The 288,358-nt window shown below is 38.5% G+C and overlaps 2 protein-coding genes across 4 annotated transcripts; one reads left to right on the top strand and one right to left on the bottom strand.

Moving 5' to 3' along the window:
* The first annotated feature begins 63,652 nt into the window (after nucleotides 1–63,652).
* Nucleotides 63,653–69,534, top strand: LOC127675118 (testin-like). The gene is made up of 2 exons (XM_052171084.1): nucleotides 63,653–63,665; nucleotides 68,303–69,534. The coding sequence occupies exons 1-2, from the start codon at nucleotides 63,659–63,661 to the stop codon at nucleotides 69,532–69,534; spliced, it is 1,239 nt and encodes a 412-aa protein (XP_052027044.1). The 5' UTR covers nucleotides 63,653–63,658.
* Nucleotides 69,535–113,388: 43,854 nt separating this feature from the next.
* On the bottom strand, nucleotides 113,389–239,724 carry Wdr44 (WD repeat domain 44). 3 transcript variants are annotated; one of them, XM_052171002.1, is made up of 21 exons: nucleotides 239,707–239,724; nucleotides 239,216–239,401; nucleotides 201,851–201,884; nucleotides 195,799–195,873; nucleotides 188,762–189,407; nucleotides 187,591–187,721; nucleotides 186,521–186,616; nucleotides 183,233–183,369; nucleotides 182,398–182,481; nucleotides 166,957–167,063; nucleotides 158,834–158,985; nucleotides 156,943–157,081; nucleotides 154,130–154,194; nucleotides 146,654–146,767; nucleotides 140,538–140,660; nucleotides 135,778–135,969; nucleotides 135,504–135,605; nucleotides 135,185–135,300; nucleotides 134,052–134,179; nucleotides 132,437–132,571; nucleotides 113,389–114,446 (listed from the first exon to the last, which is right to left on the bottom strand). In XM_052171002.1, the coding sequence occupies exons 2-21, from the start codon at nucleotides 239,290–239,292 to the stop codon at nucleotides 114,352–114,354; spliced, it is 2,748 nt and encodes a 915-aa protein (XP_052026962.1). In that variant the 5' UTR covers nucleotides 239,293–239,401; nucleotides 239,707–239,724; the 3' UTR covers nucleotides 113,389–114,351. The 3 variants fall into 3 exon arrangements, with proteins under 3 accessions (XP_052026962.1, XP_052026961.1, XP_052026963.1); XM_052171001.1 differs by lacking the exon at nucleotides 239,707–239,724 and adding an exon at nucleotides 239,484–239,694; XM_052171003.1 differs by lacking the exons at nucleotides 195,799–195,873; nucleotides 239,707–239,724 and having other exon boundaries at nucleotides 239,216–239,694.
* Nucleotides 239,725–288,358: the final 48,634 nt, after the last annotated feature.

The following is a 288,358-nucleotide window of genomic DNA, read 5'->3' as shown; positions in this document are numbered from 1 at the left end:
CTCATTTGTTTGAGTTAGGTTTATATACAGCCATTTTGCCAAAGTTGTTTATCAGCTGTAATAGTTCTCTGGGAGAGTATTGAGGGTCACTTATATATACTAATAGATCATCAATGAAGTGTGATAGCCTGACTTCTTCATTTCTGATTTGTTTCCCCTTGATCTCCCTTTGTTTTCTTATTGCTTTAGCTAGAACCTCAAGTACTGCATTGAAGATTTTACTGAGATTGCTTCGAGTTTCTCTCCACATATTTTGATGCTGAATGTTGACTTGCTATATAGTGATTTTAGTAGTTTAAGTATGTGCCATGAGTTCCTGACCTCTCCAAGACATTTAACTTGAAGGGTTGTTGTGTTTTGTCAATGGCTTCCTCAGATATTCTTTTGTGAGAATTTTTATTATTTTTATTAACTTCATATTTTATTCCACACCCTGCCAACCCCTGTCCACCCTTCAACTGTTCCACATCCCATACCTCCTCCCATCCCCTTGTCTCCATGTGGATGTACCCATCCCCCACCCCACCTGACCTCTAAACTCCCTGGGACCTCCAGACTCTTGAGGGTTAGTTGCATCATCTCTGAATGAACACAGACCCAGCTGTCCTCTATTGAGTGTGTGCTAGAGGCCTCATATCAGCTGGTATATGCTACCTGTTTGGTGGTCCATTGTCTGAGAGATCCCTGGGATCCAGATTAATTAAAACAGCTGGTCCTCCTACAGGGTCACCTTCGGCTTCTATTAGCATTCCCTAATTTAACAGGGGGGGATGGGGGTGTTAGCTGCTTCTGTGTGCGAATATCTGCATCTGACTCTTTCAGCTGCTTCTTGATTCTTCCAGAGTGCTGTCAAGCTAGGTCCCTTTTTGTGAACATTCCATAGCCTCAGTAATAGTGTCAGGCCTTGGGACCTTCTGTTGAGTTGGACCCCACTTTGAGCCTGTCACTGGACTTTCTTTTCCTCGGGCTCTGCTCCATTTCCATCTCACTAATTCTTTCAGACAGGAACAATTATGGGTCAGAGTTATGGCTATGGGATAGACCCAGTCTCCCTCATTTGAAGCCCTGTCTCCTTGCTGGAGGCAGTCTCTATAAGTTCCCTCTCCCTACTGTCAGGCTTTTCATCTAAGGTCTTTCCTTTTTAGTCCTGTGAGTATCTCACTTCCCAAGTCTCTGGTGCATTCTGTAGGGTCTCCCAACCTCCTATCTCCCAAGGTTGCCTGTTTCCATTCTTTCTTCTGGCCCTCGGGGTTTCAGTCCTTTTCCCTCCCCCAATGTCAGATCAGGTTCCCTTCCCTTCCTCTTCCCCCTCTCCCCCTCTCTCCCCTCTTCCCTGCCCTGTCTACTTTCCCTCTAATATCCCTCTCTTCCTTCCTCCCCACTTATGATTGCTTTCTTCTCCCTCCCAAGTGGGACTGGGGTGTCCTCACTTGGGCACTTCATCTTGTTGACCTTTTTGAGTTCTCTGGACTATGTTTCAGGTATTCTGTATTTTTTGACTAATATCCCCTTATTAGTGAGTACATACCATGCATGTCATTTTGAGTCTCACTCAGGATGATATTTTCTAGCTCCATCCATTTTCCTGCAAAACTCAGGATGTCCTCATTTTTGATAGCTGAGTAGTATTCCATTGTGTAAATGAACCACATTTTCTATATCCATTCTTCTGTCATTGGACATCTATGTTGTTTTCAGTTTCTGGCTATCACAAATAAGGCTGTCATAAACATAGAGGAACACATGCCCCTGCATCATGGTGGGCATCTTTTGGATATATTCCCAAGAGTGGTATCGCTGGGTTTTCAGGAAGATCTATTTCCAATTTTCTGAGTAACCTCCAGATAGATTTCCAGAGTGCTTGTCCCAGTTTTCAATCCTAACAGCAGTGGAGGAGTGTTCCTCTTCCTCCACATCCTCTCCAACATGTGTTGTCACCTGAGGTTTTGATCTTAGCCATTCTGATTGTTGTAAGGTAGAATCTCAGGGTTGTTTTGAGTTGCATTTCTCTGATCACTAAGGACTTTGAACATTTTTTTTAGGTGCTTCTCAGGGATTTGAGATTCCTCAGTTGTGATTTAGTTCTATACCCAATTTTTTGATTGGGGTGTTTGAGGTTTTTTTGTTGATTAGCTTCTTGAGTTCTTTATAAATTTTGGATATTAGCCTTCTATCACATGTTGGGTTAGTGAAGATTTTTATCCCATTCTGTAGGTTGCTGATTTGTCTTGTGGAATATGTCCTTTGCCTTACAGAAGCTTACAAGTTTCTTGAGACCCCATTTATCAATTCTTGATTCAAGAGCATGAGCCATTGGAGTTCATTTAAGGAAGTTTTTCCCAGTGCCAGTGAGTTCAAAGCTCTTTCCCACTTTCTTTTCCATTACATTCAGCGTATCTGGTATTATGTTGGGGTACTTTATCGACTTGGAATTGAACTTTGTGCAAGGTGACAAATATAGGGCTATTTTCATTTTTCTACACACAGACATCCTGTTAGACCACACCATTTATTAAAGATGCCTTCTTTTTTCCATTGTCCATTTTTATATTTCCAAGCCCTGGCTGTTTGACTTAATCATGTCTCTTAAGGCCTGTATAGCACTAACAAGTTAAACTTCTATTCTCCTTGGGTTTCATTTCTTGGTAGAAGAAGCTCTTCTCAGATTTCATGATGGACTTGTGGTTGGGACTTGGCCACAGATCTGCCTAGAAGAACATCTGCTAATGACTGATATTCCCCAATGGCTTTAAAGGGGGCTGCTTTTGCTTATTTAATAAAGGTGGCCTGATCACAATGTTGTCTTGCCTCCATCTCTTGATCAGAATCTCTATTGCCTCCTCATCCCCACCCCCTCTCTTAGAGAACTTGTCTACTGTCCCAGCGGGTCAGAGCACCATTGTATATTTTTGGCTTCTTTGTCAAAGATCATGTGTTCTTAAGTGTGTGGTTTTATTTCTGGGTCTTCTATTCCACTGATCAATGTGTCTGTTTCTATACCAATTCCATGCAGCTTTTTATCACTATTGCTCTGTAGTAAAGCTAAAGGTCAGGTATGGTGATTCCTCCAGAAGTTCTTTTAAGTTAAGAATTGTTTGTGCTACACTGGGTTTTTGCCTTTCCAGATGAATTTGAGAATTGCTTTTTCCATATCTATAAAGAATTGTGTTGGTATTTTGATGAGGATTGCATTGAATTTATAGATTCCCTCTGGTACGACTGCCATTTTTACTATGTTAATTCTGCCAATGCATGAACAAGGGAGATCTCTCCATTTTTATGAGATATTCTTTGATTTCTTTCTTGAGAGACTTGAAGTTGTTGTCATAAAGGTCTTTCACTTGTTTGGTTAGTTACCCCAATATATTTTATATTATTTGTGGCTATTGTGAAGGGAGTTGTTTCCCTAATTTCTTTCTCAGCCTGTTTGTCATTTGTGAAAAGAAGGCTACTGATCTGATTTGGATTTGGATAATCCAAGTAAAGTTTTGGATTTATTTGAGTTAATTTTATAACCAGCCATTTTGCTGAAGTTGTTTATCATCTGGAGACATTCTCTGGTAGAATTTTGTGGTTGCTTATGTATATTATCATATCATCTGCAATTAGTGATACATTTATTTATTCTTTCCCAATTTGTATCCCCTTGATGTCTTTTTGTTGTCATGTTTTTCTAGCTAGCACTTTGAGCACTATATTGAATCGATGTGGGGAGAGTGGTCATCTTTGTCTTGTCCCCCATTTCAGTGGGATTGCCTTAAGTATGTCTCCAATTAATTGGTTTGCAGTAAATTGTTTTTCTTATATTTAGGTATAGGCCTTGAATTCCTGATCTCTCCAATACTTTTAACATGAAGGGGTGTTGTATTTTGTCAAATTCTTTTTCTGCATCTAAGGAGATGGTCATGTGATTTTTTTTCTTTGAGTTTGTTTATATAGTGGATTGTGTAAACGGATTTTCCTATATTAAACAAACCTTGCATCCCTGTGATGAAGCTTACTTATCATGAAGAATGATGGTTTTGATATGTTCTTGGATTCAGTTTGCAAGAATTTTATTGAGTGTTTTTACATCGATATTAATAGGCAAGATTGTTCTTTTTTGGTTGGGTTCTTGTGTGGTTTAGGTATCAAAGTAATTGTGGCTTCATAGATTGAGGTAGGTAGTGTTCCTTCTCTTTCTATTTTATGAAATAGTTTGAGGAAAACTAGTATCAGGTTTTCTTTGAAGGTCTGGCAGAATTCTGCACTAAATCTATCTGGCTCTGGCTTTTCTTGGTTGGGAAATTTTTAATGACATCTTCTATTTCCTTGTGAGATATAGGCCTATTTAAATAGTTTACCTGCTCTTGATTTAACTTTGGCATGTTGCATCTGTCTAGATAAACATCCATTTCTTCTAGAATTTCCAGTTTTGTTGAGTATAAGTTTTTACAGTAGGATCTGATGATTTTTTGAATTTCCTCCATTTCTGTTATGTCTCCCTTTTCTTTTCTGATTTTGTTAATTTGGATACTTCCTCTTGGCTCTTTAGTTAGTTTGGCTAGGCGTTTATATATCTTGATGATTCTCTCGAATAACCAGCTTCTGGTTCTATTGATTCTTTGTATTATTTACTTTGTTTCTATTTTGTTGATTTCGGCCCTGAGTTTGACTGTTTCCTGCCTTCTACTCCTTGTAGGTGAGTTTGCTTCTTTTTGTTCTAGAGCTCTCAGGTGTGCTGTTAAGTTGTTAGTGTAAGACCTCTCCAGTTTATTGACCGCAACACTTAGTGCTATGAACTTTCCTCCTAGCACTGCTTTCATTGTAAGTTTGTGTATGATGTGTCAGTATTTTCATTAAATTCCAGAAAGTCTTTAATTTCTTTCTTTATTTCTAACCTGACCACTGAGTAAAGAGTTGCTCAGTTTCCATGTATATGTGGGGTTTTTTTCTTGTAGTTTTTGCTGTTTTTGAAAACCAGCCTTAGGCCATGGTGATCTGAAAGGATGCATGGTAATATTTCAATCTTCTTGTATCGGTTAAGGGTTGTTTATTGACCAATTACATGGTTGATTTTGGAGAAGATACCACGAGGGGCTGACAAGAAGGTATATACATTTTTTTCTTTTTTTTCTATCTATATTTATTTTTTTCTTTTCTATTATTTTAATTTTCTATATTCTTTGTTTACATTACAAATGATTTCGCCTTTCCCGCTTCCCCCCTCCCAATATGCCCCAAAAGCCTTCTGCTCTCCAATCATTCTCTAATCACCTCCCTCCTTTTTCTCTGTCCTGGTTCTCCTCTACAATGCTGGATCAAGCCTTTCCTGGATCAGGGCCCTCTCCTTACTTCCTCATGACAGTCATTTGTTTTCCTAATTGTGTCATGGGTATTCAGAGCTTCTGGGCTAATTTATATCCACTTATCAGTGGTTGCATTCGATGTGTAGTCTTTTGTGATTGGGTTACCTCAATTAGGATGATATTTTCTAGTTCCAACCATTTGCCTAAAAATTTCATGAATTCATTGTTTTTAATTGCTGAGTAGTATTCCATCGTGAAAATATACCACATATTCTGTATCCATACCTCTTTTGAGGGACATCTGGGTTCTTTCCAGCTTCTGGCTATTATAAAGAAGGCTGCTATGAACATAATGGAGCATGTGTCTTTATTGCATGCCAGAGAATCCTTTGGGTATATGCCCAGGAGAGGTATAGCAGGGTCCTCTGGAAGTCTCATGTCCAGTTTTCTGAGGAACCTACAGACTGATTTCCACAGTGGTTGTACCATCTTACAGCCCCACCAGCAGTGGAGGAGTGTTCCTCTTTCTCCACATCCTCACCAACACCTGCTGTCTCCTGAGTTTTGACCTTAGCCATTCTGACTGGGGTAAGGTGAAATCTCCGGGTTGTTTTGATTTGCATTTCCCTAATGACTAATGATCTTGAGCACTTCTTAAGGTGCCTCTCGGCCATCCAAATTTCTTCAGGTGAAAATTCTTTGTTAAGATCTGTACCCCATTTTTAATAGGGTTATTTGGTTCCCTGGGGTCTAACTTCTTGAGTTCTTTGTATATATTGGATATTAGCCCTGTATCAGATGTGGGGTTGGTGAATATCCTTTCCCAATTGGATAGTTTCCGTTTTGTCCTTTTAACAGTGTTCTTTGCCTTACAGAAACTTTGTAATTTTATAAGGTCCCATTTGTCAATTCTTGATCTTAGAGCAAAAGTATTAGTGTTCTGTTCAGGAAAATTTCCCCTGTGGCCCATGTCCTCAAGGGTTTTCCCCAGTTTCTTTTCTATTAGTTTCAGTGTTTCTGGTTTTATGTTGAGGTCCTTGATCCACTTGGAGTTGAGCTTAGTACAAGGAGATAAGAATGGATCAATTCACATTCTTCTGCATGCTGACCTCCAGTTGAACCAGCACCATTTGTTGAAAAGGCTATCTTTTTTCCACTGGATGTTTTCAGCTCTTTTGTTGAAGATCAAGTGACCATAGGTATATGGATTCATTTCTGGGTCTTCAATTCTATTCCATTGGTCCACTTACCTGTCACTGTGCCAATATCATTCAGTTTTTATCACTATTGCTCTGTAGTATTGTTTGAGATCTGTGATACTGATTCTCCCAGAAGTTCTATTACTGTGGAGAATAGTTTCAGCTATCCTGGGTTTTTTGTTATTCCAGATGAATTTGAGAATTGCTTTTACTAACTCTGTGAAGAACTGAGTTGGAATTTTGATGGGGAATGCGTTGAATCTGAATATTGCTTTTGGCAAGATGACCATTTTAACTATATTAATCCTGCCAATCCTCGAGCATGGAAGATTTTTCCATTTTCTGAGGTCTTCAATTTCCTTTTACTGAGAATTAAAGTTCTTGTCATTTAGATCTTTCACTTGTTTGGTTAGAGTCACACCAAGATGCTTTATACTGTCTGTAGCTATTGTGAAGGGTGTCATTTTCCTAATTTCTTTCTCAGACTGCTTATCCTTTCAGTATAGGAAGGCAACTGATTTGCTTGAATTGATTTTATAACCAGCCACTTTGCTGAAGTTGATTATCAGCTGTAGGAGTTCTTTGGTAGAGTTTTTGGGTCATTTAAGTATGCTATCATATCATCTGTAAATAGTGATAATTTGATTAATTCCTTTCCAATTTGTTTCCCTTTGACCTCCTTATGTTGTCTATTGCTCTAGCTAGAACTTCAAGTACTATATTGAAAAGATATGGGGAGAGGGGGCAGCCTTGTCTAGTCCCTGATTTTATTGGGATTGCTTCAAGTTTCTCTCCATTTAGTTTGATGTTGGCTCCCGGTTTGCTGTATATTGCTTTAATTATTTTTGGGTATGGGCCTTGAATTCCTGTTCTTTCCAAGACTTTTAGCATGAAAGGATACTGAATTTTTTCAAATGATTTTCACCACCCAATGAAATGACCATGTCGATTTTTTCTTTGAGTTTGTTTATGTAGTGGATTGCATTGATGGATTTCCTTATATTGAACCATCCCTGCATCCCTGGGATGAAGCCTACTTGATCATGGTGGATGATCGCTTTGATGTGTTCTTGGATTCAGTTGGCAAGAATTTTGTTTAGTATTTTTGCATCGATATTCATAAGGGAAATTCACCTGAAGTTCTCTTTCTTTGTTGAATCTTTGTGTGGTTTTGGTATCAGAATAATTGTGGCTTCGTAGAACAAGTTGGGTAGTGTTCCCTCTGTTTCTATTTTGTGGAATACTTTGAAGAGTATTGGTGTTAGTTCTTCTTTGAAGGTCTAATAGAATTCTGCACTGAAGCCATCTGGTCCCATGCTTTTTTTGGTTGGGAGACTTTCTATGACCCAGTTTATTTCTTTAGGGGTTGTAGGACTATTTAGATGATCTATTTGATCCTGATTTAATTTGGTGTTTGATATCTGTCGAGGAAACTGTGCATTTCCTCCAGATTCTCCAGTTGTGTTGAGTATAGGCTTTTGTAGAAGGATCTTATGATTTTTTTGAATTTCTTCAGTTTCTGTTCTTATATCTACTTTTTCATTTCTCATTTTGTTACTCTGGATACTGTCTGTGTGCCCTTTGGTTAGTCTGGCTAAGGGTTTATCTATCTTGTTGATTTTCTCAAAGAACCAGCTCCTGGTTTTGTTGACTCTTTGTATGGTTCTGTTTGTTTCTACTTGATTGATTTCATCCCTGAGTTTGAGGATTTCCTGTCTTCTACTCCTCCTGGGTGAATAAACTTCTTTTTGTTCCAGGGCTTTCAGGTGTGTTGTTAAGTTGCTAGTATATGCTCTCTCTGTTTTCTTTTTGGAGGCACTCAGGGCTATGAGTTTTCGTTTTAGCACTGCTTTCATTGTGTCCCGTAGATTTGGGTATGTTCTGTCTTCATTTTCATTAAATTCTAAACTGCCTTTGATTTTTTCTTTATTTCTTCCTTGATCAAGGTATCATTAAATAGAATACTGTTCAGTTTCCATGTGTATGTGGGCTTTCTGTTGTTTTTGTTGCTATTGAAGACAACTTTTACTCCATAGTGATCTGATAGGAGGCATGGGATTATTTTGATCTTCTTATATTTGTTGAGGTCTGTCTTGAGACCAATTAACTGAGCAATTTTGGAGAAGGTACCGTGAGGTGCTGAGAAAACAGTATATTATTTAGCTTTCAGATGAAATGTTTATATTATATATATATATATATATATATATATATATATATATATATATATATATATATATATATAATCTAGTTGATCCAAAGCTTCAATTAGTTTTACTGTATCCCTGTTTAGTTTCTGTTTTCCATTGAGGAAAGTGCAGTGTTGAAGTCAGCAACAATTATTGTATTAGGTACAATGTGTGCATTGAGCTTTAGTAAAGTATCCTTTTATAAATGAGGGTGCCCTTGCATTTGGAGCATAGATGTTCAGGATTGAGAGTTCTTCTTGGTGTATTTTTCATTTGACCAGCAAGTACTGTTCCTCAGTGTCTCTTTTGATGACTTTAAGTTGAAAGTCAATTTTATCTGATATTAGAGTGGCTACTCTGGCTTGTTTCCTGAGACCATTTGCTTGTAAAATTGTCTTCCAGCCTTTTACTCTAAGGTAGTGTTTGTCTTTGACACTGAGGTGTGTTTCCTGTATGCAGCAAAATATCGGGTCCTGTTTATGTATCCAGTTTGTTAATCTATGTCTTTTTATTGGGGAATTGAGTCCATTGATGTTAAGAGATATTAAGGAATAGTGAGTATTACTTCCTGTCATTTTTGAAGTTATTTTTTATATTTGATTGGTTATCTTCTTTTGGGTTTGATGAAAGAAGGCTACTATCTTGCTTTTTCCAGGGAGAAATTTCCCTCCTTGTATTGGTGTTTTTCTCCTATTATCCTCTGTAGAGCTGGGTTTGTGCAAAGATATTGTGTAAACTTGGTTTTGTCATGAAATATCTTGGTTTCTCCATCTATGGTGATTGAGAGTTTTGCTGGATATAGTAGTTTGGCTGGCATTTGTGTTCTCTTAGAGTCTGCATGAGATCTGCCCAGGATCTTCTAGCTTTCATAGTCTCTGGTGAGAAGTCTGGTGTGATTCTGATAGGTCTTCCTTTATATGTTACTTGGCATTTTTTTCTTACTGCCTTTAATATTCTTTCTTTGTTTAGTACATTTGGGGTTTTGATTATTATGTGACAGGAGGTATTTCTGTTCTGGTCCAGTCTGTTTGGATTTCTGTAGGCTTCTTGTATATTCATGGGCATCTCTTTCCTTAGATTAGGGAAGTTTTCTTCCATAATTTTGGTGAAGATATTTGCTGGCCCTTTATGTTTTAAATGTTCACTCTCATCTATGCATATAATCCTTAGGTTTGGCCACAATGTATCCTGGATTTCCTGGATTTTTTTGAGTTATAAGCTTTTTGCATTTTGTATTTTCTTTGACTGTTGACTCCATGGTTTGTACAGTATCTTCAGCATCTGAGATTCTTTCTTCTATCTCTTGTATTCTGTTGTTTATATGTGCATCTATGGCCCCTGATTTTTCCCAAGGTTTACTTTTTTTTATTTATTCGATATATTTTTATTTACATTTCAAATGATTTCCCCTTTTCTGGCCCCCCACTCCCCAAAAGTCACATAAGCCCCCTTCCCTCCACCTGTTCTCGCACCCACCCCTTCTCACTTCCCTGTTCTGCTTTTGCCCTATAATGGCAAAAATGCTACACTGAGTCTTTCCAGAACCAGGGGCCACTCCTCCTTTCTTCTTGTACCTCATTTGATTTGTGGATTATGTTTTGGGTATTCCAGTTTTCTAGGTTAATATCCACTTATTAGTGACTGCATACCATGATTGATCTTTTGAGACTATGTTACCTCACTTAGTATGATGTTCTCCAGCTCCATCCATTTGCCTAAGAATTTCATGAATTCATTGTTTCTAATGGCTGAATAGTACTCCATTGTGCATATATACCACATTTTTTTGCATCCATTCTTCTGTTGAGGGATACCTGGGTTCTTTCCAGCTTCTGGCTATTATAAATAAGGCTGCTATGAATATAGTGGAGCATGTATCCTTATTACATGGTGGGGAATTCTCTGGGTATATGCCCAGGAGTGGTATAGCAGGATCTTCCGGAAGTAAGGTGCCCAGTTTTCTGAGAAACTGCCAGAGTGGTTGTACCAATTTGCAACCCCACCAACAGTGGAGGAGTGTTCCTCTTTCTCCACATCCTAGCCAACACCTTCTGTCTCCTGAATTTTTAATCTTAGCCATTCTGACTGGTATAAGGTGAAATCTCAGGGTTGTTTTGATTTGCATTTCCCTAATTACTAATGAAGTTGCGCATTTTTTTAAGATGTTTCTCTGCCATCCGAAGTTCTTCAGGTGAAAATTCTTTGTTTAACTCTGTACCCCATTTTTTAATAGGGTTGTTTGGTTTTCTGGAGTCTAACTTCTTGAGTTCTTTGTATATATTGGATATTAGCCCTTTATCTGATGTAGGGTTGGTGAAGATCTTTTCCCAATTAGTTGGTTGCCGATTTGTCCTTTTGATGGTGTTCTTTGCCTTACAGAAACTTTGTAATTTTATGAGGTCCTATTTGTCAGTTCTTGATCTTAGAGCATACACTATTGGTGATCTGTTCAGAAACTTTCCCCCTGTACCGATGTCCTCAAGGTTCTTCCCCAGTTTCTTTTCTCTTAGCTTCAGAGTGTCTGGCTTTATGTGTAGGTCCTTGATCCATTTGGAGTTGAGCTTAGTACAAGGAGACAAGGATGGATCAATTCGCATTTTTCTGCATGCTGACCTACAGTTGAACCAGCACCATTTGTTGAAAAGGCTATCTTTTTTCCATTGGATGTTTTCAGCCCATTTGTTGAGGATCAAGTGGCTATAGGTGTGTGGGCTCATTTCTGGATCTTCTGTTCCATTGATCTGCCTGCCTGCTGCCTGTCACTGTACCAATACCATGCAGTTTTTAACCCTATTTCTCTGTAGTATTGCTTGAGGTCAGGGATACTGATTCCCCCAGAATTTCATTTGTTGTTTTGAATAGTTTTAGCTATCCTGGGTTTTTTGTTATTCCAGATGAATTTGAGAATTGCTCTTTCTATGAAGAATTGAATTGGGATTTTGATGGGTATTGCATTGAATCTGTATATTGCTTTTGCCCAAATGGCCATTTTAACTCTATTAATCCTGCCAATCCATGAGCATGGGAGGTTTTCCTATTTTCTGAGGTCTTCTTCCATTTCTTTTTTCAGAGTCTTGAAGTTCTTCTCTTACAGATCGTTTGCTTTGGGCTCAAAGCACACATTGCACCTAACACAATAACTGTGGGTGACTTCAACACTCCACTATTCTCAATGGACCAATCAGGAAAACAGAAACTAGGCAGGGACACAGTAAAACTAATTGAAGCTTTGGACCAGTTGGATTTGACTTATATTTATAGAACATTTCACCCTAAAGCAAAAGAATATACCTTTTTCTCAGCACCTCATGGTACCTTCTCCAAAATCAACCATATAATTGTTCACAAGACAGACCTCAACAAATATAAGAAGATTGAACTAATCCCATGCCTCCTATCAGATCACTATGGAATAAGAGTGGTCATCAATAGCAACAAAAACAACAGAAAGCCCACATACACATGGAGGCTGAACAATACTCTACACAATGACACCTTGGCCAAAGAAGAAATAAAGAAAGAAATCAGACACTTTTTAGAATTTAATGAAAATGAAGGCACAACATACCCAAATCTTTGGGGCACCATGAAAGCAGTGCTAAGAGGAAAACTCATAGCCCTGAGTGCCTCCAAAAAGAAACGGAATAGAGCATACACTAGCAGCTTAATGGCACATGTGAAAGCTCTGCAACAAAAAGAAGCTACTTCACCCAGGAGGAGAAGAAGACAGGAAATCATCATACTCAGGGCTGAAATCAATCAAGTGGAAACAAATAGAACCATACAAAGAATCAACAAAACCAGAAGCTGGTTCTTTGAGAAAATCAACAAGATAGATAAACCCTTAGCCAAACTAACCAAAGGGCACAGATAAAGTATCCAAATTAACAAAATTAGAAATGCAAAGGGGGATACAACAACAGAAAGTGAGGAAATCCAAAAAATCATCAGATCCTACAACAAAGGCCTATACTCAACACAACTGGAGAATCTGGAGGAAATGGACAATTTCCTAGACAGATACCAAATAGCAAAATTAAATTAGGACTAAGTCGATCATCTAAACAGTTCCCAAGGTTTTCTATCTAAAAGTTGTCTCCCTTTGTGATTTCTTAATTGTTTCTACTTCTGTTTTTAGAACCTGGATGGTTTTGCTCAGTTCCTTCACTTGCTTGCTTGTGTTTTCCTGTAATTTTTAAGGAGATTTTTGTGTTTCCGTTTTCATGACCTCAGCCTGTTGACCAAAGTTCTCCTGTTTTTCTTTAAGTGATTTTTGTGTTTCCTCCTTATTGGCTTCTATCTTTTGACCCATATTCTCCTGAATTTCTTTAAATAATTTTTGTGTTTCTCTTGTCAGTGCTTCTAAATTTTGATCCATTTTCTCCTGAATTTCTTTAAGAGATTTATTTATGTCCTTCATGTGTTCCTGTAACAGCATCATGACCAGTGATTTTTAAATCCAAATCTTGTTTTTCTGGTGTGTTGGGATATCCAGAACTTGCTGTTAATGGAGAATTGGGTTCAGATGCTGCCATATTGCCTTGATTTCTGTTAGTAACATTCCTATGTTTGCTTTTTCCATCTAGTTCTCACTGGTGTTAGTTGGTCTTGTTGTCAATGGCTGGCGCTTCAACCTCCTTTGAGCCTGTAAGGCTATTTCCACAACACTGGATGACTGGGTTTCCCCTGGCACAGATTGCTGATGTGTTGCCCTCCTTTTGGGTGCTGTTGGAGCCCTGGTGTGTCCTGCCCCAATAAATGTTATACTTGGGTTGTCTCTGTGGACCAAACATGGTGCTGCCTATCTGCTCTGTCAGGGAGGGAAGATGGCAGCGGGAATCCCACAGGGCACAGGTCCCATGCCTGGCTGGCACACAGATGAACAGCCACTCTGCCCAGATCCTGGGCACAGGCAACAGCCTGCAGCTTATTGGTTTCTGTCCCCAGAGGTCTTAGACTTGGGATATCTCTGTACCTGGGGTCGCTACTGGGGACAAAGATGGCAGCTGGGACCTCTCCGCAGGGTACAGGACCTGTGCCTGGCTGGCATACAGATGAACCGCTGCTCTGCCCAGGTCCTGGGCATGGGCAGTAGCCTGCAGCTCAGGATTCTGCATCCCCAGACGTCCTAGACTCAGTATATCTCTGCACCTGGGGTTACCTGTCCTGTCCTACTGGTGGCCGAAGGTGTATTCTTTTATTTTAGGGTGAAATTTTCTGAAGATAACTGTGAAATCCATTTGGTTCATAACCTCACTTAGTTTCACTGTCTCTTTTTAGTTTCTGTTTCAACGAACTGTCCAATGGTGAGAGTGGGATCTTCAAATCCACCACTATTATTGTGTGGGGTTCAATGTGTGTTTTCAACTTTAGTAGTTTCTCCTATGAATTTGAGTGCCCTTGCATTTGGGACCTCAATATTCAGAATTGAGAGTTCATCTTGGTGGATTTTCCCCTTGATGAATAGGAAGTATCCTTCATGTATTAGTCTGGGTTCTCTAGAGTCACAGAACGTATGGGCAGTTTCTATATAGTTAGGGAATTTGTAGGTGACTTACAGCCTGTAGTCCAACTCCCCAACAATGGTCAGCACCAGATGTGGATAGAAGTCCGAGGATCTAGCAGTTGGTGAGTCCCATGAGGCAAGCAGGCAAGGAAGAGTGATTCTTCCTTCTTCTAATGTCCTTACATAGGTCTCCAGCAGAGGGTGCAGCCCAGATTAAAGGCATGTGCCACCTCACCTTTAATCCCAGATGATCTTGAATTTGGAGATCTCCTTGCCTTAATCTTCTGGAATTCATAGCCACTATGATTCAAGATCTCCATGACAAGATCCAGGTCAGAAACTTATATATCTGAGCCTCCAGATTAGGATCATAGGTGAGCCTTCCAATTCTTGGTTGTAGTTCATTCCAGATGTAGTCAAGTTGACAACCAGGAATAGCCACTACAATCATGCTTGATTACTTTTGGTTGAAAGTCTATTTTATTGGATATTAAGGTGGCAACTCCTGCTTGTTTCCTGGGACTATTTGCTTGGAAGACCTTTTTCCATCCTTTTACTCAAAGATAGTGTTTGTTTTTGTTACTGAGGAGTGTTTTTCCAGCAAAATGATGAATCTTGTTTGAATATCCAATCTGTTAGCTTATGTCTTTTTGCAGGTGAACTGAGTCCATTAATATTGAGAGATATTAAAGAGAGATTACTGTTGATTCCTGATGAGTTTGTTTTTGTAGGTGGCTTTTTGTGCTTGTCCTCTCCTTTGGGTTTTGCTGTGAGATGCTTAATGTCTTGTCCTTTTTTGTTGCTGGTACCATTGCTGTATTGGAGTTTTCCTTCCAGGATCCTCTGTAAGGCTGGATTGGGAGATAGATACTTTTTTTCTCTTTTTTTTATTAGGTATATTCTTTATTTACATTACAAATGATGTCCTCTTGCCTGGTTTCTCACCCCTGAAAATCCGATAAGCCATCTCCCTTTACCCATTCCCCAATCACCCCCTCCAACTTCACTATCCTGTTATTCCACTACACTGCTGCATCAAGCCATTCCAGGACCAGGGGCCTCTCATCCCTTTGATGTCCAACAAGGCCATCCTCTGCTGGCTATGCATCTAGAGCCATGGGTAACACCATGTGTACTATCTGGTTGATGGTTTTGTCTCTGGGATCGCTGGGACTACTGGGTGGCTCATATCATTGTTCCTCCTATGGCACTGCAAACCCCTTCAGCTCCTTGGGTCCTTTCTCTAGCTCCCCCATTGAGGACCATGTGCTCAGTTCAAGAGCTGGCTGAGAGTGTCCCCTTGTATATTTGTCGTGCACTAGCAGAGCCTCCCAGGTGACAGCTATATCTGGCTCCATTCAGAAAGTACATTTGGGCATCAATAATAGTTTCTGGGTTTTGTAACTGTATCTTCCCCCAGAGTTTGAGCTGGGTTTAGAACCTCTGTGCTAATCACTAGTTCTCAGCCAGAGAAGTTCTGTCCCTTTATTGTATTTTTCTATATTCTTTGTTTATATTCCAAATGCTTCCCCCTTTCCTGTTTCCCTCCTCATCATAAGTCCTATAAGTCCTCTTCCCTCCACCCATTCCCCACTCACCCCCTCCCATTTCTCTGCCCTGGTACTCCCCTACAATGCTGGATCAAGCCTTTCCAGGACCAGGGCCCTCTCCTTCCTCCTTCTTGGGAATCATTTGATATGTTAGTTGTGTCTTGAGTATCCAGACTTTCTGGGCTAATTAATAGCAACCTCTCCGTGACTGCATTCTGTGTATATTCTTTTGTGATTGGATTACCTCAATTAGAATGATATTTTCCAGTTCCAACCATTTCCCTAAAAGTTTCATGAATTCATTGTTTTTAATTGCTGAGTAGTATTCCACTGTGTAAATATACCACATTTTCTGTATCCATTCCTCCATTGAGGGACATCTGAGTTCTTTCCAGCTTCTGGCTATTATAAATAAAGCTGCTATGAACATAATGGAGCATGTGTCCTTATTACATGCCAGGGAATCCTCTGAATATATGCCCAGGAGTGGTATAACGGGGTCCTCCAGAAGTGTCATGCCCAGTTTTCTGACAACCCACCCAGACTGATTTCCAGAGTCGTTGTACCATCTTGTAATCCCACCAGCAGTGGAGGAGTGTTCCTCTTTCTCTACATCCTCGCCAACACCTGCTGTCTCCTGAGTTTTTAATCTTAGCCATTCTGACTGGTTTAAGGTACAATCTCAGGGTTGTTTTGATTTGCATTTCCCTAATGATTAATGATGCTGAGCATTTCTTAAGGTGCTTCTCAGCCATCCAAAATTCTTCAGGTGAAATTTCTATGTTTAGCACTGTACTCCATTTTTTTCAAGGTTCTTTTTTTATTATTATATATTTTTATTTTCTATATTCTTTGTTTACATTCCAAATGATTTCCCCTTTCCCAGTTTTCCCCTCCCCATATGTCCCATAAACCTTCTTCTCTCCACCCATTCTCCAATCACCTCTCTCCTTTTTCTCTGTCCTGGTACTCCCCTCCAATGCTACATCAAGCATTTCCAGAATCAGGACCCTCTCCTTACTTCTTCATGGGAGTCATTTGTTATGCTAATTGTGTCTTGGCTATTCAGGGCTTCTGGGTTCATTAATATTCACTTATCAGTGATTGCATTGCATGTGTATTCTTTTGTGATTGGATTACCTCAATTAGGATGATATTTTTGCATCTACTGTCCCAAGTGATGTTAAACTCGGGATATCTCTGTACCTGCAGCTGCCTATCCTGTCCATTTGTGTGACCATTTGTTCTTAAAAGAACAATACAACTTCCTGTTTTTACCTGGGATCCACAGCTAGACTGCATCTGGAGATAGCCTGGGGTGGAGTGCTGAAGTCTGCTGAGCTGCCTGATCTATGAATGCCAAAGTTAAGCAGGTGACCATCCCAGCTGCCTGAGCTGTGGAGCCAACCAATGGCCAGACTTCTTCCCCAGAACTCACCTGGAGTCTGGGGGGAGGGGCTCACTTAAACTCTTAAATTGTCAGACTTCCATTAAACTTGGGTTTTGATCAGCAGTTGGGTTTTCCTCACCTCCATTCTATTTCCCACCCCATCTGTCCCCAGCTTCTCTTCCAAGAAACCAGTTCGCAGTAGCTGCTGGCAGCTACATAACTGTATATAAGATGGATCACTAGGTGGGGTAGTCTCTGTATGGTCTTTCCCTCATTCTATGCTCCACACATTGTCTCTGTATCTGCTTCTGTGAGTATTTTCTTCCTCCCTCTAAGAAGGACCAGAGTATCCATACTTTGTTCTTCCTTCTTCTTGGGCATCATTTGATATGTGAATTGTGTCTTGGGTATTCTAAGCTTCTTGACTTATATCCACTTATTAGTGAGTGCATACCTTGTTGCCAAAAGCAATATACAGAGTCAATGCAATCCCCCAACAAAATCTGAACTCAATTCTACACAGAGTTAGAAAGAGCATTTCTCAATTTCATCTGGAATAACAAAAAACCAAGGGTTGCTAAAACTATTCTCAACAGTAAAACAACTTCTGTGGGTAGCAGTATCCCAGACCTCAAGCTGTAGTACAGAGAAATAGTATTAAAAACTGCATGGTATTGGTACAGTGACAGACAAGTAGATCAATGGAATAGAATTGAAGACCCAGAAATGAACACGCACAGCTATAGTCACTTGATCTTTGACAAAGTAGCTATAACCATCCATTGTAAAAAAAGATAGCCTTTTCTTTTCTTTTTTTTAATTTTAGTGTTTCTATACATTTAAGTCTTTGTTATTTTCTATTTTGTAAGTTTAATATAATTATATTATATCCAAAATGTTGTACGACTTTCTATAAATAAGACCACAGAATACAGAAAAAAAATGGAGCTAATGTATCTGTGTTTTTAATTCTCTATTTACATTTCAAATTATTTCCCCTTTCCTGGATCCCCACTCCACAAAGTCCCATAAGCCCTCTTCCATCCCCCTATTCCCCACCCAACCTCTTTCTACTTCCCTGTCCTGGTATTCCCCTACAATGATGCATTGAGCCTTTCCAGGACCAGGGCCCTCTCCTTCCTTCTTTTTGGGCATAATTTGATATGTGAACTGTTTCTTGGGCATTCTGAGCTTCTGGGCTAATATCCACTTATCAGTGAGTGCGTTCCATGTGTGTTCTTTTGTGACTGGTTCACCTCACTCAGGATGATATTCTACCTTTCCACCCACTTGCCTAAGAATTTCATTAGCCAGACTAACCAGAGGGTACATGGACAGTATTGAAATTAACAAAATCAGAAATGAAAAGGGGAGATATAACAACAGAAACTGAGGAATTCAAAAAATTATCAGATCCTACTACAAAAGCCTATACTCAACACAACTAGAAAATGTGGAGGAAATGAACAAATTCCTAGACAGATACCAACTACCAAAGTTTAATCAGGATCAGATAGACCATCTAAACAGTTCCATAACCCTAAAGAAATAGAAGTGTTCATTGAAAATCTCCCAACAAAAAATAGCACAGGACCAGATGGTTTTAATGCAGAATTTTATCAGACCCTCAAAGAAGACCTAACACCAATACTCTTGAAACTATTCGCCAAAATATAAACAGGAGCACTCCCCAACTTTTCCTATGAAGCCACAATTTTGCTGATATCAAAACCACACAAAGATTTGACAAAGAAAGAGAACTTCAAACCAATTTCCCTAATGAAAATCAATGCAAAATACTCAATAAAATTCTTGCCAATCAAATCTGAGAACACATCAAAACAATCATTCGCCAGGATCAAGTAAGCTTCATCCCAGAGATGCAGGGATGGTTCAATATAAGGAAATCCATCAATGCAATCCACTACATAAACAAACTCAAAGAAAAAGAACCACACGGTCATTTCATTAGATGCTGACTAAGCATTTGACAAAATTCATCATCATTACATGTTAAAGGCCTTTGAAAGAACAGAAATTCAAGGCCCATATCTAAACATAGTAAAAGCAATATACAGCAAACCAGTAGCCAATATCAAACTAGACGGAGAGAAACATGAAGTAATTCCACTAAAATCAGGGACTAGACAAGGCTGCCCTCTCTCTCAATATAGTACTTGAAGTTCTAGTTAGAACATTTAGACATCAAAATGAGGTCAAAGGGATACAAATTGGAAAGGAAGAAGTCCAATTATCACTATTTTCAGATGATATGATAGTACACGTAAGCAACCCAAAACACTCCACCAGAGAACTCCTACAGCTGATAAACAACTTCAGCAAAGTGACTGGATATAAAATTAACTCAAGATAGCCTTTTCAACAAATGGTGCTGGTTCACTGGCAGTTAACATGCAGAAGAATGCAAATCGATCCATTCTTATCTCCTTGTACTAAGCTCAGGTCCACATGGATCAAGGACCTCCACATAAAACCTGACACACTGAAACTAATAGAAAAGAAACTGGGAAAGACACTTGAGCACATGGGCACAGGAGAAAATTTCTTGAACAGAACACTAATAGCTTATTCTATAAAATCAAGAATTGACAAATGGGACCTCATAAAATTGCAAAGCTTCTGTAAGGCAAAGGACACAGTCAATAGGACAAAATGGCAACCAACAAATTGGGAAAAGATCTTTGCCAACCCTACATCCAACAGAGGGCTAATATACAAAATATGCAAATAACTCAAGAACTTAGACTCCAGAGAGCCAAATAACCCTTTTAAAAAATGGAGTACAGATTTAAACAAAGAATTTTCAACTGAGGAATACTGAATGTCTGAGAAGCACCCAAAGAAATGTTTGACATCCTTAGTCATTAGGGAAATGCAAATCAAAACAACCCTGAGATTTCACCTCACACCAATCAGAATTGCTAAGAACAAAAACTCAGGAGAAAGCAGGTGCTGGCGAGGATGTGGAGAAAGAGGAACACTCCTCCACTGCTGGTGGGATTGCAAGATGGTGCAACCACTCTGGAAATCAGTCTGGTGGTTCCTCAGAAAACTGGGTAAGATACTACCAGAGGATCCCGCTATGCCACTATTAGGCATATACCCAGAGGATTCCCCAGCATGTATTAAGGACACATGCCCCATTATTTTCATAACAGCCCTATTTATAATAGCCAGAAGCTGGAAAGAACCCAGATGTTCCTCAATGGAGAATGGATACAGAAAATATCGTATCTTTACACTATGGGATACTTGTCAGCTATTAAAAACAATGAATTCATGAAATTCTTAGGCAAGAGGGTGGAACTGGAAAATGTCATCCTGAGTGAGGCAACCCAATCACAAAGCTTACATTTTTAATCCTATATTCCACCCTCACCAGAAGCTCCTGTCTCAAGGGAGGTGTGGAATCTCTATAGTAGAACATTCTTTCTTTCTCTGGGAGCTACTCAAAAACACCTAGCCAATTATTTTGAATAGAAAGGTTCATTTTGGGGACACACCAGTGACCAATTAAGGACATAGCCTTAAACATTTACACCACCTAATCCAAGAACAACTTTAGGAAGTTCTTATAGAGCCATACTTCAGCTCCTAGAATATGTCTACCTCCTTTATTCCTGAGAGTCTGGGAAATGGTTTACATTTCTTCTGTCTGTCAACATTTATCCCCATTGCTGATGTTCTTTAGCCTGGAGTTTTGTTTCTTACATCCTGGTGATAAGGGTGTGTGTTTCTAGTGCCTACTCCTCAATAATTAAGCACTAACATCTGGATTTCAAAGTAATTCCACAAGATAAGATCAACAGCCCTATCTTCTGCCAATGCTGGCTAACACAGCATTGTGCCCTAAAAGACAACTTTTTTCCATATATAGAATACCAGTAACAGTGTCAGAGTACCTGAAACTTACCAGTGTCACATTATCGAAAATAAATGTAAATGCTTTTGCCTGGTGTAATTTAACCAAGAATGAATCTATGTTGAATTCTGTAATTCCATACTTCCATATCTTCCTTTTTTCTCTTGCTTTGTTGCATGAATCTGAGTCTGTACAGTCCTGAATGCAGACTTGTGAATGGATCTTTGTCTGAGTAAGTGTCTATCTTTGTATGTATCTATGTGTCTGCCCTAAAAAATATGCTCCCTCCTGCTGTGTGTGTGTGTGTGTGTGTGTGTGTGTGTGTGTGTGTGCCTGATGTATCTTATGCATGTGTGTGTTGCATGGGTACGAGTACATGTGTATTTATATAGAATCAGTGTCTAAGCACTACCAAAAGCAATACCTCAAAGATCCAAGAAGCAAGGCCACAGGGGGATGGAGTATAATATTTTGAGTGGACAGCTGAGAGTTGACATTGGGGTGATCAGGTTGTTTTGTAGGGTAAACCATCTAGGGTCCCCTCATTCAGAAGGAGCAGAGGTGAGCACAATGTCTGTATTTATCTCTGAGTGTCTGGGTGACAAGAGCTATGGTGAGGAGTCACTGGCATGGAATCTCTGAGTACTCAGAGCAGGGCCACCCCTATAGAGCTGTCTGTGGTACATCAGAGCAGATGCCTCCAGTAGGCTTGGTAGAGAAGGAGAGTTGAACTTCAGTGGTGGGGTTGTCTGCTGGAGGCTAGGAGAGTGGTTTTCTATGGTTGAGCACAGAAATTCTGAGCCTTGTGGAGTTGGAATTCTGGAGGCTTGGTTTTCAAGATAAGTAAGACTTCCTGGGCGTACAGAAAACATTATCCATGTGCACATGATAAATGACATGGTAATCAGACACATCCTTCTGCCTTGGATAGAGGTGGTGGGAGTATAGACATGAAAGATGGGAGAGGGAATTAGATTTAGAGCCAGAAAGAGTAGGACAGAGAGACAAATAGACATACATGAGTGCACACACACACACACACACACACACACACACACACACACACGGGGGAGAGAGAGAGAGAGAGAGAGAGAGAGAGAGAGAGAGAGGTGGTGTTGTAGTATGTGTTTTTAATTTTGTTGGTGTGTTTGTATGTAGTCTAGCAGCAAAACTCATTCATACATATGACTACACTATGGAATCTTGTCCCTGGGCTGTGGGCCTGGGCCACTAGTGAGAATGGTTGTAAGTACCATTTGGGTCCTAAAATGGAGTGCTTAAACATCTTTACCAGCCAAGGTGAAAACAAAGGCCTAATTCATCAAAGCTCTGCAAAAGTATCTAAATGACCTAACCAGGCTTTTTGGCTGCTATAGTTCAGCTTCTGGCTAACTATTCTTGTTAGCTATTCTTGTTCACTCAGGTATATCAAACCAAGATATTGTTTTTATGCTTAAAATCTCAACTCAAGAAAGAGTTGGGACCTACACTGAGATCCTGAAAACACTCAGTGTAATTTCCAGGCAACTAATAAAGACTATGCCTATTAGCCTAAACCCAGTGTGAGCAGTTATCTATGCTGAGTACCTCATAATATTTCTGAAGGCCTCAGCTAGATCCCAGAGACCAGACCTTAAGACATCAGGGAGATCAGGGTGCTTTGGAATGAAGAAAAATGCAGTGGTCAGTTGTCAATGGACTTCTAGGAACAGGTAAGGTGTTCTAGTTCCCCAGAGATCCTTTTGGTCAATTGCTGCCTAACACTTCAAAGGGTCTGACATCTCCAGCACAAAAGGAAACAAAGGTAAGTCTGGTTAATGTGCCTTTTGTTTGGACACATAAGAGAGGTTGGAAGTGGTTGCTGATGTAGTTAGTGTTCAAGAACCAGCTGAGGTCCCCCTTCTTATTGTCATCTCTGTGTCTCTGTCTCTGTCTCTCTGTACCTCATTCTGTCTCTGTCTCTGTCTCTGTCTCTGTCTCTCTCTCTCTCTCTCTCTCTGTGTGTGTGTGTGTGTGTGTGTGTGTGTGTATGTGTGTCTTTGTGCATGATGTATATGTCTGTGTGTCTTTCTACATGTTTCTGTCAGTTATGTTTTCCTGTATTGACCAGTTATTTTCTATGGTTCAAAACTGGTTAAAGACCTTTGCCCCTCCTATTGAGGATCCAAATACTTTTATTCTCTGCAAGCTTGCCAAAAGGACCCTAGACCACACACCCCTCCAAAAATCTTTATCTCTCTGTCTCACTTCAGGAGTGGGGAGCAGTTGCCTGTTTTGTTACATGACTCCTGATCATAGTCAGAGTTAGCTCCTATGTGGAAATAGTGAGATGCCAGGTCTCTCATTCTGGGTCCTGATCATCTAAGCAGAATGCACACAGGGAGGGGAGAATAATTCCTACAATGTGGACATTCCTTTCACTCTGTACCCTATTTAAGCAACCCTTGTCTAAGCTGGGAAGGGGAAAGGTGTTCCCTGAGCTCAACATGAAGGAAAAGAGAAAGTTCCACTCCTCTCTCTTTCATGATATACATATGTATCCTTTTCAAGCAATGATCCATATAATTGGAAAATCTAAAACCCATCAATCACTGAAAAAAAAAAGAACAGATAAACAACTCCTAGTCTGGGAAGGAGAATCACTGCCAGACAACACAGCCTGGACAGTATTTTCCGTTTTGTCCAACATGGACCAAGGAGACTTTAAGCAGTTTTGTTAGGTCCTTTTTTTTTTTTTTTTGAAAGGATTAAAAACAGCTGCTAAAAATCAAAACAACCCTAAGATTTCATCTTACACCAGTCAGAATGGCTAAGATTAAAAATTCAGGAGCCAGCAGGTGTTGGAGAGGGTGTGGAGAAAGAGGAACACTCCTCCACTGCTGGTGGGGTTGCAAATTGGTACGACCACTCTGGAAATCAGTCTGGCGGTTCCTTCGAAAACTGGGCACCTCACTTCCAGAAGATCCTGCTATACCACTCCTGGGCATATACCCAGAAGACTCCCCACCATGTAATAAGGATACATGTTCTACTATGTTCATAGCAGCCCTATTTATAATTGCCAGATGCTGGAAAGAACCCAGGTATCCCTCAACAGAAGAGTGGATGCAAAAAATGTGGTATATCTACACAATGGAGTACTATTCAGCCATTAGAAACAATGAATTCATGAAATTCTTAGGCAAATGGATGGAGCTAGAGAATATCATACTAAGTGAGGTAACCCAGACTCAAAAGGTGAATCATGGTATGCACTCACTAATAAGTGGTTATTAACCTAGAAAACTGGAATATCCAAAACATAATCCACACATCAAATGAGGTACAAGAAGAAAGGAGGAGTGGCCCCTGGTTCTGGAAAGACTCAGTGAAACAGTATTCGGCAAAACCAGAACAGGGAAGTGGGAAGGGGTGGGTGGGAGGACAGGGGAAGAGAAGGGGGTTTATGGGACTTTCGGGGAGTGGGGGGGCTAGAAAAGGGAATTCATTTGAAATGTAAATAAATTATATTGAATAAAAAAAAAACAGCTGCTAAAAGGATTTCCTTTGCCTCTAGGTCAGATTTGGATATTATAAAAAACTGTAAGAGTGTAAAGTAGTACCCAGTTCCTGGAGGTACCAAAAATGGTATTCAACAGGAGAGAACTGATTGGGACAAGACAATGTGCACAAATCCAAAGCCAATATACCTCTCTCTGCTAATGAGACACACAGACTTCCAGACATGAATCAAAAGTTTGTTGTATTGTTCTCTGTCAGGAGAATAACTCTTACCTGAAAGTTCTGCCTCCAATCAAAATATAAAGTTGGAAAATATCTGACTGCCAATGAAGAGTAAGTTGTGGACAGAAACCAACCTCCCAGGATTGGCCCAACAACAATTTTCTAGTTCAGCTGTCTCTGTCCATATTAAACAACATCCAATGACCATGGAAACAAAAAGAAATTGCTGTTCATATTCCCTGGCTTGTAGATACAGACATCATGGTATTCTGAGAGTCACCATAGACTATATCTCTCCTTCCTAGTACCTCTCATTCTCCTGAGTTTGATTCCTCCAGTAAAACATAAGTAACTGTCTTGGACCTGAAAAATGCATGCTTCTGACTCCCATTGGCAGAGGTAAGTCAATCCATCTTTGCTTTTAAATGGACAGAGCTAGTGGGGTGTTACAGCAAGCATCTTACATGGAGCAGGTTGCACCAAAATTTAAAAGTTCTCCAATCCTATTTTGATGAGATGTTCCTTTCCTACAATCAGAGATTTCCTTGGAAGATTGATTATAAAAAGGACATGTAGGGAGTGCTGCTTGAGCTACAAACCCTGTACTATATAGTATGTCAGCTAAGAAAGCTCAACTTTGTAAGCTACCTATCTTGGCCATGAGCTGAGGGGAGGGAAAATAGCCTGTTTCCAAGTAAGGTTACAGTATCCTTCAGATCTCAACTCCAAAGACTGAGAGACAAATGCAAGAGTTCTTAGGTGCAGCTGGGTTTTACAGCCTCTTGATACCAGAGTTTATGGAAACAGCAAGGCCTCTCACTAAATACTAGCATAAGGAGAACAGTGAGCCCCTAATCTGGACTGGAACTAAACAAATGACATTTGAGGGTTTAAAAACAGCTCTGCCTTAAGCTCCAGCCTTTCAAATATCTCACTTTCAAATGTCTCAAAACCTTTTCATTTGTTTGTGCATAAAGCAAAAAAGAACAAATAAACAACCCCAAAACATCACAAAAGTAGGTTTAACCCAAACTTTGGGGCCATGGAAATGCTCTATGGCATACCTTTCCATATGATTGGACCTTGTAGAGACAGGATTGTCAACCTGTGTTAATGTTTCAGAGGCTACTGCTAGTCTAAGGAAAACAAATTAACTCTGGGCTAATATCTTATACACACAGTACCCCACAATGTGTTTGAGGCCCACCTCTGAGGAACACCAGAACACTTACTGTTGAATGACTATATGACCTAGTACCAGAACCTCCTACTAGACCAACTAATCTAGTCCAATTTGGAAAATCCACTGCCATCAACCTGCTACATTCTTATATGTTGACCTGTTGCTGATCATTTGTGACTGTCACTAAAAAAAGATAAAACCAGGTTCATGGGAGCTACAGTAGGTATTTTATCTAAATGATTTAGGCCGAAGCTAGGTACCTCAGCCCAGAGAACATAACTGATCAATCTGACCCAGGCTCTCAGAAAGTGAAAAAGAAACTCTACCACCATATATACAAACAGTTGCTATGGTTTTTACTACCATGTCTACTGTAAGGTTTATAAAGAGGATGTCTCACCAGTAGGAGAAAGGAAGTTAAAAACATAGAGGAAACATTTGCCTTTCTTAGTGGCTATTTGCATTTCCCTGTGAATTGTGGTCCTCCACTGCCTGGTTGCTGACCTGGATGTCCAACAAACACCCCTAATACCAGTGGGGGCTATTGATATTCTGATGACACACCCCAACCTGATGCTGCCTGAGACTCCATGGTAAAGAAGGAATAGACAGCTCAAACCCACAGGTTGATAGAGAACACCAAAAGCAAAGATTATTTTCCCCACAAACAACTGGCAGGACTGTTGGTAATTGACCTTCACCAGGCATCTGAGGTCCATGAAACTTTCTGAGTTGCTCAGATTAAGATATGTTATACCTAGAGTGGACATCCTTGTTCAAGATGTCTAGTTTATGTTCAAATAGATCCAAAACAGAGATCCCTTACCCAGGAAGTGGTCTGAATATGAGATCAACTCTAGGAAACTCTAGGAAAACTGACTTCTCCAAGATCCTACCTTACAGGGAAGGGTAAACATTCATGCTAGTTTTTTAGGTTCCCTTTTCAAGTGGGTTGAAGCATTCACCTGGACTGAAATTGCTCAAATAGTAGCTTAAAAGCTCCTCCAGGAACTGGTCCCCTGATTGGGATGCAATGATTGGATGCAGTGATTGGGATGATTGGATTCAATGGCATCCAACAATAGCTGAGCTTTCATAGCCAAACTACTGAATTCATAGCTAATGCTTTAGACAGAAGTTTAAGATTTCATTGTGCATATGGTCTTCAGAATTGTGGGCAGGTAAAAAAAATGAAAAGTTCATTAAAAAAAAATGTTAACAAAGTTCTTATTAGACTCCAGCAAAGGATGGATATATCTACTTCTTTTGCTTGGTGCTGCTGCACTCCATATAGGTAGGGATTTACTCCTAATAAGATTCCACATGAAAGCCCCCCACACACTGCTTCCAGAGCTCAGAGGCCAGAAGTTGGCAGTACTCTCTAAAATACTTTCTCAAGTTAATGCAGGCTCTCTAGTCCTCCATAGAGCATATTTATCAGATTATCTGAGAGTCCAACCAATATCTAAAATCACCACCAGTTTCTGCTTGTTCAAATATGGTGATACTGTATGCACAAACAGGGGGCCTGGAAACAGCTTGGAAGAGACTCTACATGGTAATTCTCTCCACTCCTATGGTTGTGGTGGTAGATGGCATTAAACTATTGATGCATGATCCACTGTATCCATGTCAAAATAGTGGAAGCCATGGAGGTCCCTGCCAAAGAGACTGTCTCTGGGATTTTGGTTCTATTTCACCATGCCTTTCCTTTCCTGACCTTCTACTTCTGCCAGAGTCTTATGTTTTGTACCATGGGTATTATTATAGGGTGATCATCCAAACCCTTTGACCCTTAGGACTAGATTTAGGAACTAAGGATAACAGATACAGGAAAAGGTATTAGCTAGCATAACTACAGACCAGAAACCCATATTTAACTTGACCTTTGCTCACTGATGTTTACTTTAAATGTCTGGGTTGTAATTGAAAAAAGGAAGAGGTTGTTGCTTATCTTTTGAGATAGGAATGCAGAGTTTACAATACTATACATGCCCTGGAGCTGCCCCCCAGAAACCGAGTTTCCAATACAAAATTTTAATTGCAAAAAAGGGCTTCCTAAAAATACACAGATGAATATATAGGCAGAAAGCTCCCTTTCAAGGGTACACCACAGAAAAATATAATACAATGGTAGTAAAATGAAAAAATAGAAATTTCTTTTTAAAGTGTCCTAGCCTTTGGTAAACAAGGAAAAACTCAGGAATCAAGATTCAGTGACACAGGATGTGACCCTAGGGATAGGGTTGAACATTACCAACCAGAAATGGCAAGAATGCTGGATAGGTTTAGACATCCAGCCTTGTACTAACTAAACATACAGTCCACCCATTAACTGACAAAACACATTATGACTGGGGGCAGCCGAAATTAACATTATAGGACATGAACCTTGTCTAATATCCAAAACCTTTAACCTTGGTACTTCTTCCTAACCTGATGCCTATTATTTTGCTTAATGGATTAACTTATCTGGACAACAGCCATATTACTAAGACTACTTTGTGGGCATGTAACAATGGTTTGATGCTTTCCAAACTAAGTAGACATGTTGATCATGACCTAGAAGTATGAGAACAATAGATTTTCTTGTAGAAATGGTCCTATTAAAGTGGAGAAGCATAGACATACTTCTCACAAGATAAGTGAGACTATGTATGGTTTTTTTCAAGAAGTGTTTTTTCTATGCTGTCTTCAGAAGATTTTACTGATGTAAATAAGAACTCAAAAGGAGAGAAAGAGACAAAGACATTAATAGTCCAATCTCTGTTCTTTTAGCCAATCAAATCAGTCAAAGTATAAAGTCATTAAAAGTAATGGTCCTTAGGAAGTTGTTGGGACTTTGATCCATCCAGCAAATGTGTGTATACCTGTAAAGTGGTTGAAGTTTTGCTCCATCAATCAAATGAGTATATGTGTATGAATATGCATATATGTAAAGTTGTTGGTTCGTGTTAAAGCTTGATTCATCCACCATGTGTGTAAATATGTGTGTGCCTGTTTTACATCCACTGAACCCATATCCCTTCCTAGTATCACTGAACACACAGTCAGATCTGGTCTTTGACAGATGTATAGATGATAGATAGATAGATAGATAGATAGATAGATAGATAGATAGATAGATAGATGATATATAGATAAGTAGAAGGTCAGATACATATTGTTTTAGTTAGGATTTTATTGCTGTGAAGAAACACCTTTATCATGGCAAGACTTGTAAGGAAAACATTTGAGTGGGGATGGATTATAGTTTCAGAGGTTTAGTCCATTATAATCATAGTAAGAACCATGGTAACATGCATGCAGACATTATGCTGGAGAAGGAGCTGAAAATCCTATGTCTTAATCCATAGGCAGAAGAAGACTGCTCTACTTGGCATGACTTAAGCATATATGAGACCTCAAAGTCCACCAGTCTTCCAGTGCCACCCTTCCTCCATCAAGGAAACACCTATTTCAATGAGGCCACACCCCCTAATAGTGCAACTCCCTATGGGCATATGTGGAACAATTATATCAAACTACCACAACTACCTAGATACATGCATAACATACATTCATAGATGATAGATGAACATATAGGCAGAAGGGTGGACAGACACATGGATGAATAGATGCTAGAGATAGTTGTATAATAAGTAGTTTATTCCTTTTTTTTGTTTTGTTTTGTTTTTTTTCCAAGACACAGTTTCTCTGTGTAGCCCTGGCTGTCCTGGAACTCATTTTGTAGACCAGGCTGGCCTCGAACTCAGAAATCCACCTGCACCTGTCTCCCAAAAGCTGGGATTAAAGGCGTGCACCACCACTGACTGGCTTAGAGTAGTTTATACATACATTCAAATACATATTCATAGATGATGGCTAGACAGACAAATTAGATGAAATGATAATCTAAACACTAAAATCGTGGTGCCATTTATTTCAAACACCCATTCTCAGTAGTTTACTATCCCCTTTTAAGACATAAAGATTGGACATTCGGGGGTGGCGGCAGCAGCAGTAGTGGCTGGTCCAGCTGAAGGGCCATCTGCAGTAGAAGCAAGGTGACAGGGTCCAGTTAGGCCCTGTGCCCACGACCACTGGCCATTGCTGACTAGCCGGGCTGCAAGCAGCAGTGGATTTACGGTGCCTTTCACCGCATAGAAGCCACTTCAGAACTCTGCCTCCCTCCAGTCACTAGAAACTCACCTTCATCTTGGTTGTTGGACACCAGAGAGATCAGACAGACTAAGGTATGCAAACATAACCCGAGGCCAACATCGCAGGGGTCTAAGCCCAATGGGCGTTGGCCTGCACCCTGGCCCTGGGCTGTTCGGGGGCCATCAGGGTGCCAACCCAGCCAGGAGGTTTTTTTGCCCGGGCCAGGCACATGTGCTGCCATTTTACCTACGGGACAAGGCAAAGCGGGCTAACAGGCATAGCCCAAAGCTAAAATCGCTGGGGTCTAGGCCCCAAACAGGCCCTGGACTGACCCCAAGAACTGGGCTGCTCTGTGGGCCAACTGTGTGTCAGCCCAGCTAGGAGGTTGTTAGCCCAGCAGACTCTCCCTGCACTTTCAGGGAGCATACGCACACCCACCATCCTGGCAACCTGACAGACCCAATTAATAGTCATAGCCCGAGGGGAACTTTGCTTGGACCTTGGCCTCCCAAGCTTTTGCCTAGACTCAGGGCCTGAGCAGCTAGGCTAACCTTGTGTGCACCAACCCGGTTGGGAGATTGGCTGCCCAGCAGAGTGATCAGCACGCGGAAAAGGGCCCCGCAGCATACAGCCTTCAGCATACTCCCTGAAGGAGCAAACGGGCACCATCTGCTTCACAGACACAATCTGGGGCAAAGCACACTAGGGCTGCAAGGGCACCCAAGAGGAGGATAGCACATCAGCAATCTGCTAAAGGGGAAACCCAGATATCCAGTGTTGCAGAAATAGCCCCAGAGCTCTTCAGGAGGCTCAAACACCAGCCAGAGACAAGACCAACTAACTCCAGAGAACAAGATGGCAAAGGGCAAACGCAGGAATGCTACTAACAGAAATATAGGCAATATGGCAGCATCTGAACCAAACTCTCCAACATCAGCAAGTCCTGGTTATGCCAACACACCAGAGAAACAAGATTTAGATTTAAAATCACTGGTCATGATGCTGCTAGAAGAACACAAAAAGGGCATAAATGGATCTCGTAAAGAAATACAGGGGAGCACGAATAAGCTAGAGACCCATATAATGGATACACAAAAATCACTTAAAGAAATGCAGGAGAATACGGGCTCAAGACATAGAAGCCAATAAAGAAGAAACGCAAAAAAATCTTAAAGAAATGCAGGAGAACTTGAGTCAAGAGGCAGAAGTCATGAAAGAGGAAACGCAAAAATGTCTTAAAGAATTACAGGAAAACACAAATAAACAAATGATGGAACTGAGCAAAACCATCCTGGATCTAAAAACAGAAGTAGAAACAACTAAGAAATCACAAAGGGAGACAACTTTGGAGATAGAAAACCTTGAGAAGAAATCAGGGGCCATAGATGCAAATATAAACAACAGAATACAAGAGATGGAAGAAAGAATCTCAGATGTCGAAGATACCATAGAAACAGTCAAAGAAAATGCAAAATGCAAAAAGCTTGTATCCCAGAACATCCAGGAAATCCAGGATGCAATGAGAAGACCAAATCTAATGATTATAGGTATAGATGAGAGTGAAGATTTACAACTGAAAGGGCCAGCAAATATCTTCAAAAAATTATGGAAGAAAATGTTCCCAGTTTAAAGAGAGTGATGCCTATGAATATACAAGAAGCCTACAGAACTCCACACAGACTGGACCTGAGCAGAAATACCTCTCGCCACATAATAATTAAAACCCCAAATGCACTAAACAAAGAAAGGATATTAAAGGCAGTAAGAGAAAAAGGCCAAGTAACATATAAAGGAAGACCTATCAGAATCACACCAGACTTCTCACTAGAGACCATGAAAGCTAGAAGATCCTGGGCAGATCTCATGCAGACTCTAAGAGAACAAAAATGCCAGCCCAAACCACTATACCCAGCAAAATTCACAATCCCCATAGATGGAGAAACTAAGATATTCCATGACAAAACCAAGTTTACCCAATATCTATCCACAAACCCAGCCCTACAAAGGATAATACGAGGAAAACACCAATACAAGGAGGGAAACTACACCATGGAAAAAGCAAGATAGTAACCTTCTTTCAACAAACCCAAAAGAAGATAACCACTCAAATATAAAAATAACATCAAAAATGACAGGAAGTAATAATCTCTATTCCTTAATATCTCTTAACATCAATGGACTCAATTCCCCAATAAAAAGTCATAGACTAACTACTGACTGGATAAGGAAACAGGAACCTACATTTTGCTGCATACAGGAAACACACCTAAATGTCAAAGAAAAAAACTACCTTAGAGTAAAAGGCTGGAAGACAATTTTACAAGCCAATGGTCTCGGAAAACGAGCCAGAGTAGCCATTCTAGTATCAGATAAAATTGACTTTCAACCTAAAGTCATCAAAAGAGACACTGAGGGACACTTCTTGCTGGGCAAAGGAAAAATCCACCAAGAAGAACTTTCAATTCTGAACATCTATGCACCAAATGCAAGGGCACCGTCATTCATAAAAGAAACTTTACTAAAGCTCAAAGCACACATTTCACCTAACACAATAATTGTGGGGGACTTCAACACTCCACTCGCCTCAATGGACCGATCAGGAAAACAGAAACTAAACAGGGACAGAGTAAAACTAATTGAAGCTTTGGACCAATTGGATTTGACTGATATTTATAGAACACTTCACCCTAAAGCAAAAGAATATACCTTTTTCTCAGAACCTCATGGCACCTTCTCCAAAACCGACCATGTAATTGGTCACAAGACAGACCTCAACAAATACAAGAAGATCGAACTAATCCCATGCCTCCTATCAGATCACTATGGTGTAAGAGTGGTTTTCAATAGCAACAAAAACAACAGAAAGCCCACATACACATGGAGGCTGAACAAAACTCTACTCAATGACACCTTGGCCAAAGAAGAAATAAAGAAAGAAATCAGAGACTTCTTAAAATTTAATGAAAATGAAGGCACAACATACCCAAATCTTTGGGACACAATGAAAGCAGTGCTAAGAGGAAAACTCATAGCCCTGAGTGCCTCCAAAAAGAAAATGGAGAGAACAGCTTAATGACACATCTGAAAGCCCTGGAACAAAAAGAAGCCAATTCCCCCAGGAGGAGTAGAAGACAGAAAATCATCAAACTCGGGGCTGAAATCAATCAAGTGGAAACAAAGAGAACCATACAAAGAATCAACAAATCCAGGAGCTGTTTCTTTGAGAAAATCAACAAGATAGATAAACCCTTAGCCAGACTGACCAAAGGGCACAGAGACAGTATACAGATTAACAAAATTAGAAATGAAAAGGGGGATATAACAACAGAAACTGAGGAAATCCAAAGCATCATCAGATCCTACTAAAAAAGCCTATACTCAACACAACTGGAGAATCTGAAGGAAATGGGCAATTTCCTTGACAGATACCAAATACCAAAATTAAATCAGGACTAAATAGATCATCTAAACAGCCCCATAACCCGTAAAGAAATAGAAGGGGTCATAGAAAGTCTTCCAACTAAAAAAAAGCACAGGACCAGATGGTTTCAGTGCAGAATTCTATCAGACCTTCAAAGAAGACCTAACACCAATACTCTTCAAACTATTCCACAAAATAGAAACAGAAGGAACACTACCCAATTCCTTCTATGAAGCCACAATTACGCTGATACCAAAACTACACAAAGATCCAACAAAGAAAGAGAACTTCTGACCAATTTCCCTTATGAACATCGATGCAAAAATACTCAAAAAAATTCTTGCCAACCGAATCCAAGAACACATCAAAACGATCATCCACCATGATCATGTAGGCTTTATCCCAGGGATGCAGGGTTGGTTCAATATACAGAAATCCATCAATGCAATCCACTACTTAAACAAACTCAAAGGAAAAAACCACATGGTCATTTCATTGGATGCTGAAAAAGCATTTGACAAAATTCAGCATCCTTTCATGCTTAAAGTCTTGGAAAGAACAGGAATTCAAGGCCCATACCTATACATAGTAAAAGCAATATAGAGCAATCTGGTAACCAGAATCAAACTAAATGGAGAGAAACTTGAAGCAATCCCACTAAAATCAGGGACTAGACAGGGCTGCCCCCTTTCTCCTTATCTTTTCAATATTGTACTTGAGGTACTAACCCTGGCAATTAGACAACATAAGGAGGTCAAAGGGATACAAATTGGAAAGGAAGAAGTCAAACTATCATTATTTGCAGATGATATGATAGTCTGCCTAAGTGACCCAAAAAACTCCACTAGAGAACTCCTACAGCTGACAAAAGCTTCAGCCAATTGGCACGTTATAAAATCAACTCAAGCAAATCAGTAGCCTTTCTATACTCAAAGGATAAGCAGGCTGAGAAAGAAATTAGGGAAATGACCCCCTTCACAATAGCCACAGACAGTATACAGTACCTTGGGGTGACTCTTACCAAACATGTGAAAGATCTGTATGAAAAGAACTTCAAGACTCTGAAGAAGGAAATGGAAGAAGACCTCAAAAAATGGGAAAACTTCCCATGCTCATGGATCAGCAGGATTAATATAGTTAAAATGGCCATTTTGCCAAAAGCAATATACAGATTCAATGCAATACCCATCAAAATCCCAACTTGGTTCTTCACAGAGTTAGAAAGAGCAATCCTCAAATTCATCTGGAATAACAAAAAAACACAGGATAGCTAAAACTATTCTCAACAATAAAAGAAATTCTGGGGGTATCAGTATCCCTGACCTCAAGCAATACTACAGAGCAATAGTGTTAAAAACTGCATGGTATTGGTACAGTGACAGGCAGGCAAATCAATGGAACAGGATTGAAGATCCAGAAATGAACCCACACACCTATGGCCACTTGATCCTCGACAAAGGGGCTGAAAACATCCAATGGAAAAAAATTAGCCTTTTCAACAAAAGGTGCTGGTTCAACTGGAGGTCAGCAGGCAGAAGAATGCAAATTGATCCATCCTTGTCTCCTTGTACTAAGCTCAACTCCAAATGGATCAAGGACCTCCACATAAAGCCAGTCACTCTGAAGCTAATAGAAAAGAAAATGGGGAAGACCCTTGAGGACATCGGTACAGGGTGAAATTTTCTGAACAGATCACCAATAGCGTATGCTCTAAGATCAAGAATTGACAAATGGGACCTCATAAAATTACAAATTTTCTGTAAGGCAAAGGACACCATCAAAAGGACAAATCGGCAACCAACAAATTGGGAAAAGATCTTCACCAACCCTACATCAGATAGAGGGCTAATATCCAATATATATAAAGAACTCAAGAAGTTACACTCCAGAAAATCAAATAACCCTATTAAAAAATGGAGTACAGAGTTAAACAAAGAATTTTCACCTGAAGAACGTCAGATGGCGGAGAAGAATCTTAAAAAATGCTCAACTTCATTAGTCATTAGGGAAATGCAAATCAAAACAACCCTGAGATTTCACCTTACATCAGTCAGAATGGCTAAGATTAAAAATTCAGGAGACAGCAGATGTTGGCAAGGATGCAGAGAAAGAGGAACACTCCTCCACTGCTGTTGGGGTTGCAAATTGGTACAACCACTCTGGAAATCAGTCTGGCGGTTCCTCAGAAAACTGGGCACCTCACTTCCAGAAGATCCTGCTATACCACTCCTGGGCATATACCCAGAGGATTCTCCAGCATATAATAAGGATACATGTTTCACTATCTTCATAGCAGCCCTTTTTATTTAATGCCAGAAGCTGGAAAGAACCCAGATATCCCTCAACAGTAGAGTGGATGCCAAAAAATGTGGTATATATACACAATGGAGTATTCAGCCATTAGAAACAATGAATTCATGAAATTCTTAGGCAAAAGGATGGAGCTGGAGAACATCATACTAGGTGAGGTAACCCAGACTCAAAAGATGAATCATGGTATGTACTCACTAATAAGTGGATGTTAACCTAGAAAACTGGAATACCCAAAACATAATCCACACATCAAATGAGGTACAAGAAGAACGGAGAAGTGGCCCCTTGTTCTGGAAAGACTCAGTGAAGCAGTATAGGGCAAAACCAGAACAGGGAAATGGGAAGGGTTGGGTGGGAAAACAGGGGGAGGGAACGGGACTGATGGGACTTTCGGGGAGTGGGGGGTCTAGAAAAGGGTAAATCATTTGAAATGTAAATAAAAATATATTAAAAAAAAAGATTGGGGTGAATCCAGCGGGCCCCTGCGGGAGCCTTCAGGTGTCTGCTTCAGGATCTGAACAGCCTGGGCCACAGCACTCAGTCTCCAGGAAGTGCAGGAGACCTGGTGTGCACCCAGAGGCAGACTGGGAGCACACAGCTTGCTCCGGTTGCATGGAGTTTAGGTTCCAGTCCTGAGGCCTCTGGCAGGAGCCCTCAGATCTCTCCGCTTCCGGATCCAGATCAGCCTGGGCAGCTACACCACATCTCCAGGTCCTGCAAGAGGCAAGAGGGGATTCCGGGAGGCAGACTTGGAGGAGTCAGTGTGCTCTGGTGAATCCAGCGGGACCCTGCGGGAACCTTCAGGTGTCTGCTTCGGAATCTGAACAGCCTGGGCAACAGCACCCTGTCTCCAGGCAGTGCAGGAGGTAAGCTGTGCACCAGAGGCCACCTGGGAAATGGCAGCTTGCACTGGTGAGTCCACCATTGACAAGGCCAAGTAACACCAGTGAGAACTAGATGGCAAAAGGCAAATGCAGGAACGTCACTAGCAAAATCAAGGCAATATGGCAACATCTGAACCCAATTCTCCTTTAACAGCATGTCCTGAATACCCCATCACACCAGTAAAACAAGATTTGGATTTAAAATCAATGGTCATGATGCTGGTACAGGAACACATGAAGGACATACTTAAAGAAATTCAGGAGAAAATGGATCAAAAGTTAGAAGCCCTTGCAAGGGAAACACAAAAATCATTGAGAGAAATTCAGGAGAATACAAAAGCCAATAAGGAGGAAACGCAAAAAACACTTAAAGAAATACAGGAGAACTTTGGTCAACAGGATGAGGTCATGAAAGAGGAAACACAAAAATCTCTTAAAGAATTACAGGAAAGCACAAACAAGCAAGTGAAGGAGCTAAGCAAAACCATCCAGGATCTAAAATCAGAAGTAGAAACTGTAGGGAGCTGCTTGCTACTGCACCCTTAAAATGGCACGGGTTTCTGCTTTCTGCCTTCCCACTGGAGGGCTCCCCATCATAAACAACTCCTTATTTGGGTGGAGCCTGTTGAGTCTTGCGCCTTCCACATGGATACAGCCTATCAGCAATGCCCACGTGGCTAAGCCTGATTGGCTAGCTATTAGTATTTAAGGGCTTGGCTTATTCTCTCCGGGGTCAGAAGAAGCTTGTACAGGGATCCTGAGTAAACTGCTTGGAGAAGATCTTCCTGTGTTGTGTCATTCCTTGCTGGCAAGGGTGGTCACGACAACTGGTGCCAAAACCCGGGAACTCTCCTCGTTGGGGGAGGGGGGTCTGAAGATCAGAACTTCTTGCAGTCAGGGTAGTGCACTGGTAAGTTCACAAGGTATGTTGGGACATAAGGGACCGTGAAAAGCGGGTAGCCTGCTCCTCTCTGTAGACAAAGAGGGAGCAAAAAGTTTGTGGAAAGCAAACCGAATGTAAATTCCGCGGTCTTGTGGACCGAGGTTTAAGTTCGTGGATTAGCGACCTAGTGAAAATTAAAGGGTTACAATTTATGGACCCTGCTCTGATAGCAGTGTCCTACATTTTTGCCTGTGTTCTTTTATGGGGAGTTGTGTTCTGGTTTTGCTGACCGATGTGCACCCCAGGTGATCGCAAGTAAAAGGACTTAGAGCCTTAATTTTTAAAATGGGGACCTCACAGTCTCATTCAATTTTTCTGGCTATTCAGGAGCTGCTTTTATCAAAGAATTTAAAGATCAAGAAATCGACCTTAGAGATATTTCTTAATGAATGTGATACTGTGGGCCTACTCATTAGTAGATCATCCACTGCTTTGAGAGGCTTAATAGTGCACCCAGGGATTATTGATCCAGATTTTAAAGGAATAGTCAAGATAAAGGTAGAGTCCCCAAAAGGAATTACAGTTATTTCCCCAGGAGATAGAATAGCTCAGCTCATTGTGCTCCCTAGTTTGCATGCAAAGTTTCCAGCTCAGAAAATAAATAGGGGGAAAAAAAGGTTCGTATCCACCGGCAATGACTTTACATTTTTGGCACTGGATTTAGACCAGTGCCCCATTGTAGAGTTGCAAATTGAAAATAGACGATTTCAGGGACTACTGGACACTGGAGCTGACAAAAGCATAATAGCTAAAAAGGATTGGCCGGCAAGCTTGCCTCTCAAATGCTACAGGGCTTGGGTTATGCAAAGGCCCCGGATATTAGTTCAAGACAGCTCAAGTGGCAAGATCAGGAAGGACACTCTGGCATAATACAGCCCTATGTCTTAGATTTGCCAATCACCCTATGGGGGAGGGATTTGCTGAAGAATATGGGCTATAAATTAATCAATGAATATTCAGAAGTCTCGCAACAACTCATGAAGCAGATGGAGCATTACCCTGGAAGGAGCATTGGGAAATTTTTACAAGGAAGGACTAGCCCAGTTGTTGCTCAACAAAGACCCAATTGGCAAGGTCTGGGTTTTTCCTAGGGGCCATTGAGGAGGGTATTCCCATCACATGGAAGACAGAGGAACCTGTGTGGGTTCCTCAATGGCCCCTTTCCTCTGAAAAGCTTGCAGCAGCTCATTCCTTAGTAAGTGAACAGCTCTCCCTTGGGCACATTCAAACCTCAGTATCTCCTTGGAACACACCCATTTTTGTTATAAAAAAGAAAACAGGAAAATGGAGGCTGCTTCATGACCTCCACGCTATTAATCAACAAATGCAAGTGATGGGTCCAGTGCAGCGAGGCCTTCCCTTGTTGTCTGCCTTACCTAGCCATATTGGCCAGTCATAGTAATCGATATAAAAGACTGTTTCTTTTCAATCCCCCTCTGCATTAAAGACAGGGAGCGGTTTGCATTTACCATCCCTTCCCGTAATCATGAGTAACCTGATAAAAGGAATGAATGGAAAGTGTTACCCCAGGGCATGGCTAATAGCCCCACTATGTGTCAAGTATTTGTGAATGCTGTCATCGCTCCTCTAAGGGAGCAATATTCCAGAGTAAGATGCATCCACTACATGGATGATATCCTTCCAAGTAATAAAGATGAGAAGGTTTTGGATCAGGCTTATGAAGAGCTAATAAGATTATTGAGAAGAAAGCAATTGTTTGTTGCCCCTGATAAGGTTCAAAAAACCAGTGTAGTCTCTTATTTGGGAGCAAGATTGGATCCTCTTACAGTAGTTCCACAAAAGATTGAAATTAGAAAGGATAATCTCAAGACATTTAATGACTTTCAGAAGTTGTTGGGTGATATAAACTGGATCCGAAGTTATTTGAAAATACCTAATTATGAATTAAGGCCATTATTCAATCTTTTGGCCGGTGATTCAACCCTGTATTCTCCTAGACAATTAACTAAGGAGGCTGGAGTGGCCTTGAGGAAGGTAGAGCAAGGACTACAGGATGCAGTACTATATCGTTGCACAGAGGACTTGGATATCATCCTGTGCATTCTGCCTACCCTTTTGCAGCCTACAGGGCTGTTATGGCAGGCAGGACCCTTATTATGGATTCATCCTAAAGCCTCACCAGCAAAATCCATAGAGCATTACCCCACTGCTGTTGCAAAATTGGCCCTTAATGGAATACAACAGTGCGTGCAGTTTTTTGGGAGATATCCAACCTCCCTGATTATTCCATATACTGCTTTTCAAGTGCAAATATTATGTGGAGCAATTGATGACTGGGCCATATTGCGCTGTAGTTTCCATGGTATTATAGATAATCATTATCCCAAGCATCCTTTGCTTTTCTTTTTTAAAGAACATCCTGTTGTGTTTCCAAAAGTAACTGCACAAAATCCTTTGCCAGATGCTCCCAATATATTTACAGATGGATCAAAAACTGGATGTGGGGTGTATATGGTAGAACATCAGAAACCAGTCCTGTATCAATTCCAGCCAAATTCTCCACAGGTTGTTGAGTTGCAAATTGTCTTGGAAGTCTAAAAAATGCCTTTTTCCCTTCAATTTGCTTTCCGATTTGGCATATGTGGTAAATGCTGTAAAAATTCTAGAGGTGGCCGGACCTATAAAACAAAGCAGTACTGTTTGTCAATTACTGAGAGAGTTACAAAAGATCATTTGGCTGAGAGAGTCAAAGTTTTTTATACAACATATTCGAGCTCATACAGGCTTGCCTGACCCATTAAGTGAAGGAAATGATCTGGTTGATCATTGCACTAGAATGGAATATGCCTTTTTGAGTTCTGTTTTGGAAAATGCCGGAAATTTTCATAAGCAATTTCATGTTCCTTCAAAGACTTTGCAACGAAGGTTTGGATTATCCCGAGCAGATGCCAGACAAACTGTGCTTGAATGTCAACAATGTGCTATTTATAATCATCCCCCTAGTTTAGGAATTAATCCAAGAGGTTTGCTACCTTTAAAAATTTGGCAGATGGATGTTACTCATATTTCTGAATTTAGAACTTTAAAATATGTTCATGTTTTTGTGGATACTTGTTCTGGCATCATTCATGCTACAGCCTTGAGTGGAGAGAAGACACGTAACGTTATTACACATTGCCTTGAAGCATGGGTGGCATGGGGGCAACCTCAACAGCTTAAGACAGACAATGGCCCTGCCTATACAGCTCAGTCTTTTCAATCCTTTTGCAAGCAAATAAATATAATCTTGAATCATGGTCTACCCTATAATCCTCAGGGCCAAGGCATTGTTGAACGTACTCATCGTACCCTTAAGGAATGTTTAACAAAACAAAAAGAGAGAATTGGGTATGGTAGAACACCCAAAGAACGACTCTCATTGGCATTATGTACTTTAACTTTTTTGAATCTGGATAATGATGGTTTGGCTGCAGCTGATCGGCACCAATGCCCTAATAATACCTTGAAGGGTTATGTTAAATGGAAGGATGTGCTTACTGGATTATGACATGGCCCTGATCCAGTGTTGGCATGGGCAAGAGGTTCTGTTTGTGTGTTTCCTCGGACAAAACAAGATCCACTGTGGGTGCCTGAGCGACTGACCAGACGCTGCAATAAAAATGAAGATCCTCCTGCTGTTACTGATTCTCAGCGAGACGTTGATGCTGTTGTAGATGGAGCCAAGATGGGCGATTCGGTGTTCCCGAGACCCATGCCGATATGCCATGATGCAAAGCTGTTTCCTTGTCCTTTTAGTTCTAACAAGTCTCTTGATATACCTTATTCACCTTTAGATAAAGAGGAGGGAAGTGTAAATGAAAAGTATGCCCTTGCCATCCTTTTGATAGTACTTTCAATTGTTTGCCTGTGGTGCATCTGCAGAATGAGGTTTATCCAACAAAGACAGGCTGCAATGATGGTACAGGCATTCACAGCCATTGAAGCTGGACAGTCCTCCCAGGCCTGGCTGGCAGCCATGAAGGCCTAATAAGATGCTATCCACGCTCAGGATGCGAGGCTAAGTACTGCACTCAGGGGCCCATGACTGGAGAGCACTTGAGGGGAGCCTGTTTGACTGCACATGGGTTGGTACCCCAGAATCCATCTCTGAGCAAAAGGTACCGGACGGGTTTGACAAAATCCACTGGGCTGATGGCTCAGAAGGGCGTCGAAACAAGGTTCATGAGTCCACCCGATGGGCAAACGATATATCAGAGGTCAAACCTCTACTCTAGCCTGAATGCGTGTTTAAAAAGAAAAAGGAGGAACTGTAGGGAGCTGCTTGCTACCTTGCCCATACAATGGCATGGGTTTCTGCTTTCTGCCTTCCCGCTGGCGGGCTCCCCATCATAAACAACTCCTTATTTGGGTGGAGGCTGTTGAGTCTTGTGCCTTCCGCGTGGATACAGCCTATCAGCAATGCCCACGTGGCTAAGCCTGATTGGCTAGCTATTAGTATTTAAGGGCTTGGCTTATTCTCTCCAGGGTCAGAAGAAGCTTGTACAGGGATCCTGAGTAAACTTCTTGGAGAAGATCTTCCTGCGTTGCACCATTCCTTGCCAGTGAGGGTGGTCGGGACAAGAAACAACTAAGAAAACTCAGTGGGAGACAACTTTGGAGATAGAAAGCCTTGGGAAGAAATCAGGGGACATAGATGCAAATATCAACAACAGAATACAAGAGATAGAAGAAAGAATCTCAGATGCTGAAGATACCATAGAAACCATGGACTCAACAGTTAAAGAAAAATGCAAAATGCAAAAAGCTGGTAACCCAAAATATCCAGGAAATCCAGGACACAATGAGAAGATGAAACCTAAGGATTATAGGCATAGATGAGAGTGAAGATTTACAACTTAAAGGGCCAGCAAATATCTTCAATAAAATTATGGAAGAAAACTTCTCTAACCTAAAGAGAGAGATGCCCATGAATATACAAGAAGCCTACAGAACTCCAAACAGACTGGACCAGAACAGAAATACCTCCCATCACATAATAATCAAAACACCAAATGTACTAAAAAAGAATATTAAAGGCAGTAAGAGAAAAAGGCCAAGTAACATATAAAGGAAGACCTATCAGAATCACAGCAGACTTTTCACCTGAGACTATGAAGGCTAGAAGGTCCTGGGTAGATCTCATGCAGACTATAAGAGAACACAAATGAAAGCCAAAACTACTATACCCAGCAAAACTCTCAATCACCATAGATGGAGAAACTAAGATATTCCATGAAAAAACTAAGTTTACCCAATAATTATCCACAAACCCAGCCCTACAAAGGATAATAGGAGGAAAACACCAATACAAGGAGGGAAACTTCACCCTGGACAAAGCAAGATAGTAACCTTTCATCAAACCCAAAAGAAGTTAACCAATCAAATTTAAAAAATAACGTCAAAAATGACAGGAAGCAACAATCACTATTCCTTAATATCTCTTAAAAACAATGGACTCAATGCCCCAATAAAAAGACATAGACTAACTGACTGGATACGTAAACAGGACCCTACATTTTTCTGCTTACAGGAAACACACCTCAATGTCAAAGACAAAAAATACCTTAGAGTAAAAGGCTGGAAGACAATTTTACAAACAAATGGTCTCAGGAAACAAGCTGGAGTAGCCATTTTAATATCAGATAAAATTGACTTTCAACCCAAAGTCATCAAAAGAGACTCTGAGGGACACTTCTTGCTGGTCAAAGGAAAAATACAACAAGAAGAACTCTCAATCCTGAACATCTATGCTCCAAATGCAAGGGCACCCTCATTCATAAAAGAAACTTTATTAAAGCTCAAAGCACACATTGCAGCTAACACAATAATTGTGGGTGACTTCAACGCTGCACTTTCCTCAATGGACTGATCAGGAAAACAGAAACTAAACAGGGACACAATGAAACTAATTGAGGCTTTGGACCAATTAGATTTAACAGATATATATAGAACATTCTATCCTAAAGCAAAAGAATATACCTTTTTCTCAGCACCTCATGGTACCTTCTCCAAAATAGACAATATAATTGGTCACAAGACAGACCTCAACAAATATAAGAAGATCGAATTAATCCCATGCCTCCTATCAGATCATTATGGAGTAAAAGTGGTCTTCAATAACAACAAAAACAACAGAAAACCCACATACACGTAGAAACTGAACAATATTCTACTCAATGATACCTTGGTCAACGAAGAAATAAAGAAAGAAATTAAAGACTTTTTAGAACATAATGAAAATGAAGACACAACATACCCAAATCTATGGGACACAATGAAAGCAGTGCTAAGAGGAAAACTCATATCCCTGAGTGCCTCCAAAAAGAAAATGGAGAGAGCATACACTAACAGGTTAATGACACACCTGAAAGCCCTGGAACAAAAAGAAGCTATTTCACCCAGGAGGAGTAGAAGGCAGGAAATCATCAAACTCAGGGCTGAAATCAATCAAGTAGAAACAAAGAGAACCATACAAAGAATCAACAAAACCAGGAGCTGGCTCTCTGAGAAAATCAACAAGATAGATAAACCCTTAGCCAGACTAACCAAAGGACACACAGACAGTATCCAGATTAACAAACTTAGACATGAAAAGGGAGATATAACAACAGAAACTGAGGAAATTCAAAAAATCATTAGATCCTACTACAAAAGCCTATACTCAAAACAACTGGAGAATCTGGAGGAAATGGACAGTTTCTGAGACAGATATCCCACACCAAAACTAAATCAGGATCAAATAGATCAACTAAACAGCCCCATAACACCTGAATAAATAAAAAGGGTCATAGGAAGTCTCCCAACCAAAAAAAGTACAGGACCAGATGGCTTCAGTGCAGAGTTCTACCAGACCTTCATAGAAGACCTAACACCAATACTCTTCAAACTATTCCACAAAATAGAAAGAGAAGGAACTCTACCCAACTCGTTCTATGAAGCCACAATTACGCTGATACCAAAACTACACAAAGATCCAACAAAGAAAGAGAACTTCAGGCCAATTTCTCTTATGAATATTGATGCAAAAATACTTAATAAAATTCTTGCCAACTGAATCCAAGAACACATCAAAACGATCATCCACTATGATCAAGTTGGCTTCATCCCAGGGATGCAGGGATGGTTCAATATAAGGAAATCCATCAATGCTATCCATTACATAAACAAACTCAAAGAAAAAAAGCCATATGATCATCTCATTAGATGCAGAAAAAGCATTTGACAAAATCCAGCATCCTTTCATTCTAAAAGTATTGGAAAGAACAGGAATTCAAAGCCCATACCTAAACATCGTTAAAGCAATATACAGCAAACTGGAAGCCAACAACAAACTAAATGGAGAGAAACTTGAAGCAGTCCCACTAAAATTAGGAACTAGACAAGGCTGTCCTCTCTTTCCATATCTTTTCAATATAGTACTTGATGTTCTAGCTAGAGCAATTAGACAACATAAGGAGGTCAAGGGGATACAAATTAGAAAGGAAGAAGTCAAATTATCACTATTTGCAGATGACATAATAGTCTACTTAAGTGACCCGAAAACCTCCACCAGAGAACTCCTACAGCTGATAAACAACTTCAGCAAAGTGGCTGGTTATAAAATCAACTCAAGCAAATCAGTTGCCTTTCTATACTCAAAGGATAAGCAGGCTGAGAAAGACGTTAGGGAAATGACACCCTTCACAATAGCCACAAACAATATAAAGTATCTTGGTGTGACTCTAACCAAACAAGTGAAAGATCTATATGTCAAGAACTTCAGGTCTCTGAAGAAAGAAATCGAAGAAGACCTCAGAAAATGGAAAAATCTGCCATGCTCGTGGATCCGCAGGATTCATATAGTTAAAATGGCCATCTTGTCAAAAATGATCTACAGATTCAATCCAATCCCCATTAAAATCCCAACTCAGTTCTTCACAGAGTTAGAAAAAGCAATTCTCAAATTCATCTGGAATAACAAGAAACCCAGGATAGCTAAAACTATTCTCAACAACAAAAGAAATTCTGGGGGAATCAGTATCCCTGACTTCAAGCAATACTACAGAGCAATAGTATTAAAAACTGCATGGTATTGGTACAGTGACAGACAAGCGGACCAATGGAATAGAATTGAAGATCCAAAAATGAATCCACACACCTATGGTCACTTGATCTTCAACAAAGGAGCCAAAAACATCCAGTGGAAAAAAGATAGCCTTTTCAACAAATGGTGCTGGTTCAATTGGAGGTCAGCATGCAGAAGAATGCGAATTGATCCATTCTTATCTCCATGTACTAAACTTCACTCCAAGTGGATTAAGGACCTCCATGTAAAACCAGACACACTGAAACTAATAGAAAAGAAGCTGGGGAAGACCCTTGATGACATGGGCACAGGGGAAAAGTTCCTGAACAGACCACCAATAGCTTATGCTCTAAGATCAAGAATTGACAAATGGGACCTCATAAAATTACACAATTTCTGTAAGGCAAAGGACACTGTTAAAAGGACAAAACGGCAACCATCAAATTGGGAAAGGATATTCACCAACCCCACATCTGATAGAGGGCTAATATCCAATATATACAAAGAACTCAAGAAGTTAGACCCCAGAGAACCAAATAACCCTATTAAAAATGGGGTACAGATCTAAACAAAGAATTTTCACCTGAAGAAGTTCGGATGGCCGAGAGGCACCTTAAGAAGTGCTCAACATCATTAGTCATTAGGGAAATGCAGATCAAAACAACCCTGAGGTTTCACCTAATACCAGTCAGAATGGCTAAGGTCAAAAACTCAGGAGACAGCAGGTGTTGGCGAGGATGTGGAGAACGAGGAACACTCCTCCACTGCTGGTGGGGCTGTAAGATGGTACAACCATTTTGGAATTCACTCTGGAGGTCCCTCAGAAAACTGGACATGACACTTCCAGAGGACCCTGCTATACCTCTCCTGGGCATATACCCAAAGGATTCCCCGGCATGCAATAAAGACACATGCTCCATTATGTTCATAGCAGCTTTATTTACAATAGCCAAAAGCTGGAAAGAACCCAGATGCCCCTCAAAGGAGGAATGGATACAGAAAATGTTGTATATTTACACAATGGAATACTACTCAGCAATTAGAAACAATGAATTCACAAAATTTTTAGGCAAGTGGTTTGATCTGGAAAATATCATCCTAAGTGAGGTAACCCAATCACAAAAGAATACACATGGAATGCAATCTCTGATAGGTGGATATTAATTAGCCCAGAAGCCCTGAATACCCAAGGCACAAATTGCATAACAAATGATGCCCATGAAGAAATATGGAGAGGGTCCTGATCCTGGAAAGGATTGATCTAGCATTGGAAGGGAATATAAGTACAGAGAAAAAGGAGGGAGATGATTAGAGAAGGGATGGACAGAAGAAGATTTATGGGACATATGGGGAGGGGGGATCTGGGAAAGGGGAAATCATTTGGAATGTAAACAAAGAATATAGAAAATAAAAATATTAAAAAAAAGATTGGACATTCAGCCTTCAAAGTCTTATACAAAACTACACACACACACACACACACACACACACACACACACGCGCGCGCGCGCACGCGCACACACACACACACACATACATACATGCACACACACACAAACACCCTGTTAATTTCATGCACATGTATTTGCTTATTAGGCTATCTTTTGTTTCTGGCTATTTTTAGGGATTACACTCTTAAAACTCTGCTTTCCAATTTGTCATTGCTTCTGATATCACTGTGTACTAACTGATATTTATAATCTAATAGACAAAAATGCTACAAAGGTAGTTATGCTGCTGAAGATATTTAATCATGCACCCTCTATACAGCTCCAAGACACATCTTTTTAAGACACATCAGTTAAAAAAAAGATCTTCCAAATGAGGCCAAAGAAACTGTCATTAGGTGGACAACAACACAGCAGAAGAGTTTTGCACATAAAATAAATATATGAATATTGATTAAAATGATTACCTTTGTAAAATATAATTACGTAGCGGTATGCCTTTGAAACTATAGGAAAAATATGCATCATTTCTTTTCCAAATAGGGTGGAATATATGAAACATCTAAGGAATTAGTTGCTAGTTTTTATGCCAGTAGATAACTAACACATCAACAAATTATCAGCAGCAATCTCAATATTGATCTGAGAGTGTGGGTGGATATCTAATGCTTTGTCAGCCCTGCAGGTTTGTGTTCAAACATCAGTTCCTGGGCACTAAGTTTGGGACTACTCCATTGATAACAAATGCCCTGAAGATGTTTACTGCTATTCCAGCCTCTCCTTGCTGCTCTGGAGACCTCAGTCATGAGGGTAGGATTATGATATTAATGAGTAGGAGAATTTCCAAGGCCTCTTTGACCACACTGTGTAAATGTGACGTCTCTTTAAGCAAATTGGTAGGCCTGCTTAGCCAGAAGGTAAAACCAGAGGCTGTTTAGATAAAGATGCTATTATAGAGACTCCACTTCACAGAAAGGAGTGTCTGAAGTACCTTGGTGAGGTAGAGTTTGAAGATCAAACTAATGGGACCATTAGTCAGATAGAGTGTATGTGAGAAGCCTGTAGACAATATGGGCAGTACAGAAGGCCTTATGTTCAGACCCTGAATGTCCCCAACACTAGACAAAGATGCACAATTAGGGATCAGTGGGTCAGAGGTGAGCAGTCAAGGAGCATGGGGAGGAAATGAGAACCAAAGAACCATGGAGAAAATATAAGACCCATAGGGTTAGAGGGGAAATATCTGAGGACTTCTTGGGGGAGAAGGGAAACTTGAGAGCCCTTTATAGAGGTAAATTTAGTTTGGGTGGAGTTGGAAATTTGCATATTCTTTCTTTTATATGAGATAAGTGTCTCAGCCTACCTCATGTAGTGGACCATATTCCAGGTACTGACTTATCAGCATCCAGCTCCTCATCAGACACTAGAGCACCTGTCTACTGTAGTGAATGTGATGCCAGATCAGGAAATAGCCTGAATATTCATCAAAAATCTGGATGATAGTCCCATACTTGTCTCCTTCTCAAGTGTATGTTCAAATATTAGGTCTAGATATGAATTATGGGGGGCACATCACTTTAGATTCTGCCCTGAGGCAGTGAGCTCCTGTTCTGGGCTGCACTTGCTATGCATGTGCTATGGTACTTTAAGACTGTGTAGTCTGTATGTCCCTTCAGATTAACTGAATTAGTATATGACTTGAAGTTTCAGGGAGGAATATCTGATGATCCTGCATCAGAGGAGGACAATGGAAGGTCCTCCATTGTCAAAAAGCCATATTTAAAGATTGCTTGAGTAAAATTAGATCTGAGGCACCCTGGTAAATAGGAGGCAGTAGACTGGAATCACTTTTGTCATAACAGAAGGGTCTGAGGCCCAGTTAAATACACCTAGTAAGTCCATTCCCACAGAGGCATATTCAGAAGGTCTGAGAACCTTTTTATATATTGGTGGAGTGTAACTTGCCATTAGAACAGGCAAGATCCTTTGATCAGAAGAATAATACTTCGAGTATACTTAGGGAGAGGGAATAGTCTAATAGCCAACTGAGTAAAAAATGATACTCAGACTTCTTTGGATAGGTGGAGGCATATCTAATTTATCTGTGTGCAGAAGAGGAATTGTTGCTGCCCTTCTGGGGACAGGTGATAGATCTAAGATGCTCTAAGTAGAAGGATGAGATAAGAGCTCCCCAGGATTTTATGGAATAGTCTCAGCCTCTCTCAGTCTTATGTCTGCATCCTTATTGAGCAGAAGTTGAATTTTGATTGATACCTTGAGAATTATAAGACATTCCATGCACTCACTCCTTTATCAGTTCCAAACTTGAAATCACAATCTAGAATAAGCATCTTCTGAATGTCTGTAGCAGGCAGACAGCAGTCTTAAAAGTCTTCTAAGAGATCACAATGCAGTAGTCTCTGGCTCAGTGCCTTCCACAAATATATGTCCATCTATTTATTCCTCTGCATGTAGGACTGGACATCTCTGTCTAATGGAACACAATGAATACAGTAGTCTTATTTACCTTTGCCTTACACTCTTCTGTTTGGGAGCTCAATCTGGAGTGCTGAGGAAACTCTAAGGTTATAACAGTGCTTCCCAGGCTACGGAAATTAGAAGTTGTAGGTAAGAAATGCACTGGGAAGATGGGGAATCTGTGGGATTTCCTCGATCACACAGGCCAGCTCTGGAGCACTCTTTATTGTGAATATATAAATCTCACTATGTAAGATGAGGAAGGATCTGGGTATCTGTGCACAGAAGTAGAATTGTTGTGCCCTTCATTAAAGAAGTAATTTGGCTGATTTCATGGGAATAAGAATGTTGAAGTACCCTGGTCAAATGCAAAATTTCTGAGAAATTTTGTGCAAAGAATATCTATACCAATTTGTCAGAGGGGAGAAAATCTCTGGTTATTTTCAATAAAATAATAAAAACCATTTCACATTGGACAAAATGTAACCTTGTGGAACAGAGAAAATTCCAGTATTGCTTGATCAGTTTTCAATTCTTTTTCAGTATTTAGAATATCCATATATTTTGTGTACTATGTGACAGGCCAGGCAGCTGTTGCATTATTCCAACAAGTTGGATTATTATCTTTTGTTTGTGAAGCCTTTTGAATGATGAGGTAAGTCTAAGGCTCCTTTCTTCAGAGCAGGGGCGTGAATTTGAAGTCCATTGCAACAGAGTAGTTCTGATGACCTATTCTGATGAGTTGATAGATGTGAGATACAGTCAAGTAGAAGGTTTGAGCCCTCCCTCCCCCTTAATCACAAAGAGAATGCTTTGGTATCCTTGTTCAGAGAGGATAATCTCTGAGGAATTTTTTAATGGAAATGGGCATTGTATTTCTAGGCATTGGGCAGGGAGATATGATCTCAGGCACTGTCAGTAATATAAGTTTGATATTGGGTCCTTGTTTTTTACAAAGGGTACATTGGACAGAAATTGATGATGTAAAGCAATGATGTGTAGGGGTATAAGACTGAAGCAGACTAAGAATCAGCTTAAAGACTCTAACCACTTAAGGGTTAAGAAAGTATCCTAACCAAAATTGTGCAGTGAAGGAAGAACATCTTCACAGTTTAGAAAATTTGCACATTTAGTCACACCATTTTTGAGAGGGAGAATGTGTTGGGATGGTAGAGAAGAAAAAAAGAGGCCACATAATCCCTCTAGCAAAAAAGTTACCTTGGCAGTTGGAAGGAAGTTCAGGAAATATCTCTTCACTTGGAAATGTTTCACATTCCAGAATACACATGACTTCTGGGACTCTGAGGTGTACATGCCAGAAATCAGAGAATTTTTTTTCTTAGAGGTTGGTTGGTAATCCCTGTCTCTGTATACTCCACAAGCCTTTCAGCAGCAGTACAGGCATAGGCAACAAAGTTGGGACTGTTCTGTTTTAGGCTTTTTACGGCTGTGAACAGAAACCCTGACTAAGGCAAGTCTTGGACAACATTTAAATGGGCTGGCTTACAGGTTCACTCCAACATCATCAAGGTGGGAGCATAGCAGAATCTAGGCAGGCATGATGCAGACAGAGCTGAGAGTTTTACATCTTAATCTTAAGGCTGCTATGGTGAGGGCCTTAAACCCACACCCACAGGGACATACCTTCTGATAGTGCCACTCCTTGGTCCAAACATATACAAATCATCACATGTTCCATTTCTGATGAGAACCCTAAAGGAAGGTGTTAGATCAAGGGAAATTTTTACTGTTGTGTCCCAGGACATGAGGTCAAAGTGGTCTCTTTGTTCATTTGGGCATGCCTAGATACCAAGGTCAGAAGGGAAATATCAAATCCTCTTAAAGGAATAGACCTGAGGATTCTATGGATAGAGGTAGATTCTCTGAGGAAACCTTTGTCAGTTGATGTTGATTTAGAGTTTCCTTAAAACAATGAAAATCTGAGTGAGTTTTCATGTCAGTAGCTTGGTCTGTAGCCTCCTTAATCAGAAGAATTTGTATCAAGCCCCCTTGAAATGAAAGTGTGTGTTTAAAGTCCCCTTGTTCAAGGAAAATAGAATGCAGCCATCTTCATTGACAGAGTGTGTATGTCAGGAGTTCTTCATTGCATCACATTTGAACCAAAAGTTTACCTTAGATTGAAGAAAAGTCAGGGAACCACATATTTAAAAAAATTGTTTGAGGGTCACTCCATAATATCAGGAATTTGTGTGAGTCTCCTCATATTAAATGAATATCTAAGCCTCCTTTGAAAAGCCGGAATGATCTGAGTCCCCCATTGCTTCGGTGGGGACATCAGCTATTTCCTTAATCAAAGGAAGAAGGAGTGAGTATCCTTGTAAAGAGAGTAGGCTCTGAGGTCCAAGTGTCAGGAGAAATAATCAGACTGTGAAAAATCACATAATACTCTGAGCTAAAAAATCAAATTCACTACCCTAATATTGCCTCACCTTCTAACTTTCTTCCATCTAGGTTATCCATATGTTTAGCTGAGTCTGCAAGAAACAAACTATAAATACAAGGATGCATGAACAACTTGGTTATGTGTCTCAGCATGACTGCCTCCTAAGAATTAGGTTTAACCAAAGAGAACTGAGCCAGAATGATATCACACCATATCAGGTGACTTTATTCAAGAAAAGTAGCAGGAGGTTTCAGGATGAGTCTGCCCTCTTTATTTCTGTGAACTCTAATCAGATGGAGCAAGGCTCTTTGACCAATGCACCCTTGCCACAATGGGGATGCTTATTCTCTGCTCTCTTTTTCTCGCTCATTTGCTAGCAACTCGAGGCTGCACATACTGAGCATTCTCCTGTGTGCTTTTCTTGTTTTGAACTCTGAGTTCATACACAACCCTGTGTGTGTTCCCCTTTCCCTCTGACACATTCTTCACACAGATCACACACACAGACACACATTACATGTACTCCTTTTTCACTCACACACACACTGTCCATACACACCTCACACATTCACTCTTCACTCACTCTTCACATTCTCTCTTCACATGCTCTTCTCATGCTCTCTCTCTCTCTCACACATACACACAGTTTTCATTCGTTCTCTACATTTACCTCACATACTTCTCATTTGTTCTCTATATGTTTTCTAGCCTTTTTCCTGACCCAGTCTTTTTATTGATACTCTAAAAGCAGATAAAAAGACATTGTATAATCACTGTCAAATCAAATTCAAAAGAATAGCCACATCCAACAAAGAATCAAGAATTACAATTGTTCCCCAAAGTTTCAAGCATCTCTATTCCCAGGCCTATAACCAAAGTAATAATAATTATAAACTTATTATTTAAACTTTAACTTATTATACTTCAGAGCTCAGAACTCTGCTACTTGTATTTTCTTGTGAAGCTCTAATGATAAATGACATGGGCAAAGTTGTCAGGCAGTGGCCAGAAAGAATCAAGTTAACCCTTAACTCAGTAGTAGTTATGCTAGCTTTCTGCTTCTGAACATTGTATACAATGGCTCTCCTAAGAGTCCCAGTGTTTTGACTTAGGTTACTAATATGAGATTTTACATATTCTATAGGTGCTTATCCAGGAACCACTCTCAAATGTTGCATAAAACTTATTTCATAACTTTAAAAGGTATTTTTTTCTTTCTTGGGGTCCCAATTTTGGCTCTATTTTCTTTTCTTTTTTTTTATTATTATTATTCGATATAATTTATTTACATTTCAAATGATTTCCCCTTTTCTAGCCCCCCCACTCCCCGAAAGTCCCGCAAGCCCCCTTCTCTTCCCATGTCCTCCCACCCACCCCTTCCCACTTCCCCGTTCTGGTTTTGCTGAATACTGTTTCACTGAGTCTTTCCAGAACCAGGGGCCACTCCTCCTTTCTTCTTGTACCTCATTTGATGTGTAGATTATGTTTTGGGTATTCCAGTTTTCTAGGTTAATATCCACTTATTAGTGAGTGCATACCATGATTCACCTTTTGAGTCTGGGTTACCTCACTTAGTATGATATTCTCTATTTTATTTTCTAATAATTTCTTTAAACTTTCTTTGTAAGTCAGGCATTTATCTGGAACTACCATTGTGTAGTTATTACATTGTTCCCAAGATGAGAACACACAACATGCACCTGGGTTATTAGGACTGTGTGTGCTGTGCCCCATGTCTCAATTTTTAATTGTTTAAGAATCATTACATCAGGGAACATCTAGTTTCACAGAATTCACCAGAGCAGAAGAAGAAAGAAGTAGGAAAGTCATATAGAATAATTATATACACCATGGCCAACTAAAAAGCAGTCATGAACAAATGAAATCCATACAATTGTTGTCCGGGATTAAGGGTAGGAGAAATGGGAACAAATGTTTTGTTATAAAGAGCTGTCTCAGGCTACTGAGATGTCTCCATCCTGGCCTACTTCAGGCAGTCAATTATTTCAGATGAGGGTCCCTAGGAGAGATCTGTCTCTTGTTTCTCAAGGTCCCAGATGCCATCCTTTTCTACAAGGAGCTGTTGTGGGCTTCTGAGGTGTCTCCATCCCAGTCTACTGTAGGCAGTCCCTGTCATTGTATACTGTCCCTAGCAGAGAAAGATCCTAGACCATGTAGGACAGAAGTAGAATATCCCTATTTTTACTTTCTGTAGAGGAGAATGGTCCAGACACTCCAAACCTCCATGTCTTCAGATAACTCTATGAAACTCTTGTCTCTGGGTACTACAATGCAAGCTTGACAGCAAATTGCAGTTTCTTTTGACAGGTTGGTTCAATGTCCTTGGATCTGTTTCCTGCTTAAACTTACTGTGAGCCACACAGGTATCATTCTTGTGAGAAGCTTAAAGACAGAAGGCATTGGATAAGACTGAGGGTCCCCTCCTGCATTAGCCATGGACTTAAATTCAGAGTTCTCAAAGGATATTTTTTTGGTGTTAAAGTATATTCATATCCAATAAGATCTGATGTCTCTTAGTTGGATGGTATACCTGAGTCAGCTATGAACAGAAAGAGAAGCTCCTATGCTTTCTTGCACACAGGGATTCAGAATCAAGCACTCTTCAAGAGAGCATGAACATTTGAGGTATACACCTAGTGCACAGTGTGACCTCTACAGCTTGCTTCATCAGAGGAGCATGTCTCAAATCTCTGCTAAAGAAGACTAAAGTGTTTTTATTCAAAGACAGTATTTTATAGCTCTCTTCCTTTGTCATACCATTAATGTCAGGGGCTATTATGTTTGGAAGAATTAAGTTTAAGACCATCTTCAGAAGATGTTCAAGCAGGGTGTCAGCCCCCTTGAAGTCATGTGTTAGGTTAATTCTGAGGGTTCATATAGAAGATTTGATAGAGTTATTATCTGGAGGCAGAAATTGTTCTGATTCTAGAAGGCTAGGACTGAAGCCCCATTGTGACTGCAGAAATTCTATTGCACATTGATTCTATACATGTGGCCTCTTGGGACATTGAGGAGGTCTGAGTTCCTTTGCTTAGAAAGTTGTATGTCTCAGTACACCTTCAGTCATTGAGAATGTGTGTGACACCCTGGTTCTGAAAGGGTAAGTCTGAAGTCCATTTAGGCAGTTAGTGAATGCCTGAGGTTTCCTGGTTCTCAAAGGAATGGTGTGCCAATGGTCCCTTGAACACTAAGGAGTGCCTAATACCTATCCAGTCGAGAGGGTACATCTGAAACCCCTTCAGTTATTGGTGAAATTTGTGAGCCACATTGCTTCTAGACAGATAAGATTAAGGCCAATTGGGGTATTTAGGAATATCTGAAGATCCCTGGTTTTGAATAGACAGATCAGAAGCCTCATTGGTCCATACAGTAGTTTGGAAGATCTTTGATCTTGAAGTGATAGGTCTGAACCCTGTTTGAGAATTAATGTAATCCATTTGGATTCCTAGTTTAGACAGAGTATACCTGAAGACCCCTTGAACTCTTTAGACTGATTTGAGCTCCACTTCAGACATTGAGCAAAGTGTAAATCTTCCTGGTTCTGAAGGAATATATCTGAGGAGACATTGTCAGAAACAAAATTTGGAGGACCATTAGACAGAGGGAGAATGTCTGAGACACCCACAAGCAGGAACTATTAAGGATACCATTCTTTAGAGGCAGAAAGTCTCATATTGTATTGGAGAAAGTAGGTGGGGCGGTCAAATAGCCTCATGAGTAGCAGGTGAATATCAAGGGTCAATTTGGGCAGCAGGGAAGGCCAGAATACTTCCTTACTCATTCTTCATGGGAACCTAGAACATCCACATCATGCAGGCCAGTCTGTGGTGTTACTAATCTCCAACATGCTAGGAGTCCTCCTGATAAATCTGCTGCCTACTTCCGAACCTGAAGGACTTTTGTGTTGTTGTCTGAAGGCAAATTTTTAAAAGTATGGAACCCCTGAGGAAAATAGCAAATTTGCTTCAGACATTGAGGTAGATAGAACAGATTTGAGAACCCTTTGGGAAGATGGTAAAACTTAATTTGCCTGGGGAAGATTGGGAAAATCCAGGCCTGAATCCTAGATCATCTTTTTTACAGGACAAAATTTCTCTATTCCTCAAAGCATCTGGTGAAAGTTTTGCTGTCCCTTGGGAAGATGTTGATGATTCCAGAACACACTAGGCAGACATGGGTGGTCTCAGAGACAAAGAGACAGGATGAGATACTCTGAAATCCATTTGGGTAGATGATGAAGGTTCCATCTTTTGGTGATGCATTGGATATTCCTGGCTTGCCCTGTGTACAGGTAGAAACTTTCAGAGTGCCCTATGAAGGCAGGCAGTGTATGCCAGCTTCTTGGACAGAAAACAAAGGTCCTGATCGCACATGAACAGATAATGGTTTTTCAAAAGACCCTAGGGAAAATGATACAGATCCTAGAGTCCCTTGTCCAGATAAAGAAATTACCATGTGACTTTTGAAAGAAGGCATAGATTCTGAAGAGTCTGAAGCATATGAATCTGTTTAATGGACCATTTGCTCAAACTTCAAAGACTTATGTGGTCCCTGGCACGAAGCAGAAGGTCCTAGAGTACCTTGTGTAAGTGCAAAGAGATCAAAATTCTCTTCTATGGAAAGGGGAGGATCCAAAAGCCTTTGAGAAGAAGAAAAGGAACTAACTTTGCCACATACTAAAAGTTCCATAGGCACATGATCAGATACTGCATGCACTGGTGCAGTTGTTGAAGATTTCCATGCATATAGTAGAGATATTAAATATCTTCATGGCCCCTGGGGAGATGGCAAAGAGTCTAGAGAGCCTTGTGCAATTATGTAAATTTTCATAGACCCTTGGACAGATTTCAAAGTCCCTCCCTTTGTTGGAACATTGTTGGTCCATTTCTGAAACACTGTGGTAAATGATGAATATGCTACTGTGAGCTGTGTAGAAGTGGATGGTGTTCCTGTAGAAGTGAAGTATGTTGAGAAGGACTAGAGGCCCTTAGACATATGGAGAATCTCCTAGAGATCTTTGTGTAGATTTGGACAGACATATGTTCCTTTGTTTAGATAGGAAGGGACTCACAGCTTCTTGAGCATAATAAGAAGATGCTTGAATGCCTTGTTTTGAGAAGGAAAGTCCTAGAGGTTCAAGAGCACCCTCAGAAGTTTTTGATGTATACTCCATTGCCTTGGCAAAGATGGAGAGCTTCAGAAGTTCCTAGGCTGATTGCAAAGGTGATAGATGCCCTTGGCCAGATGGGAAAGATTCTGCACCTCCTTGGGTAGATTAGTTTCTACCAGATTCTGGAGGGGATTCTGGAAAATCTAGTCTTTGAAACTTATTGATAATATTCTACATACTCTCTCACACATGCCAAATGGCCCAAGGTACTCTGGGTATGTTTGTATTGTTCCCAAATCCCTATGGAATATGCTGAAGGTCCTGGAACACTTCAGTTGGAGAAAAAAAGTACTTTTCACAAAGTACTATCTGCAGCCCTGGAAAATTCCTTGGGCTTCCAAGAGGCTAACAAAGGTTCTTGAACTCTTTGCATAGATAGAGGATGCTGCTGAAAACCTAGAGCAGATGTGGAATGTCCTTGATCTGGTGGCAAAGACAAAAAGGATTCTTGAAATGTCGGTTTAGGTAGGAAAGGTCCAGTAGCCCTTGGGAAAGATGGTAAACAGTGTTCAGCATGTTGGTCGGATGGAGAACGTCTCGTAGATGCCTGGAAAGAAATTGGATGATTCAGTGTTTTGACTTTATTACAGAGCTTCTCTAGTCCCTTGTTCAGATGTGGACAGTTTTATAGATCCTTGGGCAGATCTGGAATGTCGCAAAGCACCTTGGGAAAATGACCAAGATCCTAAATCTCCTTTGCAGATAAGGAAAATCCCAGTGGCCCATGATCAGACAGGAAAGATCCTAAGAGTACCGGAGTATTTGGAGGAAACCCAAGAGGTCTTGGGTTGGAGGCAAATATCCTACAGTCTGTTTTGCAGACATTGACTCTCCAAATATGACTAATGCAGATATAAAATTTCCCCTTGGCCCTGCACAAATGGATTAGATCCTAGAGTGATTTCTTCAGATTCAGACATTTTCAGACTACCTGCTGACAGGTGACTCCCCATACCCTCTTGATCATATGGAGAAGATGATGGAGTCACTTTGTTGATAGAGAAAAATCCAGATATCCTGTAGTGATCAGGAAATTCTGGAATTCCCTCAGGCAGATGGATAATCTTCATATGTTTCTGAAACTGTTGGGGAAGGTGCTAAAATGTATTAGAATCCACTCAACAGATCTTCATGTATGAATTATTGGCTGGGCTGAGATGAAAAGTTTCAGAAGCCCCTGGGCTGTTTGCAAAGGTGCTATATAGCCTTGGCCTGATGAAAAAGTTGCTTGCCCCTTTTTCAGTAAATGATGAATGGAGGTGATTATGGCAAAGTTACTGTAGTTCCTGAAGCACATTGAGAAGATTCCATATTGTCCCTCCCATGTGACGCCTCAAGGTACTCTGAGTGTATTTGTATTGTCCCCTAATCTCTATGGATATAGTAAAATTCTAGATACCTTTGGTTAGATAACAAAGTACTTTAAACACACAGGGTTTTCTCTGCAAGCCTGGAAAGTTCCTTTGTGTCTTGAGAGGATAATATAGGTCCTAGAATCCCTGGAGTTGAAACAGGATGCCCATGAGCAACTTTGGTATATTCTGCATACTCTGCTTTAATCCTAAATGACCCTTGAGTTTCCTGCCTAGATAGTCCAGTACATCTCAGGGAAGATGGTGAAGGTTGTACAATATGTTGTGAAGGTGAAGAAAATCTCAGATCTGCCTGGAAAGAAGTTTAATGTTTCAAATATATTTGAGTAGATGTAACATTTTGTACTGTGCCTTGTTCAGAAGTGTATAGTTTTGAAGACCCTAGGCAGATTGAAAATGTCCCAGAGTACCTTGGGATGAAGACCAACATCCTAGAGTTCCTTGTGCAGATAAGGAAATTACCAGAGGCACTTGATCAGAAGGCAAAGATTATGGTAGCACTTGTGTACTATGTGTTGAATCAAAGATCTTAGTTTTGATGGAATATGTTCTAGCATCTGTTTTGTAGACATGGAGTGTCCTAGTGTGGCTTGTGCAAGTATGAAATGTCCCCTCCAATACCCTGAGCAGATTGGGACGACCTTATGGCCCCTTGTTAATATTTGGATACTCTCAGAGTTCCTTTGGCTAATAGGCAAGGTCCCACAGATCCTTGATCAGATTGAGAAGATGACAGTCACTTATTTTTATGCAGAAAGACCCAGATATTCACCTGGAGGTGCTCATGTGAAAGGCCCTATAACCTCTGAAGTAGATTAAAAAGATTCCACATATTTCCACATGAAAAATATCTCAATGTACTCTGTGTCTGTATTGTCTCAAAATCCTTGTGTAATATGTCAGATTCCAAAATACTTTGGATGGATGATGAACTTTGCGCTTGCAAAGTTCCCATTGCAGATGTGCAAAGGGCATTGGGCCACTGAGAAGAAAGCAAAGGTCCTCGAGATCCTGGAGTAGATACAGGATGTCCCTGAGCACTTGATGCAGGTGTAAAATGTTCTAAATACCACGGCAAAGATAAAAGAGTTCCTTAATTAGCCTGGTTGGATGAGAAAAGTTCAGTAGGCCTTGAGAAGGATGCTGAACATTGTACAGAATGTTGAAGAGACTGAGAAAACTTCAGACTCCTGAGAAGGAGTTGGATGTTTCAAAGACTTTTGACCAGATGACAATTTCTACAGTTTCTTATTTAGATGTAGTTTCAGAGACCCACCAGCAGATAGGGAAGTTCCCAGAACCCCTTGTACAGATGACAAAGATCCGCAAGTACCTTGTACAGGTAAGGAAATTACCAGAGGCACTTGGACAGATGGAAAAATTCCCAGTTACTACCAGTCAGTTTATAATCCAAAGCCTCTGAGGTTATATGTAGTTGTATGAGGCAAATGTTTTTCAGTTCCCTTTGCAGTTTTGAGAAGTCCCAAAGTGACTTCTTCATATAGGGTAGCTTATCCAAGCATTTGAATAGATGGCAAGCATAATAGAGAACCTTGTGATAATGCATTCATTTCCAGAGTTGATTATGAATAAAGGCAATTTCCCACAGCTTTTTGCAAAGATCGGGGATGGGTTGTACTTGCTTGTAATGGGGAAGAATGTCAAAGAGGCTTTGGGGGCATGGGACAATGTTCCTGTAGTCCTTGGCATACATAGAATCATTCCCAAAGCATCTTAAACAGAAGGAAAATACTTAAGTGTTCACTGGAGAGACTTCAATGGTCCCAGAAGTTTTAGGGAAGATGGTGACTGCTGGAGAGACCGTTGAGTATATGTTGATATGTCCAGAGTTCCCTAAGCAGATATGCAAAGTTTGGTAGATAGAAAATATGCTAGATCCCTTGACACTGCTAAATAAGATTCCCCTATATCCTTGATCATATAGTGAATGCCTTGTAGGTATTGAGGAAAAAGGCAAAGGGCCTGTAGTCTCTTGGACAGATAACAAGGTATCCTGAGAGTCTATGATGCATGATAACTGCCCTGGTTTATTTTGGAATGATGCTGAATGCTTTAGAGACCCTGGAGTAGATGTCAATGAACTCAGATTCCCCTGGACAGACACAGAATGTTCTAAAGGTCTCTGCTCCCATCTCAGAGTAGGCAGAGTCCCTGAAATAATTTGGGAAGGTTTCTGCAAACCTGATGCAGATTTTCACAGTCCCTGAGGAAGATAATTATTATTTTATATGCCCTGCATAGATGAAGAAGACCTCAGAGTCTTTGAAGAGATGGAAAATGTTTCCAAGATCTACAAAGACAATGCCTAGAAGTCTTCTGAAAATAATTGAAATTTTTCATAGGTCTTTGTTCAGATGGCAAGTTTCTAGATTTATAATTTCATATTGGGGCAGTCTAATAGCCTCTCTAGGAGACAGAGAATGTTTCTCAACCCCTTGTATAGATGTCAATATTCCTGGATTCCTATGAGCATGTTAAGTTGATCCTGGAGACTGAGTAACACATAGTGAAGGTCCTACAATGCCCTGTATTGGTATAAACTGTGCCAGACTATCTTCTGATTGTTATTTTGACTCTTTCCCTTGGTAAATTACCGAAGGTTCTAGGGTCCCTTATGCCAGTGGTAACATTTCAAGAGTCCTTCATAAAGAGGACTCCCCTAATGTAGATGGCAAATGTTACTGATTTTTTTTGTTTGGTATGTGTGTAGATTTGTAGTTGCCTTCTGGTTGTTACCAAAGGTTCTAGGGCCTATGGAATAGATGAAGTTGTTTGTCTGTACAGCTTCTGGAGAGGGTGAATATTTTACACCTTCTCTGGAAGATAACAATGACCCTTGAATTACCTGGCAAGATGAGGAAGATGACAAAGCCTCTGTAGCAAAAGAGAAATATGGAGAAGGGGAAGTTTCTTTGGTTGCTGGGTCATATGGAGGAAATGTTCCATCTTTTCTTACATTTGACAAATGTGCAAGCTTTCTGTGGTCTGATTTTGATGGTTCTTCAATTTCTGAAGGACATACCAAAAGTCATAGAACCCCTTGGGTAGATGGTGAAGTATCCAATACTCCCTGTTTTGATATGGACAGTTCAACAGATTATCTAGCAGTTTAAAAGTGATCTAGACTGTATGGGATAAATTGGTCAGGTTGCAAAGCACCTGATGTGCTTGTTGAGTTTCTTACAACCTCTGAAGATGGGAAAAGTCCTTGAATTCCTCTGTTAGGTTGGTAAGTTCTCTGAGGCCCTGAAACAGATATTGAGTACTCAGAGGGGCAATTACAGATATCAGTCTTAGTTAGGATTTTACTGCTGTGAAGAGACATCATGACCAAGGATACTCTTATAAGGATAACGTTTAATTGGGGCTGGCTTATAGGTTCAGAGGTTCAGTCCAGCAATATCAAGGTGGGAACATGGCAGCATCCGGGCAGGCATGGTGCAGGAGGAGCTGAGAGTTCTATATCTTCATCTGAAAACTGATAGCAGAATATTGACTTCCAGGAAACTAGGAAGAGTGTCTTAATGTACACACCTACAGTGACAGGCCTACTAAAATAGGGAGACACCTTCTAATATTGCCACTCCCTGGACTGAGCAGATACAAACCTTAATGTTCATCTCCCTGGCCCCTGTAGGCTTACTCAAACATAGAGTATGTGGAGCCATGCCTAAACATAGCATAATACAAAATACATTTAATCCACCTTCAAAAGTTCGCATAGTCTATAGCAGTCTCAACAATGTTAAAAGTCCAAAGTCTCTTCTGAGATTCAGCTATTAACTAAGTGCAATTCCCAAAGCAAGACAGGAAAGCAACTGGGAAAATTCCAAATTCTGGATCTCTGTTTCTGATGTCAAAGCAGTCTTCAGATCTCCAACTCCTTTTGCATCTTTGTTGACTGCAACAACTGTCTTTCTTCTTGGCTGATTAAACTCCCTTTTAGTAGCTTTCCTCAGCAGATATTCTATGGCTCTGCCATCTTGAAAATCTTGGGGGTATTCAAGGCGATTTTAATATTACAGCTTCTTGTTTCAATGTCTGGGATCTACACATTATCTTCTGGGCTCTTCAAAATGGCTGGTGTCACTTCTCCAGCTCTGCCTTCTGTAGCACTCTAAGTTCAGGTTGATCTACCCCACTGTCTGTGTTGTTCTTGCTGATCATCCCATGGTATTGGTATCTCCAGTACACTGGGATCCTCTGATGCAACTAGACTTCACCAATAGCCTCTCAGGTTCTCTACATGGTGACAAACCTCAAATCTATTGCATGACCCCATCAGTCATGGGCTGAAAAGTATAACTGAGGCTGCACCTTCACCAATGGCCTTCCACAGTCTCTCATAGTGCCAAACCTCAGCTGCTCTTCATGACTCCTTTATGTTTTCACAACTAGTGCAACCTGGTGCAACTCCGGCTAACCAGCACTAATTGTCCCAGTAGTCCCATTCATTCTGGATCCTAAAACCAGAGCTATGTGGCCAAAGCTGTCAAGTTCTGCTGCTTGCTGGGACGGAAACATGGCCCCATTTTTCTATTACATTATCACCAGTTTTCTGTTTTCCAGCTCCTTCACTGTCTAATCTTGTCTATCTTGGAACTTACTCTGTAGACTAACTTTGAACTCAGAGATCTACATGCCTGACTCTTAAACACTGTGATTAGAGATGTTGTCTACAAAGCCTGGAGTTAACTTATTCTTCACCTAGAACTTGCTCTGTTATTGGCTGGCCTTGCACTCAGAGATCTGCTTGTCTTTGCCTCCTGGAATTAAATGTTTGTACTACCATGCCTGGATCTAAATTTAGCTGGGTGGAATCTTGTCCTTAATTCAAGTTAATAACCTTGAACAGAGTATTCAGCTCCATTTCACTTCCTGGTGCCCCTTAAATACTCAAACCATATATTTTATAGTTTTCCTTTCTCAGCTTGCTATACTTGTATAAATGTTCTTCATGGGATTAATGAGAGAACAGTCTATGATGGGTATTTCTGAGACTTTCTTTGTCAATGCAATATAAATCTCGTTACCTTAGCCTCAGGTATACTCTTCAGACAAGGATGAAAAGCAGCCACATTCTACACCAGAATCCCACAAATGTCATTAGGCCACATATTGAACTTCTCCACCTCTTGGTCAGGTCCCCAACTTCCATGTATTCCAGTACTCTTTGTTACTCTCAGTAACAACGTCTTTTATATTCCTATTAGGATAGCCTGCTAATCCCTATTTAAAGCATTCCAATGCTTTCCAAATTCAAAGTCTCCAAATCCACATTCTTCCAAAGAAAAGCATGGTCAAACCTATCACAGCAATACCCCAGAAAGATCTCCTCTGATGAAGAAGGAAACTGGATTCCTGGTGTTCACTTGGGTCAGGAGAAAATGTCTTATATCTTCCCTTAGAAAGGGATATGCAAGAAACCCTCTTGGGTAGATGGGAATGATTGTAAATCACCCTGTTCTGATGTGGTAGCTTCTAGGGCCTCTTGCTCAGAAGAAGACGGTTTTATTGTGCCTGTTGTACACGTGCAAGTCTTGACTGTGGCTTCAGGATAAGAAGATACTCAGGATTCCTACGCATATGTACCTTCTCCTAGAGCATCATGGACATAGGTGGGAGTTCTAAGAGCTTCATGGGCAGGTAGGGAAATTTGTAGAACTCTGTGTGTGTTCGCGGAAGTTCTAAGAACACTTTCTTCAGCTGGAGAAGGGGAAATGTCATTTTGAATAGAGACAACAGTTTTAATAGCCATCTGGATGGAAAGAACAGATTTAAAGCCGCTTAGGAAGATAGATAGAATCCATAACCTTTTTCATATTTGGTGGATATTCTGGAGATACTTGTGAGCATGGGGAATGACTAATGTCACTTTGGGAAGATGGGCGAAAGTCTATAGCATTTTTTATACTTGTGGTAGTTTGATAATACTCTTGAGATATGGAAATTCCTATAGCCTCTTGTGAAGTTTGTGGAAGTGCCTTCCAAGTAGATTCATGTGTGCAGTTAGACCCCAAGCAACACCCTTCTTTAGATTTACGGTATGCTACAGACTCTTGTTTATGCATGTCATGTCCCATAGCTCCATGTTCACATAGTACTGGAATCCAGAACTCTGTGTGCAGATGGAATATATCCTAGAACATCTCCTGTAGATGTGTCACATCCAAGAGACACTTTTGAAGGCAGAGACGTGGCTCTGACTCTTTTTGTACATGTATCCTGTCTCATAGACTTTTTATGAGATAGGGTAGTACTCCAAGAATCCTGAACAAGTTTGGGATGTTCTAGTATTTCCAATGTATATATAGTAATTTCAGGATTGATTCTTTCCTATTGATGCTGAATGTCCTAGAGACACTGGGCATGTAGGGAACATTGTGCTTTCTCAGCACCCTGGAAAAATGTGGAGCTTGCATGGTTTACTTGGGGTGTCTTGGCATAATATTGGGTCATTTGTAACTTATGACAACTCAGGAGCAATCTTTTTCTTGGTAGGGGATATTTGAAGAAATCTTGGTCTGATAGACATTGGAAAAATCCCCATGTTCAAAGGAAGCATCTCTCAGTCTCCTTCTGTTAGAATAGAAATGTTCAGTGTCTATTTTCATACTAGAAGAATGTTGGAATCTCTTTTTCTGAGGAAGAAGTGAGTTGAAAATATGTCTTTGACCCTCTTCTATAGATGTGGACAATCTCAGATCCCCACTGACAGATTGGGAAGGTCTTGGAACTCTTGGGGAAAACAGTGAAGGTGCTAGATCACTTTATGCATGTGCAGAAGGCATACGATTACCTTGGGTTCAGGAGTTTCTACCACTTCTTGCATATGTGTGTAAATATATGCACATAAAGGAGAGAATATAGTATATTTTATATCATTTATTCCATGAAGCTTCCTTCCACAGTGATTACCATTCTTGCTTATTTAGTAACCACATAGAAGTCTTGCTCCATAGGGAAACTTGATTATTAGGCAGCAACAACTTACATGATCTCACCCTGAACACAGTATAAAATCTTCCAGATTCAAATTGTCTGCAGATTAACCCAGACCATGTTTAAAATATCAGATGTTTGATAACCCTTACTCTTTTTCCCCTTTTCTCTTTTATGTACACAGCATTAAATCTTTGTGATCTGAATGAAGAGGTCACCTAGTTTCTTGACATTACGATTATGTACAATTGATGCCATTTGCAATTCTAATGCTAAAATAAACAGACAGAAGCAGGGGCTTGGAGACACAGGTCATGGAAATATAAGCTGAGTGTCTGGAGCCTATAGTTATGGTTATTTAAAACATCATGTTTGTGACTAGTATTTCAACATAACTACAGTAGAGGGACTTTTATTATTTCAGAGGACCTTGATAGGTATTCTCAAAACCCAACTATAATTTCTCTGAATATAGTCAATCCAGAGGAACTATTTTCTTCGACACTAAAGAGAAATAATTAACCTGTTATAACCTTCCTTTGACCCTGGCCTGAAGACGTTGCTAAAGGGATATAAAGTAAACAGTTTCAGAGCATGTGTGCTTATGAAAAACGTGTTTTTAAGGCACCAATATTGATTCTGTGAGGAATGTGATCACATAGTGCTTGTGAAAAAAAGATGCATGACAGCATTGGGCTGTGTCTTTCACAGCTGAACTTGCTTGTGCCTTATATATACATTACAATATATATGTATATATTGTAATATACATATATATTGTATTGACCTCCAAATGATTGTGGGTTGTGTGAACTGATAATACACTGCCTGCCTCAAATGATCGTTTCATGCTTATCAATTTAGTATGGACAGATTGATAAGTGGCTAACTGAATAAAAACTTACCCAACATATGATATGTAATCATAATTTTAAAATTTAAAAATCAGTTGGTCACTTTGATTCAATTCCTTCCCTATCTGGACAAAACTCTGAGAAAAAAATGACTTGGAAAAACATTGAATATATCTGGTGACGCTGTGGGAAAAGACAACAGTTTTCTTGACATTTCTTCATTGATCTTTCTTCAATTTCAGTTGTTTTGTTAGTTCTCTATTATTTATAACTATACAACTCTCACCATTTTCTTATATTACTGTTGCATATAAGTGTACAAATCTTAGTGGTCATGAGTCCAAGGATATGGATTTTATTTTCTAATCTAGCAGTTTGCCCTAGCTGATTAAGAAGCTAACATCTAGGCCTCCCTCTTTACTCTTCTACCCCATCCTAATAGCCCCAAATGCATTCTGAGTATCATTATCTAACATCATCCTTATTAGTCCTCAACAAAAGTTCTCAACCACAGAGAGCTGGGCAGAAACTAGTTTGTAAGACCTGAGTGTCCAAGCATAAGAATCTTCTCTTTTGTGGAAAAAAAAAAAGGATTCTGACCAATTGGGGTAGTCTGTGCTGAGGGCAAAGAAAGGGAAGATGTGTGGTAAGGATTCTGGGTCCTATATATTTCAGGAAATTCTAAACATGGAATAAACTAGAGAGAGAAATTGCTGGAGCTTCATCACTGGTACATGTGAACCCAAGTGTTTTAGTGTTCACATGAATCCCAACTGTGCACCCCAAATGTGCATGAATATCCCCATTCAGCCTGTCTTGTGTAGGTGACCATATTCATGAAAGTTCAAGGGTGCAGCTTTCCTAAATGTTGTGTGAGATTTTTGCAAGATTTAAATATTAAGTATAATAGAATAGTGTTTCTGGTATTTAATATTTACCAGTGATGTGATTATACTTCCATAATATATAGTAATGCTTCTTTTGTCTGTTAATTTTTTATTGGATATTTTCTTTATTTACATTTCAAATATTATTGTCTTTCCTGGTTTCTTCCCTGGAAACCCCCTATCCCAACCGCCTCCCCCTGCTTCTATGACGGTGTTCCTCCACCCACCCACCTCACTGGCATTCCCCTACACTGTGTTATCATGCCATCACAGGACCAACGGCCTCTCCTCCCATTGATGCCCAACAAGATCATCTTCTGCTACATATGTGGTTGGAGCCATGGGTCCCTCCATGTGTAGTCTTTGATTGCTGGTTTATTCCCTGGGAGCTATGGAGGGCTCTGGTTGGTTGATATTGTTCTTCCTATGGGACTGCAAACCCCTTCAGCTCCTTCAGTCCTTTCTCTACCTCATCCATTGGGGACCCCATGCTCAGTCCAATAGTTGGCTGGGAGCATTCACCTCTGTATTTGTCAGGTAATGGCGGAGCCTCTCGGGAGACAGTTCTATCAAGCTCCTGTCAGCAAGCAGTTCTTGGCATACACAATAGTGTCTGAGTTTGTTGACTGTATATGGAGATGGAACCCTAGTAATTCCTAAACTTTCATACATTTCTTTGTCTTTAAGTCTCTGCCCTCTGTGTTCTCCCTGTACTTGTATTCAGGACATATAAAGGGTAAAGACAAGAATTTGTGAGGTGTATGACTTTCATTATTTGTAGTCTTCAATAAAGTTTCTTTTGCTTCTTTTCCTTTCATGATAAAGTGATGAGAATATAAACTATGCATTTGCAGCTTTCATTTGCATACTTGGTGTCATAGCCGACTAAACAATGTGAAGCTCATGGGAGATTTATTTGAGAGTTACAGCAACAAGAGTGTTAGGTGGAATTAAAAGTGTCATCTATTGAATTTTTAAAACTTTAGAAATTCATAATAGATTTCCTTTTGTTTCCCTTCTTAAGAGATGGATTTAGGCCACAAGCAAGGACTTGGAGCCCCCTGTCTAAAATGCAAAGAAAAATGTGCAGGGTTTGAACTACACTTTTGGAGGAAAATATGTCGTAACTGCAAATGTGGGCCAGAAGATCATGACATACACCTAAGCAATGACGAGGACCGGAAAGTGGGGAGACTCTTCGAAAACACCAAGTACACCACCCTGATCAAACTAAAGTCAGATGAAATTCCCAAGTGCAAACGCAATTTTATGATAACAACCAATCCAGGTGCTACCAAAAATAAAGTTTCCCTCAATACTGTTACTTATGAGTGGGCACCCTCTGTCCAGAACCAGGCACTGGCCAAGCAGTACATGCAGATGCTACCTAAGGAGAAGCAGCCAGTGTCAGGTTCAGAGGGGGCACAGTACCGGAAAAAGCAGCTGGCAAAGCAGCTCCCTGCACATGACCAGGACCCTTCTAAGTGCCATGAGTTAACTCCCAAAGAGGTAAAGGAGATGGAGCAGTTTGTGAAGAAATACAAGAGTGAGGCTCTGGGAGTGGGTGACGTGAAACTTCTCTCTGAGATGAATGCTCAAGGTGACAAGGTGCACAACCCTGCTGGAGTCAAAAACACCACAGCAGCAGTGGATTCCAAGAACAAATCTACAGAGTCTAAGAAGACCCAATATAGCTGTTACAGCTGCAAACACCCCATGAAAGAAGGAGAGCCAGCCATCTACGCTGAAAGGGCTGGCTACAGTAAACTCTGGCACCCAGCTTGTTTTATCTGCAGCACCTGTGGAGAACTCCTGGTCAATATGATTTACTTCTGGAAGAATGGGAAGCTATACTGTGGCAGACATTACTGTGACAGTGAGAAACCACGCTGTGCTGGCTGTGATGAGCTGATATTTAGCAAGGAATACACCCAAGCAGAAAACAAGAATTGGCATCTGAAACACTTCTCCTGTTTTGACTGCGACAACATCCTGGCAGGAAAAATATATGTTATGGTCAGCGACAAGCCTGTGTGCAAGCCCTGCTACATGACGAACCATGCTGTGGTGTGTCAAGGATGCCACAGTGTCATTGACCCAGAAGAACAGAGAGTAACCTACAATAACTTCAGCAGGCATGCGTCCACAGAGTGCTTCCTATGCTCCTGCTGCAAGATGTGTCTTTTTGGGAAGAAGTTCATGCCTGTAAAGGGGATGGTTTTCTGTTCCATGAAGTGTAAGAAGATGATGTCCTAAGAGGAGAACAAGAGCACCAAGCAGTATTGAGCTAGAGCTGTCTACATTGGCCTGCATTTCATGAAAAACTGCAACTTGAAAAAAAATTAAAGAAAAAAATTACATAACAAAGTATAAGATTTTTGTCCAATATTTCTCTTTTCTAACCTTAAGAATTTTGTCTCTCTCAATTTTAAATGACTTAGTTAAGCACATAATTTAAAAAATGCATATAGTATTGTGTTATTTTATTTCCACACATTAAATCTTTGAGTTGGAAGTTTAAATTTAAACAATCATTATAACTGCATACCCTTAGAGCCAAATTATATATATGTGTGTGTGTGTGTGTGTGTGTGTGTGTGTGTGTCTGTGTCTGTGTGTGTTTGTGTGTGTGTCTGTGTGTGTGTGTGTGTGTGTGTGTGTATTCACTTAAAATTAGTGTCCTGGGAGAGATAATCATTTTGACTTCTATGCTGATTTCACATGGAAAATGTAAAGCAAATCACATGTTGCCTGATGTAACACTGAACACAATTCTGTCTCATTGAACTATTTGGTGAAGTGATGATGTCAGCTCAGTGAATTTCTTCTGGCGTAAAGCATTGTGCATAGTGTGTTCCAAAGCCTAAGCCTTTGCACCCCTGATTGAGGCAGAGAGGTCTCTTCTTACTGCATTCCTCTCTATTTACTTTACCTCTGTGTTCCCTTTTGTAATCTAGTGACCTCCATCTGTGGCACTGGATATTTTATAGCTATGTGGTTGGAATAATATGAGCACTTTGATGTTAGAGATTTTTTCTTCTCTCCAAAACATAAAAGTAGGCCATTCCCTTAGTTTTTTTGAACCCCAAAGAATACGTATAGGTTTTATACCAGGGAATTATTACTTGTGCTGATTTCAGCTGACTGCTAGACTTTGAGTCCTTTTTTTCTTTTTGCATGATTTACAGTGTTACTTTTGAATAGTCTTATGCTATGTATGAGCTCATTGTAGAAACAAGGGTGTCTTCTTTGCTTGTGTACTCCCATTATTGTGTGTTTTTAATGTTTCCCCTTTTATGCTTTCATACGTAACTATGCACTATAAATATTAAATTAAGTGACTTACATTTCATTTAAAACAAAGTCTCTTTCACATTAAAACAAAAAGACATCAAGTAAATGTAGATCTTTTATATGACCTGCAGGCCATTAATACAGTACAGCCTAGGCTCCCAGTAGTGCTTGCCTTTCCAAAACAACTGTATGTGATGACCATTGACATTAAAGACTGCTTTTTATCCATCCCTCTTCATGAAAAAGACAGGCTATGCTTTGCCTTCTCAGAACCAGCAGACAATAATAATGTTCCTGTCCAGTGAATCCAATGGAAGATGCTGCTGCAAAGGCATGAAAAAAACCTTACCATTTGCCAGATATTCATTTGTAACACCATCAAACATCTCAACCCTAAGAGCTATGTTGTCCATTATATGGATAGCATACTAAGTGGCCATTGTGACTTTGGTTGCTTAAAATTGTAGATGCAAGAACTGACCCAGACCCTTCTTTGCAGGGCTTATAAACATAGTTGATAAGATCTATACCCAGAAAGCATTCCTTTTTCCTGGTCACACAAACATATTCAACCTCAAAGGCTACAATTTGAGGTCCCTGTTACAGATACCCTAGCCTCCATTCAGACATTCCTGGATAACATCAGGGTGTTTTCAAGCCTTGCTTTTACATGGGAGGGTAAAGGAATGCAGAACTTTAAACTAATTTTTTACAACACCTGGTTAAACCCCAAGGATGAAGCATACATCAAAAAGAAGCATCTTGACCTGGGAAAAATTCATGTTTTCTTAGTTCACTCTGTTGTTATCAACTAGCTGTAGCTGATGTGTCTATTTTGCAACTGCCAGGGACATTTCATGATTTTACTCAAACCTCAGTGGTGGGGGCGATACCTCTCTAAGGGCAAGTTAACTTAGAATGCAGTCTTAAGAACGAAATGAAGTTTATTCTGCCACCTCAGTCCCTTTATTCCTCCCTCTACTAGTTGTTTGGGAGCCAATCTTGGGCTCATTGAGGTCCAGATTGTTCATGTTAATTTATTTTTTTTAATTTATTGATATATTTATTTACATTTCAAATGATTTCCCCTTTTCTGGACACCCACACCCCGAAAGTCCCATCAGTCCCCTTACCTCCCCCTGTTTTCCCACCCAATCCTTCTCACTTCCCTGTTCTGATTTTGTTCTATACTGCTTCACTGAGTCTTTCCAGAACAAGGGGCCACTCCTCCGTTCTTCTTGTACCTCATTTGATGTGTGGATTATGTTTTGGGTATTCCAGTTTTCTAGGTTAATATCCACTTATTAGTGAGTGCATACCATGATCCATCTTTTCAGTCTGGGTTACCTCACTTATTATAAATTATAAATAGGGCTGCTATGAACATAGTAGAACATGTATCCTTATTACAATCTTTTGGGTATATGCCCAGGAGTAGTATAGCAGTATCTTCTGGAAGTGAGGTGCCCAGTTTGCGGAGGAACCGCCAGACTGATTTCCAGAGTGGTTGTACCAATTTGCAACCCCACCAGCAGTGGAGGAATGTTCCTCTTTCTCCACACCCTCTCCAACACCTGCTGTCTCCTGAATTTTTAATCTTAGCCATTCTGACTGGTGTAAGGTGAAATCTCAGGGTTGTTTTGATTTGCATTTCCCTAATGACTAATGAAGTTGAGCATTTTAAGATGTTTCTCCGCCATCCGAAATTCTTAAGGTGAGAATTCTTTGTTTAACTCTGTACCCCATTTTTTTAATAGGGTTGTTTGGTTTTCTGGAGTGTAACTTCTTGAGTTCTTTATATATATTGGATATTAGCCCTCTAACTGATGTAGGATTGGTGAAGATCTTTTCCCAATTTGTTGGTTGCCGATTTGTTCTTTTGATGGTGTCCTTTGCCTTACAGAAACTTTGTAATTTTATGAGGTCCCATTTGTCAATTCTTGATCTTAGAGCATATGCTATTAGTGTTCTGTTCAGAAACTTTCTCCCTGTACCGATGTCCTCAAGGGTCTTCCCCAGTTTCTTTTCTATTAGCTTCAGAGTATCTGGCTTTATGTGGAGGTCCTTGATCCATTTGGATTTGAGCTTAGTGCAAGGAGACAAGGATGGATCAATTCGCATTCTTCTGCATGCTAACCTCCAGTTTAACCAGCACCATTTGTTGAAAAGGCTATCTTTTTTCCATTGGATGTTTTCAGCCACTTTGTCAAGGATCAAGTGGCTTTAGGTGTATGGGTTCATTTCTGGACCTTCAATCCTGTTCCATTGATCTGCCTGCCTGTCACTGTACCAATACCATGCAGTTTTTAACACTATTGCTCTGTAGTATTGCTTGAGGTCAGGGATACTGATTCCCCCAAGACTTTCTTTTGTTGCTGAGAATAGTTTTAGCTATTCTGGGTTTTTTTGTTATTCCAGATGAATTTGATAATTGCTCTTTCTAACTCTGTGAAGAATTGAGTTGGGATTTTGATGGGTATTGCATTGAATCTGTATATTGCTTTTGGCAAAATGGCCATTTTAACTATATTGATCCTGCCGATCCATGAGCATGGGAGGTTTTCCCATTTTTTGAGGTCTTCTTCCATTTCCTTCTTCAGGGTCTTGAAGTTCTTGTCATACAGATCTTTCACATGTTTGGTAAGAGTCACCCCAAGATACTTTATACTGTTTGTGGCTATTGTGAAGGGGGTCATTTCCCTAATTTCTTTCTCAGCCTGCTTATCCTTTGAGTATAGGAAGGCCACTGATTTGCTTGAGTTGATTTTATAACCTGCCACTTTGCTGAAGTTGTTTATCAGCTGTAGGAGTTCTCTAGTGAAGTTTTTTGGGTCACTTAGGTAGACTATCATGTTATCTGCAAATAATGATAGTTTGACTTCTTCCTTTCCAATTTGTATCCCTTTGACCTCCTTATGTTGTCGAATTGCCCGAGCCAGTACCTCAAGTACAATATTGAAATGATAAGGAGAAGGGAGGCAGCCCTGACTAGTCCCTGATTTTAGTGGGATTGCTTCAAGTTTCTCTCCATTTAGTTTGATGCTGGCTACCGGTTTGCTGTATATTGCTTTAACAATGTTTAGGTATGGGCCTTGAATTCCTGTTCTTTCCAAGACTTTAAGCATGAAAGGATGCTGAATTTTGTCAAATGCTTTTTCAGCATCCAATTAAATGACCATGTGGTTTTTTTTTCTTTGAGTTTGTTTATGTAGTGGATTGCATTGATGGATTTCCGTATATTGAACCAACCCTGCATCCCTGGGATAAAGCCTACTTGATCATGGTGGATGATCGTTTTGATGTGTTCTTGGATTCAGTTGGCAGGAATTTTATTGAGTATTTTTGCATCGATGTTCATAAGGGAGATTGGTCTGAAGTTTTCTTTCTTTGTTGTATCTTTGTGTAGTTTTGGTATCAGCCTAATTGTGGCTTCGTAGAAGGAATTGGGTAGGGTTCCTTCTGTTTCTATTTTGTGGATAGTTTGAAGAGTATTGGTGTTAGGTCTTCTTTGAAGGTCTGATAGAATTCTGCACTGAAACCATCTGGTCCTGTGCTTTTTTTGGTTGGAAGACTTTCTATGACTCCTTCTATTTCTTTAGGCTTTATGGGACTGTTTAGATGATCTATTTGGTCCTGATTTAATTTTGGTATTTGGTATCTGTCTAGGAAATTGTCCATTTCCTCCAGATTCTCCAGTTGTGTTGAGTATAGGCTTTTGTAGTAGGATCTGATGATTTTTTGGATTTCCTCAGTTTCTGTTGTAATATCTCCCCTTTCATTTCTAATTTTGTTAATTTGGATACTTTCTTTGTGCCCATTGGTCAGTCTGGCTAAGGGTTTATCTATCTTGTTGAGTTTCTCAAAGAACCAGCTCCTGGACTCGTTGATTCTTTGTATGGTTCTCTTTGTTTCCACTTGATTGATTTCAGCCCTGAGTTTGATGATTTCCTGTCTTCTACTCCTCCTGGATGAAATAGCTTCTTTTTGTTCCAGGGCTTTCAGGTGTGTCATTAAGCTGCTAGTATATGCTCTCTCCATTTTCTTTTTGGAGGCACTCAGGGCTATGAGTTTTCCTCTTAGCACTGCTTTCATTCTATCCCAAAGATTTGGGTATGTTGTGCCTTCATTTTCATTAAATTCTAAAAAGTCTCTGATTTCTTTCTTTATTTCTTCTTTGGCCAAGGTGTCATTGAGTAGAGTATTGTTCAGCCTCCATGTGTATGTGGGCTTTCTGTTGTTTTTGTTGCTATTGAAAAGCACTCTTACACCATAGTGATCTGATAGGAGGCATGGGATTAGTTCGATCTTCTTGTATTTGTTGAGGTCTGTCTTGTGACCAATTAAATGATCGATTTTGGAGAAGGTACCATGAGGTGCTGAGAAAAAGGTATATTCTTTTGCTTTAGGGTGAAATGTTCTAAAAATATCAGTCAAATCCAATTGGTCCAAAGCTTCAATTAGTTTTACTGTGTCCCTGTTTAGTTTTTGTTTTCCTGATCGGTCCATTGAGGAAAGTGGAGTGTTGAAGTCCCCCACAATTATTGTGTTAGGTGCAATGTGTGCTTTGAGCTTTAGTAAAGTTTCTTTTACGAATGAGGGTGCCCTTGTATTTGGAGCATAGATGTTCAGAATTGAAAGTTCTTCTTGGTGGATTTTTCCTTTGACCAGCAAGAAGTGTCCCTTAGTGTCTCTTTTGATGACTTTAGGTTGAAAGTCAATTTTATCTGATATTAGAATGGCTACTCTGGCTCGTTTCCCAAGACCATTGGCTTGTAAAATTGTCTTCCAGCCTTTTACTCTAAGGTAGTTTTTGTCTTTGACATTTAGGTGTGTTTCCTGTATGCAGCAAAATGTAGGGTCCTGTTTCCCTATCCAGTCTGTTAGTCTATGTCTTTTTATTGGGGAATTGAGTCCATTGATGTTAAGAGATATTAAGGAATAGAGATTATTACTTCCTGTCATTTTTGATGTTATTTTTATATTTGAGTGATTATCTTCTTTTGGGTTTGATGAAGGAAGGTTACTATCTTACTTTTTCCAGGGTGTAGTTTCCCTCCTGTATTGGAGTTTTCCTCCTATTATTCTTTGTAAAGCTGGGTTTGTGGAAAGATATTGTGTAAATTTGGTTTTGTCATGGAATGTCTTGGTTTCTCCATCTATTGTGATTGAGAGTTTGGCTGACATTTGTGTTCTCTTAGAGTCTGCATGAGATCTGCCCAGGATCTTCTAGCTTTCATGGTCTCTGGTGAGAAGTCTGGTGTGATTCTGATAGGTCTTCCTTTATATGTTACTTGGCCTTTTTCTCTTACTGCCTTTAATATTCTTTCTTTGTTTAGTGCATTTGGGGTTTTAATTATTATGTTCGAGAGGTATTTCTGCTCAGATCCAGTCTGTTTGGAGTTCTGTAGGCTTCTTGTATATTCATAGGTGTCTCTCTCTTTAAGTTGGGAAAGCTTTCTATCATAATTTTGTTAAAGATATTTGCTGGCCCTTTCGGTTGTAAATCTTCACTCTCATCTATACCTATAATCCTTAGTTTTGGTCTTGTCATTGTATCCTGGATTTCCTGGATGTTCTGGGATACAAGCTTTTTGCATTTTGCATTTTCTTTGACTGTTGAGTCAATGGTTTCTATGGTATCTTCGGCATCTGAAATTCTTTCTTCCATCTCTTGTATTCTGTTGTTTATATTTGCATCTATAGCCCCTGATTTCTTCTCAAGGTTTTCTATCTCCAAAGTTGTCTCCCTTTGTGATTTCTTAGTTGTTTCTACTTCTGTTTTTAGATCCAGGATGGTTTTGCTCAGTTCCATCATTTGTTTGTTTGTGTTTTCCTGTAATTCTTTAAGAGATTCTTGTGTTTCCTCTTTCATGATTTCTGCCTCTTGACTCAAGTTCTCCTGCATTTCTTTAAGTTTTTTTTTTTTTTTTTTTTTTTTTTTTTTTTTTGCGTTTCTTCTTTATTGGCTTATATCTCTTGAGCCTTATTCTCCTGCATTTCTTTAAGTGATTTTTCTGTTTCCATTATATGGGTTTCTAGCTTATTCATGTTCCCCTGTATTTCTTTAAGAGACTCATTTATGTCCTTTCTGTGTTCTTCTAGCAGCATCATGATCAGTGATTTTAAATCCAAATCTTGTTTCTCTGGTGTGTTGGCATAACCAGGACTTGCTGACGTTGGAGTGTTTGGTTCAGATGCTGCCATATTGCCTAGATTTCTGTTAGTAGCGTTCCTGCGTTTGCCCTTTGCCATCTTGTTCTCTGGAGTTAGTTGGTCTTGTCCCTGGCTGGTGTTTGGGCCCCCTGAGGGGTTCTGGGGCTATTATTGCAACACTATATGGCTGGGTCTCCCCTGTAACTGATTGCTGATGTGCTGTCATCCTCTTGGGTGCCCTTGCAGGTCTAGTGTGCTTTGCCCCAGATTGTGTCTGTGAACCAGATGGAGCCCATTTGCACCTTCAGGGAGTGCTGATGGTGTATGCTGCGGGGACCTTTTCTGTGTGCTGATCACTCTGCTGGGCAGCCGATCTCCCCACCGTGTTGGTGCACACAAGGCTAGCCTGGCTGCTCAGGCCCTGGGTCCAGGTAAATCCTGGGAGGCCAAGGTCCAAGGTCCAAGCAAAGTTCCCCTTGGGCTATGACTGTTAATTGGGTCTGTCAGGTGGCCAGGATGGCGGGCATGTGCGCTCGTGCTCCCTGAAAGTGCTGGGAGGGTCTGCTGTGCTAACAACGTCCTGGGCGGGTTGACACACAGATGGCCCACCAAGCCGCCCAGTTCTTGGGGTCAGTCCAGGGCCTGTTGGGGCCTAGACCCCCGCTTTGTTAGCCGCAGGCTATGCCTGTTACCGGCTTTGCCGGCTAGAGCTCTTTGGCGTCCTGTAGGCAAAATGACAGCGCACGCGCTGGCGCGGGCACAAAAACCTCCTGGCTGGGTTGGCACCCTGATGGCCCCCCGAACAGCCCAGGGCCTGGGTGCAGGCCAATGCCTGTCGGGCTTAGACCCCCGCGATGTTGGCCTCGAGTTATGTTTGTGTACCTCAGTCTGTCCGATCTCTCTGGAGTCTGAAACCAAGATGGAGGCGAGTCTCTTGTGACTGGCAGGAGGCAGAGTTCTGATGTGGCTTCTGTGTGGTGAAAGGCACCATAAATCCGCAGGTGCTTGCAGCCAGGCTGGCCAGCGAAGGTCAATGGTCATGGGCGCAGGGCCTAACTGGTCCCTGTGTTGCCTTGGTTCCACTGCTGATGGCCCTTCAGCTGGACCAGCCACTGCTGCACTGCTGCCACTGCAGCCGCTGCTGCCGCTCTCTCCATGTTAATTTATTAATAGTGAGATCTTATGATTATTAATTGAATGGACCCCAGTCTCTGTTTTATATATTGTAAAAGGTTGTTTTTAATACACAGTCCAAAGTTAAGGTGAAATAAAAGCATAACTAAGGGTCTCATGAGGGTAGAAATAAGTGTTGTTAACCGGGGGAGGAATCAAATAGTGAATGGTACCAACATTTATATTCTTTTCATTCTCTCTAGCACCTGTCCAAACTTTCCCTGACTTTAAACAATGACTCAAGAATGACTCCAGAATGGTTAAAATAGAAGCAGCATTCCTCATGCAAGGTAGCACATAGCCCTCCTTTTGGCAGGAAGACTTATCTAATCCCCACCTGTTTTCTAATACCAGTTCAGCAGAGAATCTACCTTTTGCTTCAGGTGGGAAATAGATCTTTCTAGGCATTGGATATCTTCATCCATGTTTGCCTTTAAACTGTTATAATTCTTTTCCTGTAATGCTAGTTCAGTTATCAAAGTGCTGGCCCCAGCAAGCCATTTCCCTAGAATTAATGAGATAAAGAGATAGGTTCTCTCCTTTGTCTCATAAGGTCTCCCTCAGTTTGTTCTACTGAGGCTCTCAATACTATTTCCTGTGAATAATAAGTTGTGCAGGGCACTAATTGAGCCAAAATACAGAACCCATCTGAGGTAGAAGAATTAAGAGCCACCCCATTCATACAAGGGGTCAGTCCTGTCAAACAGTCCCACTACGTCTATTCTGGGGGAATAATGCATTTGGAATGAACTATGGGGATAGTCTTATTGCAAAGGTGTTGATGTGACAGGGGATTTTCCCCAGACAAATACCTTGTCCAGATATAGTCTGGAGGGGTAAAGATGGACCTTCCTGTCATCATTTACGTGTAGAATCCCTTTCAGCAACATACTCAGCTATTAACCCGATGTCTGCATAAAAGGGAACCTAGCACTATAATATAACTAGCAAGAGGTGGTAATTTCAGGCTTGGAAACATTTTGTATCTGAAAGGTATTTACCATCATTGACTAGAGGGGATGGGATCCTCTGTTCTATAGCAAGTCTCAGGAATTTCAATCACCTAAATTAAATCAAAATTCTGGTGTGAGTTAGGGGCTGCAATCCACACTGTACATGCAGTTAGCAGGGACAACAGACTCAGGACTGAGACTGAGTCAACTTTAATTTGAGGGGGTTGATATCCTTTGAACCTTCCATTCCAGTACAGCTAGAATCAGGTAGTCCTCTTTAAGGGAGACTGAATTAACAGGTCTGGCATGAGTGTAGCTCATCCGGGTGGTGTTTCTATCAACTCTGATGGCAGTTTGTGTGGTCAACAGGTTGATGTAAGGTAATTTTCACCTGGGTTCAAGAACACCTTGGTGAAATATCCTCCTATAGACCCAGTCTTGTCCCAACCAGCTGGACAGTCGGACCACCTAGGAGAGGACAAGAGCCAAGAGACTTGAGAGATGGACAGCAAGACATTATTCTGATCAAGTTGTCGAACTTTATTGTTTTACACATCACAATATAAAGGAAAGCAAGCAGGATGTAGGGAGGGGTATGAGGGGGTAAACATTGTCTCTGAGGAACAGTCTCTTAGGGGGCAAGCACTGTCTCTAAACATTGTCTCTAGGAAGTAGTCTCTCAGAATTTTCCCTCAGAATCTCATGACAAAGCTGGCTTGGGCTTCAAGGAAGCTGGCAAACTAAAAGGATCACGAGGAGGTGAAGTGGAAAGAGATTCTTATAGTAACCTAACTGCAGGTGAGCTCTGTTTGTTCTAATCCACATGAGCTCTATATGTTCTGACCAACTTGATATTTGCAAACCTGAAAGCTAATATTTTTCCTTCTAAATGCAGGTTTGAGCATGTAAGATGGCTAAAAGGAGGAGGATTTGAGATCTAAGTGAGAATGGCTCCTGGCACAGTCTCCTGGTCCAAACTTGTGAGGTTCCAGAACTGGGCCTGCTTCATAGAGGGCACATAATTTAGGCCAAACACATTTAGGAGCGCATTGGGTAGCAATGACCCTAAATATTAAATCAACATCTTTCAATTCAGCAATGGCTGCTGACTTGAGGCTGGGTACAATGGGGGCTGGGACACCAAACATAATTTTATTTATTTATTTGTTTGTTTGTTTTTTGTTTGTTTGTTGAGACAGGGTTTCTCTGTGTAGCCCTAGCTGTCCTGAAACTCTGTAGACCAGGCTGGCCTAGGACTCAGAAGTCCGCCTGCCTCTCCCTCCCAAGTGCTGGGATTAAAGGCTTGTGCCACCACCGCCTGGCCAAACCTAAATTAAAGGGAGTTAGTCCCATCTGGTAAGGAGAATTTCTCATGCAATATATAGCAAAGGGAATGAGCATCACCCAGTCTCAACCAATCTCTAAGGCTAACTTAGTTAAGGTCTCTTTTAATATTTGATTTATTCTTTCTATCTGTCCTGAACTTTGAGGTTGGTATGTACAATGTAATTTCTAAACTGCTCCAATGATCTTTGCTACATCCTGACTTACCTTGGACACAAATGTGGGTCCATTGCCTGACCCTATCACATGAGGAAATCTATACCTGGGTAAGATATCCTCCAGCCATTCCTTGGCCACTATCATTGTTGTTTCAGCCTTGGTTGGGAACACCTCTGTTCTTCAAGAGAAAATGTCCACAAATACCAATAGATACTTACCTTCCTGGCTTGACCTCTGTAAAATCAGTTTTCACAGTAGGCCCCAGACTCTTTCCTTGAAGTCGGGAACATGGATGCTTGGGGTTCCTGAAAGTATTGTTCAGCTGCAGAGTTCTATAGTTTGTCACTATATCCTCAAGAGTACCCTATATATCCTTGAAAGTCACTTTGCATTGTCAGACTATATCTGCCATTTGTCTGATACCCATATAGGTGACCCTGGATTTTTCTGAGAATAATTCCTGCTAAAGAGGCAGATATTAGCTTACCTTCAATCAATCACCACTAGCAATTTTATTTATTTATTTATTTGTTTTATATATATATATATATATATATATATATATATATATATATATATATATATACCAGTTGCTCTGGATGGTTCAGGTAGGACAGTGGCCAATATAAAGATGGCTGTTTCCTTTAAGGCAGACTTTGCAGCTTCTTTATTACCCATAGCCACTGGTGCTGTTCTTTTTTGGTGCCCTGGGCAGTGAATGATTGTTAATTTTTTTTACAACCAGAGAACTTTAAGAGATTGTAGACTTTTATTTTTATTTTTGATAGTTCTTCCTTTTGCTCTTAGGAGCCCTCCTTCTTGGTAAATGGCTCCATGCACATGAGCAGTTGTAAACACATACTGGCTGTCTGTGTAGATGTTAACAACCAGTCCTTTTCCCATGATAAGGGTCTGTGTTAATGCTATTAGCTCAGTCCTGTGAGCTGAAATGCATGGAAGAAGAAACTGAGTCCAGATTACCTCCGTTTCTGTAGTCACCACTGCCCATGCTTTCCTCTGACCCTCATGTATGAAGTTGCTTCTATCAATAAACCAGGTCATCTTTGCCTCCAGCAGAGGAGAATCCCTTAATCTGGGTCAAGTACTATGTACCTGGGCCAGAATTTCATCACATTAGGAGTGGACAGTCCATGTCCAGATCAGGTAGGAGGGTCACAAGGTTCAGGAAAACAGCTGGCCAGAAAATAACTCTGCAAGGGTTGATTAGTATGATAATGAATTATGCAGGCATTACTGTGAGCCATCAATTAGGAGTTGCTTAAGTACCCCTTTATGCATGGGGTGTGGTCACAATTAAATTCTGTCCCAAAGTGAATTTATCTGCATCTTTAGCAAACACTGCTCTGACTGCAATAATATGCCAGCAACATGGCCATTCTGCTGTAACTGGGCCCAGTTTCATTGAAAAATAAGTCACTGGCTCTTTCAGTAGACCTAGAGACAATGGAACTTCCAGAAACACACTAGACATGTACTGGCCATATCAGAAGTCTAGGTCAGAGGTCCTGGAAGTCTGGGGATTATTGGTCCATGCATGCACCAAATGTTGTGCCCAGATTTAGCAAACCCCAAAGAGACCACTAGGCACCACAACTCCAATGCAAGCACAGTAGAGTCTTTATTTAAGCTCAAGCTTTGGCCACAAACCTTCCTGATGCAACAGGATAGGAGAACAGCACCAAAGTCTAGAAATTTGGTTTATAAGGGGAAAAACCTGCAAGCAGGGGGGTTTAGGACTTGGTGTTACCTGAGGGGGTAAAGAAATGATGGCTTTTAAGCTAATTGGTTTACAGCACCAAGTTAAACTACAAGGAGTGAACATGCATCAAAACGGAACATCTTAACCTGGTAACATTTTATGTTTTCTTAGTTCACTCTGTTGTTATCAGCTAGCTGCAGCAGTTGTGTTTATTTTGCAACTGCCAGGAACATTTCACGACTTTGCTCAAACCTCAGTAGTGGGGGCCATACATCTCTAAGGGCAAGTTAACTTAGAATGGGATCTTAAAAAGAAAATGGTATTCTGTTCCGGAAAATTTCCCCTGTGCCCATGTGCTCAAGGCACTTCCCCAGTTTCTTTTCTATTAGTTTCAGTGTATCTGGTTTTATGTGGAGGTCATTGATCCACTTGGATTTGAGCTTTGTACAAGGAGATAAGAATGGATCAATTCGCATTCTCCTGCATGCTGACCTGCAGTTGAACTAGCACCATTTGTTGAAAAGACTATCTATTTTCCCCCACTGGATGGTTATAGCTCCTCTGTCAAAGATCAAGTGACCATAGGTGTATGGGTTCATTTCTGGGCCTTCAGTTCTATTCCACGGATCTATGTGCCTTTCACTGTACCAATACCATGCAGTTTTTTTTAACACTATTGCTCTATAGTACTGCTTGAGGTTGGGGGTGTTGATGCCCCCAGAAGTTCTTTTATGATTGAGAACAGTTTAAACTCTCCTGGGTTTTTTGTTATTCCCTATGAATTGGAGAATTGCTCTTTCTAGCTCTATGAAGAACTCAGTTGTGATTTTAATGGGGATTGCATTGAATCTGTATATTGCTTTTGGCAAGGATGTATATTAATCCTGCCTATCCAAGAGCATGGAAGATTTTCCCATCTTCTGAGGTCTCCTTCAATTTCTTTTTTCAAAGACATGAAGTTCCTGCCATACAGATCTTTCACTTGTTCAGTTAGAGTCACACCAAGATACTTTATATAGTTTGTGGATATTGTGAAGGGTGTCATTTCCATAATTTCTTTCTCAGTTGGTTTATCCTTTGGGTATAGAAAGGCTACTGATTTGCTTGAAGTAATTTTGTATCAAGCCACATTGCTGAAGTTGTTTACCAGCTGTAGCAGTACACTGGTGGAGGCTCTGTAAGACAAAGAACACCGTCAAAAGGACAAAATAGCAACCAACAAATTGGGAAAAGATCTTTACCAATCCTACATCTGACAGAGGGCTAATATCCAAGATATACAAAGAACTCAAGAAGGTAGACTGCAGAGAGACATAAAACTATTAAAAAATGGGATACGGAGCTAAACAACGAATTTTCAACTGAGGAACATCGAACGGCAGAGAAGCACCTAAAGACATGTTCAACATCCTTACTCATCAGGGAAATGCAAATCAAAACAACCCTGAGATTTTACCTCATACCAGTCAGAATGGCTAAGATCAAAAACTCAGGAGAAAACAGGTTCTGACAAGCATGTGGAGAAAGAGGAACACTCCTCCACTGCTGGTGGGGTGAATGGTCATAGAGAAGCAGCATTCCTCATGCAAGGTGGCACATATCCCTCCTTTTGGCAGGAAGACTTAAGTCTAATCCCCACCTGTATTGTGGTACCACTTCAGCCAGAGAATCTACCTTTTGCTTCAGGTGGGAAATAGATCTTTCTAGGCATTGGATATCTTCATCCGTGTCTACCTTTAAACTGTTATAATTCTTTTCCTGTAATGCTAGTTCAGCTATCCCAGTGCAGGCTCCAGCAAGCCCTTTCCCTAGAATTAATGAGATAAAGAGATAGGCTCTCTCCTTTGTCTCATAAGGTCTCCCTCAGTTTGTTCTACTGAGGCTTTCAAATACCATTTCCTGTGAATAATAAGTTGTGCAGGGCACTAATTGAGCCAAAATACAGAACCCATCTGAGGTAGAAGAATTAAGAGCCACCCCATTCATACAAGGGGTCAGTCCTGTCAAACAGGCCCACTATGTCTATTCTGGGGAAATAATGCATTTGGAATGAACTATGGGGATAGTCTTATTGCAAAGGTATTGATGTGACAGGGGATTTTCCCCAGACAAATACCTTGTCCAGATATAGTCTAGAGGGGTAAAGATGGACCTTCCTGTCATCATCTACATGTAGTGTCCATTTCAGCAACATTATACTCAGCTATTAACCCACTGTCTTCATAAATGGGGACCTAGCACTATAATATAACCAGCAGGAGGTGGTAATTTCAGGCTTGGAAACATTTTGTATCTGAAAGTTATTTACTGTCATTACTAGAGGGGATGGGATCCTCTGTTCTATAGCCAGTCTCAGGATTTTCAATCATCTAAATTAAATCAAAAGTCTTGTGTGAGTTATGGGATGTAATCCACACTGTACATACAGTTAGCAGGGACAACAGACTCAGGACTGAGACTGAGTCAACTTTAATTTGAGGGGTTGATATCCTTTGAACCTTCCATTCCAGTACAGCTGGAATCAGGTAGTCCTCTTTAAGGGAGACTGAATTAGCAGGTCTGGCATGAGTGTAGTTCATCCAGGTGGTGTTTCTATCAACTTTGATGGCAGTTTGTGTGGTCAACAGGTTGATGTAAGGTCATTTTCACCTGGGTTCAAGAACAACTTGGTGAAATCTCCTCCTATAGACCCAATCTCCTGGTCAAAACTTGTGAGGTTCCAGAACTGGGCCTGCCTCATAGAGGTCACATAATTTTGGCCAAACACATTTAGGAGCCCATTGGATGGCAGTGACCCTAAATATTAAATCAACATCTTTCAATTCAGCAATGGCTCCTGACTTGAGGCTGGGTACAATGGGGGCTGGGACACCAAACATAATTTTAAAGGTGGTTAGACCCATCTTGTAAGAAGAATTTCTTACCCTATATATGGCAAAGGGAATGAGCACCGCCCAGTCTCCAACAGTCTCTAAGGATAATTTAATTTACGTCTCTTTTAATGTTCTATTTATTCTTTCTACCTGAACTTTGAGGTTGGTATGTACAATGTAATTTCTAATCTGCTCCTATGAATTTTGCTACATCCTGACTTAGCTTGGACACAAATGTCCATCCATTGTCTGACCCTATCACATGAGGAAATCTATACTTCTGTAAGATACCCTCCAGCCATTCCTTGGCCACTATCGTAGCTGTTTCAGCCTTGGTTGGGAACACCTCTGTCCTTCAAGAGAAAATGTCCACAAATACCAATAGATACTTACCTTCCTGGCTTGACCTCTGTAAAATCAATTTTCACAGTAGGCCCCAGACTCTTTCCTTGAAATCAGGAACCTGGATGTATGGGGTTGATGAAAGTATTGTTCAGCTGCAGAGTTCTATAATTTGTCACTATATCCTCAAGAGTACCCTATATATCCTTGAAAGTCACTTTGCATTGTCAGACTATATCTGCCATTTGTATGACACCCATGTAGGTGACCCTGGATTTTTCTGAGAATAATTCTTGCTAAAGAGGCAGATATTAGTTTACCTTCAATCAATCACCACTATCCCACTATATATGTCCCGACCGGCAGCACCTAGTAATTCGGGGTGTCGAGGAGAACCCAAGCCTGAAAGAGAAAAATGGGCTGTAAATGAGAGAGAAGCGAGGCCAAGCAAACCAAGCAAACTGGGGGTTCTGTGTCAAGGCCTCTTTAATGAACCGCAAAACACCTGGTTATGAACCCTCAGTGAGAGGAAGTAGTGAGGGGATGAAGGGGATACTAGAAGCACAGAAAGAGAAAAGGTCATGGGGTGGAAGTTGACTCCCACTAGAGGCATCTGCAGCTTTCCTGGAATGCTGGTTCTGCCCAGACCATCCCAGGTGTTCGGCCAGGATGAGAGCCGGTTGAGGTTGATCAGCCTTGTGTGAAAAGGGGGGGGGGGGGGTGCTGCAAACCGCAAGGTCAATGAACTTTCACGGTGAGAGCTGTTGAAACTCCAGTTTTCTAGGGTTTGGTCTCCAACATATATATGTGTGTGTGTGTGTGTGTGTGTGTGTGTGTTTGTTTGTATATACCAGTTGCTCTGGATGGTTCAGGTAGGACAATGGCCAATACAAAGATGGCTGTTTCCTTTAAGGCAGCCTTGGCAGCTACATTATTACCCATAGCCACTGGTGCTGTTCTTTTTTGGTGCCCTGGGCAATGAATGGTTGTTAATTTGTTTACAACCAGAGGACTTTAAGGAATTATAGACTTTTATCTTGGTAAATGGCTTCATGCACATGAGCAACTGTAAACACACACTGGCTATCTGTGTAGATGTTAACAGCCAGTCCTTTTCCCATGATAAGGGTCTGTGTTAATGCTATTAGCTCATCCCTATGAGCTGAAGTGCCTGGAAGAAGAAACTGAGTCTGGATTACCTTCGTTTCTGTAGTCACCACTGCCCTTGCTTTCCTCTGACCCTCATGTATGAAACTGCTTCTATCAATAAACCAGGTCATCTTTGCCTCCAGCAGAGGAGAACCCCTCAAGCCAGGTCAGGTACTGTGGGCCTGGGCCAGAATCTCATCACATTAGGGGTGGACAGTCCATGTCAGGGTCAGGTAGGCGAGTTGCAAGGTTCAAGAAAACAGCTGGCCAGAAAATAACTAAGCAAGGGTTGACTAGTATGATAATGAATTGTGCCGGCATTACTGAGCCTTCAATCAGGAGCTGCTTAAGTACCCCTTTATGCATCGGGTCTTTTCACAATCAAATTCTATCCCAAAGTTAATTTTTCTGCATCTTTAACAAATACTGCTCTGACTGTAATAATATGCAGGCAACATGGCCATTCTACAGTCACTGGGTCCAGTTTCATTGATAAATAAGTCACTGACTGTTTCAATAGTCTTAGAGACAATGGAACTTCCAGAAATGCACTAGACACACTGGCTATATCAGACCTCTAGGTCAGGGGTCCTGGAAGTCTGGGGATTCTTGGTCCATGCATGCACCAAAGGTTGTGCCCAGATTTAACAAACCCCAAAGAGACCACTAGGCACCACACCTCCAATGCAAGCACATGAGTGTCTTTATTTAAGCTCAAGCTTGGGCCATAAACCTTCCTGATGCAACGGGATAGGAGAACAGCACCAAAGTCTAGAGAAATTGGTTTATAAGGGAAAAAATTGCAAGTAGGGGGTTTCCAAGACTTGGCATTATATGAGAGGGTAAAGAAATGATGGCTTTTAAGCTAACTGGTTTACAGCACCTAGTTAAACTACAAGGAGGGAACATGCATCAAAAAGGAACATCTTAATCTGGTAACATCTCATGTTTTCTTAGCCCACTCTGTTGTTATCAGCTAGCTGCAACAGTTGTGTCTATTTTGAAACTGCCAGGAACATTTCATGACTTTGCGCAAATCTCAGTAGTGGGGGCCATACATCTCTAAGGGCAAGTTAACTTAGAATAGGATCTTAAAAACAAAATGGTGTTCTGTTCAGGAAAATTTCTCCTATGCCCATGTGCTCAAGGCTCTTCCCCAGTTTCTTTTCTATTAGTTTCAGTGTGTCTGGTTTTATGTGGAGGTCCTTGATCCACTTGGATTTGAGCTTAGTACGAGGAGATAAGAATGGATCAACTTGCATTCTTCTGCATGCTGACCTGTAGTTGAACCAGCACCATTTGTTGAAAAGCCCCCCCCACTAGATGGTTGTAGCTCCTTTGTCAAAGATCAAGTGACCATAGGTGTGGGGGTTTATTTCTGGGACTTCAATCCTGTTCCATTGATCTACCTGCCTGTCACTGTACCAATACCATGCAGTTTTTAACACTATTGCTCTGTAGTACTGCTTGAGGTCAGGGATGTTGGTTCCCCCAGAAGTTCTTCTATTGTTGAGAATAGTTTTAGCTATCCTGGGTTATTTGTTATTCCAGATGAATTGCAGAATTGCTCTTTCTAGCTCTATGAAGAATTGAGTTGTGATTTTAATGGGGATTGCATTGAATCTGTATATTGCTTTTGGCAAGATGGCCATTTTTACTATATTAACCCTGCCTATCCAAGAGCATGGAAGATTTTTCCATCTTCTGTGGTCTTTGATTTCTTTCTTCAAAGACTTGAAGTTCCTGCCATACAGATCTTTCACTTGTTCAGTTAGAGTCACAGCAAGATACTTTATATTGTTTGTGGCTATTGTGAAGGGTGTCATTTCCCTAATTTCTTTCTCAGTCTGTTTATCTTTTGAGTATAGGAAGGCTACTGATTTGCTTGAAGTAATTTTATAACCAGTCACTTTGCTGAAGTTGTTTATCAGCTGTAGCAGTTCTCTGGTGGAGTTTCTGTAAGGCAAAGAACACTGTCAAAAGGACAAAATGGCAACCAACAAATTGGGAAAAGATCTTTACCAACCCTACACCTGATGGAGGGCTAATATCCAAGATATACAAAGAACTCAATAAGGTAGACTCCAGAAAGCCAAATAACACTATTAAAAAAGTACAGAACTAAACAAAGAATTTTCAACTGAGGAATATCAAATGGCTGAGAAGCACCTAAAGAAATGTTCAACATCCTTAGTCACCAGGGAAATGCAAATCAAAACAACTGTGAGATTTCACCTCACACCAGTCAGAATGGCTAAGATAAAAAACTCAGGAGAAAACAGGTGCTGGCGAGGATGTGGAGAAAGAGGAACACTCCTCCACTGCTGGTGGGGTTGGTTGCAAGTTGGTACAACCACTCTGGAAATCAGTCTGGTGGTTCCTCAGAAAACAGGGCATGATAGTACCAGAAGACCCTGTTATACCACTCCTGGACACATACCCAGAGGATTCCCCAGCATGTAATAAGGACACACGCTCTACTATGTTCATCGCAGCCCTATTTATAATAACCAGAAGTTGGAAATAACCCAGATGTCCCTCAACAGAGGAAAAGATACAGAAAATGTGGTATATTTACACTATGGAATACTACCCAGCTATTAATAACAATGAATTTATGAAATTCTTATGCAAGTGGGTGGAATTGGAGAATGTCATCCTGAGTGAGGTGACCCAATCACAAAAGAACACACATGGTATGCACTCATTGATAAGCAATTATTAGCCCAGAAACTTGGAATACCCAAGAAACTATTCACATATCAAATGATACCCAAGAAGAAGCAAGGAGAGGCCCCTGGTCCTGGAAAGGCTCAATACAACAGTGTAGGAGAATACCAGGACAGGTAAGGGGTTGATTGAGGAACGGGGGAGGGAAGAGGGCTTACGGGACTTTCAAGGAGGGGGGATCCATGAAAGGGGTAATCATTTGAAATGTAAATAAAGAATATATCAAAGAAAAATTTAAAAATACTAAAAAAAAATCACTATTTTTTCAGGTCAAACAATTTCTTTCCAATTTTATAGGTACTATGTATAGTATTTATTGGCAAACATGATTATCTTATGTCAAAAGCAGTCTTCAACCAACGCCCAATCAAATGCAATTTCAAATAACAAGTTTTTACCACAACTAATTTCAAAACATTATACCTAGGAACAAAAAATAAAAAATAAAAAATGTAGTTAATTCTGCTACCTTCATTGACAACCTACTAACTTAGGCATTTCAGGCCAGATGTGGGTATCCCAGCATGAGTCAGGTGCATGATCTCTGGGTCAAAGACCACACAGGGCTCTCATTTCCACTGGACTGAGACAATGCATTCATGGGTATGGCACCATCAAGACATAGAGATTATACACATATAAAACAAAAGGAACATCACTCTTAGTTTAAAGACTGGACAGAGGCCTCAGACACACAACCATAGAAACTGGGCCCAGTTGCTCTCAATGTGCACCAGCAATATCCTGACTTGGCATAGCACACTCAGCTGTTATCTTGATGCTTGACTCACGGGTTTTATCAAAGCTGGTCTTGTGGAGCTCTGCTATAAGAAAGCTTTTAAAGACCATTGAATATAAAAGAAGGTGGGAAGCTGACACTGCAGATACAAGTACCCGAATCAACCAAGACTTAGGTCAGGAAATGGCTTCAAAAATTGCTGGAGGCAGGTCTCCTGTGGACACATGGGAAGAACCTGCATAAAAGCCTCAGAAACAAATCCATGAACAGGGGAACCAGTGGCAGAGCTCCATTATGCTTTATTGGGAAATGAAAACTTCCTGATTTAGATGTTGGCCCAGGACCCTCAGCTATCATCTTGACCCCAGTTTATAAAATCCCAAGGCAGACATCTTACCAAAATTGTAGTAACACTATGGGATCAGGTCTTAGAGATCACTGGCCAACGAAAAAGGCATACATGCAGAGACAGACACTTGCATTGTCCAAGGCCTAGATTGAGAAATTGCTCCAAATTTTGCTGAAGGCAGATCCTAGGTAGATAGATAGGAAAACTTATCCCATTGTGTATATATATGAGGCCTTGAGTTTCTCAGTCCAGAGTTCAGATTCTTAGGAGAGAGGACCTTCATTGCTCAAACTCTTTGTCCATCTTATCCACAGACCAGTCTCTACCATCTTTCATTGCTTGCTCAGTGCTCATCTGGGAACATCCCCAATAATATGCCCTGAGATGACAGGTTACAAATGATCCTTATCTTGAGAGAATGATATGTCATAAGAAAAACACTGCATCTCAGCTTCTACCTGCCTGTTGGGACCTGGATACTGACCAGTAAGTATTGCCTTGGGATTGCTCATCATCCATTATGATTTCCTGATCTGTTGTGATCCAATGCTTCTCCCCATCTCACCCCCTCATCGCTGCTGAGTATATTTTTATTTTCTTTCTCTAAAGGACCAAAGATCCCTCTATTCATTTTATCTTTCCTTTTCCTCTTCTTATACACATCTAACTACTATATCTCTAACCCAACATATATATGACACACAAAGTACACACTTGAATTTCGTGTGCTAGTAATTTTTGTCAGGGCAAGGAAGAGTTTTCTGCCATTTGTGGTATGTCTTGGAGGAGATATGTGGACAACTTACTTGTGGTTCCTCCTACCACAGACTCTCCTACCTACATCAAGGAGCAGAGACAGCCCTGGTAGCTATGTACGCATCAGGGTCCCTAGATTCATGATTATTTTTTGAACCGTCATCTACACCTAGCTACTATTTCTAGGAATCAGATACTGCTTTGGGAATTTGGAGCTCTCTTCATGGGTTTGAGGATCCTCAGAAAATGCACAAAGAGTTTTATACATCCTCCATTCCTTCTTTGTGTTATTCTCACTTAGACCATTCTTCCTCCATCTCTTCCTTCTGAGATATTGCTCTTTGTTACTTGTACCCTCTACCCCACGTTCCTATCTCCATTCTGTGTTTACATTATACTTGTATTATTAAAGACACGGAAGAATGTGTGTGTGTGTGTGTGTGTGTGTGTGTGTGTGTGTGTGTGTGTAATGGCATTCCTTTTCCTGGTGCCAATATTGACTTTGTCCTTCTCCATGTGTTCAAATCCTAAGGAGAAAACAAGAAGCTTTGGATTACTTTTAAATCTGGCAAAATGAGACAAAAAGAGTCAGCTTAAGGAAATAGTGTTGGTGTACAGCTATGGTAACTTCAGAATTTTCCCTTGTTTGTATTGGGGTGCTACAGACATCTGTACTTGCCTATATCCAAATATGTTAAAGAATATAAAAGAGGGACTCCTGTCCTTTGAAGAAAAGATAGCTGAAACATGTACTTTAATACACAGACTGGGACCAGGAATGCACAGTCTGTGGTTGAGGTAACATTTTTACTTCTACTCATTCTACTCTGATCCCCATCTACGGCCTCAGAAAATGGAGCACTCACCATTAAAATTATTTGTGATTTCTGTCCTCTATATAAATTGCTATCTCCTATTGCCAGGTATAAATCCATTACTGGTCCTAGGTGCCTTGGGTGAATAAGTGTTGTCTCTCTTGTTCCAACCACTCACTTTTTTCTCTGTCCTTTGCCTTCCTGTCAGGAGAGTGGTATCTGTGTGTATGAAGAGTGGGCTCAGGCTGCCTTCAACTAGAAGCTTGGTAGTAGAATGGTTATACAATGTCTGCAAACCCACTCTATGGCAGTGGTCATTAACTTTCCTAATGCCACATTCCTTTAATATAGTTCTTCATGTTGTGGTGACACCCAACCATAAATGTATTTTATTGATCCTTTATAACTGTGATTTCACAACTGTTGTGAATTGCAATGTAAAATATATGATAAACAGTGTATCTGTTCTATATACTCTGCAAAAGGGTCATTCAACCTCAATAGTCTCAAACTTCTTGTTGATAATCATTGCTCTGTGGCTTACCTGACAGCCAGTATAAAGTGTAGGCTTTGATTTTTCAAAATCTATGTTATTTAGGGCTCTTAAAGGATTCAACCTCACTTGTAACCAACTGAGCAGAGGAAAGTGAGAAAGAAGTGTCAATTACCATCTTTAGCATCCCTGTGGTGGGTAAACTGAAGCAGGCAGCAATTGGAGATCCATCCTTAGAGCCACTGACAGTGGTATATCCAGATATCTATAAGGGCTGCTGCTGAAGGCAGCAAGTGATCGGAGAAGTTATACAGCAAACTCTTCTCTCAAAGAACAAAGTTTAATTTCCTGGGGCTGAAACTCCGTCTGGCCATCAGAGAGCAATGAATTCTTTATAACACTTTGAGGCAGACAAGAAAGAGAAGTAAAGAGAAAATTCACACACACACACACACACACACACACACACACACACACACAGTAGATGAAACAAAGGGCAGAATTTGCCCTTCTCCCAGTCTTGAGCAGGCTAAACCAGACATTTTTTGCCAGTCACCTAGCCCACCTAGGTAAAGTCTATTGTTCAGCCACATCCTCAGCTTCCTGCAACAAGTGACTATCCACTGAGAAGCTGATCTTGTTTTGCTGATGAGATCCTGGCAAAAGGATCAGTATTTAGAGTTAAATAGTAAACATTGGGCCTTGATCAGAACTTTGTCTTCCCTCTGTTATTTCTCTTTCAGCCCCACCTCTCTTTACATGTGTATCCAGTTTGAACAAAAATGCTGGACATCTACAAGTGTTGTCTGAACAGTGGGAACTGGATACTGGGAGATCATCTGAGGAAACGTCCTCTTTTGGTGGAGCTCCACAGAAAATGGAAGGAGTTAGGTATCTGGCATAGTAAGCAACATATAGCATTAATATTAGCACTATAGAGCAGAGGGAGAGACTCCCTGCCATATTCGCTACCTGCCGGGGCAGGAAAGCATCACCAGCTTAAGATCTCAGGGGGTGCAAACTGCCAGGGATCAGCCTGCGCCCAGGACCTGAGCACATGGGCAGTTCATCTGCCAGCCCACTGGTCATGGTGCCTGTGTCCTGCATGGAGAGCAGCAGAGGGAGAGACTCCCCCTGGCCATATTCACTGCTGCCAGGGCAGAAAAGCATCACTAGCAGGTCAGTCTTGGAACCTGTGTCCTGCACAGGGAGAGCAGCAGAGGGAGCAACCTTCCTGGCCTGCCTGGGCAGAAAACATCACTAGGTACTGTATTATCCTGAGCTTAAGATCTCTGAGGGTTCAAACCACCAGGGGTGTGCCTGCGTCCAGGATCTGAGAACATTGGCGGTTCATCTGCCAGCCGGTCATAGGGCCTGCGTCCTACTAGAGCATCAACAGAGGGAGTGACACCCTCCGCCTCCCCACCCCGCCCCCCGGCCACCATCTTTGCTCCATGAAAGAGCAGTCCAGGAACACCTGGTTCACCTTGACAACCCAAGTATAACATTGCTTGAGGCAAGACTGAGCAGGGATCCAAAGGCACAGAAGAGGAAGGCAGCATATCAGTAATCTGTGCCAGAGGAAACCCAGTCATCCAGTGTCACAGAAATAGTCTTAAAGGTCCACAGTAGGTTGAAGCACCAGCCAGTGACAATAAGACCATCTAAAACCAGTGAGAACCAGATGGCTAAAGGCAAACGTAGGAACTTTACTAACAGAAACCAAGGCATCATGGCAGCATCTGAACCCAATTCTCCAACAACAGCAAGTCCTGGATACCCCAACACACCAGAAAAATAAGAGTTGGATTTAAAATAACTGGTAAGGATGCTGTTAGAGAAACACATGAAAGACATAAATAAATCTCATAAAGAAATTCAGGAGAAAAATGATCAAAAGCTTGAAGCCCTTACAAGGGAAACACAAAAATCACTTAAAGAAATTCAGAAGAATGTGGGTCAGAATAAGGAGGAAATGCAAAAATCATGTAAAGAAATACAGGAGAACTTTGGTCAACAGGCAGAAGTCAAGAAAAAGGAAACACAAAAATCTCTGAAAGAATTGCAGGAAAACACAAACAAGCAAGGTAAGAAACAGAGCAAAAACTTCCAGGATCTAAAAACAGAAGTAGAAACAACTAAGAAAGCACAAAGGGAGACAACTGTGGAGATAGAAAACCTTGGGAAGAAATCAGGGGCCATAGATCCAAATATCAACAACAGAATACAAGAGATAGAAGAAAGAATCTCAGATGCTGAAGATACCATAGAAACCATGGATTCAACAGTTAAAGAAAATGCAAAATGCAACAAGCTTGTAACCCAAAACATCCAGGAAATCCAGAACACAATGAGAAAGCCAAACCTAAGGATTATAGGCATTGATGAGAGTGAAGATTTACAACTTAAAGGGCCAGCAAATATCTTCAACAAAATTATGGAAGAAAACTTCCCTAACCTAAAGAGAGAGATGCCCATGAATATACAAGAAGCCTACAGAACTCCAAACAGACTGGACCAGAACAGAAATACCTCTCGTCACATAATAATCAAAACTCCGAAAGTACTAAACAAAGAAAGTATACTTAGGGCAGTAAGAGAAAAAGGGCAAGTAACATATAAAGGAAGACCTATCAGAATTACACCAGACTTCTCACCAGAGACTATGAAAGCTACAAGATCCTGGGTGGAGCTCATGCAGACTTTAAGAGAACACAAATGCCAGCCAAGACTACTATACCCAGCGAAACTCTCAATCACTATAGATGGAGAAACCAAGATATTCCATGACAAAACCAAATTTACACAATATCTTTCCACAGACCCAGCCCTACAAAGGATAGTAGGGGGAAAACACCATTACAGCGAGGGAAACTATACCCTGGAAAGAGCAGAACATTAAACTTTCATCAAACCGAAAAGAAGATAACCACACACGTATAAAATTAAAATAAAAAATGATAGGAAGTAATAACCACTACTCCTTAATATCTCTTAACATCAATGATCTCAATTCCCCAATAAAAAGACATAGACTAACAGACTGGTTACATAAACAGGACCCTACATTTTGCTGCATACAGGAAACATACCTCAGTCTCAAAGACAAACACTACCATAGAATAAAAGGCTGGAAGACAATTCTACAAGCAAATGGTCTCAGGAAACAAGCCGGAGTAGCCATGCCTTGCACACAGCTAGTGGTCCGCTCTTTTTTCTTTTTAATTCAGTATATTCTTTATTTACATTTCAAATGAAGATAACCACACACGTATAAAATTAAAATAAAAAATGATAGGAAGTAATAACCACTACTCCTTAATATCTCTTAACATCAATGATCTCAATTCCCCAATAAAAAGACATAGACTAACAGACTGGTTACATAAACAGGACCCTACATTTTGCTGCATACAGGAAACATACCTCAGTCTCAAAGACAAACACTACCATAGAATAAAAGGCTGGAAGACAATTCTACAAGCAAATGGTCTCAGGAAACAAGCCGGAGTAGCCATGCCTTGCACACAGCTAGTGGTCCGCTCTTTTTTCTTTTTAATTCAGTATATTCTTTATTTACATTTCAAATGATTCCCCTTTTCAGACTTCCCACTCCCTGAAAGTCCCATAAGCCCTCTAGTGGTCCGCTCTTAAATGGCCCAGATGACAAGTGAGGTTCTGCTCTGACCTCAACAGGTTCTGGTTCCAAATTCTGAGTGAAATAGACAATAAGCCAAATCCATTAAAACAACATTGAAGGTCTGGGTTTGGCTTCACCGAGCAGCAGGATTAAACTTCAAGGGTCCAGCCACGATAAAGACATTTCTTTAAAGTCACTTGGCTCTGCACAGTTGCAGCTATTAGAAATCCGATTTTTATCTCAAAGGTACATATTTTACCTTTGATCCTCTTCCAGAACTCCCACTAATGTCAACTTTCCCACTGTTAGGATCAGGCCCCTTGCCTCACTTTAATGTTGGTTTTATTGCCGATTCTACAAGATCAACATAAATAGTACAAGGAAAAGCTGCGAGGTTCCCTTCCCAGGATAAGTTGGGCTAACAAAAAGGCCTCTTAAGTGGTGAGATTTAAACACAGCAAATGACATAAAATAATATAGCAGTGGAAAGAGACAAAAGCCAGCAAATCTCCTGCAAAACAAAGTAATAAAAAGCACGCTAATGAATCAGTCCCACTGCTTATTTAAGGTTTGGTCCCTAGTCCAAAAAATTGACAATGGGGGGCCTTTAAAAGCGAAGGAGCAAGTGCCCCTTACCACCCAAGGCTTCCCTCCAGATTTAGACAATCTGAACAGGGCTGATGAGGGTGCGCTGGCGTGCGGGGGAGGGGTGGTTTCCCGGAGGGGGTGTCAGAACGCTCTCTGATCCCCATCCCCCCAGCTCTACCCGCTGCCAGGACATGCCCAGTAGTCTGCAGTAGGCGTCTGGTTCTAGGGTCTTCATCCCTACACAGCAACATCCAGTCCTTCCCCCATCCTCTGGTCCCCAATCGCTCACAAGTCTTAAAAGCCATCCTCTCCCAGAGGATACAGACTCAAAGCCCACTCAGCACCCATCACCACCCTCCCTCTCCCCAGTAGCAGGAGAAAGTCGCTATGCTTCCTCTGTCCACACTGCCCGCCAGAGCTTGAGCGCCCTGGGCGCGTGCGCGCGTGTGTGTGTGTGTGTGTGTGTGTGTGTGTGTGTGTTTGTGTGTGTGTGTGTGTGTGTGTGTGCTCGCGCACGCGCGCATGCATGTGTATCCCCTCCCCCAGTATATCTGTAGAAGAGGCTCATTGCATCATTCTGTCTAGGCTGCTCCAGGTGCCCTCCTAAAGGGATCCATATCTCCTCCTGCCTAATCTCCAGCTCTTTGTGTGAGGAGGGTGGGGGGCGCAGTCCGGGGAAGCGGGAGATGCGATCTGAAGCTTTCAGCCACCCCTGTCGGGTGGAGACCCACTCTCAGTCCCAGCTTTGCCACTCGGCTTCTAGCCCAGAGCAAGCTGGTGGGGCAGCCAGAGCACTATCCTGTGGCGCCAGAGACTCCCACCCTCTGGCAGCCAGTTGAACAGAGGAGAAAGAGCACTCCTAGCACACCAGTCGCCATCCTGCTCATCCTGCCCATGGTCCCCAATGCACATGAACTGGAAGCCACCTGGTTGCTTCCAGCACCACGGAGCCCTGCACCTCTTCAGACAGCTCTAGCGGAGCTTTGCTGCCTTGCTGGACTTAGTCAGCTGTTTGGTGAATTTGTGCACTTCAGGCAAGAGTGCTGCCTGTGTTTACATGCCGAACATCTCCACTCTCTGACCCCACACCCACCCAATTCAATTCCCATGGCTCCTCCTCCCAAGCGCTGCTCCTCAGCTGCTCCTCCATCTTTCTCCTTTGATCCTGCCTGGCAGTGGATGTTCATTTTCCACAAAGGCCCCTACCTGAGTGGCCAACAGCCTAAGAAGGACGGTTTGTCAAGTAACATATAAAGGCAGACCTGTCAGATTTACACCAGACTTATCAATAGAGACTCTAAAAGCCAGATGATCTTGGGCAGATGTGAGATAGTCACTAAGAGAACACAAATGTCAATCCAGGCTACTATACCAAGCAAAACTCTCAATTACCATATTATGCTGATACCTAAACCAAAGAAAGAGACCTTCAGACCAATTTCCCCTATGAATATCAATAAAAATACTCAATAAAATTCTTATAAACCGAATCTAAGAACAATCATTCACCATGATCAAGTAGGCTTTATCCCCGGGATGCAGAGATGGTTCAATATACAGAAATCCATCAATGTAATCCACTACATAAACAAATTCAAAGAAAAAAACCACATGATCATTTCATTAGATATTGAAAAGTCTTTAACAAAATACAACAGTCATTCATGTTAAAAGCCTTGGAAAGATCAGGAATTCAAGGTCCATACCTAAAAATAATAATATACAATATTAAAATACATCAAACCAATAGCCAAGTTAAATGGAGAGTGATTTGAAGCAATCCCACTAAAATCAGAGTCAAGAGAAGAGTGCCCACTTTCTCCCTATTTATTAAATATAATACCAGAAGTTCTAGCTAGAGCAATTAGACAACAAAAGGAGGTTAAAGGGGTATAAATTGTAAAGAAAGAAGTCAAGATATCACTATTTGCAGATGATATGACAGTATACATAATTGACCTCTAAATTTTCACCAGAGAACTCCTAAACCTCATAAGCAACTTCAGCAAAGTGTCTGGATATAAAATTTACTCAAACAAATCAGTAACCTTCCTAAACTCAAAGGATAAAGAGGCTGAGAAAGAAATTAGGGAAATGACATCCTTCACAATAGTCACAAATAATGTAAAATATCTTGGTTTGACTCTAACCAAGCAAGTAAAAGATCTGTATGTCTAGAACTTCAAGTCTCTAAAGAAATGGAAGAAGACCTCAGAAAATGGAAAGAGCTCCCATGCTCGTGGATTGGCAGGATTAACATAGTAAAAATAATTCATAATATATATGGCACTAAGGACAGAACAAAGAATCAGTTTATCTAAGTCCAGGGCAACCTTCCCAGGGAATGGTGCTACCCATAGTGGACCATGCCCTCCCATGTTAATTGTCAATCAAGACCCACCCAGTCAAACATGCCCACAGGCCAATCTGATTTGTAATTCGCCTCTCAGTGACTCAATGCCCTGTCAAATTGACAGTCTAGGCTATTGCTTTTATTCCACAAATACACTATACTTACTGTAATTCTGAATTATTTGTGCACCTATGTGAGAGTATCTCTGGGTTTGTTTAATGTAGCCCTTTCTGATATGTTGACAAATTGTTCTTCTATGTGGCAGTATACTATATAATCTTTAAGACTTCCCATTTTCCATTTCTCTCTGTCCTCATTCTCCTGAGTGCTATCATCAAACTTCCAGAAGTCTTTTTAAAGTATCCAAGTATTTAATTTACCTGGGTGTATTTGTGTGCACAGCATGTGCTCATGATCACTTTTCTATCTCCTCTGAAAACCTGTTGTTCTGGTATCATTTCAGTCTATCATTTGATGTGGGTGTCTGTCTGTTTGTTTGTCTCTTTGTCACATGTTAGCAGGTACATATGGAAATTCAGAGCACAATTTTGGCTGTCTTTCCTCAAATGTTGCCCCCCTTTTTGAGACAGCATGTGTCCCTGTCTGGTAACTCTTCAAGTAGTCTGTTGGTCATTGAGCTGCAGGGATTCTGTCTCTTCACCTCTCCAGCACTAGGGTTACCAAAGTGTGCCACAATACCTGACCTTTTTTCATGTGGGTTCTGAGAATTGAGGTTCTCATGTGAGGCGAGTACTTTACTAAGTAGCTATCTCCCCAGTCCATGTTTCTTTTCTTTTCTTATATTTGATGTCACTTTTGTCATATAGCAAGTTTCCACCTTGGGGTAGATCTGTTCTTGCTTCTATGTACTATGATAGTGGCACCACGTCTTCATTGCTATACTTTCATAACAAGAAAAATATTCTCCTTTAAAAATATTGTTCTTAAAAATGTATTGTTACTGGTACTTTTTCTATTACATATATATTGAATGATCAATATACTAAATTTCACAAGATAATTGTAGACACTTCAGTTGGGAATCAGAATTTTTATGTCAGTTGGAAGGAATATTATCTTTTTATTATGCTCTTCTATCACTGAACATACAGTACTTGGGAATTTTTTTCCTTTTTAGAAATATTTTATGACACCATCAAGAGGACAAATCGGCAACCAACAAATTGGGAAAAGATCTTCACCAATCCTACATCAGATAGAGGGCTAATATCCAATATATATAAAGAACTCAAGAAGTTAGACTCCAGAAAACCAAACAACCCTATTAAAAAATGGGGTACAGAGTTAAACAAAGAATTCTCACCTGAAGAATTTCGGATGGCGGAGAAGCATCTTAAAAAATGCTCAACTTCATTAGTCATTAGGGAAATGCAAATCAAAACAGCCCTAAGATTTCATCTTACACCAGTCAAAATGGCTAAGATTAAAAATTCAGGAGACAGCAGGTGTTGGAGAGGGTGTGGAGAAAGAGGAACACTCCTCCACTGCTGGTGGGTTTGCAAATTGGTACAACCACTCTGGAAATCAGTCTGGCGGTTCCTCTGAAAACTGGGCACCTCACTTCCAGAAGATCCTGCTATACCACTCCTGGGCATATACCCAGAAGACTTCCCACCATGTAATAAGGATACATGTTCTACTATGTTCATAGCAGCCCTATTTATAATTGCCAGATGCTGGAAAGAACCCAGGTATCCCTCAACAGAAGAGTGGATGCAAAAAATGTGGTATATCTACACAATGGAGTACTATTCAGCCATTAGAAACAATGAATTCATGAAATTCTTAGGCAAATGGATGGAGCTAGAGAATATCATACTAAGTGAGGTAACCCAGACTCAAAAGGTGAATCATGGTATGCACTCACTAATAAGTGGATATTAACCTAGAAAACTGGAATACCCAAAACATAATCCACACATCAAATGAGGTACAAGTAGAAAGGAGGAGTGGCCCCTGGTTCTGGAAAGACTCAGTGAAACAGTATTCAGCAAAACCAGAACGGGGAAGTGGGAAGGGGTGGGTGGGAGGACAGGGGAAGAGAAGGGGGCTTACGGGACTTTCGGGGAGTGGGGGGGCTAGAAAAGGGAAATCATTTGAAATGTAAATAAATTATATCGAATAAAAAAATAAAAAAAAAGAAATTTTTCTTTCAAAAGCTTGTAATTTAATAACTTCTGTCCTACCATGAATATAAATTTTCAATTTTTGTTAACTTACTGTAAGAATATAGGACCTTACTAAGTGTTTTTAGCATTTATTTGTGTGCGTAAGTGTATGTATTTATGTGTATGTGTGAATGTGTAAGTTTGTGAGTAGGGTGGGGCTTGAGGACACTTTATCAGAATTGATTCTCTTTTGCTACCATGTGGATCTCCAGGATTGAACTGTTTCTCTGGCTTGGTGGCAGGCACTTTTATCCACTAAGCCATCTCATTTCTCTCTCTATTTTTGTTTGTTTGTTTGTTCGGTTTTTGTTTTTGAATCGACTAATTTTATTTCATTTCTGGATATAGGATACATTGTTTCTCATTTTTAATGAACATGAAAATGATCATTATAGCTTTACCTATGTCTTTTTTTATTGGATATTTTATGTGTTTGCATTTTAAATGTTATACCCTTTCCTGGTTTCCCCATCACAAGCCTCCTATCCCACCACTCTCCCCATGCTTCTGTGAGGATGCTCCCCCTTCTACCCATCCACTCCCACCTCACTGCCCTGACATTCGCCTACACTGGAGAATCGAGCCTTCATGGGACCAAGGGCTTCTTCTCCTATTGATGCCAGGCAATGCCATCTTCTAAAGACAGGGTTTCTCTGTGAGACCCTAGCTGTCTTGGAACTCACTCTGTAGACCAGACTGGCTCACACCTCACTGCCCTGGCATTCTCCTACACTGGGAAATCAAGCCTTCACAGGACCAAGGGCTTCTTCTCCTATTGATGCAAGGCAATGCCATCCTTTAAAGACAGGGTTTCTCTGTGTGACCCTAGCTGCCCTGGAACTCACTCTGTAGACCAGACTGGCCTCGAGCTAACAGAGATCTGCCTGCCTCTGCTCTCTTTTGAAGATTTTCCATACACCTAACAATCTTGCTGAATTCTTGTACTTTATACTTTGTATATTATTTGAGTGTATTGAATTTTGTAAGTGCAAACTTTTCTAAGTAGATTTTTCCTTTCTTTTCAATTCTTATATTTCTTTTCTTCATCTTACTACACTGTCTAGATCATCAAGAACAGCACTAAAAATTAGGGACAAGTCCTAAGTAATAAAACTATTATAAAGTATTATAAACATTAAACATTAGATTTAGATAGGTTGTTGGTATGTATCGTGTCAGTTTGAGGGTCCTCATTATTTCAAGCTTATTTACCATAAATAGCAAATGAATTTTATTTGGTATAATGTTCATGGATGTGTTGATGCTATCATATATTTCTTTTACTTAACCATTGACTGGTGATTTATAGAAAATGATTTTCTTTTCCCTTTCTTCACTCCTACCACCAGAAACTATACACAGAATTTCATTCCTTACACTTGCGACTTAGGGGCCTAACACTGATTCTGATAGAGTAGGATTATCAAGCAGTCTTAAATTTTAATGTGATTTAAGTTTCATATCTTTGTGTGTATGTGTGTGTAAAATGTGTGTATGTGTCTGCATGAGAGTTAATGTGGAGGTCAGAGGACACCCTTGGGGCATCAGTCCTTGCCTTTCCATTTGGTAGAGCAAGAATCTGTTGTACGTGCCAGACTAGCTGGTCCGTGGTCTTCTGGACTTGCTGTTGTCTCTGCCTGCCATTTTACTATAGGATACCTTGTGCATGTCTGGTGACTGGGAAGGCTAGAAGAGGGCATAAGATCCCGTAGAAATTAGATTACAAGTGTGTGTGAGCAGCCTGTGGGGAATTGAACCAGGCTGTCTGCCAGAGCAAAAAGTACTCTTAGCTACTAAGCCATCTGTCTAGCCCTATTGGGCTGCGTTTATATGGGATCTGGGGATCTGAGATCAGGAGTTCCTTACACTTGTGTTTCTAGCACTTTATGCATCTCCCCAACCATCGTGTACAATCTTTATAAGATTGTTTTCTGAACCAGTATTTTTCATGGTGGTCACAGAATGCTGACTTCCCAATTCTACCATTTCCTCCATACTCAACGATGAATCCTTTTTTAAGTAAGATCTGTACTACCACATTTTATTGTTGAGTTATTATCTAGGTATTATAAGTATGTACTCCTGGCTTTCTATTTTTTACTACTTTCCAGTGTATTACTGCACCTCATTTGGTTTTAGTTTTGTTTGTTCCATGTTTTAGCCTATGACCCTTATAGGCTGATGCCTGTTCTTGTAATATACTGTCATCACTTATTTTGTGCATCTTATAATTTCTCAACCTACAATATATTCTATGCCTACCATACCATGCACTACAATCAGATAATGACCTCTGGGGCCATAAGATTTTGAATTCAGCTCTTAGTTACTTTCCTCCCCCCCCCCTCTCTTCCTTTCTCTTACCTTTTCTTTTTCCTTCCTTCCTTTCTTTTTCTTTCTTTCTTTCTTTCTTTCTTTCTTTCTTTCTTTCTTTCTTTCTTTCTTTCTTTCTTTTTCTTTGTTTCTTTCTTTCTTTTTTTCTTTCTTTCTTTTTCTTTCTGTTATTCAAGACAGGGTCTCTTTTATGTAACTCTGTAACTTATTCTGTGGACCAGGCTGGCTTTGAACTCACAGATACCTTCCTGCCTTTGACTCCCAAGTGCTGATATTAATGGCATGATCCACACCATCCAGCTAGCCCTTATTACGTAATTGGGAAAAATTATTTTCTGCATCAAACTCACAAACACCAAGGTTATGTTTATTGGATTTCCATGGAAAACGGCTTTCCCAAAAATGCAGGGCAATTTTCAAGAGAGTAATGAAGAGAGTGATGGGGAAAAAAAAGTTGTCTAAAGTGCTAGTAATTTTTGTGCTGATGACATGGGGTTTGTGTGTGTGGGGGTGAATTTTCTAATAGGAATTATCAATTATCAATTTTTATAATGATAATGGGATATCCACGTGGATATCAAGGCTCAGTAAAGACTAGATTTATAAATTTACTGGTTTAATACATTCCATATGTGTGTGTATACTTTCTATATTTTATTTTAAAAATTATATAAAATGCCTCTCATTTTTTGGTTAATAAATGATCACAGCTTAATAAAAATCAAAACCAATAGGAATCAGAAATGTCAACTTCACTTTATCCTCCTTAAGACATCGATTTCTTTGGCTTAAGTGTTTCCCCCCTAAGCCTAACTGCAAATAAACAAACAAAAGCACACTGAAGAATTTGGTTTGAGCCTCATCTCCTTTCCCTGACCACCCTCTAGTGGAAGTGAGTGAAATTAGGCAGAGGTTCATAACATCAGGGAAAAGTTGTAATTAGGTCCTCAGCCTGTGGGTCACAACCCCTAAAGGACCACTGGAAAATAGACATTTACATTAGGATTTATAGCAGCAGCAAAATTACAATTATGAAGTAGACAACAAAAATAATTTTATGGCTGGGGGTTCAGTACAACATGAGGAACTGTGTTAAAGGATTGCAGAATTAGGAAGGTTGGGGACCACTGAATTAGGAGAATCAGGCAGCGAGCTGATTAATTAGAGATGGGAAAACTTGGAATGTTTTTATGGTGAGTGTGAAAATGGAAACATCAAAAAGATGGAGAAAAAAAGAAAATGATAACAAGTTGTCCAACTATTACTACTCAATAGTATTAGTGCGGTCCTGTTCTTGTGTATGAGACCTGTTTTCCACTAAGTCTCCTATATTTGGTTTTACAGAATGCCACTAGCTATGTTTCTGAGTTCAGTCAAGTTTGGATGTGCTAGAGTTCCAAAGGGAGACATGCAGAGTTCCAGAACCTTTCACAGGCATTACAGACTTCTTTTTTTATATATATTTTATTTTATTTCTTTATTTACATTGCAGACTTCTAAGACTGAAGAACAGAGGAGGAATCAACCTTGAAACTCCAGACAGGACTCAGAGAAGAGGCAGGGAAGGAGAAATAACGGTGATTGGCTCCATCTAGTGGTCTTTCTACTGCAGCACTTAGGATGATCATGGCATTTCTTTTTCTATTTTATGTTTTAAACTGGATATTTTATTTATTTATTTATTTATTTATTTATTTATTTATATTTCAAATGTTATTCCCTTTCCAGGTTTCTGCTCCACAAACCCCCCATCCTGTCCACCCTCCCCCTGCTTCTATGAGAGTGTTCCCCAATCCACCCACCTACTCCCATCTCATTCTCCTGCACTGGGGCATCAAGCCTTCACAGGTAAGTGCTTCATAGATAAGGTCATCCTCTACTATATATGCATCTGGAGCCATGTGTACCTCCGTGTGTACTCTTTGGTTGGTGGTTTAGTCCCTGGCAGCTCTGGGGGCTCTGGTTGGTTGATATTGGAAATCCATCAATATAATCCACTACACAAACAAACTCAAAGGAAAAAAAAAACACATGATCATTTCATTAGATGCTGAGACAGCATTAGAAAAATCCAGCACCCCTTCATGCTAAAAGTCTTGGAAAGATAAGGAATTCAAGGCCCATACCTAAACATAGTAAAAGCAATATACAGCAAACCAGTAGCCAACCTCAAACTGGAGAGAAACTTAAAGCAATCCCACTAAAATCAGGGACTAGACAAGGCTGCCCACTCTCTCCCTACCTATTCAATATAGTACTGGAAGTCCTACCCAGAGCAATTAGACAACTAAAGGATACAAATTGAAAAAGAAGATCATGACATTTCTTGTTTTTTAAATAATTTACTTTATACCCGTATCACAGCTTCTCCTTCCTCTCCTTCCTCTCCTCCCAGTCCTTCCTTTTCCCCTCCCATCCTCCGCCCTCTATTCCTCCCTTTCTTCTCATAAAAGGAGAGGCCTCCCATGGATATGGCATATCACGTTGAAGTAGGACTAGGCATATCTTCTATTGAGGCTACACAAGGCACCCCAGTTAGGGGAAAGGGAACCAAAGGCAGGAAATGTAGTCAGAGACAGCCCCTGCTCCTGCTGTTAGGAGTCCCACATGAAGACCCAGAAGTTCAAATGTCACATCTGTGCAGAGGGCCTTGGTCCTTCCCATTGCATGCTGCTTATTTGACTGGACAGTCTCTGTGAGCCCTTATGTGCCCAGGTTAGTTGATTCTGTAGGTTTTCTTGAGGTGTCCTTGACCCCTCTGGCTCCAAAAATCTGCAAATCAAGGCCTTCATTGCTAAAGCTCTGCTTTGCTATGTAATTGCCTTAAACTTACATTGCCTATCACCTGTTGTCAGGATGGCAGTGCATCCAACATTTGAAGAAGGGAACTGCTTACTGGGGCAGGCTGAAAGATAAATGATTGGAAGGAAACAGTCCAATAGGCCAACTGGACCCTAGGTCATATTTACAAGGCAGAGAAAATCAACAGTGTAGAAAATGGATACCAAGAAGCATTTTGTTTTACTCCATGTATATTATTCTGTAGGTTCATCAAAAGAAATTGTCTGCAAACTTGAAAACTTGGTGGGAATCAAAAAGGGAATTGGAGTTTAGACCCTTTCCTAATCCTTGAAATCAGGCAATGATGAAGTCATGCACACTTCTACTATGGCTTAGATCTTACCTTTTCCCAAAAAACCCATGTGTTACAGACTCAATCCCTAGCGTCCATGGTGGAACTTGTTTTTAAAAAGATGTATTTTTATTTGTGTGTGTATTCTACCATGAGTTTGTGTGCGTATCTGTGTAGGTACCCACTGAAGCCAGAAGGCATTAGATCCCCTGGAACTGGAGTTATAGGCAGTTGTGAGTCACCTGATGTGGTTGGTGGTGGGAAATAAAAGATCATCTGCAAGAGCAGTAAACACTCTTAAGCACTGAACCATTTCTCTAGCCCCTATTATGGAACTTTTAAAACATGAGGCCTATTGGGAGGAAGTTAGGTCACGTGCTCATGCCACTGAAGGTGCTAGTGGGGCCCCAGTCCTTTCTTCTTTCCCTGCTTGTCTCCATTACCACATGATTCTTTTACAATGTGCTATCTCAGCACAGGCCCAAAGGAGCAGGGCCAATCAAGGATTAGGACCTTGAAAACTTGTGAGTAAAACACATTCTTTTAAAAGTTGATTACATCAGGTATTTGTTATAGTGCCAGAAAGTTGACCAACAGAACTTACAAAGAGTTGTAACTGTTTAGAAGAGAAACCTGATAGCTTCTACCTCAGCCAGGTGCTAAGTCATGTTGACTGATGTGATATAAAAAAGTAATTTACCTCAGTGGTCTTCCTTCTAAAAGCCCATCATCATAACTGCATCATGAGAAAAATATCAGATAAGCCTAGGTGCCTTTATATGATGAACCATCTTGCCTGGCTCACTCTTAATTTCTTAATTGTAAATATATATATATATATATATATATATATATATATATATATATATATATACACCATATTAACATATTAACATAAGCTTAACAGTAGGAGAAATGGGTATAGAGGGTACAGGTACTTTTTTCAACATCTAGAAAAATATAAAACTATTTGAAAATTTAAAAAGCATGATTTCTATAAATGTAATGTGGCATGCAAGTTTGATCTTAGAATAGCAGAAAACATGGTAGTCCACATAAAACCCTGTCTCAAAAACCCAAAAAGCAGGTTAATAAGATGGTTCAATATGTAAAGTGTTTGCCAAATAGGCAAAATGAGAAGCACTAATACATTACTATTAAGTAGACATCAGATTTTATTTGGCATGAAGAGACCAGAGTTTAGATCTTCCAAAATCCAGGTAAATGCTAGGTGGATGTATTTACTGGCCTACCTATAATTCCAACCTCTGAAGGGTGAAACATGAGAACCCCAGAGCAAGCAGGCTAGCAAGACTAGCCACATCAGCATGTTCTGGGTTTGCTGTGGGAAAGTATGCCTCAATCAATGAGGTAGAAGAGTAATTGAAGATTATTCTTGATATCAATCTCAGGCCTATGTGCACATGCATACAGGTATAAACATACCCACATCACACAGATGGCTAAACATGCTAAAATGTGCATATACACACAGATAAAATATGAAAAAGGAACAAATGAACCAAAGATAGAACAACAGAAAGAAGAGTAAATCTATGAGGAAACAATCTCAAACATATCTTCACATTTAGTCCCTGCATTAAGAGAATTAAAACATGATAATCAGATTTTCACTTAGTAGAGAGAGATATGGTACCTTACTCTTGAAATTATAAGCTAGAAACAAAAGGGATGGATATGTTAATACTAAGTAAGCACTTCAAAGGACAAGTTACTCTCAAATTGTGTAATCTGAAGTCTAGTAAAAAAATGGCATGTTAACAGGACAAAAATGAAGACTAAGATCTGATACAACTCTACAAATGAGCTCTGAATAAGTCAATCTGGTTATCTAGCATAGTGGTTCTCAGCCTGCTGCAGCACACAGTGAGATTTTCATAAAAAAAGAAATAGAGGAATATAATTACTTTCTTTCAAAAGCTGGATTTATTCGCCATTGTAGGCTACTTGTACCAAGACTATACTGCTTCTATTTTATCAAAATATTCTTTCTTTTATGAGAAGGGGATAGTTAAAACAAAAAGGGTGGCCTTTTTAAAAAGTTAAATATTTCCATATTAATATTACCATATTAATCCTTGAAATGCTATTATTTGCTGGGGGTGGCAGTACTCTGCTTTAATCACAGGACTCAGGAGGCAGAGGCAGGTGGATCTCTTGAGTCACAGGAAGGGAACCTGATCTATACTAGGAAGGGCTACATAGTGAGGAGCTAAACAGTCAAAACAAAACAAAAACAAGCTATTGTGTGCCCATGATTTCATGCATTTAAAAAGCATGGAAGTATGTTCATGTGGGTGCAAGTGTTTAGTTTGTTCTAGAAAGGAAGTCAGGGAATTAAAAAGAGTAAGGAAAATATACATTTACTGAGTACACCTAGTAGCTAGGTCTCATGTTCCAAACATATGTAATTTCTCATTGAATGTTTATATTTTACAATAGCTATTTCCATATTAGGTATGAAGAACAGAATATTGCCGCAGTGGCCCAGTGATGTCTGTAAAAATGATATTTTACAGACAGAGGCGGAAAAGAAAAATGTCTCCTGGGAATAACGGAACTCTCTGTATATTTGGAAGCTGATAATCTCACCTGGCAATTTACTATACTCTCTTACTTTCTGGCTATTTAAGATGGGCCCTTAGTTCTCAAGTGGCAGTTTGCCCTGACTTCCTCCTTTTCTCTCTTCACCTGGATTCCTAAGGCCTGGCTGATAATCCAGTCTTTGAAGTCAACTCACTGACTGAGGTACTTACAAACGAGCCTATTAATAGATGGTTCATGGCCAGGACGGATAGAGCCTAGTTGCTCATTCTCCCTCAGGTGATATTTTAAAAACGTTTCCAGGACTATTCAGACTTTTTACTGCAACTGATATAGTTTATTTTTAAAGGCCTCAAGATTCTATACGCATTCCTATGGCAATTAGATCCTGATTAAGTTATCCCTATAGCATACTTGCTGGAAGACCAGCAGATTTGAAAATTACTAAATTGATACAATCCTATAAGGTTCACTGTTCCAAATGTGTTGACTAATTGTGTTGATCATAAATTAGCTGTGTCTCATCCACTCATTTGGATATTAAGAAGACCTTCCTATGTTATGCTTCCTATATATTTAAAAGATGATGTGTGGTTTGACAACAAAGGATTACAGATATTTAAAAGACTTAATGAACTTGTTAGACCCAAGTGTTTTGTGGCAACCCTGATACTGGGTATCAGTGCTTTGATTTCGATTTTAACATCACTTGCAGCTTTATCAGCCGCTCTAATTTCAGAGATGAGAACTACACACTTCGTTAATGATTTGAATAAAAATGTTTCATTGACGCTAATAAAGCAACAAGTTATAAATAAGAAATTAAAAGCAAAACTTGATGCTTTAGAGGATGTAGTTATAGAATTAGGACAAGAGATAGAAAACATAAAGGTTCGGCTTTCTATCAAGTGCCACGCCAATTTTCGGTACGTATGCATAACATCATTAGCATATGATAAGCACCATAATTGAAATCTTACTAAAAATCATCTATTGAGAGTTTAAAAAAATAATATTACTCATGACATGGCTCAATTAAAAACCCAAATTTCAGCCATGAACAAGGCATATGATAGATTCACTGATTTGGAGGGCCTAGCTCAATCTATTTCTTCCAGCCTATGGTCTTTGAATCCCATAAGTTGGTTACATTAGATTGTTATTGTCGCTGTGGCTACAGGAATACTTCTTCTTCTTCTTCTGATTCTTCCACTCATTTTCAGACTAATCTTTTCCTCCATCTCTACTGCCAAAAGAGATATATATGTGCTTCAATTATTAAACAAAAAAGAGAGAGATGCTGTGGTAGCCCAGTGATGTCTGTAAAAATGATATTTTACAGACAGAGGCGGAAAAGAAAAATGTCTCCTGGAAATAACGGAACTCTCTGTATATTTGGAAGCTGATAATCTCACCTGGCAATTTACTATACTCTCTTACTTTCTGGCTATTTAAGATGGGCCCTTAGTTCTCAAGTAGCAGTTTGCCCTGACTTCCTCCTTTTCTTTCTTCACCTGGATTCCTAAGGCCTGGCTGATAATCCGGTCTTTGAAGTCAACTCACTGACCGCCAAACCCCCTTTTTAGTATTGCAATGCTTTGCCTCATAGTTGTTTACATAATTACTACCTTCCAACCACATGCAGGTTTTTATGGCTGTGCATATGTATATGAGGATGGCTCTGGCACTCTGGTACTGAAAGTACTTGATTTAGTCAGGAAGTTTTGTTTTACAAGGTAAAAGGCTAAATGTTAGATAAGGATTTCTCACAAGAACTTGTTAAAGACCCAGGTGGTATAAGAAACTTCAAACTCTTTGAAGATTTACTGTAAACTATGAGTGACTCTGTATTCTAATCAGGAAGTCTGATGACATCTGTAAATTGATCTTCTATATCTGTTACTTGAGAAACTTTGTACCTGATTTCCTTGTACCAAATGGCTATGATAATTGTACCTGCCTCACTGGCTACATCTTTTGAAATGGTAATACCAACTCTTCCTGTATAAAAATCCTTGCCTTAGAGCTCCAAAATACATTCAGCTCAAACCGCCTCTGTGTGTGTGTGGTTTGTTCTGTCTGTCAACTCAGCCGGACCTGTGCCTTCCTGGACCAAGAGGACCCTGGTTATCCCACAGCAGACTGTAACAGAGTATAATATTTACATGCTCAAGGGGATGTGCTACCAGTCAGATAAACCTAAGTTTATTGTAGGATCATGAAATGCACCCTGGTTCCTGAGCACGAGGCTGGAGCCCTCCATAGTGGCCATCAGTCAAGTAGGTCAAAGTCCCAAGCCCCTTCACATGTAGAGAATGTGACCACAGGTCACATAGGCTCAAGACAGATCTCCATTTTAATGAGGTACCTAAAGGCTTAGAGATGTAGCCAATAAGCCTTCCTTCCCAGACACTCCTTCCTGAAAAAGGTATTTAATCTCGGGCTTGCCCTGAGAAGTGAGGTATGGTTTTACTCATCCACTTTCAGCCATGACAATAAGTGCTTTAAAAGCATGGACTGTATTCATCAGGATACTCCATGGGGAACCATAGAGAAGGCTTTCAGCCAAGTACTTTCCTTGAGGGACCAGCTAGAGCTCCACTTCTACCCCAGGCTAGATCCAGCTTATGGGCCCCTACTCTGTTCTCAGCTCTTCTACAGCATCCAGCAGCACATGGCTGTCTGAGAACCTGAGAACCAGTCGGCCCTAGCTTCTTTGCAGGCCCAGGGACCCCAAGGCCAGCTCCAGCTGTTGTAAGCCTCAGACTGTGCTTCCCAAGCCCCAGAGTCATGTCCCGTGGCTTCCCTATAGCCCAGTACCTGCCTGGAGACAGTGTGGGATAAGCAAGCTCTGACTCCCTGTATCTTGTCTCCGTGAGCAGCCATGCCCTATGGTGGAGCAGTTTATCACTCCAGAACCTGCTCTTTCCTAAATTACATCATTTATAGAGAATGTCTAAAATTTGCTTTAGGGAGGTGTCATTCAATTGATTTCATATACATCTATCTCTTTATGTCTCTATGTCTCTATCTCTGTCTATCTATCTAACTATCTATCTATCTATCTATCTATCTATCTATCTATCTATCTATCTATCTCTCTGTCTGTCTATCAGTACTATGATTGAGAGCCTAGTACATGGTAAGGAAGCACTTAACCACTGAGCCATATCTATAGCCTTGCTTTTCTTTTTTAGTCAGAGTTTTTTAGACTGAAGTTGAACTAACTTGCTCTGTAGTGAAGGCAAGCCTTTAAATTATGATCTTACTGCTTGAGCTGTAATAGGTGTACACACCTTGCACAGCTTCTTTGTACATGTCTTGATGCTTTGCAAATGCATTTTCTAACTCATAATTTCTATGTATTTACATAGTGACAGCAATGTCAGTTATTTTTAAGCAACTAGCTTAGCCTCTTCTGTAAGCAGCTATATGACAGGTATCAGCAAACATTACTATGTCAATACCTTGATTATCTGCAGTTAAAATACCCACCAAGACAGAAGTACTATGAAAGAATTCAGGCAAAGCTATGTGTAGTGGTGCATACCTTTAATCCCAGCGTTTAGGAGGCAGAAGCAGGAGGAATTAAGTTTGAGGTCAGCCTGCTCTACTGCTCTACATAGAGAGTTCCAGGATAATTAGGGTAAAGAGACAGGCTTTGTCTCAAAAAAACAAACAAACAAACAAACAAAGTCAGCATTAAGCTACCTCAAAGTTTCAGAATTGAAGAAATCAATAAAAAATGAACTGGATCTGTCATACAGACCTTAAGACTAAAAATCTAAGAGTTAGAAAGACTGACATGACAGTTAATACACCATATAGAGTACAGGAGAGTGAGAGGTGCAAGAGAAATAAAAGAAGGGGGAGGCACAGATGGGAAGGACAGGTGGGTAAGGACAAGGAGGGGAGAAGAGAGCACTGTCTAAAGAAATAAAACAATGTAGGGGAAATCCGAGAGAGATGACAAACAATCAAGTAGAAAGTCAAGAGGGCTTAAGATCAAGACGATGATGGATTAACTAGGAATATGATGGTGACTCCTAAGGTCTTCACATACTGGAACGAAATGCAGAACAAGTGAGCATAGATTACAGAACTACTCACTATAAAATTAAACTCAGAAGTAGATGTAAAGACATGTAGCTAATGCATCTCATAACCTAGAGATTTAAAATCTGTTTAAAGGCAATTTAAGACAATAATTTATTTTTCTTGTATCTCTTGATTTAATAATGTCATCTGAAAAACTTCACCTTTAACAAGTGTTGATGACCAACTTTAATGATACATATCAGTTTCAGAAACATATGCAAACCATCAACAACATTACCAGGGTTCCATTGTCCCAGATGTTATTTCATTGGTACATTATATTGGTATTTACAAAGCCTTTCAAATTCAACAACACAAAACAAAACAGCTTAATTTTTTTTAAAAACTACAATGCTTTAAAAAAATGTAAACAGTTCATTTTTACATTATTGTAAAAAAGAAGACTCACTCCTTAATGTGGCTTATTTTTAAGTGAGCAAAGCCTGGTGCTCATGGATAAAGAAAAGAATTCTTTACATAGAAACATTGTGCTCCAGTGTGGCAAAGAAAAAAATTATATATATATACACTTACAAAGTAAAGAATAAGTCCACAATTTAGATCACAAAAAAAATCTTGTCCCCAAATTGAGAAATTTATAAAAAAAAAACCATTTATACATGGTTATTGACCTATTGAAAACCTATATAACATTTTCAAAACAATAATTCAGTCAAAAGATACATTTCTTAAAAACGAAATTTTGTGCAAAAAAATTTTTTAGAACTAGAAACAAGACCACCTCACCCAGTAGGAGGCCAAAAGAGCCACCAAAATAATTTAACTTTGTTAGATTTAGTGCATGTAACCAAAAGGCACGCACATGTGATTAATATATTAATATCTTTTCATGCAGAAACCTGTGCATGTTTATAATTATATAACAAAACATAAACATAACAAAACATAAACTCTATGCTTGGCAATGTTAATCTAGCCACATTCTTTTCTAGTCTATCAGTCTAGGAGTTCCTAGATCACTAACACTGCCATCCAAAAAATATATATTATATTTGAACAACTTTCAATAAAAGCTAAAAAAGGATGTTAGCCTAAAACACTATAATACTTTTCTCATTTCTGATACATATAGAAACTTACTGATATGTTTATTTTAAATAAAATTTCAAATTAAGATACAGTTTTCCTTTTGTTAATAAACACTTTGATTGCTCCAGTAAAATCAGCAGAGAGAAGAACTTCTGTGTTATCTGTCTTCACAATACCTGAAAAGGACAGAAAAGGCATATTATTAGCTGATTTTAAAGGTCCAGGAAACCAGTTGCCAAAATTATATAAGCTCATAAAAGCCTATTTCTACCTTTGGTGGTGGTGGTCGGGGGAGAGCCTCTCTTAACCATCTGTTTTTGTTTGTTTTGAATTTTAAGAATTCTTATATTCTATGGTACCTTTTTTCCCAACTAAGACACACTTCCACTTAACTTCTTCTTAAATGTTCTTTTCCTGTCTTAGGGATGTTACAGTTCTTTGGCGCCTTAATACCTAAGTTACTCAAGGTAGTTTAGGCCTGTAAGTTATGCATTTCAATCTCAGGATTGGTATAGTGGTAGAATGTTACCAGGCGGGCAATCTGTTTTGCTAACAGGAGTATCTAAGGTGATTGATAAGGCTGGCTTTATCACAGACACTGAAACTGCTCTGAAATGAGTACATACCTTTGCTCTGTGAATGCTGATAGCACTCTGCTTTTATGGTCTGTATTGAAGATCTATAGCTCCAATGCATGGCCAAAATGCTTACATTTACATTTGCCAGCTGTGCAGAGAATTTGCCGAAAAATTCCATGTTATCTATCTATCTGTCTATCTATCTATCTATCTATCTATCTATCTATCTATCTATCTATCTATCTCACAAAAACCATATCTATCTATCTATCTATCTATCTATCTATCTATCTATCTATCTATATCACAAAAACCATAGATGTAACAAGCATTGACCACTTAGGATAGAATAATTAAAATTTTCGTTAAAAAGTTGAGTACAGGGTGTGAAAGATATAATGTTTTCTCACTCTAGGTTTGTTAATATGATCTTGTGAGCCTTTGAACATTCCTTATAATCCTTCTACCATACCTTAAAGGCAAGAAGCACAGTACTAGTGATGGATTTAGAGACAAGAAAAAAGCAGGAGATGATGAAAATTCTTTATTAAGACTCAATAATGAAATAAAACCTGAGGTCACAACACCGGGAGTAAATGGGACTAGTGGGACACAGGCACCAAGGAACTCCACCCAAAAAGTGGCACGAGTTCCATCAAGTCTGTTTGGGCTGATTCCCTGAGCAGACCTTGGGCACAAACTCTGCAGCCAGTCCCACAACACCCAGGGGAAGCTCCACTCACAGGTACTTTTACAAGTCCAGGATTATGGGATCACAGGATTACAGGATGAAAACTTCCCTAACTTAAGGAAAAAGATGTCCATGAACATACAAGAGGCCTACATAATGCCAAATAGATTGGAACAGAAAAGAAATTCCTGCCCACACATAATAATCAAAACACCCAATGCACTAAACAAAGAAAGAATATTAAAAGCAGTAAGTGAGGGCATCTTCTCTCCAGCTACTGAGTGGACAGGTACAGCCAGGAGTGGAGGGAACACTAGAGTGCCAGAACAACTGGAACAGGGTCTCCCAGGGCCCCACCTGCACCCAGGAGCTGGGCAGCTCCACAGTGGTCTGTGCACCTATCCTGCCTAAAACTGCTCTGCAGGGAGTGATTTGACTCCTGTGTATTAGTAACATATAGAGGTAGATCTATCCGAATTATACCAAACCTCTCACAAGACATTATAAAAGCCAGAAGATCCTTGGCAAATGTCATACAGCACCAAAAGGAAGACAAATGCCAACCTAGGCTACTATACCCAGCAAATATCTCAATGACCAGAGATGGAGAAACCAAGGTATTCCATGACAAAAACAAAATTACACAATATCTTTCCACAAATCTAGCCCTTCAAAGGATAATGAATGGAAAATAATAACAAAAATAACAGGAAGCAACAGTCACTACTCCTTAATATCTATTAATATCAATGGACTCAGTTCTCCAACAAAAAGACATAGACTACCAGACCGGATACATTAGCAGGACCCAACATTTTGCTGCAAACCAGAAATTCACCATAGGCACAAAGACAGAGACTACCTCAGAGTAAAAGGAGGGAAAAAATTTTCCAAGCAAATAGTCCCAAGAAACAAGCTGGTGTAGCCATTCTAATATCAAATAAAATGTACTTTCAACCTAAAGTAATCAAAAAAGATTAAGGATAGACACATCACCCCAAGATACTTTATACTGTTTGTGGCTATTGTGAAGGGGGTCATTTCCCTAATTTCTTTCTCAGCCTGCTTATCCTTTGAGTATAGGAAGGCCACTGATTTGCTTGAGTTGATTTTATAACCTGCCACTTTGCTGAAGTTGTTTATCAGCTGTAGGAGCTCTCTAGTGGAGTTCTTTGGGTCACTTAGGTAGACGATCATGTCGTCTGCAAATAATGATAGTTTGACTTCTTCCTTTCCAATTTGTATCCCTTTGACCTCCTTATGTTGTCGAATTGCCTGAGCTAGTACCTCAAGTACAATATTGAAAAGATAAGGAGAAAAGGGGCAGCCTTGTCTGGTCCCTGATTTCAGTGGGATTGCTTCAAGTTTCTCTCCATTTAGTTTGATGCTGGCTACCGGTTTGCTGTATATTGCTTTTACTATGTTTAGGTATGGGCCTTGAATTCCTGTTCTCTCCAAGACTTTAAGCATGAAAGGATGCTGAATTTTGTCAAATGCTTTTTCAGCATCCAATGAAATGACCATGTGGTTTTGTTCTTTGAGTTTGTTTATGTAGTGGATTGTATTGATGGATTTCCGTATATTGAACCAACCCTGCATTCCCGGGATAAAGCCTACTTGATCATGGTGGATGATCGTTTTGATGTGTTCTTGGATTCGGTTGGCAAGAATTTTATTGAGTATTTTTGCATCGATGTTCATAAGGGAAATTGGTCTGAAGTTCTCTTTCTTTGTTGGATCTTTGTGTGGCTTTGGTATCAGCGTAATTGTGGCTTCGTAGAAGGAATTGGGTAGTGTTCCTTCTGTTTCTATTTTGTGGAATAGTTTGAAGAGTATTGGTGTTAACTCTTTTTTGAAGGTCTGGTAGAATTCTGCACTGATGTGAAAGATCTGTATGACAAGAACTTCAAGACTCTGAAGAAGGAAATGGAAGAAGACCTCAAAAAATGGGAAAACCTCCCATGCTCATGGATCGGTAGAATCAATATAGTTAAAATGGCCATTTTGCCTAAAGCACTATACAGATTCAATGCAATACCCATCAAAATCCCAACTCAATTCTTCACAGAGTTAGAAAGAGCAATTATCAAATTCATCTGGAACAACAAAAAACCCAGGATAGCTAAAACTATTCTCAGCAACAAAAGAAAATCTGGGGGAATCAGTATCCCTGACCTCAAGCAATACTACAGAGCAATAGTGTTAAAAACTGCATGGTATTGGTACAGTGACAGGCAGGAGGATCAATGGAACAGGATTGAAGATCCAGAAATGAACCCACACACCTATGGCCACTTCATCCTCGACAAAGAGCCTGAAAACATCCAATGGAAAAAAGATAGCCTTTTCAACAAATGGTGCTGGTTCAACTGGAGGTCAGCATGCAGAACAATGCGAATTGATCCATCCCTGTCTCCTTGTACTAAGCTCAAATCCAAATGGATCAAGGACCTCCACATAAAGCCAGACACTCTGAAGCTAATAGAAAAGAAACTGGGGAAGACCCTTGAGGACGTCGGTACAGGGAGAAAGTTTCTGAACAGAACACCAATAGCGTATGCTCTAAGAGCAAGAATTGACAAATGGGACCTCATAAAATTACAAAGTTTCTGTAAGGCAAAGGACACCATCAAGAGGACAAATCGGCAACCAACAAATTGGGAAAAGATCTTCACCAATCCTATATCAGATAGAGGGCTAATATCCAATATATATAAAGAACTCAAGAAGTTAGACTCCAGAAAACCAAACAACCCTATTAAAAAATGGGGTACAGAGTTAAACAAAGAATTCTCACCTGAAGAACTTCGGATGGCGGAGAAGCATCTTAAAAAATGCTCAACTTCATTAGTCATTAGGGAAATGCAAATCAAAACAACCCTAAGATTTCATCTTACACCAGTCAGAATGGCTAAGATTAAAAATTCAGGAGACAGCAGGTGTTGGAGAGGGTGTGGAGAAAGAGGAACACTCCTCCACTGCTGGTGGGTTTGCAAATTGGTACAACCACTCTGGAAATCAGTCTGGCGGTTCCTCTGAAAACTGGGCACCTCACTTCCAGAAGATCCTGCTATACCACTCCTGGGCATATACCCAGAAGACTCCCCACCATGTAATAAGGATACATGCTCTACTATGTTCACAGCAGCCCTATTTATAATTGCCAGATGCTGGAAAGAACCCAGGTATCCCTCAACAGAAGAGTGGATGCAAAAAATGTGGTATATCTACACAATGGAGTACTATTCAGCCATTAGAAACAATGAATTCATGAAATTCTTAGGCAAATGGATGGAGCTAGAGACTATCATACTAAGTGGGGTAACCCAGACTCAAAAGGTGAATCATGGTATGCACTCACTAATAAGTGGATATTAACCTAGAAAACTGGAATACCCAAAACATAATCCACACATCAAATGAGGTACAAGAAGAAAGGAGGAGTGGCCCCTGGTTCTGGAAAGACTCAGTGAAACAGTATTCGGCAAAACCAGAACGGGGAAGTGGGAAGGGGTGGGCGGGAGGACAGGGGAAGAGAAGGGGGCTTACGGGACTTTCGGGGAGTGGGGGGGCTAGAAAAGGGAAATCATTTGATATGTAAATAAATTATATCGAATAAAAAAATTAAAAAACAAAAAAAACAAAAAATAAATAAATAAATAAATAAAAAGATAGACACTTCATACTCATCAAAGGAAAAATTACCAAGATGAACTCTCAATTCTGAACATCTATGCTCCAAATACAAGGGCACCCACATTCATAAAAGAAACTTTACTGAAGCTCAAAGCACACACTGCACCCCACACAATAATAGAGGGAGACTATAAGACCACACTCTCATCAATGGGCATATCATGGAAGCACAAACAAAACAGAGAAACGGTGAAAGTAACAGAAGTTATGAACCAAACTAATTTAACAGCTATCTATAGAACATTTTATCCTAAAACAAAAGAATATACCTTCTCAGCACCTCACAGTACCTTCTCCAAAACTGACCATATACTTGGTGACAAAACAGACTTTAACAGATATAAGAAAATTGAAATAATTCCATGCACACTATCAGATCACTACAGACTAAGGCTTGTCTTCAATAACAACAAAAACAACAGCAAGCACATATACACATGGAAACTGAACAACACTCTACTCAATGATAACTTAGTCAAGGAAGAAATAAAGAAATTAAAGACTTTTTAGAATTTAATGAACATGAAGGCACAATATACCCAAACTTATGGGACACAATGAAAGCAGTGCTAACAGGAAAACACTATCTCTGAGTGCCTCCAAAGAGAAACTAACAGCTTAACAGCACAGCTGAAGGCTCCAGAACAAAAAGAAGCAAATAAACCCAAAAGGAGTAGACAAAAGAAAATAATAGAATTCAGTACTGAAATCACCCAAGTAGAAACAAAAAGAACTATACAAAGAATCAACCAAACCAAGAGCTGATTTTCTTTTTAAAAAAAAAAAAAGCAAGATAGATGACCCCTTAGCCAAACTAACCAGAGGGAACAAAGACAATATCCAAATCAGCAAAATCAAAAAGGAAAAGGGAGACATAACAACAGATACTAAGGAAATCCAAAAAATCATCAGATTCTACTACAAAAGCCTATACTCAACAAAAGTGGAAAATCAAGACGAAATAGACAATTTTCTAGACAGATACCAGGTACCAAAGTTAAATGAGTATCAGATGTATGATCTAAACAATCCCATAACCCTTAAAGAAATGGAAGCAGTCATTAATAGTCTCCAACCAAAATAAGCCCAGAGCCAGATGGGTTCAATGCTGAGTTGTACCAGACCTTCATATCATCATATACTATCATATACTTAGAAGACTTAATATTAGTACTCTTCAAATTATTTCACAAAATAGAAACAGAAGGAATACTACCCAACTCGTTTTTATGAAGCCACATTTACTCTGATACCTAAACCACACAAAGACACAACAAAGAAAGAGAACTTAAGCCCAATCTCCCTTATGAATATTGATGCAAAATACTCAATAAAATTCTTACCACCCAAATCCAAAAACACTTCAAACCGATCATCCACCATGAACAAGTAGGCTTCAACCCAGGGATGCAGGGATGGTTCAATATACAGAAATCCATCAATGTAATACTTTATATAAACAAACTCAAAGGAAAAAAACTACATGATCATTTTATGAGATGCTGAAAAAGCATTTGAGAAAAAACAACACTTTTTCTTTATAAAACTCTTAGAAAGATCAGGAATTCAAGGTGCATATATAAACACAGTAAAAGCAATATACAGCAAATCAGTAGCCAACATCAAACTAAATGGAGAGAAAGTTGAAGCAATGAACTAACTCAGGGAATGAATTGAACTGAACTCAGGGACTAGACAAGGCTGCCCACTGTCTCCCTACCTGTACAATATAGTACTCGAAGTTCTAGCCAGAACAATTAGACATCAAAAGGAGGTCGAAAGGATTCAAATTGGAAGAAGTCAAAGTATCACTATGTGCAGATGATATGATAGTATACTTAAGTGACCTGACTGCAAAATTTCCACCAAAGAACTCCTAAACCCGATAAACAACTTCAGCAAAGTGGCTGGATATAAAATTAACTCAAGCAAATCAGTAGCCTTCCTATAACCAAAGGATAAAGAGTCTGAGAAAGAAATTAGGGAAATGAAACCCTTCATAATAGTCACAAATAACATAAAGTACCTGAGTGTGACTCTAACCAAGCAAGTGAAAGATCTGTATGACAAACTTCAAGTCTCAGAAGAAATAAATTGAAAAAGATCTCAGAAGATGTAAAGATCTCTGATGCTCATGGATTTTCAGGGTTAATATAGTTAAAATGGCTATCTTGCCTAAAGCAATCTGCAGATTCAATGCAATCCCCATCAAAATTCTAACTCAATTATTCATTGAGTTAGAAAGAGCAATTTCCAAATTTATCTGGAATAAAGAAAAGCAAAAACTATTCTCAACAATAAAAGAACTTCTGGTGGAATCACCATCCTTGACCTCAAGCTCTACTACAGAACAATAGTAATAAAAACTATACGATATTGGTACAAAGACAAGTAGGAACATCAGTAGAATAGAATTGAACTAGACATGAACCCACACAGCTATAGTCACTTGATCTTGGACAAAGGAGCTAAAACCATCCAATGGAAAAAAGACAGCATTTCCAACAAATGGTGCTGGGTCAACTGGCAGTCAATATGGAGAAGGATGCAAATTGATGCATTCTTATTTCCCTGTACAAAGCACACGTTCAAAGTGAATAAAGATCCTCCACATAAAACCAGATATACTAAATCTAATAGAAGAGAAAGTGGGGGAAGAACCTAGAACACATGGGCACAGGGGAAAATTTCCTGAATAGAACACAAATAGCTTATGCTCTAAGAACAAGAATTGACAAATGGGACCTCATAAAATTACAAAGTACAAAGTAAGGCAAAGGACACGGTCAATAGGACAAAGTGGCAACCAAGAGATTGGGAAAAGATCTTTACCAATCCCACATCTGACAGAGGGCTAATATCAAATATATATAAAGAATTCAAGAAGTTAGACTCCAGAGAACCAAATAACCCTATGAAAAATGGGGTACAGAGCTAAACAAGGAATTTTCAACTGAAGAATACCAGATAGCTGAGAAGCACCTAAAGAAATGTTCAACATGCTTAATCATCAGGGAAATGCAAATTAAACAACCCTGATATTCCACTTCACACCAGTCAGAATGGCCAGGATTAAAAACTCAGGGGACAGCAAATGCTGGAGAGGATGTAGAGAAAGAGGAAGACTTCTCCATTGCTGGTGGGATTGCAAGCTAGTCAAACCACTCTGGAAATCAGTTTGGCGGTTCCTCAGAAAATTGGTCATAGCACTACCTGAAGACTCAGCTATACACTCCTGGGCATATACCCAGAAGATGCTCCAACATATAATTAGGACACATGCTCCACTAAGTTCATAGCAGGCTTATTTATAATGGTCAAAAGCTGGAAAGAACCCAGATGTTACTCAAGAGACGAATGGATACAGAAAATGTGGTACATTTACACAATGGAGTACTACTCAGTTATTAAAAACAATGAATTCATGAAATTGTTATGCAAATGGATGAAGCTAGAAAATATCCTGAGTGAGGTAACCCAATTACAAAAGAACGCACACAGTATGCACTCACTGATAAGTGGATATTAGTCCAAAACATCCAAGGTACAATTCACAGACAACATGAAGCTCAAGAAGAAGAAAGATCAAAGTGTGGATACTTTGATCCTTATTGGAAAGTGGATCAAAATACCCATGGCTCACATCCAACCAATAGAATGAATATAGGCTCCCCAATGGAGCAGCTAGAGAAAAGACCCAAGAAGCTGATGAGATTTGCAGCCTCTTCAGGAACACTTCTTCATTGCTGGTAGGATTACAAGCTGGTCAAACCACTCTGGAAATCAGGAGGAACAATAATCTGTACCATCCTATACCCCCAGAGCTCCCAGGGGCTAAACCACCAACCAAAGAGTACACATAGAGGGACCTATGGCTCCGGCTGCATATGTACCAGAAGATGACCATTTCAGACATCAATGAGAGGAGAGACCATGGGTGCTGTGAAGTCTAGATTCCACAGAATAGGGGAATGCGAGTCAGGAAATTGGAGGAGATGGTGAGCAGGGGGATGGGGGATGTGATAGGGGATTTTCGTAGGGGTAACAGAAAGGGGACACCATTTTAAATGAAAATAAAGCAAATATCTAAGAAAAAAGAATAAAAAGGTGGCAAGGGGAAAAGTCAAGTAACATATAAGGCAGACCTATCAGAATTACACCAGACTTCTCACCAGAAACTATGAAAGGCAGGAGATCGTGGGTAGATGTCACACAGACTAAGAGAATACAAACGCCAGCTCAGTGTACTAGACCCAGCAAAACTCTCAATTACAATAGATGGAGAAAACAAGATATTCCATAACAAAACCAAATTTACACAATCTTTCCACAAATCCAGCCCTACAAAGGATAACTGATAGAAAACACCAACACAAGGAGGGAAACTACAAAAAGGTAAGAAAAAGCAAGAAAGTAATCTTTCAACAAACCCACACAAACATAACTCCATGTCTAACACCAAAAGTAACAGGAAGTAACAATCACTGTTCCTTAATATCTCTTAATATGAAAATTAGTATTACCAACATATCCTAATCGATTGGAATTCAAAAATATGAGGAATTAGAAATCTCTTAGCTGTCACCCAATGGGCTAATTTGGTAATTAAAGAAATAGGTCCAATATTGTACAACCCATATATACTCTCTGCTTGTTTGTACATGACGGTGTCTTTCTGGGTACCACATAATGGTCCTGAAATCATGCTTCTCCTATCTCAGCCTCTCTATTAGTAGGGTTTTTTATTTGAATTTTTACACTATACTATGGTTTTCAGAACAGTTTACATATTTCAAAATTATTTATATAGCCAAACGAAACATAGACAATTAATTTGGGAGGTGGCTTGTAAGAGAAGAACAAAGAGTAAGACTGAATGCTTTGCTTGATATTTATAATTATTGTATCAATTTTGAAGAAGATGACCTTATAAGTTACTTTTTCTGAGATGAATGCTTTTCAAAATCATCACAGCCAATGAACCAGAATGTTACCCTAATCTAATCTCTGTGCCACCCTCCAAGCAGAACCATTGTTCATTGAAACAGTTGATGAATGACTTCGTGGATAGACCATCTTAATACACATACCGTTTCTTAAATGAATGTAACCTGTTCCCTGTGGGCTGAGAATGATGACAATCACTCAAGTCAAACAGTTTTGACTATAGTAGGAAATCTGTATCCAAACAATTGTGTCTATAATTCATTCCTTGGTGCAGCAGAACTATCAACTCTTAGTTCAGCTACTATGGTGATGTGAGGGACATTGAAGTACAGCCTTATTACAATGAACTCCAGTGTCTAAAAATTGTTATTTTGGGTTTGTACCACAGTAAGAGCCAATATTTTAAGCTCTACTAAAAATAAAACAAATAAACAAACAAACAAACAAAAAACTTTATCTTTTTATGTTCATTTAAGAACATGTCAATCATTGTTATGATTGGTATAAAAATACATATTTTGTTGAAAAAATAAAAATTAAAATTAAAATTAAAATAAATAAAAACATGAGATGTTGGCTGGAGTCTCAGCACTATGTAGGTGAGGCAGGAGTTTGAGGAGGTCAGCCTAAGGACATAGTGAGCTCCAGTTAGGCTTGTGTTAAAGAGGAAGACTACACTATATTGTCTTTAATTCTTATTACATGGTATAAACCAGATCACTTCAACTTGGGGTAGGGGTAATATTGGAAAGCCTAAACTTCCAAATCTAAGGAATAAAGAAAGAGGGCCACTGGATGTGTTTTATGGTACCATACCCTGGGTTACTACTTTAATCTTACATATAACTAGACAGATAAAAATTTGGATATAATCTATTAAAATTGTGTGCCTCCACAAAGAATCCAGAGAGACTATGAGACACTGTTAATGTGGTATAGTTTTGAGAAACTTTTAAAAAATATTTACTATACACTTTCTCCAAATAAGCATTTAATAAAAGCATAGAAATTATGATCTGGGTTGAAAAAAGTGCTAGGCTGGACTTCATCCTTGTTTCTAAGAATATTCGTCAGAGAGAACAGCACATTAAGTGGAATGGGTGGTACAAATGACATTACTGGAACAGTTCATTGAAAGTACTTAAGAAATTTTCAGCAATCCCAGTACTTTAAGAAGCATCCTCTGATGCCAGGCATGGTGGTGCACACCTTCAATCCTAGCAGTCAGGTATGCAGATAGGTCTCTGATGTGAGGCCAGTCTTGTCCTACACAGTAAGGGGTACAAACAAAATCCCTGTCTCAAAAAACAAAACAAAACAGCCCCATTTGTACTTCCTATTTACTGCTGTGATTTCATGGATCTCTAAAAGTTCTGTCTGAAGGACACAACACTGTTTAAGGAAGTATTCTATGACTGAATTTCCTAATACAAGCTTATTTTTCTCTAGTAACTGGTCCATAAATTCATGTTCTTAATCATACGCTTAAGGACTAGCACAGAACATTTTATGTAATTGCTTGGTACATTCATCTTACTTTTGACAGATTCTTTTCAATTTCTATTCCGAGCATTATAAATACCTCAAATTAATTTTAGTACAGATACACGGAGGCACTGGCAAGCAGATTTCTGTGAAGTCAAGACCAGCCTGGTCTACAAAGTAAGTTCTATGTCAGCCAGGGCTTCATGCTAAGACCCTGCCTTAAGAAAAATGAATAACTGAAATTACTGCTCATTCTCATAGCATATGCTACAGATGACACAAAACTACAGGTCTGGGAATAGCCTATTTCAAGAAGAACAGCATTCATAGAAAGCTAAAGAACCTTGCTTTCATTTGAATAATTAATTCAGCCAGCAAATGCTTACTGAGCACCATCAACTAAAAGCAGGCAAGCACTACACTAGGTACTGACAACACAACATTAAATAATGCAAAGTCTCTGCCATCAATGTCTAGAAGAAGCTGATTAAAGTTGTATTTATAGATCTTCTCTCCAGCTACTGAGCAGGTGGGTACAGCCTGGAGCACAGGGAACAAAGGAGTGGCAGCTGGGACAGAGTTCGTCCAGGCTGTACCTGTACCCAGGAGCTGGGAGGCACCAAAGCACTCTGTACCAGCAGAAAGCCGGTAACCCAGAGGTGCTGGGACAGGCTTACAGACCCACAGGAAGGACAAGCACCAGTCAGAGACAGTAGGACTAACACCAGAGATAACCAGATGTTGAAAGGTAAACACAGTAATATTACCAATGGAAATTAAGGCAACATGGCACCATCCAAATGCAATTCACCCACAACAGCAAGTTCTGGATACCCCAAAACACTAGAAAAGCAAGATTTGGATTTAAAATCTCACAGCTCATGATGCTGATAGAGGGTTTCAAGAAGGATATAAATAACTCCCTTAAAGAAATACAGGAGAACACAGGTAAACATGTAGGAGGCCTCAAAGAATTACAGGAAAGCAAAAACAAACAGGTGAATGAATTGAAAAAACCACCCAGGATCTAAAAATGGAGGTAGAAACAATAAAGAAATCATAAAGGGAAAGAACTCTGGAAACAGAAAACTTAGAGAAAAAGTCAGGAGTCATGGATGCAAGCATCAACAACATAATACAAGAGATAGAAAAGAGAATCTCAGATGCAGAAAACACCATAGAAAACAGTGACATAACAGTTAAAGAAAATGCAAAATGCAAAAAACTCCTGACCCAAAAATATCCAGGAAATCCAGGATAAAAGGATAAAACCAAACCTAAGGATTATAGGTATAGAAGAGAGTGAAGATTTCCAATTTAAAGGCCCAGTAAATATCTTCAACAAAATTATAGAAGAAAACTTACCTAACCTAAGGAAAGAGATGCCCATGAACATAAAAGAAGCCTACAGAACTCCAAACAGACTGGAACAGAGTAGAAACCCCCTCCCCCATCACATACTTAAAACACCAAATGCACTAAATAAAGAAAGAATATTAAAAGCAGAAAGGGAAAAATGTCAAGTAACATATAGAGGAAGATCTATCAGAATTACACCAGACTTCTCACCAGAGAATATGAAAGCCAGAAGATCCTGGGCAGATGTCATACAGACCCTATAGGAAAACAAATGCTATCCCAGGCTTCTATACCCAGCAAAACTTTAAATTACCATAGATGGAGAAACCAAGAATTCCATGAAAAAAACAAATTTACACAATATTTTTCCACAAATCTAGCCCTTCAAAGGATAATGAATGGAAAATAATAACAAAAGCAGGGAAACAACACACTAGAAAAAGCAAGAAATTAATCTTCTTTTGACAAACCAAAAAGAGACACACAAACATAAATCCACCACAAATAACAAAAATAACAGGAAGCAACAGTCAGTACTCCTTAATATCTATTAATATCAATGGACTCAATTCTGCAATAAAAAGACATAGACTACTAGACCGGATACATTAGCAGGATCCAACATTTTGCTGCAAACCAGAAACTCACCACAGGCACAAGGACAGAGACTACCTCAGATTAAAAGGAGGGAAAAATTTTTCCAAGCAAATAGTCCCAAGAAACAAGCTGGTGTAGCCATTCTAATATCAAACAAAATGTACTAAAGTAATCAAAAAAGATAAGGAAGGACACTTCATACTCATCAAAGGAAAAACTACCAAGATGAACTCTCAATTCTGAACATCTATGCTCCAAATACAAGGGCACCCACATTCATAAAAGAAACTTTACTGAAGCTCAAAGCATACACTGCACCCCACACAATAATAGAGGGAGACTTTAACACCCTATTGTCTTATCAATAGACAAATCAGGGAAGCATAAACAAAACAGAGAAACAGTGAAAGTAACAAAAGTTATGAACCAAACTAATTTAACACATATCTATAGAACATTTTATCCTAAAACAAAAGATATACCTTCTTCTCAGCACCTCACAGTACCTTTTCCAAAATTGACCATGTACTCACTCAAAAAACAGACCTCAGTGGATATATGAAGACTGAAATAATTCCATGCACCCTATCAGATCACCATGGACAAAGGCTGGTTCAATAGCAACAAAAACAAAAGAAAGCCCACATACACATGGAAACTGAACAACATTCTACTCAATGATAACTTGGTCAAGGAAGAAATAAAGAAAGAAATTAAAGACTTTTTAGAATTTAATGAAAATGAACGCAAAGCATAGCCAAACTTATGGGACACAATGAAAGCAATGGTAAGAGGAAAACACCTAGCTCTGAGTGCCTCTGAAGAGAAACTTGAAAGAGCATGCACTAACAGCTTGACAGCACAGCTGAAGGCTCTAGAACAAAAAGAAGCAAATACACCCAAGCAGAGTAGATGAAAGGATATAATAAAATTCAGGGTTGAAATCTCCCAAGTAGAAACAAAAAAGAACTATACAAAGAATCAAACAAACCAGGAGCTGTTTCCTTGAAAAAACCAACAAGATAGATAAACCCTTAGCCAAACTAACCAGAGGGCACAGAGACAGTATCCAAACTAACAAAATCAGAAATGAAAAGGGAGGGCTGGAGAGATGGCTCAGAGGTTAAGAGCACTGACTTCTCTTCCAGAGGTCCTGAGTTCGATTCCCAGCAACCACATGGTGGCTCACAACCATCTGTAATGGGATCCGATGCACTTTTCTAGTGTGTGTCTGAAGACAGATACAGTGTATTCACATAAATAAATAAAAAAAGTGGAATTAAAAAAAAAAGAAATGAAAAGGGAGACGAACAACAGAAACTGAGGAAATCCAAACAATTATCAGATCCTACTACAAAAGCCTATACTCAACAAAAGTGGAAAATCTAGATGAAATGAACAATTTTCTAGACCGATACCAGGTACCAAAGTTAAAACCAGGACAGATAAATGATCTAAATAATCCCACAACCCCTAAAGAAATGGAAGCAGTCATTAATAGTCCCCAACCAATAATAGCCCAGGACCAGATGAGTTCAATGCAAAGTTCAATCAGACCTTCAAAGAAGACCTAATAACTATACACTTCAAACAATTCTACAATATAGAAACAGAAGGAACACTATCCAACTCTTTTTATGAAGCCACATTTACTCTGCTACCTAAACCATGCAAAGACCCAACAAAGAAAGAGAACTTTAGCCCAATTTCCCTTCTGAATATCAATACAAAAATACTCAATAAAATTCTTGCCAACTGAATCCTAGAACTCATCATTATAACGATCATCCACCATGATCAACTAGGCTTCATCCCAAGGATGCACGGATGGTAATATATAGGGAAATCCATCAAGGTAATCCACTATATAAACAGATTTTAAAAAACACATGATCATTTCTTTAGATGCTGAGAAAGCATTTGAGAAAATCCAACACTTCTTATTGATAAAACAAAGTCTTGGGAAGAACAGGAATTCAAGGCCCATTCCTAAACATAGTAAAAGCACTTTACAGCAAACCAATAGCCAACATCAAAGTAAATAGAATCTTGAAGCAATCCCACTGAAATCAGGGACTAGATAAGGCTGCCCACTCTCTCCCTACCTGTTCAATATAGTACTTAAAGTCCTAGCCAGAGCAATTAGACATCAAAAGGAGGTTAAAGGGATTCAAATTGGAAAGGAAGAAGTCAGAGTATCACTATTTGCAGATGATATGATAGTATACTTAAGTGACCCCAAAATTTCCACCAGAGAACTCCTAAACCTGATAAACAACTTCAGCAAAGTGGCTACATATAAAATTAACTCAAAAAAATCAGTAGCCTTCCTATGCCCAAAGGATAAAGAGGCTACCTTGGTGTGACTCTAACCAAGCAAGTGAAAGATCTGTATGACAAGAAGTTCAAGTCTCTGAAGAAATAAATTGAAGATCTCAGAAGATGTAAAGATCTCCCATGCTCATGGATTGGCAGGGTTAATATAGTTAAAATGGCTATCTTGCCTAAAGCAATCTGCAGATTCAAAGCAATCCCCATCAAAATTCCAACTCAATACTTCTTAGAGTTAGAACAATTTACAAATTTATCTGGAATAACAAAAAAAATAAAAACCCCGGGATAGCAAAAACTATTTTCAACAAAGAACTTCTGGTGGTATCAACATACCTGACCTCAATCTACTGTTATCTACAGAACAACAGTGATTAAAAACTGTATAATGACAGGCAGGTAGATCAATAGAATAGAATTGAAGACCCACAAAGGAACCCTCACACCTATGGTCACTTGAACATTGACAAAGGAACTAAAACCATCCAGCGGAAAAAATACAGCAATTTCAACAAATGGTGGTCAGTCAACTGGCAGTCAACATGTAGAAGGATGCAAATTGATGCATTCTTAGCTTGGTGTACAAAGCTCAAGTCCAAGTGAACCAAGAACCTCCACATAAAACTAGATATACTGAATCTAATAGAAGAAAAAGTGTGGAAATTCCTGGAGCACATGGGCACAGGGGAAAATTTCCCGAACAGAACACCAACAGCTTATGCTCTAAGATCAAGAAATGGCAAATGGGACCTCATAAAATTGCAAAGCTTCTGTAAGGCAAAGGACACTGTCAATAAGACAAAATGGCAACCAACAGATTGGGAAATGATCTTTCCCAATCCTACATCCAATAGAGGGCTAATATCCAATATATATGAAGAACAGAAGAAGATAAACTCCAGAGAACCAACTAACCCTATTAAGAAATGAAGTACAGAGCTAAACAGATATTCCTCAATGGAGGAAAATGGAATGGCTGTGAAGCACCTAAGATGTTCAACATCCTTAATCCTCAAGGAAATGCAAATCAAAACAACCTCACACCAGTCATAATGGCCAGGATCAAAAACTCAGGGGACAGCAAATGCTGGAGAAGATGTGGAGAAAGAGGAAGACTTCTCCATTGTTGGTGGGATTGCAAGCTGGTCAAACCACTCTGGAAATCAGTTTGGCAGTTCCTCAGAAAATTGGACATAGTGCTACCTGAGGACCCAGCTATACACTCCTGGGCATATACCCAGAAGATGTTCCAACATGTAATTAGGACACATACTCCACTATGTTCATAGTGGCCTTATTTATAATAGCCAGAAGCTAGAAAGAAGAACCCAGATGTCCCCCAACAGAGAAATGGATACAGAAAATGTGGTACATTTACACAATGGAGTACTACTCAGCTATTAAAAACAATGAATTTATGAAAGTGTTAAGCAACTGGATGGAGCTAGAAAATATCATCCTGAGTGAGGTAGCCCAATCACAAAAGAACACACATGGTATGCACTCGCTGATAAGTGGATACTATCCGAAATGCTTGAAATATCTAAGATACAACTCACAAACCACATGAAGCTCAAGAAGAAAGAAGATTAATGTGTGGATACTTTGATCTTTATTGGAAAGTAGATCAAAATACCCATGGCTCACAGCCAACCAATAGAATGAGCATAGGGTCCCTAATGGAGCAGCTAGAGAAAAGACCCAAGGAGCTGAAGAGGTTTTCAGCCCTGCAGGAGGAACAATAATATGTACCAACCAGTAGCACCAGTGTACCCAGGGACTAAACCACCTACCAAAGAGTACACATGGAGGGACCCATGGCTCTAGCGACATATGTAGCAGAGGACGACCATTTCAGACATCAGTGAGAGGAGAGGCCACTGATTCTGTGAAGGCTTGATTCCCCAGAATAGGGGAATTAGTCAGGAAATTGGGGGGGGGGGGTCAACAGCAGGGACAGGGGATGGGATAGGGGATTTTCGTAGGGATAATGCTAAAAGGGGAATACCATTTGAAATGTAAATAAAGCAAATATCTAATAAAAAAATAAAAAAGTTGTATTTATAAAAGCATATCTTCATTTAAATATTTTATCATATCACTTATCTGTGTAGTGCATATGATTACATGTGTGAATAGTCAAGAGTAGTCTTTCCTTCTATTATATAGGTCCTGGGGACAACCCAAACTCCAAACTCAGGTGTCATGCATGACAGCAGGGGCCTTTACTAGCTAAGCAATCATTATGATCTCTCTTTAGAGAATGCTGTCTGTAGAAATGATGAATTTCCAATTTTTCAAAATTCCTAAATGAATTTAAATGTATAAAACTTACAAGAAATATGTCACTAGAATGTTCAGATATGGATATCTAACAACCCATTGGTATATTGTACACAAGAAATGGTTTTTACATGCATGAAAATCTTACCGTAGGTAGGAAAAAACCACAACAAACAAAATAAATAAAACTGGTACCTACCAGTAGATGTGCTATCCAAAACTTCAGCATCTTCATATTTATCAATCCCTTCTAATTTTTCAGACTGCACATCCAAGGATAGCATCAAACTTGGGTTTGGAGCAAAGATGGCTGATGTAACAACTGCATTATGTGCTGGGAAAAATTTATTTCAAGATAACTGAGAAATTTTATACTAAGCATCAAGACAAAAATGAGAATATGTAAAATATCTTTTATATATATATATATGACTAATTTGAAACACAGAAATATTTTCTAAAAACTGTCTCACAGTTTCTACTCTTCCATAACTTTTTAAATTTTAGGTCAGGATCAATTCCTTGGTATAGAATATAAAACAGTTAGCAATGAAACACATCCAGTTATAATTACTAAACTTCCAATATATCTATGAAGTTCAGGCTGTGCCTTGTTCTAAATTTTTTACTCTCTTGTTCTGTGTGGCTGTGTATTAGAAAGCAACATTTGGCTCCATTTTGAATATAAATGCAGAGACAGGACGACTTATTTGCACACATAGATACCATCACATATACAGCACAGACTGATACCTAGTTATTAAATCTACAAGGGCAGACCCTATCAAGTTATCAACATAGACTGGAATATATGACTACAATGGCTTATTTAAACTTTATCAGAAAAACAAAAAGGCCCCAGAACTTTGTGAATACATCAAAAGGTGGGGAATGCTTATCTGGTCCCTATAAAAAGACAGATGCTATTATTTTAATGATAATGGTTACAAACTCAGGGAACTGCTACCTGACCACATGGTCTATGCCAAAAACAGAGAACTCACTATAGTCCCATAAGCTTCAGCACAGCTTAGTCTGCTCTGCTTGAAGTGTCCAGCTTGGCTTGCCTATCAGCTGTTTCTCCATCCTGTACTTTCACAGTGTGGCTATGGCTTTGCTTTTCAGAGCCTCTGGAAGCTCTTCTGTTGTGTTCCTTAATGTCTTATCTAACAGCCTCAGTGACTCTTTGCATCTATCTGCCTCTGCCCCAGCAAGGCCTCTTTGAACTCTGTGACCTCTTTAACCATTTTGTAGCCACCTATTAGCTACTAATTACTGTTTCATGTGTAGGCTGTGATTTGAAACTCAATATTAGTAATTAACATTGGAACAAAAGAGCCAGTGAGATGGCCCAGTTGGTAAAGGTTCTTGTCACCCAAGACTTGTCACCCAAGACTAGCATCGAAGACCTGAGTTTGATCTGTGAAACTAATTTAAGGAAGAAGGAGAGCATTGACTCCACACAGTTGTCCTCTGGCCTCCACACTTGCACAGTGTCATGTGTGGAGGTCTAACTCCCACACTACTCCCACGCAAATAGTAATTCTTTTTTTTTTTAATTCGATATAATTCTTAAACCTTGGCATAAAAGAAACTGTGTTGGACAGTGGCCAGCTATCAAGGGAAACTGGGACTTCTTGGGAAATTGCAGCCAACAAAACTGTCCTAACTTATGCATGTATTGATATTCCACAAAATCTGACATAGTTGAAAGACATAAATATGTCCATCTATGTTTCTGGCATAGTGAGATCTCAACAAATCTCTACTCCTTTATAATAAGGCACATATATATGTAAGCTGCATTTGCTTACCTTTAATACCTTCCCAGAAGTCATTACGATCTCTCCTGACTGAAGTAAACTTGCTTAGGTCATGGTAAGTACTCCAGATATAAACATATTTATCTTCTGAACCGCTAACGAGGTAAGTAAAGTCATGGCTATATTTGAGCAGGACAGGTCAAAAAAATAAACAGAAAAAAATCAAGGTTTCCTTCTATCAGTGCTTCCTAATTTAAGATATCTACAACAACACCTGAGTAAGATTGTTGAGAACTAAAGCCATCTGCTTATTCTAGATTCTGAATGTGGTTTGATGCATAGCCAGGTTTTTTTGATGTTTTCTTGTTGCTACTCATTTGTTCAAACACTTTTATAATGATTATACTATCTATGGGGATAACCAAGCTAATCTTTTCAGACATAGGGGTGGCATCTATTGTTCACATTTTGGGGATTAATTATTAATGCTGTGGATCTGACCCAGAGCCTCATCATGCTAACCAAGATTCTATTAACCTTAGAATTTTCATCAAACCTTGGTAACTCTGATGCTCATTAATCCATTCTAGAAATAGTGAGTTAAAGGATATCAGAAGACAGTTGAATGGCTGGGTAATTACTGGGTAATCAAGAAGAAAATAATGAATGTTTGAGGTGAGTTGAAAGAAGGATTAGAAAGAAGAAAAGCTAGGCAGCTAATCCTATTTCAGGAGAATTTACAGATCCCAAATTAAGAGTTCAAATAATGACAAGCAAAGGTATAATGACAAGGTACTTTGCTTTATGGGTTATAAAATGCTTTCTTAGTTCCTACACCAAAAGGAATCAGACAGTATGTATGGTAGTGATTGTGGGGTGGAGTATTTCTTGAATGCTTACACAAAAGTTCAAAAGCAAACATTATGGAGCTAAAAATCTTCTAAGCACGTCTCTCACAACTATGATTCTAGGTCATTATTTAATGTTCTGTGCTTTGGTTTCTTTATTTGTACAACAGGGATAGTTTTCTTACTTTACCATACAGGTAGACAAAGTAAGCAATGTATAATGAAGATACTCTATGATACCAGTTATAAAAATATAAAGACTTAAGAATCTCATATAATGGAAAATGGGGAGTAAAGAAGTACCATACTTTTAGGAATTTCTCAGTGCCAATTTACCTGAAACTTGCTTTTATCTGGCTGCTGCTATTGACATAACCTTTATACTTCATGGACAGTGACAGGTCTCTCAGATCATACAGTCTGATTCTGGAGTCATTTGAGGTTACCAGTATCTAAAAGTAAACCAAAGCAAAGTTAAAAAATTCACTTTTTAATGTAAATTAAGACATAACACCAAAAGGGTGTTATACACAAACCAAGTAAATAGCAATACTACAAACAGTAATATTATCCCATGTTCTTGCCCAATTTTAAAACTAACTTTCAAGAATCCATACCAGTGTGGAGAGAGATGGTTTGGAATACTATATAGTACCTTATTTTCTCCAGGTAAAGGTTCAATGCCAGTAATTTTTCTTCCAACCTTGTTGCGCCCTCTAGTAGATCGTACATGTATTTGTGTATGGTATTTCAAATGCTAAAAGAAAATTGTAAATTAAAAATACTAGAATTAGAAGAAACCTCAAAGATCATTTGTTCTAAGTCTCAGATATCAGCATTTTTGCTCAATTTTATAGATAGGGCGATTAAATTCTCCAGATGGTATAAATAGGATACAAATAACTTTTATAAAACCACAAGGGTCTTACCTCTGTATCATAGAATATACATCTACCATCATATGTCCCAATTACTGCATATTTGCCATTCTGACAAAAATTGGCAGCGGTAATCAACTTTGTCTGACCATCTACTTCATTCCATAAAGCCACTTTTTTGTCAGGTATGTTCCATAGGCGGAGCTTTCCATCCAATGATCCACTGAGAAAATATCTGTCATCCTAAAAAGGTGGCAAAAAAGGCTTTTATTTTCACATTAGTGAAAATTTATTTAATTAACACATCAAATGATTAAAACTAATGTTCTATTATGAAATCTTATTTGAAAAGTATTTGTTGCAGTTATTTTCTTTTCATTTTGAAAGAATGTGTACAAAGGTGTCAAGACGTGGCCTCATTCATGAAACCAAGTGCTCTCTCAGTGAGATACATTTGCACATAACCACAATGTTTTAGTCTTTCAGCTAGCATCATTTTGTGGGCTAAAAATGGCAACAACTACACATGCCAGCTTTCGTGTTGGAGAAATAGAACTTGAATTATTTTCAAACTGCTTTTCTAAGATATGAATGTTAATAGAAATGTTTTAGTAAGCATCACATGAAATAATGTCTACAATCAACTAAGCTTAAGGAATTCTGGAGTGCAAAAATTTAAAACAGGATTTCAGTTAGTCTATATTTTGAATCTCCAAAAGGGAGATAAAGCAAGTAACAACTTTTTAATTTACTTCACCTTGGACTTCCTTTGAGTATGCTTTTGTTTCCAGGGCATGTGTAACACAGGGATATAAAAGTAATACCAGTCACAATGTACTGAACTTGCATTTTAGGAACTCTGATACTGAATTGCAGACCAAGAGTTCTGTATCTTGAGGAACTTTTCCCAGCTAGGCATACTGCAAAGTCAGTAGACTTTTTTGATTGTCATAGTATGGTTTAGGGAAGGATGCTACCATGTAAGAAGTGCTACGATATACAGATAGCGCAGTCATCACTAATCCAATAGCAATGAATGTCAATAGAGTCAAAGTTGAAAAATCCTCTGCAGAGTAAACTAATCCTAACAGTCAGCTGGGCTAAGTTTTGGTAATGTGATGAATGCATATTAGAGAATGGGGGAAGAGCTCAGTTGATAAAGTGTGAAGACCTGGGTTTGGATCCCCAACACCCACACATATAATGATGGCACACATCTTTAATTCCAGTACTGGTGGGCAGAGGCAGCAAGACCCCTAAAGCATCCTGGCCAACTAGTCTAGCAAAATTGCTGAGCTCCAGGTTCAGTGAGAAACCCAGGCTCAAAAACTAACATATTATAGCCACCACTCTCATAAACACAAGGATTACATATTAAGAATGAGGATACTTTCTTCATAAGACATTTTTCTTGATCACTGCTGAAGCCTTTCATTGATGATATGTGTGATAGACATTTTTGACGCTATGGTTTAGTAAACTATACCTAGCAACTGCCAGAAAAACTGAGTAAGTGAAAAGTATTTCATCTTGGACTTCAGATCTTAAATTTTATTTAAATATCAGCTTGTGTCTCCAATCTACCTATCTATTTAAGTAATTCATTAATTTTTAGTTTGTTTACAACTTTATTACTTTCTTTCCAGGTAACATTGCAGTAGAATCACAGTATCTAAGAAAATGTTGACATGGCTCTGTTCTTCCCTCGTCCCTGTTAAAATATTCCTCACACCAGTGGAGGTTTTTGAACTATAGTTTTAGGTTTTCAAATATAATTATAAAAAATAATTGACTGAACAGAGACCTCAATAATAATATACTATATAGAAGACTATTACAAGCTAGTGTTTCCTTTCTCTACTGCTACTTCAGTGGGTAGAGAGATTTCCCTTAGTGCTATGGATAAATTTCATCCTTCTTTAAAGGAAAGAATGAGCACCCTATTTAAAAAGAACATTCTATACACTTAGTGGTATACACTCACTAATAAGTGGATATTAACCTAGAAACCTGGAATACCCAAAACATAATCTACACATCAAATGAGGTACAAGAAGAAAGGAAGATTGGCCCCTTGTTCTGGAAAGACTCAGTGAAGCAGTATTCAGCAAAACAAGAACGGGGAAGTGGGAAGGGGTGGGTAGGATGACAGGGGGAGAGAAGGAGGCTTACAGGACTTTCTGGGAGTGGGGGGGGGCTAGGAAAGGGGAAATCATTTGAAATGTAAATAAAAAAATATCAAATAAAAAAAAGAACATTCTACTATCTTGATGGTCAAAACTAATAAGGTACAAATGCAGATTATACGTTTTTAATTATTAAATCTTCTTAGGTCTTTTTTTATTTATTTTATTTTTTTATTTACATTTCAAATGATTTCCCCTTTTCTGGGTCCCCACTCCCTGCAAGTCCCATAAGCCCTCTTCCGTCCCCCTATTCTTCCATCCACCCCTTCCCACTTCCCTGTTCTGGAATTCCCCTACACTCCTGCACTGAGTCTTTCCAGAACCAGGGGTTAGATTTATTACTGCCTATGTTATACTTGCTTGCCAAGGGATAACCACTATACTGAGCGGAAAAGTTAGTCATTTCTCCTAATTTGCGGGAAGAAAAAAGAAATGCATAAATGACTGAAAGTTGCATTAAACAAGATAAGGGGTATTAAATACATTGGGATGGACAACCTGACTGGAAGGGTAGTCACTCATCAGATTATGGGAGAGAGGCAAGTTAGACCCAGTTCAAGTCTTCCACTTATTTTAATCAGGCAGTAATGGTGGCATCGATGAATATTTTCCCTGTGTTTCCATTTGCAGAAAACCAAAACTAATTGAGATTTAAACATTTATGGCTCTATACCATAAAGGCAATAATACATTTATAATGTCATGTGTTTTCACCTTTTGATGAAATAAAATTAATTGCTGTTTTATTTGCTTCAAGACAAAGTTTAATTACATAATCCACATTATCCTGAAACTTACAATGTAGTCTAATCAGGCCTCATAATCATACTGCCTCAACATACTAATTACTGGAATACCAGGCAAGTACTGTCAAAGTCAGTGAAGTACTTGATTTCTAAGGGTAGATATCAAAGGATTGAAAAATGAATACAAAGGATCACTAGTATGAGCCAGGATCAGCAACACAGGTATGTTGCCTCAACTACTCAAAAGGCTGAGGCAAGAGGATCACTTAAGGCCAAGATTTTGATGTGAGCCTGAGTAATAGAGTGAGACCTGATCTCACAGAAAACAATAAACAAAAACAAGATTAAGTTTAGTAAGAAGCTGGTGAGATGGCTTGTTTGGGTAAAATGCTTGCTATCAAAGCAGGAGAACTTGAGATCTGATCCCCAGCACCTACATAAATGCTGGGTGTGGCAGCACAAATCTGTATCTCAGTGCTGGGTCTGTGGACAAAACAAGGGATTCTGGAGAGCTTGCCGGCCAGCAAGTCTAGCCAGAAGAGTGAGGTCCAGGTTCAGGGAGTGAGACTCTCATAAAAAATAAGGTAGAAGGCGTAGAGATGTGGCTCAGCAGTTAGGACCACTGGCAGCTCTATCAGAGGACACATTTAATTTCCAGCATGCACCTGGTGGCTCACTATCATCTATAACTCCAGATCCAAAGGATGTGACATCCTCTCTGGCTTTGGAAGTCATCAGGCACACACATGGTACACAGATATACATGTAAAATTCCTATATACATAAAATCATAAAACTTTTACTGGTTATTAAAATAAGCTAGAATATGATAGAGGAAGATAACCCAATGTTGATTTTAGCTTCCGCAAGTAAGCACATGGCAAATACTCCTGCATGTGCATATATATGCATACAATCACATGTATGTACATATGTACAAAATAATATTAACAAAGTATGAGTAATTCTGGATATCATATAATGAAATTTGGTTGTTACTCATTTCAATCTTTTGGACTTTGTCTCCTTCCTCAACCTTTCCCCCAGTTCTCACCTATATGTGTATTGTTACTATCTTACACCGAACACTTCCTCCTTTTAGAGACCATGTCTTGCCTTGCAGTCCAGCAGAGCCTCAAAACTAGTGAGCCTTCTGACTTAGCTACAAGAGAACTGGGATTATAGGTATGAAGTACCATATTTAGCTGCTATTTCCCTCTCTCTAATATCTCTCATCTTTATTAGTATGATTTATTTATATTTCATGTGTTATTACAGATTTGGGATAACTTTTTACTATATTTAGAACATAATCCCCCACATATGATGTAAATTATGAAAATATTTCTCATCGAACCACTGAATGGTTGATTGGTAGGGTCCTCTATACATTATACTGGGCTGAAACTCATTTTGTTGTTGAAAGTGACCTTAAATTTCTGATCCTTCAATCACTACCTTCTTAGAACTATGAATATCGCTATACATCACCAAAACCAGTTTTTGTAGTGCTTACAATTGAACCCAGAGCTTCCTTTTTGTTCAGTAGTATTCTCCTTAGCTACACTCTCAGTTTCTTTTCCCATAGTCTGAAGCAGGCTTTCTCAAGGTAGTCCTGGCTATTTAAACTTCCTATATTGACCAGGATGGCTTCAAACTCAGAGAGCCATATGCTTCTGCCTCCTGAGTACAGAGAATAAATACTTGTGCTACAACATCCAGTTCCTTTTCCCATTTTTAAAGCAAAACAGAATACTAATTTAAGTTGTTCTTAATTATGTGGCTACTAATGTTCTTTTTTTTATCCTGTAGGTTCAACTATTCTTCAAGAAATCAAGTCCCTGTTAACATGACAAAGAGTATATAACTGGTTACTTACTCTTGGATGGAAAGCGATAGCAGTGACAAAATCTATATGTTGAAAACAGCAAAGGCATTCTCTTCTAGAAATATGCCATAACCTGACTGTTTTATCCATAGAAGAAGAGAGCAGAAAGTAGTTCTATGGAGAAAATGAAATCAGTTACTTTATTACTGTATATATGAAAACATGACTTACACAATAAAACTGAACAAGGCTTAACGTTTTATCTTGTAGTTTTTAGTTTTATAAACAGTGTCATTGTGATATGAAGCCTCAAAAAGAACACAGCTACTTCAATTCACTTGAAACAATTATTTTTTTCAAATTATTGTCTAATGTATTTCGCTGACTCTAAGACATTTTAGCAATATTTCTACATTACTATGAATCTTACAATGAATGATAGAAAATATGTCAGGTACTAGCAGAGGATTAAGGAGTGTCTTAGGTGTTATAACCTGTATGTATTTATACAAACATGATATATGATATTAACTTGATTATTTAAGTTTAGTTATTTTTCACACCTAATCACTGGTGAATTCTAACTTACAAAGATGCTAATTGTCTCTTATAATGTCTTCTAAATGATTACTGTGTAATGCAGCATAGAAATAAAAAGTTATTGTGCTCCTGTCATATTTTAGGCAAGAAAGTTAGAGAATAGGAAATGTCAAATTTCTCAGGATATATCACAGAGCTTTCTGAGCTGGAAGAGTTAGGATAACTGATTTAGGCACTGCATTTGCCCAATTTTCCTGAAACCAAACATCTACCCATCACCAGCTTCTGGTTAGCAATGTCTCAATAACTTCTAAAACTCATATATTAAAAGGGAGAACTATATATTACACTGAATGAGGAAAGTCAAAGGAACTCTAGAATTTTTTGGAAGTTTCTAAACATGACAAACAAATCAAGGTTGTAATAACACTTACTGAGCATATACAATTTGCTAAAGGTTTTATTTATTATCATCCTTTTGACAAATGTTAACAGTGAGGCTCAGAACATTTAAATAAGTGGTCTAAGATTACACAGCCTGTCAGTGGTAGAGCAGGTGGTCTGACTCCAGTTCTAGGCTCTAACCATGTTTTGCAGAGTACAGAAAAGCACTAATAGGCTTTGTCATGTGCCCAATGTAATTAAGAAAATTTAATCATTACCTATGTGGTAGTTCATAACTGTAATATTTGGGATGCAGAATCAGGAGAATCAGTAGTTCAAAGACATTCTTATATACATAATAAGTTTGAGAATACCCTGGCTACAAGAGACCCTATTTGCAAAATCAAAAGATAATAAGCCAAAAAGACTAATTGCAAATACTGATTTAACTATGTAACTGTATGAGCTATTTTTCAAAACACAAAATACCTATTTTTTAAATACATATTATACCTTATTATTAAAATATAGAGTTTTGGAGCCACACATGGTGCTTCATGGCTTTAATCTTATCATCTGTGGATGCAAAGGCTATAACATAGTGAAGTTGATACTATTGTGTTATAAAATATGATTCTGATTTGTAAAAGAAATAATAATCTGGTGGTTAGGGTTAATAAATCAGTTGTAAATAACTTGTAAGGCTCTAGGGCTGACTGTCAGTATTAAGAAATAAAGAGGAGGAAAGGATGGACAGAATTTAGAAGCTCTGTAATAGACATTGGGAGGCATATAATAATTCTTTTTACTTTCAAAGATAACCAAGTTCCAGAAAAGCTTTAATGAGCATATAAATTTTGTACTACAATTTTTCATTGATTGCATTAAACCTATGGCCCAATGTTCTTTAATACTAGCTTTATTTAGAGCTGAGGGTGTAGCTTGGTAGCAGAGTTTATAGGTAGTCTGCAAATATGTCAACCAACCAAACAAAAAAGTTCAATAAAAAAATTGGCTTTATTTCAGTGCTTGCTTCAAGCATATGAAATATATGAATGTATTCTTAAAGTATGAAGTATGAAGTGAAGACATGTTCAATTCTTTTATCCTATGCCAAGAGTTTTTGTTCAATAAATTCTTACTAAATGAAAATAATATATTTAATTTTTTATGTGAATGAGTGTTTTGTCTGCATCACATGCATATGTGGTATCTAAAGAGGTAAGAAGAGGGTGCTGGATCCCCTGGAATTATAACAAATATTTGTGAGGCATCATATGGGTGCTAGGAATTGCATCTAGGTCCTTGGGAATAGCAGCCAGTGCTATTAACTGTTGAGCCATTTCTCCAGTCCTGAAATAACTTCTTAAACTAAACAGTGACATTTCCAGTCACATAAAGTATATTCAAGCTGAAGTTTTCTGTTAACTAGTTTTATAATACACACACACACACACACACACACATATTCAAAAACACACACTAATGTTAAGAACATCCTCAAAAATTTTCAAATAATTATATTCTTAGTTTTTTTATCTTTTTATGATGAGTATGCATAATATAAAGAATCAGGAAGTCCCAGATTATAAATTATCACCAGTAATAAGGCAAAAATGTAGACTGATACTAAATATATTTTTGTGACCTACAAAATTTGTAAAGAATGCAGGTAAGGAAGAATTTATGATTTCTTAAATCTCTGCAATGTATCCAGCATTGTAAAATGTTATATGCTAGCTCCTGTAGGGAGATGAACTACTGTGACAAGAGAATTGACTAGAGAGTGCTGGTCTAAAGACATGGGGTTCATGTGAATTGTCCGCCCTGCTCCTTAGCTAGATGCCTGCTAACATGTTCCTTAATGCATACAAATCTTCTTTTTCAAATCCTTGATGAATATCAGGAACTTCACTTGTTTTGATTGAACAATTGAACACAAAGAACACATGTAAAATACTTAAACTTGGTGTCCTCAGTACCTGACACATTCATAGATCACATTTTTATTTCTTTATTTTTAATTGTGTATGTGTGGGTGAGTGTAGGGGATATTTTGTCTGCAGAGAAAAGAGGTATCCTATTGCAGTATTTTCCTTGTCTGTAACTACATTAGGGCAGCAGGAGGCCTGTGATTGGACAGGGAAAAGGAGGAGGAGCTAACAGTTGCAGAGACAGAGAGCATCTCAGGGGAGTAGGAGGAAGGCCAACATGGAGGCAGAGGTGAACCAGCTTGGCTTTAACCAGCCACAGGTAGTTGATGTCGTAAGGTTAGAATAACTGGGATAAGGCTTTTATCATTATCTATTTGTTCTGTAAATTTGTATTGGAATCTTTTAAATTGAGAATGTATTGATACATAAGTCTGATTGGTTAATTATAAGCTTCTAGAGTCTTATTTCTACCAGGTAAATGGGTGTTGTGACAGCTGACCATGGGGTGGATGGTCATGCAGGGGCTAGCTACAGAGTTGTCTGTGGCAGGAACACAGGAAGCCTGTTGGTCCAGCCCCGCTGGGGTGTTGGCAGGCTGAGAGAATCTGGCAGCAAAGAGGGCTGGCTGTAGCAATCTGCAAAAGAACTAGGGAACTACAGCTGTGGGTCTTTTAAAAAATATTTCCTGCAACAGTATCTTCTTGGAGCTAAAGTCATAGGCAGATGTACACTGTCCTATGTAGATGTTGGAAACTAGCCCTATTCACAGATAATGATAGATAAGCATTTACTGTATGATAAGTAGGTGCAATTTTAAATTTAATATAAAGGACTTATGTGTAGGAATATTTTGCTTGTATGAATGCATGAGTGCAGCATGCCTACCTGGTACCCATGGAGGCAAGAAGAACCTGTTGAATCCCCTGAAACTGTAAGAACAGATGGCTGGAAGCCACCATGTGGTACTGGGAATGAAACCCAGGTCCTCTGCAAAAGGAGCAAATGCTCTTAATTGCAGAGGCATCTCTCTAGTCCTATGTAAGTGCTTGGTATTTACTCAGTTAAACTTTCCTTCTAACTCTACAAAGAAGCTACTTTCATTTTGGCTATTTAGCAGGTTATGTATGGTACAGTTAAGAAAGGTGGCCAAAGATCCCAGAACTATAAGGGACAATGAAGTTAGAATATGAATTCTAGGAGTCTGACCCCAGAGATGTGCTCTTAGCTAGGTGGATAAGCAAACAACAGATATGTTTTGGGTAAATATGAAATACAAACTATCTAGCAAGCAGATGTTTATAGGCTCTCAGTTTATTATTTTATTTCAATTAAAATATAATTATATCATTTCCACTGTTACTTTTCACTCTCCAAATCCCCCCATGTTCTTTCCCTCCAAACCTCCCATGTCCTGTCTTACTTCCTCTTGAATTGATGGTCTCTTTTTCATTGACTATTTTTATTACACACACACACACACCCTGCTGAATCTGTTTAGTTTTGCACCAAAATGAAATTAGGTAAGAGAAATAAGTTCTAATATACATAGTACATATACCATAGTACAGGATGGTATCTGTAATCCAAAGTACTAGAAAAGAGGAGTCTGAAGGTACCAAATACAAACTGGTAAATCTATAAGAAAGTATATGTCAATTACATGATTTTTTATCATTGTATATTATATATACATATTATAATGATAGACTTCATTAATATGTATAATTATCATGTGTCAACTAAAATATATAAACTGTTAGATTCAGAACTATTTATTTATATGTAAAAAGGTTCTTGGGCCTGTGAGCTGGGTCAGAGGGCAAACCTGCTCTGTAGCCTTAGTGCTTGAGTGCAATCACTGGGAAACGCATAAGAGAGAAATGAATCCCACTTTTTGTCTGCTGGCTTCCATATGCAGACATTGGTACATGTTCCCACAGACAAGGGTGCACACATAAACAAACAAACAAACAAACAAACAAATAAATAAATGTAATTTTAAAAGTTCAAAGCTGAAACTTTACATTTTTTCCTTAAAAAGGCTCTTTTCCTGTTTGTGTTCTTACATGTGCTTTAACATGTCTGTATGGATATGTGGAGGTCAGAGAACAACCTCAGGTATTGTTCCTCAAGTGCTACTTAGTTTATTAGACTAAAACTTTTTCTGGTTTAGAACTTTCTCAGCAAGCTTTGTTGGATTACCAGAGAGTCTCATGGGTCTACCTGTATCTTTCTCTCCAATATTGGGATTATAAATGCGTGCCATTCCACCTAGCTTTTCTTTTTTATGTTAGTTTTTGGCATCAAACTAAGTTCTTAAAGCTTCTAAGATATTTTGTTTAAAAAACAGACTACCAGAAAGAAACAAAGACAGAGATAGAAAAATATTACAGCAGATGGATTATATAAAACACCCAGAACATCTAAAGAGGATAGGCAGTTCACAAATGGACTGATTCAAAATTGATGCACTGCAGGCAGAGGTAGAGGTAGAGGTAGGAAGGTGACAGCATGTATGACATCAACCTGGGTCACAGAGTGTCAGCCTATCTTCAGCTACAGAGACTCAGTCTCAATGAAACAAGCAACAAACAAACAAACATGGAAAGCTCAGGTGTATCTTGATTTAATTTGCCAAAATATGCCATTAATATCTCTGTGCTACATAAGGTTTTTCTGATATAATTAAAACATATGGGTACCACTTGTATCCCAGCTATTAATGACTAGCTAATACAAGTTGATTTTTCTCAAGTCAAGTTATTTAAATATTATTTTCTTTCTTAAATTCTAAATATATTTTAGATTTTGATTACTGATATAAGTTTAAGGGATCAAGAAAATTTCTATGGTGTTTTGTTTTTAAACACTTTATTTAAAATCTGAATCATCTTAAATTTTTAGAAAACTATTAAGATATTCATTGGCAAAATTGTCCCTTTACTTCTGATATAATACTTATCTGTGGGGAAAAAACTTCACAAAATAAACTGTTAATAAAAAATGAATAATTACATAAAGGTAGCAAGTTAGCCTAAAAGCAGGCTTAAAGATAGACCAGACTTAATATTTGTAGGTGAAGTCATTCACTGCATATAAAAAGCAAACAGCAAATAATACAAAGATCTAACTTGTTAAGCAATATACACACTTGAAATTACTCTTTTTAGAACTTAGGGCAGCATGTAAATAACTTTCCCAAAGTAGACAGCTGACACTAGTGTGATGACAATTATACTAATAAGTCATTTTAAAATACTAACATCAAAGTCATATGGATTAATACATAATTCAAATAATAATTCTTACTTTAGACCATGAAAGATCAAGGAGATCAGCAGTATGTCCTTTATATTTGCAAAATGGCCGCTGCCGAAAAGGTGCATTTTTGTCATCTGGGTCTTCATCAGTTCCACTACATACCTAGTTAGACATAAAACAAACTTTAAAACTTGGGTGGAATGCTATCAGAAGAAGAACTTCAGACTTTTCCCACCCACCTGTTCTCTCATTAATTTGCATGATGCCCAACTTGAATCTCATGCCAACCAAAGCAGATTTCCCTGTTTATGCTGACTTATTACTTAACACCTTTCTTTCTCTCCACTCAATGGCTAATTAGAATCATTTCTGAGGCAATATACCCTGCCATACTCCTTTCCATATTTAAAAGAACCCCTTCTTTGTCTTTTTCTTAGCTTCTATTACTTCAGAAGTAGAACTGTCTTAAGGGGGTGAGTCATGATTGGGCTAAACTAAGTTAAGATTAGCTCACTCTATTTCTCAAGGAACAACAGGTTAGCCACAGGGTGTATTCAAGGGAGCTCACTTAAAGAGACTTTCCCATTTTTTGTCTTTGAACATCTCCATGTGTTTAAGACTCTAGCTGCCTTCTTAGTACCATAAGGTATGGAAAGACCCAAGAAAAAAAATAGAATAAAAGGGAGAAAATTGATGAAACTATGTTTCTCTGGTGATACTATTGAGTTAACTAACCCTGAGAAACCTTACCATCTTGACTCACTTCTTCATTATTTAAGCCATTTTAAAGTGTACTGGTGGCTTTTGTGTGTCAACTTGACACAGGCTGGAGTTATCACAGAGAAAGGAGTTTTAGTTGGGGAAGTGCCTCCATGAGATCCAGCTGTTGGGCATTTTGTCAATTAGTGATCAAGGGGGAAGGCCCATTGTGGATGGTACCATCCCCGGGCAGGTAGCCTTGGGTTCTATAAGAGAGCAGGCTGAGCAAGCCAGGGGAAGCAAGTCAGTAAGGAACATCTCTCCATGGCCTCTGCATCAGCTCCTGCTTCCTGACCTGCTTGAGTTCTAGTCCTGACTTCCTTTAGTGATGAACAGCAGTGTGGAAGTGTGAGCTGAATAAACCCTTTCCTCCCCAACTGGCACCTTGGTCATGATGTTTATGCAGGAATAGAAACTAAGACATTAGGTTTCTGTTATTTTACTAAAGTAGATAGAAAATAATGCCATGTATGCGTGCCAAAATTGGTTACTGGATGCTATGCGTATTTATCATCAGAATTAATCCTAGCTAGGAAATCTTTTAAATAGTTATTAATGCTATGAATATGAATACATTAAGAAAAATCCTCCAAGTCCAAGAAGTTAACATATTAGAAGGTCACATAGCCACCTGTGAACAAGAGAGTTAAGGTAGAATATAAGTTATCTAACTTGTAAGTCCAGATTTACCTCAACTGCTTCAGAGCATACAGCATGAGAGACAATAGAGAGTTCCAGCTAAGCCTATATGTTTAGGGAAGAGTGGTTAGGACGAGGATAGAGATAAAAGTTCATGAAAATATAAAACAATATTAGGAAGCACAGGTATTTTTCAGACCACCTCACAAGATCTTAACACATGTAGCTCAAAATTCTAGGTGGTATAAGGCCATCGAGAACAAATATAGAATTCTGAAAAGAAAGAAATAACAAGCTCTGAACTGGAGTTTAGAGAAACTGTGAACAATGTCAAAGACTGTTTGGATGGAGCAAGTGAAGGCAGGAATGATACTAAGGTTAAGGATACAGGTTTCACTTCAGATACAGGTTTTTGAAAATCTGAGCTGGGTTTGACCTGAAAGTCTCCTCCCTGAGGACTAACTTTCTTTCTTTTTTTTTAATATTTTTATTTTCTATATTCTTTGTTTACATTCCAAATGATTTCCCCTTTCCTGGATCCCCCCTCCCCATATGTCCCATAAACCTTCTTCTCTCCATCCCTTCTCCAATCATCTCCCTCCTTTTTCTCTGTCCTTATATTCCCTTCCTATGCTAGATCAATCCTTTCCAGGATCAGGACCCTCTCCATACTTCTTCATGGGAGTCATTTGTTATGCAATTTGTGCCTTGGGTATTCAGGGCTTCTGGGCTAATTAATATCCACTTATCAGAGATTGCATTCCATGTGTATTCTTTTGTGACTGGGTTACCTCACTTAGGATGATATTTTCCAGATCAAACCATTTGCCTAAAAATTTTGTGAATTCATTGTTTCTAATTGCTGAGTAGTATTCCATTGTGTAAATATACCACATTTTCTGTATCCATTCCTCCTTTGAGGGACATCTGGGTTCTTTCCAGCTTCTGGCTATTATAAATAAGGCTGCTATGAACATAATGGAGCATGTGTCTTTATTGCATGCCGGGGAATCCTTTGGGTATATGCCCAGGAGAGGTATAGCAGGGTCCTCTGGAAGTCTCATGTCCAGTTTTCTGAGGAACCTCCAGACTGATTTCCACAGTGGTTGTACCATCTTACAGCCCCACCAGCAGTGGAGGAGTGTTCCTCTTTCTCCACATCCTCGTCAACACCTGCCTGAGTTTTTGACCTTAACCATTCTGACTTGTGTAAGGTGAAATCTCAGGGTTGTTTTGATCTGCATTTCCCTAATGACTAATGATGTTGAGCACTTCTTAAGGTGCCTCTCAGCCATTTCTTCAGGTGAAAATTCTTTGTTAAGATCTGTACCCCATTTTTTAATAAGGTTATTTGGTTCCCTGGGGTCTAACTTCTTGAGTTCTTTGTATATCATCGTGAAAGCAATATACAGCAAACCGGTAGCCAACATCCAACCTAATGGAGAGAAACTTGAAGCAATCCCACTAAAATCAGGGACTAGACAAGGCTGTCCTCTTTCTCCATATCTTTTCAATATAGTACTTGAAATTCTAGCTAGAGCAATTAGACAACATAAGGAGGTCAAAGGGATATAAATTGGAAAGGAAGAAGTCAAATTGTCACTATTTGCAGATGACATGATAGTCTACTTAAGTGACCCGAAAACCTCCACCAGAGAACTCCTACAGCTGATAAACAACTTCAGCAAAGTGGCTGCTTATAAAATCAACTCAAGCAAATCAGTTGCCTTCCTATACTCAAAGGATAAGCAGGCTGAGAAAGAAGTTAGGGAAATGACACCCTTCAAAATAGCCACAAACAATATAAAGTATCTTGGTGTGACTCTAACCAAACAAGTGAAAGATCTATATGACAAGAACTCCAGGTCTCTGAAGAAGGAAATCGAAGAAGACCTCAGAAAATGGAAAAATCTGCCATGCTCATGGATTGGCAGGATTAATATAGTTAAAATGGCCATCTTGCCAAAAGTGATCTACAGATTCAATGCAATCCCCATCAAAATCCCAACTCAGTTCTTCACAGAGTTAGAAAAAGCAATTCTAAAATTCATCTGGAATAACAAGAAACCCAGGATAGCTAAAACTATTCTCAACAACAAAAGAAATTCTGGGGGAATCAGTATCCCTGACTTCAAGCAATACTACAGAGCAATAGTGTTAAAAACTGCATGGTATTGGCACAGTGACAGACAAGTGGACCAATGGAATAGAATTGAAGATCCAGAAATGAATCCACACACCTATGGTCACTTGATCTTCGACAAAGGAGCCAAAAACATCCAGTGGAAAAAAGATAGCCTTTTCAACAAATGGTGCTGGATCAATTGGAGGTCAGCATGCAGAAGAATGCGAATTGATCCATTCTTATCTCCATGTACTAAACTCCACTCCAAGTGGATTAAGGACCTCCATGTAAAACCAGACACACTGAAACTAATAGAAAAGAAACTGGGGAAGACCCTTGAGAACATGGGCACAGGGGAAAAGTTCCTGAACAGATCACCAGTAGCTTATGCTTTAAGATCAAGAATTGACAAACAGAACCTCATAAAATTACAAAGTTTCTGTAAGGCAAAGGACACTGTTAAAAGGACAAAACGGCAACCATCAAATTGGGAAAGGATATTCACCAACCCCACATCTGATAGAGGGCTAATATCCAATATATACCAAGAACTCAAGAGGACTAACTTTCATATTTTAGGAACGTGCTATTCAAGCTGCCAAAGGAGACAAAGAACCGACACTTCTACCCTGTCGTGAGACCTATGAACCACAATAAGCAATATGGGATATGACTGTAGCAGTGACATCTTGGCAGTAACCAACAACTGTAACTGGATTTAAGGACAAAAGGAAACTCATGCCTGGTATTAGAAACCTAGCCAACTACTCACGACTAGTGAAATTATGGATATTAAAAGAGAATATACTATGGTCAACAACAGAACCTACTACCACTAATCCAGCACAATATTTAACTGCATATTTTTCTTATAGCCACAAATAAGTGTAGTTCCAGTCCTCACCAAAGAATCTTCTATTTGAGTAGATTCCCAAGACCATTGGAAAAAAATCACAACTGGTCAAAACAAACTGATCATAGGGTGCCTATCCCCATTAGTTAAATTTAAAACACAACTCCTACGCCTAAGACTTAGGGACCTTATATCTTTTGGTTGAGCCTAGCCTTTGACATCTTAGCCATCTATCCTGAAATAAATGTTAGTTGTCAAAACATTGTCCCTGGGAATCTCTACCTAAAATGATTTTTAAAATGTTATCATAAAAAAAACAACTTAAGGAACATGGAGGAAATAGAAGCAGAAAGATTTTAAGAGCCAGAGGACCAGGATATCTGCTGTGAGATTGTACTGTATAGAAATGATGGAGATGCTTCAATCTATGATACCACTACTCTAGGGCTACCTAAATAAGAAGGGAACAAAGACAACACCAAAAAATAAAAATCTGCAATGAGAAAGGAGGAAATGTCATGGCACCCCACCCTAGGACAAAAAAATATACAGAACTAATAATGCTTAGAGAGGGAAAAATAGTCTTTCCCCAAGGGATGAACCTCACTAATTGCTTATACAATATCAAGTGCTCAACCCTAAATTCATTTATACATAAACAACACTAATCATTCTCAGCAGGTTATATTAATATATTTATATTACCTCTGTGTGTGTGCTTATGTATGTGTTTGAGTGTGTGTGTGTGTGAGTGTGTGTGTGTGTGTGAGAGAGTGAGAGAGAGAGAGAGAGAGAGAGAGAGAGAGAGAGAGAGGAGGGAGGGAGAGAGAGAGAGAATAAAAGTATGAGAATAATAGTTAAAGAAAATAGGCCAGGAATTTGAGGGGAAGCAGGGGGGGTGGAAGAGGGGGTAGGTGTATGGGAGCACAGGGAAATGTGGAAAATGATATCATTATATTTTAGTAATAAAAATCATCAAAATAGTAAAGTGTCGAAAAAATGAGGGCTTTCACTAGGATAATAGTCACGGGATAGAATTAAGCTACGAGTATTATTTGTTTATACCAGAATTTGATTTTTGGTGCTGGAGATGGAATCCAGGCCTCATACCTGGTAAACAAGGGCTCTAGCCCTATACAAAACTTTAAAAATTTATTAAAACATCTTCATAGGAACTATGGAGGTAGACTAAAATACTGAGTTATGGAGTTTTTTACCATTCTCTTTTAGAGAAAAACTTCTTCCCAAAATTTTTCTTCCAGACTAGTGAGCCCTGATAAAAGATTAACATTAGCAGTCTTGTCCTTTACATAAATCCAACTTCCTGCTTAGTAGTTTATTTTTCATTAACTCTTAAGCACATTTCCCCCAGCAGCAATTCCAGGTTGTTTTAAGTAGCAGTTATGTGTTATTAGTACTCACTGACGCTATACCAATTAAGTATATTAAACAAAAATTTACCCCTAAAACATGACGTTGTAGTTTAAAAAAGCACACTTACAATTTATAGCATTAAAAATAAATTTTACCCAGAACTGCATATTACACTCTTGTCCAACTATGGATTCCAAACTGAGAAGGCTAAAAGTCTATGATAAAGCCAGCTCTACATGTTTTTCCACCTTTGCACAGTGCAGCAAGTTATCCACACACTACACTTTCTGAGCTACTTTTGACAATCAAGACAAACATCAATAGGAGTCAGAATTCTAGGTTTTGGAACACTGAGAGTTAGCAGATGAGTGGCATTGGCTCATCACTCTCTGCAAAACTGGAGAGAAGGTTCTATTATACTCTATTTCACATGAAGAAAAAACATGAAAGTACTTCAAAAGGAATAAGAAACCACTACCATGAGCCAGAAAAAAATGCATATAAAAATGACCTCTTCTGTGCTCATTGTATTCCACTCTATGTAAAGTTACCTTACGTAACTCCAAAAGCCATGAAAGAGAGCTCATTCAGCTGTTTTGAGAAAGACTCAAAGGAATCAAAGCAATATCAAAGGGCCTTTTCACAAAAATGATAAATTACTCAAGCATTTCAGAAGAAAAAAATAATCAAATAGTATAAGAAAAATGACTAACTTTTCAATTAAGGAAGTTTATTAGTTCTTATTTATAATGTCTTACACTCAACATTTTAATTATTCTTAGAGATCAGAGGTGGGGCACTGACATAAATAGTTAAGAATCTATAAGTTGCAAAATATATACAAGACAGTCTTGTATAGTATAGGCTATTTTTAGAAGCAATAAAAACCTATAAGTTTTATAATAAATTAAACCAATAAACAGACTCTTTTCTTCAAAGCAAAGCAGTTAAAATTGCCACTATACATTAGTGAGTAAAGGCTTTAGAGAAAAACCATGAAAAATGGACATAGTCTGATTGGAAAAAAGGGAGACGGGAAACATCTAGAAAAGGAAAAAAACTTAGAATAAAAGTCAACATAGAGTGAGATATCCAGGATTAGTCCAAAGCCTAAATAGAAAAAAAAACTGAAAAGGAAGATATGGTAAGCAATATAAATATAAAAAAAGATATATGACACATTATAGAATCACATGAGTAATAGTTTTGCCTGCTGGTTTAGGGAAACTAATAATTAGAGAACATAAAATAGTTAAATTGAATCCAGAAAGGGCATTCTGCACAAAGCAAAAATATGGGGAAAGAACCAACATGAAAGAATATTTAGGATACAGACCAGCATGGAAATTAGAAGTCACAGACACCATAATATTAAAACTCAGTTAGAAAAGCAGTAAGAGGAAATATTAAAGAGGATCTTTTTTCCTGGAAGTATTAAAGAAACACCAGAAGAATTTAACTATAACTACAAAATAGCCTAATTATTATTATTTAAAAAAATATTAAAACAAGACTGAGGAAAAGTGATTATGTTTTATTTAACTATATATTTAAGTAGTATTCAAGGTCTGTACCTTGAATACTATTATTCACCATTTGGCAGTCCTAAAACTTAAGAATTTCTCACTTGGGAATACTAATAAATGAAACATTTTTAATACTACATGTTAATTTTAATTAAATGCCCAGACAAAACTTTTTAATAATTGTAAATAAGTTTAGGACATCAAATAAGTGAGATTTTTATAATAGTAACTATAAAATGTGAACATACCCCTGTGTCTGTGTCAGATTTTGATGAACTTAGACTTTCCTGAGATGGTGAAGGCGACACGCGTCCTAAAAACAGCATAGTATTTGTGAAAAAGCATGCATGTATATGTACTTATCTACCATCAAGAAATACTCTGAAATATTGGTAGTCATAGAATATTCCAGAAAAAATACATTTTCTAAATGTGAACTATAACCATACAAGCACCCACATTTATCATTTCGAACAATATTAATACAATGGATTAAACAATTCCCTGTGTCAGCCAACAAAATATCACTTAATCCATGTTATTCATAGTAAATACATTCTTACTCATTACAAAAAGCAAGGGGGAAACAATTAAAGCCCAAGAAATGGTCTGAGCTGAGTTTAGGTGTCAATGGCAACTGAACTAGGCTATTTGCCTCAGAAAGAACAAATAAAAAAAATGACCAAAAAGAACAAAAAAGTTCAATCACTCACTCAATAACTTTGTCCTGTTAAAGACATCACTATCTTCAATTATATATTATAACATATGTTAAGGAAACTCAAAAAAGTTTTCTATGAATATAGAGTCCCAAGACCTGGTGGTCCAGCTTCAATATCTCAAATACTCATGAGGCTGAGGCAAGATCTTAAGTTCAAGTCCTGCCTGAGCTACAAAGAGAGTTCAATGCCAGACTAGGCAACTGTCACATGATATTTTTTTTAAATGGGTGGCAAACTGAAGTTAAGAATATAGCTTAATGATAAAACGTAATGATAGATGCCTGCTTTCTTGAAAACCTAGGTTCAATTTCTAGTACTAAGAAATCTCCAAATCATAGGGTCTAACTAGCTGCCTGACTGAATCTCCAGAAAGTTCTATGTTCCTTAAATTGGTGCTTTGATTATACTCTATATCCTCATCGATGGTTAACTCCAGTTTCCTTCCTCCTATTTCTTAACTTCTTAGATGACTGGGAAGGGATGATTGGTGGATAAAGTTTGTTACATTAAAAATTATATATAATTCTATAAAATTAGAGTCTCTAATTTTTTCTATTATTTTGTAAAACATCACATGAAAAGAATATTTTGTATGAGTATACTTACTGTATACCATAAATTTGTAATATCCTGAAGTTTTTCTTTGTCAGCTAACAGTTTTTATATATCCACTAATATATCAACACACTTAACTTTTATTTAAAGCAAAAAGTGCTATACCACCAATTTATTATTCTTAGTATTTAGACTTTCTCTAAAAATTACCTCACAGTAATTATCAGGTAGAACTGTTACAGCAAGATAATTGATTACCTGGTTTTCTTTTTTTCTTTGTCTTTTTTTATTATTTTGTTTGCATTTTTAAATGTTATCCCCTTTCCCTTTTTCCCCTCTGAAAACCCCCTATATCCCATCCCCCTGCTCCCTGCTCACCAACCCACCCACTTCCACTTCCTTGTCCTGCCATTCCCCTATCCTGGGGCATCGAGCCTTCTCAGGACCAAGGACTTCTCCTCCCATTGATGTCCCACAAGGCCATCCTCTGCTACATATGCATCTAGAGCCATGGGTCCCCACCAAAAACCCTCCTATCATATTCCCCCTACCCATGCTATCCCTATCCCACCCACTCCTGCTTCCCTGTCCTGGCATTCCCCTACACTGGGGCATCAAGTCTTCACAGGACCAAGGGCCTCTCCTCCCTTTTTTGTCCAATAAGGACATCCTCTGCTACATATGCAGCTGGAACCATGGGTCCCTCCATGTGTACTCTTTGGTTGGTAGTTTAGTCCCTGGGAGCTCTGGGGTTACTAATTGGTTCATATTGTTGTTCCTCCTATGGGGTTGCAAGATCCTTTGGCTCCTTCTGTCCTTTCTGTAGCTCCTCTACTGGGGACCTTGTGTTCTGTCCAATGGCAGGCTGAGAGCACCCATCTCTGTATTTGACAGGCACTAGCAGAGCCTCTCAGGAGACAACTATATAAGGATCCTGTTAGCAAGTGCTTGTTGGCATCCACAATTAACTTACTTCTCATGGCTATTTTCTTAATCTTCCTTAACTTAGTGAGTATACATAGTATTCTCATTCTTGTGCCAGTTTAATTTGATCTGTCATTTTAATTTAGGATAGAACAGAAGCTTGCCAAGAGACCTACTACGAACTTATAAGTGGTTGATAATATTACATACTATACTTGAAAAGGTATAAATCAAAAGGTTGTGGTATTCTTTTTATTAGGTCTAAATTTTTTTGGCTATTGCTAGTTACCTTGTTTTTATTTTTTGAAACACTCTTGCTGTAGAAGCCTGGTCAGCCTCTAATTCTTGACCTTCTTACTTTAGCCTTGCTAAAGTCAAGATTATAGGTGCATAACACTATGCTGGGTAAATAGTGGGTATTATGATTAGTAGTTATTATAAATGAGTAACTTGCCAGTTAAGAAATGTAATACATTTAAATATTCCTTATTAGATTTTGGAGCTTGTTGGAATTTTAAGTAACTGCATGGTTTTTATGAGTTTAACATTTCTAATCTGGAAAAAAAACTTTTGGCATTTCCTCAGCATATGAGTTTCTTACAAAGCATTTTAGGATTTGGGAAATGAGGAGGCTCAACCCTACATAGCATCTAAAACACAAAAATTCTAGATCTATTTAGGTATTTAAAGAAATGAAATATAAGCTGGGCATGGTGGCATACATCTTTAATCCCAACACTTGGGAAATAGAGGGTTTCTGAGTTCCAGGGAAGCCTGGTCTACAGAGTTCCAAAACAGCCAGGGCTATACAGAAAAACCCTGTCTTGAAAAATGAAAAAAAAAAAGGAAATGAAAAATACCTTCAGTATTGTATTTCATTCGCATATTGTTGAAATAGTCAAAAGCATTTTTTAAAGCCCATATTCTCACTATATTATCTTGTCCAGCTGAGGCAAGCAATCGGCCACAGTGAGAAAATTTCATGGTCCAAACAGCTCCCTACGAGAACAGAAGGTTCAAAATTACTTTACAAGCTTAAGAGACATTACTTTAAGCCAGCCTTTGAAATTATACAGCATTAGACATAGTAAGACAAAACTCACTTCACTCACACAACTTATGGCCACAGGTCCACTGGTGCTACACTGCCCCAAAGGAAACCTTTCAGAAGCAAGGTCTGTTAGCATCACTATAATTCCCCATAGTTTATCCTAACAAATTTAAATATCCTGAACTATGGTCACATATTAATAAAAATGAGGAGTATCTTTGGTTGCATATATGTATGTGTGTGAATATGTGTGTAGAGGTTGGAGGGCAATTTCAGGTGACATTTCTGAGAGTTCCTAGGTGCCCAATAAAGCTGTTTAGAAAAGCACAAACCAGAGCTTAGAAATCTCAGTCCCTTAAGTTAATCGAAAAGGGTAAAAGAAAGTTCTCACTTGTCACTAACACCTCCTATCAGACTAAAAAGTATAAAGCCTACCCTAGCTGTGGCACCCCTGGTATAAGCCCCTTTGAAGTAACTAAAACTAATATGGTTACTTGCTTTTCTCTTTATAATACATGAACAGACTCTATAGAAACTGAAAACATGTGAGAACTATATGTTCAGAAAAGTGTTAAAGAATCAGGGGGAGGTCTTTAATATGGAAGGACCAAATCCTATTCTAACAAATAAAATCATAACACACTTTGGTGTATTAAAAAGATTATGTGTCTATAGATTCTCAGGGTAGAAAGATTAAGAATTGACAGTTAATTTACTTAAATAGCATTCAGTTCCATAAAAGATAAATACAGTAAAATAATTATCATTTTATCCTGATATATTTTACTTCAGTAGGAAATAAATATGGGCTCAATATAGTATAAAAAGACTGGATAATTTCCAAAATGAAAACATTGTAAATAATTAAAACATTTGACACATAGTCACTTTGTAGTTAGGGCAAGCTTATTAGGCTTTATTTGATCAAAGGCTCAGCATAGTTTATTTAGGTATGAGTTTGACTGCTATCTTCCTTGTATTCCTAGATTTGCAGAAGCTAACTGTAATACAATCTGAGAAATTTTGTCTGTATTGGTAGGCTTGATTTTTTTTTCTTTGTAGTGTTATAGATCAAACCAGAGCCTCATTGACATGAAGAAAGTACTCAACCAGCAAGCCACATGCCAAGTCTGGTACTTCAGAAATTTGAAAGAATACAAACATCTACCTATCTCTGTGTCTTGGTGGAACATTTTACTGTAGAAAACACTTTGGGATTCTGAATATTTTTCATTAAAATGACATAGATTGAATGTAGGGCTTTATGTATGCTGTACACCTGTTCCCCATATTCCTTGTCCCAAAATATTCAAATTATGGCTGAGAATATTTAAATGTTTTTAAAAGTGATAGACAACTTTCTAATTTAAGTGCTTTAAAGTTTTGTCCCTCTGTATAGTTTTTTCAGTTTTATACCCTGCAATTTATTTATTCTAAAGCTCACTTTTATTTTGAGATTGGGTTACCCTCGGCAGCACAAACTGGCCTTGTCCTTGTCATCTTCCCGTCTCAGCCTTCTATAGGCTGGGAATATAGGCCTGAACGAGTTGACTCAGTCTAAAATGTTATTTCTTAAACAATATTTTTGAGACAAACTCTTCATTCAAATATATTAATATAAATTTACTGTTCTTGAGTTCAATTAATAGAAGTACATATATTAGTAAAGGTAAGTGATGAAAAATGAAACAGTTACCTACCATGTGTTCACCACTAAGATCTTGCACCACTTTGATCTGATCAAAATCATAAGGTCCTTTGAACCCATGTGCTGCCTTGAATTTTACTGGTCTTGTATATGGCATTCCTTCATCATCACTTGATGAAGGGTCATCTTGATCAGTATGAAACACTGACAACAAAGCAAGGAAAATAATTAATAGTTAATACATATCTAATTACAATCATAGCTTCAGATATATTGATTATCAAGCATACTGCTAATAAACAGGAAAGCAAAATTGTCTATTACTATATAACATACTGGTTAAGAAAATGGAGCCTGATGCTACATTGGTTAGAAATTGAGTCTAGCTGTTATTAATAATCTGAATGACCACAGAGAAGTTACTCAATCTATTTCTTTCAAGTTTTCTCACCTATGAAATGATGATAATGATGATAATCAATCACTTCATTGAGTTCTTACGAGTAAATTAATTAATTCATGCTAATTCTTAAAAGATTATCTGGCAGAGTATAAGTATTAAATATACTTATTAATGAAACAAATAATAATGACAAAGACACAGTAGGATATGATCTCTGCAAATTAAGAAAATATATGTTTACATTATTCATTGTGTACATGTTTATGAAAATAAGATGCATGTGGAGTCTGTTCCACCCTTCTGTCATATACATTACAGGGATTGAAATCTAGTTGTTGTGCTTGGCAGCAAGCTTCTTTACCCACTGAGCCATCTTGCTGTACCCCTTGTATTTTGTTTTATCTATGTGTGCATACATGCACAGATGTGTGTGCATGTCTGTGTGTACATGGGTGCGTGCACATGCCAAAACACAAGAGATTAGAGAACAATTTTTTGAGAGTCTTACATCGTTTTTGAAACAGGGTTTTTCTTGTTCCTTGTTTGTTTGTTTGGCTGGTTGGTTTTGTTTTTGCTGTGCTACATACTGCAAACTAGTTAGCCTGTGAACCTGAGAACAATTCTCCTTTCTCCATCTCCTCTATCATCAAAAAAATCCTGGTATTGTAAGTGTTCACTTCAGCATTTAGATTTTGAATGAATTCCAAGACACCCATCAAGTTTCTATAGTGTTTTAGGGTTTCCATTGCTGAGAAGAAAGACCATGACCAAAGCAACTCTTATAAGAAACAATATTTAACTGGGGCTGGCTTATAGGTTCAGAGGTTCAATCCATTATCAAGGCAGGAAGCACCGCAGCATCTAGGCAGACAGGATGCTGGAGAAGGAGCTGTGAGTTCGACATCTTGTTCCAAAGGCAAACAGAAGATTGGCTTGCAGGCAGCTTAGGAGGATGATCTCAAACCCTACCCCCACGGTGACACATTTTCTCAAACAAAGTTATACTTTCTTTTTTTTTCTTAGCAAGTATCTTGTACATTATATCTTTTTTTATTTTATATATATATATATATATATAAATAAAATTTATACATTTTAAATAATTTCCCCTTTTCTGGCTCCCCACTCCCCAAAAGTCCCATAAGCCCTCTTCCCTCCCCCTATTCCTCCATCCACACCTTCCCCCTTCCCTGTTCTGATATTCCCCTATACTCCTTCACTGAGTCTTTCCAGAACCAGGGGCCACTCCTCCGTTCCTCTTGGACAACAATTAATAGGTGGATTATGTCTTGGGTATCCCACGTTTCTAGGCTAATATCCACTTATCAGTGAGTGCATACCATGATTGATCTTTTGAGACTGGGTTGCCTCACTTAGTATGATGTTCTCCAGCTCCATCCATTTGTCTAAGAATTTCATGAATTCATTGCTTCTAATGTGTAAATATACTACATTTTTTGTATACATTCCTCTGTTGAGGGACACCTGGGTTCATTCCAGTTTCTGGCTATTACAAACAGGGCTGCTATAAACATAGTGGAGCATGTGTCCTTATTGCATGCTGGGGAATCCTCTGGGTATATGCCCAGGAGTGGCATAGCAGGGTCCTCCGGAAGTGTCATGCCCAGATTTCTGAAGAACTGCCAGACTGATTACCAAAGTGGTTGTACCATCTTGCAATCCCACCAGCAGTGAAGGAAAGAACTTCTGGGGGAATCAGTATCCCAGACCTCAAACATTACTACAGAGCAATAGTGATAAAAACTGCATGGTATTGGTACAATGTCAGGCAAGTGGATCAATAGAATAGGATTGAAGACCCAGAAATGAACCCACACACCTATAGTCACTTGATCTTCAACAAAGGAACTGAAAGCATCCAGTGAAAAAAAAGATAGTCTTTTCAACAAATGGTGCTGGTTCAATTGGAGGTCAGCATGTAGAAGAATGCGAATTGATTCATTCTTATATCCTTGTACTAAGCTCAATCCCAAGTAGATCAAGGACCTCCACATAAAACCTGACACACTGAAACTAATAGAAAAGAAACTGGGGAAGACCCTTGAGGACATGGGCACAGGGGGAAAGTTCCTGAACAGAACACCAATAGCTTACACTCTAAGATCAAGAATTGACAAGTGGGACCTCATAAAATAACAAAGTTTCTGTAAGGCAACTGACACTGTCAAAAGGACAAACCGTCAACCAACAGATTGGGAAAGGATCTTCACCAACCCTAAACCCAACAGAAGGCTAATATCCAATATATACAAAGAACTTAAGAAGTTAGACCCCAGAGAACCAAATAACCCTATTAAAAAGTGGGGTACGGAGCTAAACAAAGAATTTTCACATGAAGATCTTCGGATGGCGGAGAAGTACCTTGAGAAATGTTCAACATCATTAGTCATCAGGGAAATGAAAATCAAAACAACCTTGAGATTTCACCTCACACCAGTCAGAATGGCTAAGGTTAAAAACTCAGGAGACAGCAGGTGTTGACTAGGATGTGGAGAAAGTTATACTTTCTAACAGTGCCACTTCTTATGTGTCACATATATTCAAACCACTACATTCTACCTCCACAGCAGGTCTCCACAAACTTGTTCAAATTTTCTATGGGAGCAATTCCTATACATAGCATAATGAAAACTACATTTAGTTGAGCTTTAAACATCCCCATAGTCTATCACAGTTTCAACAATATTTAAAAGTCCGAAATTCAAAGTCTCTTCTAAGATTTATGCAATCCAACTCTAATCCCCTAAACACTCATCACAATCAATCCACAGATCACATACTTCCAAAATCATGTAAGATATGAATTATCATTCTAAAATGTCAAAGTAAGGAAATACTGGACCAAACAAGAGCAAAATCCAACTGGGCAAACTCCAAACTTTATATCTCCATGTCTGATGTCAAAGCACTCCAGATCTCCAACTCCTTTCAGCTTTGGTAATTGCAACAAACTTCATTCTCTTAGGCTGGTTCCATTCCATATTACCAGATTTCCTCATTGTCTATCCCATGGTTCTGATATCTCTAACATCTTGGGATATCCAAAGCAACTTCAACTTTACAGCTTCTTGTTCCAATGTCTCAGATCCATATATAATCTTCTGGTCGCCTGCCTCCTGAAGAACAAGAAGGTTTCCAGCCTTCAGGGGAGGGGCTTGGCCTGCCTTTGGATCTTGGGAGAGATGGATTAAAGATGAAGAGTTGAACCAGAAGCCATGTTTGTCTCTCGCCACGTGTTTTCTCTTGCCACCCTGTCCAAATCCCATCTCTCCTTCCAGGGAACCCGCCGTTAAAATGTAGGAGCTGGACTCTACAGGCTTGTGTCACTTCTCCAGCTCTACCTTTGTAGCAGTCTTAGGCTCTGACTGACTCCAATCCATTCAAATGCTGCTGCTGCTCTTAGTGGTCATTCCATGATACTGACATCTCTAATATGCTGGAGTCTTACCCTCCAAGTAGACTTTATTAATAGCCTCTCATAGGCTTACATCATGGTGCCAAGCCTCAACTTCTTTGCAAGACCCCATCAGTCCTGGGTCATCAACTGTAAAGAAGGCTGAACCTTCAGCACTGCCACTGTGGCCTCTCACAGTGGCAAGCCTCAGCTTCTCTCCATGATCCCTTCATACCTACAAAACCAGTAACACCTGGGTGACTCTTACACATTATCAAGTACAGCTGCGGCACAAGAAACAACCTCGGCTATCTTTGGAACACTGCTCTCAAATATTTTCCAGAAGATTTCACATCAGTAATGCTGGTCTCTCCTTAATCATCCCTAGTTTCCTTTTTTTTTTAAAGTTTGCTTGCTTTTGTTTATCTTTTTGATGGATATTTTCTTACTTTACATTTCAAATTTATCCCCTTTCCCGGTTTTCCCTTCCAGAAACCTCCTACTCCCTTTCCCTCCCTCTGCGTCTATGAGTGTGTGCCCAGACTTCATATGAAGAATTTCATAATTCATTGGTTTTAATAGCTGACGAGTACCCCATTGTGTATATATACCACAGTTTATATACCCACCCACCCTTTCCCACCTCCCTGCTCTGTCCTTCACCTACAAAAGGGCATCGAGCCTTCACAGGACCAAGGATCTCTCCTCCCATTGATACCAGATAAGGCCATCCGCTGATACATATGCAGCTGGAGCCATTGGTCCCTCCATATGTACTCGTTGGTTGGTGGTTTAGTTCCTGGGAGCTCTGGAGGGTCTAGTTTGTTGATATTGTTGTTCTTCCTATGCAGTTGCAAATCTCTTCAGCTCTTTGGTTACTTTCTCTAACTCCCTTGGTAACTCCATCCTCAGTCCAATGATTTGATGCGAGCACCCACCTTTTATTTGTCAGGCTCTAGCAGAGCCTCTCAGGAGACAGCTATATCAGGTTCCTATCAGCATGTACTTCTTGGCATCCACAATAGTGTCTGACTGTATATGGGATGGATCCCCAGGTGGGGCAATCTCTGGATGGCCTTTCCTCCAGTCTGTTCCACACTTTGTCTCCCTATTTGCTCCCTTGAGTATTTTGTTTCCCCTTTTTAAAAGAACAGAAACATCCACACTTTGGTCTTCCTTCTTCTTGAGCTTCATGTGCTCTGTGAATTGTATCTTGGGTATTCTGAACTTTTGGGCTAATATCCACTTATCAATGAGTGCATAAGATGTGTGTTCTTCTGTGATTTGGTTACTTCACTCAGGATGATGTTTTCTAGTTCCATCCATTGCCTAAGAATTTCATAATTCATTGGTTTTAATAGCTGAAGAGTACCCCATTGTGTATATATACCACAGTTTATGCATCTATTCCTCTGTTGAGGGACATCTGGTTCTTTCCAGCTTCTAGCTATTATAAATAAGGCAGCTATGAACATAGTGGAGCATGTGTCCTTATTACATGCAGGAGCATTTTCTGGGTATATGCCCAGGAGAGGTATAGCTGGGTCCTCAGGTAATACTATGTCCAATTTTCTGAGGAGTCACCAAACTGATTTACAGGTGGTTGTAACAGTTTACAATCCCACCAACAATGGAGGAGTGTTTGTTTTTCTCCACATCGTTGCCAACATCTTCTGTCACCTGAGTTTTTGATCTTAGCTATTCTGAGTAGTGTGAGATGGAATCTCAGGGCTGTTTTGATTTACATTTTCCTGATGACTAAGGATGTTGAACATTTCATTAGGTGCTTCTTGGCCATTCAATATTCCTTAGTTGAGATTATTTGTTTATCTCTGTACCCCATTTTTAATAGGATTATTTGATTCTCTGGAGTCTAACTTCTTGAGTTCTTTGTATATATTGTATATTAGCCCTCTATCAGATGTAGGTTTGGTAAAGATCTTTTCCTAATCTGTTGGTTGCTGTTTTGTCCTATTGGCAGTGCCTTTTGCCTTAAAGAAACTTTGCAATTTTATGAGGTCCTATTTGCTGATTCTTGATCTTAGAGCATAAGCTATTGGTGTTCTTTTCAGGATATTTTCCCCTGTACTCATGTGTTTGAGGCTCTGCCCCACTTTTTCTTATTAGTTTTATTTTTATTACTTTTTCTATTATCTTTATTAATTTTTCTATTAGTTTTAGTGTATCTGGTTGGAGGTCCTTTATCCACTTGGACTTGAGCTTTGTACAAGGATATAAGAATGGATGAATTTGCATTCTTCTACATGTTGACCTCCAATTGAACCAGCACCATTTGTTGAAAATGTTGTTTCTTTTCCACTGGATGGTTTTAGTTCCTTTATCCAAGATCAAGTGACCATAGGTGTATGTGTTCATTTCGGAGTGTTCAATTCTATTCCACTGATCTACCTGTCTGCCTTTGTACCAATATCATGCAGTTTTTATCACTATTCCTCTGTAGTATAGCTTGAGATCAAGGATGGTGATTCCCCGAGAAGTTCTTTTATATTTGAGAATAGTTTTTGCTTTCCTGGTTTTTTGTTAGCTCCAGAGAGCCAGCATCAATTGTCCCATGTAGTTTCCCCCTATTGATTATAAAGCTAGAGCCACATGGCCAGAGCTGCTTGCTGGGGCTGGAACATTGTCCCCTTGTTCTATTATATTATCACCAGCTTTCTGTTTTCCAACTCCTTCACTGCCTAAGCTTGGCTGGAACTTGCTCTGTAGACTGACATTGAACTTAGAGATCTGCATGGCTCTGTCTCCTAAGTGTTGGGATTAAATGTATGTACTACCATGCCTAGACCTATGACTTTCTTCACCTGGAACTTGCTCAGTCCTGGGCTGGCCATGAATTCAGTGATATGTCTGCCTCAATATTCTGGGATTAAATGCTTTTACTACTATATCTGGACCTAAGCTTAGTTGGGTGGGATCTTTCCCCAAAATTACCACTCTTTTAATCTGTTTATCTCCTGGAACACAGGACTCAACTCCATTGCACTTCCTGGTGCCCTTTTACCTTTGACCCATACATTTTGTATTTTTTCTTGTGAAGCCTGCTATACTTCAATCAAGATGTTCATTATGAGAGAAAACCACAGCACACAGTCTAAAATGGGTTGTTTTGAGACCTCCTTTGTCAGTGCAATTAATTTTACTCTCTTCACCTTAACCTCAGGTAGACTCTATGGACAAGGGCAAGAAGCAACAACATTCTTCACCAAAATATCACAAGAATAGGGTCTTGGCCACTAAATACTAAAATTCTTCTCCTCTGAAACCTCTAGAGCTAGGCTTCCACAGTCAAAATCACCTCCAACAACAAAGTTTTCCATATTCCTACTAGGATAGCACATTAAACTCTACTTAAAGTATTCTACTGCTTTCTAAATCTAAAGTCCCTAAATCCACATTCTTCCAAACAAAAGTAATGGTCAGGCCTATCACAGGAATACCCCATTCCTCATACCAACTTCTGTCTTAGTTGGGTTTTCACTACTGAGAAGAGACACCATAGCCAAGGCAAATGCTTACAGGATCAGAGGTTCAGTCCATTACCATCATGGCAGGAAGTGTGATAGCACCCAGGGAGATATAGTACTACAGAGGGAGCTGGGAGTTCTACACCTTCTTCCGAAGGCAAACAGGGGAACACTGGCTTCCAGGCAGCTAGGAAAACGGTCTTAAAGCTCACCTCCCTCCACAGTGACACACAATTCCTCCAACAAGGCTATATTTCCTAACAGTGCCAATCCCTATGGGCCAAGCATAGTCAAACCACCATATATGGCAAGTATTTTTATCCAATCAAACAATTGCCTAACCCAAGTTTACCTAATTAAAAAACATTTTAAAAATTTTATTTATTTTGATGGGTATGAGCGTTTTATATGCATGAATGTCTATGTATCAAGTATGTGTTTGGTACCCATGGAAGCCAGAAGAGGATGTCAGATTCCCTAAAACTGGAGTTAGACACAGCTCTAGGGTGCCATGTGAATACTGGGAAATTTAACACGTGTTTTCTGGAAAAGCAGCCAGTGCTCTCTACAACTAAGTCATTTCTCTATTCCCTTAAAAAGTGTGAAAAGCCAAAAGTCTGACAAAATCAATTTTTACCTGATCACTGTATAGTAAATTATTCAAGGTTGTTATAATCAGAAAACTACTAAACTAATTCATACTTAAAACATTTTCATTATCATTCTTCATATTCATAAAATTAACTAACTCATTTGTGGCTATAAAAGGTTATTATATTTATTGATATGGAGTACTTCTTATAAATGAGAAGCTAAATTTAGAATATACACATTAATGAAGTATTCAGTTGAAACATCCTTATTTTACTGACCTTCATCTCTTACACTTTTAACTTTATTTATAGCACGTTCACCATATTCCTCAGCAAGATGCTTTGCTCTCTTCACTGATTTTCCGAGGAATTTCTTTAGTTGAGTCCTGAAGAAAATATACAAAATGTATATTGTCACAACTTGTGCCATGGGAACTATCCACAGACAAACTGAAGAGCTATCTTTTAAAACATTAATAGTAGGTATTCAAGTTTTCATGTTCCTTGTTTTATGGAATGAACACATTCAAGTCACTATCCTTCAGAGAAAAATAGATTAATATGATTCCTCCCAGTTAACAGTTATCATATATTCCAGACCCACACCTTTCAAGTCTGAATAATAATTCACTGGCAGTGGTGGGGTGGAGATAGGCTCAATTATTGGTAGCTTCCTCAGATTTCAAAATAACTTGTTATGGTCCAGGAAAGTCAGAACCACAAGCCATTCTCTTTTGCCCACTGGCTGATTTCTTAGTTTACCCCATCACTCGGTCGAAATACTTCTATGTTCTATGTGTATCACGGTAAGAGCAAAAGCTGGAAGAAGCCCCTGTATATACAGAGTATTTTACTATGTAAGGGCCTTCTCATCATTTTCTGATTACAACCTTGCAATCTAAATATTACCCCAAAATCATACATGTCAACATATATGTCATGGTTTGCAGTTGCTCTGTTGCTTGGGAAGCTCAGGTACTAGATAACCAGTAAAGACACCATCTCCTGATCCATCCTAGAAAAGCCACTGCACTCAGAATAGTTGGTAAGACCCCCCTCCCACCTCTGGAGTCCTAGAGCTGCTGCTGGGGGCCAGGTGGACCCACCAGCCATCAACCACCAATGCCCCTCCTGAATACCACTCTCCTTCCATTACTTCCACCCCTTTCACCACCTAACCTTTAGGCTGCAGCGTCTGCTACAGTGAAGATACCATCTCCTGATCAATTCTAGAGAACCTGCTTCACTCAGAGAATTTGTTAAGAAACCCTCTCCCACCACTGGATCCCCAGAACTGCCACTGCGGACCCAGTGGCCTCACCACCCATCAAATGCCAAAAACTCCTATCCCCCAAACACCATTCTCCTTCTATTCCTTCCACCCCTTCTGTCACCAATCCCTTCATAGGAGTGTGGAGAGGCCTGAGAGCACAGGTAGGACAAGCTTCTCAGAGGAACCTGTCCAGAAACCTCAGGCAGGAGGATTCTAGTTTCTGTCTCCAGATGGGTACCATCCTCTGCCACAGTACACCATATCCAGGTGGTACTGGGAGATAGCTAACCTCCCAGGACTGTGGAGACACCTGAGAGAGCAGAGCTGGTCCTGGGCCACAGAGCTAGATATACAAATACCACTACAAGAGAGCTGGTCTCCCAAGAGTGCCTATATACCTATGTGCACAGAGAGAACAGGAATCCCAAGAGTACAGATACTCAGGTTTGCAGGACAGATAAGCCACAGTCAAAGACAGCAAAAACAGATAATACCAGAGATAACCAGATGGCAGAAGGCAAGCACAAGAATATTACCAACAGAAACAGAAATGTGGCACCCTTCGAACCCAGTTCTCCTACAACAGCAAGTCCTGGATACCACAACACACAGGAAAAGCAAGATCTGGATTTAAAATCACATCTCATGATGCTGATAGAGGACTTCAAGAAGGACATAAATAACTCCCTTAAAGAAATACAGGAGAACATGTGTCAACAGGTAGAAACTTTTAAAGAGGATACATAAAAATCCCTTAAAGAAATACAGGAGAACATGGATCAACAGTTGGAAGCCCTTTAAAAGGAAATATAAAAATCCCTGAAAGAATTACAGACAAACACAAACAAGTGAAGGAACTGAATAAAACAATCCAAGATCTAAAACCAGAAGTAGAAACAGCAAAGAAATCACAAAAGGAGACATCTCTGGAGATAGAAAACCTTGGAAAGAATTCAGGAGTCATAGATGGAAGCATCAACAACAGAACACAAGAGAAGGAAGAAAGAATCAAAGGTGCTGAAGATACCATAGAAAATATTGTCTCAACAGTCAAAGAAAGGGCAAAATGCATACCCAATGTCTGCATTTTCTTAATATCTCTTAACATCAATGGACTCAATTCCTCAATAAAAAGACAGAGACTAACAGACTTGATACAGAAACAGGACCCAACATTTTGTTGCATACCAAAAACCCACCTCAGTGACAAACCCAATGCAAAGTTTGTAACCCAAAACATCCAGGAAATCCAGGACACAATGACCAAACCTAAAGATTATAGGTATAGATGGGAGTGAGGATTTATATCCTAAAGGGCCAGAGAATATTATCAGCAAAATTATAGAAGAAAACTTCCCTAACCTAAAGAAAGAGATGCCCATGAACATACAAGAACCCTACAGAACTCCAAACAAACTGGACCAGAACAGAAATTCCTCCCATCACATAATCAAAACACCAAATGCACTAAACAAAGAAAGAATATTAAAAGCAGTAAGAGAAAAGGGTCAAGTAACATATAAAGGCAGACATATCAGAATTACAAGAAACTTCTCACCAGAAACTATGAAAGCTAGAAGATCATGGGCAGATATGATACAGACCCTAAAAGAACATAAATGTCAATCCAGGCTACTATACCCAGCAAAACTCTCAATAACCATAGACAGAGAAAACAAGATATTCCATGACAAAAATAAATTTACACATTACCTTTCCACAAATGCATCTCTACAAAGGATAATGGGTGGAAAATACCAATACAAGGACGAAAACTACACCCTAGAAAAAGCAATTAAGTAATCTTCTTTCAACAAATCCAAAAGAAGATAGCTACACAAACATAATTCCACCTTTAACAACAAAAATAACAGGAAGTAGCAATCGCTTTTCCTTAATATCTCTTAACATCAATGGACTCAATTCCTCAATAAAAAGACATAGACTAACAGACTGGATACGTAAATTGGACCCAACGTTTCGTTGCATACAAAACACCCACATCAGTGACAAAGACAGTCACTACTTCAGAGTCAAAGTTTGGAAAACAATTTTCCAAGCAAATGGTCCCAAGAAACAACCTGGAGGGGCCATTCTTATATCAAATAAAATCGACGTTCAACCAAAAGTTGTCAAAAAAGATAAGGAGGGACACTTCATACTGGCTAAAGGAAAAGTCTACCAATATGAACTCTCAATTCTGAACATCTATGCTCCAAATGCAAGGGCACCCACATTCATAAAAGAAACTTTACTAAAGCTTAAAGCACATATTGCACCCCACACAATAATAGTGGGAGGCTTCAACACCCCACTCTCAGCAGTGGATAAATCATGGAAACAGAAACTAAACAGAGACACAGTGAAACTAACAGAAGTTATGAACCAAATGGATCTGACAGTGATTTATTGAACATTTCATCCTAAAGCAAAAGAATGTACCTTTTTCTCAGCATGGCAGCTTCTCCAAAATTGACCATATAACTGGTCATAAAACAGGCCTCTACAGATATAGGAATATTGGAATAATTCCATGCACCCTATCAGATCAGCACAGTCTAAGCATGATCTTAGGTTCGAACAAAAACAATGGAAAGCACATATACACATGAAAGCCAGTCAAGGAGGAAATAAAGAAAGATAATAAGGACATTATACAACTTAATGAAAATAAAGATACACCATACCAAAACTTATGGGACACAATGAAAGTATTGCTAAGAGGAAAACTCATAGCTTTAAGTGCCTCCAAAAAGAAAATGGAGAGAGCTTACACTAAGAGCTTGACAGCACACCTGAAACAAAAAGAAGCAAATATACCCAGGAGAAGTAGACAGCAGGAAATAATCAACCTCAGGGCCAAAATCAACCAAATATAAACAAAAAGAACTATACAAAGAATCAATAAAACCAGGAGCTGGTTCTTTGAGAAAAATCAATAAAATAGAAAAACCCTTAGCAATAATAACTGGAGGGCACAGAGGTACTACCCCAATTAACAAAATCAGAAACGAAAAGGGAGACTTAACAACAGACACTTTAAATTAAAAAAAAAATCATCAGATCCTACTACAAAGGCTTATACTCAACAAAATTGGAAACCTCGATGAAAGGGACAATTTTCTAGACACACACCACGTGCCAATGTTAAAACAGGATCAAATAAACCATCTAAAAGTCCCATAAGCACTAAGGAAATAGAAGCAGTCATTAACAGTATCCCAACCAAAAAAATTCCAGGACCAGATGGGTTTAGTGGGGAATTCTATCAGATCTTCAAAGAAGATACTAATACTGATACTCTTCAAACTATTCCACAAAATAGAAACACAAGGAACACTACCCAATTCATTCTTTGAAGCCACAATAATAAATCAAATAAAGATCAAACAAGGAAAGAGAACTTCAGACCAATTTCCCTTATGAAAATTGATGGAAAAGTATTCAAGGAAATTCTTGCCAACTGAATCCAAGAATACATTAAAAGGATAATTTACTAAGACCAAGTAGGCTTCATCCCAGGGATGAAGGGATGGTTCAATATATGGAAATCCATCAATGTAATACACTGCATAAACAAACTCAAAGAAAAAAACACATGATCATTTCATTAGATTCTGTAAAAGCATTTGGCAGAATTCAGCATCCCTCATGTTAAAAGTCTTGGAGAGATAAGGAATTCAAGGCCCATACCTAAACACAGTAAAAGCAATATACTGCAAACCAGTAGCCAACATCAAACTAGATGGAGAAAAAAAATGAAGCAATCCTGCTAAAATCAGGGACCAGACAGGGCTGCCCACTCTCTCCCTATCTATTCAATATAGTACTTGAAGTTCTAGCTAGAGCAATTAGACAAAAAAAGGAGGTCAAAGATATACAAATTGGAAAGGAATAAGTCAAAAATATCACTATTTGCAGATGATATGATAGTATACTTAAGTGACCCCTAAAATTCCACCAGAGAACTCCTAAACCTGATAAACAATTTCAGCAAAGTGTCTGGATATAAAATTAACTCAGACAAATCAACAGCCTTCCTCTACTCAAAGTATAAACAAGCTGAGAAAGAAATTAGGGAAATGACATCCTTCACAATAGTCACTAATAATATAAAATGCCTTGGCATGACTCTAACTAAGCAAGTGAAAGATCTGTATGACAAGAACTTCAAGCCTCTGAAGAAAGAAAGCTAAGATCTCAGAAGATGGAAAGATCTTCCATGCTCATGGACTGGCAGGATTTATATAGTAAAAATGGCCATCTTGTCAAAAAAAAAATCTATAGATTCAATGCAATCCCATCATCAAAATTCCTAATCAATTCTTCATAGAAGAAGAATTCTTCATAGAAAGAGCAATCTTCAAATTCATTTGGAATAACAAAAACCCAGGATAGCAAAAACTATTCTCAACAATAAAAGAACTTCTGGTGGAATCACCATCCCTGACATCAAGCTCTAGTGATACAAACTGTATGGTATTGGTACAGAGACAGGCAGGAAGATCAATGGAACAGAATTGACGACCCAAAAATGAACTCAAACACCTATGGTCACTTGACAAAGGAGCTAAAAACATCCAGTGGATAAAAGGCAGTATTTTTAAGAAATGGAGCTTGATTAACTGGAGGTCAGTATGTAGAAAAATGCAAATAGACCCATTCCTATCTCCTTGTACAAAGCTCAAGTCCAAATGGATCAAGGACTTTCACATAAAACCAGACATACTGAAGCTTACAGAGGAGAAAGTGGGAAAGAATCTTGAGCACATGGTCACAGGGGAAAATTTCCTGAACAGAACACCAATAAGCAATGGCTTATGCGCTAAGATCTAAAATCGACAAATGGGACCTCATAAAATTGTAAGCTTCTGTAAGGCAAAGGACACTGTCAACAGGACAAAATGGCAACCAACAGAGTGGGAAAAGATCTTTACCAATCCTACAGCCAATAGAGGGCTAATATCCAATATATACCAAGAATTCAAGAAGTTAGACTACAGAGTCTAATAATCCTATTAAATAATGGGGTACAGAGCTAAACAAAGAATTCTAAACTGAGGAAACTCAAGTGGCTGAGAAGCACATAAAGAAATGTTTAGCATCCTTAGACATCAGGGAAATGCAAATCAAAACAACCCTGAAATTCCACCTTACTCCAGTCAGAATAGCTAAGAACAAAAACTCATGGGACAGCAGTTGCTGGAGAGGATGTGGAGAAAGAGGAACACTCCTCCATTGTTGGTGGGGTTGAAAGCTGGTACTACCATGCTGGAAATCAGTTTAGTGGTTCCTCAGAAAATTAGACATAGTTCTACCTGATGACCCAGCTATACCACTCCTGGGCATATATCCAGATGATGCTCCAACATATAACAAGGACACATGCTCCAGTATGTTCATAGCAGCCTTATTTATAAGAGCCAGAAACTGGAAAGAACCCAGATGTCCTTCAACAGAGGAATGTATACAGAAAACGTGGGATATTTACACAATGGAGTACTACTCAACTATTAAAAACAATGAATTCATGAAATTCTTAGGCAAATGGATGGAACTAGAAGTTTCATCCTGAGTGAGGTAACCCAATCACAAAAGAACATACATGGTATGCACTCATTAATAAGTGGATATTATCCCAAAAGCTCCGAGTAAACAAGATATAATTCACAGACTAAATGAAGCTCAAGAAGGAAGACTAAAGTGTGGTAGCTTAGATTTTTCTGAGAAAGAGGAAAAAAATACTCAAAGGAGCAGTTATGGAGACAAAGTGTGGGGCAGAACCTGAAGGAAAGGCCTTCCAGAGACCTGGAGATTCATCCTATAACCAGTCACCAAACCTCAACACTATTGTGGATGCCAAGAAGTGCTTGCAGAAAGGAGCCTGTTATGGCTTTCTCCTGAGGGGCCCTGCCCGAGCATTATAAACAAGAAGACAGATGCTGGCAGCCAACCATCAGACTAAGCACTGGATCCCCAATGGTAGAGTTGGAGGGAGGAGAGAACTGGAGGAGCTGAAGGCATTTGCAGCCTCAGCGAAGAATGACAGACTCCCAGGGCTCCCAGGGACTAAACCATCTACCACGGAGTACACATGGTTCTAGCTGCAATTGTGGTAAAGAAATGCCTTGTTGGGCATGTGTGGGAGAAGAGGTTCTTGGTCTTATGAAGGCTCAATAGATTGTCCCCAGTGTGGGGATATCGAAAGGGGGAGTTAGGTGGGAGTTGGTTGGGCAGAGGCACATCTTCTTGGAGGCAAGAGGAGGGAGGATGGGTTGGGGGTTTTCTGGGAGGGGAGAAACTGGGAAAGGGTATAACATTTGAAATGTAAATGAAGAATATAGTCAATAAAAAATGGCTCAACCCCCCCCAAAAAAAAAAACCAAAACAATTATATATAAATCAAGAATAAAACTGAATAAACATGAATTTTTTCTCTTGGATAAATGAGCTTTAACAGGACATAGTAATGTGTACTTGTAATTGCAAAACTCAGGACAAAAAAAGTAGGAGTCTGTGAGTTAAAGGCCAGCCTGAGCTAGTATACAGAGTCATATAGTGACAACTTGCATAGGAAAACCAAAATAGAAAAAAAAATGAGCTCACTTAGATGTTTATACATTTCCTGAACAATTCTTAAATTTATAGTCCCTGACAGTTGTCAGGAAAACCAAAGTGTGGATACTTGAGTCCTACTTAACAGGGGGAACAAAATAATTACAGGAGGTAAAGACAGGGAGGGAACTGGGAGGAAGGTATGAGAGGGAGGAAAAAAAAGCAGAGGCAGGATAAGGTATAGGAAGAAAAGAAGTACAGAGGGTAACAAAATTGAACAGAAATAAGTAGCAGTAAGGGATGGGGAACTGGGAGTAGCCACTAGAAAGTTCCAGATGCCAGGGAAGGGAGAGGTTACTAGGATCCAACAGAGATAACATTAGCCGAAATAGCCAACAAAGGGGAGAGAGAACTTATAGAAACCATCTCTAGTAGATAGGCATGGCCCCCAGTTGAGGGATGGGGCCACCCACCCACCACAAAAATTTTAACCCAGAATTGTTCCTATCTAAAGGAAATGCGGAGACAAAAAATGGGGCAGACACTGAAGGAAAGGCCATCCAGAGACCGCCTCACCTAGGGATCCATCCCACCTACAGACACCACAAGAATAGAGATTCATGCCTGGTAATGAAGACCAAACAATTATCCATAGCTAAGAGGCCATGACACTAAAGAAGAACCTACTGCCACTTTCCTAAACCAGTAGGCTGTAGTCTAAATACATAATCTCATAATCATAGATAAGAACAATATGAACCAACGAGAGTTCCCAGGGACTAAACCACCAACCAAAGAGTACACATGGAGGGACCTATGGCTCCAGCTGCATATGTAGCAGAGAATGGCCGTATGTGAAATCAATAGGAGGGGAGGTCCTTGGCCCTGTGGAGGCTTGATGACCCAGTATAGGGGAATGCTAGGGTGCTGAGGTGCAAATGGGGTGCGTGGGTGGGGAAACACTCTTATAGAGGCAAAGGAGAGGGATGGGGGGGGGCTTTGTGGAGGGAAAACTGGAAGAAGGACAACATTTGAAATGTAAATAAATAAAAAAACCAGTAGAGGAAGGGAAATAATAAAAAAGAAGGGATCAGCAGGAGAGGGGGAGACAAGAAAAGGAAATAGGGCTGGCTATGATCAAATATACCACATATATTTTGAAAATGTCATAATTAACAATGAGAATAATATGTGCTGATACAATGTTTTGCTTTAGTCGGGCAGTGGTGGTGCAAGCCTTTAAACCTAGCAGCTGGGAAGCACAGGCAGGTGGATTTCTGAATTTGAGGCCAGCCTCGGAAAAACAAAATAATAAAAAAACAAAAAAAAAAGAGATTTTTGTGTTTCCTCTTTCATGACTTCTGCCTGTTGACTCCATTTCTCCTGCATTTCTTTAAGGTTTTTTTTGCGTTTCTTCTTTATTGGCTTCTATCTCTTGACCCTTATTCTCCTGAATTCCTTTAAGTGATTTTTGTGTTTCCATTGTAGGGGCTTCTAACTTATTCATGTTCCCCTGTATTTCTTGAAGAGATTTATTTATGTCCTTTTTGTATTCCTCTAGCAGCATCATGACCAGTGATTTTAAATCCAAATCTTGTTTTTCTGGGGTGTTGGGGTATCCAGGACTTGCTGTTATTGGAGAATTGGGTTCATACGCTGCCATATTGCCTAGATTTCTGTTACTAATGTTCCTACTTTTGCCTTTTGCCATCTTGTTATCTCTGACATTAGCTGGTCTTGTTGTCACTGGCTGGTGTTTGAACCTCCTATGAAACGGTAAGGCTATTTCTGCAACACTAGATGACTGGGTTTGCCCTGGCACAGATTGCTGATGTGTTGCCCTCCTCTTGGGTGCCCTTGGAGCCCTAGTGGGCCCTGCCCCAAGTTGTCTCTATGAACCTGGTGTTGCTCATGTGGTCCTTCAGGGAGTGATGATGGTGGATGCTGCGGGGACTCTTGAAGAATTAAAGGAAAACACAAACAAACAAATGAAGGAACTGAGCAAAAACATCCTGGATCTAAAAACAGAAGTAGAAACAATTAAGAAATCACAAAGGGAGACAACTTTGGAGATAGAAAACCTTGGGAAGAAATCAAGGGCCATAGATGCAAATATCAACAACAGAATACAAGAGACAGAAAAAAGAATCTCAGATGCTGAAGATACCATAGAAACTCTTGACTCAACAGTCAAAGAAAATGCAAAATGCAAAAAGCTTGTAACCCAAAACATCCAGGAAATCCAGGACACAATGAGAAGACCAAACCTAAGAATTATAGGTATATATGAGAGTGAAGATTTGCAACTGAAAGGGTCAGCAAATATCTTCAACAAAATTACGGGACAAAACTTCCCTAAAGAGAGAGATGCCCATGAATATACAAGAAGCCTACAGAACCCCAAACAGACTGGACCTGAGCAGAAATACCTCCCGTCACATAATAATCAAAACCCCAAATGTACTAAACAAAGAAAGAATATTAAAGGCAGTAAGAGAAAAAGGCCAAGTAACATATTAAGGAAGACCTATCAGTATTACTCCAGACTTCTCACCAGAGACCATGAAAGCTAGAAGATCCTGGGCAGCTCTCATGCAGACTCTAAGAGAACACAAATGTCAGCCAAGACTACTATACCCAGCAAAACTCTCAATAACCATAGATGGAGAAACCAAGATATTCCATGACAAAACCAAATTTACACAATATTTTTCCACAAACACAGCCCTACCAAGAATAACAGGAAGAAAACTCCAATACAAGGAGGGAAACTACACCCTGGAAAAAGCAAGATAGTAACCTTCTTTCATCAAACCTAAAAGAAGATAACCAATCAAATATAAAAATAACATCAAAAATGACAGGAAGTAATAATCACTACTCCTTAATATCTCTTAACATCAATGGACTCAATTCCCCAATAAAAAGACATAGACTATCAGACTGGATAAGGAAACAGGACCCTACATTTTGCTGCATACAGGAAACACACCTCAGTGTCAAAGACAAAAGCTACCTTAGAGTAAAAGGCTGGAAGACAATTCTATAAGCCAATGGTCTCAGGAAACAAGCCAGAGAAGCCATTCTAATATCAGATAAAAGTGACTTTCAACCTAAACTCATCAAAAGAGACTTGGAAGGACACTTCCTCCTGGTCAAGTAAAAATCCATCAAGAAGAACTCTGAATTGTGAATATCTATGCTCCAAATGCAAGGGCATCCTCATTCGTAAAAGAAACTTTACTAAAGCTCAAAGCACATATTGCACATAACACAATAATTGTGGGTGACTTCAACACTCCACTGTCCTAAATGGATCGATCAGGAAAAAGGAAACTATACAGGGACACAGTAAAACTAATTGAAGCTTTGGACCAATTGTATTTAACTGATATTTATAGAACATTTCACCCTAAACCAAAATAATATACCTTTTCCTCAGCACCTCATGGTACCTTCTCCAAAATCGACCATATAATTGGTCACAAGACAGACCTCAACAAATACAAGAAGATCGAACTAATCCCATGCCTCCTATCAGATCACTATGGAGTAAGAGTGGTCTTCAATAGCAACAAAAACAACAGAAAGCCCACATACACATGGAGGCTGAACAATACTCTACTCAATGACACCTTGGCCAAAGAAGAAATAAAGAAAGAAATCAGAGACTTTTTAGAATTTAATGAAAATGAAGGCACAACAAACCCAAATCTTTGGGACACAATGAAAGCAGTGCTAAGAGAAAAACTCATAGCCCTGAGTGCCTTCAAAAAGAGACAAGAGAGAGCATACACTAGCAGCTTAATGGCACATGTGAAAGCTCTAGAACTAAAAGAAGCTAATTCACCCAGGAGGAGTCAAAGACAGAAAATCATCAAACTCAGGGCTGAAATCAATCAAGTGGAAACAAACAGAACCATACAAAGAATCAACAAACCAGGAGCTGGTTCTTTGAGAAAATCAACAAGATAGATAAGACTTCCCTAACCTAAAGAGAGAGATGCCCATGAATACACAAGAAGGCTACCAAAATCCAAACAGATTGGACCAGAGCAGAAATAGCTCCCATCACATAATAATTAAAACCACACATATAATAAACAAAGAAAGAATATTAAAGCCAGTAAGAGAAACTTACTTAGCCAGACTAACCAAAAGGCACAAAGACAGTATCCAAATCAACAAAATTAGAAATGAAGAGGGAGAAATAACAACAGAAACTGAGGAAATTCAAAAAAATCATCAGATCTTACTACTACAAAGGCCTATATTCAACACAACTGGAGAATCTGGAGGAAATGGACAATTTCCTAGACAGATACCAAATCCCAAAATTAAATCAGGATCAAATAGATCGTGTGAACAGTCCCATAACCTCTAAAGAAATAGAAGTAGTCACAGAAAGTCTTCCAACCAAAAAAAGCACAGGACCAGATGGTTTCAGGGCAGAATTCTATCAGACCTTCAAAGAAGACCTAACACCAATACTCTTCAAACTATTCTACAAAATAGAAATGGAAGGAAAACTACCCAACTCCTTCTAGGAAGCCACAATTACGCTGATACCAAAGCCACACAAAGATACAAAAAAGAAAGAGAACTTCAGACCAATTTCCATTATGAACATCGATGCAAAAAATACTCAATAAAATCATGCCAACCAAATCCAAGAACACATAAAAACTATCATCCACCATGATCAAGTAGGCTTCATCCCAGGGATGCACTGATGGTTCAGTATACGGAAATCCATCAATGCAATCCACTACATAAACAAACTCAAAGAAAAAAAAATCACATAGTCATTTCATTGGATGCTGAAAAATCACTTGACAAAATTCAGCATCCTTTCATGCTTAAAGTCTTGGAAAGAACAGGAATTCAAGGCCCATACCTAAACATTGTAAAAGCAATATACTGCAAGCAGGTAGCCAACATCAAACTAAATGGAGAAAAACTTGAAGCAATCCCACTAAAATCAGGGACTAGACAGGGCTGCCCCCTTTCTCCTTATCTTTTCAATATTGTACTTGAGGTACTAGCTCGGGCAATTAGACAACATAAGGGGGTCAAAGGGATACAAATTGGAAAGGAAGAAGTCAAACTATCACTATTTGCAGATGATATGATACTCTACTTAAGTGACCCAAAAAAGTCCACCAGAAAAATCCTACACTTGAAAAACAACTTCAGCCACGTGGCAGGTTATAAAATCAACTCAAGCAAATCAGTAGACTTCCTATACTCAAAGAATAAGCAGGCTGAGAAAGAAATTAGTGAAATGACACCCTTCACAATAGCCACAAGCAATATAAAGTACCTTGGTGTGACTCTGACCAAACAAGTCAAATATCTATATGACAAGAACTTCAAGTCTCTGAAGAAGGAAATGGAAGAAGACCTCAAAAAATGGAAAAAATCTGCCATGCTCATAGATTGGCAGGATTAATATAGTTAAAACGGCCATCTTGCCAAATGTAATATACAGAATCAATGCAATACCCTTCAAAATCCCAACTCAGTTCTTCATAGAGATAGAAAGAGCAATTCTCAAATTCATCTGAAATAACAAAAAACCCAGGATAGCTAAAACTATTATCAACAACAAAAGAAATTCTGGAGGAATCAATATCTCTGACTTCAAGCAATACTACAGAGCAATAGTGTTAAAAACTGCATGGTATTGGTACAATGACAGGCAGGCAGATCAATGAAATAGGATTGAAGATCCAGAAATGAACCCACACACCTCTGGCCACTTGATCTTCGACAAAGGAGTTGAAAACATCCAGTGGAAAAAAGACAACCTTTTCAACAAATGGTGCTGGTTCAACTGGAGGTCAGCATGCAGAAGAATGCGAATTGATCCATCCTTATCTCCTTGTACTAAGCTCAACTCCAAATGGATCAAGGACCTCCACATAAAGCCAGACACTCTGAAGCTAATAGAAAAGAAACTGGGGAAGACCCTTGAGGACATCAGTACAGGGGAAAATTTCTGAACAGATCACCAATAGCATATGCTCTAAGATCAAAAATAGACAAATAGGACCTCATAAAATTACAAAGTTTCTGTAAGGCAAAGGACACCATCAAAAGGACAAATCGGCAAACAACAAATTGGGAAAAGATCTTCACCAACCCTACATTTGACAGAGGGCTAATATCCAATATATACAAAGAACTCAAGAAGTTGGACCCCAGAAAACCAAATAACCCTATTAAAAATAGGGTACAGAGCTAAACAAAGAATTTTCACCTGAAGAACTTCGGATGGCTGAGAAGCATCTTAAAAAATGCTCAACTTCATTAGTCATTAGGGAAATGCAAATCAAAACAACCCTGAGATTTCACCATACACCAGTCAGAATAGCTAAGATTAAAAACTCAGGAGACTGGAGGCATTGGCGAGGATGTGAAGAAAGAGGAATACTCCTCCACTGCTGGTGGGGTTGCAAATTGGTACAACCACTCAGGAAATCAGTCTGGCGGTTCCTCATAAAATTGGGCATATCACTTCCGGAGGACCCTGCTATACCACTCCTGGGCATATACCCAGAGGATTCCCCAGCATGTAATAAGGATACGTGCTCCACTATGTTTACAGCATCCCTATTTATAATTGCCAGAAGCTGGAAAGAACCCAGGTATCCATCAACAGAAGAATGGATACGGAAAATGTGGTATATATACACAATGGAGTACTATTCAGCCATTAAAAACAATGAATTCATGAAATTCTTAGGCAAATGGATGGAGCTGGAGAACATCATACTAAGTGAGGTAACCCAGTCTCAAAAGATCAATCATGGTATGCACTCAGTAATAAGTGGATATTAGCCTGGAAAACTGGAATACCCAAGATATAATCAACATATCATATGATGTCCAAGAAAAATGGAAGGGTAGGCCCTGGTTCTGGAAAGGCTCAGTGCAGCAGTATCGGGCAAAACCAGAACTGGGAAGTGGGAAGGGGTGGATGGGGAACAGGGAGAAGGAACTGGGCTTATGGGACTTTTGTGGAGTGGGGAGCCAGAAAAGGCAAAATCATTTGAAATGTAAATTAAAAATATATCGAATAAAAAAAATATTATAAAAAAAATGAATAAAAAATAAAAACTTAAAAAATGTTTTGCTTTTAAAATTAGAAAATCGCATTAAGAGAGAATGCTAAAGATAAAAATGAGTTATGTGGATATAGACTTGTCATAAACTGGAGTACTTAGGAAGATTATTATATACTTTTTGTAGAAATAGATCTAGGGTTTGGAAAGATGACATGAAGGGGAACGAACAATATTTAAGGATCATGACGTTCTTTTACTCACAGTCTAGCACCTATTATGGAATACAATACAAGGATGGTAAAAATATATTGATTCATATCCTTTTTGTCAGATCTTTTAAAGGTAACTTATACCAATATAAGACAGACATAGAGGGTAGGAAAGAGTAGTATGGAATGCACATTTATCACTAATTTAAAACCATCAAAAAGGAGATCACATACTCCAATTCAAAGCAACTCTTTCAAACTGAAATAAATTATGAGAAAGAAGTTACTAGAAATAAATGATAGCAGGTATGTCCAAGCAATATTGCAAGGATTTGATAGACTTATGAGTTTATGATAGAACAATGACTAGTCATGGTAATCAGTCAATGCAAGAGAACAACACTAGGATGGTGGTAATGATACTATCATATTAGAAGCTTCAGAATGAGTGTAACTAGGGACTATATAGGAGATAAATCTCTTTACAAGCCCTGTTTTACAATAATGGGAAAAATGGCCAAGAACATTTCTGTATTACATTTTTTACTAAAAATATATCTGGCAAATTTGTCTTCTAATACACTCATAAGAAAGGAGAGGTAGTATAACTCACGTTTTCTGTTTTAACCTTCCACCATCAGTATCTGTTTGTTGTGACTGCAACTTTTCTTCATCATCTGACTGTGTGGCATCATTGCTACAAGAAGGAAGAGGATGTGATTTGAAAAGAAACCTTGTTTCTTCTCAAAAATGTCCTTTAGTGCTTATAATGCAGGTAATAATCAGAATAAGATACAATTCATCTTGATAAGTTTTATATAATTTCAAATTAATGAAGATCCAGAGAATTACTAAACACTTTCCAAGTTTAAAGTATGGAATTTTAAAGCAAGATGCAATATGTAAAATTTAAATTAATGTAATTTAACAGCTTATGATATCCTACTATAACAAGGCTGTGCATAGTAATAATAAAGTAATATGTAAATAGCTTTTTCTTAGTTCATCAGATGCAACATATATTAAATATAGTCAAAGTACTTGCTTTTCTAGAACTTATCCCTTAGACTGCATTTTATAACAAAGATCAGTCACTTCACTCTAAAGCAATTTTTCTGACTGCAATAAACACTACAGCTACTTAGAAAAGTTTTAGAAGACTAAGTGCTTCTTATACTTGGCTTTTTAATCTTAATATATTGTTTCAATACCATCTCCAGGATAAATCATTTTAAAAGAGTAGGAGATTAATTATTAGAATAGTCTCCCAAAATAAATATATATCTATAACAGAGATAAAAGGTAAAGAATACATAGTGGAACTAATTTTACTTTTCAATTAAAATTGAAAATTTAGTTTAACTAAATAGGAACAGTTGTAGTTTACAAACCTAAATAATCTCTACCACACTGCAATATTATAAATGCTCAATAACCTTAAGTCATACCTTACATACTCCTTTGTCCTTCTCATGATGTGCAGAGTGAGAGGATTAATACCTGTTGGCAACTTCTCTTCAGCAAGACTTAAAGGTATTTCTTCTCCAGTATCCAGGTTCTTAATCATTACACTGGCTAAAATTTCCTAGATGTAAAAAGAAAAAGAAAAATCAACCTAGTTTTTTTTTTAAAAAATTATTTTGAATTGTGTACATGCATGTATGTGCATATATGTATGTGCTGTGCAGAGGCAAGAGGTGTTGGTTCTCTTGAACCTGGAGCGACAGGTAGTTGTGAATCATCTGATCTGGATATTGGGACTTGAAATTAGGACTTCTAGAAGAGCAATAAGCGCTCTTAAGTGCTGAGCCACCTCTCCAGCTTTGAATTATGTGTTGAGTCTACAAACTCCTTAAAATTTTAAGTTAAGGATATTCTGGATAGTCACTACTGGGTGCAATAATTTCCACTGAGATATAATTCTCCTAACACAAACTGCAATCCCCCAAAATATGTAATTCAATGCCTTATAATATATTCACAGTTCTTAATTTATCATTAAATTGTAACATTTGATTACTCACAAAAGAAACCACTTGTATATTAGTTCTCAATACCATTTAAATTTTTTTTTAGTCTCTGGTAATTACTAATCTGCTTTTTGACTCCACTGGTTTGTCTATTCAGGACATTTCACAAACTTAATCATCTAATATATGTATAATAAACACATGCATACATATATCTTTTTGTAGCTGGATTCTTTTAAATTGCATGCTAATTTAAGGCTTATCCAAACATCAATACTATATTCCTTTGAATTGTTGAATATGTACTACTGAATGGGCATACTACATTTATTTAAGGATTCATCCACCAGTGATACATGTTTGGGCTATGTCCACTTTTGGCAATTATGAACAATATTGCTTCAGATAAAATATGTATACATTTTTGGATTTAGGAATGGAACTGCTGGGTTATGGTAACAGTGATTAGCATTTTGATGGAATGCTGAACTGTTTTCCAAAGTATAATCTAAAAAAAATGTGTTATTTTATTTTAATGTATTTGAGAAAGTGGCTAGCTATGTTGTCAGGATGACCACAAACTAATGACCTGCTATGCTTAGCCTTCAAAGTACTGAAATTGATTACCACCATGACTGGTGTCCTAAAAGATCTACTCTGTTTTAAAACTTCATTCTGAGTAAACTGGCCAATAAATGCATCCTAATTTTATTTTGTACGTGGTGCTTTGCCTGCATCTATGTCTGTGTACTACATGTGCATAATTCCTGTGGAAGCCAGAACAGGCCATTAGATCCCCTGAAAGAGAAGTTAAAGTTTTAAGCCATCATGTGGGTTCTGAGACCTACGTCCTTTAGAAGCGCAACTGCCGAGCCATCTCTCCAGCCCTAAATTTTAAAGGTAAGAAACTATTATCAGATAGTGGCTCAGTAGATAAAAGGACCTGGGAGTCAAGGCTGATGTGGTGGCCTGAGTTCAGTCACATAGATCCAAGTATTAAAACTCGTTCTCTGACCTCCCACATGTGTACTGTGGCATGTGGGTGCCCATAAACAGACACACACACACACACACACACACACACACACACAGAAAGAGAGGGGGGAGGGAGATGGAGAGAGAGAGGGGGAGGGAGGGAGAGGGGGAGAGGGAGGGGAGGGGAGTAGAGAGGAAAAGAGAGAAGGGGAGAAGAAAGAAGATGGAGAGAGGAGAGGAGATGGGGAGAGAGGGAGGGAGGGGAGGAGGGAGGGAGAAATGTAACAAAAATAAGTATCAAAAATAAGTCAGAATGGCTAAGATCAAAAACTCAGGAGACAGCAGGTGTTGGCGAAGATGTGGAGAAAGAGGAACACTCCTCCACTGCTGGTGGGATTGCAAGATGGTGCAACCACTTTGGAAATCAGTCTGGCGGTTCCTCAGAAAACTGGGCATGACACTTCCTGAGGACCCTGTTATACCACTACTGGGCATATATTCAGAGGATTCTTCAGCATGCAATAAGGACACATGCTCCACTATGCTCATAGCAGCCCTATTTGTAGTAGCCAGAAGCTGGAAAGAACCTAGATGTCCTTCAACGGAAGAATGGATACAAAAAAATGTGGTATATTTACACAATGGAGTACTATTCAGCCATTAGAAACAATGAATTCATGAAATTCTTAGACAAAATGGATGGAGCTGGAGAACATCATACTAAGTGAGGTAACCCAGTCTCAAAAGATCAATCATGGTATGCACTCACTGATAAGTGGATATTAGCCTAGAAACTTTGAATACCCAGGACATAATCCACAAATTAAATGATGTCCAAAAAGAATGGAGGAGTAGGCCCTGGTTCTGGAAAGACTCAGTGCAAGAGTATAGGGGAATTCCAGAACAGGGAAGTGGGAAGTGGTAGATGGAAGAATAGGGGAACGGAAGAGGGCTTATGGGACTTGCGGGGAGTGGGGACCCAGAAAAGGGGAAATCATTTGCAATGTAAATAAAAAAAATAAATAAAAATAAAAATGAAAAAAATTAAGTATCTAACATACTGGGGTTGTTTTAAAGCTCACCTTTTATAAAATACAAATTCTGTTATTTTGTGCTGTGTGTGCATGTGGTACTGGGAATGGAATATATGACCTTATAAATTATAGCAAGCATACAAGTAAAGGTTTTACTTTTCTAATCTCCAAGAAAGTTACCAGGCTGGCCTTGAACTTACTCTGAAGCTCAGATAGGTCCTGAACATATAATTTTCATATGTCATCCTCTGACGTACTGCGATAACAAGCCTTGTTATCAGCCCATCTTGGATTCTACTTTAATGTATGTATTCCACTGAACATTTTTGTGAAATGACAAGTTTCCATCAGAGATTCAAACTTAAATATAAAAATAAAATTCCAAATCTAAGATAATATTAATTGTTAATGATTTTGCCCTAAGAGTAATTTATTATATACGACAATAACTAGACAAGTTCAATATTCCTGGTAGTGAAATAATGTTCAAAAGATAGAAATGCTGATTTTTCTGGACTTAGTCATTATATAATGTACTGATCTATCAATCCATAATACTGCAACCCATAAATATGTACAAATGTGAAATGTTAATTAAAAATAGAGTAAATTATTACAGTACCATGAAACATCAGTGTGTTAACATTTTTTAAGAATAGTTTACGGTCATTATGTACTCTTACAGTGTTATGTAACCAATACCACAATCAATCTCTAATCACTTTCCCCTTATGATTTTCACATTTTATGTTTTTACCTCATCAGTAAGCTCTCTCCCAGAGTTGGATCTAGGTCTCTGAGGGCCCAACACTTCGCCTGCTACTGTCTGCACATCAGGTGCTTTTCCATTTTCCTAAAATTATAATTGTATAAACAGACATACTGGAACAATTTCTATAAATTTTAATTATTCATTATAATTAGCACTTCTATAAAATTCCACAAATCAGATAAAAGAGCCTACTGAAAATTTAAAGGACAGATTTTATTCCTTAATTATTCTCTACATGCTGAAAAACATTAGACACCAAAATTACTACTGCTCATGAAATCATGTGTTAGTAGTATTAAAAACAAATAAATGTTTTATTTGAATCCATCCAAAACAATAGTTCTCTATTAAGATTGTAATTAATCCAGGTCACATATAAATATTGCTAAAGAAGGGTTACGACAACTTCGTTAATATAAAAAGCTAGATAACAAATATGTTAAAAAGTTTACATACAGTTGCCATTAAATATTATTCTACATTAAAAATATTTTAAAAAGGCAAATATAAAATTCTACAAAAGCAGGCTGTTTGTGACCTCTACTATTGTTAGAAGATGGTAATGTCACATTTCCAGATCTGTTAAATCCCCCACCCTTCACCTCAGCTACTCTATAAATTATCATGAGTTCCAAAATTTGGCTGTGGTAAAATGTTATGCAATATTTTTGTATAGCCAACAGTCTAGTACATGAATTTTTTTTTATGTGTAGAAAAGGGAACTTATAACATTAAACACAGCAGCAACTATTTTTATAAATATCATAACCTGCCAGATATTTGGCATATAGTAGCACATTTCATTCTTGCAGAAAACCTTCAAGGTGGGTCATTTCCCCCTGTTAATCAGTGAGGCCTCTAAAAATCAGATGCTAAATAGCTAGCTAACCTCAATAAACTAGTTAGTAGCCAAGCTAGACATGGAAGTAAAGTGGTCAGGTGTCAGGGATAAAGAAATATTTGGCCTAGAGAAGAAAGAGAGTTTCAATAATTACATCAGCCAGTTATACAAAGTTTGAATTCTCCTATATCAAATATAACAATAATTCACCAACCTGGGCAGTAACTATTTTATCTCCACTGGTAGCACTTGCTAAATCGAGAGAAGGCTGGGAATCTCTACCTGTACTCTCTGAAGCCATAGTTGTAGTTAGCAGAGAATCAGATGTAATATTGTCTTTGGGTACTGAAATGATAATAAAACTAATAATATTAACAATAATAAGGACAATGACATTTATAACAGAACAATACTATTAACAATTATATATATATATATGTATATATATATACACACATGTGTACACACATGCCTATTCAAGCATGTGTATGTGCGCATGCGTGTGTACACACACACACACACACACACACACACACACACACACACATCAAGTGCTTTAACCTTTATTTAATTCTTGTAACAAGCCTGTAAGAGCAGTGGCTTTTTTAAAATAATAGAATGGAGTGTTTTCAAGGCATGGAAAGGGGAGGGGAGAGAGAGAGAGAGAGAGAGAGAGAGAGAGAGAGAGAGAGAGAGAGAGAGAGAGAGCGAAAGAGACACCGAGAGAGACCGAGACAGAGAGAAGAGGCCAGCCATGAGCATGTGGAGAAAGAGGGGGAAGGGGAATGGGAAGAGGGGGAGAGGAGCAAGAGCAAGAGCAAGAGCAAGAGCAAAACAGTGACTTTTATTACTCATTTTCTTTATTGAAAAGTCATGGTTCAAATGAATTATTTAATTTCTTCAAGATTAGAGTCTATACATGCAAAGATCTAGGATTTAAATTTAGATTATAAGCTTTTTAATCCCATTTTCTTTCTACCATTGCCATACAAATTCTTAGAAGGTAAAAGATATATGTAAGTCTAGAGTATGCCAAGATATTAAGTAATATTACCAATAGTTATTACCAATATAATACCTTCCGCCTTTTATCAACTTATTCAAGAAGTAATTTATATACCCTAGCTATCTGTGTTTTTTTCTTTAGCACAAACTGAAACAAAAGCAGAAAAGTTATCTAAGAATTATAACAAATGGCTATGCGTGGGAGGTGGAGGCAGAAGAATATCTGTAAGTTCAAGGGTAGCCTGGTGAACACAGTAAATTCCATGCTAGCCTGGATGACATAGAAAGGCCCACTCTTACTTCTCCCCAACCAAAAGCAGAAACATTAAAGTTTCAACTCTCATCTTTCCCAGAAAAAATATTTCTCAATTAATACTTGCCATCCAGATCAGGTGTTTTAAGAGCCTCAAACTCCAGTTCGCTTTTCTTTTTTCTTGGTGGTGGCGCAGGTCGAGATGGAGGTGGGGGTCTAGGAGGCGGGAAATTAGTCGGTGGGGGTGGACGTGCAGGAACAGGCTTCTTTGTACTGGCTACTATATCAGGTTCTGGAGTAAGGTGCCTTGGGGGTTTGGCAGGAGCCACTTCTTCCACAGCAGCAAAATCTTTATTAGATAAAGCATCCAAGGCTGCAGGATCTAGAACATCACCTTCTTTGACTTCCACTGCTTCCTTGTTCACCATTTCAGTTTCTAGTTCAGAAGCACCAAGCTGCTCAGCTGAGCTTACTTCAGTTAAATTATCAGTTTCATCTCCTGTCTTCTCACTCTTTTCACAGGTGTCATCAGAAGGAAAACATTTTTGTGTTTCTAGTTCAGTTTCGTCAGCTACATTCTGACTTTCTGCCTTTTCGGAACCTTGCTGTAGTTCATGCTCTATGGCTAACAGTCCAGGTATATTACTAAACTCTGTCCCAGCCACAGAAGGACCAGCTGTAGCTTGATCAGAAAGTCCTTTTCCTTTGGAATCCAAAGAGTCATCTTCCAATGGTAGTACTTTCTGACTTTCCTCAATAATACTTTCAATTATCTAATGAAAGGTCAAAAAGCAATTTTAAAACTAATGAAACTATTTACAATAACAAAATAATAGGTAATTCAGTATGTGTCAGGCAATGTCTATAACACTTCATTGAATTTAATATTGACAATAACCTATATGAAGTTTTACTTCTAATTTAATTTTACATATGAAGGAACTAAAGCATATATGGCCCAAATAATTTGTCCAAAGTTTTAGAGTGAGACAGTAGTAAAAGGAGCATAAACCCTGAAAGTTTGTTTCCAGAATCTATACCCTTAAACACTATAATAGAGAATCTATGTTAATATAGTCACACAAATTCAGTCAACCTTGTAAGGTGAAGTCATATATCTTCTCAGAAAGACTCCAAATGTCAAAAGTTCATTTGCATAGCGCTGCCACACTAGCTGCAACAACTCACTGCTACCTCTAGTTAACAAAATACACCTATGATAATATGTTTCAGTCTGAACTCAAGAGTATAGGAGATAAGAAAGCAGATTCAAGGCAATAAACATTCTTGAACAACTATAAGTAAAGTTTCATTACTCAGATGTAGGACAGACCCGTGAAAAGAGCTCAAGTCAGCTCACATTGCTCCTACTCCATTTCTCATATCTATGAGAAAAATACACACAGGCAATCTATATCCTCACATAATATTTAGAAGAAAATATATCTTCTACCCAGTCTTTTAAAAAATTATCAATTTTTATTTTATGTACATGAATGTCTATGTGAGGGTATTGGATCCCCTGGAACAGGAGTTACAGACCGTTGTGAGCTGCCATGTGGGTGCTAGCAATTGAACCCAGTGCTCTTAACCTCTGAGCCATCTCTCCAGCATGCATCTTCTACCCAGTGTTGTCATTACTAATGCATTAAATTCCCTTATCTACTCATCCTTCTACTTTGCCAACCGTGTATAATTTTTACTTTTTCAATTTCCTAGCTCCACTAAGTTAACAGAGTAGTCCCAGATCTATCTTGGTAGAACTGATAATTATTGCTGTTCAGTAAGATTCACATTGATTGCTCAGAATATTACAAGTAACAGTTTTTCTCTGTCTTAAAAGTTTTAGTAGTAGAAATTACCTCACTTTTTACCACATATAATATTAACTAAAGCTCAAAATGTTTATCATATTAGGTTTTAATCAGCATTGATGACTTCAATGATAACAAACGTCAGATAACAACATGTGTGAAAACAAATAAAATGGGTCATTGTAGAAGAGGGGGTGGAGAAAATCTAAGAGGCAGAGGCAGAAAATGACTACAAGGAAAATGACATCAGGATAAAGCAGGGCAACTAAAGTATGAACTCACAGTACTTGTGACACCATGTATAAGACCCATGTAGGCTCAAGTCAGACCAGATCCTAGCATGAAGAGAGGTTGTGGTATAAAGCTCCACACACCCCTGCAGAGAAGCTAGTGATATCTCTGTGGAGAGGAAGGATCAGTTTTCTCTAAGAGTGTGGCTCTAAGAGCTGATTATACTCCAACAGAAGACCACACATCCAAGAATATATGGGCAACAAAAATAGGATTTAATAGCTTTTTTTTAAACCAGAAGACAGAGTTTGATAGTAAAAAAGAGGTAGATTTGGGAGGAGTTAGGAAGGAGTGAATTTTTTGAAAACACATGCAATTCTCACAGAACTAATAATTTTTTGAAAGACTGTCTAAAATGTGAAGATAAAATGTCTAAAACTCAAGTGGGTACAATATAATTTTTAAAAAGCCTGGTAGCTACCTAGTATTTACTAGGTCCTGGGTTTCATCTTTAGTACCAGGGGAAAGGGATGCAGGTTTGGATGTAAATGGAAAAAAAGTCAAAAAAAGTACCCCAGCAGTTTTATAAGCTGAAGGGAAGTTAGGCACAGGAGAGAAAGATAACATAACAAAGTTTGAAAGTTCTAGAGAAAAAAGAAAAGAAAGCCTACAGTATGTCACCTTCAGTATATATAATCACAGAGGTCTCAGGAGATAGCTTGAATATTTCTTTTACAGACAAAGAATTCTGAGGTCAAATCATTAGGAAATTTGTCCAAATGCCCCACAGTTAGTAAAATGAAAGCCAAAACTTGAAATTCCACAAAATTTGTTGGATAGGGAAATAAGAATACTTAATTCTCAGCAAAGGATGATAATAAATAGAAATAATAAGATTTAAAACAAGTTTGCAAATAAGAGGAAGATATAGGAAAAGGGGGCTTTTTAGGCTTCTTAGCATTCTATGTCTACGTACAGAAGAAAACATGGGGATGCTGTATGGCCACAGTAAAAGCAAGGTTATTATAAAGGTTTGACATAATCACTGTGTGTCAAAAGAAAGGTTAGTACTGTGAGAATAAGGGGTCAAAATGAGGTTAAAAATCATGTCTTCCCTAATCTGTTCTATTCCTACTCTTCTCGGACTTTACCATTCACTATAGCATGAATAATATGATACACAGACTAAAACGGGTAGCTCTGCATAGTCACTTTACTCACACCGACCATTATTTCCATCAGACACATTTTTCATCCTGCTGATGACAGACTCCTACCATACCTATTTATGGTGCCAAACACTGTGATGTTCTGTGAATTTGGGAGCAAGGAAAGGGGGAAAAGAGAAAACAGAACTAAAAGCAACAAAGATGATGATACCAGTGTAGCCTAAACAACAAAAGCTCACTGCTTTCGAGGTAGTTTTTAAATGAAACCTATATACTTTAGTATGACACCGGCATTCTACATTACATAGACTTAATTAGACTCTTCAAACATTCTGCACATTACATAGACTTAATTAGACTCTTCAAACATTCTGCACATTACATAGACTTAGACTCTTCAAACATTCTGCATATTCCCCATTTCAAATCCATTGCTAATATCCTTCCTCTTTTAGCTCTGCCAACCAAAATATTATCTATTTATCAAAAAATCAGCTTACATGCTACATTCTTTATGAATTTACCTCTGTGCCTGCCATCAAATAGGAGATAGTTTCTTTTGGGGTACTTCTGATATTTTTTAATTTAGTTCAGCAATTATTACATTTATTTTCATCCAATTTCCATATTTTCTTTTGGGCATGTGGTTGTATAAAGGCTGGTCTCAAACTCCTGATATAGCTGTAGATAACCCCAGATCTTTCTGATTCTCTTGCCTCCACACCACAAATGCTGGGGTTACAAGCTTGTTCTACCATGTCTAGTTATGCTTATTCAAATCCCTCTACTAAAATGTAAGCAGGGTAAAATGTAGGCAGGGTAGTTAGTATTATACTCCTATAGTCTTTATTATTAATGAATGCTTAATTCATCTAAAAAAGGCTAGAACTTGAAAAGAGTATTATTGAGTCTCACTTTATGTCCCAGAGAATTTTCTCACTGCTTTTCTAGTTTCTATTTAAGCTCTGCTTCAAAACGCCTTTTGGGTATTAACTATAGACAGGATAAATTATAAGTATGAAACTGATTTTTTTAAAGGGAGAAATGAAAAACTGGCGTAGTGATAAACACTGTAATCCTAGCACTTGAGTAACTGAAACAGCAGGAGGAAGAAAGTGGCAAAAAATGAACAAGTTTCAACAGTAAAAATGGCTGAATGCAATTCCAAGGGTTTGGCAGAAGCATATTAATGATGTAGAAATATGAAGGACACATAAACATGGTAAGAATAAAAATTCTGCTGGGTAGTGAGACTGTATAAATTTAGGGAGATTTCTGTGAGTTTGAGGAGAGCCTAGCCTACAGAGTGAGTTTCAGGATAGCTAAGGCTACACAGCTGTCTCAACAACACCAAAACAAAACAAAAACCAAAGCAAAAAGAAAGAGAAAAAATACAAACAAGCCAGGATGTGGTGGAGCATGCCTTTAATCCCAGCACTCTGGGAGGCAGAGGCAGGCAGATTTCTAAGTTCGAGAACAGCCTGGTATACAGAGTGAGTTCCAGGACAGCCAGGGCTACAGAGAGAGACCCTGTCTCGAAAAAAAAGAAAAAAGAATACCAAAAAAAGCCAAACCAGAATAAAATGCAGAATATAAAATTCTATCTACAATGTTATCGAGAAGAAAATAAATGTATACAAATTGTTGAATACCAAAATTGAATCATGAAAAAAAATCAAAGAAACTGTTCTACTATAGAATTATGAGGTTTATTCCCAATTTTAAAAACAGTTCCATTTCTGTTCCATATGCTAATACATAAGAATATCTTTTCTCCCTCAATAACCTTTTCTATAGAAAAAAGCATGATCTGTGTTAAAATTCAGTCTGCAGTATTTACACATTTTAAAAGGGTAGACCAGCAGTTCTTCATTGACAGCCATTTTGCCCCCAATCCATACCATATATTTGGTAATGTTTGGAGATGTTTTCAGCTGTCATGATTAAAGCATGATGAGAACACTATTGGTGTCCACGTAGGTAGAAAAATTCTAGAATGTATAAGATAGTGGCTACTTCCCTTCACAAGAATGAATGTGAAGAGCACTAAAAATGGAGAAACTGCAAGGTAGAAAGGAATCTATTTTGCTGGGCACTAGAAACTTACTGGCTAGAACAATGCCAATGGACCAGAAAACATTCAAAACTTATTTAAGAAAATTAATACAAATATCTTTTCCTTTGGATGCTACACTGCTACTACAAACAGCCCCTTTTACAATGTTCTTGTTTTCCTCTCCTTTTAAAAAATATTTATTTATTTACAGACCAAACACTGTTCCCCCTTCCTGGTTCCCACTTCACAGAGTAAGCATGGTTGTCCTCTGAGAAATGACTGAAACAGATGCAGATACTGATAGCCAACCATTAGACTGAGGTCAGAGAACTGTATTGAAGAGTTACAGGAAAAGGATTGAAGGAGCTAAAGGAGATGGCAACCCCACAGGAAGACCAACAGTGTCAACTAACCCGGACCCCTGGGAGCTCCCAGAGACTAAGCCACCAACCAGAGCACGAATGGGATAGTCTGTGGCCCCTGCAACATATATAGCAGAAGACTGCCTTGCCTGTCCTCTGTGGGAGAGGATATGCATAATCCTGTAGAGACTTGATGCCCCAGGGAAGGGGGATGGAGGGGGGAAGCACCCTCTCAGGGCTGAACAGGGGAAGGGGGAGGGTGTGAAGAACTCTGGAAGGGGGTCTGGGAGGGAGACAACATTTGGAATGTAAATAAATAAAATAATTCTAGAAGGGAATATTAAAAAATAATAAAACAAAATTATTTACTTATTTATTTGCATTCCAAATGCTGAGCCCCCTCCCAGTCCCCTCTTCACAGAATCCCTCTTCCTTTCCCCCCCTCTCCTACACCTCTGAGAGTGTGCCCTCCCTGGTTTTCCCCCCACTGCTTTTTTTTTTAAGTTGTGTGTATGTATGCACTACATACAGATATCAGCTAAGGATATCCTGTGTCTTCCTCCCTCACTCTACCTTATTCATTAAGACAGGGTTTGTTGCTAAGCCTGAAGCTTACCTCCTTGCCTATAGGCCAGAAAACTCAATTAGAATCAACCTGTGTCCATCCTTGCACTCCTGAACATAAGCATATACAGTCATGACTAGCATTTTTATATAGGTTCTGGAAATTTGAACTCAGGTCCTCATGCTTAAACAGTAAGTGTTTTTGCTCACTGAGACATCTCCCAAACACTAAAATCTGTATCTCCTTTGTGAACTAACTTCTGGAGTTTCACAGGACTGATTATTTAAAAGATATTATGGACACGATAGCATAAGGTATTCCTGGTACCTCTTACTCCTAAAGATATCATAATTTGCTAAAATGAGCCTTTCAGTTTCTGTATTTTGTTGTTATTTTGAGATGAGCCTAACTATCCCTAGTTGTCCTCGAGCTTGCTATGTAGATCAGGCTAACCTAAAACTCATAGAGATCAGGCTACCTCTAACTCCTAAGTGCTGGTATTAAAAGTGTGCAGCTCCACATCTAGTCAGCTTCTGTAACTTGTAATAGTAAACTCAAGATTAGGAAAGCCTAAACCAGTAATTCTAACCATATTTTGTTGCTGGTGTTACTGTTTTGAGGTTTTCTTTTCCCCTTTGTAGGCCTGGTTGATCTGGCACTTACTAGGAAGATCACAGAGATTCTCCCTCACACTTGTTAAGATTAAAGGCTTGTGCCATAGTACTTAGCAGCCATATGAAACAAATGAACAAATAAACGTTTCAAGGATGAATTACCAAGTAGATGATATGACTTATAAAAAGGCCAATTTCCCTTGCACCATAAAGGTGACAGATGCAAAAACATTTCCTAAAACAATTAGTATGTGTATAGTAGTATGCTGAAACAATACTGAAACCATTCTATTTTAAATGTATCATATAAATTTGATGTCCTCTATGAACTAAAGTTGACATATCTTTCCAACCTTTTTAGATACATCTTGTCTCAATTCTTGTACAGGGGACTCATTTCCAGATTTGTTTGCTGTATTCTCTGTTTCCTGTTGAAAGGAAGAGAAGACCAAATGATGATATCCTTTATTTAAAAGATTGCTCAAAAAGGGTTTAAAGGGGGAAAATATAGCATTAATAAACCAAAGAAGACATGAGAATGTGCCTCAAAAACTAAAATAACAAAGTAATACTACTAATCACAGCAAAGAAATATACACAGATGGTATGCCACTGTGATTTGCATTAAATAAATAATAATCAGCAAATTTATAATTTTACATGTATAAATGTTAAAAATTGAGCCTAACTCTTAGCAAAGAAGGCATATTTTTATTTGATATATATATTAGTGTTCTGACTGCATGTGTTAGTGTGTATGAATATGTATATTCCTAAAATATAAGCTTCTCAGTCTCTATAATGTTACTTGTGTATATATTTTCATGGCTGATTACTTGGTATTGGATAACCAACTGGTACTCTTCTCTGTAAAAGAATATTTGTCCCATTTTCAGTATTTCTTAGTTTACTATAGTTCTTTATGTAGGGCAGAGTCTTGTGGAAAAGGAAGTATTTATTTATGTTTTTAAAGTTTGTGTATAACTGCTTTGTCTGAATATACATATATGTACTGTGTGCATGTATGATTCCCTGGAACTGGAGGACTAATAATTATGAGCTATCATATGCATGTTGAAAATCAACCTTGGGTTCACTGTGAGAACAAGCGCTCTTAACCACTGAGCCAACTTTACAGCTAGATATTAGCTAAAAATGTACAGAATACCTAGGGATATAATCCACAGAACTCAAAAAGTGTAACAAGCTGATAGACCCAAGTGAAGACTTCTCAATCCCACTTTGGAGGGAGAAGAAAGCAATCTTAGGTGGGAGGGGGAGAGGGAGAGAGGGAGGGAGAGAGGGAGAGAGGGAGAGAGGGAGAGAGGGAGAAAGAGAGGGAGGAAGCAAGAGAGGGACCTAGGTGGGAATGGGGACAGGGAGGGGAAGAGTGGAAGACGATCAGGTATTAGGTGTGGGGAAAGGACTGAAGCCCTGAGGGCCAGCATGAAGAAATGAAACAGGCAATCTCAGGATGTAGGAGGTGCGGGGAGACCCTCCAGAATATCATAGATCTGGGAGGTGAGAGACTCTCAGGACTCAAAGGGAAGGACATTAGATGAAATGCCCTACAGTGGGGAGAGGGAACTTATAGATGCCACCTCCAGCAGAAAAGACAGGACATCAACTGAAAGACCAAACAAGCAGCTGAGGGAGTCACTTACAGATAATTACACCCAACCAAAGGACAGAAGCCAGGGATCCCTGTGGTTGAATTAGGGAAAAGCTGGAAGAAGCTGAGGAGGAGGAGACCCGGCACTCTCAACCAGAAGTCTCTCAGACACTGGAACATCAACCAGGCAGCATACACCAGTTGATATGAGGCCCTCAACACATATACAGCAGAAGAGTGCCGGGTCTGTGTTCAGTAAGAGAAGATGCATCTAACCCTCAAGAGACTGGCAGCTCCAGGGAGTAGGGAGACTTTCCTCTAACCCCTATGTATCACGGTATCAGAAACATGCTTTCATAAAAGGCACAATTCATGATTCACTTCTCAGTCATCCATGCAGATATTATGCTCCACTTGTGCTGGCTAATAGAGTTGCTTATGCTTTCCCCGTGGCCTTTAATTATATCCAGAAAATCTGTTCTATTTCCTCCTCCCAGGAATATCCATGTGTCTTCCATCCAGTCTCTTTCTCTATACCTAATCTCTCTATTGCTACAGATTGAAGCTTGGTTATCATTTATGTAATGGTTAATATCCGCATATAAGTGGATACATGCCATATTTATCTTTCTGGGTCTAGGTTACCTCACTCAGTATGATTGGGCAGAGACAAGAGGATAAGGTGGTAATGGGGAAAAGAGATGTGGCTGAGGAAGGGAATTCCGAGAGAGAGAGATAGAACTGAAGTGCATATGGTGTTATAGAAACCTAGTGCAGTGGAGACTTCCTAAGAACATATGAAGGCAATCTTAATGAAGTTTCCAAATAATGAGGGAGACAGAGTTCCAACTAGCTGTCTTTTGTCAGCAAACAAAGCTTCCAGTAGCGGAACTAGATTATATCTGATTGAGTTGTTGGCCATCAAAATCCCCAAGCAACCCAGGCTGTTGCCACAACAATAGGTTGCTTTCCATAAACTGACAGCAAGGCTCCATTGCTGAAGCCAATACACACACAACTCACTGATCACAGAGAGATCAATCTGGTGCCTACATACAACCCTCACCCCTACCTTCTAGTGTCTTTGTATAGGAAGGTACTCTGCAGGTTACCAACGGTGGAACATAAAAGCCAACTCAGTCACAAAACCTTTGTTCTACAATACTGCCAGCAAATTATGTTAGGGAAATGGTAGCACAAAGCTTTCATGAATAACCAGTCAACATTTCATTTGACTTAAGGCCCACTCCATGAGATGAAACCTATATTCAACACTTCTTAGGTGATCAAGGAACAGAAGCCTGGGTTAAACCCAAATAATACTGGTTAAAAAGTAGTGATAAAATGACTCCTAATGATATTCTTCTATACTCATAATCAGTGCCTTATTCAGCCATCATCAGAGAACATTTCCTCTTTCAGCATATTGGAACAAATTCAGAGATTCACAAACATATATTATGTGGAGAAAAAGGCCTTACGACCCCCATCTCTAAGTGGGAGGTCTCCATCAAATTCCTCCACTCAAGGCTCAGGAAACCCCATAAAAGAGGAAGGAGAAAGAAACAAAACATTAAGTTAGGAGCCAGATATGGTATATCACACCTGTCACCTCAGTATTTCAGAGGCCAAAGCAGGGGGTTTGTTGGCAGTACAAGCCCAGCCTGGCTACACAGTTAAGTTCTTGGATAGATACAGAACATTAAGCTACAAATAGTAAATATATAAAAAAGAAATTCAGAAAAGACATCATGAAGTTGAAGGTGATCAGGAAAGTACATGGAAGTTTTGGGAGGAAAGAGAGAAATACTATAATTACAATCTCAAAATTAAAACTTGATAAGAAATAAATTCAGTAATTCTGTTGAATCCCAGTTTTTATTAGTGAAGAGGGGGATATTTAACAGAGATTAAAGCTACAAAAACTTTCATTTACTTTCTGCTAAGAAAATAAAGAAGAAACAATTCTTAATGGCTATCATATCCATCCTTTCATTTCTTTCAATGTTATTTCCATTGTCTCTTTGTCAGAGGCAGAATAATCTCAAATTCAAGGCTACCTTGGGCTACAGAGTGAGAACCTGTAACAAACAAACAAACAAACAAACACAAAACCCAACAAAAACACTAGTCAGAACAAGTGTGACATACAAAGTGACTCCTATGTCCTTTAAAATGTTAAAGGTTAGAATTCTTAATTTGCTATCTAAGACTCATCACAACTTACTCTATTTTTTTTTTTTTTGGCATTCTACCATGGAAGCTTCTACAAATGTCACACTAGTTAAATGTTTTGAACATTTCCAACAAATGTCATACCTTTACATATTAGTTCATACTAACTAATCATCTAACACAGTATCTTCATCTAACACAGTATCTCGCCAATGGTTCTCTACCTACCCATGCAATGCCCCAATTTCCTAACCTTAGCACAACTTCTTTCTTCTTTTTAAAAAGATTTTTATTTCTGAAGTTAACAGTCCTCTCATGGCTGCTATATTGTGTTCTCCTTCCTCCAACCTTCTTGCAACACTCACCATTTAGTAGTCTGTTCTACAAAACCGAGACCATTTATCCCTTTCCACAGATATCTATCCCACAAACCAGGACCTTTATTTGTACCATTTGAGATCACTGAAAATAAGAACCTGGAGAGAATTCAGTAGTGAAAGCACTCTGTTCTTTCCCCCAGGAGCAGAGTTCAACTATCTGCACCCACATTTGGGTGGCTCATAGCTGTCTGTAATGCTAACTCCACGGGATCCAATGCTCTCTTCTATCTTCTGTGTGGTATATACACACAAAGACACATAGACATATAAAATAAATATTTAAAAAGTATACCTTTAAATATGTCACATATACATAAAACATGCTCAGTGGCCTCAGTACTTGGACATCATGTGCTGCTAAGCAATGAAAATGAACACAATGCTGATAAATGCAACAAGTCTGATGTATTTCAATACTTTCAGCTAATTTCATAAGAGCATATACTATATAATTTTATTTATAGACTATTTTCAAAATGACAAAATTACAGAGAAGGAAAACAAATTTGAAAATGACATGGGTTGTTGGAAGCATGTTAAATATAAAGTGGTAGCACAAAACAGATGTTGATGACACAGTTCTGCATCTTGGTTGTGGTGGTTACACAGGTAAACACACAAAACTACAGACAGAAGATCATACATTCATATTGTACCATTGTCAAATTCTTGGCTTTGATACCGTTCTATGACTTAAGTTATAACCATTGGAGAAACTGGGTAAAGGATACACATGACCTCTTCATACTATTTTGTATGAGGACATTTAAACAAACAAACTATATGTGTGTGTGTGTGTGTGTGCGTGTATAACTTATAAACAAGTTTATGAAAATATTAAGTACAAAATACTTTTTATAAAATTCAAGAATTATGATAGATCCTCTCTAAACATTTAGTTTAAGAAAAATAGCTTTCAAGACTCTTTTTGCTTGCTTGTTTGTTTGTTTTAAGAAAGGGTTTCTCTGTATAGCCCTGGCTATCCTGGAACTCACTCTGTAGACCAGGCTGGCCTCTAACTCAGAAATCTGCCTGCCTCTGCCTCCCAAGTGCTGGGATTAAAGGCATGCACCACCACTGCCTGGCTCAAGTCTCTAATATATTATTATTTTCCTTTATAATCTCTCATTTCGAGAAATGATAGCCTAAATTATGTTTATCTTTACATTGCTTTCTTTCCAGTTTGACCACATTTGTTTCCTTTTTCATTCTTATTTGTTTGTTTGATATCTCATGTAGATCAAGATGACCTTAAGCTCACTATATAAACAAAAATGAGTTTGAATTTTTGATTTTCCTGACTTCACATCACTAGTGCTGTGCTTAGAGGCATGAACCATCAGTCCCAAATTTTTATAGGGTACGAAAGGAAGTGAATCGGGCAAATCCCATGATTATATTTGTAAATAATATATTCTTCTTTGTATGATTTTTGAACTTAATGGAATCACAATATATATATACTTTTCTGTGCCTTGTACCTCTAAAAAAAACACTCTGGTGTTTGATATTCACTTGGGGGTTTTTTTTGTATAATTAATTAAATTTTAATTCTTCAGAATGTTATACATAAATATACTACACACATGCATATATATGTGCAATAGAGAGCATGTTCAGGATTATATATATACAAAAGCATGTAATATCAATATATAAATATTTATGTGAAAGTAAATTTTCTTGATTATATTCTTGTACTTAATAAAGGTAAGTTTTAAGAAAGAGGATGTAGCTCAGTGATACAGCAGTTACCTAGCATGTGCTAGGCTCTAGATTTGATACCCAGAATCACAAAAACAAACCAAACTGTCTTCCAATGACATACTGTCACAATAGAAAATAACTTCACTTAGATATAAGGCTAAGATTAATTAAGTTTTATGTATACTAATCGCAAAACATGTGCCCATAAGAAATATGAACTTTTGGTTATTTTATACTTTTTTATCTTTTTTAAAACACTAGGGTCTGAACCTAAGACTTTGTATATACAAAGCAAGTAATCTATCATTAAATTATATACTTAGTCCTTTATAGTGTTCTTTTATTTTTAAGATTATAAATCAAATAAAAATTAATGAAATTCTAAAACTTATGTATATACCCTACCTTAAAGCACAATATTCACTTAGGTATTTATTAGATATATAATTAATTGGTAAATCAGAAGAGTTGAAGAAAATGTTTTTTAAAAAAGGTGACAAATACCTAAATCATTGAGAAAACACAACTCACCTTGAATGATAAAAGTCCAACTTTTCCTGGAGACCTGTTCAGAAACAAAAGAAGGTATTGAATAGAAGAAATAACACTTCTACATATTAATAAAGAGAAGCTCACATTTTATAACTAGGAATATATTTTGTTACCAGAAAGTCTAGTTTTTCTTTAATAAAATCTGGAAAACAGAAAAAAGCAGGGAAGAAAGCTAAAGCAATTATTTATAAGCTTACTATATATAATATGTAATATGCATAATATATGATATGTGATATATGATATGTGATACATAATCTATAATATGTAATATATATAATATAAGGAGCTTTTTCCATAAGAAACTGTGCAATTCCATGATAAACTTTCTCAAAATGACTTTACTAAATGTGAAATTGTGGGTTGAAATAAATTATAAAAACTTCAAATTTGGGGGATGTTTTTAGATTGCCATCCAGAACACCACACTAATTTATGTTAGAACTGGTTTAAGAATACCTATTTACCGTTGTCAAAAATAAGTACCATCTTTGCCAATTAGATACGTAAATATACGTATTATTTTTGTCTTACATTGCATTTCTTTGATTCTAACATCGTTCAAAACCTTCATATGCATTAGACATATTGATTTAGGAGAGAAACTCATTTTTGTTTTGACCTCAGTTTTTCTACTGAAACAAAACTCTACTCTTACCTAGGGCAAAATCAAATTCTACTGGTCTAAAGAAAAAAAAAGATGTAATGATAAAACTACTCTTCTTAAACTTCATATGTATTTATTTATTTACATCCCAAACTCAACCCCCAGAAACCCTGCCCTTTTCCTCTGAGAGTGGTAGGGGCCTCCTGGGTACCCCCCGACACCCTGGCATATCAAGTCTCTGTAAAAACAGGCTCACCCTCTCCCAATGAGGCCAGGCAAGACAGCTCTGTTGGGGAACAGATATCACAGCCAGGCTACAGCTTTACAGAGAGCCTCTGCTCCAGTTATTGGGGGTCTGACTCTTAATGACATTCTGCTATTCTCATAGATAGGTACCTTGTTCAAGCCATTATCAGAGAATCCTCCTAATAGGAACAAATACAGAGACTCACAGTCAGACATTATACAGAGAGTAGGAGAAGTTGAAACACTCAGTCCTAAATAGGATGTCTCTATCAAGTTCCTCTTCTCAGGCCTTAGGGAACCCCATAAATGAGAAAGCAAAGAGTGTAAGAGGCAGGGCCTTGTAAATCAATATGAGTAAAGCCCATATAAACTCACAGAGACTAAAGCAGCATACACAGGACCTGCACAGCTCTCCATAAGGTCCTCTACACTTATATTATGGCTTCAAATTCTGTTTTTTATGTGTTTTTATGGAATTTCTGAGTGGGCAAAACAGTCTGTAAGTCTCTGATTCTTATTGCTTCTCTTGGGCTCTTTCTATTGGCTTGTCCTTTCCAACTTTGATATGATAGTTTTTATTTTATCTTATATTTTATTTTGCTATATTTTAATTTTGTCCCTTAGAAGCCTGTTCCTTTCTAATGAGAGACAGAATGGGAGTGGATCTGAATGGGAGGGGAACTGGGGAGATACTGCGAGAAGTGGAGGGAGGAGAAACTATAATCAGGTTATATTACACAAGAAAAGAATCTATTTCAATAAGAGAAAAAGATTAATGAAAAATACTCTAACCTTAAACATAGACTACTTTAGATACAGTAATTTCAAAATAATTTCCCAATCCTAACCTTTTTGTTCTCTCCAAGTAAGAACAGTTTAATATTTGCTTCAACATACAATCAAACAAATATATTTATGGCTGCAAATTGTTTTACCTCAGGGCTACATGGCAACAGTAAATAATTAACATACCATTCCTGGATTTTGAAAAATAAAATGCAGTGATTACAGATGATACAACTTTGTGTTGAAAGGCAGCTTCAAAGCCAAACCCATTTAATTACACAATGTCTGGTGCAGACAAAAAAAAAAAAGAAGAAAAGAAAAACAGGTTTAAAGTCTAGGTGATTCTTCCTCTAAGTCATATTTAAAGGCAGACCCAAACTACCATATTCCTTATATACCAAATTTTGATGACGTTACTTCAGAAATCTTCAACATCTAATTAAAATTTAGTGGGAAACTAAATTACTTTTGAAGAACATTAAATTCCTTCATTGAACAAACACTTAGAGACTACCCCTAAGTGCCAGGACTAGAGATAAGAAGATGAAATAAATAATTGTAGTTACTAAGGTTGTTTAAAAAAAAAAACACAAAATTAGCTGTCATAAACAGTGTCCATTTAACAGTGTCTGGTCAATATAATTTTGTGTTAACAAAGGACAATTTCCAGAAATGAAAACAGGTTTTGTTTTCTTAAGAAAAGGACTTGCTACATAGTCCAAAGTCAAGATTTTCCTACCTCAGTCTCCTGATTTGTAGGATTAAGTGTGTGGCAAATTGACAGTTATTTGGTTCTCTAGTCAAATCTATATTGCTTTATAATAAAACCCTGCATATAGAAAGCTGGTTTGAACTGGGCGTATTCTAATTCCAAAGAAAGAAATAAAAATTGATTCTATATAAATAGATGTGTAAATCAAACAAGTATAATCAAACAAAAACAAAGACCCCCTCTGGGGAGGTGCAGACATTAAATAGACTTCTAAAAGCAAGAAAATTTAAGTTGTTTAAAATCAAGTCCAAAAACAAAATAACTAAACCCCATATGAAATAAAGAAGTAAGAAAATTTTGTTTATCTCAGGATCCTTACACCTAGAGAAATTTGCTCAGGTTCTTTAGCTGCCTGCATCCTCTAGGGAAAAAAAACAAAACTATACTTAGCTCTTGTATGCAATAGGTTTCTGGCTGTTGATTCACAGTATCTAAGTTATTGGCCAGTTGTTGACATTCATGGAGATATTCCAGATTATGCAGAGTAACTACTTCCTCTTGAGAGACAAGGGACATCAAAACAGTCTGTTAAGCAGGATAACTTTGCATGAACACTGTTCTATGATACCCTTTGTGTGTTATCATATCATCTAATGATTCAGTTTCTTAACCGTGCTGGTTTCTCCTCCCTAAAAGGGGGTACAAACCTTTACTTTGGACATAGTACATGACAGTTTCTCTAGCAACTTTGAATTGTTCCACATTTTTCCATGGTATTCTAGTAGCTAGCAGCAGTAAGGAGCCAGAAACGAATTTCTGGACACAAAAAGAGTGCTCTGCAACCTATAAAGCTCACTTAAGTGGGGAAAACACAGATTACACTGAGGTGGTGATTAAAATGAAGTATTACCAAAAGGTGTTATTATTAAACAAAAGCCTGATAACCCAAAACACTCATGTTTATAGCATACTTTAAATATAGCATTGTTAAGAGATTGGTGGGTAGCAAAATATTTCAAACAACTAAGATTTCTTCTGATTAGTTGACTTTGAAAGTATTTTTTAGTAGGGTAGTATGTAAGGCTAGAATTTTTTTGTTAAACATTTCTACTCTGTTTCTAGAACTTCAATGACTAGCAGAGAGTAAAGAAAAATACATTCAACTTGTAAATGACCTTTGTCATGTGCCAAAACGAAAAACAGAACAAGTCATTTCAATATGAAAAACAGCAAACAGGGACTGCAGAGATGGCTCACTGGTTAAGGGTGATTGTTCCTCTTACAGAAGACTCAGTTTAGGTCTCAGCACCTACTGGCTTGCAACTGCTGGTAACTCAAGCTCTAAGGGAGCCAACACAGTTTCTAGCCTCTGTGGGCAGTCACTTACACAGACATAAATAATAAATAAATCAATAGTAGTAAACATTATGATAAATATTCATTTCAAATTTTCCTAATAAGAGCTTTGTAAACAATGAAACAATGGCTATCATATATGACCAAACCATGTTTGCATGCTTGAACATTTTTAGTCCTCAAAAATTTCCTACTAATTATATTATTTTTCAGAGAACAAAAGTCTGACTTAGGTTAGACTCAGTCATTTAAATTCTATCTTTAAAACACAAGGGCTGCAATGTGACTTTAGGAAGCCTGACTCTAGGCTCCCAACCACTTTACAATATTGCCTCCTTTCTAGGCAAGGTCTTAAAACACTACAAAAGTTGTAGCCTCAAAGAACTCACTTCTCTGGAGATTTTACTTATGAATCTTTCCTTATTTCTTTCCCAGGTTATGACATGTCAATTAGGTATTTACTGTAGCTGTTAACAGCCAGTCAGAATTCAAAGGCTTAGACAGCTTTAGTCCAACTCAAGAAGCAGCACTAACTGCCTTCAGTGCATAGCAGCAGCTACTATACCTTTGTCTTCTAATGTTTTTAACATAAAATCTCAAAATTACCTTGTATATGAATATATGAATAAGCCTTGCAGTTTCAATATCTGTCATTTAGAAATAGCTCTTTAAAAAATACATGATTCCCCCTTAATTAGTATACATATTAGTATACTAATTATTAGTATACATATAATAAATGTTTTAATATAACTATTCCCTCCTGAAGCCACTAAACTACAGGGAATTTATTTACTTTCATGCCAAAGACTCTAGCCTTAGAAAAAATCTGTGTTTTATAGTTTTGTTTCTTCCTTACTTTAAGTGGTCAATTCTTATAGTTGGCTATGTTCCTATGCTTAAAAGCTTTCTTGCCCTTCTAACTTTTTTCTTATCTGTGCTGAACAGAGAAACCACATTTTTGAAAACTGTAATTGCATGGTCAAAGAAGAATAGAAATCTGGGATGCTGCCAAAAACATTTTATGTATGTGATTTTATTTTGCACTTTGTAGCAGCTTTTCAATCGTTCGAAGGTTTTTAAATGCTTATTTCTGATGCTCAGCTCTATCTGAGAATTATCATTAACCAAGAAGTAGCAACCAGATAAGTACATTACTAATCTTTAGTATCCTGGGACCACTCAGCCCTTCTTTGTATCTCAATCTCTGATTTGAAACTGAAGGTTACATTTAACATTTTAGAGTGAGCATAAAGTACTAACAAAACCTACTGAAATCAGGCTTAGGGATAGAAGGGAATAATAAAGGAGTAGATGTCAAAAACAAATGTTCTCCTTTTATTTCAACTATCAACTATGCATTATAGATATTTTCTCTAGTCTCTTATCTGTTTAGTATTTTGATCATGGGTCTTCTTTTTGCAGCTACTGTATTAGTAGCTACAATAAGAAAGTATTTTACTATCTGAATTATAGTCATTTTTTTAAAAAAATCACAAAACCTTAACACCTTCCTTTTGTGTTTTTGCAGAATATAGTAGTAGACATTATTTTTCTTTTTAAAATTTCTAATCTAATTTACTGAACAGGTTGTAAAACCAAATATGACTGCAATAAAAGGCATGGACATGTCAGCAAACAACATTTATCAATTCTCTTAGAGGTTAAGTTTGGAACTTACTAAACTTGACTTTTTAGTGTGGTAAGAACAGTCTTTATTTTTTAAAATAAAAATAATTTATTCCCCCAAAATTATACATGCCTAATGTACAGAAAGACTGAGTCAGTCTCTAGTACACCTCAGTTAATATAAGAGAAACAGATTATCATTTCAGAGATTTAGATATAACAATTAAGTTTTGCTTTTCATGGTTAGTGGGGAATAGGAAACACTTATTCACAGCTGGTGGAAGTACAAACTGGTGCAGCAACTATGGAAATCTATGTGGAAGTTCTGATAAAACTAAAAATAGATCTACCACATGATCTAACTACACCACTAATACATACATACGCACACACACACACACACACACACACACACACATGACTCCATAGCCTACTCTAGAGATACCTGGTCATTCAGGTCCCCTGTTCGTCTACTGAAAATAGCAAGGAAATGGAAACTGCCTAGATGTTCATAAGCAAATGAATAGATAACAAAAATATATTTACACAATTGAGATTTAGCTATAAAGAAAGATGAAATTATGATAGTCACACATAAATGAATAGAACTAGAAATAATCATTCTGAAATAGGTAGCCCAGATCCAGAAAGACAAAGGTCATGTTTTCTAACATTTGTGGATGCTCGATTTCAACCTTCAAATACTTGTGTTTCATTTGGAATGACGATAGAGATTATGAAATTACTAAGGAACCACAGGGAAGGACTTTCATATTAGGGGAGATGGAATGCACTAGTATAAAGAGTTAAAATGGTATAAAGAGTTAAAAAGAGTAAAATGTATATATACACAATTGAGTACTATTCAGCAATTAAAAACAATGAATTCATGATTTTTTTTTAGGCAAATGGATGGAACTGGAAAATATCATCCTAAGCAAGGTAACGCAATCACAAAAGAATACACATGGAATGCAATCATTGATAAGTGGATATTAATTAGCCCTGAAGCTCTGAATACTGAAGATACAATTAGCATATCAAATGATTCCCATGAAGAATGAAGAAGAGGGCCCTAACCCTGGAAAGGCTTGATCCAGCATTGTAGGGGAGTGCCAGGACAGAGAAATGGGAGGGGGAAAGATAGGAGAATGGATGGAGAGAAGAGGACTTATGGGACACATGGGGGAGGGGACTGGGAAAGGGGAAAGCTTTTAGAATGTAAACAAAGAATATAGAAAAATAAAAAAAGAATGGCTAAAAAAAGAGTTAAAATGGGATAATGGAATAGAAAAGATTAAATTGGCGTGGTAGAGCAGAAGAGGGGAATGGAGGGTGTGTAAGTAAGGAAAATAACACAAAAGACTTTTTAAAAGTCATAAGGAAAATTACTATTATAGAAGTTTCCTAATACACAATTTAAATGGATTTACACATTATAGGCTATTGTTCTTGCTCTTGGTTACCCTCCAGAATTTAACAATAAGACTGTGTTGCTGAAGATACCACATACTTTAGTTATAGAACATGGCGAAATCAAGCTGGTACTGACCTGGAAGCATCACCTATACTGGTTAAATTTCATATTGCTAAAGGTAACATGCATGCTTCCAGAAAAGTAATTATCAATTTTACACAGCTGTGAACCCTGGGAACTACAATATGAATGCCTGGCAAGACATGCCCACTGGTGCACAGAGGCATGAATATCGATGGAGCAAGCAGCCACTTTCTGATTGGATTTTGAAGTCCTGATCTACAAAGTAAAACCCATTTTGTTAGCCATTATCAGAGCTAGACAGGTCAGAAGCTCTAGAGGAGAACCTACCACTATTATTCTGCTAAAGTGACATAGCACTATATTGATTCCTAGTGACTCCAACTCACATTTTAACACATCATTCAACCCTCCTCTGAGAAACATCTACTGCAGTAGTTATTAACACAAAGACCACAACTAACCAAGGTACAGAGAATTTGAGACTGCAGAATGAAGAGCCATAAATGGAATACATACAGTACCCCTCCTACTACGGTTCAGGGATTACTGTGCAAAAAGGATCAGAAAGAGTTCATGAGCCAGAGGTGGTAGATGACTACACAAAAACAATGTCTTATAATCACAGTAGAGCAGCTGCATATATGAACTCACAGTGGTTGTGGCAACCTACACAAGATCTGTGCAAGCACAAGCCAGACAAAAGTCCAGCATGGAGAAGGTGATTTGTAACAAAGTCATTGAGCTGTTGGCAAACGTTAGCTGCTGCAGGAAGGAGCAGGAAGCTGCTCTCTAAGAGCACAACCCTTATAAGTCAAGCACACTGTAATGAAAAATCCACACATCTAAGAGTATTTGATATTCAATGGCCTTGGTGGGATTTAAAAAAAAAAAAAAAAACAGACACACAGTTGAGTGTATAAGGAAGAGTTAGGGAATGAATATGATTAAAACATGAAAAACTCCTGAAGAATTAATAAAAAATAGCATACTAACTACGACACTACAGACTATGAAGGAATTATAGCAATACTTTCTAAACTGTTTTAAAAAATTACTCTCATGGCAGAAACATTTTTTTAATGTTTGAAGGTATCATAAGAATTATCTCCAAGGCCAATGAGATTGCTCATGTGGTAGACACCCACATTTTAATTCTGAAGACCTTAGTTCAATCCCTAGGACTAATGTAAAGGTAGAAGGAGAGAACCAACTCCACAATGTTGTCATTTTACCTCCACATGTTTACTATGGCCTTCCTGAACACACTTATATACACACATTATGCACAAAATGTTTTTTTTTAAGAAAAAAAGGGATTCATTTCAAGAAGTGTCTAATCTTTTGTTATTCTGATATGATATTGTCATCTACATATGTGTTGATTCACATTTCGTTATCATGGGGAGGGGGAAACTGGGAAAGGGGAAAGCTTTTGGATTGTAAATACAGAATATAGAAAATAATATATATATATATATATATATATATAATAATAAAAAATCAAAAAAAAGGTTCAAGAGTGAAATGTTGATGATGAGAATTTAAGGATTTCTAATGTAGATAGCAGCAATATAAAGACAGAGTCCAAAGTAATCAGTCGTGCGTCCAACAGTTTGTTTTCTAATACTGGACTTTCAGACAACACTTACAAAGTATGGGTACCCGAGGGAATGTCTCCACAATGAGGTTTTTATTTTACATATTGTATAATAGGTTGTAAATGGATGATTTATATTCATATATATAATATTAAGTCTAGAAATGCACTGTTTTATAATACAAATGTTTTTGTGAAAAAAATAAAATAAAATAAAATCTATCTATTGCTTATTGATAGCATGGTGCTTGTTAAGCACTGGGTATAAAGCAGGGAAAAAAAGCAGACACTGCCCCTACCATCCTAGAACTTATGCTAAGGTCAAATACTTGGGTTGTTAAATTAGTGGTAGAGCACATACTGAGCGTGTTTGAGGTCCTAGGCTCAATTCCCTGCACAAATCAAGCATTACAAACCAACAAAGCCTACTTAGAACTAGGGAGGGTGTGAGTAGTTTCTTTGTTGTTTCCAACAAACCACCTAGTTGTCCAACTCACTTTAATAATTCTTATGACCCTTTTAGGCTTCACAAGGGGAGATACCCAGCTAGTTAAAACTTTATTTATTAAAGAATTATCTAGAAATAACACCAGATTCTTAAGCAAAGCCAGAGATTGGATACCAGATACTAAATAGTCAATATATCAATCTATAAGTAAAAGTCATAATTTTAGCCAATCAATAGGAGAGTACATAAGTTATAATCAGAGCTGAGTTTTGAACCTAAATCTGCAAATAACTATCTATATGGCAATAAAAATATTAGAAGGAGAATTTGCTATTTCATTATAAATATTTAGAATATACATAGAACTTGGAGAATAATATTATAAAGCTACATCATATATGCTGACCATGTTTAACAATGATAGATAACACCTCCATCTCTACTCTGCTATTAGATACTTTGATGCAAATGATACTATTTCCTTTTTAATCTATTAACCATTTCAATATGCATCTAAAATGATAAAGACTTCTCATTAAAACATAACCACAATATCATAAAATCTAACAAGTCCTAATTATTTATAGCACGCACCCAAATTTCTTAAGCTGTATCAATCTTTTTTTTAAATTAGGTATTTGGTTGAACAGGAATGTGTGTGTACACCAAGTATGTGTGTGTGTGTGGAGGTGAGAGGATAATTTGAAGTACTTAGTTCTTTCTTCCACTCAGGGACTGAACTCAGGTTGAGAGGCACTATCTTTTACCCACTGATAGATCAACTGAAATGTGTATTTAACCCAGAGGTTCCCCTTCTAATGTTTATTTCTTGTGATTCATGAGCAGAAGAAAGTTTGTTCATCTTGTATAAATTTACATGGTTTGAATTTTGTTGATTGTATCACCATGATATAACATAAGAAATATCATTTCCCTAGGGAAATTTGTTTTACTAAGTGCTCAGGAGTGATGCTTCACAACAGGTAGGTGTGATGCATAAATGGAACCTGGAGAGGCTGCAAGGACTACTTCAGTAATCCCAGGACCCTAAGAGGGCTGGTGGTCATGCCAGATAGGTGTCTGTCTCAGATGCGCAATGCCAGTTCCCATAGAGGGGACTGTCCAACTAATGCTCTACAGCCTAGGCTGTACTCAAAAGCCAAGGTTATCTGGGGAGTCACAGGGCCTGGTACTGTTTTGAACAGTGTGCTCTCTAGTTGTAGCTTGCTTTCTTTTTCCCTACAGGTAGGACAGACATCTCAGGATGAGGTCATAATTTGGTGAGGAGCCAGCTCTACTCTAATGATGTACTAAGGAATATTTCCTTTCTGTACATGCCAGAAAGCAGGCAGGATATTTCATAAAATGAGTTTTAGTCACATGTAAAACAGTGGGGTTCATTTAGTACCCTTTTCATAATGATAATTCTCCAGTTCAAAAATTTTCTTGGTATACAACTTTTGTCCTTTCATTTGTATTTTAATCAAACTATCCAAGGTAGCCTACTCTCTAATCCAATTTTGTCTTTACTGAAGAAGCTTATTTTCAGGTTGACAATGTTACTTGCAGTAGTAAAATCTGTATCACTGAAGCTTTCCCATTTGAGGATTAATTTATGTCAAACAGTTTTATTGTACTCCTTTTTGCCCCCTCATTCTTATATTGACAGATAAGCAGGCTTTCTGGATATTGCAATTCCAGGCGTCTTTACTTTGGTAAAGTCTGTAGATATCTCTGGAAGAAGACCTGAATGAAGCCCTCCTCCCATGGAGGTTGAAAGCACATCATAACAAATATGTCAAAGAAAAACATTCAGGGAGTCTGGAAAGATGGAATGGATACAATTCTCTGAAGAAAGTTGAATAGAAAAAGACTGAAGCAAAAGTGTAGGAAGTTTGGTACAGAGTGTCCTAAAGTTTCAAAAAATATGAAAAGATGGTTTTCTCTAATTTATGTTGTGGATGGGCCAGGTGTTGTTCTTGTGAGCCAAACCCTAATAAATAAAGGAGCTAATCACTGGGCAAGTAGGTGGGACCTCCAGGTTGGGCAGTTGAAGACAGGAAGCATGAGAGAGTTCCAGCTCTTTGGAACCAGGACAGGAGACAGATAAGTTGTAGCTGCTAGTTTCCTGGTTTCATGGTGGATCTGAAAGGATTCACCAACAGAGGGATCAGTTTTTAATAAAGGTTACAAGATTGGGGTTTAGTTGTGCCCAGAGATTGAGTTACCATTGTTTCTGAACTAAGTTTGTGTTGTGTTTTCCTTCACATGGCAACTTGTCTGGGTTCAGGAAAGAAAGGTATGGCGGCCAAGCATGGGTTTAGGGGGTTGGTATGGTAGAGACTGACCAGTGGGAACCTACTGAGCTGGGTGGAGAGATCATAGAGTTCAGAGTCAGAATCTCCTCAAGATCAAAACAGGTCAGCCATTGTCTGCCAGTGCCAGCAGCTGAGCCAGAGGCACAAGCACAGGAATGTGCCAGTTCTACTTTTTTAATATTTTCCCCAACAAATTTATACTCATAACAAGAACAACCAAAAGAGAATAAAATGCAGGTTTGCTTACATGTGAATCATTTCTTCAAAGAAACTTGGACCCATAACAATCAAGAATAAAGTTCTGGGCTGTTTTAAAGTTCAGCTTTATGGAAACATAGATATTATCTCTTGGTCTATATGAGAACTTACATAGCTCATTCCCTAAGAAAACCTCAGAAAAAAATTTAAAAGGATACCATAATGAAAACATTCTAATAATCAACAATGGAAAGCAGGGAGATCACAAATTGTACAAATATTCATTACAAGTCACTCTGATATACCTTAGTTAACTATTTAAGATCCATGGGCAAGGAAAAGTTATACTAATTAAGAGTCAACAAGCATTCACTAAAACCAATCATGCAAGATTATTCTGGTTTTCCCTTTAGATGGGTTTATTGGACTAGAATATAAAAGGATTAGTGTACACAAAAATCAAGATTAAAGCACTGTTCTAATTTGGTTTCTATTGCTAAAATGAACACCACAACCAGGGAAATTACAAAAGAAAAAAATCTGGGTTTAAACAGTCCCAGAAGGTAAGATTCTATCATGGCAGGGAAGCATGGCAGCAAGCAGCAGGTATTGGTAGGGGCAGGAAGCTTACAGTTCACATCTTAAACCTCAAGCATGAAGAAGTAAACTGCATGTCAGGCTTTTGCTTTCAAAGCCTGTCTCCAGTGGTGTATTTCCTCCACAAACAACATTATCAGCTGGGGATCAAATGTTTCGGTGCCTAAAACTGCGGGGGACAGTTTTTATACAAGTCACTAAAACACACATTTTTTTGGGAGGTGGGAGTTCGAGACAGGATTTTTCTGTATGGCCCTGGCTGTCCTGAAACTCACTCTATATACCAGGCTGCCTCGAACTCAGAGATCTGTCTGCCTCTGCCTCCCAAGTGCTGGGGTTAAAGGTGTGCACCACCACTGCCTGGCAAACACACATTTCCTATCTACTTCAAATTTTTGATAATATTCTAGATAAGTAAATTGACCATATATTACTAAATTTGCCAATGAGACAAAGCTGGGTCAGAAAAGTAACATACTAGCTAGAAGTACTCAGAAATATTCAGATGGACTAGACCAATAGATTAAATCATTTTTTGTTGTGTCTGTTTGTTTGTTTTTCAAGACAGGGCTTCTTTGTATAGCCCTGGCTGTACTGCAATTCACTCTATAAACCAGGCTGGCCTCGAACTGAGAAATCCACCTGCCTCTGCCTTCCATGTGCTGGGATTAAAGGCGTGTACCACCACTGCCTGGCTAATAGATTAAATATTAACAAAACAAAAATATAACAGTAATACATGCAAACTGTACAATAAATAATTCATAGATTAACAACATGCCAAGTGAAACCTTATGTGTTTCTCTTGATAGCTTACACTTGAAAAAGTTGTGGCATGGCTGCTATCCTAGACTGACTTAACAGAATAAAGGAAGGAGGTATATTATATACACCTTCTCACTGATAGAAATACACTGGAGATTATTTTGTACTGTCTGAGAAATAAGAATGCTAGTAAATTAAAGAGGGAAAAACCAATTTGGTGAATGTTCTGAAACCCATGTGAAATGATATAAAGAAAAAAGGATGGCCAATCCCAAAAAGACAAGAGAGAGAGAGAGAGAGAGAGAGAGAGAGAGAGAGAGAGAGAGAGAGAGAGAGAGAGAGAGAAATCTACTTTCAAATGTTTGACGCCCTCTATAATCAGAAAAAAAAGAAACATTAAAAGCAGAAATCCTAAAGTGGAAAAGCCTTTTTCTCAACTTAATAAGCTTAATAACACTGAGTTTAGAACCTCTTCTGTGATAAAACATTCAAAAGAACTGCATGATAGCCTTAACAAGGACATTATGGACAGCTGGAACAAATGACCTCTCCTGTTTCTACTTCTTAAAGCCACAATCTCACTAAACCTCACTTTTCACACTTGTAAAGTTAAGGCATTGGATAAGCTGGGCTTTTGGGTTCCTTCATTAACCATTATTGGTTGTTTTCCACAAGTCAGGCACTGCCAAGCAACAATTAGAGAAAAAAGATAAAAAAAAAAAAGACCCAGCCTTTACCCACACAAAGGCCAAAATATAGGTGAGGCAAACCTATGAAGAGACACTATTAGTATAGGGTAACTATCCAAAGACTCACATGATTTAATCCAAGGACACAATAAGGGCACTGAAAGTGGATATAAGGGGATGAAAGGTATTTAAAAGGCTCCCCGAAACAGCCCTTTTAGTTATTTCTACAATGAGAACTTATAGGAGGCTAAAAAATGAAAATTTCTGAAAAGCATTAAATATAAACAAAACACTTCAGCCTTATGCATAAAATTAGTACTTGTTTGTATGTCCGTGAGAGAATTCATGTATATTACTGAGACTGGAGCCTCAACACCACAAGCAATCTACCACTAAGCTTTATCTTCAGACCTTCTTGAGAGTTATTAGACTGTCCGAGCACACGCATGACTAAATTAAGAACTAGGACACACGCTGAGCAATGTGTGTTACACAGTCTTGTTTGGTGAACATCACAGAGTACACATACACAAAACAAAGATGGCAATCATGTCATTGAGGATGATATCTTACAAGCCACTTGTGTAAGCACACTTCTGTGTGCAGACTGTTTTTAACTAAAAATATTATGCACCACATGGTTGTAGTTCTTATATAGGAATATTTTGAACTCTAATTTCTAAATATTAATAAAATACAGAAGAGTTCACTGTGATTTTTGTTCTTGGAATCCTAATATTTTTAGGTAGGTCACTTGGATTTATCTATCTTTCCATATGCTATAGAACCTTCCTTAACTTGATATGTAACACATTTGGATCTTCAATTTTTTCAAGTGAAAACACAAACTAAAGCTTTGATGGTAGAGGTAGAGAATGAAAACAAATTATAAAGCTTTATAAACAGTAGAGTTGAATTTAGATGTATTATGATATTTCAGTCATCCTATTAAAACTTACTCATTATCTAATAGGATTAGTGAATGTTAGGGTTCTGTCTAAGCTCTACCCCACAATTACCTGGCAACAGCCAGGTATGGCCCTCCTCATAGTTACCTGTCAACAGCCAGGTAGGCCTCTCCTATACAAGGGGGTTTTAGGCTCCTCCTCTCCCTCTTATCTCTTTCCTCTTGTTCTCTCTTTCTCTTTCCTCTTGGCCCTCTTGGGCTCTCCTCCCCTCCCCCCTCTCTCCACTTGGTCATGGCCAGCCTCTACTTCTCTACTTTCTACTCTCTCTGCTATTCTCTGCCTCCACTACCCCATTAACTCCCATCCTCTGCCCTGAATAAACTCTATTCTATACTATGTCTGTGTGTGTCTGGTCCCTCAAGAGAAGGGATGCCTGGGCATGGGCCCCCATAGGCACCCCCTTCCCCCACACCACCATATACCACATTCTCTAAAACCTCTTTCTCTTTTTATAAACACAACAGCGGAGGACTTGACTTTTGGATTTCATTCATAAAGTACATGCAATAAAACCATATGTATAGGTCAATTTTCTCATTGAAGTCCATGTTTTAACTTTTAAACTATTGTTATTTATTTGATATGTACAAGACTATATTAGAATATCTAGCTTGAACACCAGGATCTGAAAATCCAAAATGTTCCAAATCTCAAAATTTTTGAGGGCCAACAATAATACCACAAATGGAAAATTGTATAGCCTATTTCGTGAGAAGCATACTATGTACAGATTCATAAAAAAGTACTATAAAATTACCTCCAAGTTTGTTCATAGGACATAAATGACTCATAAGCTATTCTTGCATTTAGAGGCAGTTCCCATTCCAAAGGTAACCTATATCTATGAAAGCATGCTGAACTCCTAAAAATTTTAAAACTAAAATACTTGTGTTCCCACAAATTTTGAATAAGGCATATTCAACATATTATATAATCATCACATGTAAGATATAGAATAAGCTCCTGTGAGTCCCCATTTTACCTGGACTCTTGAATAACAGCCATCCCAAAATCATTATTATATGCTCTGTCAGTGTACCCAATACAGGTAAAACTGGGTAAAATTCTCTGATTTGGGGTTTTTAAAAAATAGTTTTACTGGGTGTTTGTGGCTCATGCCTTTCCTCCCAGTTTTCAGGAGGCAGAGATAGGTGGATTTCTGTGAGTTAAAGGCCAGCCTGGTCTACAGAGTGGGTTCCAGAGCAGCCAAGGCTACACAGAGAAATCCTAACTTGAAAAAAACAAAACAAAACAAAACAAACAAAAGTTTCATCAAGCTCAGAGTGCTGACACATGCCATTAATCCCAGCTTTCAGGACAGAGATGCAAACAGATCTCTCAGTTTGAGGCCAGACTGGTGAGTTCTAGAACAGCCAAGGCTGGACAGAGAAACCCTGACTTGAAAAACCAACCAACCAACCAAAAAACAAAAACAAAACGTTTCATCAAGCATTCACACATGTGTATCCCTAAAAAATATATGAAGCTTTACTATTTTTGAACCTTCTCTCTCTTAATGTTCTTCCCAAGAAAAAAGTGATAGACAATAAAAAACAAAACAAAAACTAAAAGCAACTACAACAAAAAGCAGCATTACTCTAACAACTTTAGAATTTTGTCAGACTAAATGCTACTCTTTTCATTGTACTCTATAGTCATACCTTAATTTCACAACTGGGCCTGTATCCACAAATTGTCATATTTAGAAATGGAAAAGAAATTAGAGAATGGAACACACAGCTAACTTTCAATAACAGACTATGAATAATCCTTAATGTATTTATCTGTAATTAGAAGTGAGAGTCTATATCTTATTTAGTAATTCTACCTCATCAAGTTAATTATGTAGTAACTGTGCTGGTGTATGACAAAAGGACAAAGAAGGGATAGGATGGCTAACATCATTATATAAATATTTAGCAGCATTCACTCATTGATGGCAATTTCACAGGTGTGCAGTCAAAGTTCTATAAAGAGTATATACAGTGTAAAGGCAAAAATGCAAATATTATCTACTTATATGGTATTATGTATAGTTAGCAAAAATGTTTAATGAAGAATAGGAAGGAAAATTAACAGCTGCATTTTATTTGCTTAGATTGTTTCTACTCCTAAAAACTCATGATGGCTACTATTACAAACCAAAACAATGTCTAGATAGGTAAACTGACTACTGCCCCTTAATACTCAGATATGTATATAAAACAGACTTAATTCAACATATTTAAAATGGGGTAATGGGGTAGGTCAAATAAACATCAACAGCCAATTTTCTAGGTATGTATCAATTAATATTGTCATTAAAAAGAATCAGTCATCACATATAAAAAGGTCATTTGGGGCTACTTTTCTTGCATTATAAAAAGAGTACTAGTAACATTTCAGACACATTACTCCATATCAGTCACAAACTGGTGAGCAATCTGCAATACAAAACAGATTTTGTATCTCAATTCTTTCAACTAATAATCCTCCCATAACTTGAAATATTAAGCTCAAAGTTTGAATAGTAGTCAATATAAGTATATATTAAGAACTCATATAGATATATTAACCCAAAAAGCTGCCTTTCTCAGTATACTGGGAAACCTTCATTTCAAAAGCAGTTGTTGACATGATAATAATAGCAACTTAACTCATTTTCCCCAGAACCTCAGTGAGGGGTTTCTTTAGAGGGCCAAGAATATCTAAACTTTTGACCCGCAATGCCATATTGGAAGCAGAACTTTGGCAAGACAGGTTTCCAACCTATGTCCCAGTAGACTGTGAAGGCATACATATATTTCTGTTTTTTGTAATATTGTGAAACAGCACCATCATATGTAAAGTTTAAGCTAAAAAATCACACAATCAAGTTATAAAAATAACCACAAAAACAATCATAAAATGTTCTAAGTTCACAGTTTTCTGTTGAGTTGCAGTCACAGCTGTACTGGGTTGCATGTGACCTGTGTGGGATAGGCACCACAATTATTGTTGGGTCATCTTTTCTAATTTTAAGCTCAGATCTTCATTGTTCATGCCTTGAGTTATAAAAACTTCAGAGTATTACCAAGTGCTAAAAACTACTTTTTATAAAGAACATTAAATGTTTATAGTTTCAAAATCCCTCTTACATATAGTTTCTTACACATTTAGCCATGGATTCTCTGTTTTAGGAGTTGTTATTTCTCTTCCCCTAATCTGAAGACTATCTGAAAACAATCTGTAAGTCTTTGGCAAACAAGGAGGAATCAGTAAACAGACTAATCCTACATTTGCCACCTGTTTCATATTCAATTAGAAAACAAGAAACTCGAAAGGCCACCTCCAACAGTGCAAAAACAAACAAACAAAAAAAAAATCCAAGAGCAATCTCATCCTTAACATTGCCAATTTTAAATTCCTCATTATGCTTAGGAAAATATAATAAAACAACCAGCCAAAACCCAGGAATGAAGCTGAGTGGTAGAGAACCTGCCTAGGCCTGGAAAAGTCTCCGTATTGTAAATAAACCAAATACCACTACCATTACCACCACCAAGAACAACAAACAAACAAGCAAACTACAAAGAAAGGAAACAAACCCCAACTCAAACAAAAACCTACCAACACCACAAAATTGACTAACAATGCAGTTTCTTTTAGTTAAAAAAAAAACTATTTTCATCTTGAGGGAAGAAGGATGGTTGTTTCTTAAGTAGCTAGTCAGATTGCAAAAACTCCTTGACAAAGTCCTGAAAAGGTAAAAGGGGCAATGACAAAGAAGCAAAGTGCATAGAGTTAGTCAGCTGGAACAAAGCTGGTTGCTCGGGAACATTTCTTATAGGAAGGTGACTACAAAGAGCTGCTTAACAGGAACTACTTTGTAGCTTCATTCTGCCCTTTATTCTCTTCCGCTTTTGCCATAAAGAAACATAAAAATAAAATGAGGTAAAGCAGTGTAACCAGCAACTGGAACAAGCAGAGCAAAATCCAACTTGCTTCTACGAAGAAATTGCTGGGATCCAAAATTCCTTGAGGGGAACAGGACATGAGCAGAGATAGACTATATCTATATAAGACATTCTAGTAAGAAGCTAATGCAAAGCAAGCTGAAACAGTAAAATCTGGTAGCAAACAAAAGTAAACACTAAAATGTAAAGTCTAATCAGGAACTTGGAAAGTTTCTGGTGCTCTGAAAACAACTATGATTTATTTTTTTGCCTCAAAGGCCAGGCAAGAAAAAAAAGAGGAAGATAGACATAAGTAGATAAATAAGCACAAATAAAGCAACCAATCCCAAACTAAACAGAAAAAGAAAAAAAAAAAGACAGCCTGGAAACATATCCAAAAGTAACAATAAACAGACTGAGCATATTACATTTAGGAATATATAGGTATATCCTTAATAGCCCATGCTGGTGACAACAATTATTTTAAAAAGACATAAATTTGAAAGACAATAAGGAGGGGTATATAGATGGGCTTAAATGGAGGAAGGGGGAGGAAGAAATCTTATAATCTCATAAATAAAAATAATTTAAAATCATTCAAATTTACAGAACAAAGTAATACTTGATTTCTGTTTTAAACCTTCGTCTATGTGAAGTTTGAAACTTTTTATGTGCCATATTGTATAATCTTTTTTTCTTTCTTTTCTTTTTTTTAGTTTTTAAGACACAGTTTCTCTGTATAGGCCTGGATGTCCAGGATCTTTCCCTGTAGACCAGGCTGGCCTCAAACTCAGATATTCACCAGCTTCCGCCTCCAGAGTACTGGGACTAAAGGCATACAGCATCACTGCTACACAACTGCTTACAGTCTTGTGGAACATTTTACTTGATTCTATGCTAATAAAATCTCTTATAGAAACTGAGAATTCAAGAAACATCTCCAATTTAATAATATATACAAAAACTAAAGAAATGGCATCAAAAAAATTACTTGTTTTGCCCTTGGAATACAAACCATGATCACAACCATTTTCTCATGGTCCTATTTAAAATTTGCTAATATAAAAAGGGACATCAAACAACATAAAATCCAGGAATTGTAGGTGCTATATAATCCCAATCTACTCTTCTTTTCCTAAAGGATTTTTAGCATGTATTTGGCATGGTGTGTATGTGCATGTGGTACATGGACCCAAGTGTGTAGATGCTAGAGCAGAACATCAAGTGCATCTTCCTTTATCACTTCCCTCCTTATTGTCTTGAGACAAGAACTCTGACTGAACCAGAAACACTATTTCAGCTAGGCTGGGTGACATGTGATTTCTCTGTGCTAACCCATCTCTGCCCTCCAATGCTAGGATTATAGGCATGCATAGCCATGTCTGGCTTTTTACATAGGTGCTGGGGATTCAAATTTAGGTCCTCATGCTGCATAGCAAGCATTCTTATCCATTAAGCCATCTTGCCAGGCTCAGAAATGTCATGTTTTAACTAAGTAGTAGAAAATAATTATTACCTAGATTTCCCTAGATACCAACAATGCCAGTATATTAACAAGATAACAAAAATCTGAGAATGCAGCTACATTAATCAAATAAGTATTAACTGAATCCTAAAGATGTGACTCATTACTTTTATTATTTAGAGATCCTATAGCTGGTGCCTCTAAGTCCTGAGACTAAAGGCATCCATAACCACTGCCTGGCTCAATTTTATTGTTATAAATTCAGTTAATGTTTATATATCTGAATTTCTATTGCTATATTCTTTTATTAAATATGTATCAACAAATAACATTCTAGAAAATGCTTAAACTAATGTTTACCTACATAAGAGAGTCCATAGGCCAAGTTTAAACCCTTTAGTATTTACTGTAAAGATTATTCTATCTTACTTGTATCTTAAATAATAATCTTTATTCATGTAATTTTTCATGTTAGTTGTCAGCAACGTATTTTTCCATTAATTTAACAGCCAACTGAACACTGATTTGGGTAAAACTGTTAAAGTCTACCACATAAATTCATTGTGACTTTTAAAAACATATCTGAAGGGGAATGGAGAAAAAGAATACTGTGTTTCCAGTTAGTGGTTTGTGGCCATAAAATGAATTAGACTTACAAAACAGTCACAACATAGTACTATGCCTGACTAAACAACTGACAACAATCTATAAAACAATTCAGAAAAAAATTATGCACAGACAGACTTTGATGAGGTGCTGGCAACTCAAGTGGGTGGCTCATACTCTTGGAAACAAAGACTATCTTCTTTAAAAGGTAGTGAACTAGGTCTGGAATTCCAGCTTTTTCAATAGCAAAGTCACTCTGGACTTAGCTCCTGGCCAATAATTAATTAGATAAATGCATAAGAAGAAAATTAAAATGCTATCTTGTATTTTATAACAGAATACATATATAAATGGTAGGAATTACCTTTGTCATACCTAATCACATGTAAAACACAGAAAATGCTCACTCTTTCAAAAATGTAGAGAGGAACCTGGACTTTTCACTTTTTACATGTATTATGTGTGTGTGTCTGTCTGTCTGTCTATCACAGCACACATATGGAGGTCAGAAAACGACTTGCAGGAGCTGGTTTTCTCCTTTTACCATGTAGACCTAGGGATCAAACTCAGGTCTTCAACCTTGGCAGCAAACATCTTTCTGGCCTCAATTTAGACTTTTAAATTCTCCTTTACACACTTTTCATTTAATGACACAAGTTAGTGAAGTTCTACCTCTTGATGACTTTATCATACTGCCTGTCAATAATCATTCTACTCATCTCACATAAACATCACATCTCACAGAACTATAAGATGTTAAGAAGTGATTACGTACATAAAAGACCTCTGAAACTAAATAGTCAACATTAGTCGATACTGTGCCATTAACTGTCTTTGTAAATGTATATCACTTGCATACCATTTCTTATTTTGAACACATTCACAATAAAAAAACAAAGTGGATAATAAGGAATTAACGTTAACAGGATAGCTGACATCTTCAAGATTCCATTGTTAACATTTACTATGATATCATCAGGTTACACGGGTGCCATAAATACAAAACACTGTCCTCATCTCAGCCCCATCGCTTACCTGGTTCCTGGCTCCTCTTATGAAAACTAGTGTGGGGTTTGTGCGTGTGTGTGTGTGTGTGTGTGTGTGTGTGTGTGTGTGTGTGTAGGGGGTGTATGCATGTGTGGGTGTGGGTGTGTATGTGGGGGGGTGTGTGTATGTGTGTGTGAGAGAGACAGAGAGAGAGAAAGAGAGAGGGGGGCAGAGAAAGGGAAGAAGAGAGTGTGGTGTGGTGTGAGAAACTGTGTGTGGGTGTGTGTGTGTGTGTGTGTGTGTATGGGAGAGTAAGACAGACAGACAGAGACAGAGAGAAAGAAGAGAGCATGGTGTGGTGTAAGAAAGTGTGTGTGTGTGTGTGTGTGTGTGTGTGTGTGTGTGTGTGTATGAGAGAGAGAGAGAGAGAGGGGGGGGGGGGTATGCGTGAGAGAAGTATGTGTGTGTCAGTATGTATGTGTGTAAGAGGGAAAGCAGGGAGGTTGAATAAGTAGATATTTCACAGAGCTATGAAATTCAAAAGTAAAAGAAGAGAAGTGGGGCATTATAGAATATGCTTACACACCAATTTTATTCCCATATAAACCTTCTTCTACATATCAACTGTGTACATGTCTCTATGTAAAAAAAAGTGAAGGCCAAAAGTCAACAGTCAAGAGCTATGACTGGGACATAATGGAGATTGAGAAACATACCTAAAGGTTAAACAAAATTAATCTCAGTTGCTTACTTAAATCCCTTAACCCAATCTGATAAAGATCAAATACCTTCTATAAAATATTGACAACTCAGACCAGAGAGATGGCTCAGTGGTTAAGCACACTGGCTGCTCCCCCAGAGGTCCTGAGTACAACTGCCAGCAACCACATTGTGGCTCATAACTATCTATAATATGATTTGATGCCCTCTTCTGGCATGCAGGTATGCATGCAGAATGAGTTCTCATATACATAAAATAAATAAATCTTAAAAAAATGCATCTAAAATATTGATAATTGAACTTGCTCTTATTCATCCATTACACTAATCTTTATACAGCTACCTAAATCACTCAGTTCAAGCCTTTTTCATTAACTCAGTATCTAACTCCCAGCTGAAACATTAACCAATTCTATTTACCTATATATAGTTTTTCAGTTGTAAGGGACAAGAAGTAATGTTAGTAAATCTTAGGGTAGTAATGGTGTTGGCTAATCTAGAAATGAGAAAGTTGGCAAGGAAGTATGAATACTACCTGCCATTTTAGTTTGACATGGGTAGATAAGCTTATCTTTAAAAGAGACCTTTTAAAATGCACCAGTATGTTCACTGTACTATTGATATACAAAAAGGTGATTTCCTCAGTCTCCTAATTTTATTAAAGACTTTCATGGGCCAACTTAAAAGAAACTATAAAAATTAAGTTTCATCCACAACTTAGCAATTCAAGAGCACTGCCAGAAGGAATACTCCCAAATCCTTCTCAGAAACCTATTTAATGACATAAATGTCTACTTTGGATAAATTGTATTTGAATACAGCACATTTATTGGTTCACTGGAAGGTTTTATGTGTAGTTCATAAGAATATCCAGGGCTCACAAGTTTTAGACTATAACAGCTTAAGGAATGGGAAAAATGTTAGTTTTCTTATCAGAAATCCTCAAAGGTGGTACATACTTACCTAGCACTTAGGAGGTAGAGGTAAGGAGGTCAGGTGTCATCTTTGGGCTACATAGTGAGTTCAAGGATAGCCTGGAGGACCAAAGGAGCTGAAGTGGTTTGAAGCTCCACAGGAGGAACAACAATATGCGTCACCAAGTACTCCCAGAGCTCCCAGGGACAAAATCATAAACCAAAGAGTACACTTGGAGTTACTCATGGCCCCAGACACAGCAGCAGCAGAGGATGATCTTGTTGGACACCAAATCGGGGAGAGGCCCTTGGTCCTGGAAAGACTTGATAGCATAGTGTAGAGGAATACCAGGACAGGGAAGGGGTGGGTTGACTGGGGGAGATGGCTTATGGGATTTTTGGGAGAGAGGGGAACCAGGAAAGGGGACATTGAAGTGTAAATAAAGAATATACCTAATAAAAAAAGAAATAATGATTGTCTTTATAGCTAAGAGTTTATATACTGACCGTGGCTCCTTGTTCTGTAACTCCTAAACTAACACCTCTAGAAATTTACCTAGAAATACATTCATAATTCACATGCCCCCCCCCAGAGAGAGGGGGGGAGAGAAAGGAAAAAGAAAATTTCACAAATACGATGTTTTACTCTAGGCTTTTAAAATATAAGTCTCCTTTCTTTTAAAAATATAAGGTTAGGGGTCTCTTTGGCAAAAGTGAAATTTTCTGTACCTAAGTATATTTGTGACAGACACTAAAGGGTTTTAGGGGAATAGTTTATCAAAATTCAGAACAGTTTGGATAGGATATACTAGTATTTAAATGAAACCTCACAAATCATGACTTAAATTAATAACTGAAATGAGGACAAATTAGTAATTTCACAACTAAAAGAATAAACAAATAAGCTGTACTACAATAATCTTCTAACTTGGAAAGATAAACATTTTTGAAAAGTACATTCAATATATTAAATTTATTTAATTTATTATTATGTTTTTTTAAACAGGGTTTCTCTGTGTAGCCCTGGCTATTTTGGAACTCGCTCTGTAGACCAGGCTGCCCTCCCACTCACTGAGAACAGCCTGCCTCTGCCTCCTAAGTGCTGGGATTAAAGGCATTGAACTACCACCAAGTAGATAAAGGCTAAACTCCAATGAACTCTCTGGGCATGTTGCCATATACCCATAACTAGCACTTAGGAAGTGGAGGCAGGAGGACTAAAGGTTTGACATCGTCCTCAGCTACATATGAAATTCAAAGCCAGTCTGGCTTATGTGAGACCTAGTTTCAAAAAGAATTAAGAAATATATGATAAACAGTTGTGTTGCTAGAGATGCGGAGTGAAATATCTGAAAAAAAAATAAAGCAATTTCATTTGAAATAGCTATGTAAAATACCTAGGAACAAATTTAAAGACAAAGTTGAAAGAGCTCTTTAAGTGGAGCATGAGGTTTTGTCTGTAACCCAGCACTTGGGAAGTATCAGGAAGCTAGGAATTCAAGGCCATCTTTAGCTATATACTATGGCCAGCCTATCTTAACAAACACACACAAACACACTTCAAACTAATTCTACAATAAAATTTATAAAACGTTGTTAAAGAAACAAAATTTCTGATGGTCATGGATTTAAGAACTGATGGTGCTAAATTGTCCATACTAAAATGATCTGTATTCTAATAATCAGTATAATCCTTACTAAAATCAGTGCCATTCTTCACAGAACAAGGAAAAATAAGAATCATTATAAAGATCCTATGGAGCCAAGTATGATGGTCTGCTTCTATGATCCCAACACTTGGGAGCCTGAGGCAGAATGACTGCATTAAGATTGAGGCCACTGCTGATTTAACAACAAATAAGTAAAAAATAGTTCCTATATAACTGTGCAAGTGCACCTACACAAACATAAAAAGAGTCTTGAGGATAAGCAACAAATCAGGAAGCATCACACTGTTTAATTTCAAACAGACTACAGAGCACTACAGAGGTAATGTAACTAAAACAGCACAGCAATGGTATAAACAGACTATGGAATGGAAAGGACCTGGACCCTAAAAGAAAACTCACATAATTATTCCCAACTATCATTGACAAAAAAAGTGCTAAAAACACAAACTGGAGAAAGTACAATAAATAAAGTTGGAGCAATCCCATATTCAAATGTAGAAGAATAAAAATAGACCCATATCTCTTACCAATTACAAAAATCAACTAAAAATAGATTAAAGACCTAAATGTAAAAGTAAAAATGGACACTACTAGAACACAGAATAGAGAAAACACTTTAAGGTACAGAGGCACAAGCAATGATATTTATAGGTAGGACTATAAAAGAATAGTAGATGAATGTATTTTTAAATAAGAGAAACATCTTAAAAATTGCTCAACTTCATTAGTCATTAGGGAAATGCAAATCAAAACAACCCTGAGATTTCACCTTACACCAGTCAGAATGGCTAAGATTAAAAACTCAGGAGACAGCAGGTGTTGGAGAGGGTGTGGAGAAAGAGGAACACTCCTCCACTGCTGGTGGGGTTGCAAATTGGTACAACCACTCTGGAAATCAGTCTGGCGGTTCCTCCGAAAACTGGGCACCTCACTTCCAGAAGATCCTGCTACACCACTCCTGGGCATATACCTAGAGGATTCCCCAGCATGTAATAAGGATACATGTTCCACTATGTTCATAGCAGCCCTATTTATAATAGCCAGAAGCTAGAAAGAACCCAGGTATCCCTCAACAGAAGAGTGGATGCAAAAAATGTGGTATATATACACAATGGAGTACTATTCAGCCATTAGAAACAATGAATTCATGAAATTCTTAGGCAAATGGATGGAGCTCTAGAACATCATACTAAGTGAGGTAACCCAGTCTCAAAAGATCAATCATGGTATGCACTCACTAATAAGTGGATATTAGCCTGGAAAACTGGAATACCCAAAACATAATCCACACATCAAATGAGGTACAAGAAGAATGGAGGAGTGGCCCCTGGTGCTGGAAAGACTCAGTGTAGCAGTATAAGGCAAAACCAGAACAGGGAAGTTGGAAGGGGTGGGTGGAAGAACAGGGGAGGGAAGGGGGCTTATGTGACTTTCGGGGAGTGGGGGGCCAGAAAAGGGGAAATCATTTGAAATGTAAATAAAAAATATATCAAATAAAAAAATTAAAAAAACGTCAAAAATTGGATTTTATTAACCTAAAAGATTCTGCACAGCAAAGGAAACAATAAAGATAATTTATAAAATGGGAAAAATAAAAAGTATGCATGTGACAAAAGGTTAATGTGCAGAATCTATAAATAACTTGAATTAACAACAAAATAAAGTTCTTAATAATCCAATAAAAAATAAGCATGAGACCTAAATTGAAATTTCTCAAAAGAATATATAAAAATTATCAACAGGTAGAAGAAATATTATATTGTAAAGCACTAATCATTGGGGAAATGTGAATCAGAATGACACTGAGGTGTTTCTTCTTCTCTAATAAGAATGGTAATTACAAGAAAGACAAATGATAACAAATGCTAGTACAGTTGTGGAGAAAAGAGAATCCTTGATGGGAATGTAAATTAGTATAGCTATCACTAAAAAATGGCATGCAATTCCCTCAAAAGCTGAAAATAGAACTATAATATGATCCAGCAATCATATTGTTGATTACATATCAAAAGAAATTATCAGCCAACAAAAGATATGCCTGTACTTCTACATTTACTGTAGCACTCTTCACCTAGTCAAGAAATGGAAAGATAAGTGTCTATTAGCTGATGAAGAGATAATGAAACCTGGTAAACATACACAAAAGAATACTCTTCAGTTATACCAAAGGATTAAAGTGTGTCATTTATGATCACTTTTGTGGGAATGGATATCATTCTGTTAAGTGAAATAAACCAGACACAAAAGATAAGTACTTCATTAACTCATTCATACAGAATCCAAGTAAGGAAATCTTATAGATGGAGTAGAGTCATGGTCACCAGAAAATTGAGAAGAAAGAAGGAAAGAATATGACAAGTCTGATAAGTGGGTGTTACATTAGTTAGAAGAAAGAAATTCAGGCTTACTACTGCACAGACTAGTGGCTACCCTGGTAAGTTACTGTATGTTTTTAAACTCTTAAGAATTTTTAATATTTTTGCCATAATGAAATAGTAAATGGAGATAGACATACAATGTATGTATTATCACACCACAGAAATATGTATATTCTTACATATTCATTGTTTTAAACAAAAATTTCCTTTGATTTTAAACATGAAATGGAACATGTTGTTTTATATACATATACATATACATATACATATACATATACATATACATATACATATATATATATATATCACATACGTATTGGTACTGTCATTGATAAGAGTAAACACCTAAAATTCATTCAGTCCTAAAGAACAGCTGTAACAATCAGAAATTATTACTACACTTTAGAGCATTAACAATCAGTATCAGAATCATGTATTAAACAGAAACAGCTTGAATATTCTAAATATTTCTTATATTTTAGCAGGATAAACATGTATTTTAAACCTATTTTAGTTATGAAGCTGTGACATTTATAGAAGACAAATAATTATTAATGATAGGAAAAAATTAAAGACCCATACAATTATTCAGTGGTTCCCTTTCTTCCTTATTCAAAGGCAGCAAAAGAAAGATAACATTTTCTCAAATTAGAATAAATTAATTTGCAGGCTAAGCATTCTTTCAACATCCTATAAAATAATTGTTTTAAAAGCCAGGTTATATGGTAGTAGTTGGTGAATCAAGGTACTTTCATTCAAGGTATTTCAGGTACTCAGTGATGATGCTGTATTCAGAATTCTATTTGTAAATGTACTTTCTAAATGGTCACCTTTGGGCTTGGAGTTCATTATCACTGACATTACAAAGGGATAAACATGGGTGGTACTGATGCAATGCATTCAGCCTTTAAGACAATGGCTAACTCTGAAACGGAAAAACAGTTTTAAAAACATGGTGCTTTTTGTTGTTAATTCTGTATGCTTAAAATGTTTACATGTTTTGTCACAAAAAGGTTTAGTGAACTTGAGAGCAATGATGGAATGCCAAATTATAAACTGATGTAGACATTTGCAGCTAGTAATAAAATGCTAAGACCTGAAGCACATTCCCAGAGCTTAATTATATGGCAAATCCCAGTATCTGAGATAAGGCAAAACACATAGAAAAATAACTGATAGACTGGTTGCTATAATAACTGAGATAAATTTCTATACTGACTATGATGAAAAAAACACTGAGGTTGATATAAGATATGAATCTATAATATGTCTTGGTTGCTTTTCCTTCCATTCTGAATCATGAGAGCAGACTCATATAAAGACAATTCAATTTGAAATAAGGAATAGACAGCATTCCACTTTGACGATCAAGAAAGCAAACAATTAAGGAATTAGCTGTTTAACTGAAAAAATATCAAAGCCAGAGGGGAACAGAACTTATGAAAGGAAGATCATAGAAAATAACTTAGATGTTTATAAATAGAATAAAGAAACATAGGATATCAATTCAAATAAAATATCAATAGAGTATCATAAAGTAGCTACACATTTTATTACTTTAAACAAAGCTTAAACTAGATACTAATCTCTTACAGACATGTGTATCCCTATGATAAAAATGGCCAAAGGAATTGTATACCGTATAATTAGCTACCAGGCCATAATCTGGTCCCCCATATTAGGTGCTTAGGGTGACATTCACCTCTTCCATCTCCAGCACAATTTCCATGATCTCAAACTACTATCCCTTCTAATATTGTCTCCACTATACTCCCAGTAAGTAGCTACCAAATTTGCAGCAGGAGTATAAGGAAGAAAACAAATCCTCTCAGTTGATAAATGTTTCAACTTTATCCAAGTTATAACAATGAATAGAAGAGACTAGAACTGAGTAGAATATATTGGTTGTTGTATATGTCCCAAATCAGAAACTATTTTCTGTTCTATAAAACTACCAATGAGGGGCTGAAGAAAGGACTCAGTCCATAAAGTGCCTGCCACACAAGCATGAAAACCTGACTTCTGATCCCAAGAACCCTTGTAAGATAGCATGGGGACTGGAAAGGTGGCCCAGTGGTTAGGAGCACTTGCAGAAGACCCATGTTCAGTTCCAGCACCCACAAAGCCGCTTACAGCCATTGGAAACCCCAGTTCTAAGGAATCTGTTACCTTTTTCTGCCCTCCACACGCACCAGACACAGATGCATTGTATATTCATATGTGCAGGAAAAACACAAAAAACACATAAGATAAATAAATCTCTTTAAAAAACCAAGACAGGTTATGTTGATATGTACCTATAATCCTTTTATGAGATCACTGACTGGGACTTCTTGAGCAGCTAGTCTTGCCCAATAATAGAACTCCAGTGATCAACCCTGTCTCAAAATATAAGGTAAAGGATGACTGAGAAAGACATCTGATATCCATCACTAGCCTCCATAAGCACATGAAGCCACAGGAGCCCTCTCATTTTCAAACACATGCACACATTTTTTTAAAACACTATCTTTGGGGCTAAGTACTAATTTCAGTACTCAGGAGACAGAGGCAAGAGGATTTCAGTGAGTTCAAGCTTGGTCCACATAGTAAGTGCCAGGCCAGTTATGCCTATTAACACCTTATTTCAGCACTTGCTCAATTATGTTGACAGCACCTTTATTCTTAATAGCCAGAAACTAGTAAGAACCTAGATGTCCTTCACCTGAAGAATAGATAAAGAAAATGTGGTACATCTACACCATGGAATACTATTCATCTATTAAAAACAAAGACATCATGAAATTTGCAGGCAAATGGATGGAACTTGAGAATATCATCCTTAATGAGGTATCCCAGTCCCAAAAGGACATGCATCATATGTACTCACTGATAAGTGGAAATTAGTCATAAAACACAGGATACCCATGCTAGACTGCACATACTCAAAGAAGCTAAACAAGAAGAAAGGCACAAGCAAGAATGTTTCAATATCACTTAGAAAATGAAATAAAATAGTCATAAAAAGGCAGATGGAGGAAGGCAACTAGGTGGGAAAGGGGATAAAGAGGGGAAGAGGGGGTTCGGGATCAGGTGTGGGGAGAAACAGAAGAGATGGCCAAATGGCCATCAGGATGAATAGAAATTTATAACCGAATGGGGTGGGGAGATTTGCAGCATCTCCAGAACTTGACAGAGACCCAGGATAAGGGAGGCATCCAAGAATCAATGGAGGAGACTTTGAGGCCACCTCCTATAACCAGGCAGGAGCCCCAGTGGAGCAGTAGGCACACTAACCAACATACAAACCTCTGACCCAAAATTTATCTTGTCTACAAGAAATAAAGGGACAGAGGATGGAGCAGAGACAGAGGGAATGGCCAACCAATAACCGGTCCAACTTGAAAGCTATCTCATGGGCAAGCACCAATCCTTGATGCTAATGATGATCTAGCAAGGTTGTCCTCTGAAAGGCTCCACCCAGCAGCTAACTCAGACAGCCAAACAGTGGATGACTTGGGAACTCTTATGGAAAAAGAGGAAGGATTGTGGGCTCACAAAGGCAATAGGAGTTCCTCAGGAATACCAATAGAATCAACTACCTGGTCACTTAGAGCTCTGAACCATCAACCAAAGAAGATACACAGGCTGGACCTAGGCCTCCCTGTACATATGTAGTAGATGTGCAGCTTGGTCTTCATTTGGCTCCCAAACAACTGGAGCGGGAGCTATCCCAAAAGCTGTTGCCAGTCTGTTGGACATGTTCTTCTAGATGGGCTGCCTTGTCTGGCTTCAGTGTGAGGGGATGCACCTAACCCTGAAGAGACTTGATGTGCTGGGGTGAGGGAATAACCAGAGGAGGCCCCACCCTCTCATAGGAGAATAGGGGGGAGAATTGTGTGAAGGGGTGACCAGGAAAGGGGATGTTAAGCAGAATTTAAAGTAAATAAATAAAAATTAAATAAATAAAATAAAAATACAAAAATAAAGTGTCACTTTTTACATTCACGGATTTTTTTTTTAAAAAAAGAGACCTTGTCTGAAAAAAAAAAAAAACAGAATTGTAAAAATAAAGAATTGGAAATTAAAGAAAAAGACTCCCCCATTAACCTCTAACTACTTGTTTATAATATTTTACTTTGTTTTGGCTTTGGCTTTCTGAAACAGGAATATGGTATACAGCCTAAATTAGTCCTGAACTCATGATTCTCCTGTCTCCATTTCCTCAAGTACTTATATTACAGGCATACACCATGTCTGCTTTTAACATTTTTAGAAAATCATGTTTTGTGTCTTATTTTACAAAATACATTATCATAAGATAAAGTATTCAACTTACATTAATTTGTATGGATTCAAATTAAGTCTTCCAATTGCCATATTGCTACCAACTGTCCTATCTCCATGAGTCACCAATTGACAGTTGGAGGTCACTAAATTTAGAAGCTAAATTTACTAATTAATATGTAGAAGGTTTTTCCCTACATCAATGTTACATGAGTATGTTAAAACTGCACTGATAAATATATTTCTATCAATCTACAGAGCTAAAAGGAATCAATATAATCTATGATTGAATACCAACTGAGGAAGCAACCGTTTTTTTATGGTAGTTTTGACAGATTCCCATGTAGCCAAGGCCGGCCTGAAACTCACCCACCATACAACTGAAGATGAAATTTAACTCCTGATCCTCAATGCCTCCACCTCTCAAGTACTAAGTTAGAAGCTTGTCAGCATGCCTAGCTCAAACAGCCATTTACAAATATTTTTTCCTAAACTTGTAACACATTAATATTTTGCAAATAAAAATGTGTGCTGAGGTGGGTGTAGTAGAACAATCCAAGCACTGGCAATGTTGAGACAGTGTCAAAACAGACACGCACACACAAACACACACCACAACCACCGCCGCAACTACCACCAAGCAAAAACAAATATAAATTTTCATTTCAGGGTGAAATACTTCTGATGCCTAAGTAAAGTGAAAAAACGGAGTTTTCAATAAAGGGATGTTTTCAGACCTAACAATTCTGGTTTTGGGGGGGTTTACTTTTTTAAATTTGTCTCAGGTATAAGTAAGCCACTTATACCTAACAATTCTTCCAGATACATTGATCTCTGTTTCCATTAGTCAGTCCATATTTTACCACCACTGTACAACATATTCTCACACCTCTTTTTTTATGGTCACAACAATTACTCCAACCTACACATGGTGGTTTACTGTTAACACTAATGAGGCCCCTAGAAGTGAAACAAAACTACATGTTCCCTGTTGTAAATAAGCTATTCTACCATTGGTTTTCATTCTGACTTAAAGGAAAAGAATGAGCCATAGTTAGAATCCTGCAACAGTCAATGTCTTTTGAGAAGTAAAGCATGAAAACTGTGTGAAATAGGAGACCACCTTTGTGGCATGACTTAACAAGTTATTTGCCAAAACTCTGTAGCATAGCTACTTGCTGTAATTCTCTGTCCATTCAAATATGGCAGCATCACATAGATAAGAGATCAAAAGACCTAAATTTCAGCTTCAACTACAAAGTAATGTGTCATTTCCTTCTCTAAGTCTAGGTTTCACTTTCAACTAAATGGGTAGGCTGAGCCAAATTATGTCTACTTAACTCCTATTCTAAAAATACATTATTTTATCCTAAGGCCTTGAGACCTAGGAAGTCTATGATTCTGGCTGTCACTAAAAGAAATAATGTTGAAAATATTACATTTATTTTTATAGAAATGTTCTCAGTTGTAGCCCTTTAGAATATATAGGTATAATTCACAGTTGGGAGAAGCAACCAATTCCTATATAATTTAGGCAGGAAGCAATGTCAAATCTCTGGATTCTGAACCATGCATGTATCAAAGCCATCAATGTTTGTTAAAGTAAAAGATTATAAAAACATGTAAGCCAGGCCTAGTAGAGCAGGCTAGTAAGTCCAGCTACTCAAGAAGGTGAGGCAGGCCACAATGTTCAAGGCCTGCTTCAGCTACAAAAGGTCCAGGACAGCCTGGGCAACTTAGCAGTTAAATACTAAAATAAAAACAAAACAAAACATAGGCTGGGAATGCTGCTCAGTGTTAGAGAGTATCTAGCATGCATCACATCGCAGATTCAGTTGTCAGTACAATAGAAACAATACATACATATGAACACACACACACACACACAAAGTGCGCATGCAAATACCTACAGATTGCTCCAAGAACAAAAGTTTTTCAATAAAAGCATACACTACTAAATCTCTATACAATGAAAGACATTTAAATTTCAAGAGTTCTCAAAATGCAATTTAAATTTAAAGTTGAGGAAATGAGATGACTCAGAGTTGGGCTCTTTTCTACTACACCTCAGTTCCTCCTGCCTTTCCTGCTGTATTAAGCAGCAGAGCAGAAAAATGCCACATTATGAAACTGAGCTAATATACAGTTCTGTAATTAACTCACTATGGCATCATAAACCACTTTCTCACTGTCTTCATAACGTTTTGAGAAAGAGTTCCACTAATTGCCATTTCTAAGCATAAAAATGATATTATAAAAGTACTACATAATAAAACAAAAAATATATATTCATGGAATTCGTTGCCAAGAGAACTGAAAGGTTTGGCTTGCTGGTTGTAAATAGATGTATCACTTCAATTTAGAAAGTTGGTACAACAGTCAGAATGGCTAAGATTAAAAACTCAGGAGAAAGCAGGTGTTGGCGAGGATGTGGAGAAAGAGGAACACTCCTCCACTGCTGGTGGGGTTGCAAATTGGTACAACCACTCTGGAAATCAGTCTGGCGGTTCCTCCGAAAACTGGGCACCTCACTTCCAGAAGATCCTGCTATACCACTCCTGAGCATATACCCAGAAGATTCCCCAGCATATAATAAGGATACATGTTCCACTATGTTCATAGCAGCCCTATTTATAATTGCCAGATGCTGGAAAGAACCCAGGTATCCCTCAACAGAAGAGTGGATGCAAAAAATGTGGTATATATACACAATGGAGTACTATTCAGCCATTAGAAACAATGAATTCATGAAATTCTTAGGCAAATGCATGGACCTAGAGAACATCATACTAAGTGAGGTAACCCAGACTCAAAAGGTGAATCATGGTATGCACTCACTAATAAGTGGATATTAACCTAGAAAACTGGAATACCCAAAACATAATCCACACATCAAATGAGGTACAAGTAGAAAGGAGGAGTGGCCCCTTGTTCTGGAAAGACTCAGTGAAGCAGTATTCGGCAAAACCAGAACGGGGAAGTGGGAAGTGGTGGGTGGGAGAACAGGGGGAGGGAAGGGGACTGATGGGACTTTCGGGGAGTGGGGGTCTAGAAAAGGGGAAATCATTTGAAATGTAAATAAAAAATATATCGAATAAAAAAAAAAAAGAAAGTTGGTACGAAAGCATTTTACTCTGAGATCTATCTCCTGGGGGAAGATCCCTTTATACAGTGTAGAACAGCTATGATGTATTAGAATAAACACTGCACTAGTGTTTGGTGAGCGGGTTTCAAATGCTAGCTCTGTTGCTTGCAAGTTGTTTCTCAAGAACAATATATTTAACTTCTCTAAGATCATATATGTAAAAATGTAGGAAGTACCAATCAAAAGAAATCATCACAAGTGTACACATTACAAACTGGGTAAGAAGACATGGTCTGTCACGGTGGAAACATAACTGCACTGGACTCAAACTCTAATAATTAGACTGATTATTAAATTAGCTTTCAAAATATAGATTAGTAAATAAGAAATATAAGTAATAAATCAATATTAGGGAACAGACTGTGTATTTGGAGTCTGCTGATTAACAAAATATGAGGTGCCTCTCAAGTGTGTATACTCAATTTAGTACAGTTTGGTGAAATGCTCTATTCCCAAACACACAAACATGAAGAAGCATTTCTTCAGTGGCCAAATTCATTCCATTAGACTCTAAGAGCTTATACTGAGCCATTTTGGTTCATGTCAATGAACAGAAGACATTCCTTATGATCAAACAGCTAGTGATGCCACCTGTTTTCCCAAAATCACAATTTGTCACTGGGATTTTTAAGCTGTTAGCTGCCAAGCTAAGTCTGCTCAAAGTACCTTAAAATATGCCACAGAGGATGAAGGAAAAATATAAACAAAGTCTTCCCTTTTCTGCCTTCTCAATATTTCTAACTGTTTCCAGGTCCAATTCTCCAGATAAGTACATTTCCTTCCAATTCTTTCACTAATACAGTAGGAGGGAGGACATATAATCCAAACAAATCTTGTTATTTTCTCCATAGAGCTCTCAGCATGCTCAGTTTGGGGGCAAGCTACAGTTAAATTTAGGAAGCTGGGACCCACAGGGCTTTAAAAAGAGACAAACGTTTCACCTACAATAAGGTTGAGAAGCTCTATCATCCCAGGGGGAAACAAGTGCCTATCAATTCTCTCATAATGACTCATTCAAATAAGTAAAACAGTTCTAAGTTCTGTATACTTCCTCCTCCAGTAAGCACTCTATAAAATTAACAGATCCAATGCCAAGAAGAGAGAGAGAGAGAGTGTGTGTGTGTGTGTGTGTGTGTGTGTGTGTGTGTGTGAGAGAGAGAGAGAGAGAGAGAGAGAGAGAGAAGAATTCACATTGGAATACATTTTCTATGTCAGGTATTGAACTAACAATTTACAAAGGTTCTGAATTAACTGTTCTTTCGAAACTTACTTTATTCAATGAGGAAAAAAGAATATCCACATGACTCTGAATTCTAACACTAATGAAAACTGGCAATTTCTCCTTCCCAACTTAAAAAAAATAAAAGAAAAAATAAAACCAAACAACCCATAAATGCTTACTAAGTATTTTATTCTCTCACATAAGCAGAACAGAGTTTTACTTTGAAGGAAAAGTCACACAGAGACTTTATTTCTGGAGAATCTCTTATATTTGAAAATCCAAATGCATTTTTCTACCCTGTTTTACTGAGTTCTGAACCTGGATCAGATACTGAGCGTCAAGGCAATTCAGTGCTAGCTCAAGGCAGATCACTATCATCCCCAAATCTCACAATAGTGACGGACAGCTTCCTGGAAACACACACATTAGTAATCTACCAACATACATTTCTTTCTGATCTTGTTGCTATAACTTTGGAGAATATAGTGCATATAATATATAGCAGAAATTTTTTAAATCCCTTCTAAAGTATACTTGTCACTTTATTTCTATCAGAGTATTTCTTCCACGGGGTGACTCTAAAACCAAATAGTTCACCTCTAAGCATCATACACGAACATACATATTTTACCATTTAATTTTCAGGATCTTAGAGTTGGAGAGTACATTTCAGTGCTTTTAGTTACAGACAAGTCCGGGGAAGAGTTTGTGAAATAATCTTAAACTGTATTTTCACACTGAAAGGTGAAGGGGAGTAAAATAAGGTAAGTCCAAATCCTGGTCAGAGACACTTTCCTACCAGTGTACTTCCTACTGAGCTAGCCATATTAATCACCAGTAAAACATCTTGCAAAATGAGAGAAAGGGCAGCAAGCTGGGCTTTCCTTCCAAGGACCGTATTACTCAGCACTTGTTTGTATATCTGTACTCGGCTGTGTACAATTTATGTCCGGCTGCCCTTTCCGACCACATCATTCTCCCTAATGCTAAGGATCTTGTCTACAGTTTCCTCTGGCACACAGTAAAGTGCTATTTCAGTAAAACACAGCTGATGTCGAACACAGGCGCTGGCTGGAGGACCTCCTTAAATAAATACCTGCCTTCTCCCTGCTTCTTTTTTTATGGAAAAGAAAAGGTGAGTGGCAAATAGGGTAGAGTTACAGCCACTTCGGAAATGAATAGGTTAGCTAGACGGTTTAAAAAACAGAAAGAAAAGAAAACAAAACAAAAGAAAAGAAAAAGAAAAAGAGCCGGGGAAGTTCCATTTGTCCTGTTACCGCTCCTTTTGGTCCCCGAGGGCCAAAACAGATGTTGGAAAGGTAAGCTTTGAACCCCGAAAATACAAATCGCTGCGTGAGGCACGAATGCCAACCACTCAAGGGCTGGCTAAGACAAGAAAGGGTTTCCGAAAGAGCACCCGAGCCGCTCACTAGGGAAAAGGGTGGAGGAGGAGTTCCTCTCCCTCTTCCAACTCATCCTGCCCTAAGGAGTCCCAGGTCTGGGATCTGAGGTGTCCAAGTGAGACTAAGAGGAACAGCGGTGACGGACGCAGCGGGATTTGGGAAAAGGAGTATAGGGAGGTGCAGGAGAAGCAGGAGACGGGGATGTCCGAGCTCTGGGCCCGGGATTCTGTTACTTACCCTACAGGATAGCCGCCCCCCAGGTGCACATCTTCAGGGGCATCATAGAATTCCTCGGTGTCGCTTTCCGACGCCATTTATAGGACACACCCGCGGGTGAGGGGGCCGGCTCCGCCTAGAGAAAGGGTGATTCTGAGCTTCTCCTCTTCGTCAGTTAGAGTGTGGAGAGGTGGGTCCCGGGCGACGCTGAGGAGGGCACAGATGACGTGGAGTGAAAAGTCGGTTAGGGACAGGGGACCACCCTCAGTTGCCGGGCTAAGGGGATGACCTGCAAAGCGACTGCCTGAGGTGGCTGCAGTGGGTCTGGGACTGTTGCCGGCGACCCGGGCGCTAGGTGTATGGAGAGCGCTAAAGGAGAGGCTGTGGCTCTTCTCAGTCCGGGAGAGCAGGCAGCGGGCGTGCCAGCGACAGCAGCTCCAATTTCTCCCGCAGCGGCAATTACAGTTGAAGGGAAAAGCTACTAGCCCGCAAAATACCGACGCGCACCTAACCTCGCGAGACTTCGTGTCCGGCCGGTAAAGCGTGGGCGGGGCGGAGAGGTGGCGGGGGGCGGTCCCAGAGAGGCAATCTTATGATTACTAATACAGGAGCAGCCTGTCAAAATGGCGCAAGCGTGTTGAGGGCGTTTAGTAGACGCCGGAAGTAGTGGGAATAAGGGCGGTGTCTAGCCTGCGGAGGGGAGGAGTCTAGGACCTGCGCAGGAGCAGCTGGGTGCCAAAACTCTGAGGCACGCCCGACTTCGGTGGAGTTTCCCTTACTGGTTTATTTACTAATTCTGCTAACTGCAGTTCAAAAGAAGCATTTTTGAGAGGGATGATTTTGAGTCTTTTCTTTTTATTCTGAGAGAGCAGTGTGGGCATTTGGGATTGTGTATTTCTTAGTCATTTTTGCCAAGTCTGGAAATATACTGCCTTAGGGTTTTGGCACTTTTAGCATCTCTACTCTATAGGACTAGACCTATCGTATTCACTTACTATGAGATCCCTAAATATGATCCAGATGGCCAAGAGGCAAAGTCCTTAAGAAAGATATAGCTGGGGTGTGTCCCATTTCCAAAGAGTAATGTTGGATTTATTGCTGGAACTGAGCCAGAATAAGAACTTCAACGTTTTCACAATACTTATCTGTCATATACTGCCCCAGATGTGTCACATAGCACACACACACACACACACACACACACATATATATATATATATACATATAGATAAAAATGTGATTGATATACAAACATATGACAGAAAAGAGGATACCATTGCAAGACTAAGATCTTCAACTGCCTAATGTTAGATGACAAAAATAGAAGTATACATTTTTGAAAGATTGAAATGTTCTTTCTGAAACAAATAGTCATTCACTGCCCATTAAAATGATAATATTGACTTTCAGTGTTTTCATGAAGCACATATATTTCTTCCACTGACTCTTGGAGTAGCTCATGCAGCCTAAAGATGACAGCAGAAAAACTTGGGATGGGACCAGGGATATAGCTTTAGACATATTAGAAACAGGGTGCTAAAGGTATAGTGAAGCAGTCCAATGCCAGAGAAGATCTGGGGTAGACTGGTGGGTTTCTATAAATTTAAATGCTATAAACTCCCTTCTGAAACATCCCAGAGGGGTTAGAAAAAACACAACATAAACAAATATGTTAATATTTTGCAGTAGAACATAATGACAGTATATGGTTATACAAAAACTAGTGTATAGCCTCATTCTGTTGAGATAACTGGTGCCAAATAAGATTAGGATTGGGAATTTGATTGTCAAGTAAGTTCCTTTGAACAAAAACTGTGTACTATGTTTAAATCATTTCCCCCCTTCCTCCCACCCCTCCTATGTCATTGTCCCCCCATTCTTTTCTTTAATTATTATTGTCATATATATGAATAAATACAACCTACTGATACTGGTTTATGTTGCTCATAAATCTTTTTTTTTTCCGAGACAGGGTTTCTCTGTGTAGCCCTGACTGTCCTGGAACTCACTCTGTAGACCAGGCTGGCCTCGAACTCAGAAATCCGCCTGTCTCTGCCTCCCAGAGTGCTGGGATTACAGGCGTGTGCCACCACTGCCCAGCTCACTCATAAATCTTTTTAGGGCTGACCAATAGATGAAGGTTTGAAATACAGACTTTTTAATGAACAGGAAAATATCTGGATTTCAAAAGCTTTTTACATGTGCATAGTGCAGGCAAGGGAGTTATAGATTCTTTTGAAAGTATCACTTTTGTCAAAAAATTACTGTTCGATTTTGTGTGTTTTAAATGGTTTAACTTGAAGAATAGACTTATGGTCCTTACTACAAAAGAAACTGGTGAGGTGATACAGCTTTAGTGAATTTTTCTACAGTGACATTGTACACCCCCAAATATAAACAATTATTTGACAATTAAAGGTAAGTTAATTATACTGGGTGCAGTGATGCATGTCAGCAATACTATAATTCAAGAGATAGAGGCAGGAAGATCAGTATTCCAAAGTCATCTTAAGCTATAAAATGAGTTTGAGGCCATCCTCTGTTATCTAAGAACCTGTCTCAAAGAAAAAAATCAAAAACAAAAACAAAAACAAAAACAAAGATTCATCTCAAATTACAATTTCCTGTTCACTATGGAAGACAGCCTTTTTTGTTTTGAGTTATGAAAAATTATCAAAATATATAATATGAAAGCATATAAGCAAATAAATTTATTTTCTTCCTAATTACTTACCAGCAAACCTATACATTTCTTAAAATATTTTGGTTTATTGTATAGGTATCACCTGTTTGAATATTAAAGAAAAATATTTTGATGCTGTTTTCCTATGTGTGGAATATGTAGCAATTGAGTAAACTTGTATTATTTGGTATCATGCAGTATTCCAAAATGCTCAAGACAGTTTGAATATGAAGAAGACAACTTTTTGCTATCTTACACAAGCTGACAGTCTAGTGTTGAAGTCCTGATTTGAAGTTCTATTTGAATATTCTATGCCAATTCTCTTGGAGTGTTTAAGATAAGTTAAACATTAATTTCCCAGCTGAGAAAAGGTCAAAATGTGTAGTAAGAATGATAAGGCAATGACATCTTAGAGCTATTATGACTGTCTGTTTAAGTGCTTTTATAACTGCACACAAGTTAATTGCCAGAGGCAATAAAACATACCCTAACCTTTATCATTTTTGAAAATATTAAATATGTGTTTATTTTGCCTGAGTATCTGTTTCTGAGTTTTAAAGCATTAAGTTCAAAGCAATGTTTTTTAATGTTTTCATCATAAATGAGCCCACCAATCAAATCTAATTTCACAGGAATATGCTCTGTTTGAAGAAGGGATGGTTGAGGTCTTTGTTTTATTGGCCTTTTCTGGCCCTTTTATGTATATGCCTGACAAAACAAACCTAAGAAAAAGGTAAAACTATTGTTTTCCTATGTAGGGGTCAACAAACTGGCCCTTACTGCTTTTGAAAATAACATTTAATTTGTATATAGCTAGGCCTATTTATATGTTATGTGCTCGCTGTTTCCCTGGCAGAATTTAGTACTTGGAATATTGATTGTGTGGCTTAAAAAGTATGAATATTTACTATTAGAGTCATTACAAAATTTTTTGTACTCTGGTCTATACAATAATATTTTGTGAGCCACCTCATAACTGAAAGTACCCTTAAATTGATTATTTAGTGGATTGAATTCATTCCACTAAAATCATAAGACCTCACAACATTTTATGCATAAATGGGAATTATGATAAAATATTTTCCCACTTGGGTAATTCCCAATAGCTAGAAGAACTACACAGACATAAGGCTAAGGTAGGTTTAAGGAATATCTATCTGCTTGGCTATCATCCTTCTCTATATAGCAATAATTCTGCTCTAAAGGGAAGCCATTACCATACAGAACAGCTTGATGTGGGTGTTTTCACTCTCCTCTTAACAAGAACCATATAAACTGTCAGTATCCCTACAGCTAGTATTATGACAACCCTGGCAGTAGTCAGTCAGAACATCAGAAATTCAAGCCGCTCATAATCCACGTATCCTTTACTTGTAAGCAAGCAAGACAGAGATAACCTGGGGGAAAAATGTGTAGAGGATTAGATTGTTGGAGATACAATATAGACATGAAAAGATTTAATATTGCTATTTATGAGATGTTTTCACAGGTTTTGAAATATCATAATCCATTAAGTATATGTTCTCAAATTATTGAGAACTTGTCAGGGACAAGACACCATTTGCTAATCGTTGGTCCTGAATTATCTGTTTGAAAGGTCAGTTGTATTATAACTGTAATACTAGGTATTAAAAAATTGTTCCTATTTGACCTTTTTTCAGCCCATAAGTATACCTTTAAAATTGTATTTCATGTTAACGTTAGAATTGATTTTCAAATCTTAAACTAATGAGAACTGAAATAAAAAGTCTGGAAAGCTATTAACAAAGGAGAACCAGCCTGCAATTCAAATGTACTATTTTATAGAGTATTATATAGCCATGAAACCTTAGACAAACACTATTATTTTCTTTGCTTTTATGAGTTTGCTTATTTTACAGGCCACATATAAGTGATATCTCAATACATTTGTCTTTCTGTGCTTGCCTTATTTCACTCAACAAGTTGTTAAAAAGAACTGGATTCCAAAAACATAAGAAATAAAACTGTTTTGCCATGTAGCCCAGGACAGCTTTGAGTTTATGGTATACCTGCCTCAGGGTTAGAGTGCTAGAATTACAGAGGTGTGCTTCATGCCTGACTGATTTCTCTCCTTTTAGTTTCTACAGTATGTTTTGCATTGATGCCACTACTGACTTTCTAGAATCATTATCTAGTTACAGCCTGGTTACTTAATCATTCATCCTTCACACTTTCTTTAAACAATTTCAAAGACTTACTTTTATTTATTTAATGTATATGAGTTCTCTGTCTGTATGTACACCTGCCTGCTAAAGAGGACATCAGACCCTCTTATAGAGCATTGTGAGCCATCTTGTGGTTGCTGCGAACTGAACTCAGGACCTCTAGAGGAGCTCTTAACTGCTGAGCCACTTCTTCAGCCCTCTTTAAAAATTTTAACACTATTTTTATATTAATTAATTAATTTAGTGTGTATGTAAGAGAGAAAGTATATGTGTGTGAGAGAGAGACAGAGAGAGAGAGAGAGAGAGAGAGAGAGAGAGAGAGAGAGAGAGAGAACACAATATGTGTGTGGAGGACACACATAAATCAATTCACTCCTACTCAGTGGGTCCTGGGGAATCAAACACAGGTCATCAGGCTTGGCAGCAGGCACCTATACCAGCTGAATCATCTCAACAGCCCTATTTATTGATTCTTAAGCAGAATTAAGAATAGATTAATGGTTGATTATATGTCTGGCATTATACTATTTGGTGAATGAATAGTACTATGTCTTAGTTCACCCCAACCTCTTTGATACATAAACTTTCTTTGTAGCTGAGGATTACCTTGAACTCCTTATTCCTCTATCTCTATCTAAGTGTTAGGATTACAAGTACCTAGATTTCTATAGTCCTTCTTCATTGGTATGTTTAACCTTGTCATCTGAGCATTTGATTTTAAGTTTGACTTGAAGCTTCAGTATCCTGTGCCTCAATGTGACCCATTGCTAAAATAAATGGAGTTCCAATTAGTAATTTTGCAGTTCTTAAAATATTGAACCTCTTATTTTTCACTGATGGTCTTTTGCCTGTATTCATGGTTTTCATGCTTGAAGCCCAGTCTTTGGATATCAGCCTTCTCCAGCCTCCCCTGATCACAGACCTCCTCCATTCTCTGGCTAGTACTTAGTTTTAGACTGAAAAGCCGCCTTTCTCTTTTCATGCTTCATTCATCCTGTCTGCTTTTGTCACCATGCACAGCTGAGTCACACTTGGTGGTGGTTGTAGTTGAGAACATCTATTCCACTTCAAGCAGTGGTTCCTGAAGAGCTGAAGAACTACAAAAAGTGGGTCAAACACTGGGTAGGAGGTGTCAGACCATTTTTGTTCTAGTAGAATGAGAATATTTAGTCTCTGTAGTAGGCATAGAGCTTTAATTGGTTTCAGACTGAGCTACTTTATAGCCAAAACTTTATACAAGAGGCAGTCTGTGATAACTTATCTTAATTTTCAACTTGATAAGATCTAGAATCACCCAGGAGGCAGGCCTCTGGGTTTATCTGTAGGGAGTATCTTCATTGGTATCTTAATTAAGTATGAAGATCCACCCAAGGTGGGTAGAATCTTGGGTTAGGATACTGGATTGTATAAAGAGGAGAAAGTGAGCAGACTACAAGCATGCATATGATTCTCTTCTTCTCGACTGAAGATTTAATGTGGGTATCTGCTTTAAGCTGCTGCTGCCTTGGCTTCTGTACCATGATAGACCTTAACTTGAACTGTGAGCCAAAATTAAGATCCTTCCTTAAGTTTCTTTTATCATGGGGGGGGGGGGGGCACGCGCGGGCATATATGTGGGGTGGGGACCAAGACAAGGTTATTCGATGATTTGATTGGAGTCTTAAATATTGTTCCTCTGGTATAAATTTTTTAGTGAACAGATGTTCAGCAGGCACCATTTTGGTTGTGGAATAGAAATCAATGAGGCTATAGAAATACAAATAGGTTTTCTATCTTAGTGTTCTACATGTGAGAAATTTGGGATGCAAGCTATATTTAATAAGAGCATGTGAAAAGATGCTGGACCTTAGTTGACACTATCATAGGAATTGGATTGATATAATAGTAGAGGAGATTTCTGATATTGTAGAGGAAGACATTCTATTATATGTCTATGTAGCAAGGGAAATGTAATAATTTTTCAGCTAACACTCCAAATTCATTTTTCCAAGCAATGCATATTTAAGTATACCTTCTATAATATTTGTCCTGAAGATTTATTATTTTTTAAATATGAGAAAATTTGAATATTACAGTTAACACAACTGTGGAATCAGTTAGACCTGTTCATCTCAACCCAAATTCTCTTCCCTATTCACATATTTGTGTCTTGCCATAAATCACTTGGAATACATATATATATATATATATATATATATGAAAGGTATTTATTAGAATAACTTGCAGGCTATGATCCAACTAATTCAACAATGGCTGGCTATGAATGGAAAGTCAAAGAATCCAGAACTTGCTCAGTCCATGAGGCTCAATGTCTCAGCTGTCTTCAATATATTCTGAAAATCCTACAGAAATTGGCACTAATGCACTTACTAACAAGGCAAGAGCAAGCAGGAAAAGATCAAAAGCTTCCTTCTTCCATGTCCTCATATGGGCTTCCAGCAGAAGGTGTGACCCAGATTAAAGAGGCGGCTTCCCACCTCAAAATCTGCATCAAAAGCTTGTATCTTTCTGTCTCAAAGGTCTAGACTAGAAGTGGATTTAACCCTCCCCAAAAATCTCACAGGTGTGCCATTTCTGGATTGTCATTTATTCTAGAGGTCGTCAAGTTGACAACCAAGAATAGCCATCACAGTTTTAAAAGGAGTTTTATTACAATAATTACACAATAGTGATGGATAGTTTAACAATAGTCATCTGCTGGCTAGAGTAACTGAGAGCCTGGCCTTTTCTTAGTCTATAAAACAGAATAACTGTTCAGCAGTCCTGGTTTCAATTCTTAGATGCTAGTCTTCAATACAGGCCGAAAAGTAAAAGAAGCAGGGCTCTGATGGCAGATGCAGAAGTGGTAGCAACAGCAAAACCAGATTCCCTGACCAGTGAGGAGCAAGCACTAGCCCTACCTTTTCCATGGAGCTCTTTAGAACTGGACTGGCAGGAGGGACTTGCCAATTTCCTCAGCTAATCCTTCCTGGAAATCCATTTACAGACCCTTAGCCGTCTTTTAGTTGGCTCCATATTTAATCATATCAACAATCATGATTAGCTATCATATCTCCTTTCTTTTCCAGCACCACTTGTGGAACCTTCAGGTTATACATTAACTGAAAAATTGCTCATTGTTACTAACTAGTTCATAGGTATCAAGTGGTTTGTAGTGTATAGTAAAAGCAACAAAGATTAATGTTGTAATTAATTAATTTTTAGTAATTAATTAAAGCAAGTATTTGGGGTTCCTGATTCCCATAAGCGTTCTGAAACAAGCAGGAATTAAATATCACAAAAGAATAAGGGCAAATTGAGAAGAACAAGCAGTGAGCCCCAGAAAATGCATATGGGTCACATCTTTAGGGAGATCTGGAGATTAATATAAAAGCACACTATAGTAAATTATATTCTCTTTTATTGAAATAAATGCAGTAAATTATGTAGAATGTGTATGTGTGCATATGTATAAATGTGTACATGTGCTCAAGAAGGCAAATTGTTTTATTTTCTACCCTCTCTCCTTCCCTCCTTTCCTCTCCTCTTCTTTTTCTATCTTCCTTCATTTCTTTTCAAGTCATGATCTCACCATGTTTCTCAGGCTAGCCCATAGCTCACTGGAAAGCCCAGGATGGCCTTGAACTTATTATTTTCCTACCTCAGTGAGCTGAGTGCTGCATTTTCAGGCATGCTTCCCCATGCATGGTAATATATAGTTCTTATCAATAGTGTTCAGATTCATTTGTTTTCAATGGATGACTTTGCTTTCTTCTTACGTCCCCAAATTAAAGAACTAATTATATATGGTTATTTCATGTGGCTTAATGACTGTAGTAAAGATCTTAATGCTTAAACTTAATAAAGCTATATAAAGTGACATCTCTTACTTTTAGGAGTATTCAATCTATACATTTGCTTGAAAAGAGTGTTAAAAGGAAGGGGTTCTGAATGTTGTGTAGAGCTATCAAATTCTATCTGCTTGAGAAGATACTTTTATCAGCATTATAAAATCCTCTGAAAGAGAATGTGTGTTTACTTAAGAAGTTATTAAGTAAAACTTTAAATATTGTTTATTTAAAGCAAATGTTTGCACACAAATATACACACAGAAATATAATATGTAGTCTTGCTATGTTTCCCAGTTTAACCCTGAAATACTAGGCTCAAACAATCTCCCTTTCTCATCCTTTCTAATTTGGAGTATAGCCTCACGTTGTTATGCCAAGGTCCATGTTATACTTTTACAACTTAAGGATTTGTCATTACACCATGAATTGTAGCTTCTAGCCAAAAACACCCAAAATATCTGTAAACTAATACTGTCTTTGCTCCAGTTGACTGAAATTTGGAAGAAGAAGTTTAAGTGAAAATATTAAAATATAAGACTCTCTCTGTCACACACATATACACACACATATGCACACACACTCACACACTTGATGGCAAGTCATAGTTCCTCTGAGTATTTGTGTCACAAACTCCTGAATGGGGACAAAAAACTAAGTTGGAGGTAGGTGAGAAAATTCAGTTTGACATGACAACTGGATGATATCTAAAGCTACAGTCACAGAAAACAAATCAAAAATTTAAAAGTGTTTTGGAAAAAATATGAAATATAACATTTGGTATGGACAGTGTCAAGGGTTGGAAAAAGCTTGTAGGGGTACAGAATACATGATCTAGTACAAAGTATAGGGGCCAGGAAGGGAGTCTGGAAAGAGGCAATAGAGGGAAACTGTAGTCTGTTCTGGGCATTGTTATTATCCTGGGAGCAGGGACCAGGAACAGTGTGGGAGCAGGGTTTCTATCACAAGCAGGACAGAGGTGGGGAAAACAGGACATTCTAGGAGCAGTGAGAGGGAAACCAGCCAAGTAAGTGGTGAAAGGTAGTCAGGAAACCAGTCCTGTTTCAATCCAAAGCCAAAAACATGTCTGTTGAAGACAGATAATAAAGAAACGTGTGCTTTAAGAGAACAAAGGGGAAGTTAAAGCCTATATTATAATCTAGGAAATAAGAGGAAGAACATGAAGGAGATTAATTAGAAAAGCTGAGTTTGGGGTGTAGGGAATATTGTTACCCTTTATAGCCACACTCAGTGCTAGAAGGAACTTCTTTGTAAATTTATCTGTTCAGTGTCTATTATGAGCTGCCATCATTGTAAATGTACCGCTTTCCTAGATTTTCTTTTCAGTTTTTTCTGCATGTGTTTTGGAATAACCTGAGGGACATTGGTAGAGAAAACAAGTCAAGGTCCAACCAGAAAGGTCCATTTCATTCCTTTTGTAACCTCATAAAATCCTCCACTAAAGAACAAGTGCTCACATCTACAATGCATGCCATCTCAATCCTGAAAATAGAAAGCATATTTGCTATTTAAAAAAAAAATCTTAAATGGTTCTTCTTAGATTAAGGCAGCAGCAATCATAAGCTTCCTTGTGTTTTTAGCTTTAAATTGTTTCATGACTATGTAGGTAGGGAAACCAATTACTTCTGACTTCTGTATTTTTTTAATTAGCTATACATTGCATCCAGACACTTGGTGCCAGCTCATAGCCCAATAAAATATTTATCTCCCTGTCCTTTCAGAAATATGTGAAGGTCCCACACCTTAAATGTGCTATATAGAGCTAGGTCATTGAGGTGAATTTGTTGAGAAGGCCATTTCACGGGATACCTTGCCAGAATATGGGGCACAGGTTAAAGAATACACATATCCTAGATCCAACTTGGGTTTTCTTATGGCTCCATGTCAGGGGACTTCTAAAGAATGGTTAAACATTCTCTCCTAAGATGAAGGCTCAAGTTTTCTGTTGTCTTCTTTGTTGTGGAATGACAGCAACAGGTGCCCTCTATTTCCAGGGTCTCTGAACTCTTCAGTAATTCCATAAATATCTTCAAGATTTCTGAGCTGGGCTTGCTGAGCCATCTTCAAGACTTTTTAGCTTGGCAGCTGTTGGTAAGAATGTGATGGTGTAATGGATCCATGTAGAGAGACTTCTCTGGGGATAAATAGTTCTTGGTCCCAGGATCAAGTTCTATCTTCAAAAGAAAATGTTAGGTGGGTTTGCTACATTCCATGCTTGCAGGCAGGCCCTGGAATGCTGCTGCATGCCACTGGTAAATATATCCTCAGGAAATATGACTAACTACAGTTATAAATATCTTCTGGAGAGATTTATTAATTTACCTATGGTGGTTATACAATTAATTATTAAAGAAAACAAATTTCTGTGATATATCTTTCAGCAGGTTGAGTTTGATCTCAGTGAGGACACATGGTCAATTACCCCATTCGTAAAAATATTTAGTCTCAATTAGTAAGACAATTCTTCCAGTCTCATAAGGTAATAATACTATATCATATTTTGGTAAAAAGAAAAACATCTATGTTTATAGTATAACAAAAGTAATAATAGAAATGGTTTCTTTTCTATTCATTCATTTTCAGCATGTAGTAGGATTGCAAAATTGAGTATGACATGTTTTCTTTTTTCCAAAGGCATGGCAATCTAGAAGAGAGTGGACGCTAATGAGACATGGTTGAAATATACTGTAGCTTTATGGTATATGATAGCAACTGTATACTTGGAGAGCTTTAAAATCCTTAAAAGCCTGTGTGGCACCAGAGGAAATTCTTCTTTTTTTTAAAAATTGGCTTTTGAGACATGTTCTATTATATATCCCTGGTTGTCCTAGAACTCACTTTGTAGACCAGGCTGGCCTTACAGAGATTCCCCTGCCTCTGCTTCCTGAGTGCTGGAATTAAAGGCTGTGTGCTTCCCACAGACTACATGTTTTTTGGTTGAGGGTAGAGAAATTTCTTTTGCCTAGAAAGAGAAGGAAACACTTTAGCTGAGTCTCTGAATGCTGAGTAGCTTACTGGATAAAATAGGGGAGTATTATAAAAAGAGGAAATAGCACTGGCAAGAATACAGATGGGGAACTGAAAGTCTGAAAGTGTTAAATCTTAGTTTGCAAGAGAAGCAGGAACTAAATCTTTCTCCCCATTTTTCCTGTTTCTTTTTGAGACATGATCTTACTTTGTAGTCTAGGCTGGCCTCAAGGTTGCCAATAGACGAGCTGGCCTGGAACTTCTTCTGTTCCTCCTTCCTAAGAACTAGAGGTTAAATGTACCTAAGAAAATATTTGCATTTTACATGTTTGTTATGGAGCTCCTGAAATATTTTAAGTGAGGGAGGCGTGTGCCTGACTTTACTGTTTACTTAAATGTGATATAATGGAAGAAGCAGGAATCACTTGAATGCATATACAGGGCTGGAGATTTGAAAAGTGGGCAAGATACTAGATAGAAAATTTAGATTTGTACTCATCAATGTGACATGAACCATACATTGGGTAGTCAGATTCTCTGAAAGTTTGGCAAAGTCATTCCTTCATCTTTTGCTTACCTTACCTGAAAACCTAGTGACAACAAACATAGATATTTCTCCTTTTAAAAAATTGTTACTATTCCATGTGTATGACTTTTCTGCCTGAGTATGTATCTGTATGTTACATGTGTACCTGGGACTCAGATCTTCTGGAACTGGAGTTACAGACAGTTGTGAGCTGTCATATGAGTGCTGGGACTGAACCCGAGTTGTCTGCAGGATCAGCTTGTGCTCTTAACTGCTAAGCTATTTCCCAGACTCACAGCATTTCTTAAATGTGTCTCAGATAAAATGTTCAAGAGGTATGCATTTAAAATCCTGGGTTTCACCAAAATATTATTGTTTCATTGTTTATTATTTCAGTATTAGAAGCTAGAATCACTTTGATATACCCAGGATCAAAGCTTAAATCTAAATTTACTACTGATGATGACTCAGAATTGGGAAAACTTAAAATTGACTTACCTGGACTTTATTGATAAGCAATCATGGACTACCCGTGTGTAAAAAAAAAGTTTTTCTAACACAGTGGTTGTCAACTGTGAAGTCTTAAAGGATCCCAATGCTCAGAATGCATATGTCTAGTTAATAAGAGCCTCTGAGGCTGATACATGGACAGTATCATTACTCATTAAATGTCCACAGATAGTCCTTTCTATGTAGCCAAGTTTGATAATTCCTACTTTAGAAAAAGAGAGCCTAGAGATTTATAGATGTCAATAATACTAGGCAGTGAGGGTGGGGGGTAAGCATGCTCAAGGAAGCATATCACTAGCAACAAAACTGAACATAGGCTCAGCTTCTGAGAACCATACATCAGACTGCACCTCAGTTGCCATATCTGAGATCTACGTATAAAGAGCCACAAGAAGAGAGTAGACACTGACCTGCCATAGTAAACTCATTCAGATTGCAAAACTGCAAGCAGCCAACCCTGTTTGACATTGAGAATAGCACTGCTGTGTTGGTGCCAGTGATCTCTCCATTCACAAAAATGTTTACTGAGAGTCAGTGCTATACACAAGGTATTAGCATACTTGCTGAACATTAGCACAGCACACAGGATATACTACATTTGAGGAGTCTCCTGGCTGGAGATGAGCGAAACTAATTCAAGGCATTCCTTATTAGTATGTGGAGTGTGAAATAGAATGATATAATGGAAAATGACTGGGTATCACTTTGATTGATAGGTCACAGAAGTTTGCTATTTACTGAGGTAGCATTAAAGGTAAGAGATGACTGACTGAAAAGAGAGAACTATATGAAGCACAGAAGAATAACAGTATGCTGAAAGGAACAGAAACTGCAATAAACCTCAAGGAAGAAGCAAATCTGGCTTGTCTGAGAAACAAAGGAAACCAGTATGACTAGATCAGGCAGATTGGAGAAAGTATTACACAAGACAAAGTTATAAAAGTAGCTACAGGATAGGTCATATACAACCTAGAAAATCATGACAAGGAGACTGAACTTAATTACAATTAAGAATTATTAACTAGTTTTGAGAAGAGAAATGGTAAGATCCAATTTCTATTTTAAATGGTTATTCATATTGTTGTGGACCTTTTTATTGAATATAATCTTCATTTACATTTCAAAGGCTAAAACTTTCCCAGTTTCCCCCCTCCCTGAAAACCGCCAACCCCTCCTCCCACCCCCTGCCTCCGAGGAGTATATCCCCCTCCTCCTGACCCACTCCTACCTCCTCCCCCCTCGATTTCCCTTTGTTGGGGCATCTATTGAGCTCTCACCTGACCAAGGACCACTCCTCCCACTGATGCCCCACAAGGCATTCCTCTGTGTTGTGGCCATTTTTAATACTTTGAATATTGGAATATTCAATTGTTACACTATTTACAATAGGCAGGAAATAGAAACAACCTAGTATATATGGAATTTTATATACTCATAAAGAAAAATCAAAACAAGTTTACATGAAAATGGTATGATGAGTAAAATAACCCAGACTCTTAACACAAATACAAATACATTCTTAATGTCAGAATATAGACTTAAAATTATTTATGTGTGCATGGTTTTTTATATGATTTTAGGTGTGTGTGTGTATGTGTGTGTGTGTGTGTGTGTGTGTGTGTGTGTGTGTGTGTGAGAAAGAGAGAGACAGAGACCGAGACAGAGACAGAGAGAACTAGAAAGTAATCTGACGATGTATCTTAAGAGATGTAGGATATTGAGAACATAATGGAATACATGTGATAAGAAAGGAGAAGATGGGACTAACTGGGGTAAGGGAGAGAAGTAGCCAGAGAAAAGGAGGTGTACAGGTTAACTGGGAGCTTAAGGGTTCTTTGGAAAGTCGTTTGGATGGTGTTTTGTGGGGTAAACACATTAAGGAGTCTTCAGCTGAAGTAGACACAGGTGAAAGGCTAAGGCAGACTCATGAAGGAACGCTTCACTGAAGCAGACACAGGAGAGAGGATATTCTCCTAAAGCAAGCATGTGAAAGGGCATGTATGAAGGATTCTTCTCTAAAAACACTCGTGTATTAGTCTGCCTTACATTGCATAGTTGAGCTCAGTCTGTCAGCACTCCATAGAGAGAAACCTACCAAAAAACTTCTGGTGGTATGCTGCAGTTCCTGACCCTTCCATGGACTTTGGCTGATTGTCAGTGTGATGCCAGCTGAGGCAAGACACGTGCTGAGCCAAGTCATGCTGAGCCAAGACCCATGGAAGACACAGGATTCTTGCAGGGAGTATGAAAAGGACTCCACGAACAGTAACAGGGGCTGAACTAGGCTTGTTTACAGAACTAACTGTGCAGACTGTTGGTCTCACATCTTTGCTCATCTTCACTTCCCTGGGAGAGGCAGGTCAAGAACTCCTAGCATCTCTCAGGGTCCTTCCTGCTGACTCCTGTCAAGGCTGAGACTTGACTATCTCTGCTAGGTAGTGCCACCACTGCTGATTAGTGTTTGCTATCATGACTCTACCAAACTGGGCTGCTAGGGTATCCATGAAGTGTTTGCGAGTGGATTGGGCTGCCTCTGCTGACCTGTGAACTGAACTGTCTATTTCCAGACAACACAGATGGGAGTTGCTCCAAAGAACCTTTCTAAACAGGTCCACTCTGTGTCCCTGCCCTACTTCCCCCCTTCCCCCCATATCCTTTCTTTCCCATTACCTCTGGTGGTAGTGGGAGGTTAAAGCATTTAAGAACCGTCATTAAAAGTAGGCTTTGAAAAGAATTAAAGTTACATACAGGAGAGAGCAACAGGGAAAATAAGGAATGAAAACACGATATACTGACACACTGTGTAAAGATGCCATGATGAAACTTTAGTATGTATGCTAACCTAAAAATTAGGTAAAAGAGGAAAAATGCATTATGGATTATCTTGTTGCAGAAATGGAATCATGAAAACCAATTAGTAGGATGCTTGTAACAACACAAATGAGATACGGTAGTGACTAGTAAGTCCTTAAAGAGTTGGTATATTTGAGGTATATTTAAAGGTTGAAATCATAGTCTATTTGTATATCTATATTCATGTCTATTTATGTATAATGTTTTACCAATCTGTTTTCATCTATCTTATATGCATGTGGAGTGTGTGTGTGTGTGTGTGTGTGTGTGTGTGTGTGTGTGAGAGAGAGAGAGAGAGAGAGAGAGAGAGAGAGAGAGAAAGAGAGAGAGTCTTACACTTTCAAAATGACTTCAAGCTGGATATATAGCCCAGAGTGAACTTCATCTTGAACTCTTCTGTTCATTTGGTTGGTTTGGGAAATTTTGTTTGATTGTTTGGTTTTTTGTTTTTGATTTGTTTTGTTTGTTTTGAGACAGGGTTTCTCTCTGTGGTCCTGGCTGTCCTGGAACTCACTCTATAGACCAGGCTAGCCTCAAATTCACAGAGATGCACATGCTAAGAAATATGCAGGTACATAATGGTAAAGATTTAAATGATATAGAAGTTAAATGCATAATTGTTTGTCTTCAAGTAAAGAGATAACCATAATGTACAGTTCAGTGTGTTTCTTTAAATTATTTTATGCTTATATGTATGCATATTTTAAATACACAAAATCATAAATATTGATCAAAATATTTTATTATAATGTAAGAATTGGACAGAAGCATCTTCCCATGCTTATCTATAATTTTTAAACAAGTGTACACATGTGATTTTGTAAATATTACATACAATCAGTCCTGTTTTGATGGCCATTTAGTTTTACTTTGTGCATCTTTGCCAGTGTGTCTGAAAACTAGTATTCTAGCAAAGGAATTTCATGATTGAGAAAAACTCACTTAAGGCTCTGTTAGATACACATACACTGTTAAGAGTGTTCCACTTATGCTCCTACCAATAGTAAGAAAGACCTCATTTCTTTACATTAGCTACATAGTAAACATATAGATAGTAGATAGATAGATAGATAGATAGATAGATAGATAGATAGATAGATAGATAGTTATGTGTGGTGGGGGGGTGGCATGGGCTTTTGAAACTTCAAAGTCCATCCTAGTAACAGACTTCTTTCAGCAAGTCCACATCTACTTCAACAAGGCCACACTGTGTCATCCTCAAATAGTGCCACTTCCTGATGACTAAACATTCAAATATATGAGTATGGAGGCATTCTTATTCAAACCACCACACCACTCCTCCTGGGCATATACTCAAGGATTCTATATTCTACTACAAAGGTGCGTGTGCTTCTGTGCTTGTTACTACTCTATTCAAAATATGATGGAAATTGAAACATTCTAGATATGTATGGACTGTTGAATAGATCACGAAAATGTGCATACACACAATGGAATTCTATTCATCTATAAAATAATTCATAGGTAAATGGATGGAGTTGAATATACTTATTCCAAGTAAGGTAGCTTGGACCAAGAAATAAAATTTCATATGTTCTCACTCATAAGTGTATGATAGCTTTGAATCTCTAGATATGTGTGTTTATATTGGAGTACGCATGTAAGTCTGGAAACTAGTAAGGTGCCGAGGAAAGGGACTTCAAGGGACAAGGTATAGAATGTAGGTAATATGAAAGGGAAAAGGGAAGGAAGGATTAACTAAAATCATGGATGTAAAGGCAGAGTAAAGTATGGAAGATAAGAAGGGGTAAATAATACCAAAGACTTGAAGAAACCATAAGAAAACCTAGTAATATAGAAGCTTTCTCAAACACATACACATATAAAAGCTTAAATGGAGTCACCATATACCAATGGGACAGTGCCTCTTCCAAATACCATAGATACCAAATAAAGAGCCCAGTGCCAGTTATGAGCTACTTCTCTGGTTTTTGGTCAGTGGATTCCCATAAACCCTCTTAACATTAAAAGCATTGCAGTGCTCTTGGTTACTTTCCAGAACTTGATATTCTTCAATGATTTTTTTTCTGATGGGCTTCCTTTCCTCATTGATTTACAGAAAGGAGGTGGGGGGGGTTCTTCAGGTATTTAAAGTGTCAATTTTTTCTTGTGCAATACAAATCTTGGATTGCTACTCTGTAGTCTTTTAATTTTGCTTATGCAAATATTTTAAAATTCTATTTTGAGACAGGTTTTCACTGTGTATCCCAGGATATACTACAAGTTGAGTTCCTCCTCAGCCTCTTAATTGCTAGGATTGTAAGTATGTACTGGTCATTAGGTATTTTAAATTTTGATTTTTATCAAATCCCATTTAGTTTATCCCGTTTAGGGTAGGGACTTGGGGTTTGGAATCATGCTGTGAAAAGCCCTTCTAATAGAAGATTATATAAAGTATTCCATTGTATTTTATTTTAATGCACAGTTTTCCATGTAAACATTTTCTTTCTTTTTGCTTACTTTACTTAACATATGAAACTATTAAGTAAATGTCATAAAAAAAAGCATAGGTAAAAGTATTCATCATATAGCTTAAAAATCTATATGACTCAGCATGTCTCTCTATTTCTGTCTCTGCATCTTTCTACTGCTCATTCTGCCCCTCCTCTCTCTCTCTCTCTCTCTCTCTCTCTCTCTCTCTCTCTCTCTCTCTCTTGTGTTTTGAGGTAAGTGATGGGAACCCATGATGACTTCAGCCTCCTGTGTGAGTTCTGAGATTATATATGTGATCCATCACACCAGCTAAGAACATTTCCCATACTCTAGAAGACATACAGGTATTCCTCTTCACATCCCATGCCTTCATATGCAAAGATAATCACACCACTATCTTGCTGTTCATTTAAAACATCTTTTTTTATATCCAGGTGTAGTGGCTTACATCTTTAATCTCAGCACCTCTGCCGCAGAGGCAGGGAGATCTCTGTTAGTTGTAGGCCAGCTTGACGTACATAGTAGATTTCAGGACAGTAATAGTTACATAAAAGACAGCCCCTCTCTCAAAAACCAAAACCCCAAAACACCACATTTTACTTCTGTCCTTAGCACACTAAACATTTTTTGAAAAATTGACTAGCAAGCACTCATCTTTTTATAGTTTTAGGATTAATTTTTATTATTTTAAAAAAATAATGTGTCAGGGTTTATGTTGGAAGAGGGTAATGCAGGTGTTCTCAGAGTCTAGAAGATGTCAGATCCTCTGAGGCTAGAGTTACACGTGTTTGTGAGTCACTATTGTGGGTGCTAGGAACTCAATTTGGCCATTTGCAAGAGCAATAGGTATTCTTAACTGCTCACCCATATCTCTAGCCCCACATCTTACTCTGTTAAGAAAGGGTAAAACTGGCACTATTTTTTATTGGATATTTTCTTTATTTGCATTTCAAACATTTCCCCTTTCCAGGTTTCCCCTTTGGAACACCCTATCACATCCCCCACCCACTCATTCACTCCTGCCTCCCTGCCCTAGCATTCCCCTATACTGAGACATCTATTGAACACCCTCAGGCCCAAGGGCCTCTCCTCCCACTGATGTCCAACAAGGCCATCCTCTGCCATATATGAGGCCGGAGCCATGGATTCCTCCATGTGTATTCTTTGGTTGGTGGTCCAGTCCCCAGGAGCTCTGGAGGGTCTGGAAACTGGCACTATTTTAACAAGGGCTCTGAAAGAAATAATTTCTAACCATAACTTATTTTCATCTTTGTCACACAGTGAGTGGCATGTTAGAGCTGGCTGATGGTTTCATGAAACAGATTTATGTTAACATATTGAAATATCTCATGTACTCTAAGTCAGGGGGAAGACTGGGGAGAAATTAGTTGAAGGATATAAAATTTCAGTTAAATGGGAGGAATAAATTCAGTGTTTTTTATACTTGGAAATTGCTAAGGGAATCAGGCATGGTGACACATACATGTAATCCCAGCATTTCATAGCAAGAGGTTCATGGCCAGCCTCTGCTACATCATGAGCCATTTTCCCTTCTAGGACTTTCCTGTACTTTTAAAATCATAATAGTGTTATCAGATTAACTTTCATTATGTGTGTAATATGTCTACCTTCACTATACTGTAACAGGACTACAATTGATTTATCATTGATTCTATACCCTTTTAAATTGTATGTGGCACATAAACACTATTAAGTATCTTATAAGTTTATGCTTCCTTTGTCTAGTTGTATGCTTCACAAGTGTGAATATGTGAATGAGCATTTGCAGGGATATCTTTCCTTTCCAGCTGAGTGTGGGAGTTGCCTGTTGTAGAAGTATATATCCTATGTATGGATACCTCTCATTAGACAAATTGAAGACACCATTTGGAAGATTATCAATCCTCTCATTTTCTTTTCCTTTTCTATTAAGAATAACCTTTTCATTTGCTGTGCATATTTTACTTAGTACTTTTCTAATCTAACTGGCTATTACAATCCTATCTTATGCTAGATAGATACTATATTTCAGTTCTTGTTGTCTCTTGTGTGAGGTAGTATCTCAGATTCCCTGGCATTTTATGTTATATAATAGGTTAAAACAACAAGCAGGTGACCTATGTTACATGTAGAACTCTACAAACTCCACAAATGCTATTTGTCTTGTTTGTTAAAAATAGAGTTTTCTGATTTGTATAGTATCTTTAGCTGGTGGCGTCTTGTGTATCAAAGAAAGTTAAGAGATCAGCCTGGGCGGCAACACCACATCTCCAGGTCCTGCAAGAGGCAAGAGGGGCTTCTGGGCGGCCAGCGGGGAGAAGTCGGTGTGCTCCGGTGAATCCAGTGGGCCCCAGCAGGAGCCTTCAGGTGCCTGCTTTGGGATCTGAACAGCCTGGGCCACAGCACTCGGTCTCCAGGAAGTGCAGGAGACCTGGTGTGCACACAGAGGCAGTCTGGGAGCTTATAGCACAGCTCACTCCTGTGGCACAGAGCTTAGGCTTCAGTCCTGAGGCCTCTGGCAGTAGCCCTCAGACCTCTCTGCTTCTGGATCCAGATCAGCCTGGGCGGCAACACCACATATCCAGGTCCTGCAAGAGGCAAGAGGGGCTTCTGGGCGGCCAGCAGGGAGAAGTCGGTGTGCTCCGGTGAATCCAGTGGGCCCCAGCAGGAGGCTTCAGGTGTCTGCTTCTGGGTCTGAACAGCCTGGGCAACAGCACCCTGTCTCCGGGCAGTGCAGGATGTAAGGTGTGCACCAGAGGCCACCTGGGAAGGGGCAGCTTGCACTGGTGAGTCCAGCATTTTCAAGACCAACTAACACCAGTGAGAACTAGATGGCAAAAGGCAAACGCAGGAACATCACTAACAGAAATCAAGGCAATACGGCAACACCTGAACCCAATTCTCCTTTACCAGCATGTCCTGGATACCCCATCACACCAGTAAAACAAGATTTGGATTTAAAATCACTGGTCATGATGCTGGTACAGGAACACATGAAGGACATACTTAAAGAAATTCAGGAGAAAATGGATCAAAAGTTAGAAGCCCTTGCAAGGGAAACACAAAAATCATTGAAAGAAATCCAGGAGAATACAAAATCCAATAAGGAGGAAACGCAAAAAACACTTAAAGAAATACAGGAGAACTTTGGTCAACAGGCTGAAGTCATGAAAGAGGAAACACAAAAATCTCTTAAAGAATTACAGAAAAGCACAATCAAGCAACTGAAGGAGCTAAGCAAAACCATCCATGATCTAAAATCAGAAGTAGAAACAACTAAGAAAATTCAAAGGGAGACAACTTTGGAGGTAGAAAGCCTTGGGAAGAAATCAGGGGACATAGATGCAAATATCAACAACAGAATACAAGAAATAGAAGAAAGAATCTCAGATGCTGAAGATACCATAGAAACCATGGACTCAACAGTTAAAGAAAATGCAAAATGCAAAAAGCTTGTAACCCAAAATATCCAGGAAATCCAGGACACAATGAGAAGACCAAACCTAAGGATTATAGGCATAGATGAGAGTGAAGATTTACAACTTAAAGGGCCAGCAAATATCTTCAATAAAATTATGGAAGAAAACTTCCCTAACCTAAAGAGAGAGATGCCCATAAATATACAAGAAGCCTACAGAACTCCAAACAGACTGGACCAGAACAGAAATACTTCCCGTCACATAATAATCAAAACCCCAAATGTACTAAACAAAGAAAGAATATTAAAGGCAGTAAGAGAAAAAGGCCAAGTAACATATAAAGGAAGACCTATCAGAATCACAGCAGACTTTTCACCTGAGACTATGAAGGCTAGAAGATCCAGGGCTGATCTCATGTAGACTCTAAGAGAACACAAATGCCAGCCAAAACTACTATACCCAGCAAAACTCTCAATCACTGTAGATGGAGAAACTAAGATATTCCATGGCAAAACCAAGTTTACCCAATATCTATCCACAAACCCAGCCCTACAAAGGATAATAGGAGAAAAACACCAATACAAGGAGGGAAACTTCACCCTGGAAAAAGCAACATAGTAACCTTTCATCAAACCCAAAAGAAGTTAACCAATCAAATTTAAAAAATAACGTCAAAAATGACAGGAAGTAACAATCACTATTCCTTAATATCTCTTAACATCAATGGACTGAATGCCCCAATAAAAAAACATAGACTAACTGCCTGGATACGTAAACAGGACCCTACATTTTGCTGCTTAGAGGAAACACACCTAAGGGTCAAAGACAAACACTACCTTAGAGTAAAAGGCTGGAAGACAATTTTACAAGCAAATGGTCTCAGGAAACAAGCTGGAGTAGCCATTTTAATATCAGATAAAATTGACTTTCAACCCAAAGTCATCAAAAGAGACTCTGAGGGACACTTCTTGCTGGTCAAAGGAAAAATACAACAAGAAGAACTCTCAATCCTGAACATCTATGCTCCAAATGCAAGGGCACCCTCATTCATAAAAGAAACTTTATTAAACTCAAAGCACACATTGTACCTAACACAATAATTGTGGGTGACTTCAACACTGCACTTTCCTCAATGGACCGATCAGGAAAACAGAAACTAAACAGGGACACAATGAAACTAATTGAAGCTTTGGACCAATTAGATTTAACAGATATATATAGAACATTCTATCCTAAAGCAAAAGTATATACCTTTTTCTCAGCACCTCATGGTACCTTCTCCAAAATCGGCCATATAATTGGTCACAAGACAGACATCAACAAATATAAGAAGATCGAACTAATCCCATGCCTCCTATCAGATCACTATGGAGTAAAAGTGGTCTTCAATAGCAACAAAAACAACAGAAAACCCACATAAACGTGGAAACTGAACAATATTCTACTCAATGATACCTTGGTCAAGGAAGAAATAAAGAAAGAAATTAAAGACATTTTAGAACACAATAAAAATGAAGACACAACATACCCAAATCTATGGGACACAATGAAAGCAGTGCTAAGAGGAAAACTCATAGCCCTGAGTGCCTCCCAAAAAAAAAAAAAAAAAAAAAAAAAAATGGAGAGAGCATACATTACCAGCTTAATGACACACCTGAAAGCCCTGGAACAAAAAGAAGCTATTTCACCCAGGAGGAGTAGAAGGCAGGAAATCATCAAACTCAGGGCTAAAATCAATCAAGTAGAAACAAAGAGAACCATACAAAGAATCAACAAAACCAGGAGCTGGTTCTTTGAGAAAATCAACAAGATAGATAAACCCTTAGCCAGACTGCCCAAAGGGCACAGAGAAAGTATCCAAATTAACAAACTTAGAAATGAAAAGGGAGATATAAAAACAGAAACTGAGGAAATCCATAAAATCATCAGATCCTACTACAAGAGCCTGTACTCAACACAACTGGAGAATCTGGAGGAAATGGACAATTTCCTTGACAGATACCAAATACCAAAATTAAATCAGGACCAAATAGATCATGTAAACAGTCCCATAATGCCTAAAGAAATAGAAGGAGTCATAGAAAGTCTTCCAACCAAAAAAAGCACAGGACCAGATGGTTTCAGTGCAGAATTCTATCAGACCTTCAAAGAAGAGTTAACACCAATACTCTTCAAATTATTCCGCAAAATAGAAACAGAAGGAACACTACCCAATTCCTTCTACGAAGCCACAATTACGCTGATACCAAAACCACACAAAGATCCAACAAAGAAAGAGAACTTCAGACCAATTTCCCTTATGAACATCGATGCAAAAATACTCAATAAAATTCTTGCCAACCGAATCCAAGAACACATCAAAACGATCATCCACCATGATCAAGTAGGCTTTATCCCGGGAATGCAGGGTTGGTTCAATATACGGAAATCCATCAATGCAATCCACTACATAAACAAACTCAAAGAAAAAAACCACATGGTCATTTCATTGGATGCTGAAAAAGCATTTGACAAAATTCAGCATCCTTTCATGCTTAAAGTCTTGGAGAGAACAGAAATTCAAGGCCCATACCTAAACATAGTAAAAGCAATATACAGCAAACCGGTAGCCAGCATCAAACTAAATGGAGAGAATCTTGAAGCAATCCCACTAAAATCAGGGACTAGACAGGGCTGCCCCCTTTCTCCTTATCTTTTCAATACTGTACTTGAAGTACTAGCTCAGGCAATTCGGCAACATAAGGAGGTCAAAGGGATACAAATTGGAAAGGAAGAAGTCAAACTATCATTATTTGCAGATGACATGATAGTCTACCTAAGTGACCCAAAAAACTCCACTAGAGAACTCCTACAGCTGATAAACAACCTCAGCAAAGTGGCAGGTTATAAAATCAACTAGGCAAATCAGTTGCCTTCCTATACTCAAAGGATAAGCAGGCTGAGAAAGAAATTAGGGAAATGACCCCCTTCACAATAGCCACAAACAGTACAAAGTATCTTGGGGTGACTCTTACCAAACATGTGAAAGATCTGTATGACAAGAACTTCAAGACTCTGAAGAAGGAAATGGAAGAAGACCTCAAAAAATGGGAAAACCTCCCATGCTCATGGATCAGTAGAATCAATATAGTTAAAATGGCCATTTTGTCAAAAGCAATCTACAGATTCAATGCAATACCCATCAAAATCCCAACTCAATTCTTCACAGAGTTAGAAAGAGCAATTATCAAATTCATCTGGAATCACAAAAAACCCAGAATAGCTAAAACTATTCTCAGCAACAAAAGAAAGTCTGGGGGAATCAGTATCCCTGACCTAAAGCAATACTACAGAGCAATAGTGTTAAAAACTGCATGGTATTGGTACAGTGACAGGCAGGAGGATCAATGGAACAGGATTGAAGATCCAGAAATGAACCCACACACCTATGGCCACTTGATCCTCGACAAAGAGGCTGAAAACATCCAATGGAAAAAAGATAGCCTTTTCAACAAATGGTGCTGGTTCAACTGGAGGTCAGCATGCAGAAGAATGCAAATTGATCCATCCTTGTCTCCTTGTACTAAGCTCAAATCCAAATGGATCAAGGACTTCCACATAAAGCCAGACCCTCTGAAGCTAATAGAAAAGAAACTGGGGAAGACCCTTGAGGACATCGGTACAGGGAGAAAGTTTCTGAACAAAACACCAATAGCGTATGCTCTAAGAGCAAGAATTGACAAATGGGACCTCATAAAATTACAAAGTTTCTGTAAGGCAAAGGACATCATCAAGAGGACAAATCGGCAACCAACAAATTGGGAAAAGATCTTCACCAATCCTACATCAGATAGAGGGCTAATATCCAATATATATAAAGAACTCAAGAAGTTAGACTCCAGAAAACCGAACAACCCTATTAAAAAATGGGGAACAGAGTTAAACAAAGAATTCTCACCTGAAGAACTTCGGATGGCGGAGAAGCATCTTAAAAAATGCTCAACTTCATTAGTCATTAGGGAAATGCAAATCAAAACAACCCTGAGATTTCACCTTACACCAGTCAGAATGGCTAAGATTAAAAATTCAGGAGACAGCAGGTGTTGGAGAGGGTGTGGACAAAGAGGAACACTCCTCCACTGCTGGTGGGGTTGCAAATTGGTACAACCACTCTGGAAATCAGTCTGGCGGTTCCTCCGAAAACTGGACACCTCACTTCCAGAAGATCCTGCTATACCACTCCTGGGCATATACCCAGAGGATTGATTCCCCAGCATGTAATAAGGATACATGCTCTACTATGTTCATAGCAGCCCTATTTATAATTGTCAGATGCTGGAAAGAACCCAGGTGTCCCTTAGCAGATGAATGGATGCAAAAGATGTGATATATATACACAATGGAGTACTATTCAGCCATTAGAAACAATGAATTCATGAAATTCTTAGGCAAATGGATGGAGCTGGAGAACATCACACTAAGTGAGGTAACCCAGTCTCAAAAGATCAATCATGGTATGCACTCACTAATAAGTGGATATTAACCTAGAAAACTGGAATACCCAAAACATAATCCACACATCAAATGAGGTACAAGAAGAACAGAGGAGTAGCCCCTGGTTCTGGAAAGACTCAGTGTAGCAATATAGGGCAATACCAGAACAGGGAAGTGGGAAGGGGTGGATGGAAGGACAGGGGGAGAGAAGGGGGCTTACGGGACTTGTTAAAAGGACTTTGAAATAATATGTCTTTACCTAGTACATTCCAGGACTGTGTACTTTGGCCAAAAACAAGTTAAAGAGTAAGGTAATGAATTTTGAAAGAAATTTAATTAAATGGCTCTTTCTATAGAATTGAAGTTTGGTTTTAATAACTTAGGGGCATATTAGGGTAAGCCAGGAAAGAATAAAAGCAAATGTAAGTGGAGATTTCGTTTATTGTCATGGTGTGCCTGCAGCTAGAGAAAGGGTGCAAACTTTCTTCTTCTTCTTCTTCTTCTTCTTCTTCTTCTTCTTCTTCTTCTTCTTCTTCTTCTTCTTCTTCTTCTTCTTCTTCTTCTTCTTTCTTCTTTTTCTTCTCCTTTTCCTTCTCTTCTTCCTCCTTCTCCTCCTTTTCCTTCTCCTTTTTCTTATTTTTCTTCCCCCTCTTCCTTTTCCTCCTCATTCTTGTTTTAAGCATTTACAAGAATTTAATGAACCTTTTATGTTGCCTCAAACATTAGGACCTAATTCCCTTCTGAAAAAAATCCACAAATCTTCTCTGTATTTCTAACACAACATTTGACCTTTATGATGACAGCAAATTTTGGAAAATTCTCTTCCCTAGAACTTTAGAGTAGCTCAATCACACCATATCAGTGTAGGATAGTTTTACTTTTGGCAGTCTTTTCACTGACCAACATTTATGATTTATTAAGGTTGACAGTTTGGCAAAAACTCTGCTTCTGTTTTGAGTGGTCATGTCTCCTGTTTTTCTAAAACTTGGGGATATTTGTTGAAGTTAATATTGTTGGTTATATGTGCCACCAGCTTGCAAATTACACCATAGTTGTACCTATTGTACCTTGAAGTTTCTTGGTTTTCCATACTCTGTATGGCATGTCAATCTTTGAGATAAAAAAGAAAAGCAAGCCTTCCTTCTTTATAAAGTATATTAGAGTGGAAAACTAGGGGCTCTCCAGTAATTGGTTAATTTTCTTAACAGTGTAGGGGGATTTCCACTGTAAAATATTTTATTCTTTATTCAGCCATTATTTCTGCCAGTGATTGCTTGCATTACCCGGCTTTCTAAAATGAACATCTCTGGCTTTATTTAGGGATGATACTCTAAACAATCAAATAATACAGCTATTCAAGAATACTGAAATTTTGGTAAGAAATTGTAAGAAATCCCATCTACTGATGTTTGAGATATAATCAGAGCAAGTGATACAGAGCAGAGGGCATTCTACATCTTCAAGACATATGTGGAAATACTCTTTCTCCTTAGCAGTATTTAAATATAGATTATAGGCCAAGGAAGTTAAATTTTAGTATATCTAGATTAATTAAAGTTGGCATAATATCAGAGATAGTAGTTTATGATAGCCACATATGATTACTACACTGAGGTCACAATGTTCTAGAAAATTACAAGCATAATATTTTTCTTCTTTACAAATGATACCAGAATATTAGAGCCACTTATTTTAGAGAAAAGGGCCTTATTTTATATCTTCCACCAAAATAAAGATTAAAATATATACTTAGATGAAACCATTAAGTTATAGAATAACATGTAGACACATATTCATAGAAGCATATGGATTGTTCTTTTAACAAAAATGGAAGGGAAAATTATAGATTTGACTTCACAAAAATTTAAAAATTTGAAAAGCAAATATAAATACAAGTAAAATAAGCAAATGGCAAAGCTGTGTTCATATGCTTATGAAATACTGAGTTTTTATCAATCAATAAGAACACAAAATAATAGTATAATGATGGGCAAAGATCATGAATAGATTATTCACAAAAAATAAATTATAAAAACTTGGAAAGATAAACTAAAAATATTATATGAAATAGATTTGCCTAGTTTTGTGCAAGCTTTTTAAATCCTGTGAACAAGGACAATCATTAATTACAGGTTAAGTTAGTATTGCATTTTGGAGAATTATGTGATAATAACCTAAGGCATCAAATTATATGTGACACTAATATCTTTTAAGTATCTTCTAATGTATTTTTAATTTTGTTAATCTGAAAATTTTCTACAAATAAGTACATTCAGAAAATTGAGAGGGTAAACTCTACTTTGAGAAGGAGAGAAATTTTGTTATCTGTGTAGGAATAAGTGAACTATAGTTCTGGTTACTAGAGAAGGCTACCTAAGAAGGAAATGCAAATGATTCTTAATAAGTTCAGACAATTCTTACTAAGTTCAGATAATTCTTAAAGCGTTAGAGCCAGTTCCTTGCATTGTAAATGATAATTTAGCTATTATACATCAATTAGTTTATTTTAAAGAGATAACCCAGAAAGAGATCAAGTATAAACCATCACAGAAACACATAAAGCCAAAAAAATCATTGTAGCATATTTAAAAATCTGAAAATTTGGGAAAAAATCATTGAAAGTATGGTCACATTATAATAAGTTCAAAATAAAATGACTTCAGTTGTTAAAAAGCAAGAAATTGGCAAAAGAATGACATACAAGACCTATTGTTTAAGAAAAAATGAGAGACTGGCCCTGCCTTCCAGAAGACCAGGTAGGCTGCCCGTGGATTTTTTCACTCTCTCTGTTTTCCCAGCCCCAATCTTCAAAGATGTCCCTAGAAGTGCTACAAAACACCAACTTCAGTCTTCCCTCCTCCCTGTCCATACTCCCTGTGAATCCTACAGACTATCACTCCTGGCTATCCCTTTTCCTTCATCACTGTATCCCAGGTCCAACGCGAGAGGATACCCTCCTGCTCAACCATAGGCCATATCTTCCAGAAGACCAGATAGGTAGCTTATGGACCTTCTCTCTCACTATTTCTGTATACACTAATCTGGGCTTGTATTTGTGATCTCTTAGAGTCTACAGCATATCTATTCAAGACAATCTAGCTTTTAGAGTATCCATTGAGAAGACAGGTATAATTTTAATTAGTTTGTCTTTATATGTTACTTGGTGGTTTTCCCTTGAAGCTTTTAATATTCTTTCTTTATTCTGCATATTTGGTGTTTTGATTATTATGTGGAATAGGGACCTGCTTTTTTTGTTGTTGAATCTATTTGGTTTCTGTATGCTTCTTGTACTTTCATAGGCATCTCTTTCTTTAGATTAGATTTTTTTTCTATGATTTTGGGCACCACATATCCAATATGTGTACATACAAAAGCACAGCTCAACATCAAGGATAGACTTTACCTTGGCATAGAGGATTACTGTGGATAGCCCTAGTACTGTTTGTATTTTGATACTAATTCTGCTTCCCTAAGAGGGACTGCCTGGAACAAGGAGTGAATCACATACTCAGGTAACTTCTTGTGATCCTTCCCCTATTGAATAATGATTTCAAGGAAACAATCACTGGGTGAGTAGGCAGGATTTCCAGGTCAGAAAAAAGGATGGTGGAAGAGGAAAGGAGACTTGGATTAGGGTAGAGGGGAGCATGGAGGCCAAAATGTAGGTAGCAGAGGCCCCTGGTTCAGGTGGCGGATCCATTGGAATCTGCTACCAGAAGATTTAACCTAGAATGGCTTACAAATCAGGATGCTAGGTGCTGTGCCCAGCGATTGAATTACTTATTGATTCCAAACCAAGATTGTGTGATGTTTTCTTCACACAGTGACTCAACAGGGTTCTAAAGAGAAAGGTACAGCAGCAAAGAATGAGTTTGCAAAATGTGTGCACCATAGGATCCCCAATGGAGGAGCTAGATAAAGGACCCAAGGAGCTGAAGGGTTTTGCCGTGCCATAGGAGGAACAACAATATGAGTCACCCAGTACCCCCAGAGCTCCCAGGGACAAAACCACCAGTCAAAGAGTACACATGGAGGGACCCATGGCTCCAGATGCATGTGTAGCAGAGGATGGCTTTGTTGGACATCAAAGGGAGGAGAGGCCCTTGGTCATATGAAGCATGGATGCCTCAGTATAGGGGAATACCAGGACAGAAAAGTAGGAGTGGGTGGGTTAGTGAGCAGGGGGAGGGGGGATGGGATAGAGGTTTTCTGAGGGGAAGCAAGGAAAGGGGATAACATTTGAAATGTAAATAAAGAAAATATCTAAAAAAAAAATAGAGCCAGAGGGGATGGAGGACACCAAGGAAACAAGGCCCTTTAAATCAACATGTGCAAAGTTTGTATGAAGGCCCAGAGACTGAGGCATCATGTACAGGGCCTACAAGGTTCTGCACAAGGTCTTCTGTGTATATGTTATCACTTCCACTTTTCTGTTTTTGTGGGAACCCTGAGTGTTTGAACAAGTGGGTCTCTGATTCTTATACCTTCTCTTGGGCTCTTTTCCTTTTGTTTGTCCTAACCAACTCCAATGTGATAGTTTTGGATTTATTATATTATATTTTATTTTATATATTATATTATATTTTGTTATATTTTATTATTGTCCCTTAGAAGCCTGTATTTTTCTGAGAGACAGAAAGGGACTAGATCTGGTTGGGAGGAAAAGTGGAAAAAAATTGGGAGAGGGGAAGCCATATCAGCATATATTAAATGAGAATAGGATATATTTTCAATAAAAGGAAAAAACATTTTTAAAAAAAAAGTGTGCCCCTAAAAGGGATGGGAATTTGGAAGCACATGGCTGGCATGGCTGGCGTGGCTGGCATGGCTGCTGGCAGAGATGGCAGGGCTGGCAGGACTGTAACCTGCCATGGGAATGTAGCTAGCCAGGTAGAGAGATTTCAGAGCTCCAGGTCAGAGAGTCTGCGGAGATGAGAACAGGCCAGCCTGCCTACTGATACACTACTGGTGTAGTGTGGACTGCTTTTTTAATAATTCACGTAACAGATTTAGGTTTTTCCACCAGATCCAATACTCAGTATCCTCCCTAGTACTACAATAGAACGAATACCATCTAGTCTCCCTTCCCACTGGTCTATGTCTCCTGTGGATTCCACAGAGGGTGACTTGTAGGCCTCCCTTTTCCACAGCCTCCAACACCAACAAGAACTATCACTTGAACAAACCAGCTGAGCAGGCAAGGAAAACAGGCAACACACAGTCAGTACATTCTCTGAAAATCTGGAGAGGAAACAGAAAGGAATAAAACACCCAACCAACAAAGACAACCCCAGAATTCACCTCTTAGACCTATAATCACCCCAAATCCAGATGCCTAGACACCAGAGTAGGAGCATAATCAATAACATCCAGGATAGTATGACTCCACCAGAGTCTACTACCACAGGCCCTGAATATGTCAATATACCTGAAGCACAGGAAAAGGACCGTAAAGCCAATTATAAGAAGATGATAAAGGTCCTTAAAAAGGAAAATAATAAATCCCTTAAAGAAATCCAGGAAAACACTAATGAACAATTGGAGGAAATAAATATGATTTTTTAACTGAATCTTTATTTGCATTTCAAATGTTATTCCTTTTCCCGGTTTCCCCCCTCCCAGAAAACCCCTAATACATCTTTCCTCCCCCTGCTTCTATGAGGATGTTCCTCCACCCAACCTACTCCCACCTACCCTCCCTCGATTTCTCTACGCTGGGGCATCCATCAAATCTTCATAGGAACAAGGACCTCTTTTCCATTGATGCCTGACAAGGCATTCCTCTGCTACAAATGCATCTGGAGCCATGGTTGATGGCTTAGTCCCTGGGAGCTCTGGGGGATTTGGTTGGTTGATATTGTTGTTCTTCCTATGAGGATGCAAACTGCTTCAGCTCTTTTAGTCCTTTCTCTAACTCCTCCATTGGGCACCCCACACTCAGTTCAATGATTGGCTGCTAGCATCTGTCTGTGTATTTGTAAGGCTCTGGCAGGGCCTCTCAGGAGACAGCCATATCAAGCTCCTTTCCACAAGCATTTCTTGGCATTCAAAATAGTGTCAGGGTTTGGTAACTGTTTCTAAGATGAATCTCCAGGCACCAGTCTCTTGATGGCCTTCCCTTCAGTCTCTGCTCTACACTTTATCTCCATAACTGAGTATTTTGTTTCCTTTCTCAGAAGAACTGAAGCACTCACACATTGGTCTTCCTACTTCTTGAACTTCATGTGGTCTGTGAACTCTATCTTGTTCATTCTGAGCTTTTGGGCTGATATCCACTTAGCAGTGAGTGTATACCCTGTGTGTTCTTTTGGAATTGTGTTACCTCACTCAGGATGATTGTTATTTTTTAGTTCCATGCATTTGCCTAAGAATTTCATGAATTCATTGTTTTTAATAGATGAGTAGTACTCCATTGTGTAAATGTAGCATATTTTCTGTATCCATTCCTTTGTTGAAGGACAGCTGTGTTCTTTGCAGCTCTTGGCTATTATAAATAAGGCTGCTATGAATGTAGTGGAGCATGTGTCCTTATTACATGCTGGAGAAACTTCTGGGTATATACCCAGGAGTGGGTCTTCAGGTAGTATTATGTCAAATTTTCTGAGGAACCACCAAACTGATTTCCAGAGTGGTTTACCAGCTTGCAATCCCACCAGCAATGGAGGAGTGTTACTCTTTCTCCACCTCCTTGGCAGCATTTGCTATCACCTGTGTTTTTGATCTTAGCCATTCTGACTAAAGTGAGGTGGAATCTCAGGGTTGTTTTGATTTGCATTTCCCTGATAGCTAAGGTTGTTGAACATTTCTTTAGGTGATTCTCAGACCTTCAGTATTCCTCAGTTGAAAATTCCTTGTTTAGCTATGTACCCCAGTTTTAATAGGGTTATTTGATTCTCTGGAGTGTCTTTTTGAGCTCTTTGTATATATTTAATATTAGCCCTCTGTCAGATGTGAGATTGGTAAAGATCTTTTCCCAATCTGTTGCTTTCCATTTTGTTCTATTGAAAGTTTCCTTTGCCTTACAGAAGCTTTGCAATTTTATGAGGTCCCATTTGTCTATTCTTGATCTTCAAGCATAAGACATTTGTGTTCTGTTCAGGAAAATTTCCCCTGTGCCCATGTGTTCAAGGTTTTCCCTACTTTCTCCCCTATAAGCTTCAGTGTATCTGGTTTTATGTGGATGTTCTTGATCCACTTGGACTTGTGCTTTGTACAAGAATATGAATGGGTTGATTTGCATTTTTCTACATGTTGACCATCAGTTAATCCAGCACCGTTTGTTAAAAAAGCTGTCTTTTTTTCTACTGGATGTTTTTAGGTCCTTTGTCAAAGATCAAATGACCATAGGTGTATGGGTTCATTTCTAGGTCTTCAATTCTATTCCATTGATCTTCCTGCCTGTCTCTGTCCCAATACCATGCAGTTTTTATCACTATTGCTCTGTAGTACTGCTTGAGGTCAGGAATGATGATTCATTCAGAAGTTCTTTTATTTTTGAGAATAGTTCGCTATCCTGAGTGTTTTTGTTATTCCAAATGAATTTGCGGATTTCTCTGTCTAGCTCTATGAAGAATTCATTTGGAAATTTGATGGGGATTGTATTTAATATGTAGATTGCTTTTGGCAAGATGGCCATTTTTACTATATTAATCCTGCCAATTAATCTTGCATAGGGAATCTTTCCATCTTCTTAGATCTTCTTCGATTTCTTTCTTCAGAGACTTGAAGTTCTTGTCATACAGATCTTTCACTTGCTTGGTTAGAGTCACAACAAAGTATTTTATATATTTTGTGTCTATTGTGAAGGGTGTCATTTCCCTAATTTCTTTGACAGTCTATTTATCCTTTGAGTAGAGGGAAGCTCCTGATTTGTTAGAGTTGATTTTTTTATCCAGCCACTTTGATCAATTTGTTTATCAGCATTAGCAGTTCTCTGGTGGAATTTGGGGGGTCATTTAAGGATACTATCATATCATCTGCACATTGTGATATTTTGACATATTCCTTTCCAATTTTTGTCCCTTTGACCTCCTTTTGTTGTCTAATTGCTCTATCTAGGATTATGAATACTATATTGAACAGGCAGGGAGAGAGTGGGCAGCCTTGTCTGGTCCCTGATTTTAGTGGGATTGCTTCAAGTTTCTCTCCATTTAGTTTGATGTTGGCTCCTAGTTTGCTGTATATTGCTTTTACTATGCTTAGGTATGGACCTTGAATTCCTGATCTTTCCAAGTCTTTTAAGATAACGCAATGCTGAATAATGTCAAATGCTTTTTCAGAATCTAATGAAATAATCATGTGGATTTTTTCTCTGAGTTTGTTTATGTAGTGGATTACATTGATGGATTTTCATATATTGAATGATCGCTGAATCCCTGGGATGAAGCTTACTTGATCATGATGGATGATTGTTTTCATATGTTCTTGGATTCAGTTAGCAAGAATTTTATTGAGTATTTTTGCATCAGTGTTCATAAGGGGAATTAGTCTGGAGTTCTCTTTGTTGGGTATTTGTTTGATTTAGGTATCAGAGTAATTGTGGCTTCACAGAAGGAATTGGGTAGTGTTCTTTGTATTTTAATTTTGTGGAATAGTTTGAAGAGTATTGGTATTAGGTCTTCTTTGAAGATCTGATAGAATTCTCCACTAAACCCATCTGGTCCTGGACTTTTTTTGGTTGAGAGACTGTTAATGACTGCTTCTATTTCCTCAGGGGTTATGAGACTATTGAGATGGTTTATCTGATCCTGATTTAACTTTGGCACCCGGTATGTGCCTAGAAAATTGTCCATTTCATCCAGATTTTCCAATTTTGTTGAGTATAAGCTTTTGTAGTAGGATCTGATCAATTTTTGAGTTTCCACGTTTTCTGTTGTTATGTCTCCCTTTTCATTTCTGATTTTATTAGTTTTGGTACTGTCTTTGTGCCCTCTAGTTAGTCTGGCAAAGGGTTTACCTACCTTGTTGATTTTCTCAAGGAACCAGCTCCAAAGAACACTAACAAGCAGTTATTTTTAAAAAGTTAAGAAAAAATACTCAAAGGAAACAAAACTGTTCAAGCACTAAAAATGAAAAACAAAGAAGCAGTAAAGAAAACAGGCTGAGGGAATTCTAGAAATGAAAACTTTAGGAATGGGAAAGGGATCTACAGAGGCAAGCTTCTTCAATAGAATACAAGAGATGGAAGACAGAATCTCAGGCATTGAAGGTATGATAGAAGAAATGGAAACATCAGTCAAAGAAAATGTTAACTCTTACAAATTTCTGACATAAAGCATCCAGGAAATCTGGAACACTATTAAAAACAAACCTAAGTATAATAGGAATAAAGGAAGGATAAGAATCCCATCTCAAAGGCCCAGGGAACATTGTGAACAAACTCATAGAAAAAAAATTTTTGTAATCTAAATAAAGTGATGCCTATCAAGAAGAACACAGAAAAACAAATAAATTTAATGAGAAAAGCAGGCTATTTGATTATTACATGCCACATAATAATCAAAACACTGGACATACAGAGTAAAAAAAAATATTAAAAGCTTTAAGGAAAAAAGACCAACATATAAAGGCAGACTGACTAGAACTACACCCGACTTCTCAATGGATACTCTAAAAGCCAGAAAATCTTGGACAGATGTGCTGCAGACTCTATGAAACCACAGATACCAGTCCAGATTAGTATATCCAACAAAACTTTCAATCACCATAGATGGAGAAAACAAGATACTTTATGATGAAGTCAAACTTAAACAATATTGACAAATGCAGACCTACAGAAGGAGTTAGAAGGAAAACTCCAACCCAAAATGGTAACTACACCTACAAAACAGAGAAAGTAAAACAAAACGTTCTCTCTCTCTCTCTCTCTCTCTCTCTCTCTCTCTCTCTCTCACACACACACACACACACACCCACACACACACACAGAGAGAGAGAGAGAGAGAGAAACATACCACCACCATCACCACTACCACCTCCATCAACAACAATAACAACAAAATAATAGTAATTAACCATCATTAATCATTGATATCTTATTGCCTGGGTCCTCCTTCTTGCCTAGAGTCCCCTTGTGGGCAGTGGGTGCAAAGGTGCAGAATCAAAAGCTCAGATACTGGGAGCAAGTTAGAATGAGTCAGCAAGCCTGTTTATTCTCTGTAAGTGAGTGCCCTTTATACCCTCCACCTGTGTCCCATTAGTTCCAAGCAAGTGTGTCATCCAAGTGGCAATTTCTGATTGGCTGTCATTGTCTGTATCACCAATCACTAGGCTCTCAGTCAGGCTTCAGTTTGGCTCTCTTGTGGAAATTACCTCCACAGCTGTGCAGGCCCCACTAGATGTTTACCAAGGTTTGTATAGAAGTGCCCACCACCTTGTTACTGAGACCTGCTGTTCCTCTAAATAGCAATAATCTTAATTCTACAATAAAAAAGACACAGACTAACACAATGGACAGAAAAACAGGAACCATCCTTTTGCTGCATACAAAAGCATACCTCAACATTAAGGTTAAACATCGCCTGGGATAAAGGGTTGGAAAAACATATTCTAATCAAATGGATCAAAGAAGCAAGATAGTGTAACCAATTTAATATCTAGCAAAATAGACCTCAAACCAAATTTGTTTAAAAGAGATGAGGAAGGATACTACATACTCATTAAAGAAAGTATTCACCAGATGACATTTCAACTCTTATCATGTATGCCCCAAACAGAAGGCCACCATCTTTTGTAAAAGAAACATAACTACAGCTTAAATCACAGATTAACTCTCACATACTGATAGTGTGAGACTTCAGCACTCTACTCTCACCAAAGGGCACATCATCCAGACAAAAACTAAACAGAAATACTGGAACTAACAGACGTTATAGACCAAAAGGTCCTAACTGATATTTACAGAACATTTTACCCAAACACAAAAGATATTTACAGAACCTTCTCCAAAATTGGTATATATTCAGGCATAAAGCAAGTCTTAATAGATACAAGAAAATTTAGGTATCTCTCTGAATCCTATTAGACCACTATGGTTTAAAGCCAGATATCAATAACAATAGAAACAATAGCCTACAAATTCATGGAAACTGGACAATGACCTTCTGAATGACTACTCAGTCAAGATAGAAATAAACTAATAACTTCCTAGAATTCAATTAAATTTAATGCAAAACAAACTCCAAATTATGGGAAATGATAAAAACTGTTATTAGAGGATAGTTCATAGCACTAAGTGCCTGAAAAAAAAATACTTGCAATTTAACAACATTCCTGAAAGCTCTAAAACAAAAAAATATCCAGAAGGATAGTCAAGAGAAGTAGATTGCAATATATAATCAAACTGAAAGCTGAAATTAATAACGTAGAAACAGAAGTGTACAAAGAATCAGTGAAAGAAAGAGTTGGCCCTTTGAGGAAATAAAATAGACAAAATCTTATCTAAACTAAGAGGCATAGAATATCCAAATTAACAATATCAGAAACAAAATAAGGGACACAGCAAGCGACACAAAGAAAATACAGAGATTCATAAGAGTATAGTTTAACAATGTGTATTCAACCAAATTTGAAAATCTCAAAAGGAATGGATAATTTTCTTAATAGGTACCACTTACCAAAGTTATATCTAAACCAGATGAACCATTTAAATATACCTATAACCTCTAGTGAAATAGAATCAGTCATCAAAAGTCTCCCAAGCAAAATATCCCAGGGTTAGACAGTTTTAGCAGAGAATTTTACCAAAATATTAAAGAAGAGTTAACACCAATACTAAAATTATTCTACAAAATAGAAACACAGAGAATTCTGCCCAATTTATTTTATGTGGAGACAGTTACCATGATACCCAAACCATGTAATGTTTCAACAAAGAAAGATAACTACATATCAATTTCCCTTATGAACATAAATGTAGAAATATATAATAAAATACTTGCAAATTAAATCCAAGAACATAAAAAATATCACCTACCAATTATCAAGGGCTTCATTACAGGTACTCAAAGATGGTTGAACTTGTGAAAATCAATAAATGTAATCTACTATATAAATAAACTGAAAAAACCCACATGATCATCTCATTGGATGCCTGTAATTTTATTTTTAATGATGGTTCTTAAATATTTTTAACTTCTTTGTAGCCCACAACCCACCAGAGGTGATGGAAAAGAAAGGATATGGAGGAAGTGGACCAATTTAGAAAGGTTCTTTGGAGCAACTCCTGTCTGTGTTGTCTGGAAATAGGTCACTTCACAGGTTAGCAGTCAGATGTAGCTTGATCCACTTGCAAATATTTCATGGATGCACTAGCAGTCTGGTTCTGTACAGTCAGGATAGCAAACATGATTTAGCAGTGGTGGCACTACTTGGTAGAGACAGCCAGGCCTCAGCCTAGGCGTGCAGGACTCAGCAGGATGGAGCAGCAGGAATGCCAGGAGTTTTGGGCTGTGCCTCTCTCAGGAAGCTAAGATCAGCAAAGCCTGGAAACTAAGTGTTGCACAGCTAGCTGTATCAGCAAGCCAAGCTCAGCCTCAGTCACTGTCTGTGGATTCTTCTGAACAGCACGGGTCTTACCTCAGTACAACTAGCCTCAGTATCTGGCTCAGCTGACATCACTCTGTCAGTCAGTCTAAATCTGAGGAGGTGTCAGGAAGCTGCAGAGCACTACCAGAAGTTTTTTTATGCATTTCTTTCTATGGGTTCCTGACAAATAGAGCTCAACTATACAGTGAAATGCAGGTCAATATGAGTCTTGTTAGCAAAGGATCCTTCATCAGTGTCCTTTCATGTGCTTGCTTTAGCAGCACAATCTTTCTCCCTGTGTCTGCTTCAGCAAAATGTTCCTTCATGAGTCTGCCTTAGCCTTTCACCTTTGCCCACTTCCTGAAAAGACTCCTTCATGTGTTTGTCCAGGCAACACACCATCCAACACTACCAACTTTACAAAGAACCATTAAGTTTCCTCTTCATTTGCCAAAAAACCCTTTGACAAAAATCTAACACCCCTTCATGACAAAAGTCTTAGAGAAATCAGGTATAGAAGTGACATATTTAAACAATCATAAAGACAATTTACAGCAAGCTGATAGTCAACATCAAATTAAATGTGGAGAAAGTCAAAATAATTTCACTAAAATCAGGAACAAGATAAGGCTGTCCACTCTCTCCATATCTATTCAATATAGTACTTGAAGTTCTAGGAGGAACAAGTAAAACAACTAAAGGAAATCAAAGAGATACAATTTGGAAAGGAAGAAGTCAAATTATCACTATTTGCACTTGATATGATAGTATACATAAGTGACTCCAAAAGTTCTACCAGGGAACTCCTACAACTGATAAACTCCTGTGCCTAGTGGCAGCATACAAATTAAAATAAAACTATTAGTAGCCCTCCTGTATACATATGATTAATGGGCTGAGAAGGAAATAAAGGAAAACAACACCCTTCACAATAGCCACAAACAGTACAGAATACCTTGGTGTAACTCCAACCAAGCAAGTAAAAGACCTGTATAACAAGAACTTCAAGCCTTTGAAGAAGGAAATTGAAGAAGATCTCAGAATATGGAAAGAAACCCAGGATATCGAAAACTATTCTCAAAAATATAAGAACTTCTGGGGTAATCACCATCCCTGACCTCAAGCTATACAGAGCAGTAGTGATAAAAACTACATGGGCACAGAAGACAACTTTCTGAACAGGAACACTAAGAACAACAATTAATAAATAAGACATCATGAAACTGAGAAGCTTCTGTAATGCAAAAGACACAGTTCAGCAGCAGCAGCCTACAGATAGCGAAACGATTTTTCAGCTACACATCAAATAGAGAAATAATATCCAAAATCTATAAAGAACCCAAGAAACTAGATATCAGAAAAAACAAAATAATCAAATTAAAAATGGTGTTTTGGAGAATTAAAGATTCTAAAAAAAGAATTCTCAGCAAAGGAATCTCAAATGGTGAGAAACACGGAAATGTTTAACATACTCAGTCATCAGGGAAATAAAAAGCAAAACTACTTTGACCAGCTGCCTGGAAGGGGTTTAGACAGAGGCACTTGGAAAGAATCCACTCCAATCTGTTGAGCTGCCTGCAGGCTGTGCAGTTGCTCCACTTCCTGGCTTTGTGACCTGTCACCCATACTGAGGTGGACCTTGATGACGCAGCTGTCTTTGAGTCATTTTTGTTCCTGTAAGTAACCCTTCACCCATACTGCTGTAAGCAAACCCAATAAAACTTGTTGGTTCACCAAGTTGGACTTTGGTAGTATCCATATCTTGGTCAGGTATGGACTCCCTATGTGGGGTGAGTAGACATGTGTGTTGCATTCCCCCAGAAAAGTTTTGCCACATAATAAGAGGTAATATTATTTTTATATTTAGAAGAATCAACAAACTAATTTGCTTATTAAAATAAAAATAATATATATTTAGTAATATGAAGAGCTATATGAAATAAACTAATACGTTGAACAAGAAGATTAGTTTGTATGGTTTAACACCATTTAATTAACAAAAATTTGCATATGTACATATAAATGGCATATATGCCAATATTTTAAAAATATTTTATATGTATAAATGTTTTGCCTGTGAGTGTTTCTGTGTACCACATGCATGCCTGGTACCCACAGAGACCAGAAGAAGATGTCAGGTACCCTAGAAATGGAGTTACAGACTGTTATGAGCCAACATGTGGATGCTGGGAATAAAACCTAGGCCCTTGGGGAAAAAAAAGCAGCAAGATGACTCTTAACTGCTGAGTCATCTTTTCAGCCTCTATATGCCAATATTTGCAAGCATGTGCCACTATGCCTGGTTTTATGTGACTTGGGCTTAAAATCAGGGCTTGTGCATGCTAGGTTGCATTCTACCAACTGTGCTTGTTCCTTTCTTATACAAGTTTTATTTCTTGTTTATGTGTATAATGTATTGTCCTGTTGATGTCATTTATAAAGCACATGTTTACAGAAAAAATTATTAAGAATTTAAAGTAGTGACAGAGTATTATGTCACATCTGGTATCTTAGAAGAAACAGGTCCTTTGTGGTTGTAAGGTTTTACTTCCTGAAAACTGGTTTGTGGCCTAATAATGGTGTGTGTGTGTGTGTGTGTGTGTGTGTGTGTGTGTGTGTGTGTGTGTGTGAGAGAGAGAGAGAGAGAGAGAGAGAGGGCTGCTTCCAAATACCATTAGCTAGAGACATGCATGAAATCACCAGCCACAGGGCAAGTTAATACACCATGCTTAAGTGGGGCTGACTTGACTGAGTTTCTTGCTCAAGGCTTTTCTCTGCAAAGCTAATAGCTTACCTAAGTATATGTCTGGAATTACTTTCTGACTAATCTGCCTTCCATTGCTTCTGAGAACTTGTGTTTCTTAGAGGTCCAGCATTGATACAATCAATTGTCTAACTATTTGTGGACTACGTGATATCTTATTAGTAACTACAGTTGTGATTTGGACAATGGGATCTGACTCAAGAATGTTTAGTAAGAGCTTTTGCCAACTCTGATGAACATTCTCTTCCTTACTTTGGAGACACTTTTTAAAACTTTGATTTCAAGATCTTGTAAATATCTGTTCTACAAGTTTTACTACCTTTGTTTTCAGTTCTTGGGAAGAATTCAGTGTCTTTATACAATACAGTAAAGCCTCTCTTCTGAGGAGCTACCTCGTCAACCCTTGGTGATTTTTTTTTGCTTGATTGTATTTGTTTTCATTTTAGAAAGGGTCACTATGTAGCTAAAACAGATTTGGTACCCCCTATGTCGCACAAAGTGACCTTGAAATGGCTATCCTCCTGCCTCCTCTTCTTGTGTATTTAACTCTACACCCCTTTAAGACTAAATTTCACTGTGTAGCTCAAGCTGTCTTGATATTTGTGATCGACCTGCCTAGGCCTTGGCCTCTGCTCTAAGAGTGCTGGGATTCTAGGTATACACCACTTCCAGAGAAGATTGCTGCTGTCTAATATAGTGTTCCTCATGCAAGTTCTAGAATATGCCATACCAATTCCTGGCTTGCAGGGCTGGAAATTCTCCAATTGTGTGCAGCTAGTGGCAGCTTCCCTGATCTGCAGTTCTGTCTCAGGGAGTTAAGTGCAGGTTCAAATCAGAGTGGGAGGTAGAGATGATAGAAGTTCCTGAAGTAAGAACTGCCAAGTTGAAGGCTCTGGGGAGAGATGTGGAGTCACAATGCCAGAAGGCTGAGTAACTTGAATGGTGTTTAAGAAAAGGGAAAGGTGATTGAAAGGGGTTGAATAGAATTAGGGACTCTTAAAAAAATGTCTAAAGAAATCTAGTTGATTTTATTCTTCTGGATACATTAAAGAGAAAATGCCAAAAGTTAAATTTGCAGCATAATTTTAAGGTACACACTTAGTTTATTTAATGGTTTTTCTTAGCATGGATAACATTATACCATACAGCTGTCCAGAATAAATGCTGTGTTTATACAATAGAAATTTATAGTAAAGTATGAATTATTTATTTCATTATTAATTGTAGTAAAATAAACAGAGCATCATATTTACAACTTTAGCAATTGGAAAGTGTTAAGTACATGTGCAAAACTCCAGCACTGTTTTTTTTAATTTGTTATTGTTTATTTTGTACATTTCAGATGTTATCCCTTTTTCCCAGATTCCCCTCTGCAACCATGCTATCCCACCTATCCTCCTCCCTGCATCTATGAGGGTGCTCCCCTATCCACCCATCCACTCCTGCCTCACCACCCTTTCATTCCCCTATGCAGGGCATCAGCCTTCACAGGACCAAGGGTCTCCTGTCTCATTGATGCCAGACAAGGCCATCCTCTGCTACATATGCAGCTGGAGCTGTGCATCCCTCCATGTGTACTCTTTGGTTGGTGGTTTAGTTCCTGGGAGCCCTTGGGCGTCCGGTTAGTTGATATAGTTGTTCTTCCTATGGCTTGCAAACTCCTTCAGGCCTTCCTCTAACTCCTCCATTGGGGTCCTGGTGCTCAGTCCAATGGTTGGCTGAGAGCATCCTCATCTGTATTTGTCAGGCTCTGGCAGAGCTTCTCAGGAGACAGCTATATCAGGCTCCTGCCAGCAAGCACTTCTTGGCATCAGCAATAGTGTCTGGGTTTGGTGGTTGCATATGGGATGAATCCTCAAGTGGGGCAATCTCTGGATGGCCTTTCCTTCAGTTTCTGCTCCACTCTTTGTCTCTGTATTTCCTTTAGATAGGAGCAATCCTGGGTTACATTTTTTGAGAAGGGTGGATGACCCCATCCATTAACCAGCCTTGCCTAAACTCTCCATAATTTCATCTTGTGAAAATAAAGTGTACTCATTAAATAACACCTCATTCCAAGTCTGGTTCCTGAAAATGACTATCCAGTTCTCTGTAGTTGTGAATTTGACTGTTTTAGATACATCACATCAGGAACCATACATTATTTGTATTTGAAGAATGGCCTTATTTCACCTAACATGGTGTCCTTAAAATTTACCCACATGATAGCATATTGTAGTATTTCTTTCCTTAAAAAATGGAATAATTCTGAGATCTTCTTTGATTTTTTTCTTCAGAGACTTGAAGTTGTTTTCATACAGATTTTTCACTTGCTTGAAAAGGATCAATTTGTATCCCTTTGACCTCCTTTTGTTGTCTAATTGTTCTGGCTAGGACTTCCAGTACTGTATTGAATAGATAGGGAGAGAGTGGGAAGCCTTCTCTAGTCCCTGATTTTAGTGGGATTGCTTCAGGTTTCTCTCCATTTAGTTTGATGTTGGCTACTGGTTTGCTGTATATTGCTTTTACTATGTTTAGGTATGGGCCTTGAATTCCTGTTCTTTCCAACACTTTAGGCATGAATATTGGATTTTGTCAAATGCTTTCTCAGCATATAATGAAATGATCATGTGTTTTTTTTTTCTTTGAGTTTGTTTATGTAGCGGATTATATTAATGGATTCTCATATATTGAACCATCCCTGCATCCCTGGGATGAAGCCTACTTGATCATGGTGAATGATCATTTTGATGTGTTCTTCTTGGATTCGGTTGGCAAGAATTTTATTGAGTATTTTTGCATCAATATTCATAAGGGAAATTGGTCTAAAGTTCTCTTTCTTTGTTGGGGCTTTGTGTGGTTTAGGTATTAGAGTAATTGTGGCTTTATAGAACAAATTGGGTAGTGTTCCTTCTGTTTCTAATTTGTGGAATGGTTTGGAGAGTATTGTTATTAGGTCTTCATTGAAGGTCTGATAGAACTGAGCACTACACCCATCTGGTTCTGGGCTTTTCTTGGTTTGGAGATTATTGATGACTGCTTGTATTTTTGCATTAGGGGTTATGGGACTGTGTAGATCATTTAACCGATCCTGGTTTAACTTTGGTATGTGTATTCTCTCAAGAAAATTGTCCATTTCATCTAGATTTTCCAGTGTTTTTTATTATAGGCTTTTGTAGTAGGATCTGATGATTTTTTTTGGGTTTCCTCAGTATCTGTTGCTATTTCTCTCTTTTCATTTCTGATTTTGTTGATTTGTCTCTCTACCCTCTGGTTAGCTTAGCTAAGGATTTAGCTCTCTTATTGTTTTTCTCAAAGAATGAACTCCTGGTTTGGTTGATTTTCTTGTATAGTTTTTGTTTCTATTTGGTTGATTTCAGCCCTGAGTTTGATTATGTCCTGCAGTCTACTCCTCTTGGCTCTATTTGCTTCTTTTTGTTCTCAAGTTTTAAGCAGTGATGTCAAAGCATAGTGTATGCTCCAGTTTCCTTTTGGAGGCACTCAGAATTGTACTTTCATTTTCACTAAATTCTAAAAAGTTTTTAATTTCTTTTTCTATTTCTTCCTTGGCCAAGATATTATTGAGTAGGGTGTTGTTCAGCTTCCATGTGCATGTTGTTCTTGTTGGTATTGAAGACCATCCTTAATCTGTAGTGATCTGAGAGGATACATAGGATAATTTCAATCTTACATCTGTTGAGGTCTGTTTTGTGACTTATTTTATGGTCCATTTTGAAGAAGGTACCATGAGGTGCTGAGAAGTAGGTATACTATTTTGATTTAGGATGAAATGTTCTATAAATTTCTGTTAAATCCATTTGGTCCATAACTTCTGTTTGTTTCAAAGTGTCTCTGTTGAGTTTCTGTTTCCATGATCTGTCTAGTGATGAGAGTCGGGTATTGAAATCTCCCATTATTATTGTGTGAGGTGCAATGTGTGCTTTGAGCCTTAGTAAAGTTTCTTTTATGAATGTGGGTGTCCTTGCATTTGGAGCATAGATATTCATAATAGACAATTCTTCGTAGATTTTTTTTTCACTTTTGAGTATGTAGTGTCCTTCCTTATACTTTTTGATAACTTTTTGTTGAAAGTTGATTTTATTTGATATTAGAATGGCTACTCCAGCTTGTTTCTTGGGACCATTTGCTTGGAATTTTTTTTCCAGTCCTTTACTCTGAGGCAGTGTTTGTCTTGGATGCTGAGGTGTGTTTCCTATATTCAGCAAAATGCTGGTCCTGTTTATATATCCAGTCTGTTAGTCTATTTCTTTTCATTGGGATATTAAGTCCATTGATGTTAAGAGATATTCAGGAATAGTGATTGTTGTTCCTGTTATTTTTGACATTCTTTTTATGTATATATTGCTATATTCTTTTGGATTTGCTGAAAAATTACTTTCTTGCTTTCTCCTTTGATGGTGTTTTCCATCTATTATCCTTTGTAGGGCTGGATTTGTGGAAAGATATGGTGTAAATTTGTTTTTATCACTGAATATCTTGGTTTCTCCATCTATGGTGATTGAGACTTTGGCTGGGTACAGTAGTCTGTACTGGCATTTGTGTTCCCTTAGGGTCTGTATGAGATTTGCCCTGGATCTTCTAGTTTTCATTCTTTCTGGTGAGAAGTCTGGTGTAGTTCTGATAGGTCTGCTTTTATATGTTACTTGACCTTTTTTCTTTACAGCTTTCAATAATCTTTGTTTAGTACATTTGGTGTTTTGATTATTATGTGACAGGAGGAATTTCTTTTCTTGTATAATCTATTTGGAGTTATGTAGGCTTCTTGTATGTTCATGGGCATCTTTTTCTTTAGGATAGGGACGTTGTTCCTATGATTTTGTTGAAGATGTTTACTGGTCCTTTAAGTTGAAAATCTTCACTTTCTTCTATACCTATTATCCTTAAGTTTGGTCTTCTCATTGTGTCCTAGATTTCCTGGATATGTTGGGTTAGGAGCTTTTTGCATTGTGCATTTTCTTTGACTGTTGTGTCAATGTTTGCTATGGTATCTTCTGCACCTGAGATTCTCTCTTCTATCTCTTGTATTTTGTTGGTGATACTTGCATCTATAACTCCTGATCTCTTTCCAAGGCTTTCTATCTCCTGTGCTGTCTCCCTTTATGATTCCTCTATTCTTTCTATTTCCATTTTTAGATCCTGGATAGTTTTGTTCAGTTACTTCACCTGTTTGTTTGTGTTTTCCTGTAATTCTTTCAAGGATTTTTGTCTCGTTAAGGTCTTCTACCTGTTTACCTGCGTTAAATTATTTATTTTTTTAAGAGCGCTATTTATGTCTTTCTTAACGTCCTCTATCATCATCATGATATGTGATTTTAAATCAGAGTCTTGCTTTTCTGGTGTGTTGGCAGTAACCAGAGCTCACTGTGGTGGGAGAACTGGATTCTGATGATACCAAGTATCCTTGGTTTCCATTGTTTATATTCTTGTGCTTGCCTTTCACCATCTGTTTATCTCTGGTGTTAACTGAACTTGTTGTCTCTGACTGTGGCTTGTCTGTCCTCCAAGGGTGTGTGTTAGTAGTCCTGGAAGACCAGTTCTTTCCTGGAGCAATTTAGGTATGGAGAGCTGTAGCACAGGGTCAGCTCTGGAGTGTGGACAGAAACCAGAAGGATTCTTTCCCTAGCTGGTCCTTTGTTCCTTTGTCCTGATGGCTATGAGCAGGTCCCTCTTGGGCCAGGAATTTGAAGAGAAGTTGTGGTCTTTCCTGTGCTCACAGGTATATAAGCCCTCTGTGGAGACGAGCTCTCTCCTGGTGGTATTTGTGTATGTAGCTCTGTGGCCCAGGATCAGCTCTGGGTGCAGATGGAAATGGGAAGGCTCCTGTCTCAGGCAGCTCCTCGGTTCATTTGTCCTGAGAGTTCCAGGTGGGTTCCTCTGAGCACCAATGGTTACCCTACCTGCACTCACAGGCTTGTTCACACTCCTGGAAGCTTGATGTCTCCTGGCACTATTAGGTATGGAGATCATTGGCAGAGGATTGGTTCCAGCCAACTTTAGTTTTCAATGTGAGTTAAATGGTAGTTCTTCTTCACAAAGTCTCCTGATGCTTTTCTAGTACCATCTAAAATTAAAACCCCTAATTATGCATTTTTATGCTTAGTCATTTTATATGTTTACATTTCAAATGTTATCCTCTTTCCTGATCCCCCCTCCCAGACTCCCTATCCCATCCCCCTCGTCCTGCTTCTATCATATCAAATCCTATATATACTCTCAGTATTCTTTTAGCATAGCACTGTTTTATTTCCTTCATAGACTTTGCAGGTATCTAAAACTATACTTCTTATTTGTAACACTATTAATAAGATCTAAAGTTGCCAAAAGTTGGTGGAAAACACCAAAAAAATAATAATGGAAAAGCTATAGAAATTACAATGATACAGACAAAATTTTCTAATTCATTGCCATCTGTCTGTGTGACATTGGACCAGTTATTTTGCTCTTCTAGCTTCTACTTCCTTCTCCATAAAACAATGAAAATATACTTACATTGAAAGGGCAATGTGGGGAGGCGGCAGCGGCAGCTGCGGGAGCAGCAGTGGCTGGTCCAGCTGAAGGGCCATCAGCAGTGGATCCAAGGTGACGGGGTCCAGGCAGGCCCTGTGCCCACGACCACTGGCCATCGCTGGCCAGCCGGGCTGCAAGCAGCGGTGGATTTACGGTGCCTTTCACTGCACAGAAGCCACTTCAGAACTCTGCCTCCCGCCAGTCACGAGACTCGCCTGCATCTTGGTTCTCGGACTCCAGAGAGATCAGACAGACTGAGGTACTCAAACATAACCCGAGGCCAACATCGTGGGAGTCTTAAGCTCAAGGGGCTTTGTCCTGCACCAAGGCCCTGGGCTGTTCGGGGGGGGGGGGGTGGGGGTGGGGGGGTGGGCATCGGGTTGCCAACCCAGCCAGGAGGTTTTTTGCCCCGGCCCAGCGCGCACCACCATTTTGCCTACAGGATGCCAGAGAGCTCTAGCAGGCAAAGCCGGCCAACAGGCATAGCCTGAGGCTAACATAGCAGGGGTCTAGGCCCCAACAGGCCCTGGACTGACCCCAAGAACTGGGTTGCTCGGTGGACCATCTGTGTGTCAACCTGGCCAGGAGGTTGTTAGCCCAGCAGACTCTCCTGGCACTTTTAGGGAGCATGCATGCCCACATGCCATCCTGGCCACCTGACAGACCCAATTAACAGTCATAGCCCGAGGGGAACTTTGCTCAGACCTTGACCTCCCAGGCTTTTGCCTAGACTCAGGGCCTGAGCAACTAGGCTAGCCTTGTGTGCACCAACCCGGTTGGGAGATCAGCTGCCCAGCAGAGTGATCAGCACACAGAAAAGGTCCCCGCAGCATACACCCTTCAGTACTCCCTGAAGGGGCAAACGGGCACCATGTGGTTCACAGACACAATCTGGGGCAAAGCACACTAGGGCTGCAAGGGCACCCAAGAGGAGGACAGTACATCAGCAATCTGCTACAGGGGAAACCCAGCCATCCAGTGTTGCAGAAATAGTCCCAGAGCCTCTCAGGAGACTCAAACACCAATCAGAGACAAGACCAACTAACTCCAGAGAACAAGATGGCAAAGGGCAAACACGGGAACACTACTAACAGAAATCTAGGCAATATGGCAGTATCTGAACCAAACTCTCCAACATCAGCAAGTCCTGGTTATGCCAACACACCAAAGAACCAAGATTTGGATTTAAAATCACTGGTCATGATGCTGCTAGAAGAACACAAAAAGGACATAAATGAATCTCTTAAAAAAATACAGGGGAACATGAATAAGCTAGAAACCTGTATAGTGGAAACACAAAAATCACTTAAAGAAATACAGAAGAATAAGGCTCAAGAGATAGAAGCCAATAAAGAAGAAACGCAAAAAATAACTTAAAGAAATGCAGGAGAACTTGAGTCAACAGGCAGACGTCATGAAAGAGGAAACACAAAAATCTCTTAAAGAATT

The sequence above is a fragment of the Apodemus sylvaticus genome, chromosome X (genome assembly GCF_947179515.1).
Source record: "Apodemus sylvaticus chromosome X, mApoSyl1.1, whole genome shotgun sequence".
NCBI classification, from domain to species: domain Eukaryota; kingdom Metazoa; phylum Chordata; class Mammalia; order Rodentia; family Muridae; genus Apodemus; species Apodemus sylvaticus.
The sequence above is the reverse complement of the archived record's forward strand: the minus strand, read 5'-3'. Positions and strand labels throughout refer to the sequence as shown.

Excerpts from the sequence above, each read along its gene's own strand:
- Wdr44 (XM_052171002.1), bottom strand. The coding sequence starts at position 239,292 with ATGGCGTCGGAAAGCGACACCGAGGAATTCTATGATGCCCCTGAAGAT. Across the intron at positions 186,617-187,590 it reads ATAAAATAGTTACTGCCCAG|GAAAATGGAAAAGCACCTGA; the intron begins GTTGGTGAATTA and ends TTATAATTTTAG. Across the intron at positions 135,970-140,537 it reads CTATCGCTTTCCATCCAAGA|GATGACAGATATTTTCTCAG; the intron begins GTAAGTAACCAG and ends CCACCTTTTTAG.